Raw genomic sequence first — 243793 nt, 5'->3', positions numbered from 1 at the left:
CTTAAATTACACTGCTTTCTGTTGGAACACAGAGACTAAGTTTGATACCTACCATTACTGGGCACCGCAGTACTAACCATTTTACGTCCATCTATTCATTTAATTCAAATAGTTACTGAACCCACCATGAACCAAGTTCTGTTCTAGGGGCTGGAGATATGGAGGTAAACAAAACAGACATCCTAGTGGGAGGAGTAAAAACTATAGAAACTCAGTTAAGTAGAATATAAAATATGGGCTGTGCACAGTGGTTCATGCCTATTATCCCTTCACTTCGGGAGCCAGAGAGGGAGGATTGCTTGAGATCAGGAGTTCGAGACCAGCCCGGGCAACATAGTGAGACCCTGTCTCTACAAAATGTAAAAAAGAAAAAAAGAAAAAAAGAAACTTGAGCCGGGCGTGGTGGCTCACGCCTGTAGTCCCAGCACTTTGGGAGGCTGAGGCAGGTGGATCACCTGAGGTCAGGAGATGGAGACCAGCCTGGCCAACACGGTGAAACCCTGTCTCTACTAAAAATACAAAAATTAGCCGGGCGTGGTGGTGGACACCTGTAATCTCAGCTACTCAGGAGTCTGAGGCAGGAGAATTGCTTAAACCCAGGAGGCAGAGGTTGCAGTGAGCCGAAGATTGTGCCATTGCACTCCAGCAGCCTGGGTGACAAAGCCAGACTCCAACACACACACACACAACCAAAAATTAGCCAGGTGTGGTGGTAGGCACCTGTAATCCCAGCTACTTGGGAGGCTGAGACAGGAGAATCGCTTGAACCCCGGAGGCAGAGGTTGCAGTGAACCAAGATCATGCCATTGCACTCCAACCTGGGGGGCAAAAGCAAAACTGTTTCAAAAACAAACAAACAAAAAAACCGGCTGGGTGTGGTGGTACATGCCTGTAGTCCCAGGTAATCGGGAGACTGAGGCGGGAGGATCACTTGAACCCAGGAGTTGGACATGGCAGTGAGCTGTGATTGTGCCACTGCCCTCCAGCAGCCTGGGTGACAGAGACCCTGTCTCAATATATTAGGTTGGCGCAAAAGTAATTGCAGTTTTTGCCACTGAAAGTAATGCCATTGGAGGTAATGGCAAAAACAGCAATTACTTTTGCGCCAATCTAATAGATATGTAGATATGTAGATAATATGATCGATGGTGATCAGTGATAAGAGTGAAAAGGAAAACAGAACAGGGAACAAGGGGCCGGGCTCGGTGGTTCACGCCTGTAATCCCAGCACTTTGGGAGGCCGAGGTGGACGGATCACTTGAGGCCAGGAGTTCGAGAACAGCCTGGCCAACATGGTAAAACCCCACTTCTACTAAAAATACAAAAAAATTTAGCCAGGCATGGTGGTGTGCGTCTGTGGTGCCAGCTACCCGGGAGGCTGAGGTGGGAGGATCCCTTGAACCCAGGAGGCAGAGGTTGCAGTGAGCTGAGATCGCGCCATTGCACCCCAGCCTGGGTGACAGAGTGAGACCCTGTCTCCAAAAAACAAACAAACAAAAACAAAAAAAGAAAAGAAAAAGGAACAAGGAAAATAAGATGGTAAATGTGGTCTCCAAGGTCTTGTTTCATCTTCCTATGTCCATTATTTTTCCCATTATGCAAGTGAGGAGGAGGTTCAGAGAGGTGGAGTAACTCGTCCAGGGACTCACAGTGCGCAAGCTGAGACGTCAGTGTCCTGGAAGGACCCATCCTGCAATCGTTCTTGGCTGTGTTCCTACCCAGTGCCTAGGATGGAAGTGAAGACAAAAAGAGCATCAGGCTTTCTCTCAAGAGCTTGAGACCTGGCAAGCGGGTAGGTCAATCCCTGTGAGCAGAGGACTCCCTAAAGCCCTTGCGATGCATCCATGAGGTGCCCAGAGCAGACATTGAGGAATCACCTTGGGAGAAGCGGATGCAGAGGCTGGAGTCGAAGCTCAGGCTGATGAATCGATTCCAGAGATCAGGAGCAGAAGGCAAAGTCCCCCTAGGATCTTCTGGGACTATTGGTGGCTCCCAGGCCCACCAGTCCTGGCTCTACTCCCCTTCAGCCCTCTTATCTCCAGCCTTTAGGCCTTCAGGTAGGGAGACCCAACGACGCTAGTTACCTAATAATTAGCCACAGCCGCCGGGCACGGTGGCTCACGCCTATAATCCCAGCACTTTGGGAGGCCGAGGCGGGCGGATCACGAGGTCAGTAGATCGAGATCATCCTGGCTAGCACGGTGAAACCCCGTATCTATTAAAAATACAAAAAATTAGCCGGGCGTGGTGGCGGGCGCCTGTAGTCCCAGCTACTTGGGAGGCTGAGGCAGGAGAATGGCGTGAACCCGGGAGGCGGAGCTTGCAGTGAGCCAAGATGGCGCCACTGCACTCGAGCCTGGGCGATAGAGCAAGACTCCGTCTCAATAAATAAATAAATAGATAGATAAATAAATAAAAATAAAATAATTAGGCACAGCCTAGCAGTGAGAAAGCTAGAGTCACATGCAAACAGCGGCCCCTTCTCTACCCAGCATCATGAGCTAGGGGTGACTCCCAGACTGCTGGGTCGTGGCGGTGGAGGGGACGCAGGGTACGCGTTTTTAGGCCTCAGCTGCGAGCAATGATGGCTGGTCCCCATGACTCAGTTTCTGTGCAACAGGTGTCATGAACAAGGGTGGCAGTGTGGAATAGAGTGGGTAAGGGTCTGGACTTTGGAGCTAGAAAGGTGTTCCCGCCTCGCCAAGACACACCAACGTATTTTTTATACCTCTAAGAAACTTGGTATCTTTGTTTTTTTTGGAGACGGAGTCTTGCCTCTGTCACCCAGGCTGGAGTGCAGTGGCATGATCTCAGCTCACTGCACCTCCGCCTGTTGGGTTCAAGCAATTCTGCTTCAACCTTCCGAGTAGCTGGAACTACAGGCGCACACTGCGACCCCTGGCTAATTTTTTGTGTTTTAGTAGACACGGGGTTTCACCATGTTACCCAGGCTGGTCTCAAACTCCTGAGTTCAGGCAATCTGCTCGTCTTGGCCTCCCAAAGTGCTAGGATTACAGGCGTGAGCCAGTGTGTCAGGACTTTTTTTTTTTTGAGACACAGTTTCACTCTGTCACCCAGGCTGGAGTGCAGCGGCGCCATCTCGGCTCACTGCAACCTTAACCTTCCGGGTTCAAGCAATTCTCCTGCCTCGGCCTCCTGAGTAGCTGGGACTACAGGTGCCCACCACAATGCCCGGCTAATTTTTGTATTTTTAGTAGAGATAGGGTTTCACCATGTTGGCAAGGCTGGTCTCAAACTCCTGACTTCAGGTGATCTGCCTGCCTTGGCCTCCCAAAGTGCTGGGATTACAGGCATGAGCCACCGCACCCAGCCGGTATCTTGTTCAAAGAGGTACACTTTAAGGATTAGTTGATCAAGCTGAAAATATACATAGTTTTGGAGGTTGAGGAATTCATTCATTCAACAAACATTTGTTGAGTATGTTTTATGAGCTGGGTCCTAGGACCTGAAAATAAACAGTGAAGAGGCCGGGTGCAGTGGCTCACACCTGTAATCCCAGCACTTTGGGAGGCTGAGGCGGGTGGATCACGAGGTCAGGAGATCGAGACCAACCTGGCTAACACGGTGAAACCCCGTCTGTACTAAAAATACAAAAAATTAGCCGGGTGTGATGGTGGGCGCCTGTGGTCCCAGCTACTGGTGAGGCTGAGGCAGGAGAATGGCGTGAACCCGGGAGGTGGAGCTTGCAGTGAGCCGAGATTGGTGCCACTGCACTCCAGCCTGGGCGACAGAGCGAGACTCTGTCTCAAAATAAATAAATAAATAAATAAAATAAATAGTGAAGAGGACGAACAAGGTTGGTCTTCTTAGACTCCTCAGAGACTTTTCCTTTGTTTTTGTTTTGTTTTGTTTTGTTTTTTAACAGAGACAGAGCCTAATTATGTTGCCTAGGCTGGTCTCAAACTTCTGGGCTCTCAAGTGAGCCTCCTGCCTTGGCCTCCCGTAGTGCTGGGATTAGACGGGGAATTTTCCTTTTATTGAGTGGTGGTAGACTGTGGACACGTGAGTAGTCTATTAGTTGTGACAGGTGTTCTGAATGAGAGTTTTGCGTGAGAGTAGAGGTAAATTCACCTGCTCTCAATCTGTAAGGGAGCCATCTCAGAATTTTCTCTCTTCAGGCTGGGGATGAGAGCCAACGTCTTCATTTCAGAGCATCTCAGCCGCATCAGGGGGATCGTCACACTCTCTGCCATGAATAGGTGCCGCGGGATGAAGAGGAGAGTTTCCTATCAAGGCTGCTGTGTTTTGTTTTTGTTTTGTAGATATGGGGTTTCACCATGTTGCCCAGGCTGGTCTCTAACTCCTGGGCTCAAGGGATCCACCCGCTTTGACCTCCCAAATCGTTGGGATTACAGGTATGAGCCACAGTGCCTGCCTAAGGTTGCTTTCTGTGTGAATCAAGGAGGCATTCAATAAATAGTTGTGGGATTAATGAATGTCATTTCAAGGAGGGTTAAAAGCCATGGACACCATCTGTAAAGGGTGTTATAATTTGGTTATCCAGGAAAACAGAAAATTTCAGCAGTTATTTGAGATTTCCAGAAGGGTGAGTGGTTTTGGGATTTGGGGAGAAGGAATTGGGGTGCTGGGTTTCCATTCAACAAGTATGTTTTCCAGCCTGGCCAACACGGCAAAACCTCGTCTCTACTAAAAATACAAATATTACCTGGGTGTGGCGGTGGGTGCCTGTAATCCCAGCTACTTGGGAGGCTGAGGCAGGAGGATCGCTTGAACTCCGGAGGCAAGGCAGAGGTTGCAGTGAGCCAAGGTCGCACCACTGCACTCCATCCTGGGCGACGGAGTGAGACTCCGTCTCAAAAAAATAAAATAATAAAAAAAAAACCACAAGTATTTTTAGAGAACATGCAGGCACTTTGCTAGAGCTATATCCATGAATGAGACAGACCAGGTACTGCCCTCCTAGGGCTTACAGTCTGGTGAGGGCACAGGCAACAATAAGATGATGTGGTAATTACTGGGAGGGGGCAGGAAAGAGAGAGAGCAAAGCAGATTCCAGGAGAAACAGGAGGGAAGAAGGGCTGGGGGAATAGACTGGCATATGCAAAGGTCCAGAGGAGGAAAGAGCAGGTTTAGTCAAAGAACTCAAAATAGTTCAGCACGGTCAGACTTTGGAGTCTGGTGAGGGACAGGATGTACAAGCAAGGGGACTCAATCCATACATTCCAGGCAGGCTTCCCCAAGGCGTTCCCCTTGGGGAAAAGCTAAATTTGCCCAGCTAGCTGTCATCGTTCTGGAGCCCAGGAGGTCAACCTCATTTTAATTAAGACACACCATTTATTGAGTCCTGTTATAGAACATTGGCTCATTCAATTGTCGGCTAACTTTATTTTATTATTATTATTTTTTGAGATGGAGTTTTGCTCTTGTTGCTCAGGCTGGAGTGTAATGGTGTGATTTTGGCTCACCGCAACCTTCACCTCCCGGGTTCAAGCGATTCTCCTGCCTCAGCCTCCCAAGTAGCTGGGATTGCAGGCATGCGCCACCATGCCTGGCTAATTTTGTATTTTCAGTAGAGACGGGGTTTCTCCATGTTAGTCAGGCTGGTCTCGAACTCCCGACCTCAGGTGATCTGCCTGCCTTGGCCTCCCAAAGTGCTGGAATTACAGACATGAGACACCTTGCCCGGCCTATTTTTCTTTCTTTCTTTCTTTTTTTGAGACGTAGTCTTGCTGTCACCCAGGCTGGAGTGCAGTAGCACGATCTAGGCTCTGCAACCTCCGCCTCCCAGGTTCAAGCATTTCTCTTCCCTCAGCCTCCCAAGTAGCTGGGATTGCAGGCATGAGCCACCATGCCCAGCTAAGTTTTATGTTTTTAGTAGAGATGGGGTTTCCCCATGTTGGCCAAGTTGGTCTCAAACTCCTGACTTCAGGGGATCTGCCTGCCTCGGCCTCCCAAAGTGCTGGGATTACAGGTGTGAGCCATCGCGCCTTGACCCTCTGGTAACTTTTTTTTTTTTTTTTTTTTTTTTTTTTTGAGATGGAGTCTCGCTGTTGTCACCCAGGCTGGAGTGCAGTGGTGAGATCTCGGCTCACTGCAAGCTCCGCCTCCTGGGTTCACGCCATTCTCCTGCCTCAGCCTCCTGAGTAGCTGGGACTACAGGTGCCAGCCACCACGCCCTGCTAATTTTTTGTAGAGATGGGGTTTCACCGTGTTCGCCAGGATGGTCTCCATTTCCTGACCTTGTGATCCGCCCACCTCAGCCTCCCAAAGTGCTGGGATTACAGGCGTGAGCCACCGCGCCTGGCCTCCTCTGGTAACTTTCATGTGACCCCATTTTACAGATGAGAAAACTGAGACTTAAGTTTGGACACTTTGTCCTAGGTCATGCAGCTGACTACATTTAGGAACTGCGAATGTTCATTTATGTAAATACTTCTGCTTTAGCAGTGCCTCTTCCATGAGGTAATGTGTGTAAAAGCTTTCTTGTAGTAGAGCCATATAAACACGAAGCATTGTTATTCATTTTGCTGGACTTTTGGCTCCATCCAGTTGAGCCTGCAGCATTTAGGGAGTCCAGGAAGGGGTGAGGGCAGTAATTAAAGCCTAAAGGCCCAATGGCCTCTCGGAATTCCCTGTCTATTCTGGTTCCCTCTCCGAGGCACCTCCAGATTTTATCTTCTACCAAATAGAGAGTTTGTTTCTCAGAAGTTGCAGGATGTGGGCGGTTATAAAAAAAAAAAAAAAAAAAAAAAAGCAGCATCAACAACTACAAAAACCCCAGCAGCAGCCTAAACACAAAAGAGTCTGAATTTTGAACAAAGGGCAGGGTGAGACCTGAAAGTAAACGCTGACACATCCTCTCCCCAGCTGTGAACTGGGGGTCTGAGGGCTGCAGCAAAGGTCATCTGTCTCTATATCTTTAGGCAGGAAATGCAATTCAATCCTCCCAGTGACTGATCACTTCGCAAGATTAATGGAATCATCTCCAACACTGGTCCCTGTTCCAACAGCACAAAAAGTGAATCAACCTTCTCACTTACTCAGCAAGGTCAGCGGATTCCCCGTTCTAAAAGTTCAAAACTTTTCTCCAGGAAATTTGTCCTTGACTATTCCTTTGTGGGGCGAAATCCTGCTTTCTGGGCTAAGACTGAAATGTGGTATTTGAAAGTCCGGGGACTTTTGTAGGCTTTTCATCTGTTACTACTTCAACTTTAAAATAAAATAAATGCAAAAGGGCTGATTTTCCCTGAAAGGGTTAACTGCCAGCCCTCTGAGCCCTCCCTCGGGGATCGTCAACCAATCACAATTGAGCATGATGAAGTAATGCTTAGATTTTTATTTCCATTGGTTAAAGTACTTGTCCATCAATCCAAAGAGGCAATTTTTTTTTTTTCTTTTTTTTCTTTTTTGTTTTTTTTGAGACAGAGTCTCGCTCTGTTGCCCAGGCTGGAATGCAGTGGCGTGATCTCGGCTCACCACAACCTCCGCCTCTCGGGTACAAGCGATCTTCCTGCCTCAGCCCCGATAGTAGCTGTGATTACAGGCACGCGCCACCACGCCCGGTTAATTTTTGTATTTTTAGTAGAGAGGGGGTTTCACCATGTTGGCCAGGCTGGTCTCAAACTTCTGACCTCAGGTGATCCACACGCCTCGGCCTCCCAAAGTGATGGGATTACAGGCGTGAGCCACCGCGCCCGCCCCAAAAAGACAAGTTTTTTAAAGAATCTTTGAACTTTCGTGACTCTTCCTGGCATTAACCCCTTAATTAACTCACCTGTTATATCCAGTGTTCCTTTCAACCCTCACAGTGGAAGAGACAGATTATAAAATGAAGAATTCGCTGGGCGCGGTGGCACACGCCTGTAGTCCCAGCATTTTGGGAGGCCGAGGCGGGTGGATCCACCTGAGGTCTGGAGTTCGAGAGCAGCCTGGCCAACATGGTGAAACCCTGCCTCTACTAAAAACACAAAAATGAGCCAGGCATGGTGGTGGGCACCTGTAATCCCAGCTACTCAGGAGGCTGAGACAGGAGAATAGCTTGTACCCGGCAGGTGGAGGTTGCAGTGAGCCGAGATCGTGGCATTGCACTCCAGCCTGGGCGACAGAGCAAGACTCCGTCTCTAAATAAATAAATAAAATGAAGAGTTCTAGAGAGAAACTGAAGTCTTCCCCAAATGGCCAAGGCTTGACAGTCTATATGCATGCATTTTGGTCTTCCTTAGTCTTTTTACTCAATCTACAAAAGACTGAGGAATAAAAAGAAAAGGTCTTTGGAGACCCCAATCACGTTCTTTTTTTTTTTCTTTTTTTTTTTTTTTGAGATAAAATTTCACTCTGGTCGCCCAGGCTGGAGTACAGTGATAGAATCTCGGCTCACTGCAACCTCCGCCTTCCAGGTTCACGGGGTTCTCCTGTCTCAGCCTCCTGAAGTAGCTGGGATTACAGGTGCCCGCCACCATGCCGAGCTAATTTTTTTGTACTTTTTTTTTTAGTAGAGACAGGGTTTCACCATGTTGGCCAGGCTGGTCTTGAACTCCTGACCTCAGGTGATCCACCCGCCTCGGCCTCCCAAAGTGCTAGGATTATAGGCGTGAGCCACCGCGCCCGGCCTGGAGACCCCAATCACTTTAACAGAAATAGTATGGTCTGTTATCCTCCCAGATTAAGAATATTTCCCAAGTAAGAATATTTGTTTTAGGAGCCTGGCGCATTGGCTCACGCCTGTAATCCCAGCACTTTGGGAGACAGAGGCAGGCGGATTACCTGAGGTCAGGAGTTCGAGATCAGCCTGGCTAATGTGGTGAAACCCTGTCTCTACTAAATATACAAAATTAGCTGGGCGTGGTGGCACACGCCTGTAATCCCAGCTACTCCGGAGGCTGAGGCAGGAGGAGGCTGAGGCAAGAGAATCGCTTGAACCCGGGAGGTGGAGGTTGCAGTGAGCCGGGATCATGCCACTGTAGTCCAACCTGGGCGACAGTGAGTCTCCGTCATAAAAAAAAAAAAAAAAAAAGAATATTTGTTTTAAATTGCAAAACTCATACAAATATGGCAAATCTCTAACATTTGCCAACACTGGATGCTGGATACACGAGTCTTTATTTATTTTATTAATTTTTTTTGAGAGGGAGTCTCACTCTGTTGCCCAGGCTGAAGTGCAGTGGCACCATCTCGGGTCACTGCAACCTCTGCCTCCTGAGTTCAGGCGATTCTCCTTCCTCAGCCTCCTGAGTAGCTGGGATTACAGGTGTGCTGGGATTACAGGTGTAACCACACCTGGCCAATTTGTGTATTTTTAGTAGAGACGGGGCTTTGCCATGGTGCCCAGGCTGGTCTCGAACCCCTGACCTCAGGTGATCTGCCTGCCTGAGCCTCCCAAAATGTTAGGATTATACGCGTGAGCCACCGCACTAGGCCCTCTTTATTTATTTTATAACTTTCATTATGTTTGAAATATTTGACAAATGTAAAAGGTCAAAATTGTTGTTAAAGACGCAAATAATATATAAATAAAACCCCGTTAAAATTTTCTCCCCTCCTGTGAGGGAATCAAAGGTAGTGGTTTGCCGCGCAATTCCAAGCCTTTCTTTTTTTTTTTTCTTTTTGAGATGGAGTCTTGCTCCCGTTGGGCAGGCTGAAGTGCAGTGGCATGATCTCGGCTCATTGCAACTTCTACCTCCCAGGTTCAAGCGATTCTCCTTCCTCAGCCTCTCAAGTAGCTGGGATTACAGGCGAGTGCCACCACGCCCAGCTAATTTTTGTATCTTTAGTAGAGACGGGGTTTCGCCATGTTGGCCAGACTGGTCTCGAACTCCTGACCTCAGGTGATCCATCTGCCTCAGCTTCCCAAAGTGCTAGGATTACAGGAGTGAGCCACCGTGCCCAGTCTCCAAGCCTTTCTTATCTTTTTTTTTTTTTGGTGGGGGGGCACGCATATATATATACAAATATTACTATAAATAGCTTGTTTTGACATAAATGGGTCATAATATACACTTTATTCTGTGACTTTTTAAAACCAATCGAATTTTCTATCACAACACTCAGATTTATGTAACACTTAAATAATACTTTTTTTCTTTTTCTTTTCTTTTCTTTTTTTTTTTGAGACGAAGTTTCGCTCTTGTTGCCTAGGCCCCTGGGGGCAATGGTGCGATCTCGGATCACTGCAACCTCTGACTCCCGGGTTCCAGCGATTCTCCTGTCTTAACCTCCCGAGTAGCTGGGATTACAGGCACATGCCACCACGCCCAACAAATTTTTGGTATTTTTAGTAGAGACGGGTTTCACCATGTTGGCCAGGCTGGTCTCCAACTCTTGACCTCAGGTAATCCGCCTGCCTCAGCCTCCCAGTGTTGGGATTACAGGCGTGAGCCACCGCGCCCAGCCTAAATAATACTTTAGAATGGCAGTTCTACAGATAGCACATGGAAAGGGGTCCAAGATTATAGTCAGTGAAAGGCAAGATGAGAGACGGTGTGTATATTTCTTTCTTTTTTTTTTTTTTTTTGAGATGGAGACTTGCTTAGTCACCCATGCTGGAGTGCAGTGGCATGATTTTGGCTCACTGCAATCTCTGCCTCCCGGGTTTAAGCAATTTTCCTGCCTCAGCCTCCTGAGTAGGTGGGATTACAGGCGCATGTCGCCATGCCTGGCTAATTTTTGTATTTTTAGTAGAGACAGGGTCTCACCATGTTGACCAGGCTGGTCTCCAACTCCTTACCTCAAATGATCTGCCCACCTTGGCCTTCCAAAGTGGTGGGATTACAGGCATGAGCCACAGCACCTGGCTGGTGTGTATATTTCTGTGATACAATAATACAAGAAAATAAGGCTGGGCGCAGTGCCTCAGGCCTGTAATCCCAGCACTTTGGGAGGCTGAGGCGGGCAGATCACCTGAGCTCAGAAGTTCGAGACCAGCCTGGCCAACATGGCAAAACCCCGTCTCTACAAAAAATACAAAAATTAGCTGGGTGTGGCAGCATTTGCCTGTAGTCCCAGCTACTCAGGAGGCTGAGGCAGGAGAATCGCTTGAACCAGGGAGGCAGAGGTTGCAGTGACCCGAGATCATGCCACTGCACTCCAGCCTGGGCGACAGAGCGAGACTCCGTCTCAAAAAAAAAAAAAAGAAAAAAAAGAAAAAGAAAAATTGTGGAATATCTCATAAATACAATAGAATCTGAAAAATATTTAACTATACTTTAAGGAACAGTCTCAGATGCCCAGCAGGTGGATTAAGAAACAGAAAGTCACTAGTATCTCTGTTCACATTCCTTTCCTGAATGGTCTTTTGCAGCATTTTGTGTTAATCATTCCTTGCTTTTATTCCTGTTTTGTGACTTATGTATCTATATCTAAAGAATATTTAGCCTGTAATCCCCCACTTTGGGAGGCTGAGGGGTGGATCACTTGAGCTCAGGAGTTTGAGAACAGCCTGAGTAACATGGCAAAACAGAGTCCCTACAAAAAGTACCAAAATTAGCTGGGCCTGGTCTTGCATGCCTACAAGTCCCAGCTACTCGGGAGTCTGAGATGGGAGCATTGCCTGAGCGCGGGAGGTGGAGGCTACAGTGAGCTGTGATCACACCACTGCACACCAGAGCCTGGGTGACAGAGCAAGACCCTGTCTCAAAAAAAAAAAAAAAAAAATTTAGTTTTGGTTTAGGTTTACCTGATTTTGAATCTTATAGACTTAAAAAAGGAATAAAATGGAATTATTTTTGAGTAGGTAATACATCTGTGCGGTACAAAATTCAAGAGGTACTACAGCATCTAAAATGAGATTAAGTCAATAAGGTTTAAAATCAGGCACCGTTCATGTACATATGTGGTAAAAATATCACTTTACCAAAAAATAGGCTTTCTTCTCTTTTCCCAGTTCCTTTTCTCACTTTTTGATCTTTCCAAAGGAAATTCTGCGCATACTAAAGAATGTATGGGTCGGGCACAGTGGCTCAAGCCTGTAGTCCCAGCAGTCTGGGAGGCCGAGATGGGCGGATCACCTGAGGTCAGGAGTTTGAGACGTGCCTGGCCAGTATGGTGAAACCCTGTCTCTACTAAAAACACAAAAATCAGCCGGGCATGGTGGTATGCGCCTGTAGTCCCAGCTACTTGGGAGGCTGAGGCAGGAGAATTGCTTGAACCCGGGAGGCGGAGGTTTCAGTGAGCCGAGATTGTGCCATTGTACTCCAGCCTGGGTGTTATAGCAAGACTCTGTCTCACAAAAAAAAAAAAAAAAAAAAAAAAAAAAAAGCATGTAGATACGGACATAACCCTTTTGGTTTCCTTACATGGTCCGCACAACTTAGTATTATTAGTATTCTGCATGTTGTTTAGTTTCGTTTTGGTTTGGAGACGGAGTCTTGGGATGTCACCCAGGCTGGAGTGCAGTGACATGATCTTGGCTCACTGCAACCTCTGCCTCCTGGGTTCAAGCGGTTCTTGTGCCTCAGCCTCCTGAGTAGCTGGGACTACAGGCGCATGCCACCACACCCAGCTAATTTTTGTATTTTTAGTAGAGATAGGGTTTTATCATGTTGCCCAAGCTGGTCTCGAACTCCTGAGCACAGGTGATCTGTCCGCCTTGGCCTCCCAAATTGCTGGGATTATAGGCATGAGCCACTGCGCCTGGCTTCACTCCCGATTTTTGATAATATTACTATGACTTTGTGCAAAGCCCCTCACATTTGCAGTACCTTTGAATCCTTGCCAAATCTCCATAAGGGGCTGTAATTCCCCACCTTTATGGCTGAGGCTCAAAGACAGGTTAACTTGCTTGGCCAAATTTTATAGCTAGGAAATAATGATAGGATTCGAACTCAGAGCTTACAGGAATCCAGAGCCCACAGGGTTGCCCACTATGCTAAGCCTCCCTTCAGGGCTGTCCCACAGAAGATGATAGAGTTATTCAAGATATTCTTTTTTTTTTTTTGAGACAGAATCCCCCTCTGTCACCCAGGTTTGAGTGCAGTGGTGCAATCAGCTCATTGCAAACTCTGCCTCCTGGGTTCAAGCAATTCTCCTGCCTCAGCCTCCTGAGTTGCTGGGATTACAGGTGTGAACCACCACGCTTGTCCAATTTTTGTATTTTTAATAGAGACGGGGGTTTCATCATGTTGGCCAGGCTGGTCTTGAACTCCTGACCTCAGGTGATCCACCTGCCTCAGCATCCCAAAATGCTGGGATTACAGGTGTGACCCACAGCGCCCAGCCAATGATAGGGATATTCTGTATCTGCACCATTCAGTGCTGTCACTTCTAGCCCCTTCAAATGTAGGTACTGGGTTAAGGAGCTGAATTTTACATTTTATTTTAATTAAATTTAAGTAGCTGTATGTAGCTAATGTATCCCATCAAACAGCGCAGCCTTAGAGTGCTTTCCAGTATTTGTTTTAACTCACCTACCAGGCTATATATACCTAAGAGGCTGATTTGATACAGGGTCCCCCTAATCAACCTTCCACAAACATTTGTGGAATGAATGAAGGGTCCATGGGGAAAGGGGGCCAAGCATATCAGCAAAGGTTTCCTAGAAGAGGCCATCTGGTTACAGTGTGAATGCTTGCAGTGTTAGCCCTTAAACCACTCTCTCTGAGTGCCTGCCAAGGGCATGACACTGCGTAGACTCCTGGGGATACCAGTTGGATATGAGGTTGTCCCACCTGCTCAGATCTCACAAATAAACTTCTCAAGGACAGATAGTTGGTGATAGGGTAGGAATCCTGAGACGTGGATGATCACTTTCAGATATATATTCTACTGACAGACTCAAGCACAAAGCTGCAATCCCTTATAGCTCTGTTTGCAATAGAAAAAGATTGAAAACCATCTAAAAGTTAGGGAACTAATTAAATCATTCTTGCACCATTCTTGCACCATTTATCTGCCCAATGAAATGCTATGAAATCATTAGAAAGAATAAGGAAACTATAGCTGATGGGCTATAGCATTCCACATATGCTGATGTAGAATGATTAGATATCCTTAAATTAAAACAGGGCCAGGTGTGGTGGCTTACGGCTGTAATCTCAGCACTTTGGGAGGCCGAGGCGGGAGGAACACTTGAGCCTAGGAGTTGGAGACCAGCCTGGGCAACACGGCAAAACCCTGTCTCTACCAAAAATACAAAAATTAGCTGGGCATGGTGGCGCACTCCTGTAGTCTCAGCTACTTGGAAGGCTAAGGTGGAGCATTGCTTGAGTCCAGGAGGTGGAGGTTGCAGTGAGCTGAGATTGTGTCACTGCACTCCAGCCTGGGCAACAGAGCAAGACCCTCTCTCAAAAAAAAGAAAAGAAAAATCAGGAGCTATGATAATCATATATGAATATGAGAACAACTTCAATTTCTTATCAAGATTCTGGTTTCTGAGAGCTACATCCAGTGTCCACCCTTTCCTTGGGAAGCTGCAGGTCCATCGTCCTACCCAGCCTCGAGTATGCCCCAATCTGCATGCCCCACGCTGCATCTTCTTTTCTCTAGCCTCTCTGTCTTTGGGCACAGAGTTGCTCAATCAACCTTTGATGAATGAAGAATGAATGGGGGTAACTCAGGCAGGATTTGACTGGGCCTTTTGTAAGATCGAGCAGGAGGGTCCAGGAAATAATTATTATTATGTTTCCAATACAACCGGCCCGGTGTTTTCCTGCAAGAAAAAGTACATCTCTGGGGTAAGCACCTTCACCTTCTCTCTTCCCTTACCTACTCTCCACTTCTCTGGGACAATTAGTCAACACTGGGAGCTCCAGGGGCTTGGCCCTTCCCCCTTTGGTCCAAAATAACCTCCTCCCCCACTTTGAGCAAATGCTTGGAATTCTTTCAACTGGAGGACAAAGCCTTTCATCTGCCAATTACTGATAAAGAGAAAATGCAAATATCGAGGGGGAAGGTGATTCATCAAGGGCCCAACATTTATTGAGTGGCCACTTAGGACCCGGCAGCAGGGCAGGCATTCTGGGGGAGGCCAAGGGGAACAAACCCCCGGCTGGCCCATTCTTTTCTCGTGTTTGCGGTTTCCTCGAGGTTTGTAAAGGGGGGGGATTAAATTAGGTGACTACCCAGCCCCTTCCCACTCTGACAGGCCAGGAACTCCTCGTGGAGGTGATAGATGGACTTAACTGTTTTTACACTAAGGTGGCTGCCATTGGACCTTTTTCTGATGCCAGCTTTTGGGGCCACCATGAGGCCACTTGGAGAGAAAGAAGGGCCTCAGGGAGAAAAAAGAATTAATTAGATGAAGCATTCTATTATATATTTTTTGCTTTATTTCACTTAATTCACTTTGCGTCACTCTCCAGCCCATGCAGCCTCCTTTGAACATGTTTATTTCATTATGGGGCAGTAGTGAGGCTGGTAAGTTACTAAAAAAAAAAAAAGCACGTGATGGCCAAGCCAGGCTCCAGTGTGAGCCCTGGCAGCGGCACATACGCGCTATGTGATCCTGGGTGAGTGGCTTTGCTTTTCTTAGTCCTAATTTCCTCCTTTGCAAAATGGGAACGAACAAGACGATTTCCCTTAAAGGGTTCTTGTGAGAAAGACAGGAACAAATAAAATGGTCCATGGTTCTGGACGGACTGAAGGCAGAACCGGCAGCACTCACACGAAGGGCTACTGATTGCACGCAGCAGCCAACGTGGGCGATTTCAGTTTGGAAACAAATTTTGATGTTTCCCAGCCTCATCCCTGCTTAAAAGATTTTTACAGCTAGTGAACATGAATGAAAACAAACTTCAAAGAGTAGCCTTTGAGGGTGGGTGGGAAAGACTACAGTCAGATAGGACAGGAAACTTCTAAGGTGAGTGAGGGGGAAGCTGTCTCTTAGGACGGCCAATACGATGCTGATAGTGACATCGTATCTCCTGGTGGGGAAGCCACGTCCTCCCCACAGGTCTGTCTGATAGTCTGGGGACGATATGGGAGCACAGCAATTATTCAGATTCATAATTTCTCTGAGCTTCAGTTTCCCTATCTGCAAAATGACCTGCTCCAAGTATCCCACAGGGTTATGGCAGAAATAAAATGTCAGGCTCAAAGGCTGCTATCTACAATGTCCCTTTATCGTCTCCCTCTTGCCATGTCATTTTATCAGCATCTTTACCCGCAAGATCAGGCCTAGCAGGGCGCCACAGCTGGGGCTGGAGGAATGTTTAGGGCTAGCTTTTCTCAAGCCAAGTCGACCTGACTGTTGCTCATGATGGGAGGACAAGACAACCCAGGACCAGTGCTGGGGTAGTCAAAAACACTAGTAAGTGGACAGGGACCTAATGACACCCATGTATGTACGGAGGGTGCCGATACCTCCGCTAAGAAGCCCTGTAGGGGCTTCATCAAGGGGCACCAGAGTTCCCCCCACCCATCCCAGAGCACCATGCACCTTTCCACCGACTTGTCTTCTATAAACTACCAACAAGGGCTTACCCTTCGCTCCTGTGCGGGCTGCGTTAGGAGGCGCCAGATCCAATTCTCTGCGTCTTTCGCTCCTGAGCATCTATCTGCTCCCCTTGCCGAGCGCAAGAACCTTTAAAAAATGTCCAACTTCTGTTTCAGGGCTGGTCGCCTAGTAAAGGAGTCCACAGAGGCGGGCAGAATGAATGAATGAAAGGCAACGTCTTCCGGTCAGCTGCGGACTGCAAAGGCTCTGGTCTGGCTGTATTTCCTGTACGTGTGTGTGTCCACATCTTTGAGTGCCGGGAGTTTAAAAGTTAGGCAGTCCTTATAGGTATGGAGCCGAGCTAATTTCCTTCTGAGCCCCCCAAATGCCTCCTCCACATGGCGGGTCCGCAAATGGGGGGATCTGCAGAGGATCACCCCCCACGAAAAAGACATGCAGCAGAAAAGCAAAAAAAGAAAACAGTTATATATACAAAATGCTTTGAATTTGAGTCGGCCACACAGGTAATGTTGGGGGAGGGGTGGATGAAAGAAGAGGAAGAGGGGTAGCCCTGGGCAATGAGGGCAGGAACGGAGGTGGGGGGTCGTTTTTGGGGGTTCCAGGCCCCGGGGGCTTTCACGCCAGCATGCTCGGCTTGCATTTCCGCGCCTCCCGCTGAGGCCAGCCGTGCAAATCTGCACCTCCCTCCCCGCCCCCTCCTCCTTCCCTCCCTCCCTGCCCCGCCATCTCCGGGATGCGCCCGCCGCCTGCAACTCGGCCCTCCAAAAGTCAGCTCTGCACACAACTCCCGGGCGGCGGCGGCGCCTGCGTGCAGAGGCGCACTCGTGACCCAACAACAAAACAGCGATGCCACGGCGCTAACGGCGCCCGGTGCCTCCCGGGCTCCCTCCCCGCCCCATACCTCCTCGGGCCGCCGCCCCCACCCTCCCAAGCCCGGGCCGAGAGCCCCCCCAACTAGCCCGGCCGCGGGCTCCGAGCGCGATCGGCAACAATGTTTACGTTCCGGGGATTATGACGTCGACGCCTCCCCCCCCCCACAACTGCTGAAAATGGTTTCCTAGGACTTTGCAAACGGATCTGCCTAAGTGTTGGTGCAAAACTTTGTAGATCTCGGCTCTGGCTTGCTTTATTTATTTATTTTTTGGTTTGTTTTCTTTGGTCTTCCCTCCTTCCCCCCTCGGCCAAAATGCAGGGGGCAGGAGTGTTGACAATTAATTGGTGAACTCTCCTAAAAAAATGGAGGCAGAGAAAGACTCTGGAAGAAGATTGGTGTGTAGCTTTTTTTTTTTTTTTTTTTTTCCAAATCTGTATCTGGCATATGATAGATCTTTTTTTTTTTTTTTTTGGTTGTTTCTCGCTGCCTTTTCTTTCCTTTTCTGTATTTTGCAAGAGGACCGGGAAAAAAATATAATAAATTGCATGCAAAAGGAAGCAAGCTGCTTACTCCTCCAGCCCCTTGTGAGGCTTAGAGTCTCAGACACTTAAGTGGGGAGGTGGTATCGGGGAAAGGCGTGGAGGGGGGCTGAGCGGGCTCGGGGTTCGCCCGGAATCTGGGGGGCTGAGGGGCCGGGCGCTGGGCGGTGGAGGGAGGAGGCAGGGGGATGCGGGGAGTGGTGGGGGAGTCTCCTTAGGAAGTGAGTGTGCGCGCGCGCTTGTGGGGAGATGAGGCAGCTGCTGGTGCGTTTTGGGGTCTCCGATCCGAGCTTTGTGGCGGGCCGTCTGCCTCTCCCCCTTCCAAGCCCGGATCCTCCTCCCCCCACCTCCTCTTCTTGCACTGGCGGGCGGGCGGCGGGGGCGGCTGGGGTCTCAGCCCTTCCATTTCAGCTTTCCAGCTTCCCCGGTAGCTCGGGGGCGGCTCCAGCTTTAGAAATGCCGCCGGCCCCCGGTTCCGGCTTCCCGGCTCTGCCGCCGCGGCCGCTGGGGCTGCTGTTACCGCCGAGCCGGGCGCCGCAGCGGCTCCTCCTGGGGCCTACATTTGCCCCGCCAGCCCGTGTCCGGAGCCCCCTTCGCGGGTTACATAACCAGGCTCCCGGCCGAGTGGGCGAAGCCCAGCACATTTCGGGGGCGGGGGGCAGGGGAGGGCCCCCAGATGTCCCTTCAGTGCTTCCGAAGACACCGGAGGGGAGTACCCCGCGTAGAGCGCAGCTGGACCCTCGGGGTGCGGGCCCCTCTCCTTGTCTTGCTTTTCAGCATCTTTGGCAATTGCGCAAAGTTGCTTGGGTTGCAATGGTGGGGTGCAGGGGGCGCTCGGCTGCTGCACCTGTTAGTGCTGGGCCCAGGTTGAGAGGCGACCTCCAGCCCCCACAATAATGTCCCGGGCTCTCTGGTTTGGGTCCTCGCAGCGCCCGATTGACCGCCAGCGATACGACGAGAACGAGGACTTGTCGGACGTGGAGGAGATCGTCAGCGTCCGCGGCTTCAGCCTGGAGGAGAAGCTTCGCAGCCAGCTGTACCAGGGGGACTTCGTGCACGCCATGGAGGGCAAAGGTGAGGCGCCCCCTCCCCGGGCCGCCCTCTGCGCTGCGGGCCGAGCGCACGTGGGGAGGGAGCTGCCGGTGGCTGGGTTCGTATTTCGCGCCCGCGTCCCCCATTCCAGGGGATCCGGTGACGAAACGAGGCCGAGCACTGGGGGGGTGGGGTGGGGTGGTGAGGGAGGAGGGCAGGCAGTAAGGGGGGCCGGGCATGGGCCTAGGCCCGGCCCGCGCCCACCACCAGCCCCAGGGTGGGCAGAGCCAGGGGGCCGGCGGACAGAGGGACCTGGAGATGGACAGGCGGACCGAGGGAGGGCGGGAGCGCCGCGTCCTCCCCCTCCCCGAGCCGGTCGCGCTCCCTGCGCTGCCTGAGGTGCCGCCGCCTGGCTGGAACTGGGTTCAGGACGCCCCTGGGGCATCGGGGTAAGGCCCCCCAGGCCCGAAGCCTTCCCAACCCCGTTCCCGCTTGGGGCCTGCCAGTGAGGAACTGGTGATGGGGGCGCGTCGGGTGTTTGGGACGATGCCCCCTTAGGCCTGGGGTCCGCAGAGCCGCATTCCCCCATGGGCTCTGCCAGATTGGATCAGGGACCCCATGAGCCCGGAAGCTGTTGACCTGAACCCCTACCTGGGCCGGAGCTGTCTAGCGCTACAGCCTTGACAGGTAGAAGCCAAGAATTGGGGTCAGGGGGTGACTTCCCTTCAGGCTTCTGGGGGAGATCCCTGTCCCCTGGCAGTTTGAAGTGAGGAAATGGGTCTCCTCCCAGGCCTGAGACTTGGGGAGCTCTGTTCCTTGTGGGCCCACCCAATTGAGAGCGGAATCTGGGGACGCCTCCAGGGTTTTGGAGACCTTCACGGCCTGAGTTTCTCCCTGGCTCTCCTACTAGGAGGGTGGTGGGGGTCACCCTCCAGATGTTAAGGTGACGCCCTGGGTTGCCTCTGAGGCCTCCAGAGCCCTGGCCTTCCCAGCCTGCAGCCAGTGTGGCTCCTGGTTGAGGAACCTAGTGTTGCCTGCGGGATTGGGGTTTTGAACATGCCCTACCTAGCCTTCCCAGGCCCTTCACTCCTTTTCCCTTTCAGATATTTCAATTTCCTTTAAGTTACAAAGTTTCTATTTTGTTCCCCCCACGCCCCTTGGAAAACCCTTCCATCCCTCAGTGAGCTGATAACCTGGAGTGCCTCCTTCCCTCCTCCAGGTTCCGGTTGAGTGGCTGTGGCTGTGGGGTTAGCTCTGAGAAGAGACTCCCAGCTTTGCAGTTTTGCGATTTCTCTTTTGTGCCCATCGCCTCCTGGAGCGCTGGGCTCCGGTGGTGAGGGGTATTTGTTGGGGGAGGGAAGAATAAATTTCTCCCAGCCTGCCTGGTCCTAGAGCAGGGTGCTAGTCCCAGCTGATTTAAATTTTCTCTGCATAAGTGGAATTTTAATTCCTCTCCTTTCTTCCCCCATTTTTACTGAGTTGAGTCGTTTGGCGGATCCTATGTGCAAACAATATGCAAACTCTTCCTAGTCATTTGGGAGGAATTCTCAGCCCAGGATTTCAGAGCTTTTTCTCAGGCTGATTTGAGGAAGTTGAAGCTGACCCTGGGGGATGGGGTGCCTAGGGTGGGTGGGTCTAGAGGGCCGGTATTCCAGCCAGGGAGAGCTAAAGTGTATCCTTAGATCTGCTGTCCCGGCTTCTTTCAAAGGGGAGGGCCCAGGGCTTTGCTCTTTAATTCAGATCTGGCCCCAAAACTTGAGGGAGGAGCTTAGAAACAGGAGCCCTTAGCCTGGATTCAAAATAGAAGCTTCTTAAACTTCTCTTCCTTTAAATCTTTAGGAATCCCCATTCACTGTGAGCCCCTGGGGATCTGAGCTGCTGAGGTCAGGGCTTTCCCCGGCTTTGGGTTTTGTTCTCTGTCTCTCTTCGGAGGGGAGTTGTCTTGGCCTCCTCCTCCCCCAAGGCTGCCCTGTGAACTGTTTCCCTGGGCTAGCAGCTTCAGTGGCCTGAGGCCTCTTCTGTCTCCCTTCTGACGGTCGGAGAGGCCTTCTTACCTTGCGGATTACTTTAGTTACCTGAGGATTTGGGGGACGTGAGAATTTATCTCAAGCCCCATCACCTTCATATTCAGGGGTGTATGGTTGGGTCAGATTCACTGGTTTCAGAATTGGGGACGGAAAGAAATTAGAGGCCTCCTTCATCCTCCAGGACTTTGGGTAAGGATTTGGGGACTGTCCTAGAAAAACCCCAGACAGAGAGCGAGCCTGTGAATTTTCCTTGGGTCTTGCTATGCCCCCTTTACACAGCCTTCCCCTGGAGAGCCTCCCTCCCGGTTATCCAGCTGAAGCAAGGACTGTGATGGCTACAGCAGAATTTCACTCTTAAGACAACAAAGCTGTGCCCAGTTCCCTAGTTATTTTGGCACCAAATACACAGTTTCCAGGGAAACCGGCTTTTCCCCCCTCCCCTTCACTATGCAGGATATTACAATAAGATTTTCACTGATGCTCAGCTACAATGAGGGCCCTCCTCCCAGCCTCCTCTCTGGGCCTTCAGATCCTCCCAGGTGGCATTCTTCAATTTTGCAGTCCCTTTACTTTCCGAGCGCAGCTTGGGATGCGTGTCTCTGTCTATCCCTCTTTCTCAGCAATGGCTGGGACTCTTTTTGTGCGGGGCTCTTTTGAGTCTTCCTCCCCAACCCTCGCTGGCCTTGGGCTGTTCATTGACAAGTTTGGACCGGTGGGGCATGCCTAGAATGACTGACTGAGTAGGCAGAGGAGCTGATCGTTGGCATGGCTTCTCTTGGGCTTTGCCTAATCCATTTCCCGATCATTTTCCAAGGAGCTTTTGCTGTACAGCTGGTGCCTGCATCTCCTGGACCCCCTGCCCCTTTGTCCATCAGTTTTCTTCCCCTAACCAACAGATCCCGGTTCATTTGCTCCTTCGTGACTTAACCAACTTGTTTTAATTCAAATATCCAAACAGATTTCAACTATGAGTACGTACAGAGAGAAGCTCTCAGGGTTCCCCTGATATTTCGAGAAAAGGATGGACTGGGAATTAAGTAAGTTGCTGAAACTAATCGCTCCTTCCCCCGTCTTCCTCCCTAACATACTTTATAGCTTGGGATGGATTTCTTCCACCCTCTTCCCACCTCTCATCACTGAGAAGGATCTTTTTTCACGATCTGGGAACAGCATCTCCTTGTTCAAGGCCTGACAAAGGGGAAACACTCTCCAAAGACTGGTCTTTTGCAGGGACTTTGGGCAGAGAGAGGACATAGGGTAATTAAGCAGTGTTGACTTTTTTCCCTGACCCACCCCAGTTACACTCAGTGACCTCCTACAGAGAATTGTACCTCTCCTCCTTCCCCTTGCTCCAGATCAGGAGACTGAGGCAGAGCCTGAGCTGCAAAGAGACTAGCCAGCCTCTAAGCCCAGACCCAGGGCACCTAGATACATGTTTCTTATGCAGATTCCCGGGGTGCCAATGTCTCCCCTTTCTTTGCCTGCCCTGCAGCCTGCCCCTCCACTCTGTCTGTTTTCATTCACTGAGATCTGTCAGAGCTCCAGGTTGGGGGAGAGGTCTGGGAGGCAGGCTGGAAGAACAGGTTTGTGCCCCTTGGGCAGGGGCAGGGGAGGAGGCTTGGGGTGTCGTCCCAGGCAGCCTCTCTCCAGCATCTGCTCCCAGACTTGCTCAAGAGTCCATTCCTATGAGTAGGATTTAAACCTTGGGCATCATTGTTAATTAATAGTGAATTGTAGCCCATATTACCACATCCCTGGAACTAGTACAATGCATGTCTTTTTTTCCCTCTGAACTTAAAGGGGTCCGTCCCACTTTGCATAAAACTCCTTATGGAGAGTATTTTCTAGAGGGAGAAAGAGACATAGAGAGGGCTACCCACCCTAAAAGAAAGCAGGCATTTGAATGTCTAGCTCTGGCCCTTACCTTTGACCCCACACTTCCAGCTTCCCTGGAAAAATGGGGTGGACAGTGGATGTCCTACCCTCTGCTGAGGTTCAGGTTTGAGTTGCCTCTTGGGGTAGGGAAGGGCCTCAGTGGTTCTGGGGTGACCCTCCCTGGAGGCATCAACTGGTCTACTTCTCTCCCTCTGGATGTTCTCATTTTGAGTTCCCAAACTGAGGGGAAAGGATCTCTCTTGGAAAAATGGCTTCCCCCCGGGCCCAGGGTAGAGTCTAGCTCTGTTGTTTCTGGCCTCTCACCAAAGGTCTGTGCTCCTCTTTCCCCAGGATGCCTGACCCTGATTTCACAGTCCGAGACGTCAAACTCCTAGTGGGTAAGTCGCTTGCCATGTGTGTGGCTCAGACATGCTGAAGTAGGGAAGGGGGAAGAGGTGGTCACCACCTGCCCATTTAGACTTTTAACTGCCTCTGAAAACAAAGTCCCCACGGGAGGAGGCAGGAGCAGGTGTGAGCTGCAACCGTTTCATTCTGGAGAACAGGTAGGGTTGCAAAGTCTTAAGAAGCTGTATCAGAGGGCGTTTGCCGGTACACAGTTTTATGAGGCCCATTTGGACGCTGCCTCCAGCCTGGGTGTCAGCAACGCAATCTGAGATCTCTCTTCTGCATTTGTTTGTGGGTTGCCGGGTAAACACTGGGTGCTTTATGATCCCTCATAGACTTTAAGGCTTTCGAGGGGAGGGGCTGTTCCTCCTGCTTCCTTGGGGTTCTAGACAAGCCTGGGGCAGGGCTTGGAACTGCGAGCTCAGCAAATGCACATGATGATGACTTAGTATTCTCGACGCTCGGCCAGTAGTAGGTGGCATTTCAGATCTTACAGGCAGTTGTTCAATCAATCTATTCTTTCCAGAAAAACACTTTTTAGCTACTTGGTGGGCAAGGTCAGAGTTGCAAACAGATGGATAAGTTCCCTGCCCTCTTGGTGGGTACAAGAGGCAGTCAAGAAGTAAACAGTGGCCGGGTGCAGTGGCTCACACCTGTAATCCCAGCACTTTGGGAGGCCGAGGTGGGTGGATCATGAGGTCAGGAGATCGAGACCATCCTGGCTAACACAGTGAAACCCCGTCTCTACTAAAAATACAAAAAATTAGCCAGGCGTGGTGGCGGGCGCCTGTGGTCCCAGCTACTCGGGAGGCTGAGGCAGGAGAATGGTGTGAACCTGGGAGGCGGCGGAGCTTGCTGTGAGCAGAGATGGCGCCACTGCACTCCAGCCTGGGCGACAGAGCGAGACTCCGTCTCAAAAAAAAAAAAAAAAAAGAAGTAAACAGTAGGCCGAGGGTGGTGGCTCACACCTGTAATCCCAGCACTTTGGAAGGCTGAGACAGGCAGATCGCTTGAGCCCAAGAATTTGAGATCAGACTGGGCAACATGGTGAAACCCTCTCTCTACAAAAAATTAGCTGGGCGTGGTGGTGCATACCTGTAGTCCCAGCTACTCTGGAGGCCGAGGTGAGAGGATCACTTCAGTCCAGGAGGCAGAGGCTGCAGCCAGCTGAGATCGTGCCACTGCACTCCAGCCTAGGTAACAGAGTAAGACTCTGTCTCAAAAAAAAAAAAAAAGTAAACAGTATTTACAATGATATATCTGGCTGAGCACGGTGGCTCATACCTGTAATCCTAGCACTTTGGGAGGCTGAGGCGGGAGGATTGCTTGAGGCCAGGAGTTTGAGACCAGCCTGGGCAACATAGTGAGACCCCATCTCTAAAAAAAAAAAAAATTAGGCCGGGCACAGTGGCTCAAACCTGTAATCTCAGCACTTTGGGAGGCTGAGGCGGGAGGATCACGAGGTCAAGATTTCGAGACCAGCCTGGCCAACATGGTGAAACCCCGTCTCTACTGAAAATACAAAAATTAGCCGGGCGTAGTGGCAGGCGCCTGTAGTCCCAGCTACTTGGGAGGCTGAGGCAGGAGAATAGCTTGAACCCAGGAGGCAGAGGTTGTGGTGAGCCGAGATCGTGCCACTGCACTCCAGCCTGGGTGACGGAGCAAGACTCCAACTCAAAAAAAAAAAAAAAAAATTTATCCAGGTGTGGTGGTGTGTGTCTGTAGTTGTAGCTACTTGGGAGGCTGTGACGGGAGGCTCACTTGAGCCCAGGAGTTCACGCCCGCAGGCCATGATTGCATCACTTCACTCCAGCCTGGGCAACAGAGCAAGACCTATCTCTAAAATAAATAATAATCATAAAATGAAATGTCTTTTCTGATGGTGACAGGGCTATGTAAAAATAAACAGAATAATGGCATGGCACGTGGTGGGGCTTCATTTTAGACAGGGTGGTTAGGGAGGCCCTCTCTGGGATGAAGGGGGGCATTTGAACAGAGACCTGACTGATGAGAATCAGCTGTGGGAAAAGACATTCTAGGTTGAGGGAAGAGCAAGGGCACAAGGGAAGTCGGGGGATAAACTTGGAGTGCGGAACTGAGTGAGTGAGTGAGAAAGTGGCAGAAGAGGTGGCAGAGGCCACGGAGCTGGGATGTGAGGGCCTCCCAGGTTCCTGTAGGGAATTTGGGTTTGACTTCTAGTGTGTTGGGAAGCCACTGGGGAGCTTTAAAGTGGGGTGAAGGGAGTATCTCTGTGATCTGATTATTTTCTTGGGTTGGGTTTGAAACATTTTTATTTAATTTTATTTATATGTTTTAGAGACCAGTCTCGTGCTTTTGTCCAAGCTAGAGTGCAGCGGCGTGATTATGACTCACTACAGCCTGCAACTCCTGGGCCTAAGCGATCCTCCCACCTTAGCCTCGAGAATAGCTGGGACCACAGCCGTGTACCACCACACCCAGTTAGTTATTTACTTATTTTTGTAGAGATGGGGTCTTGCTACTACATTGCCCAGGCTGGTCTTGAACCATGCACCTGGCCACATTTAAAAAATTGAGATGAGTGGCTGGGCGCCGTGGCTTATGCCTGTAATCCCAGCACTTTGGGAGGCCGACGCGGGCGAATCACAAGGTCAGGAGTTTGAGACCAGCCTGGCCAACATGGTGAAACTCCGTCTCCACTAAAAAATACAAAAAATTAGCTGGGTGTAGTGGCGGGCGGCTGTAATCCCAGCTACTCGGGAGGCTGAGGCAGGAGAATCTCTTGAACCCAGGAGGCAGAGGTTGTAGTGAGCCAAGATTGCGCCACTGCACTCCAGCCCAGGCGACACAGTGAGACACTGTCTCAAAAAAAAAAAATTGAGATAATATTCACATACTATAAAAGTTGCCACTTAACCATTTTAAAATGTAGAAGTTGGTTGGGCGCGGTGGCTCACGCCTGTAATCCCAGCGCTTTGGGAAGTTGAGGCGAGCAGATCACTTGAGGTCCTGACCTCAAGTCAAGACCAGCCTGGCCAACATGATGAAACCCCGTCTCTGCTAAAAATACAAAAATTCACCACGTGTGGTGGCACATTCCTGTAATCCCAGCTACTCAGGAGACTGAGGCAAAAGAATCGCTAGAACCTGGGAGGCAGAGGTTGCAGTGAGCCGAGATTGCACCACTGCACTCCAGCCTGGGTGACAGAGTGAGACTCTTTCCCAAAAAAAGAAAAGGCACAAGTCATTGGTTTTAATATATTCACAATGCTGTATAACCATCCCCACTAAATTCCAGAATATTTCTATCACCCCCAAAAGAAACACTGTATCAATTCCCCCATCGCTGTTAGATTAGCATGACTGCTAATCTGCCTTGTGTCTCTATGAAGTTGCTGATTCTGGACATTTCATTCAAGTGGAATCATAGAACACACGATCCTTTGTGTCTGGCTCCTTTCACTTGGTGTCATGTTCTCAAGGCAATCCATGTTGCAGCATGAGGCAGTACTTCACTCTCTTTCTTGGCTGAATAATATTCCATTGTATGGATAGACTACATTTTGTTTATCCAAAAACATTTGTTTTTGGACCACATTTGTTGATGGACATTTTGGTTGTTTCTACTTTTTGGCTGTTATGAATAATGTTGCTAAAAATATTCACATACAGGTTTTTGTTGAACATGCATCTTCACTTATCTTGGGTATATCTTTAGGAGTGGAATTGCTGGATCATGTGGTAACTGTGTTTAACTTACTGAGGAACTGCCAGACTGTTTACCAAAGCAGCTGTGTCATTTTACACTCCCATAAGCAGTGTGTAGGGGTTCTGGTTTCCCTACATCCTTGTTAACACTTGTTATTGTCTGTCTCTTTGACGATAGCCATGCTAGTGGCTATGCAGTGAGGTCATTTGATTGAAGTTTTATAGAAGCCAACTCTGGTGTGTCTGTGTGGAGGATGAAAGCAGCCGGCCAGTGTGTCAGATGTGTCAGATGATCCAGCCAGAATAATTGACCCAAAAGCATGTTAAAGATATGCAGGCTGGGTGCGGTGGCTCACACCTGCTAGTTCCAGCACTTTGGGAGGCCAAGGTAGGAGGATCGATTGAGGCCAGGAGTTCAAGACCAGCCTGGGGAGCATGGCAAAACCTCATCTCTACAAAAAACACAAAAATGGCCAGGCGCAGTGGCTCACGCTTGTAATCCCAGCACTTTCGGAGGCTGAGGCAGGTGGATCACCTGAGGTCAGGAGTTTGAGACCAGCCTGGTCAACATGGTGAAACCCTGTCCCTACTAAAAATACAAAAAAATCAGCCGGTCATGGTGGCGGGCACCTGTAATCCCAGCTACTTGGGGGGCTGAGGCAGGAGAATTGCCTGAACCCTGGAGGCAGAGGTTGCAGTGAGCAGAGATTGGCCATTGCACTCCAGCCTGGGCAACAAGAGCAATACTCTGTCTCAAACAAAACAAAACAAAACAAAAAAACCCCAAAAAACCCAAAACACAAAAATTAGCTGGGCTTGGTGGCATGCCTCGGTAGTCCCAGCTCCTCAGGAGGCTGAGGTGGGACAGATCACTTGAGCCTAGGAGTTTGAGGCTGTAGTGAGCCAAGATCATGCCACTGCACTCCACTCCACTCTGTCAGGGCAACAGAGCGAGATCCTGTCTCAAAAAAAAAAAAAAAAAAGAAAGAAAGAAAGAAAAGAAAAAAGAAAGCAGGAACAGTCATCCAGCCCCCTCTCCCTTGGTATTTCTGTGATGATCAAATGGAGCGATGAATGTTCAAGTGCTTTGCAGAGGGACAGCTGCTCTGAACTCTGAGGGAGGCCGCTGACTGCAGTTGGCCTGGGGAATTATTATGCCCATTTCGGTCTCTGAGCTGCACACAGGCTTCCAGAGAGTGGTGATAGGGCACATTTGTTATAAGTGACCTAAGTGACAAATGTAACTCTAGCTGTCCTAAGCAAAAGGAAATTCATAGACTTAGGTCGTAAGTTCAGCATGTAACCTCCGGGGACATCTATGTCTGGATGCTCCAAAATGATCTTGAGAAATTGAGTCTGTTTCTCCTTTCTGCTTCCCACTTCGACTCCCTCTTTCTGCTTCATTCTTGGCAGGCTTCTCCCCATGGGAGGGTAGGGAGGGTGAGTGAAGAAGGGGCCCACAGCAGCTTCAGGCGTCTATCCTGCCAGCTCAGGGTCCTTCCCAAAACCTCAGTCATTCCCTTAAATGCCTCTGGATTGGCTCTGACAGTCTTAGCACAGCCTTCAGCCAGACTGGAGTTGCTGGCTGGGGTCAGCCCAGCAGAACCACGTGGACTGAAAGTGGGGAAGCAGTGATTCTCCAGGGTTGCTGGGTGACATAAACACAGCCCTAACAGACGTGAGAGTCTGCTTTGGAGGGCAGTGTGTGGGGAAGGCTGGGCCAGCCCTCCCAGTCATTGCGGGGTCGCAGCCTGTGTCTTGCAGCCTCTGTCTTCCAGTGTCTTACCTTGCCCTGGGCACTGCACCACGGGATGTGGCCGTTTGAGAAAGGGATTTGTGCACTACCAGGTGTTCAGGCCACAACTCGGGGCTGCAGACTCTTCTCTAATGTCCTAAAATTGGGCTTTTCTCCATCAGCAGTCTGTTCCCAGCTCCAAGCCTTTTTTTTTTTTCAATTTTTTTTATTTTTTTTTTACAAAAAAGCAGTTTCCATTTCTGTAACACTGTACCCTTAAAAAAACCCCATTCATTGAAGTATAATATACATGCAGAAAAGTGCACATATGGTAACCACGTAGCTCGATTAATTTTAAGAAACTGAACACATCAGGGTAACCAGTACCCAGAATCCCCTGCGTCTGCCCACGTAGTCTCCGCCCTCCACTGCTAGTGAACCTGACTTCTAGCCCCTTGGATGAGTTTCGCCTGTTTTCACATTTTATGCCAGTGAAATCGTGGAGGATGTCTTCTTTAGTTTTTGGCTTCTTTTGCTCAGCTTTGTGTATATACAATTCGTCCATATTGTTTGTTGTGTGTAGTTGTAGATTTCTTTTCTTTTTTTGTGTGTATGTGTGTGTGATTTTGTTTGTTTGTTTTTTTGAGATGGAGTTTCGCTCTTGTTGCCCAGGCTGAAGTGCAGTGGCACCATCTTGGCTCACTGCAACCTCTGCCTCCTGGGTTCAAGCGTTTCTCCTGCCTCAGCCTCCTGAGTAGCTGGGATTAGAGGCGCCCGCCACCACGCTTTTATATTTTTCGTAGAGATGAGATTTCACCATGTTGCCCAGGCTAGTCTCAAATTTCTGAGCCCAAGCAATTCTCCTGCTTCGACCTCCCAAAGTGCTGGGGTTACAGGTGCGAGCCACTGCACCTGGCCTTTGTTTCGTGGTTGGATATTTTCTGAAATGTCTCATCGGGTCTTTTCTCCATTATTTCAAAGGGTTGGCTCTTATTAATTGTCAGGTGTATTCGTTTGCTTGGGCTGCTGTAAGAAAGTACCACAGATGGGGGCTTCAACAACAATTTATTTTCTTAGGCTGGGCGCAGTGGCTCACGCCTATAATCCCAGCACTTTGGGAGGCTGAGGTGGGCGGATCACCTAAGGTCAGAAGTTCTAGATCAGCCTGGCTAACATGGTGAAACTCAGTGTCTACTAAAAATACAAAAATTAGCCGGGCTTGGTGGTGCACAGCTGTAATCCCAGCTACTCCTGAGGCTGAGGCAGGAGAATTGCTTGAACCCGGAGAATGGCTTGAACCCGGGAGGTGGAGGTTACAGTGAGCCGAGATTGCACCACTATATTCCAGCTTGGGTGAGAGAGTGAGACTCCGTCTCAAAAAAAAAAAAAAAAGAAATGTATTTTCTGACAATTCTGGAGGCAAGGAATCCGAGATCAAAGTGGCAGCAGCTGTGGTTTATTTGAAGATCTCTCTTCTTGGCTTGTAGTTGGCTGTCTTCTCCCTGCCCTCATGTGGTTTTCCCTTTGCATGTCTGTCCTAAACTATTCTTTTTTGTAGAGACGGGTCTTGCTTTGCTGCCCAGGCTGTTCTCAGACTCCTGGGCTCAAGTGATCCTCCCGCCTCGCCATCGCGAAGTGCTGCAATTGCATGCGTGAGCCACAGTGCCCAGCCCCTAAACTCTTCTTATAAGGACACCAGTCATATTAGATGAGGGCTCACCCTAAAGATATCATTTTCACTTAATTACATTTTTAAAGACCCTATCTCCAAATATGGTTACATTCTGAGGTGCTGGGGGTGAGGACTTCAGCATATTAATATATACATCTTATAGGTAGACACAATTCAGACTATAAGACTTTTTTATATATTCTGGATGTGAGTCTTTTGTCAGATATATATATATTCCCAGGTGGGGGGCGGTGGCTCATGCCAGTAATCCCAGCACTTTCGGAGGCTGAGGTGGGTGGATTACCACAGAGGTCAGGAGTTTGAGACCAGCCTGGCCAACATGGTAAAACCTCGTCTCTACTAAAAATACAAAACTGAGAGGCAGGGTGTGGTGGCTCACACCTGTAATCCCAGCTACTCAGGAGGCTGAGGCAGGAGAATAACCTGAACCTGGGAGGCGGAGGTTGCAGTGAGCTGAGATTGCGCCACTGCCCTCCAGCCTGGGTGACAGAACAAGACTCCATCTCAAAAAAAAGAAAAAAAAACTCCCACTTTGTGGCTTGTCTTTTCACATTCCTAAAAAGGTGTCTTTGAATGAGCAGAAGGTTTGTTTTGTTTGTTTGTTTGTTTCAGGACAGAGTCTTGCTCTGTAGCCCAGGTTGGAGTGCAGTGGCATGATCTTGGCTCACTGCAACCTCTGCCTCCTGGATTCAAGCGATTCTCCTGCCTCATCCTCCTGAATAGCTGGGATTACAGGTGCTGGCCACCATGCCCGGCTAATTTTTATTTATTTATTTATTTTTGAGACAGAATTTCACTCGTCGCCCAGGCTGGAGTGTATTGGCGCGATCTGGGCTCACTGCAACCTCCGCCTCCCCGTTCAAGCGATTCTCCTGCCTCAGCCTCCCGAGTAGCTGGAATTACAGGCACCCGCCACCATGCCCAGCTCATTTTTATATTTTTAGTAGAGACAGGGTTTTACCATATTGGCCAGGATGGTCTCGAACTCCTGGCCTCAGGTGATCTGCCTGCCTCAGCTTCCCAGAGTGTTGGGATTACAGGCGTGAGCCACTGCACCCAGCCAATTTTTGTATTTTGAGTAGAGACGGAGTTTCACCATGTTGGCCAGGCTGGTCTTGAACTCCTGACCTTGTAATCCTCCCGCCTCAGCCTCCCAGTGTTGGGATTACAGGTGTGAGCCACCACGCCTGGCCTAGAAGTTCTTAATTTTAACACAGACTATTTAGCTCTGCTTGTTGCATTAATTCTTTTTGTATCTGGCTTAAGAAAATTTTGCCTGCTCTAAGGTCATGAAGATTTTCACGTTTTTCTCAAAAAGCCCTTATTGTTTGAACGATTATATTTTGATCTATAGTTCATCTGGAATAGATTTTTCTGTTTGGTGGAAGATGAGGTCAAGGTCTCCCCTTTTTTCCCATATGGATGTCCAGTTGACCCAGCACTGTTATTATTATTTAAAAAAAAAAAAAAATCCTGGGCCGGGCACGGTGGCTCACACCTGTAATCCCAGCACTTTGGGAGGCCAAGATGGGTGGATCACCTCAGGTCAGGAGTTCGAGACCAGCCTGGCCAACATGGTGAAACCCCGTCTCTACTAAAAATACAAAAAATAAGCCGGGTGTGGTGGCAGGTGCCTGTAATCCCAGCTACTCAGGAGGCTGGGGCAGGAGAATTGCTTGAACCCGGTGGGGCGGAGGTTGCAGTGAGCCAAGATTGCACCACTGCACTCCAGCCTGGGCAACAGAACGAGACTCCATCTCAGAAAAAAGAAAAAAAAATCCTCTTGGCCAGGCGTGGTGGCCCGCGCGTGTTAATTCTAGCACTTTGGGAGGCCAAGGTGGGCAGATCAGCTGAGGTTGGAAGTTCGAGACCAGCCTGAGTAACATGGAGAAACTCCGTCTTTACTAAAAATAGAAAATTAGCTGGGCGTGGTGGCACATGCCTGTAATCCTAGCTACTCGGGAAGGCTAAGGCAGGAGAATTGCTTGAACCCAGGAGGTGGAAGTTGTGGTCTGCTGAGATCGTGCCATTGCATTCCAGCCTGGGCAACAAGAATGAAACTCTGTCTTAAAAAAAAAAAAAAGACCTTTCCCCATTGGCAATGAAATCTTGTTTTGTCATAAATGAGGTGACTCCATTAGTGTGGGTCAGTTCCTCGCTGGTGTGTCTATTATGAAGCCAGTGCCACACTGTCTTAACTAGCTTTATGATAGGACTCAGTATGTGATAAGTTCTTCAGCTTTGTTCTTTTCCAAGATTTCCTTTTCAGGCCGGGCGTGGTGGCTTAAGCCTGTAATACCAGCACTTTCGGAGACCTGGGAGGGAGGATCACTTGAGTCTAGGAGTTTGAGACCAGCCTAGGCAACATGATGAAACCCCTCTTTAGAAAAAAATACAAAAATCAGCTGGGTGTGGTGGTGCACGCCTGCAATCCCAGCTACTCTCCTATCCAGCTGAGGCAGGAGAATTGCTTGAACCCCAGAGGCGGAGGCTGCAGTGAGCCGAGATCGTGCCACTGTACTCAAGCCTGGGTGACAGAGAGGGATCCTGTCTCAAAAAAATAAGAAAAAGAAAAGAGAAAAAAAAAAGATTGCCTTGTCTTGTGACCCTTTGTGTTTCCATATGAATCTTAAAATCACCTTGTCCATATTTCTTTAAAGGTGGCTGTAATTTTGATTGGAATCTTGTTGATTTTGTGGATCAACGGGAAGTTTTTATTATACGGAGTTTTCTATTCAGTGAACATCGCATATTGTTCCGTTGATTTGTAGGGTTTTTGTAGAAGACTTGCATATCTTCTTAGGTTTATTCCTAGGTATTTGATTTTTGGGGTTTGTTATTTTAAGTTAAGCAATTATACCATCTATTAACAATAGCAGTTTTGTTTCTTCTTTCCAGTCTTTATGCCTTTTATTTATTTTATTTTATTTATTTATTTTTGTTGAGATGGATTCTCGCTCTGTGGCCCAGGCTGAAGTGCAGTGGCGCCATCTCGGCTCACTGCAAGCTCCGCCTCCCGGGTTCACGCCATTTTCCTGCCTCAGCCTCCCAAGTAGCTGGGACTTCAGGCGCCCGCCACCACGCCCGGCTAATTTTTTTGTATTTTTAGTAGAGACGGGGTTTCACCATCTTAGCCGGGATGGTCTCGATCTCCTGACCTCGTGATCCACCCGCTTCAGCCTCCCAAAGTGCTGAGATTACAGGCGTGAGCCACAGTACCTGACCTCTTTTAATATATTTCCTTGTTTTGTTGCACTGATTGGGACCTAGACAGTATACTCTTTGTTGTGGGGGGTTCTGCTCTGTTGCTGAGGCTGGAGTCCAGTTGTGTAATTACAGCTCACTGCCACCTCAACCTCCTGGTCTCAAGTGATTCTCCCACCTCAACCTCCCAAGTAGCTGGGACTACAGGTGTGCCACCATGCCCAGATCATTTTTAAATGTTTGTAGAGGCAGGATTTCCTTATGTTGCCTAGGTTTGTCTTTTTAAAAAATTTTTTTTTTGAGACAGAGTCTCACTCTGTTGCCCAGTATGGAGTGCAGTGGTGTGATCTGGGCTCACTGCAACCTCTGCCTCCCAGGTTCAAGTGATTCTCCTGCCTCAGCCTCCCAAGTAGCTGAGATTTGCTACTTTTTGTATTTTTAGTAGAGACGGAGTTTCACCACGTTGGCCAGGCTGGTCTCAAACTCCTGACCTCAGGTGATCTGCCTGTCTCAGCCTCCTAAAGTGCTGGGATTACAGGCGTGAGCCACTGTGCCTGGCCTTTTGTTTTGTTTTGTTTTGGCTTTTTTTTTTGGCAGAGTCTCACTCTATCACCCAGGCTGAAGTGCAGTGGTGCAATCTTGGGTCACTGTAACCTCCACCTCCTGAGTTCAAGCAGTTCTCGTGCCTCAGCCTCCCAAGTAGCCAGGAGTACGGGCAGCCGCCGCCACGCCCGGCTAATTTTTGTATTTTTAGTGGAGATGGGGTTTCACCATATTGGCCAGGCTGGTCTCGAACTCCTGGGCTCAAGTGATCCACCCATTTCGGCCTCCCAAAGTGCTGGGATTACAGGCGTAAGCCATCGAGCCCGGCCCTCTTTTTTTGTTTTTTTGAGACAGCATCTCACTCTGTCGCCCAGGCAGTGGCACAATCACACCTCACTGCAGACTTGACCTCCTGGGTTCAAGTGATCTTGCTGCCTCAGCCTCCCTAGTAGCTGGGACTATGGGCATGCACGGCTAATTGTTGTTATTTTTTATTTTTTGTAGAGATGAGTCTCGCTATGTTGCCCAGGCTGCTCGCAAACTCACGGGCCTAAGCGATCCACGCACCTTAGCCTTCCAAGTAGCTGGGATTACAGGCGAGAGCCATTGCACCAGGGCCCACATATTATGTCTTTATCGGATTTCTCTCTAATGAGAGAATCCAAACCAACTGATGCTTTCTTTGGCCCTTTTCTTGAATCTTCATGACAAATGACTTCATTCGGTATTCATGCAATTATACTAATAATCACCTATCTTTTATCGCATATGTGCCATAGGGATTCACTTTGTTCTCCTCAGTAGTCATATGAATTAGGCATTCACTTTTCCAGGTGGGGCGTCTGAGGCTTGGAGGGATCGAACCTCACAGCTGGTAGGCAGTGGAGCCAGGACTGCACCTGGCCCTGGGTGTCTTCAAAGCCCATGTTATCTCTTTCCCCTCCTCCTCCCCCCTCTCTTCCTCCTCCTCTTTCTCTTCCTCCCCCCTTCCTCCTCCTCCTCCTCCATGCTTTCTTCCCTTACAGATTTAGTGGGTGTCTGTATTGTGTCTAGCCTGGTGCTAGTCAGGAGCTGTGGATCTTGCCCTTGATGGACTGTGTTTTGGAGAAAAACTACGTTCTCACCCCTTGGAAATCAAAGCTGGCTGACTTGTCCCCGGACTTTTTTTTTGAGACAGAGTCTCACTCTGTTGCTCAGGCTGGAGTACAGTGACCCCATCTCAGCTCACTGCAACTTCCGCCTCCCAGGTTCAAATGATTCTCCTGGCTCAGCCTTCTGAGTAGCTGGGATTACAGGCTCATACCACCACGCCCGGCTAATTTTTTGTATTTTTAGTAGAGACGGGGTTTTGCCACGTTGGCCAGGCTGGTCTCAAACTCCTGGCCTCAGGTGATCTGTTCGCCTTGGCCTCCCAAAGAGCTGGGATTACAGGCGTGAACTACTGTGCTGGCCAGGCCTTTTTAAAGTTTTTTTTTTCCCCAAGACAGAGTCATGGAAAAAAAGTCACCCATGTTGGAGTGCAGTGGCTTGATCTCGGCTCGCTGCAACCTCTGCCGCCCAGGTTCAAGCTTCTCCTGCCTCAGCCTCCTGAGTAGCTGGGATTATAGGCTCGCACCACCACGCCTGGCTAATTTTTGTATTTTTAGTAGAGACAGAGTTTCGCCATGTTGGCCAGGCTGGTCTCGAACTCCTGACCTCAGGTGATCCGCCTACCTCAGCCTCCCAAAGTGTTGGGATTACAGGCATGAGCCACCGCTCCCGGCCTAAAGTTGGTTTAAAATCATAGACTTTTTCCATTTTAAGCTCAGGAAGGAGTCTTAGAGTTCTTCCAGTCCTGCTTTCCCATTTCACAAATGGGAAAAACTGAGGCCTGTAGACAAATTATTTTTGAGTTGCTCAGATAGTACTTGGCACATCAGAGTCACATGTGGGTTTGACTTTCAGTGATTGGGATAACACAATGCTTCCAATAGACCCCAGAAGAAAAGCAACTTGGGGGTGGACATAGATGGGTGTGGTTCCGGGCACATTGAGTTGGATCTCATGAGAGAGGTCAAGGCCAGAGTGGCAGGTAGGGAGGCATCCAATTGCCAGGACAGATAGAAATGCAGGGAGAGGGGCCAGGCGCCATGGTGCACCCCTGTAACCCCAGCACTTTGGGAGGCTGAGGCGGGCGTATCACTCGAACTCAGGCCTCACTGCTATTTCAAAACAGTAGAGCAGAGTCAGATTTGAACCTGTGACCAGTGCTCTTGCTAATCAGTGCTACCTCTGTGACACGGATGAGGAACAAAATACAAAACCAGTCCAGAAATGTGAGGATGTTGGAGAAGTTTCCAGAACTGTGATGTGGAAGAGTTCTGTGCGCTCTTGGAAGAGCGGGGCTCTGGGGAGTTTGGGGTCACGCCCGTGTATGTTTCACATTAGCCTTCAAGATGACTTTCAGCAGCCTCGTCCTGGCCCCGAGCCCGAGGCTTTCGGAGCTGACGGATGGAACCTTCAAAGCAGAGGCCACAGGGCCATGGACTAATTTCCGCAGCTGGAACCTGCTGGGTGTGTGTGCAGCCCGATGAGCCTGGGGTGGGTGGGCGGCGGAGGGAGGGAGGCTGCTGGCCTGCCTAGGAACTCCAGGCACTGCCCCACGTGGAAAATTTCTCCTATAACCCACTGACTTCAGGAACCCGAGAGCCCCAGCAGTGTGGATCCCTTGCGGGTCTGAAGGGCCGCTTGTCCCTGTCAGCTGCTCTAGGGATGGCTGCTCCTAAAGGCTGGGAGGGCTGCATTCCATTCTTGGCACTGATCTGTCCCCTCCGTCCCTTTAGGCCACCCGCCTCCTCCCCGGTGCCGAACCTCTTGCTTAGAGACTCAGCCTGTGTGCCCGGTTCCCTTTGCTCCTGTGGCAGATCAGACCGGGAGGTTGGAGGGCTCATTCTTCATCTCTCAGCTCAGGCCAAAAGGGACTGGCGGCCCCCGTCTCTTCCTCTGCCCCCACTGCCCCTGCCCACTTTATACATTTAAGGGAAGTGATCCGAGTATTCAGGAACTGAAACTCAGTGCCTCGCCCCTGGGAAAGGACCCAAAAATGCCCCAACCCAGTGAATTTCAAAGGGAAACCCCAGGGATCTAGGTCTGAATTCTGAGCACCCCCCACCCACCTCCTGCATCAGCCTGAGCTGCTTGTTTTGTTTTTATTTATGTGTATTTGGCTGTCATCAAAGCTTCTGTTTGAAGAAGGGGTTCTGTGGTGAAGGAAAGAAAAAGTATAAAGTCAGTTTCTTCCTGCCTTTACACACAAGGCAACTGAGTTCTGGAAATGGGTCAGTCCAGGCTGGGTGAGGTGGCTCATGCCTGTCATCCCAGTGCTTTGGGAGGCTGAGGCAGTAGGATCACTTGAGGCCAGGAGTTTGAGACCAGCCTGGTCTCAAACAGAGTGAAACCCTGTCTCTACAAAAGAAAATAAAGCCAGGCATGGTGACTCATGCCCATAGTCCCAACCTCCTTGGGAGGCTGAGGTGGGAGGATCGCTTGAGCCCAACAGGTCGAGGCTGCAGGGAACCATGATGGCACCATTGCACTCCAGCCTGGGTGATAGAGCGAGACGTCTCCTAAATAAAAACATATAAAAACACAGTAACTCCTTAAAATTATTAAATACCCATTTTCAATGATCAAATTTCTACTTGTTTCATATATATATCATAGATGTTACTCCTTTTTTTTTTTTTTGAGATGGAGTTTTGCTCTTGTTGCTCAGGCTAGAGTGCAGTGGCACAATCTCAGCTCATCTCAACCTCTGCCTCCCGGGTTTAAGCAGTTCTCCTGCCTCAGCCTTCCGAGTAGCTGGGATTACAGGCATGCGCCACCATGCCTGACTAATTTTGTGTTTTTTTTTTAGTAGAGATGGAGTTTCTCCATGTTGGTCAGGCTGGTCTCGAACTCCCGACCTCAGGTGATCCTCCTGCCTCAGCCTCCCAAAGTGCTGGGATTACAGGCATGAACCACTGCACCTGGCCTGGTTGAGCTGCATTTTAAGTCTCTTTCACTCTCTGGATTCTCCCTACATCTCCTGCCTCCCTGGTCCCCTCTGTTGCTATCACCGTGCCTTTCTGGGTAGTGTTCTATCACGTCTGTGTTTCCTGCTGCCCCGTGGGGGCTGGACCCCAGCTGTGTGGCATGAACAGGTGACCTGTCCATTTCTGTTTCCCTGGGGGAGGGGAGGTCCATGAAGCCCAGGTGCCCAACAGAACTGACTTTCCTTCCTCCTCCCACCACTTCCCCTCCCACCCCTCCCATAGACCTGGAAGTCCAGCTTCCAGGACACCTGGGGAGCTGGTCAGAGCTCCCGGCACACCAAGGAAGCTCTTCTTAGAACCAAGCCTCCCGACCTTCTGCTCCTAAGACAGTCACTTGGCCTGCCCAGGCCTCTTGCCTATACGCTTCCCCCTATGACTTCAGCCCCAGCTGCTCCCCACAGCCCTTGCCTGGTCTGAGGCAGGCATACAGCTGAGTTAAGCCAGTCCCTTAAGTCCTGACTCCCTTGCATCAGAGGGTGGAGCAGGCTGAGGTGTAGGCAGCGGGGACCCTGGCTTGGCCCTGGCCTGACCGGGAGTCTTGAACACTGGTCCCAAGTGGCATCTGTGATGTGAAAAGCTGCAAAGTAGCGGAGGCCAAGAGGGTGCCTAGGAGGGGCTGGGGAGGGCGGCGATGGCAGTGGGAGGCATGGTTATTCCTCAGAAAAGGAGGCTGGGTGCCGTGGTTCATGCCTGTAATCCCAGCACTTTCAGAGGCTGAGGTGGGCAAATCACTTGAGGTCAGGAATTCGAGACCATCCTGGCCAACATGGCTAAACCACATCTCTACTAAAAATACAAAAATTAGGCTGGGCGCAGTGGCTCACGCCTGTAATCCCAGCACTTTGGGAGGCCGAGGCGGGCAAATCACTTGACGTCAGGAGTTTGAGACCATCTTGGCCAACAGCATGCAACCCCATCTCTACAAAAAATACAAAAATTAGCTGGGGCATGGTGGCATCCGCCTGTAGTCCCAGCTACTTGGGAGGCTGAGGCAGGAAAATCGCTTGAACCCAAGAGGTGGAGGCTGCAGTGAGCCGAGATCGCACCACTGTACTCTAGCCTGGGCAACAGAGTGAGACTCCGTCTCAAAAAAAAAAAAAAAAAAAAATCGAAAAAGAAAAGGAAACACAGGGCTTCTCCACACATGTCTGTCCTTCTGTGTTGAGCCGTGCTGTCCCAGGGCTGCTCAGGACCCACCAGGTGATTCCACCTGGGGCTTCATGGCTTCATCTTTTTTGTTACACGTGCCCACCCAGAACCACCCCCAGGTCAGATCTTTAGTTCACCTGCCATTTGTCTGTGAAGTCGTGTGTCAGATGCCACACAGAACATAAAAGTAAATAACAGCACTCATTCCTCATGCGACAAAGAGTGAGCTCCTAGCCTGCACCAGTCTCTGTTCTAGAAATCTGGACTAGAGTAGCGATCAAGATAGGTAAGCCTCCTGCCCTCACGGCACTCACAGAGCAGCAGGGTGGAAAGACAAGAAACAAGTAACCAAGAAATACGGTATTTAGGATGAAGTGGTATGAGGTCATCAGTGGGTGACACCTTTCTGTTTGTGAAGCTACTAGGTAAACTGTGATTTCGTTATAGAAGGTGTTGGCCCCGTGATCCACTTATACCAGGCTCTGGGAGGGAGGCAAGGGGAGGGACCAGCCCTCCCCTGTGTAAATATGTCACATTTATGGAGCCATGTAGGTATACCGAGTCATTCTCTCACTAACCCTTCGATTAGTTTCCTAGGCTGTCATAACAAAGTACCACAAAGTGAGTGGCTTAAAACCACAGAAGTTTATTCTCTCACACTTCTGCAGGCTAGAAGTCCAAAATTAAGGGTGTCTGTAGGGCTACATTTCCCCCTGAAGTCTCTAGGGGCAGGTCCTTCCTTGCCTTCTCTGGCTTCTGGTGGCGGCCGGCAGTGCTTAGTGCGCCTTGGCTTATAGCTGCGTCACTCTGATCTCTGCCTCCGTCTTCACGTGGCTGTCTTCCTTCTGTGTGTCTGTGTCCACATTTCCTTTGTCATGGCTGGGCACGGTGGCTCACGCCTGTAATCCCAGCACTTTGGGGGGCTGAGGTGGGTGGATCACCTGAGGTCAGGAGTTCAAGACCAGCCTGGGCAAAATGGTGAAACCCCGTCTCTACTAAAAATACAAAAAAATTAGCCGGAAGTGGTGGTAGGCGCCTGTAACCCCAGCTAATCGGGAGGTTGAAGCAGGAGAATCGCTTGAACCCGGGAGGCAGAGGTTGCAATGAGCTGAGATTGTACCACTGAACTCCATCCTGGGGGACAGAGTGAGACTCTGTCTCAAAAAAAAAAAAAAAAAAAAATTCTCTTGTCTTATTAGGCCCACCCTAATCCCATATGATCTCATTCTAGCTTGATCATGTCAGCAAAGACCCTGTATCACAGATATTAGGGACTGAACATATATTTTGGGGGAGTGCAGTTCAACTCACAGTACCCCTTGAGGTACGTGGGTAGCCAAAACTGTTAGCAAATTACAGGGAACTGGGTAGGCCGAGGAGGGGAGGGCGCTGATTTCTGGTTAGTGCCTTCCCTGCGTCTACTGTTCGATCTGGGTCATAATCTTAGCTAATCCTACAACCTTTTTTTCTTTTTAAAATTACATTTTTATTTATTTACTGTCTTAGTTCACTTTGTGTTGCTATAAAGGAATGCCTGAGGTTGGATTTTTTTTTTTTTTTTTAAGGACAGAGTCTCACTCTGTCGCCCAGGTTGGAGTGCAGTGGCACCATCTCAGCTCACTGCAACCTCCGCTTCCTGGATTCAAGTGATTCTCCTGCCTCAGCCTCCTGAGTAGCTGGGGTTACAGGTGCGCATAACCAGGCCTGGCTCAATTTTTGTATTTTTAGTAGAGACAGGGTTTCACCATGTTGTCCAGGTTAGTCTCAAACTCTTGACCTCAAGTGATCCACTTGCCTCGGCCTCCCAAAGTGCTGGGATTACAGGCTTGAGCCACGGTGCCCAGCTGGGTTGGATTATTTATAAAGAAAGGTTTATTTGATTCAGCTCTGCAGGCTGTACAGGAAGCATGGAGCCAGCATCTGCTTCTGGTGAGGACTTCAGGAAGCTTCCAGTCATGATGGAAGGGGAGGGTGAGCTGGTGTGTCACATAGCCACAGAGGGAGCAAGAGAGAGAGGAGGGAGGTGCCAAATGCTTCTAAATAATCCAGCCTATAGCCCCAGCTATTTGGGAGGCTGAGGTAGGAGGATCGCTTGAGCCCAGGAGTTTGAGGCTACAGTGAGCCATGTTCAAGCCACTGCACTCCAGCCTAATGAGCAGAGTGAGGCTTTGTCTCAAAAAACAAAAAACAGGCTGAGTGCAGTGGCTCACCCCTGTAATCCCAGCATTTTGGGAGGCTGAGGAGGGCAGATCACAATGTCAGGAGTTCAAGACCAGCCTGGCCAACATGGTGAAACCCCATCTCTACTAAAATACAAAAAATTAGCCAGGCGTGGTGGTGCGTTCTTGTAGTCCCAGCTACTCGGGAGGCTGAGGCAGGAGGATCTCTTGAACTTGGGAGGCAGAGGTTGCAGTGAGCCGAGATCGTGCCACTGTACTCCAGTGTAGGTGACAGAGTGAGACTCCGTCTCAAAAAAAAAAACAAAAAACAAAAAAAACAAAACAAAAACCCAATTCAGTCTCATGGGAACTAATAGAGTGGGAATTCACTCTTTATGCAAGGAGGGTACCAAGGCATTCGTGAAGGATCCACCCTCATGTCCCAAACACCACACACCAATTCCTACCTCTAACATTGGAGATATTTGAGAGATATTCATGTTTCAACATGAGATTTGAGATTTGGGGGGGAAAAATATCCAAACTATATCACTTACTTATTTATATTCTTATAAAAAATTTTGGCCAGGTGTGGTAGCTCACGCCTATAATCTCAGACATTTTGGGAGGCCTAGGTGGGCAGATGACTTGAGCCCAGGAGTTTGACACCAGCCTGGGCAATATGGCGAAACCCCGTCCCTACAAAAAATACAAATATTAGTCGGGTATGGTGGCCCACGCCTGTAATCCCAGCTACTTTGGTAGTTTAGGCACAAGAATTACTTGAACCAGGGAGGTGGAGGTTGCAGTGTGCTGAGATCGTGCCACTGCACTCTAGCCTGGGAGACAGAGCGAGACTCTGTCTCAAAAGAAAAAAAAATTACCCCAGACTAGTTATTCTTTCTTTTTTGATACTTTGACACTTGCAAAATAAATAACATTTTCAGGGTCTTAAGGTATAATTTTGTAAATTACTATATCCTCATAACTAAATGATATGATTAAACATTATTTTAAATTGGTATCCATTTTTTATAAAATAGGATTGCTATCTACCGTTTTTTAAAATTTTTTATTTTTTAAGATAGAGTCTCACTCTGTCACCTAGGCTGGAGTGCAGTGGCACAGCCATTGCTCACTGTAGCCTCTGCCTTCCAGGCTCAAGTGATCCTCCCAAGTAGCTGGGAATAGTGGTGTCTGCCAACATGCACAGATAATTTTTAAATTTTTTGTAGAGATGGGGACTTGACATGTTATCCAGGCTGGTCTTGAACTCCTGGGCTTAAGTGATCCTCCTGCTTCAGCTTCCCAAAGTGTTGGGGTTACAGGTGTGAGTCACCACACCCAGCCTACTCTTGCATTCATCAAATATTTGAGTGCTGCATGAATTCCAGATCCAGATGTTCTTTTGTTTTTTCTGGTCCACATTTGAACTAAGACTGAAAATCATAACTTGTGGATTAATACCTGTGTGCATGTGAGAGAGGTATATATACCTGGGATTAAATGAGAGTATAAAAGTGTTATTTAAAGTATGTTACAGGCCGGGTGCGGTGGCTCACGCCTGTAATCCCAGCACTTTGGGAGGCTGAGGCAGGTGGATCACCTGAGGTCAGGAGTTCTAGACCAGCCTGGACAACATGGTAAAACCCCATCTCTACTGAAAATACAAAAATTAGCTGGGCGTGGTGGCAGGCGCCTGTAATCCCAGCTACTCGGGGGGCTGAGGCAGGAGAATCGCTTGAACCTGGGAGGCAGAGGTTGCAGTGAGCCGAGATCGCGCCATCGCCATCGCACTCCAGCCTGGGGGACAAAAGAGAGACTTTGTCTCAAAAAAAAAAAAAAAAGTATGTTACAAAGGGCAAGTATCATGATATATACAAGATATACATTTATTTGGAAACACTCCCAGATTACTTGCCATCTCTGAGACTCTCCATTTTAAAAAAGTAAAAAGTTTCATTGAAATATAAGTCACAGACCATACAATTCATTTCACCCCACTTTTTTTTTTTTTTTTTTTTGAGACAGGGTCTGGCTCTGTTGCCCAAGCTGGAGTGCAGTGGCACAATCATGGCTCACTGGAGCCTCAACCTCCTGACGCTCAAGCAGTCCTCCCACTTCAGCCTTCAGAGTAGCTGGGACCACCGGTGTGGGTCACCATGCTTGGCCAATTTGTGTGTGTGTGTGTGTGTGTGTGTGTGTGTGTGTGTGTGTGTGTGGAGCTGGGGTGTCACTATATTACCCAGGCTGATCTCAAACTTCTAGGGCCCAGCGCTCCTTCCAGCTCTGTCTCCCAAACTGTTGGGATTACAGGTGTGAGCCACCAAGGCCGGCCACAATTCACTTGTTTTTAGTATATTCACAGAGTTGTGCAACCATTATGAAAGTCCATTTTAGAACTTTTTCATCATTCCCCAGAAGAACCCCACACCCATTTGCATCTTGAATATGTCGTAGGGTCCTAAGCAGTCTGTTCACTGGGACTGGCCAGCAACGATTTAACTGGCTGTGATGCTGGGCAAGTCCCTAAACTTCCCAGCTCCTCACCTTCTCCACCTCTAGTTACAGATGAAACTGACCGACTCGGTAACACTACCTACCTGTAGGTGCTCCATGTGAGTGTGAAGTGCATGAACTCAGTTATGTCTCAGGACAGCTCCTGGGCTGGCTATTTGTTCCCCATGTTATAGATGAAGAAGAAACTGATTCCCAGAGAAGCCAAGAGCCCAAGGCACAGGCTGGAGGCTCCGCTGGGAACCGAACCCCCTAAATTTTAACAGTGTGTGGGTAGGGGTAGCTGAGCTTGGCCTTCAGTGCTGACTTGCAGGACTCTGGGTTTGTGATTTTAGTGCTCTTTATCCTATTTGCTACCTGCCCAGCAGACTCCTTTGCACAGGGAGCTTTGCAGACATGACCTTGAGCAAGATTAGGGAGGAGAAGTGGGTGGAGGTGGGAGGCTGGCCAGAGAGCGAGAGTGGGGAGGGTACCGGGGTTCGTTCTTTCTTTTTTTTTTTTTGAGACAGAGTCTTGCTCTGTCGCCCAGGCTGTAGTGCAGTGGCGCGATCTCGGCTCACTGCAACCCTGCCTCCCGGGTTCACGCCATTCTCCTGACTCAGCCTCCCAAGTAGCTGGGACTACAGGCGCCCACCACCACACCCGGCAAATTTTTTGTATTTTTAGTATTCTCGGGGTTTCACCGTGTTAGCCAAGATGGTCTCAATCTCCTGACCTCATGATCTGCCCGCCTCAGCCTCCCAAAGTGCTGGGATTACAGGCGTGAGCCACCGTGCCCGGCTGGTACTGGGGTTCTGACAGCAGGGTTTCTGCCAGGTGGGCCTCCTGGAAAATCTGAGTGGCGCCCACGTATTCCAGGCACCTGGATAAGGAAGGAGCTAGCCTTGCCAAGATCAAGGCCAGAATATCCAGCGAAGAACGGGGATGCCCCCTGGTGGATCTGCACTCCAGATGCCAAAACAAAAGCTGCTTTCCCCTGGATCCACTGCTTCCTAGGGTCCATGGGGAGGGACCTGGCCACTGCTGTGGTCTGGAATCTTTTTTTTTTTTTTTTAATTAAGACAGAGTCTCACCATGTCACCCAGGCTAGAGTGCAATGGCACGACCTCAGCTCACTGCAACCTCCACCTCCTGGGTTCAAGCAATTCTCCTACCTCAGCCTCCCAAGTAGCTGGGATTACAGACGTGTGCCACCATACTTGGCTAATTTTTGTATTTTTAGTAGAGATAGGGTTTTGCCATGTTGGCCAGGCTGGTCTTGAACTCCTGACCTCAGGTGATCCACCCATCTCGGCCTCCAAAAGTGCTGGGATTACAGGCATGAGCCACTGCACTTGGCCAGGTCTGGGGTCATTTTTCAACCTTAGCATATGATCAAGATTCAGTATTTGGGGGATGGGAGAGGAACCTGGGCTTAGGCATTAGAATGAATTGGATTCAAATACCACTCTGCCGCTCATTAATTGGGCATTCCTGGGCGAGTTAGTTGTCCAAGTCTCAGCTTCTCCTCCATTAAATGGGTGTAATTGAAGTTCTGCTTCACAGAGCTGTGACCACGATGAACCTAACACAAGATAATATATGTAGAGAACCCGCCTGTGCTGACACACATAGTAAATGGTAATGGTTGTAATTGGTAGTAAGAGTCTGCTCTGGGGAGCTTGAGCCAGTTGCTGTGTCTCTGGGCCTTGGTCTCCCCATTTGTAAAACAGACTGTCTCACCTTGCTTTTCCAGGTTGCTGTGAAATTTAGATCTTGAACCCAAAAGATAGAAATACCCAAGTTCTCTTACATACTTAAGGTGTTACTTTCTTTTTTTGTTTCCTTTTTGTGGAGAATGTGGTCTCCCAGCCTGGGCAACTTAATGAAACCCTGTCATGCTGGGCGCGGTGGCTCACACCTGTAATCCCAGCACTTTGGGAGGCTGAGGCGGGCGGATCACCTGAGGTCAGGAGTTCAAGACCAGCCTGGCCAATATGGCGAAACTCCGTCTCTACTAAAAATACAAAAAAGAGCCGGGTGCGGTGGTGCATGCCCTTAATTCCAGCTGCTCGGGAGGCTGAGGCAGGAGAATCACTTGAACCCCGCAGGCAGAGGTTGCAGTGAGCTGAGATTGTGCCACTATACTCCAACCTGGGCGACAGAGCGAGACTTCGTCTCAAAAACCAACCCACCAAACAAAGAAAACCAAAACTCTGTCTCTACAAAAAATAAAAACCTAGTTGGATGTGGTGGTGCCGCCCTGTAGTCCCAGCTATTCAGGAGGCTGAGGCTGGAGGATCCCTCGAGCCAGGGAGGTTGAGGCTGGAGTGAGCCACGATCGTGCCATTGCTCTCCAGCTTGGGTGACAGAGCGAGACCCTGTCTCAAAAAAAAAAAAAAAAAAGAATGGAATCTTGCTGTGTTCCCCAGGCTGGTCTCAAACTCGCAGGCTCAAGCACCATCCTCCCACCTCTGCTTTTCTAAGTGCTGGGATTACACAGGGTTACTTTTATTTTTCAGTTCCGACCACATGAAAGGCTATGTTTATTTATTCAACAAATATTGACCACGGGCCTGTTAGAGGGCAGGTTCAGTGAACGGGATGAGACTATTACCCATATCAACATCTAAGTTCCATGAGAGTTCTGTCTAGTTCAAGGGCCAGCAAACTTTCTCTGTTAAGTGCCAGAGAGTAAATACTTACGGGTTTTCAGGCCATTTGGTCTGTGTTGCAACTACTTAGCTCTGCCATTGTCTCACGGAGCCAGCCCTATACAATATGTGAACCGATGACCGTGGCTGTGCACCAGGAAAACTTTGTAAATGGACCTGAGAACTTGGGTTTCATATAGTTTTCATATCACAAAATAGTATTCTTCTTTTGATTTTTCCCCCTCTGTTAAAAAAAATGGAAAACCCCTCAAAACGTATGGCTATTGTAGGGAAAAAAAATCTAGGCCAGTTGCGGTGGCTCGTGCCTGTAATCCCAGTACTTTGGGAGGCTGAGGTAGGCGGGTCCCTTGAGGTCAGGAGTTCAAGACCAGCCTGACCAACATGGCGAAACCCCATCTCTACTAAAAATATAAAACTTAGCAAGGTGTGGTAGCACATGCCTGTAATCCCAGCTATTCAGGAGGCTGAGGCATGAGAATTGCTTGAACCCAGGAAGTGGAGGTTGCAGTGAGCCGAGATCGTGCCACTGCATGATCTCAGTCTGGGCAACAGAGTAAAAAGGGAAGTTAAAAAATTCTTAACTTCTGGGTCACACAAGGATAGGCCGTAGGCTGGATTTGGCCCTTGGGCTGTCATCATATGGTGGCCTTTGGCTGGTTTAACCTGTAACCTGTTGAGGTGGCTGTGAAGAAAGGTGGTCACTGGCTTCTTGGGATTTTCTTGTTTATATATTTATTTCCTTTTCTTTCTTTCTTTCTTTTTTTTTTTTTTTTTGAGACAAAGTCTTGCTCTGTTGCCCAGGCTGGAGTGCGGTGGTGCCATCTCAGCTCACTGCAACCTCTGCCTTCCGGGTTCAAGCTATCCTCTTGCCTCAGTTTCCTGAGTAGCTGGCACTATAGGCGTGAGCCACCACGCCCGGCTATTTTTTGTATTTTTAGTAGAAACGGGGTTTCACTATGTTGGCCAGGCTGGTCTCGAACTCCTGACCTCAGGTAATCCGCCCTCCTCGGCCTCCCAAAGTGTTGGGATTACAGGCATGAGCCATCATGCCTGGCCATCTTTGTATTTTTAGTAGATACAGGGTTTCACCATGTTGGCCAGGCTGGTCTCAAACTCCTGACCTCAGGTGATCCCTCCACCTCGGCCTCCCAAAGTGCTGGGATTACAGCCTTGAGCCACCATGCCCAGCCGCCTGGGCCCTTTTAGGTAACTTTTGAGGTCATCGTGGACTGGCGTGGAGGCCATGGTGGTGCAGGGAAGCAAGGTGGGTGGGAGACAGATCCAGGAAGGAAAGCCGATGGGGTGAGGTAATTGAACAGATGAGGAAGAGGGGTGAGGACTGTGGGGAAACGTGGAGGAGCAGCTTTTGTTTAGTTAGGGGCTCCCATGTAGGATCTGGAGCCTTAAGCGGGCACGAACAACCAGCGTGTGGCTTCTGCCCCCAGGGAGCCGGCGGCTTGTGGACGTGATGGATGTGAACACCCAGAAGGGCACGGAGATGAGCATGTCCCAGTTTGTGCGTTACTACGAGACGCCCGAGGCCCAGCGGGACAAGCTGTACAACGTCATCAGCCTAGAGTTCAGCCACACCAAGCTGGAGCACTTGGTCAAGCGTCCGACTGTGGTAGGTCGGGGCCCAGGTACCCTCCCCAGATACCTTCCACCTCATCTCCTTCCCTGTCCCCCTGCCACCTGGGCTGTGCCTTGCAAAAAGGCTCATGTGGGTGTGGCTGGCTGGGCTTGGCAGGCATAGGGGTGACTAAGGTTGGTAACGTGGTTTGTAGAGACAGGGATCTTGCTACGTTGCCCAGGCTGGCCTTGAACTCCTGGGTTCAAGTGACCCTCTCACCTTAGCCTCCCAAAGCACTTAGATTAGAGGTATAAGCTACCGTGCCCGACCCCCAGCGACTGTTTCATCTCCTTCCCTTCTACAAAGTGTGGGTCCTGTCATCCCTGCCCTTCCTTCCTCCCATGTTGGGACTATTGAGCCCACAGTGGATGGGGGGAGTGGGGGGTGCCCAAGGACTCTCCAGGGAAAAGGGGTATTTGTGTCTGGCTCGGCAGTGGAGAAATGCAGTGCTCACACTGGTCTGGCTTTCAGGTAGACCTGGTGGACTGGGTGGACAACATGTGGCCCCAGCATCTGAAGGAGAAGCAGACAGAAGCCACGAACGCCATTGCAGAGATGAAGTACCCGAAAGTGAAGAAGTAAGACTGCCTGGCTGGTGGCCAGAGCTGGCAGGGGTGACCCCCAGGCTTGGGGAGGTGGGGAGGTGGGAAGGAGGCTCCTGGCCATCAATGAAGGCTTGAGCGTCATAACCGCTCCCGTTCAGAAATGAAGGACTGTGCCTGTGGGGGCACAGCTGGGACAGGAGGGACGGGGTCCTTCGCGTGTGCAGGTTGGCTGCAGGGGCTCTGATGTCTGCTCTGGGACCAGCTCCCCTGGGGATCTGTGATCTGAGGAGGAGTGATGGCAGACGCCTCTGCATCGGTGTGTGTGTCTGTACGCAAGGGCACAACCGTGCATACTTTTGTGCACTCCCTCCATGAGACATTGTGTCCTGGGAGTGGGCATTTTCTGGGGACCTGCCCACATTTGATGCTTTGGTTTTGGTGAGCAATGGGGAAATACCTACCTGGCATTCTTTTGTTCCTTGGTGTTGAGACCTTGAAGCTCGTACCCAAAATAACCTCTCCCAAACATAGTCCAGGGGCCACCTGCTCACCTGATGTACCTTAGACAGTGCCCTCTGAGCAGGAGGCTGACACTAGGTAGAGAAGTTAACCATGGTTTTTTTTTTATTTTTATTTTTTTCTGAGACAGAGTCTTGCTCTATCTCCCAGGCTGGAGTGCAGTGGCACGATCTCTGCTGACTGCAACCTCCGCCTCCTGGGTTCAAGCAATTCTCTTGCCTCAGCCTCCCAAGTACAGGCGTGAGTCACGGCGCCCGGCCAACCACGGTTTAATAGCAAAGACATCACAACATGTGGCATTACCAGCAAGTCCTGAGACTGATTATTTAACATGGGCTGTAGCACCTTTGAGCCCCTCCATGTTCAAGGACTTGAGTAACAGAACTTTTGGGAGGAGTAAGTCACCTTTGAGGCTTCCAGCTCTGTTTCCAACTCTGAAAGGGGAAAGAGGCCGGGCGGGGTGGCTCACACCTGTAATCCCAGCACTTTGGGAGGCTGAGGCGGGCGGATCACGAGGTCAGGAGTTCGAGACCAGCCAGACCAACATGGCAAAACTCTGTCTCTACGAAAAATACAAAAATTGACCCGGTGTGGTGGTGCACGCCTGTAATTCCAGCTACTCAGGAGGCTGAGGCAGGATAATTGCTTGAACCTGGGAGGCGAAGGTTGCAGTGATTGAGCCCCTGCACTCCAGCCTGGGTGACAGAGCGAGACTCTGTCTCAAAAAAAAAAAAAAAAAAAGGAAGGGGAAGGAGACACAGGCTGTCCCAGGCAGGGCCATTGCTCTAGGCTTCCTAGAAGAGTTGGCGCTGGCGGCCTGAATCCATTAGCATCTGTCTGCTCAGCCCTGCTGCCAGGAATGCCCCCAGGAGCTTCAAGGCTATGAACTTTTCATTCACTCAGCCCTTAATTCAGTGCATAGTGAGTGCGGACTGCATGCCAGGCTTTGTAAGGGAGGCCAGCAGGCTGGCCCTTGGGCTTCTCAAGGTTTTGCTTTCAAGCTCTCTCTCTCTCTCTTTCTTTAATTACTTTGTAGGCGGTTTTCCTCCCCTTCAAGCTGAAGCTCCATCCATGCCTTGGATCTGGGCTGCATCAAAGGCAGAGACTGGGCTCGAGGTGGGGAGGGAGCAGGGCTTGTTTTCAATTCCATTCTGTTTGGATTCAGTCGCAGCAAAATTGACAGAGCTCCTGGGATGGGGAAGTAAAAACAGGAACAAGACTACAAGCCCCTACCCTCTGGAGAACATGCTGTGCCTCGCGTAGGGGCCTGAGGTGCGGCTCCAGTCCTGGGAGGGGAGCAGGGACTAGAGGAATCCCATTTGGCTGGTGTCATCAGGGGACATCCCCTTCTTGGAGAGGACATTCCCTTCTTGGAGAGGACATTCTTCCTGAGCTTCAAATGACAGAGGAGGCCAGGTGCGGTGGCTCACACCTGTAATCCCAGCACTTTGCGAGGCCGAGAGGGGGCAGATCACCTGGGGTCAGGAGTTTTACACCAGCTTGGCCAACATGGTAAAACCCCATCTCTACTAAAAAAATAAATTAGCCCGGCGTGGTGGTGGGTGCCTGTAGTCCCAGCTGCAGGAAGCAGAAGATTTGCTTGAACCTGGGAGATGGAGCTTACAGTGAGCCGAGATGGCATCACTGCACTCTAGCCTGGGTGACAGAATGAGAGCATGTCTCAAAAAAAAAAAAAAGACAAAAAGGCCGGGCGCGGTGGCTCACACCTGTAATCCCAGCACTTTGGGAGGCCGAGGTGGGCGGATCACGAGGTCAGGAGATCGAGACCATCCTGGCTAACATGGTGAAACCCCGTCTCTACTAAACAAACAAACAAACAAACAAAACCAAAAAAAAATTAGCCGGTCATGGTGGCAGGCTCCTGTAGTCCCAGCTACTCGGGAGGCTGAGGCAGGAGAATGACGTGAACCCAAGAGGTGGAGCTTGCAGTGAGCCGAGATCGCGCCACTGCACTCCAGCCTGGGTGACAGAGCGAGACTCCGTCTCAAAAAAAAAAAAAAAAAAAAAAAAAAGGCAAAAAAAAAAAAGACAGAGGAGATGGGAGAGAAGTGAAAAGGGCCCCGAAAAAAGGCTGTGGGACTCAGAGATTATTAGTTAGAGGCAGATGATGGCTCATTGATTGATTGAGATGATGGTTCGTTGATTGATTCATTCATTCATTCAGCACCTATGTCTTGAGCCCTTGATTGGTGCTGAGTACTGGGGTTTACAGTGGGGAGGAAACCAGAAGAGGTTCCTGCTCTCCTGGAGCGTACACAGTGTATGGGGGAGACAGATGTAAATCCAGTAATCACAGAAATAGATGGGAACTTGCAGCTGCGATGAGGCCCACAGTGCCCCGGAGCTGTTACTAGGGGAGGAGATTCGCCCAGTCAAGGTGGTCGGGAAAGGTGTTCTGAGCTGGGGTCTGAAGGCTGAGCAGGGTTACTTAGATGAAGAAGACTGGGAGGGCTTTCCTGGCTGTGTGTAGTCGACTTGGGGTGGTGGGGAGGGGCAGAGGACCTGTGGAAGGAAGGCCAGTGGGGCTGGAACAGAGGCAGTGAATGCAGGGTGGGTGTGGGGTGGGCCAGGCAGAACAGAGGGTCTGCATTTCCTGTAAGAACAGCTGGAATCCTCTCCAAGATTTTGAGCAGAGAGAAATGTGTTCAGGTTTGCATTCTGCAGGTCCTCTTGTTGCTATGGGGATTGGATGGCGTGGGGGCACGTGAACATGAGGAGGCCACGGCATGGTGTGGAATTGGGAGTGATGGGCAGGGAGAGCGGAGGGGATGAGGGTCCAGCTGGACATAGATTTAGGAATGCAAAAACAGACTGCGCTGGGTGACATAGATTTCAGTTTCATAATTAATGCCTACCTTGCCTTCCTGAGATACTCAGCATATTCTGCACTTTATTGAAAGATTCCTTTAAATAGTAAGCTCTATTAATATATTTAGGATCCTATCTAATTACCAAAAAAAAAATGAGGCTCACACACTCATTTTTTCTTCTTTTTTTTAAACCGTTGTCTGTCACTGTGCACACACTGCCAGTTTTCTAGGACCATTTGTCTTGGGGTCGAATTGTGTGGCAAATAGATCTACAGACCCCGTCAGTGGCCATGGGAACTGGTTAGAGGATTTGAACCTCGTTAGGAAGGAAATTGTCATCTTGGAAATAGTCCATTTGTTTTGCTGAAAAGAATACCGATTTCAGTTAATAAGCAAGGTAAAAAAAATCCCACCCTGATGAAGTCCTCCGGGATCGTAGAACAGTTCCGTAGAATTTAATTAAAATGACATTGTTTCTAGAAATCATGGAGCTTTCATGCTGGAGGCCCTGGAGGGTAGAGATGGCTGTCAGCACACCTGAGGGAAGGACTGCAGTAGGGAAGAGAGAAGTGACACAGACACACGACTGCTTCCCCCACCCGGCTCCAGGACTTTTGGTGATGGGCTTAGGAATTTTTTTAAATTTTTAAATTTTAATTTTTTTAGAGAGGGTCTCACTCTGTTGCCCAGGCTGAAGTGCAATGGTACGATCTCGGCTCACTGCAACCTCTGCCTCCCAGGTTCAAACAATTCTCCTGCCTCAGCCTCCCAAGTAGCTGGGATTACAGGCACCCGCCACCACACCCAGCTAATTTTTGTATTTTTAGTAGAGACAGGGTTTCACCATGTTGGCCAGGCCAGTCTCGAACTCCTCACCTCAGGTGATCTGCCCACCTTGGCCTCCCAAAGTACTGGGATTACAGGCATGAGCCACCACACCTGGCTGATTTTTTCTTTTTTTGTGGGGGGACGGAGACTCACTGTGTTGTCCAGGCTGGAGTGCAGTAGTATGATCTCAGCTCACTGCAACCTCTGCCTCCCGGGATCAAGCGATTCTCCTGCCTTAGCCTCCCGAGTAGCTGGGACTACAGGTGTGCACCACCACACCCGGCTAATGTTTATATTTTTAGTAGAGACGGGGTTTCACCATGTTGGCCAGGCTGGTCTTGAGCTCCTGACCTCAGGTGATCACCTGCCTTGGCTTCCCAAAGTGCAGGGATTACAGGTGTGAGCCACCATGCCCGGCCAGAAATCTTTTTGTTTATTTGTTTTTTTATTTTTTGGAGACAGAGTCTTGCTTTGTTGCCCAGGCTGCAGTGCAGTGCACAGTCCTAGCTTACTGCAGCCTTAAACTCCCAGGACTCCTCCTACCTCAGCTTCCTGAGTGATCCTCCTACCTCAGCCTCCTGAGTAGCTAGGACTATAGGTGTGTACCTGGCGGTTTGTTTTTTTTTTTTTTTTTTTTGAGACAGGGTCTCTCTCTGTTGCCCAGGCTGGAGTGCAGTGGCGCGATTGTGGGTCGCTGCAACTTCCTCCTCCCAGGCTCAAGCAATCCTCCCTTCTCAGCCTCCCAAGCAGCTGGGACCATAGGCACACACCATCACGCCTGGCTAATTTTGTTAGATATGGGGTTTTGCCATGTTGGCCCAGGCTGGTCTTGACCTCCTGGACTCAAGTGGTCCACCGACCTAGGCCTCCCAAAGTGCTGGGATTACAGGTGGGGTGTGCCACTACTCCTGGCCTAATTTTGTTTTTTGTTTTTTAGACGGAGTTTCACTCTGTCGCCAGGCTGGAATGCAGTGGCATGATCTCGACTCACTGCAACCTCTGACTCCCTGGTTAAGTGATTCCCTCAGCCTCCTGAGTAGCTGGGATTACAGGCACACGCCACCATGCCCAGCTAATTTTTGTATTTTTAGTAGAGATGGGGTTTCACCATGTTGGCCAGGATGGTCTCGATCTCCTGACCTCGTGATCTGCCCACCTCGACCTCCCAAAGTGCTGGGATTACAGGCATGAGCCACCAGGCCCGGCTGATCTTTTTAAAAATTAAAAAAAAAATTTTTTTAAATTTGTAGAGATGGCAGCAGGGGGATCTCTCTGTGTTACCCAGGCTGGTCTTGAACTCCTGGCCTCAAGTGATCCAGATAGTTACAAATATGGGTGTGAGCCACCATGCCCGGCTGGCTTAGGACTCAGTGTTTTTCTTTTCTTTTTTCTTTTTCTTTTTTCTTTTTTTTTTTTTGAGAAAGAGTTTCACTCTGTCGCCCAGGCTGGAGTGCAGTGGTGAGATCTCAGCTTACTGTAACCTCCACCTCTGAGGTTCAAGCAATTCTCCTGCATCAGCCTCCCAAGTAGCTGGGATTACAGGCTCCCGCCATTACACCCAGCTAATTTTTGTATTTTTAGTAGAGACAGGGGTTTCGCCATGTTGGCCAAGTTGGTCTTGAACTCCTGACCTCAAGTGATCTACTCGCTTCAGGCTCCCAACGTGCTGGGATTACAGGCATGACCCACTGCGCCGGGCCTTAGTGATTTTTATTTTAGTTGAGATACTTAAAAACAGGTAGGAGTAATAGGAGTGGAGTGGGGGTAGTTGCACCTTCACAGAGACAAAAGATTTGCAAGGAGTATGTTAATTTATTAGTTATCTTATGTGCAAGACATGATTCTATGTAGTAGTGGGTGGACTTCAGTGCATAAAGCCAAGTCCCCATTCTCGTGGAGCATACATTGTGGTGGGAAAAAAGAGACAGGAAAGCCAATGAGGGAATAATTTAGGAGGTTTAATGGTCATGGAGAAACATAAAGCAGGAAAAAGGATTGGGCTGAATGAATACTGAAGACAAGGTGCATCTCTGCCAATGGCCTTTTGCTTCATCTGTACCCTGCAGAAATGCATTGGATATATAGAACCATTTGTCTTAGAAAATTCCTTATAACCATATAGATAGTGACTGTTATTTGGGAGTATTCCTGCATTAGTTGCTTATTGCTGTATAATTATTCTAAAACTTCAGAGCTTAAGAAAAATTTTAGCAGCTTAAAACATCAAACATCTCACAGTTTCTGTGGTTCAGGAATCTGGGAACAACTGAGCTGGGTGGTTCTGGGTCAGGGTCTCTTATAAGCTTGTGTTAGGCCTTGGCCATGTGTGGTGGCTTACGCCTGTAATCACAGCACTTTGGGAGGCCAAGGGGGGTGGAGTGCTTGAGCCCAGGAGTTCAAAAGCAGCCTGGCCAACATAGTGAGAAATGTTTTGGTGGGGGGAATGATGTAGGCCTGGGCTGCAGTCAGCTGAAGGCTCTATGGGCTGGAAGATCCGCTTCCAAGATGGTGCATCCCCGTGGCTGTTGGCAGGAGGCCTCAGTTCCTTGCCACATATAGCTCTCCATAGGTCTGCTTGAGTGTCCTCATGATATGGCAGTGGGTTCCCCATAGTGAATGGTTCAAGAAACACCAAGGAGGAAGCCACAGTGCCGTTTATGACCTAATTTTGAAAGTCACATATTGTTTGCTCCTGCCACATTCTGTTAATTAAAAGTAAATCACTAAGTCCAGCTCATACTCAAGGGGAGGAGAATTTAGCTCTGCCTCTCGAAGGGAGGTGTATCAAAGCATTTGTAGACATGTTTCAGAGCCTCCACAGTTGCCTAGTTCTATGACATGGGCTCACCTTTTTCACTTAGCACTGCTGGGTTCTGTGATAGATTCCAGAAGTGGATTAGTGAGTCTCCTCCCCTCCTTTGCTCCTGTAGAATACAGGTTTGTAGAGATCAAGTTTCTTGGTGGAATGAAGATATGCTGTGATCTGACAAGCAGTAAAGGAGCTCAAAAGCCCAGCAAAATGGGGACCCCACATAAAGCATAGGTTTGGCCCCCAGATAATTGATAGTTGAGTGGGTTCTCTTCCCTGTGTACTTTCTGGGGGTGGCAGGAGGAACTGGGGAAATTGTTGGGAGTGAGAACCTGACACACAGAGAAGAGGAAACAGAGGCACTGGGCTGGGCACATTTTGGGGCACATTTTGTGTACATTTTGGGGCTTCTGCTACTCTCTCACTCCAGCAAGCCTTTCTTTTTTTTTCTATTTTATCTATAGGACTCTGCTTGATAAATAAAATTTCCCTCCCTCTCTCCCTCCCTCCCTCCCTCCTTCCTTTTTTTTTTTTTTTTTTTTTTTTTGAGACAGGGGCTGTCTCTGTTGCCAAGGCTTCAGTGCAGTGGCACAATCACAGCTCATTGCAGCCTCAGAGTCCTGGGCCCAAGGCATCCTCCTCCCTCCTTCTGGAGTAGCTGGCACTACAGGTGTATGCCACTACCCCCTGGCTTATTTATTTATTTATTTATTTTGAGTGGAGTTTCACTCTTGTTGCCCAGGCTGGAGTGCAATGGTGCGATCTCTGCTCACCCCAACCTCCGCCTCCTGGGTTCAAGCGATTCTCCTGCCTCAGCCTCCTGAGTAGCTGGGATTACAGGCATGTGCCACCACGGCTGGCTAATTTTGTATTTTTAGTAGAGACAGGGTTTCTCCATGTTGGTCAGGCTGGTCTCGAACTCCCAACCTCAGGTGATCCACCCTCCTCGGCCTCCCAAAGTGTTGGGATTACAAACTGAAGCCACTGCACCTGGCCCATCCTCTTGAAGGGACTGTTTCTTCTTCTACAATGTAGGGGTCCTGCCATCTCTGCCCTGCCTTCTTCCCATGCTATGGGGGAGACAGAGCCCACAGTGGATGTGGAAGAGTGTTCACAGGTGGGCAAGATATTTGTCCATGTGGCTGCATTGGAATTCTGGCATCCTCTACTTTTTTTTTTTTTTTTTTTTTTGAGACAGAGTCTCACTCTGCTGCCCAGGCTGGAGTGCCGGTGATGCAATCTCGGCTCACTGCAACCTCTGCCTCCCGGGTTCCAGTGATTCTCCTGCCTCAGCCTCCCGATTTAGCTGGGACTACAGGCATGCAACACCACACCCGGCTAATTTTTTTGCATTTTTTCAGTAGAGACAGTTTTACCATGTTGGCCAGGCTGGTCTTGAACTCCTGACCTCAGGTGATCTGCCTGCCTCAGCCTCCCAAAATGCTGGGATTATAGGTGTGAGCCACTGCACCTGGCCCTCATCCTCTACTTTTCAGTCAACCCTCCTTCACATCCGTATGGGGCTTTTATGTCTACATTGCACATTCACCCTTAACCTCAAGACCTACTCTCTCATCAGCCGTGTTTGCTGGCATTATAAATGATCATCCCTGTGTAATATGTCAGATAGGGAAACCGGCCCGGCACAGGGAGGATGCTGTGGGCCATGCACTAGACCCCAGGCCTTTAGATTCCTGGCTTTTTCTCTCAACTGCTCTACCTTTAAAAGAGGAATAAAGAAAGCCAGCATTCCTGTGTGTATGGACCAACACACCGCCATAGACACTTGGCATGCATATCTCAATAATGGAGGCAGGGGTTACTATCCCCATTTTATAGACAAGGAAACTGAGGTTCATAGTGTTTTAATGCAGGTAACGAGTGAGTACAAGGTAGTAGGGTTAGGCGAGCTGCGGTGGCTCATGTCTGTGATCTCAGCACTTTAGGAGATCCAGGTGGGTGGATTGCTTGAGGCCAGGAGTTCGAGACCAGCCTGGCCAATACAGCAAAACCCCATCTGTACTAAAAATACAAAAATCAGCCGGGTGTAGTGGTGTGCCCCTGGAGTCCCAGCTACTTGGGAAGCTGAGGCATGAGAATCGCTTAAACTCGGGAGATGGAGGTTGCAGTGCGCTGAGATCATGCCACTCCACTCCAGCTTGGGCAAAAGAGCAAGACTCTCTCTTAAAAAACAAACAAACAAACAAACAAATACATTAGGGGCTGATGAGGCTTGTGGATAACTGAGAAATTCCTTTAAAAGTAAAAAAAAAAAAAAATGCTGGCCAAACCAAGTGCTTCTGGGGCCTGGTGTGACCCACGAAGACACCAGTTAGAGGCCCCTGATTAGTGGGACTCTGAGTTCCAGAAAGGGGGAAGATCAGTCCAATGTCACAGAGCCCAGTGAAGTAATTATAGGGTTGCTGCAGGGTGCTACGGTTACACAGATGAATCGGATATAGTCCCTGCCTTCAAGGAGCTGAGGCATTTGTGACTAAAAATACAATTCTCTCATGTGGATAGCCTGGTCCAGCCATCAGGACTGTCTCCTCTCCTAGCTCATTTAATGCCACATCCTTTTCTTTCTTTCTTTTTTTTTTTTTTTTGGGAGAGGGTCTCCTATGTCACCCGGGCTGGAGTGCAGTGGCGCAGTCGTGATTCACCCTTGACCTCGTGAGGTGAAGCAGTCCTCCCACCCCAGCCTCCCTGGTAGCTGGGACTACAGGTGCGCACCATTATGTTGGTTGTCTTAGGGGTGAAACGAGATCACGCATGTAAACAGCTATTATTATTATTAGCACTGGTAATTAGAACCTGTTAATTAATATTGCTCAGTAGTCCTGGTGGCTGGGGTTTGGTTCAGAAAGAATGGAGAGGCTGGAATCTGCCCTTGCAGTGGCTATGGGACCATTTCCAGCCCCCTTGTGGTTTGGGAGAAGGGTGTGGGACAGGGTGGGAGGAGGGCGGGGAATCTGGTGACCTTGAGTGTGGGACTTCTGATTTGAGCGGGATCACCACCTGCAGCTGGAGGTTAGTGGTGAGGTTTGGCTGTAACCTCTGGACTCCTCCTGGAGTTGAGGTGTGGCAGGTAGACCAATGGCGGCAAAGCTGAGGGACTGGGAGACAGGCTGCCTGGGTGAGCACTGCCTCTGATAGGCTGGTGACCCGAACTGGAGGCTGGACCCGAACTCGAGGCTTGAGTCACAAGCCTCCCTGTGCTTATCTGAAAACAGGAAGAATCCTGGGAATGACTTTTTAGGGTTGTTGTGAAGTTTGGATTAAGTAATCCAGGTACCATAGTTTGGATGATGCGGTGAATATGTATTTATCTCAAAGGAGTCTCTCAACCATGCTATGATGTAGGGTACACAGTCACTAAGCCACCAGGCAGGGGAAGGGGTGGTAAAAGAACATCTTAGAATGCAGAATTGAACTTCAGTGCCGAGCAGTGAGGATGCTGTTCAGAGAGGGGAAGTGAGTTGTTTAAGGTCACACAGCGCGTGGGCCTTGGGGTCAGAGCGGCTTCCCCCTTCTCAGCGCTACCATACTCCGGATCCCACTCTCCCCGCGGCCCCTAGCTCGGGTCCTTTCTATGGCTGTATCTGGAGGGGTACATCTTAGGAAGGTGGCTTTGCTGGCCGTCACCTGCTATGGAACACGGGGCGCAGGGGGGTGGGGAGAGCCAGCCCTGCACCCCCACCGGCCGGGCGAGGGGCGTCTCCTGGCGCCGGCCCGCGCTGCTTCCCGGTCGCCCCGCGGCCTCCCTCCGCCTCCCTGGCGGCCCCGCGCTGCGGGTGTTCAGTTTCAGCGCGGGCATGAGCGCAGGCAGCGCCCGGCTCCCCGCGGAAGGAAGGCAGCGAGCGGGGGCCCCGCGTCCTCGGCCGGGGCCTGGCAGCGCCGTGGAGGGGGCTCGGCTCGCGTTGCCGCCGGGAGTGGGGCCGGGCGCGCGTCGAGCCTCCGCAGCCGAAGGGGACGCCCGGGAGCCGAAGGGGACGCCCGGGAGCCGCCGCCGCCGCCGCCGAGGGTAACCGCGGGCCGCGCTGCCCGGGCGCCCCCTCCTTTGTGGCGCTGCGCGAGGCGGGTGTGGGTGGCCTCCCGCCCGCGGGCTACAGGGCCGGCGTCGCGGAGCCGCTCTTTGTGTCTCCCGGGGTCGGGTGCGAGTGTGCGGCGCGCTCTTGGCACCTCCCGCGCCCCTCGGGTGTCAGCGTTCCGGCGCCCCTCCGGCCCTTTCCCCACGGGGACGCCTCCCGAGCCACCGGGGGAGTTACGCCAAGTTGGAGGGAAAAAGGTGGGGCGGGGCCGCCCCGCCTCCGCAGCCCCCAGGCAGCGCCCCAAAGTTGGTGCTGCAGGTGCAGCAACCCTCCTGCCGCCCTTCTCCCCGGCTGGCCCGGCCGTGGCAGGCGGGAACCCCCAAGGGCTCGGTTCGGGGGCTCCCGATGATCTGCCGCCAACTTGGAGGGTGCCTTGCTGCACAGAAGCCACCTGAACTGGGGGCGGCCGGGGGCGGCCGAGGCCCAGGCGGAAGCCGGGCTAGCCGGCTGGCCGTGGGGAGAGCTTAGCGGCCGTGGCACCGAGCCGGGGTGCCCATGTGACTGCGGTGTGCTTGGGAAGAGGAAGCTGCAGAGGTCAGTGCAAAGGCGTCACGCCAGAGCGAGCGAGCAAACCAGCCAGGGGGGAGCCCCGGAGCCAGCGCGGGGCGGGAGCGGGGGTGGCCTGTCGCTGCAGGGGCCGGACAAAGCCGCGCTGTCCCAGCCACCCTGGCTCCCCTAATGCCTGCGATCGCGGGGTGGGAGGGGCGGCCAGGCTTGGCGGCCAGGAAATGAGGGACACCGGGAGGAGGGGCCTCTCCCGGGAGAGGCAGGTCTGGAAGAGGCGGCCCCAGCCCTCCGAGGGGCCTCTGGATGCTGGAGGGTGACCCAGAGGGCAGATCAGACACAGACTCAACTTGGAGAACTTTCCCTGCACGCTGCAGCCAGCTTGCAGCGATTCTTTTCTGCACGTGCTGGGGAGGTCGGGGTTGCGGGGAGCTGGAGGATGGCAGGATGGGGGTGACCTGGTTAGCCAGGCAGCCCTGGGGCCCGCAGCCCAAGAGGCGAGCTCCTGTCCTCTCCTCTCTGCTGTGGGTACCCGCGGGCATCCAGCTGCCGACAAGAGAAGCACGTTCTCTGGGCTCCGCCCCGCACATACTTAGATTGTTTTCCCTAGACTGTGTTCAGCTGAGGCCTGGAGGGGGTGGAAACCAAGGTTAGATTAAAAACAGAAAAAAAAAAAAACCAAGACGAAGAGATGGTTTTAGGGAAATGAAGACTAATATTTTGAAGTGGTGCTTAGAGAGAAGAGGCCAGTGTGGTCCGTGGGGGTGGGGTGGGTGAGGGCTTCAGGACCCCCCCTTTCCTTGGAGAGAAGAGGATCACCCAGGCCTTCAGGCGGGGACCCCGCTGGGCCCAGCCGGCCTACAGGTGAGGACGGTGTGGAGCCCAGAGTCGGGACTTTGACCACCCCATTGCCAGCTCCGCAGCCCGCGCCTGTCTTCGTGACAGCCTGCGTCCTGTGCTGTCAACTACACCCCTCCGATGGGGTTGCTAGGCAGCGGGGCTCTGATGTACTGGAAGGCCTTCTGATTTGTCAGCCTCCTGCAGACACATGGTTAAGGCTCCTTCCAGCCTATGGGGAGGAGGGACGCGGGCACGCCGCCTGCATACTGCTGAGCCCCCGGTCCACCTGAAAGCGAGGTGCAAAAGGCAGCCAGAGGGAGGGGGCACCAGGAGCCCTCCGCCTTCTGACCAGCTCAGCCCCACTCCCCGCATTATCTCCACTCATGCCGGCGCGCTGCTGGCTCCTCCCTGTCCGTCCCCGCCCCATTCCTTCCCTCTTCCCCAAACCATGGAAAGGCAAAGTGCAGCGGGGAAAAGAGGTCAGTGGGGTAAGCATGTGTTGCGGGCTCCGGAGGTGCCAAGGTGCATGGGCTTGAGCGGTGGGGAGGCTGCCCATCCGTGCCACCCGGGGCTCTAGTGGGAAGGGGCAAGTGGCAGGGAGGGGTCCCTGGCACCGTCATGTGCCAGGCCTGGACTTGGAAGCCTTCTCTGTGCCCCCTGCTCCTTAAGCTCTGCCCCACTCCTAAGAGGGCAGCAGTTGAGGGAGGAGGGGAGCCCTGGGTGTTTCTGCAAGGAAGGGTGGGCTCTCCAGCCCTCCATAGCACTGAGAAGGGGATGGCTGCTGGCCGGTTCCTGCTTCCCCTGGATTCACTCCCCTGCCCCAGCCTCCAAGATCCAAGTTCTTCCTCCTCCTCCTCTTCCTCTGTGCATGGCCACCACCCCCAATTTAATTTCTCTTAAATTTTTACTTGTTTATAACAGCCTTACTGAGACATAATTCACAGACCGTTCACCCATGTAAAAGTGTACAATTCAACGGGTTTTAGTATGTTCACAGAGTTTTGCAACCACAGTTAATTTTAGAACATTTTCATCACCCCAGAATGAAACCTTGTACCCATTAGCAGTCATTCCCCATTGTCCTGCCCCCCAGCCCCTGACACCCACTAATCTGCTTTCTGTCTCTATAGATTTGTCTACTCTGCACATTTTGTATACGTGGGACCAGACACCGCGTGGTCTTTTGGGGCTGGAACCCCCTCTTACTTTTCTAGCTGCATTGCTTACTTGGCAATCAATTGCAGTTTTGTTTTTTTGGTTTTTTTGTGTGTGGTTTTTTTTTTTGGTCATTTAACTTTTCCTGTGCATTGCTTCTTTAGGAGTGTTGCACAGTTAGGGGCAGGGGTCTTCTGCATTCTTATGCATTTCTCTCAAGGCCAAAGCTGGCTCAGGGCTGGACCTCTGGTTGAATGAATGAGGAGATGAATGGGGACTGGTAATTGGCAAGCTGTGCAGGTGGTTTACAACTGAATTCCAGGGGGCCCAGCTGCTACAAAGGGGGCTGGCAGCTTGGGAGAACTGCAGGTATCCAAGCTGTGAAGGAGCAGAGAGGAAGCCTCTAACTGGGGGAGGGCAGAGGTGGGGCAAAGGTAGAAACCCACCCCGTTAGGAACCTGTAAAGTGGTCTGTGGGTTGCCACTTCTCGCAAGAACCTGAAAACAAGTGTATCACTCCCAGCCTCTGGGGTAGGTAGGCGACCAGTGCTTGAGATTTGTCACCTGATCACAGGGGCTTCCCCCGTGGGGAACTCCGATTACATTTGGATTTTTAAAGAAGAAAAAAAGAAAATTCCCCAGCGTCAGCGTTTATAAAAGGGCACCAGTTCAGGACCTCTGAAGTCCTTTGCTTACGTCTTGTGATTTAGATCTTGACTTGTGTTCTGTCTCCCTGCCTCTGTGTTGCAGGTACTGTCTGATGAGCGTGAAAGGTTGTTTCACTGACTTCCACATCGACTTTGGAGGCACTTCCGTTTGGTACCATGTTTTCCGGGGTGGGAAGGTGAGTTTCAGTTGCCTTTAACTTTCTATGCATCTCTAGCTGTTTGTGTGGGGAGGGGCTCACCTTTCCCTCTCCTCCCACCTCCCTCCTCCAACCAGCCCTGCCCCAGGAGTACTTTAAGGATTACTCTTTTTTTTTTTTTGAGATGGAGTCTCGCTCTGTCGCCCAGGCTGGAGTGCAGTGGTGCAATCTCGGCTCACTGCAAGCTCTGCCTCCTGGGTTCACACCATTCTCCTGCCTCAGCCTCCTGAGCAGCTGGGACTACAAGTGCCTGCTACCACGCCCTGCTAATTTTTTGTATTTTTAGTAGAGACGGGGTTTCACGGTGTTAGCCAGGATGGTCTTGATCTCCTGACCTCGTGATCCGCCCGCCTTGGCCTCCCAAAGTGCTGGGATTACAGGCGTGAGCCACCGTGCCCGGCTTTTTTTTTTTTTTTTTAATTATTATTTTTTTAAGAGATAGGGTCTTGCTCTGTCACCCAGGGTGGAGTGCAGTGGCGAAATCACAGCTCGCTGTAGCCTCCACCTCCTGGGCTCAAGCGATCTTCCAACCTCAGCTCTCGAGTAGCTGGGACTTGTTCTCAAAGTCCTGGGCTCACGTGATCCTCTCATCTTGGCCTTCCAAAGTGCTGGGATTGTAGGCGTGGGCCATGGCTCCTGGCCCAGGGTCGCTTCTTTCCCTAGAACCACCTCCTCCTTCTGGAGGGCAAGGTCAAGTTCAGCCCTTTTACATCACATCTAGTCACCCATGCAGGCCTGCTCCACTCACCCAGTCTGGTGTTCAAAGCCCCTTGGGCCAGATTTGAAGCTTGGGTTTGGCTCGAGAACGTCCAGCATTCATCTTCTCTGGCTGTCATCTCAGCTCCTGCCCTGGGACCTTTTTACTTCAAAGTCTAGTTGCCAGCACCACCTGCCTCTAGGAACATTTTGCACTGGGGACAGAATGCTAAGGGTGCTCCCTGTGTCTGCTTTTGTTGCGTGTCCACGTGGGGATGTGGGTGTCCTTGATGGAGGTGGGTGCTTCTTGAAAATACGCCTGTGCCACCCTGCTTGGCTGGGTCTGCATGTGCGTTTGTTTTAACTGAACGTGTTGGAAGAAATTCTGGGAGGAAGTCAACCCACTTGATTCCAGATGTTTTTCCTCCTCCTCCAAAGTATGCACAAGCTGGGTTTATTTACTGGGCTATTTTATCTTACAACTTAGGAAATTCCCTTCCTCTCCTTCCCCCACCTCCTAGACAAGCCTGTGGTTCGGGAGAAAGCATGTCCCACCCAGTCCAGGAAGTACTCCCATCCTGGGATTTCAGCAGGAATGGAGGTTCCCTGAAGGTGGGCACAGCCCTTCCTGCCTCCCCAGAGGCTCTAGGGACCTGGCCTTGCAGAGAGTCCAGAGGGATGGATCTGCCATCTCTCCACACCCCCCACCCCACACACAGCTTGTCTCGCCCCCTCCCCTTCCGCCAGGCAGGTGGGGCCCTCTCTCTGGGTCTTGTCTGGGCCTGGGTCTCCAGCTGACTGCCTGTGTTTTCTCCCAAGATTTTTTGGCTGATTCCTCCAACGCTGCACAATTTGGCGCTGTACGAGGAGTGGGTGCTGTCAGGCAAACAGAGTGACATCTTTCTGGGAGACCGTGTGGAACGATGCCAAAGAATTGAGCTGAAGCAGGGCTACACATTTTTCATCCCTTCCGGTAGGTTTCCAGGGGCTCTCTCTGGGCTCCTCGAGTCTCCTGCGGCCTGAGCCAGGGTTTTAGGCCCCCTGAGGGTTGCTCTGGGCCTGGTGGGTTTGACAGGCCATTGGCAGTCCCCGAGGGGAGCCAGCCGTGGGCTGGAGGGAAAAGCCGTGCAGTTTTCCCCTCACATCCCACCTGTATCTACCACCTACGGGCTGGAATTCTCTCTCCCTTGGAGAAGGCCTTGGGCCCTCTCAGGGGAGACTCGAATCCCTGTGCAGGACTTCCTGTGGAGATTGTGTGTTGGGTAATGGGGGTGGGTTTGCCCTGAGGCAGGGTGTGGGGAAGGGCTGTGCATGGCCTCAGGTGGAATTCTGGATCGGCCACTTAGAGGCTGTGACTTCACTTCTTCGTGCCTCGGTATTCCCATCTGTAAAATAGGATTAAGATTTCCCCAGGGTGGTCATGAGGGCTGAGTGAGTTCAGATCTCCTTGCCTCCAGTTCACTGGAGATGGACTAAGGGCTTTTGGCTGGTTCCTGGCTCAGTTACTAGTAGATGTGGCTGATGACCTAGGGGTCAGGGAATTATCTCTTAGGTTGCATTAATGGAAGCATTCTACCTAGGATGAGAGAGGTGATAGTCCTGCTGTGTAGAGGGAGGGGGTCAGGCCACACATAGGAGTTGTGCTTTTTTTTTTTTTTTTGAGACAGTCTTGCTCTGTCACCCAGGCTAGGGTGCAGTGGCGTGATCTTGGCTCACTGCAACCTTCACCTCCCGGGTTCAAGCAGTTCTCATGTCAGCCTCCCAAGTCTCAGCCTCCCAAGTAGCTGGGATTACAGACGTGCGCCAACATGCCCAGCTAATTTTTGTATTTTTAGTAGAGGTGGGATTTTGCCATGTTGTCCCGGCTGGTCTCCAAGTCCTGGCCTCAAGGGATTCTCCCTCCTTGGCCTCCCAAAGTGCTAGGATTACAGATGTGAGCCACCGCACCTAGCCTGTAGGAAGGAGGTTTTGTTCCTCTTGGTCATTGTACTTTGGAGGTTAAATCAACCTGAAGTGGGGTGTGGGTGTGTCTGGAAACCACATCAGGTGAGATGTGTTTGAAGGAGGAATTGGGTTGCTTTACATGAGGAAGTGAAGGCATATGGTAACTGCGGTCAGCCAGGTGAAGGATTGTCTCCTGAAAGGAGTATAGCCGAGTGGTGTTGAAATAACTTGCTCTATTAGGTAGTGAGCTCCCTGTCACTGGAGGCATATAAGTAGAAAGTAGATATGGATGACGCAAGGTGCTTGCAGACAATTTACAACTGGGTGGAAGCTTGGACCAGAGGATAGGAGTAACCTTTGAGGCCACCAAGATGTTTCTGAGAGTTGGGCTAGAAACTGGTCTTAGGTCTGGACATCAAGCACTAGTGGTGGTTGTAGTAGCAGTTCCTGCTATGGGGATGGGGCCTCCAACACCTGGGTGCTTCTAGAAAGTTGGGCAGAAACTGGAGACTTCCCTATTAGGGAGATTTGGGATTTGGAAGTAGCAGGGTTTAGTGCGGGGATGACTTTGTTACCATGGCCCCAGGTCTGTCCTCAGACCTGCTTGGCTCAGGGAAGGGACCGACCCCTGCTTGGGATGGAAGGGAACTGCACTTGGTGGTCAGCGTTTATAGGGACACCCTGGCAGATGTGGAGTAGTGGAGACTCGGGAAGGAGGTGGTATCCTCCTTCTAAGCTGTGCTCAATCCACTCTGCAGGTGTTGCTGGATTGGCCCTGGATTCAAAGGATGACTGGAAGGCTCTTGGCCTTGCTGCTGACTCTGTGATGTTAGCTGGTCTCTTCCTCTCTCTGCACCTCAGCTCTCTCTACAATGGCGGCGGGGTGGAGTTGAACTCTGGGACCCTCAAGTTCCCTCCCAACCCCATCCTCTGAGCCTAACAGGCCTTAAGTCTCTCTGTCCAGGCCTTATGCAGAGCTGGGAGGTGGCTCATCACTTTTCCCCTGTGTGGGATGGTGTGGGTGTTGATGTTGGTGACTTAAGCAAGCTGGGGGAGGTCTTGAGAAGCCCTGGCAGCAGGGGTGTGGGCGTGGCTGTCTATTGAAGGCAGGAAGAGGAAATGTGCATTTGAGTTGCTGCAAGCAGGAGTCCAGTTAGGTCCTGGCAAAGACTTCTGGCCTGAAGGGTCATGCATTGAGATACCAGGATTTTTTCCCCTGGAGTTTTGGGAAGTAGAAAAGGGACAGTTGGAATTTGCCACCCTCTGAGATACAGGGGTGGGGTAGGGTGGGAGGGAGGGTGCAGCATAGTTCAGCGGTTCCCAGCCATTGATTTCATGGACCAGTGAAAAAAAACTTAGGAACAGATACAGAGTTGCCAACTTGTAATTTTGCTAAAGATGGGTGTTAAGATCAACAAACCGCATGATCTATTCTGACACTAAAAAAGTTACAAGTATAAAATGTCAGAATAAAGGATAGTACTTTAACTTTGATAGTTTTTCTCATTCTGTTTCCAACCAGTGAAAAGTAACGGACCAGAGACTGGGGTCCACTGACCTAGATTAGTTTTTTTTTTTTTTTTTGAGAGGGAGTCTCGCTCTGTTGCCCAGGCTGGAGTGCAGTGGCGCAATCTCGGCTCACTGCAAGCTCCGCCTCCCGGGTTCACACCATTCTCCTGCCTCAGCTTCCTGAATAGCTGGGACCACAGGTGCCCGCCACCATGCCTGGCTAATTTTTTGTGTTTTTAGTAGAGACACGTTTTCACTGTGTTAGCCAGGATGGTCTTGATCTCCTGACCTCATGATCTGCCCACCTTGGCCTCCCAAAGTGCTGGGATTACAGGCGTGAGCCACTGCGCCTGCTCTTCTTTTTTTTTTTTTTTTTTTTGAGACGGAGTCTTGCTCTGTCGCCAGGCTGGAGCATGGTGGCGCAATCTTGGCTCACTGCAACCTCCGCCTCCCGGGTTCAAACGATTCTCCTGCCTCAGCCTCCCTAGTAGCTGAGATTACAGGTACACACCACCATGCCCGGCTAATTTTTGTATTTTTAGTAGCAACAGGGTTTTGCCATGTTGTCCAGGCAGGTCTCGAACTCCTAGGGTCAAGTGATCCACCCGCCTCGGCCTCCCAAAATGCTGGGATTACAGACATGAGCCACCGCGCCCAGCCCCTAGATGAGTATTTTAGGTCCTCCCCAGGCCTGGGGATTCTCTCCAGCATTCACACCCTCTGAGCCACTTACAGACACACATCTGAGATTCGTGGTACTTGATTTGTGGCTTTGAGGAGAGAGTCTTGGGAAACCCAGGAAGGGTTTGCAGCTTCCTGGATGGGAGTTTTTCTGTATTGAAGCAGAGAATTGAATTCTGGCATTTCCCACCTCTGACCTGAGTTTTCATTGCCACAGTGTGACCTTAGGCACCTCTCCTCCTGCCACACTGACCTCACGCCTCCCAGTCCGTGGTTCATGGAGTCTTCAGTTCTCTGAAAGCTCATAGGATGCTGATGGTTTAGGAAGACTTTCATCATAAAGGGATGCTGGATTTTGTCAAATGCTTTTTCTGTGTCTATTCAGATGATCGTGTGATTTTTTAATTTTTAATTCTGTTTACGTGGTGTATCACATTTATCGACATGTGTATGTTAAACCATCCCTGGTATGAAACCCACTTGATCATGCAGGGATTATCTTGTTGATATGCTGTTGAATTTAGTTAGCTAGTATTTTGTTGAGGTTTTTTGCATCTATGTTAATCAGGGATATTGGTCTTTAGTTTCTTTTTTGTTATGTCCTTTCCTGGTTTGGGTATTAGGGTGATACTGGCTTCATAGAATGATTCAGAGAGGATTCTCTCTTTCCCTCTCTTTTGGAATAGTGTCAACAGGATTGGTACCAAGTCATCTTTGTTTTGTTTTGTTTTTTTGAGACAGAGTTTCACTCTTGTTACCCAAGCTGGAGTGCAGTGGCGCGATCTCAGCTCACTGTAACCTCCGCCTCCCAAGTTCAAGCGATTCTCCAGCCTCAGCCTCCCAAGTAGCTGGGATTACAGGCATGTGCCGCCACGCCTGGCTAATTTTTGTATTTTTAGTAGAGATGGGGTTTCACCATGTTGCCCAGGCTGGTCTCAAACTCCTGACCTCAGGTGATCTGCCTGCCTTGCCAAGTCATCTTTGAGTGTCTGATAGAATTCAGCTATGAATCCAAGGAAGACCTTATTTATTTATTTATTTATTATTTTTTCATTTTTTGAGACAGAGTCTCACCCTGTTGCCTAGGCTGGAGTGCACTGGGCACCATCTCGACTCACTGCAACCTCCACCTCCCAAGTTTAAGCAATTCTCATGCCTCAGCCTCCTGAGTAGCTGGGATTACAAGCGTACGCTACCGGGCCCGGCTAACTTTTGTGTTTTTAGTGGAGATGGGGTTTTTCCATGTTGATCAACCTGGTCTCAAATTCCTGGCCTCAAGTGATCCTGCTGCCTCAGCCTCCCAAAGTGCTGGGATTACAGCCATAAGCCATAGCGCCCGGCTGCCAAGGAAGATTTTAAATGGTGCTATTCTTCAGGCTTTATTCCTAGGTAACCTAGGAGAGCTGCCTGGAAGAGGAAGACCGTTGAAGGTGACTGAGGAGTAGAATGACCTGGAGAAAGGGGTTTGAGCTTGCCCTGCCTAGCTGGCCATACCTTGATGAGGCAGGAGGTGAGAATACAGCGTCAGGGTCAGGACATCAAGGCCACAGTCAGGACATCAAGGCCACACTAAACAGTGCCTAGGGGTCACCAGGTGTTAGCCTTATAATTATCAGTAAGGAAAGCTGGAGGTGGAAGTCACCCCCAGGGAATAGGAGGTTGGAAACTTTAAGTACCTGGGGTGAACCAGGTGATGTCTTTTTCCTCCAACTCAACCTGGCCTATGGGAGCATCCTGGTCACATTTGCAGGCTCGGCCTCCCCACTCTGGCTGTACCAGCCTAGGTGAGCTATAGTTAACAGTTATAAGCAATGAACATTTACAAATTTTATTTTATTTTATTGAGTCAGGGTCTTACTTTGTTGCCCAGGCTGGAGTAGCATGGCTTGATCCAGTGAACATTTTATGTGCATTATGTATCTTCTCTGCAAGCATTTATGGAAAAATGTAATATTCCCCACTTTTTTTTTTTTTTTTTTTTTTTTGAGACGGGGTCTCCCTCTGTCACCCAGTCTGGAGTGCAGTGGCGCAATCTCAGCTCACTGCAAGCTCTGCTTCCTGGGTTCATGCCATTCTCCTGCTTCAGCCTCCTGAGTAGCTGGGACTACAGGCGCCTGCCACCACGCCCGGCTAACTTTTTTTGTATTTTTAGTAGAGGCGGGGTTTCACTGTGTTAGCCAGGATGGTCTCAATCTCCTGACCTCGTGATCCACCCGCCTCGGCCTCCCAAAGTGCTGGGATTACAGGTGTGAGCCACCGTGCCCGGCCTCCCCACCTTTTTAAAAAAAATTTTTTTTTTAGGCTGGGCACAGTGGCTCACGCCTGTAATCCCAGCACTTTGGGAGGCCAAGGCGGGCAGATCAGGAGATTGAGACCATCCTGGCTAACACGGTGAAACCCCGTCTCTACTAAAAATACAAAAAAAAAAAAAAATTATCTGGGCGTGGTGGCGGGTGCCTACGTAGTACCAGCTACTCAGGAGACTGAGGCCGGAGAATGGCATGAACCCGGGAGGCAGAGCTTGCAGTGAGCGGAGATCACGTCACTGCACTCCAGCCTGGGCGACAGAGCGAGACTCCGTCTCAAAAAAAAAAAAAAAAGAAATTTATTTAATTTTTCAGACAGAGTGTTGCTCTTGTTGCCAAGGCTGGAGTGCAATGGCATGATCTCGGCTCACTGCAACCTCCGCCTCCTGGGTTCAAGTGATTCTCCTGCCTCAGCCTCCTGAGCAGCTGGGATTACAAGTGTGTACCACCACGCCCAGCTAATTTTTGTAGTTTTAGTGGAGACGTGGTTTTACCATGTTGCCCAGGCTGGTCTTGAACTCCTGACCTCAGGTGATCGGCCCGCCTCGGCCTCCCCAAGTGCTGGGATTACAGGTGTGAGCCACTGTGCCTGGCTAAAAAAATTTTTAAATTTTGTTTTAGAGACATGGTCTTGCTCTTGTGCCTAGACTGGAGTGCAATGTTGTGATCACAGCTCATTGCAGTGTTGCCTTGACCTCCTGGGCTTAAACAATCATCCTATCACAGCCTCTAGGGTAGCTGGGACTACAGGCATGTGACACCATTTTTTTTTTTAAACAAATAAAGAAAATACCTAAGACCCAAGATCTCACAGTGTCCAGGTCAGAGCAAGAACCCAGGTGTGCCTACTTTGAAAACACATATTCCTAAATATACCTACTTTGAACTCCAGTAGCTTGGGAGTCAGGAGACTTGGGATCTGGTCCTCCTTCTTGACTCTTGACTATGTGAGAACTATTTGCTCATTTAACAAACTTTCTTTTTTTTTTCCCCTGAGGCAGAGTCTTGCTCTGTCACCCAGGCTGGAGGGCAATGGCGCAATATTGGCTTACTGCAACTTTTACCTCCTGGGTTCAAGTGATTCTCCTGCCTGAGGAGGCTGAGGCCTCCTGAGTAGCTGGGATTACAGGCGTGTGCCACCACACCCAGCTAATTTTTTCTATTTTTAGTAGAGACAGGGTTTCATCATGTTGGCCAGGCTGGTTTCAAACTCCTGACTTCAAGTGATCTGCCTGCCTTGGCCTCCCAAAGTGCTGGGATTACAGGTGTGAGCTACCAGTCTCAGCTTCATTTAACAAACTTTCTTAAGGGCCCACTTGGTGCCAGATGATGTGGGGGGCCTTGGAGGGGACATAAGACAGATCCCCTCCCTCCTGAGAGCAGCTTGTCCAGCCAGGTGGCATCCAGGGTGGCAGAGGCCAGTATGGGGACCTTATTTGTCATATAAGTGGGGATGGCAGTGCCTGGGGAAGACCCAGGGATCTGTGACTTGGGCTGGCCTAAAGTTATTTCCCATCCTTGCATTCTAGAAAGAACCACTGAAGACCCAAATATCATGGTAGCCCCAGGTATTTCTTACACTCCAGCAAGTCTGAGAAGAAATTCCTTAATGGTGTCACGTGGTTGGGCCTCAGACGATCCATCTATCAAATGGGTCTAAAGCAGGGAAGGGGACTGGATGGGTTGGGGCCGTGGGAAACTGGGCAGTACCTGCTCAGCCAGTCCAGCTAGGGCCAGGTGGGAATCCAGACCTTCCTATTTTTCTAGGTGGAAGGCAGCATTTCAGATTGTCACATGGAATGTACTGGCATGGCACGGTGGCTCACGCCTGTAATCCCAGCACTTAGCACTTTGGGAGGCTGAGGTGGGCGGATCACCTGAGACTGGGAGTTAGAGACCGGCTTGGCCAACATGGTAAAACCTCGTCTCTAGTAAAAATTTGTGTGCCTGTGATTCCAGCTACTCAGAAGGCTGAGGCAGGAGAATGGCTTGAACCTGGGAGGTGGAGGTTGCAGTGAGCCGAGATGGCACCACTGCACTCCAGCCTGGGTGACACAGTAAGGCTCTGTCTCAAAAAAACAAAAACCCAACAAAACAACAACAAAAGAAATATCCCCATTTTTAAACACGGGGTGGCGTGAAGTAATTGGCCCCTGGTCCCAACTATGAGGTCCTTGAAGGGAGAGTATCCTTACTTCATGTCAGCAGCCACAGGTTCGTTCCTGATCCTGGCCCGGCGCAGGGAGTTCACTGATGTCGGTGAAAGAAGCCAGGGTCCGGTTGGGTTGTGGGCGTCTGTGAGGTGTCCCTTGCCCAGTTCTGAGACCTCTAGGTTTATTCCTGCTAAAGCCACAGAGGTGGAGGCAGATGTGGGTGGGGCCTTTGGATTCCGAGTCCTGAGCAGACGCTCAGGTTGTGGGTGAGCCCCACCTGCCCCTGCTGCCCTTCTCGGGCCCCCTCAGGTCCCAGAGAATGTGCTGCTTTGTGGATCACTGGCTTCCCATCTATGACTGCATCTGTCCCTGGTCGCTTGGCCTGAATAGCCTCTGTTTATTGCCTTCATATTGTCGATGACTCTGGCTGGAAGCAGGAGGCAGATGCCAGCATTCCCAGCCCAGGCAGCAGCCTGGGAACACCGGCTCTCATGCTTCCTGGGCTGTTGAGAGGCCATCGGAGGGGGGGTATGGATGGGGCCCACAAACGCTGTTATTTCCACACCTCCTTCTTACTGAGGGAGGCATGTGGGTAATGAAGCAGATGTGAGCAGAGCTGGGGGAGGGACGCAGTGGCGGCTAATCCAGGGGTGGCTGCCTGACCCACCCTTGAGGCCCTGGCTGCGAAGGGGAGTGGGTAAAAGCTTCTAGAATCCCTCGAGTGTCTGGGCATGCAGATCCCCTGCCCCCTCCTCGCAGCAGTAGCTCTCCTCTGTGTTCCTCTTTCCTCACGTGTCAGGGCAACAGATGTAAGTCAGGTGCGTTGGCCTCTGCACCTGCCAGGAGAACAGGGAGAGTCCAGGGCTGGGAAAGATGGATGCATGTGGGCACCATCCTCTACCAGAGCCCTCGTGATCGACAGAGACGACCACAGATACCAATGCCAATTGCTTATATGGATTCAGGACTTGCTCACCAAGTTCCCCAGAAGGGAGGGGAGTGGAGGGGACAGGATGGAACCCTAGCCCCTGGACTTGGGCTTTCTGCAGGGAGGGAGGTGGGCTTGTGGGGCCATATAAGATGCACCTGCCTGTGCATCACATGACCCGGTGGTCCCGGGTCCCAATCTTAGGAAATGTTGCTAGGATAACGGGGATGGCGACAATAACAGCATTCAATAGCATGGTTCCACTTGGTGGAAACATGGAAATGTTGAGGTCAGCCTGCAGGCAGCAGAGGCAGGAGACTGAAGCGGATGTGGAGACAGAGGCTCTTTCAGGGCGGCAGCCATGCTTCTGTGCAGAGGAGGGTGAAGGTCGTGGGGTGGGAAGCTGGGGAGCTCGATGGCCGCTTGCAACCGCACAGAGCGGCTGTCTTTCATGGCTCACGCCAGAGACCCGGGGAGCCAGGCACAGAACGAGGTTGCCTAAAGCAAAGCCCTCGTGCCTGTACCCGGCAGCACTGGGCTTCTGGTGATGAGCTTTCCCTTGCTCTCCCCTGAGGATGGCCAGCTCTGTTCCATGTGTTGCCCTGGTGGGAAGGGCCAGCGGCTGAGTGTCCACTGCGGATGCCAGCAGTGGCCTCGCAGTCTGTGCTGTCTTCCAGGCAGGAGCGTTGCTCCCAGCAGTGGTGACCACCCATGACTCAGGGCTGGCGTGTTTCATTGGGGGACAGAGACTGGAACCACTCGGGCTTGGGGGGCAGAGGCAGTCGCTGTAATTTTCCTCAGAGCAAAAGAATAAAGTGCATGGCTGGGAGAGGAGGGGACAGCGGCCTCCAGGGCCAGGCCCTTCAAGGTGCAGGGTCTTGGGGCACCGCCACCCTTCCCTCTGCTGCACCATTCCCCCAGCCAACCCTCATCTGTCCTTCACTGTGAGTTGCTCCGCCTCTGTCTGCCCTTGTCCTTATTTCTCTCTGCGTTTCTCCTTTTGCCTCCCCTATGTATTTCCCAGCCTGTCCCCCGGGACTTGCAGTCCTGTGCAGAACCTTTGATGCAGCGGCAGCTGTGCAGCGTGCTGGCTAAAAACGGAGCCGCTGTCGCTTGCCAGCTGTGACTCATTCAGCAAGTGGCTTCCCCCTTTGTGCCCTCAGTTTCAGCATCTGTGAATTGGGGTTGATTCTCCTCCTGCCCATCTCCTAGCCCCATGCTGTGTGACCCGGCAGCCAGGAGCCACACACATGTCACCTGAGCACTTGCAGTATGGCCACTGTGAATTGCAGTGCAGTAGCTGTGTGTCCCAATGAATGAGGGGCTTTCTCCCAGCCTTCATGGACCATGCGGAGCCCGACTTCCCGGGCTCAAAATCCTGATAGGTGACTTCATTTTTCTGTGCCTCACTTTCCTCATCCGTAATTTTTGTTGTTGTTTTTGGCTCTGTCTCCCAGGCTGGAGTGCAGTGGCGCTATCTTGGCTCACTGCAACCTCCACCTCCCGGGTTCAAGCAATTCTCATGCCTCCGCCTCCCAAGTAGCTGGGACTACAGGCATGTGCCACCAAGCCTGGCTAATTTTTGTATTTTTAGTGGAGACGGGGTCTCGCCATATTGGTCAGGCTGGTCTCAAACTCCTGACTTCAGGTGATCCTCCCGCCTCGGTCTTCCAAAGTGCTGGGATTATAGGCATGAGCCACCGTGCCTGGCCCTCATCTGTAAATTGAGGTTGAATATAGTATATACTTTTTTTTTTTTTTTTTGAGACGGAGTTTCACTCTTGTTGCCCAGGCTGGAGTGCAATGGTGCGATCTCGGCTCACTGCAACCTCACCTTCCGGGTTCAAGCGATTCCCCTGCCTCAGCCTCCTGAGTAGCTGGGATTACAGGCATGCACCAACACACCTGGCTAATTTTGTATTTTTAATAGAGATGGGGTTTCTCCATGTTGGTCAGGCTGGTCTCGAACTCCCGACCTCAGGTGATCCGCCCACCTCGGCCTCCCAAAGTGTTAGGATTACAGGCGTGAGCCACCATGCCCGGCCATGAATATAGTATATACTTTTTAGGGATTTCATGAGAATTAATGAGTTAAGGCCTGGAAAGCCCTTAGACCACTGTGCCTGGCACAAGGTGGGCCCTCTATTATCGTTTTTTCTTTTTTTTTCTTTTTGAGATGGTCATCTCTGTTACCCAGGCTGGAGTGCAGGGGTGTGATCACAGTTCACTGAAGCCTCAACCTCTGGAGCTCAAGTGATCCTCCCACCTCAGCCTCCTGAGTAGCTGGGACCGCAGGTGTGCACCACCATGCCCTGCTATTTATTTAAATTTTTTTAGAGATGAGGTATTACTATATTGTCCGGGCTGATCTCAAACTCCTGAGCTCAAGCGATCTTCCCGCCTCAGCCTCCCAAAGTGCTGGGATCACAGAGGTGCACCACTACACCTGGCCCTGCCTCCGTTTCCCTTGTGATGGTGACTGTGTCTGGCTCCAGGCTAGGAGCTTGGAGAGATGAAAAACTGCGGCTCCCAGCTGTGAGAAGCTGCAGGAGAGACTTACCAGCAGCCTGTGGGGCAGAGTGGAGGGCAGAGCTGAGGGGGGCATGCAGGCGTGGTGTGACCAAGGAGACCACATGGAAAGGGGCCTGGGTGGAGTTTGATGACAAGAAGATGGACTTGGGCGGAGGAAAGTGCCTGGGTCCTGCAGCTCTGGCAAGACGTCACTCCTGCGTCATGGTTCCCAGCCATCCTTTGTGACCCCTCTGGGATGGTGAGGAAAGACTCTGGACACATGTGCCACCTGGGAGGGGAGGTGAGGCTCCGTGGCCTGCGTGGAGGTGGGGAAAGGGCCTGCCTCTCTGCTGGCCATTGCAGCCAGGTCCCCAGAGGAAGCTTTTGTCATCACGGTCCTCAAGAAGTGGGGGCTGATCTGCAGCTTCCCAGCTCCTGACTTGAGCCAGACAGTGGCTGCTCGAGGCTGCAAGTCTGAGTCCTCTCGGCGGCTCAGGCCTGGGCGTTCTGCAGCAGGCATTGCTGGGCGCCGCTGCCCCAGGCCCTGGCTGCTCTTCTCCACTCCCTGCACCCTCCTGCACGCTCGCTCTCCCTCCCTGCAGCCTTGTGAGGTGTGGGAGCCCACAGGGGCCAGCGGCTCATCCTCTCCTTGCCCTTCCCACCCCAGGTTGGATCCATGCCGTCTACACCCCTGTAGACTCTTTGGTGTTCGGCGGAAACATCCTGCACAGCTTTAACGTGCCCATGCAGCTGCGGATCTACGAGATCGAGGACAGGACGCGGGTAAGGAGGTTCCCTTCTCTCCTCGCGTGCGCGCCCGGCCCCTGAGCTCTGCCGGTGCTCGGTGTGTGGGACAGGTCATGCTGAAGTCCTCCACAGTTCCCCTCTCCCTCCCAATTCCTCTCTCAAGCTGGCTTCAGTCCTGGTTCTTCAGGGCGTGGGGCAGGGGAATGCCTGTAGGAGCCACACCCGGAGGCCCTGGAGTTTCTGTTCACCTCCAGGTTGGGGGCAGCCAAAATCCCCTTGTGGAAGAGGAAGTGTCTCTGAGAAAGCACCGTGAGATTTCAGGGACCTGCCTTTTCCTCCTTCTCACGTGGAGAAAGTGGTGTGAGGGATTAGGGGGATTTGGTCGCTGTTGTTTGGAGGATGGGTGTGGACCTTGGAAGGGCCTGTCCTGGTCTGAGGTCAGGTCTTGGCTATATGTTCTCCCAGGGACCCCAGATCTGACTGGGGAGGAAGCCTGAGGAAGCCAGTGCCTGAGTCCCCCTGGGTACTGTCTCTGAGATAGTCTCCATGTCTGCTGAGGACGTCTCTAGTTTCCTGGGGCCGAGGCTTTTCTCTGCCCTTGACAGGGACAGTGCTAGTTTCCCAGACGTCAAGTTTCCCTCACTCACCCCATGTCCTACGACCATGGGTGGAGGCTTAGGTAACTGATGTGTGTCCTTCGCTCCACAAGTGTCCCCTGAAAAGGACAAGTGGCCTGAACATGCCATGGCCTTTCTCATGCTAGGACTTGATCACGTGTCCCCAGGCACATAAGACAGGTCCCAAACTGGGTCAAAACTGAAGACTTGGGGCCGGGCGCGGTGGCTCATGCCTGTAATCCCAGCACTTTGGGAGGCCGAGGTGGGTGGATCACTTGAGGTCAAGAGTTCGAGACCAGCCAGGCCAACATGATGAAACCCTGTCTTTACCAAAAATACAAAAAAGCTGGGCGTGGTGGTGTACGCCTGTAGTCCCAGCTACTTGGGAGGCTGTGGTGGGAGGGTCGTTTGAGCCCGGGAGGCGGAGGTTGCAGTGAACCCAGATCACGCCACTGCACTCCATCCTGGGCGACAGAGCCGGACCTGTCTCATACTAAAAAACAAAGAAACAAACAAAACCCAGAGACTTGGGGTAAAAAAGTCCCATTTCTTGTTCTACTTGTTCCTGTTTTTTCAACACAGCTATTCAAATATTCATTTTCTTTTATTTAAATTGAGATATAATTCATATACCCTAAAATTTACCATTCAAAGTATACAATTCAGTGGTTTTAGTATCTTTATAAAATTGTGTCATGATCACCACTAATTCCAGAACATTTTCATCACCCCAAAAAGAAACCTTGTACCCACAAGCAGTCACTTCCTATGTCTCCCCACCTTTCCCCTGGCTAGCCCTAATTTATTTTCTATCTCTGTGGATTTGCCTATTCTGGACATTTGATGTAAATGGAGTCATTCAACGTGTGGCCTTTTGTGTCTGGTTTCTTTCATGTAGCATAATGATTTCCAGGTTCATCCACATTGTAGCATGTGCCAGAGCTTCATTCCTTTTCATGGCTGAATAATATTCCATTCTGTAGCCAGACCACACCATTTCTTCTTGGGATTTGCTTCTGAGATGGCTTTTTGCCCCAGTGAGGTGTTGCTCTGCATAGATCTAAGGAGAGGTCTCACAAGGGCACCTGCTCTGTACCAAGCCCCTGTCTCTCCTGGTCTTGTTTTCAGGCCTTGGTTTTCACAAAATCACATACATGAGCAAAGCATTAGCTGCTGCCTTTGTATCTGAACATTGAACAGTCCCGGCATTGCGGGCCCATGTCTGGGGGTTTCCTGGAGACCACCTGGAGTTGAGTTCGGTGGTCAGATGTTGCGAGGCATGTGTACCTCTGCAGATTGATACGTGACGCCTAGATCTGCAGAGACCTGGGTCTGGGCTGGGGCTCCATGGGAGACCATCGTTTTGTGGACTTTTTCCCCTCACCTCTCTGTGGCCCACCATCCCCATCCCACCTGGGGAAGGCCAGCCCCCACCCTGGTCTGGAGGAGCCGCCCCATGCCGTTCAGGAGAAAGGCACTTTTTGGATATAAGCGGTCATCTCACAGTCTGGGTCAATGCTGTCTGGGGCTCCGGCCAACTGTTCTTTGGCCTGTCCTGGAGTACAGGCCAGTTTGTGCACGAGCAGACGTGTGGAATAGAGATGGAGAAATCTAGTGGAAGTCAGGCCCACGACTTTCCAGGCAATTCCTGAAAGCCAGAGTCAGGCTGGGATTTCTAAAGGCTGTGGCAACTTGCTGGACAACCACCCCGTCCCCCTGGGAATTCAATTGTAAACTCAGTGGATTTGGGCCCCATGGTTCCCTTAGGAGCCCAGCTCCCTTCCCCCACCCATGACGATTGGCAGGGTGCTGGCCGGACCCCTGAGCATCACACTGAGCTTACGTGGAATATCACGTCCTCGTTGAGAATGGCAGGTCCCCTCCCCCACCGGGGCCTACTGTCCCTTACCCTGAGTGGGCACCCCATCTGGTTTCACCGAAGCAGGCTGGCAGCGGGGGCTTGGGGCAGACTGGGCTGGGAGCAGCGGCAGGCTGTTTAATCTGCTTTGATTTCTGGTCTTGGGAGAGGGACTTGGCTACGAGGCCCAATTGTTTATGCCTTAGGAGCCAAGGCAGACAAAAGGCACTGGGGAGAGAATTCTGGAACCAGATAAGATGCCAGGGCTCTTTGTCAGCTCACTACAGCTTCATTCTTTACAGCCCTGAGAGCTTTCTTAAGAAGGTTATGGCCATTTAAAAATACTGTTTTATAGGCTGGGCATGGTGGCTCACGCCTGTAATCCCAGCACTTTGGGAGGCCAAGGCGGGCGGATGATCTGAGGTCAGGGGTTCGAGACCAGCCTGACCAACATGGTGAGACCCTGTCTCTACTAAAAATACAAAAATTAGCCGAGCATGGTGGTGTGTGCCTGTAATCCCAGCTACTCAGGAGGCTGAGGCAGGAGAATTGCTTGAACCCGGGAGGCAAAGGTTGCAGTGAGCTGAGATCGCACCACTGCACTCCAGCCTGGGCAACAAGAGCGAAACTCCATCCCCCCCCTCAAAAAAAGTGTTTTAAGAGTCCTAAAACATGGCTTTGCCTGGAAACCAAATGCAGGAGGTGGGACAGAGGGAACTATCAGTCAAGTCTCCAAGCTCCATGGTGTGGCTTTGTCTTAGAAAAAGAATTTGCCTGGCCAGGCGCCGGTGGCTCACGCCTATAATCCCAGCACTTTGGGAGGCCAAGGCGGGTGGATGATCTGAGGTCAGGAGTTCGAGACCGGCCTGGCCAACATGGTGAAACCCCATCTCTACTAAAAAAATACAAAAATTAGCCAGGCGCGGTGGTTCATGCCTGTAGTCCCAGCTAATCGGGAGGTTGAGGCAGGAGAATTGCTTGAACCCAGGAGGCAGAGGTTACAGTGTGCTTAGATTGAGCCACTGCACTCCAGCCTGGGCGACAGAGCGAGACTCCATCTCAAAAAAAAAAAAAAGAAAAGAAAAAGAATTTGCCTTTGTGGCCCAAGGTGGGGACCCCTATCTAAACTAGGGAACCCCAGGGTTCCCTAGGAAGCTGTGTCTTACCTTCACCATTTAAATTTTTCTGGCGAGATGATAGGTGACCCCATCCTGCAATGTCACTGCCCATGAGGTGGCACGAACATATACAGGTGTTTGGGGACTGGTGGATTTCCATTCCCCAACCCTTGTAGATGAAATCTCCCCTTCCCCTCATCCTGAAGCTATGAAGAGTGATGGAAGAGTGACAGCAACGAGTGGATATGTTGTGCATTTGATACTTAAGACAACATCTCGATCATCACTACATTCTTTTAACTTCAGTTAGGTTGATAGGGAATAGGTATGGTCCAAATGATCATTAAACTGGCATCTCTCTTATATTTATCTTTTATTTATCTTTCCCCCCCTCCCAGTGGCTCTAGTGAAAGCAGCCTTCCCAGAAAAGGTAATGCCGACACGCCCCATTCCCTTACAGCCACTGAATCTATTTGGAAATTGCAAATAATTGACCTTCCCTCTCCCCTTCCCCCTACCATTGGACTTTTTTTTTTTCCATTGATTTTTTTTTTTTTTTCCAGGAGAAAAACAAATTGTAGGACACTTCCACCCACTCTCACATTTTGACTTTTTCAAGTCCTTGAGACCTGGGAGTTCTAGATACACTCGAGAAACCTTTTGTTGTCATCTCCTGAGGTCACTCAGCTTGAAGATGACTTGGACCTCCGAGGAAGGGCTGAGGCCAGATGCCGCTGAGTGGGCCCTGAGGTCCTCTGGTAGATGGATGACCTGCAGGCTGGGAGCATTGCATGCCTTGTGACTGCCTTGCCTTTTGTTTTGGACTGACGTTGGTTAACTCAATTTGGTGAGGCTCCGAGTCTGTCAACAAATAATGTTGAGCAACCATATGTTTAATGTCCCCAGGCATGTGGCTGAAACCTTTTGAAGGCGAAGGGTGGAAGGCGACAACCTGTTTGTAAGTCAATTCTTTGCAAATTTTTGTTTCCCGCAGTCCTCTCTTGGAAAAAAAAAATAATAAATAAATAAAAATTTGAATTCCTTCATCAGCATTTGTTTTCACCCAGCTGGTTTCCCTTGGGTTCAGCAACAAAGAAGGGAGACTTATCTTTCCCTCCTGAAATGCAGCCCCCTCAATTTTTTTCCCCTAATTTAGAAAGATTCCCAGGTGGTCATGGTGTCCGAGCAGAATGGCTCGGAAGGTGTCAAAAAGATTTGAAAAGTCAAAACCGACTTCAGAGTTTTACCAATCAAGTCTCATGTCAGGAAATGTGGATGAGGTCTGTCCGTCCTCAGCTTGCTTTTTAAGTACTGGTAATTCGTTCCAAAATCTTTTGTCCCTTTCTCTTGAATAGAGGTGGGGCTGAGGTCCCCTAAACCCTTCTTCATAGGAAATCAAGGTTTGCTTCATGCCTAGGAGCCCCTCTTTTTTAAACTCCAGAGGGCACCGATGTAGTAACTATGAGAAAAGATGACTCTTCTCCCAGCACTGAAACTGGGGTTCTCAGGAAAGGAGCTGGAGCCAAGGAAACCGCTAGATGATGGTCCCCACTCCGTGCATCCCCCTGGGGGCTGAAGAGCATGTGGTGGCCATGATCCCATTCCAAAGCATTCCATCCATCAGAGGCAGGCAGAGCCCAGCACCCAGTGTGCAGGCGGAGAGAGGAGGCCCAGCAGTGGGAGGAGGCCTCGAGGCCAGGAGCTGAGTGAGAGCCAGGACTCTCAGAGATGCTGGGTTTGGGCCTTTTCCAGACGGGCACTTTGAGAAATGCAGGAAAATAGCATTTTAGGGCAAAAGGAGAACGGAGGTCTGCTTCTAGTTGTCTTTGTCCCAGATGGGGAATGTCACCTGTTTATTGTCAGCAGAGAGCAGGGCAGTGGAGGTGGGCAAGTGTGATTTGGGGAGGGTGGGAGAGTGTGATTAGGGGGTGGCAGAGTGTGGTTGGGGGTGGGGAGTGTGATTAGAGGGGGTGGCGAGTGTGATTAGGAGGTGGGGAGTGTGATCGGGGGGTGGGGAGTGTGATTAGGGGGATGGGGAGTGTGGTTGGGGGTGGGGAGTATGATTAGGGGGGTGGGGAGTGTGATTAGAGGGGGTGGGGAGTGTGATTACAGGGGGTGGCAGAGTGTGGTTGGGGGTGGGGAGTGTGATTAGGAGGTGGGGAGTGTGATCGGGGGTGGGGAGTGTGATTAGGGGGATGGGGAGTGTAATTAGAGGGGGTGGGGAGTGTGATTGGGGGATGGGGAGTGTGATCGGGGATGGGGAGTGTGATTGGGGGATGCAGAGTGTGATTGGGGGATGGGGAGTGTGATTGGGGGATGGGGAGTGTGATTGGGGGTGGGGAGTGTGATTGGGGGATGGGGAGTGTGATTAGGGGGGTGGGGAGTGTGATTAGGGGGATGGGAAGTGTGATTAGGGGGATGGGGAGTGTGATTAGAGGGGGTGGGGAGTGTGATTGGGGGATGGGGAGTGTGATTAGGGGGTGGGGAGTGTGATTAGGGGGATGGGAAGTGTGATTAGGGGGATGGGGAGTGTGATTAGAGGGGGTGGGGAGTGTGATTGGGGGTGGGGAGTGTGATTAGAGGGGATGGGGAATGTGATTGGGGGTGGGGAGTGTGATTAGAGGGGATGGGGAGTGTGATTGGGGGGTGGGGAGTGTCAGAGGGGATGGGGAATGTGATTGGGGGTGGGGAGTGTGATTAGAGGGGGATGGGGAATGTGATTAGAGGGGATGGGGAGTGTGATTGGGGGTGGGGAGTGTGATTAGAGGGGGTGGGGAGTGTGATTGGGGGTGGGGAGTGTGATTGGGGGTGGGGAGTGTGATTAGGGGGTGGGGAGTGTGATTGGGGGGTGGGAGGTGTGATTAGGGGGATGGGGAGTGTGATTAGGGGGATGGGGAGTGATTGGGGGGTGGGGAGTGTGATTGGGGGTGGGGAGTGTGATTGGGGGGTGGGGAGTGTGATTAGGGAGATGGGCAGTGTGATTAGGGGATGGGGAGTGTGATTGGGGGGTGGGGAGTGTGATTAGAGGGGGTGGGGAGTGTGATTAGAGGGGGTGGGGAGTGTGATTGGGGGTGGGGAGTGTGATTAGAGGGGATGTGGAGTGTCATTAGAGGAGATGGGGAATGTGATTGGGGGTGGGGAGTGTGATTAGAGGGGGTGGGGAGTGTGATTGGGGGTGGGGAGTGTGATTGGGGGTGGGGAGTGTGATTAGGGGGTGGGGAGTGTGATTGGGGGTGGGGAGTGTGATTAGAGGGGGTGGGGAGTGTGATTGGGGGTGGGGAGTGTGATTAGGGGGTGGGGGTGTGATTAGGGGGATGGGGAGTGTGATTAGGGGGTGGGGAGTGTGATTGGGGGGTGGGGAGTGTGATTAGGGGATGGGGAGTGTGATTGGGGGGTGGGGAGTGTGATTAGAGGGGATGGGGAGTGTGATTAGAGGGATGGGGAGTGTGATTAGAGGGGATGGGGAGTGTGATTAGAGGGGATGGGGAGTGTGGTTAGAGCGGATAGGGAGTGTGATTAGAGGGGGTGGGGAGTGTGATTAGAGGGGGTGGGGAGTGTGATTGGGGGTGGGGAGTGTGATTAGAGGGGATGGGGAGTGTCATTAGAGGGGATGGGGAATGTGATTGGGGTGGGGAGTGTGATTGGGGGTGGGGAGTGTGATTAGGGGATGGGGAGTGTGATTGGGGGTGGGGAGTGTGATTAGATGGGATGGGGAGTGTGATTAGAGGGGATGGGGAGTGTGATTAGAGGGGATGGGGAGTGTGGTTAGAGGGGATAGGGAGTGTGATTGGGGGTGGGGAGTGTGATTGGGGGTGGGGAGTGTGATTAGAGGGGATGTGGAGTGTCATTAGAGGGGATGGGGAATGTGATTAGGGGGTGGGGAGTGTGATTAGGGGGTGGGGAGTGTGATTGGGGGTGGGGAGTGTGATTAGAGGGGATGGGGAGTGTGATTAGAGGGGATGGGGAGTGTGATTAGAGGGGATGGGGAGGGTGGTTAGAGGGGATAGGGAGTGTGATTAGAGGGGGTGGGGAGTGTGATTGGGGGTGGGGAGTGTGATTAGGGGGATGGGGAGTGTGATTGGGGGTGGGGAGTGTGATTAGGGGGATGGGGAGTGTGATTGGGGGTGGGGAGTGTGATTGGGGGTGGGGAGTGTGATTAGAGGGGATGTGGAGTGTCATTAGAGGGGATGGGGAATGTGATCAGGGGATGGGGAGTGTGATTAGGGGGTGGGGGGTGTGATTAGGGGGATGGGGAGTGTGATTGGGGGTGGGGAGTGTGATTAGGGGGATGGGGAGTGTGATTAGGGGATGGGGAGTGTGATTAGAGGGGATGGGGAGTGTGATTAGAGGGGATGGGGAGTGTCATTAGAGGGGATGGGGAATGTGATTGGGGTGGGGAGTGTGATTGGGGGTGGGAAGTGTGATTAGGGGATGGGGAGTGTGATTAGAGGGGATGGGGAGTGTGATTAGAGGGGGTGGGGAGTGTGATTAGAGGGAATGGGGAGTGTGATTGGGGGGTGGGGAGTGTGATTAGAGGGATGGGGAGTGTGATTAGAGGGATGGGGAATGTGATTAGAGGGGGTGGGGAGTGTGATTAGAGGGGATGGGGAGTGTGATTGGGGGGTGGGGAGTGTGATTAGAGGGATGGGGAGTGTGATTAGAGGGATGGGGAATGTGATTAGAGGGGGTGGGGAGTGTGATTAGAGGGGATGGGGAGTGTGGTTAGAGGGATGGGGAGTGTGATTAGAGGGATAGGGAGTGTGATTAGAGGGGGTGGGGAGTGTGATTGGGGGTGGGGAGTGTGATTAGAGGGGATGGGGAGTGTCATTAGAGGGGATGGGGAATGTGATTGGGGTGGGGAGTGTGATTGGGGGTGGGGAGTGTGATTAGGGGATGGGGAGTGTGGGGGTGGGGAGTGTGATTAGAGGGGATGGGGAGTGTGATTAGAGGGGATGGGGAGTGTGGTTAGAGGGGATAGGGAGTGTGATTGGGGGTGGAGATTGTGATTAGATGGGATGGGGAGTGTGATTAGAGGGGATGGGGAGTGTGATTAGAGGGGATGGGGAGTGTGGTTAGAGGGGATAGGGAGTGTGATTAGAGGGGGTGGGGAGTGTGATTGGGGGTGGGGAGTGTGATTAGAGGGGATGTGGAGTGTCATTAGAGGGGATGGGGAATGTGATTAGGGGGTGGGGAGTGTGATTAGGGGGTGGGGGGTGTGATTAGGGGGATGGGGAGTGTGATTGGGGGTGGGGAGTGTGATTAGGGGGATGGGCAGTGTGATTAGGGGATGGGGAGTGTGATTAGAGGGGGTGGAGAGTGTGATTGGGGGGTGGGGAGTGTGATTGGTGGGTGGGGAATGTGATTAGAGGGATGGGGAGTGTGATTAGAGGGAGTGGGGAGTGTGATTGGGGGATGGGGAGTGTGATTGGGGGTGGGGAGTGTGATTAGGGGGATGGGGAGTGTGATTAGAGGGGGTGGGGAGTGTGATTAGAGGGGATGGGGAGTGTGATTAGAGGAATGGGGAGTGTGATTAGAGGGGATGGGGAGTGTGATTAGAGGGATGGGGAGTGTGATTAGAGGGATGGGGAGTGTGATTAGAGGGATGGGGAGTGTGATTAGAGGGGGTGGGGAGTGTGATTAGAGGGGATGGGGAATGTGATTGGGGGGTGGGGAGTGTGGCGGGTGGGGAATGTGATTAGAGGGGTTGGGGAGTGTGATTAGAGGAGGTGGGGAGTGTAATGGGGTTGTGGGGAGTGTGATTGGGGGTGGGGAGTGTGATTAGAGGGGATGGGGAGTGTGATTAGAGGGGATGGGGAGTGTGATTAGAGGGGGTGGAGAGTGTGATTGGGGGGTGGGGAGTGTGATTGGCGGGTGGGGAATGTGATTAGAGGGGATGAGGAGTGTGATTAGAGGGGGTGGGGAGTGTGATTAGAGGGGATGGGGAGTGTGATTAGAGGGGGTGGGGAGTGTGATTAGAGGGGATGGGGAGTGTGATTAGAGGGGTTGGAGAGTGTGATTGGGGGGTGGGGAGTGTGATTAGAGGGGATGGGGAGTGTGATTAGAGGGGATGGGGAGTGTGATTAGAGGGGGTGGGGAGTGTAATGGGGTTTTGGGGAGTGTGATTGGGGGTGGGGAGTGTGATTAGAGGGGATGGGGAGTGTGATTAGAGGGGATGGGGAGTGTGATTAGAGGGGGTGGAGAGTGTGATTGGGGGGTGGGGAGTGTGATTGGCGGGTGGGGAGTGTGATTGGCGGGTGGGGAATGTGATTAGAGGGGATGAGGAGTGTGATTAGAGGGGGTGGGGAGTGTGATTAGAGGGGATGGGGAGTGTGATTAGAGGGGGTGGGGAGTGTGATTAGAGGGGATGGGGAGTGTGATTAGAGGGGGTGGAGAGTGTGATTGGGGGGTGGGGAGTGTGATTAGAGGGGATGGGGAGTGTGATTAGAGGGGATGGGGAGTGTGATTAGAGGGGGTGGGGAGTGTGATTAGAGGGGATGGGGAGTGTGATTAGAGGAGGTGGGGAGTGTAATGGGGGTGTGGGGAGTGTGATTGGGGATGGGGAGTGTGATTAGAGGAATGGGGAATGTGATTAGAGGGGGTGGGGAGTGTGATGGGGATTGGAGAGTGTGATTGGCGGGTGGGGAGTGTGAATAGGAGGGTGGAGAGTGAATAGGAGGGTGGGGAATGTGATGGGGGTTAGGAGAGTGTGAATGGGGGGATGGGTGAGTGCGATTAGGGGAGCGAAGATATTAGGGGCAGGGGAGTGTGATTAGAAGGTGGGAGAATGTAATTGTTCACCATCCAACTCCCTGAGTTCGCATAGGATCAGGGAGGGGAAGAGGGCTCTCTCGTCCCCGCAGACACCCTCTTGGCAAGAGAGCCAGGGAGCAAGGTGTGAGTGTGGGCGTGTGAGACCATCGTGTGGCCTCTGCAGGAGAGGCCCCGTGTGGGTGTCAGGGACCTCTTTCCATCCTTGTGTTGGGTCCATCAGTGGCGTTGTTTCCTTCCCATCTTTCGGTGACATCTCATCTGTACAGACCCTGAACTGCCCCCCGTGGAATCTCCCGGGGCTCAGGCCTTTTGACAGTTCTAGTACACAAAGCTGTCTCCACCTTTACTTCCTCTTCTATGATAAACAGCCAACCAGCAACATGGCAAACCCCATCTCTACAAAAAATACAAAAAAACCCAGCCAGGCGTGGTGGTGCGCGCGCCAGTAGTCCCAGCTACTCACAGGGCTGAGGCAGGAGGGTCGCTTGAGCCCAGGAGGTCGAGGCTGAGTGAGCTATGATCGTGCCACTGCACTCCAGCCTGGGTGACAGAGGTGGGACAAAAGGGATCTCCTGCTCCAGACCCGAGATGTGTCTCCCTCAGCTCAGCATCACGCTGGTCTCAGGTCATACCTGGGACCTCTGTCAGAGGGAGCCCTTGTGGCCTTGCAGGCTGAGCAGTGCCAGACGGGTGTGGGGAGGAGCAGGAGATGGACCCCTTCAAGGCCCCACCCCTGGAGGTAGGCGAGGCCACACCCCCTCACTCTTATTGGTCCGCTGGCCTGGCCTCCCTCCCAACAAACAGGAGGAGGCTCCATAACCTGTCTGCAAATGGATAAGGCTTGGAAGTTGATTTCTGGTTTTCAAGCAGGAGGGAGGAACAGCAGAATCTGTGCAGGAATTTTCAGAAACAAGGAGGAACCTATGTCTGTTGTAGCTAGAATCAGGCAGCGGCTCCCACCTGCAGGTGCCCACACTCTCTGCAGGCAGGTCAGGGGAGAATTCTGTTTTTCTGCATCTCACGGGAGCACCAAGTGGCCCCCATCCAACCTCTGGGGCGTGCAGCTCAGGGACCTTTGAGATGAGGCGCTCATGCGGGCCTCGTCCTCCGCCTGATTTGTGCATGCTGCCGGCATCTCCCTTCCAGCACCCCACCATTTCTCCCCCGACCATCCATGCTCTCGCTAAGATGATGACAGTGACCCTCACCTGCAGGGAGCCTGCCCCGCACTTCTCTCCCTCCTTCCCCCTTCGCCCTCTGGAAACTGACCTCTGCCTGCCTGCGTCTTTGCTTTCAGGTGCAGCCCAAATTCCGTTACCCCTTCTACTATGAGATGTGCTGGTATGTCCTGGAGAGATACGTGTACTGTGTGACCCAGCGCTCCCACCTCACTCAGGAATACCAGAGGGAGTCGATGCTTATTGGTGAGTGAACCGGAGGGAGCCCACGGCCTCGGCTGCACAGCTGGGGCAGAAATCATTTTCTCAGTGGGGCCTGGAGACACTCCCTGCGTTTTGGGGATTCGTTGAATCAGTGTATTGGGCAGAATCCTAGGAACCCCTCAGGGGAAGCCATTCTTGCCAGTTTCCCACCTGGAATACAGAGTCCAAGAAAATGAATTCGGATCCCCAAAAGAGTCACGTGTGTGGCCTCCAGCCCATGGCTGTGTAGATGCAGGTTGGGGCCGCCCCGGGCTTGGCTGCTAAAACAGGATCACCCCACAGAGCAGAGAATCCTCGTTCTTTTGGCTCGTCCGTGGACACCAGCTGATTTTTCCTCCTGCACTGGAGGTTGGGTTTTTATCTATGTAAGAGCAGTCCTGTGAGATGCAGCCAGTCTCTGAAAACCCAAGGCCGTCTTTGAGGCAGCAGGAGGGGTGACCAGGGCAGGTGGTGCGGGCCTGGAGGAGCAGGAGAGAGTGTTTGGAGCCGCTGCAGCGCCCAGCCCTGCTGCCAGTACTTAAAGGGACATCATCCCCCCCGAACACGGCTCTGCCCTTGAATCTTGACTCACAGACGCCCGCCCTGAAGTTGCATCTGGCTGTGACTGCAAGCCCCGACCAGCAATCTAGAGGAAGAACGTGATTCCTCTCGGCTGTGTCTGAGCTGTTGTGGTGCAGGGGTTTTCCTGGGTGATGTAGAGTCTGCAGCATCTCAGACACTGCATCTTTTTTTTTTTTTTAACCAGGGGATAGAAAGATGAGACTGGTCTGTCTCCTTGAGGGTCTGCATAATTTTTCCTGCAGCTTCTAGGATTTTTAGATTCTTTTTTTATTTCCCCTTTACAGTAAGTCTCTTCCATCCCTTCCCTTGTGCCCCATCCTTAATGACGTTCAGGGGTTCCAGGCTGGGCGTATGATGGGGAACCAGTGTTTCTGCTGGGGCCTTCACTGGGAAGTCTTTGCCTGTGAGGTCTGTTGCGAGCCTCATTCCCGCCTGATGATGTGATATTCGGGGGGGTTGGAAAGTCCCGAAACCCTACAACCTGCCCTTCTGGAGCTCCCAGCCTGGTAGGAGAGAAGGGAAATGATCCTGAAATAGCGTGAGAGCCGCTATGATCACAGTAACTCCACGATCCCCCGGGGACAGAGGCTGGGGAGAGTGAGAGGCTTTCTGAGTGTCTGCAGTCCCCAGGCCAGAAGGCCGAGGGTTGGTTCTCTCCCTTGGACATTTAGGGCAGAAGAAGAATATTCCATTCGCAGGCACAGGAGGAAATCTCGAGGTGGTGCTTGGGTAATCAGTACCCACATCTTCCTTACGTTTTCCTGCCACTGTTTTCCCTCTGGCTCTCCCAGTCCATCTGCCAATGAGAAGGGGCAACGTGAGGGAGACACCCCCTCCATCCAGAGCTGCTGTGTGCCAGTGCCAGTGCCTGTGCCCAGGGATACCTGTGTACTCAGCACCACGGCCTTCTGAGGGTGTTTCCTTTGCCTTGTATTTTTTAAGCAGCCCTATTAGGATATAGTTCCCGTATCACACAATTCACCATTTAGGGTGTAGAATCCAGTGGTTTTTAGTCTATTCACAGATACATGCAGCCACTGCTGCAGTCAATTTCACATTTTTGTCACTGCAAAAAGAAACCCGGGGCCGGGCACAGTGGCTCATGCCTGTAATCCTAGCACCACCGGGCACGATGGCTCACGCCTGTAATCCCAGCATTTTGGGAGGCTGAGGCGTGTGGATCACTTGAGGTCAGGAGTTCGAGATCAGCCTGGCCAACATGGTGACACCTCGTCTCTACTAAAAATATGAAATTAGTCCAGTGTGGTGGCACATGCCTGTAATCCCAGGTACTCGGGAGGCTGAGGCAGGAGACTCGCTTGAACCTGGGAGGCGGAGGTTGCAGTGTGCCGAGATCGCGCCATTGCACTCCAGTCTGGCCAACAAAGTGAGCCTCTGTCTCAAAAAAAAAACAAAAAACAAACAAACAAAAAAAAAACAAACAAAAAAAAACAAAAAAAAACATTCCTAGCATTTTGGGAGGCCGAGGCAGGTGGATCCCTGAGGTTAGGAGTTCGAGACCAACCTGACCAACAAGGTAAAACCCTGTCTCTACTAAAAAACACAAAAATTAGCTGGGTGTGGTGGTGCACCTGTAATCTCAGCTACTCGGGAGGCTGAGGCAGGAGAATCCCTTGAACCCAGGAGATGGAGGTTGCAGTGAGCTGAGATGACTCCAATGCACTCCAGCCTGGGCGACAGAGCGAGACTCTGTCTCAAAAAAAAAAAAGAGAAAAGAGAAAAGAAAAGAAAGAAACTCATACCCTTCAGCTGTTGTCTCATCTCCCCACCCTGCCCTTTCCCCAGCCCTAGGCAACTACTCATCTACTTTCTGTCCCTATAGATGTCCCCTGCCTGGGACATTTCACTGAGTTGAATCATATAATAGATGCTCTCTTAGACTTATTTTTATTTTATTTTAGTATTATTATTATTATTTTTTTTTGAGACAGGGCCTTGCTCTGTTGCCCAGGTTGGAGTGCAGTGGTGCATTCATGGCTTACTGCAGCCTCCACCTCCCAGGCTCAAGTGATCCTCCCATCTGAGCCTCCCAAGTAGCTGGGACTACAGGTGCACATCATCACACCCAGCTAATTTGTGTATTTTTTGTAGAGATGGGGTTTCACTGTGTTTCTCAGTCTGGTCTCAAACTCCTGGGCTCAAGCAATCCACTTGCCTAGGCCCCTCAAAGTGTAGGGATTATAGGCGTGAGCCACTGCACCCAGCCTCGACTTATTTTTAGACATTAAAAAGTAAAGTGCCAGATACCAGCCTGGGCAATATAATGAGACCTCATCTCTACAAAAAAAGCTTAAAAAAAAAACTAGCTGAGTGTGGTGGGTGCACCAGCAGGAGGATCACTTGAACCCGGGAGGCGGAGGTTGCAGCGAGCTGAGATTGTCTCACTACAGACCAGCCTCGGCAACTGAGCAAGACTGTCTTTATATAAATAAATAAAGTGCCAGTGTTCAGAGAGGTGGGGCAACCCATGTGGGTGCACACAGCCGGGAAGCAGCAGGGTGGGGATCTGAACCTGCGTCCCCCACGGCCTTTCCAGAGGCTGGAGGCACTGACCATTAGGATTGTTAGAGAAGCTGGATCTCTGGGGTAAAGGGGACTTTTGGTGAGTGGAGGTTCCAAAGACCTTGGCGGGGAGTTAGGTGTCATCTCGGTCTTTCTTGTGACCCTGCCCCCACAGATGCCCCGAGGAAGCCCAGCATAGACGGCTTCTCTTCGGATTCCTGGCTGGAGATGGAGGAGGAGGCCTGTGATCAGCAGCCTCAGGAGGAGGAGGAGAAGGACGAGGAGGGCGAGGGCAGGGACAGGGCACCCAAACCGCCCGCCGATGGCTCCACTTCACCCACCAGCACGCCCTCCGAGGACCAGGAGGCCCTCGGGAAGAAGCCCAAAGCACCTGCCCTGCGATTCCTCAAAAGGACTTTGTCTAACGAGTCGGAGGAGAGTGTGAAGTCCACCACATTGGCCGTAGACTACCCCAAGACCCCCACCGGCTCTCCCGCCACGGAGGTCTCTGCCAAATGGACCCATCTCACCGAGTTTGAACTGAAGGGCCTGAAAGCTCTGGTGGAGAAACTGGAATCCCTCCCGGAGAACAAGAAGTGTGTCCCCGAGGGCATCGAGGACCCCCAGGCACTCCTGGAGGGTGTGAAGGTGGGCAGGAGTGGCGTCTGGGGCTGGGCGGCCGAGGAGGGCCGGGCAGGTCCCGTTCAGTGTGACAGGTGCAGCTCAGCTCACGATGGCTCTGTGCAGATTGCTCTGAGCATTCGGGTGGGCGCTGCGAGGGGGCTTCTGGGGTCTCAGTCCACAAAAGCCTATGTAGGGTGTCCAAGCAGAGGCCACCATTAAGAGCTGCAGAGGGTGGGCGGGGTGGCTCACACCTGTAATCCTAACACTGGGAGGCTGAGGTGGGCAGATCACTTGAAGTCATGAGTTCAAGACCAGCCTGGCTAACATGGTGAAACCCCATCTCTACTAAAAAAAAAAAAAAAAAAGGAAAATTAGCCATGCCTGGTGGCGTACGCCTGTAGTCCCAGCTACTTGGGAGGCTGAGGCAGAAGAATTGCTCGAACCTGGGAGGTGGAGGTTGCAGTGAGCTGAGATTGCACCACTGCACTCCAGCCTGGGCAACAGAGCGAGACTCTGTCTCAAAAAAACAAAAGAGCTGTAGAGGACCCCCTTTTGGAACCTCACTCTGTGGCTGATGAGTTTTCTTCTCGGCACTTATTGGAAACCTGAGTCCCCACCAGCAGGTGTGTCATGTGCAGCAGTTGCTGTCACTGGCCTCGTGAGACGAACCCCTCCAGCCTTGTCAGGAAGCCTCGCTGTCCTGGGCCAGCATGTTGGAGCACGAATCAGTTTCACATGAGCAGGTTGTACATCCCCACAGCCCTTGACACGGCCAGCTGATGCGGGCACTATGTAGCTGCGTGCAGTTTGAAAGTCTTCATTATGACGTGCATGTAATGGATGAGGAAGTAGGCTCAGAGAGGGTATGGGGCATGCCTGAGATCACACAGTAAGCGGATGGTGGAGCTGGGATGAGGACCCGGGGGTGACTGCAGAGCTTCTGTGTGTCTCCCGCTGTGTGGAACTGCCTCTTGTCTCGGCATTAGTAAGGCTTTTTGGTTGAGGCCTCCGAGGCGTCTGGGTGTCCTTCTCCAATGTCTGATGCCCAAGGGAAGCCAGCTAGCTGCCTCCTGGGGTTGGAAACTGAATTTAAGTTTCTTCTTCGGTGGCTGTAAAGTACTCAGGATTGGTAGTTCATTTGTTCATTGTATTTACTTAGGAAACCTTGTGTTGGGCCTGGGATAAAGATATATTAAGATCCACTGGGTGCGGGCCAGGCACGGTGGCTCAGGCCTTAATCCCAGCACTTTGGGAAGCTGAGGCAGATGGATCATTTGAGGCCAGGAGTTTGAGCCCAGCCTGGCCAACATAGGGAGACCCCATCTCTACAAAAAATAAAAAATTTAGCAAGGCATAGTGGCCTCTGCCTGTAGTCCCAGCTACTCTGGAGGCTGAGGAGAGAGGATTGCTTGATCCCAGAAGGTCACTGCTGTAGGGAGCCATGGTCTCGCCACTGCACTCCAGCCTGGGCAACAGAGCAAGACCCTGTCTGAAAAAAAACCCAAAACAACCATACTAATCTGAAGAAGAAATGTCTTTCCATGCTTTTGGAAAGTCTTTTTTACTTTTTTTTTTATTTTTATTTTTTTACCGTTGAGACAGACAGGGTGTTACTCTGTTGCACAGGCTGGAATGCAGTGGTGCGAGCTTGGCTCGCTGCAACCTCAACCTCCCAGGCTCAAGTGATCCTCCTGCCTCAGCCTCCCAAGTAGCTGGGACTACAGGTGCATGCCACCATGCTCAGCTAATTTTTAATTTTTTTGTAGAGATGGGGTCTCACCACATTGCCCAGGCTGGTCTCAAACTACTGAGCTCAAGCGATCCTCCCACCTCAGCTTCCCAAGGTGCTGGGATTACAGGCATGAGCCACTGTGCCTGGCCTAGCCTATTTTTGCCTTTAAAAGCATCTTTGTGTCTGTGATCTATTTCTGTGTGGTGTCGCTGGTTCTGGGAACAGATGTCCTCCTAGGGATGAAACTTGGCTCCTCCTATCCCTCGCCTCTACCTACCTGATTGGCCTGAGGCTGGACTTACCTTAGACCCTTTGATGATGTAGAGGAGGCCTGGGGTAGGGGTTAGAAAAAGTGCAAGCAGTCCAGACTTCCTCCTTCCCCACAGGGGAATCACAGGCAGCTCGTGATAATATGAAATGAGGCATCTCAATGACGTGGTGCTGTTGGGGGTGTTTTCCTTGTATAAACACATTGAAACCTTCCAACAACCCTTTGGAGTACTTTTTTTTTTTTTTGAGATGAAGTCTTGCTCTGTCGCCCAGGCTGAAGTGCAGTGACATGATCTTGGTTCACTGCAACCTCTGCCTCCCGGGTTCAAGTGATTGTCCTACCCCTGCCTCCCGAGTAGCTGGGACCATAGGCATGCCACAACCCCTGGCTAATTTTTTTGTAATTTTTGTAGAGATGGGGTCTCCCATGTTGCCCACGCTGTCTTTTTTGTATAACCTAGTCACTTAGCTCATTTATTGAACTTACCTGTCTTTTTTTTTTTTTTCTTGAGACAGAGTCTCGCTCTGTCGCCCAGGCTGGAGTGCAGTGGCGTGATCTCGGCTTACTGCAAGCTCCACCTCCCGGGTTCACGCCATTCTCCTGCCTCAGCCTCCCGAGTAGCTGGGACTACAGGTGCCCGCCACCTCGCCGGGCTAATTTTTTTTTTTTTGAGACAGAGTTTCACTCTTGCTGCCCAGGCTGGAGTGCAATGGCACGATCTCGGCTCACTGCAACCTCCACCTCCGGGGTTCAAGTCATTCTCCAGCCTCAGCCTCCCTAGTAGCTGGGATTACAGGCATGCGCCAGCACACCCGGCTATTTTGTATTTTTAGTAGAGATGGGGTTTCTTCATGTTGGTCAGGCTGGTCTTGAACTCCCTACCTCATCTGCCCGCCTCAGCCTCCCAAAGTGATCCGCCCGCCTCGGCCTCCCAAAGTGCTGGGATTACAGGTGTGAGCCACCGTGCCTGGTCTTTTGTATCTTTTTTAGTAGAGATGGGGTTTCACTGTGTTGGCCAGGATGGTCTTGATCCCCTGACCTTGTGATCCGCCTGCCTCGGCCTCCCCAGAACTTACCTGTCTTTAGAGATATTTAGTTTAGCCTTGTCTAATGAGGCTCTTTTCAGGCTGAAGAGCTTGTAAATTAGGTGGACAGGCCTCCTGAGGGTTCCATGAAAATTGGGACCGCTGCTAGTGTCTCTAAATTTTGTGTGGCCAGATGCTTGCCTGGGGGACGTGGGTGCCATCACCTCTTCCAGAACAGGAGAGTTTCTGATTAGTCTGACAGGCATTAGCCCCTCACTCTCCCTGGAGACCCAGAAAAGATTTTGAGGTCTGGTGCAGTGGCTCACACCTGTAATCCTAACATTTTGGAAGGCCGATCACACGAGCCCAGGAGTTTGAGACCAGCCTGGGCAACATAGTAAGACCCCATCTGTACAAAAACAAAAATTAGCCAGGTGTGGTGGCGCGCGCCTGTAGCCCCAGCTGCTCAAGGGGCTGAGGCAGGAGGATCACTTGAGCCCAGGAGTTCTAGGCTACAGTGAACTATGAGTGCGCCACTGCACTCCAGCCTGGGAGACAGAACAAGACCCTGTCTCAAAAAAATAAAAAAACAAACAAAAAAACGATTTTGAACCCAGGACTGACTTTCAGGGTGGGAGTGCTGCCACAGAGGGTGGGCGGCCTGTTCTTCCCAAATGTACACTCCGTCGCCTTGTTCTCTCTTTTCTGTTGTTGAGGATTCTTTTGCTTTGGCCAAGAAATAAAAAACAGCTCAGGAATATGGGTCTGAGACAATTCATAGCCGATGCCCAGTTCCCCCACTGCCATTGAGGGATTCGTGTTTCTGGGCTGTGGTGGTTTCCCGTTGATGACTGACCTGCTAGGATCTGTGGCTTGTGTTCCAGAAAGATGGGCTCTCTCCCGGGACCTCAGAGGCTGCTGCTTGTGGTGGCTCAGGGTAACTAGTGCCCTGGTGATTGGAGACAGCCCCCAATTCAACTCAGTCCCTAGATGGCTAGGTTTTGGCTTATACTAAAAACCCATTTGTTCTTTCATTTGTATGATTTTGTTGTTGTTTTTAAATTTTGAGACAGAGTCTTACTCTCACCAAGGCTAGAGTGCAGTGGCATGATCACAGCTTTTTTGTAGAGACAGAGGTCTCGCTGTGTTGCCCAGGCTCATCTTGAGCCCCTGGGCTCAGGTGGTTGGACAGCCTCGTGTGATGTATTTTTTTAATTGTGGTAAGACACACGTAACACAATTTACCATTTTAACCAGGTTAAGGTGTCCAAGTCAGTGGCATTAGGTACAGTCACAATTTTTTTTTTTTTTTTTTTTGAGATGCAGTCTCACTCTGTTGCCCAGGCTGGAGTGCAGTGATGTGATCTCAGCTTACTGCAACCTCTGCCTCCTGGGTTCAAGTGATTTTCGTGCCTCAGCCTCCCGAGTAGCTGGAATTACAGGCATGTGCCACCACACCTGGCTGATTTTTTTTTTTTTTTTTTTTTGAGACAGAGTCTTGCTCTGTCACCCAGGCTGGAGTGCAGTGGCGTGATCTTGGCTCACTGCAAGCTCTGCCTCCTGGGTTCACGCCATTCTCCTGCCTCAGCCTCCCGAGTAGGTGGGACTACAGGCGCCTGCCACAACGCCCGGCTAATTTTTTTGTATTTTTAGTAGAGATGGGGTTTCACCGTGTTAGCCAGGATGGTCTCGATCTCCTGACCTCGTGATCTGCCCGCCTCGGCCTCCCATAGTGCTGGGATTACAGGCGTGAGCCACCGCGCCCGGTGGCTAATTTTTATATTTTAAGTAGAGATGGGGTTTCATCACATTGGCCAGGCTTTTCTTCAACTCTTGGCCTCAGGTAATCTTGGCTTGGCCTCCTGAAGTGCTGGGATTACAGGCATGAGCCACCGCCCCGGCCAACAATTCACAATCGTGTGCAACCACCACCACTATCTTATTCCAGAACCTTTTTATCACTGCGGACAATCCCGTACCTAAGAGCTGCCACGTCCTATACCCTCTTCACTGCAAATCTGCTTTCTGTCCCGTGGATTTACTTATTCTAGATATTTCATTGTAATGTAGGTTTTGGTTTTTTGTTGAGATGGGGGTCTCACTCTGTCACCCAGCCTGGAGTACAGTGGCACAATCATAGCTCACTGCAGCCTCAACCCCCCAGGCTCAAGCAATCCTCCCATCTCAGCCTCCCAAGTAGCTGGGACTACACGCATATGCCACTACTCCCAGCTAATATTTTCATTATTTGTAGAGACTACGTCTTGCTATGTTGCTTATGCCTGTAATGCCAGCACTTTGGGAGACCGAGGCAGGAGGACTGGTTGAGCCCAGGAGTTTGAGACTGACTTTGGCAACATAGCAAGATCCTATGTCTATAAAAAATAAAAAATTAGCCAGGTATAGTGGCGTGCACCTCTACCTGGGAGACTGTACAGCGTTAGAGGGCTGAGGCAGGAGGATCATTTGAGCCCAGGAGGTGGAGGCTACAGTGAATTGTGATTGCATCAGACAGAGACCCTGTCTCAACATAAATGATAAATATAGACACTTACTGTGATGGAAGTGCCAAGATATTGGCCTGTATGAGATGGGAAGGACAAGAACTCAGGACACAGGAGACCCTGGAGTTCAAGTTTGGTTTCTGCTCTTAGCTACTCGCTGTGTGGCCTTGGGCAAGCCAGTCCGCCTTTCTGTCCACCTGTATGGAAAATGAGGATGTGCTTTGTCCTTCTGGGGACCAGATTCTGGGATTCTTATGGCCATTCTGAAGCACTTACCCTTGGGTGAAACTGCAGTGTCCTCACTGTGATATGGGCATAACAGCAGGGACCTGTGTCACTGAATTACTTTAAGGAACAAGGAAGCCATGAACATAGGTTGCAGCTAAAGGTGAGCCAGGCTGGCATTGGCCAGCTACCCACACTTCCCCTGCCCTTTCTCTTTCCTTCCCCCTTCTCACCTCTCAGCAGCCCCCTCATCCCCCCTCCAGGTTAAAGATTGCTGTTTAGGCTGTGCACAGTGACTCACACCTGTAATCCCAGCCCTTTGGGAGGCCAAAGTGGGAGGGTGGCTGGAGCTCAGGAGTTTGAGACCACCCTGGGCAACATAGTGAGACCCCAGTCTACAAAAACAAAACAAAACAAAAGGAACAAAAAATTAGCCAGGAGTAGTGGCATGCGCCTGTAGTCCCAGCTACTTGAAAGGCTGATGCAGGAGGATTTACTGAGCCTAGGAGTTTGAGGCTGCAGAGAGCTGTGATGGCACCACTGTACTCCAGCCTTGGTGACAGAGTGAGACCCTGTCTCAAAAAAGAAAAAAAAAACAAAACACCACAGCCCGGGCGCAGTGACTCACGCCTGTAATCCTAGCACTTTGGGAGACCAAGGCAGGTGGATCACCTGAGATCAGAAGTTCGAGACTAGCTTGGCAAACATGGCAAAACCCCATCTCTACTAAAAATACAAAAATTAGTTGGGTGTGATGGCGCACGCCTATAGGCCCAGCTACTAGAGAGACTGAGGCAGGAGAATCACTTGAACCTGGGAGGTGGAGGTTGCAGTGAGCTGAGATTGCGCCATTGCACCCTAGCCTGGGTGACAAGAGCAAAACTCTGTCTCAAAAAAAAAAACCCCACAAAAAAACCCGATTTCCTTTTTTTAAAAAAAATTTTTATTTTTTTTACCAAGACGGAGTCTTTTGCTCTGTCACCGAGGCTGGAGAGCAGTGGCACAATAACAGCTCTCCATAGCCTCGACCTCCTAGCTCAGGTGATCGAGGTAGCTGGGGCTACAGGCATGCGATACCATGCTCAGTTCATTTAAGTTTGTTTTTTTTTTTTTTTGGTAGAGATGGGCGTCTCGCTCTGTTGCCCAGGCTGGTCTCGAACTCCTTGGCTCAAGCAATCCATCTACCTCAGCCTCTCAAAGTGCTGGGATTACAGGTGTGAACCACCTCATCCAGCCAGGTGATACCTTTTTTTTTGAGTCTGAGTCTCTCTCTGTCGCCCAGGCTGGACTGCAGTGGTGTGATCTTGGCTCATTGCAACCTCCGCCTCCTGGGTTCAAGTGATTCTCCTGCCTCAGCCTCCCGAGTAGCTGGGATTACAGGCATGCGCCACCATGCCCAGCTAATTCTTGTATTTTAGTAGAGGTGGGATTTCGCCATGTTGGCCAGGCTGGTCTCAAACTCCTGGCCTCAAGCAATCTGCCTATCTCGGCCTCCCAAAGTGCTGGGATTACAGGTGTGAACCACTGTGTGGCCAGGTGTTCTTTGAAGACCAAAAGTTCTGCATTAGACCGAATCCCTGTGCCATCTGTAAACCAGCCGAATGCTCTTGAGGAATGCAGTAAAATGGAGCACTTGGAATACAGCATCATGGTCATGAGGACTCCGTGAGGTGACACTTTAGCACATGGCCTTTAATAGCTCAGCAAACTAGAGCCAAAAATTTCAGACACCATAGAATGAAAACAGGCCAGTGCAGGGTCAAATGTGCGAGCCTGTGAAACCCATGACTGTGGAAGGTGTTCACAGCTTTTTTCTCTTGAGGTCGTCAATTCCCGACCCTGGAACACACCTGTTCATTGAGGCGGCCTCTCCTGGGTCTTACTGACATGTAGAACAGTGAGGTGTAAAGCCCAGATCACCAGCGCAGTTGGCTTTTTAAAATCATCACACTCTCAGCTAGGCACGGTGGCTCACGCCTATAATCTCAGCACTTTGGGAGGCCGAGGCGGGCGGATCATGAGGTCAGGAGTTCGAGACCAGCCTGGCCAACATAGTGAAACCCCATCTCTACTAAAAATACAAAAAAATTAGCAGGGCATGGTGGTGCGTGCCTGTAATCACAGCTACTCTGGAGGCTGAGGCAGGAGAATCGCTTGAACCCAGGAGGCGGAGGTTGCAGTGAGCTGAGGTTGTGCCACTGCACTCCAGCCTGGGCGACAGAGCAAGACTCTGTCTCAAAAAACAAACAAACAAAAAACAACAACAAAAAATACCAAGTATGTTATTTAATAGTCCTGGGGGTCCAGAAGTCAGAAATAAAAGAGTCAGCGGGGCTGTGCTCGCTCCAAAGTCTCTAGAAGAGAATCCTTCCGGGCCTCCTCTGGTTTCTGGCAGCTCTTGGTATTCCCTGGATGTGGCTGCATCATTCCAGTCTCTGCCTTCATTTTCTTTTCTTTTTTCTTTTTTTTTTGGTCTTTGTATTTATTTTATTTATTTTTTTGAAGACAGAGTCTTGCTCTGTGGCACAGGCTGGATGGAGTGCAGTGACGTGATCTTGGCTTGCTGCAACATCTGCCTCCCGGGTTCAAGCAATTCTCGTGCCTCAGCCTCCCAAGTAGCTGGGATTGCAGGCGTGTGCCACCACACCAAACTGCCTTCATTTTCTTGTAGATTTCTTCTTTGTGTCTCTGTCCAAATCTCTCTTATTATAAAGACACTTGACATTGGGTTTAGGGTCTACCCTAAATTCAGGATTATTTCACCTTGAAAAAAAATTTTTTTTTTGAGACGGAATCTTGCTCTGTTGCCCAGGCTGGAGTTCAATGGTGTGATCTAGCCTCACCACAACCCCCGCCTCCTGGGTTCTCCTGCCTCATCCTCCTGAGTAGCTGGGACTATGGGCATGTGCCACCATGCCTGGCTAATTTTTGTGTTTTCAGTAGAGACAGGGTCTCACCATGTTGGCCAGGCTGGTCTCGAACTCTTTGCCTCAAGTGATCCGCCCACCTCGGCCTCCCAAAGTGCTGGGATTACAGGCGGGAGCCACTGTGCCCGGCCTGAACACATATTTTTTGGGACACAATTCAAGCTACTTCAGATGGGTTTTCACAGACGGTGGGGCTGGGATGGAGGGAGGGTACTTGAGAGACCCCAGGTGCGTTGATGCCTGGCGGGTCTCTTTCCCCGTAGAAGGGGGCACCCCGGAGGGTGCTGGTTCCCCAGAGCAGGAGTTCCCCAAGCCGCGCCTCCCTTTGCCGGCCCGTGGATGGCGATTCTTCCCTGATGCCTGCCTTGTTTTCACAGTGGGATATTTTTAGTCATGGCATGGAGGGAGTTTCTGATTATTAAAGCCCCAGCCTAGGAAGCAGTGGGACCCGAATCCATTGTTAACTAATTATCTCTTTGAGAGAAGTTGGCATAAAGGGCTGCCCAGGCCCAGCCATCCCTTGTCTGTGGTTATCTCGTCAGGTCCAGTACGGGGCAGTTTCCCGCAGAAAGGGTCCCATGGCTGGATCTTTCTCTTCGAAAACCTGCCCTGGACTTTCCGAGGGGACGGGCGTGTAAGGTGTAACCCCCTTAGGGGGCTGAGCTGGTGAGGGCACCCAGCCTTCCTTATATCTGTGCTGCCGAGAGCCCCAGGGAGTGTATAAATTCAAGCAGGGCCTAGGGAAGCCAGTGACATGATTCCCTCCAGCACAACCTATTTCTCAGAGATGAAATCTCCAATTAGAATAATCTTCTTTTCCCGGAGCCTGTCATACACAAATGAAAATTCTTCCCTGAGGGACAGAGCCCAGGGCGCCCCCTGGTGGCCGCAGGGGGCCACACACAGAGGGAAACGGGAGGTATGAGTGTGAGATCCTGGGCTCATGGCACTTGGGGAAAATTCTTTTTATTTTTAATTATTATTAAATAATTATTTTTTTTTAGTTAGAGTCTCATTCTGTCACCCAGGCTAGAGTGCAGTGGTGCGATCTTGGCTCACTGTAACCTCTGCCTCCCGGGTTCAAGTGATTCTCCTGCCTCAGTCTCCCGAGCAGCTGAGACCACAGACGTGTGCCACCACGCCTGGCTAATTTTTTTGTAGTTTTAATAGAGATGGGGTTTCACTATGTTGGACAGGCTGGTCTTGAACTCCTGACCTCAGGTGATTTGTCCACCTTGGCCTCTCAAAGTGCTGGAATTACAGGCGTGAGCCACTGCACCTGGCCATTATTATTATTTAGAGACAGAGTCTCCCACTTTTGCCCAGGTTGGAGTGTAGTTGTGTGATCATAGCTCACTGCAGCCTTGAACTCCTGGGCTCAAGCAATCCTCCCACCTCAATCTCCCCAAGAAGCTAGGACTAACAGGCACACACCACCATGCCCAGCTAATTTTTAAATTTTTTTTGTAGAGATGAGATCTCGCTGTGTTGCCCAGGCTTACCAAGAACAATTGTAATTAAAAAAATTATTGGCTGGGTGTGGTGGCTCACGCCTATAATCCCAGCACTTTGGGAGGCCGAGGTGGGTGGATCGCCTGAGGTCAGCAGTTCAAGACCAGCCTGGCCAACATGGTGAAACCTGTCTCTACTAAAAAAAAAAAAAAAAAAGTACAAAAATTAGCTGGGCGTGGTGGTGTGTGCCTGTAATCCCAGCTTCCCAGGAGGCTGAGGCAGGGAGTCGGTGGAACTGGGGAGGTAGAGGCTGCAGTGAGCTAAGATCGCGCCACTGCACTCTAGCCTGGGCAACAGAGCAAGATTCCGTCTCAAAAAAAAAAAAAAAAAAAAATTTATTGACTGGATATGGTGGCTCACACCTGTAATCCCAGCACTTTAGGAGGCCAGAGGATCAGTTGACCGTAGGAATTTGAGACCAACCTGGGCAACATAGCAAGAACCTGTCTCTACTAAAAAATTAAAAAATTAGTCGGTCGTGGTGGTGCATTCTTTTCCCAGTTACTTGGGAGGCTGAGATGGGAGAATTGCTTGAGCCCAGGAGTTCGAGGCTGTGGTGAACTGTGATCACACTGCAGCACTCAAGCCTGGGCAACTCTCTGTTTTTTTAAAAGAGTCTTTAAAAATGTATTATTTATTATTATTAATTTGTTAATTATGTCTAGTACTTAGAACTGCAGTAATAACTTTTTGTAACTAAATATCCCTCTAAAGAGGCCTCTCCCTCAATGCTTGTGAGTTAGACTCCAATCTGATATTGAAATGACAAGAAATCGTAAGACATTTAAGAAGGAAACTCAAAGAAAACAAAGGGCGGGGGGCGGGGGGCATTACTTTCAGTCATATGCAGAGCCATGTTTGCAAATTGGTGGCCCATGGGCCAAACCAGCACACAGATGTTTCACTCAAGTTTTAGTTAGTTGCTAACATTTAAAAATGCAGAGATTTCAAATAAAACTCTGCATCTTTGATTTCTTCTGAAAAATTAAAGATCTGGTGGGCTTTTCATCCCCATAGGAGGTAAGCTGAAGTTGGGTAGCCTTGCCCCTTTTTAAATGGGCCATGTGTTCTCCAGTTTGTCACAGGCCTCACCATTCCCTATTGTTCCAGTCCGGTTACATCTTGAATTTGTTACCCAATCCTAGAGTTTGGGATTGGACTAAGTGGCTGAAATGTCCTGTGGAAGTGACGGTCTTCTCCCCCAGCCATTTGGGGCCCACATGCAGGAGGGAATGGGAAGTCTCTGGCTAAACCTGAGTGTATTTCTGGAAAGCTCATTTGTTCTTAATGATTTTTTAGAAAGAGGGAAAAACTTTATTTATTTCTTTATTTATTTTGAGACAAAGTCTCACTCTGTTTCTCAGACTGGAGTGCAGTGGCACGGTCTTGGCCCACTACAACCTCTGCCTGCTGGGTTCAAGTGATCCTCCTACCTCAGCTTCCCAGGTAGCTGGGACCACAGGCACACACCACCACATCTGGCTAATTTTTGTAGTTTTAGTAGTGATGGGGTTTCTCCATGTTGATCAGGATGGTCTAACTCCTGGCCTCAAGTGATCCACCCGCCTTGGCCTCCCAAAGTGCTGGGATTACAGGCGTGAGCCACCGCACCTGGCCAGAGTTAAACTATTTTTACTTTTTTTTCTGTTTTAGGATCCCACCCAAGGTACAATATTACATTTAGTCTCATCAGTCTTCTCTTAGCTGCCATAGTTTCTTAGACTTTCCTTGTTTTGATGACCTTGACAGTTTTGAGGAGATCTGTTCAGGCATTTTGTAGACTGTCCCTCTTTAGTATTTGTGGCTTTATTTTATAAAAACTCTGGGGCCAGGTGCGGTGGCTCACGCCTGTAATCCCAGCACTTTGGGAGGCCGAGGCGGGTGGATCACTTGAGGCTAGGAGTTTGAGACCAGCCTGGCCAACATGGTGAAACCCTGTCTCTACTAAAAATAACAAAAATTAGCCAGGGGTGGTGGCACATGCCTGTAATCCTAGCTACTCAGGAGGCTGAGGCAGGAGACTCGCTTGAACCTGGGAGGCAGAGGTTGCAGTGAACCAAGATTGTGCCACTGCACTCTAGCCTGGGTGACAGAGTAACACTCCATCTCAAAAAACAAACAAACAAACAAAACCCAACTTTGTTTATTGGAAGCTTACTCTAGGTTAGTCATTATGTGAGGCTTTGGGGATACAGCAGTGAATAAAGACACTTTATAAATAGCATTTACAAATCATTGACATTGACTATGGGACTTTGGGGAAGCTGTATGTGCCCGGGCTGGGATTTAAACCCCTCGAGCCAGTTCTAGAGCCAACATTCTTGACCACTGTGCTGTTTGCTGTTTCCTGTGGGCTAAGGAGGAAGTTCTTCAGGTTAACAGCCACATCTTGAAAAATCATGCAAAAAAAAAAAGAAAAATCATGCAAGCAAATTATGATCAGGAAAGTATGATAGGCCTGCAGTGGCTCACACCTGCAATCCCAGAACTTTGGGAGGCTCACACCTATAATCCCAGCACTTTGGGGGGCTCACACCTGCAATCCCAGCACTTTGGGGGGCTCACACCTATAATCCCAGCACTTTGGGGGGCTCACACCTGCAATCCCAGCACTTTGGGAGGCTCACACTCACAATCCCAGCACTTTGGGGGGCTCACACCCGCACTCCCAGCACTTTGGGGGGCTGAGGCAGGTGTTTTGCTTGAGCCCAGAAATTCAAGACCAGCCTGTGCAACATGGTGAGAACCCATCTGTACAAATAATACAATTAGCTGGGCTTGGTGGTACGCACCTGTAGTCCCGGCTACTGAGGAGGCTGAGGTGGGAGGATCACTTGAGCCCAGGAGTTTGAGGCTACGGTGAGCTGAGATTGTGCCCCTGCACTCCAGCCTGGGTGACAGAGTCACACCCTGTCTCAAAAAAAAAAAAAAAAAGGACAATAAGCAGAGTAAACTGGAAGTAAGCTGGAGTCATTTCTAGTGAAGTGAATTAGGAAAGATGAATTAAAATGATCTTCCCCTTCATTTGTCTCCCGAGCGCTTCTGCTCTTCCTGCTCAGTGCTTCTGTATGATTTACTCTGTTCTTAAATGTCCGGAAAAAATGTTTTTGTACAATTCAACAATCCGTGGTCCAGGATCAGAATGGGCCAGTGATAGTTCTGTGTGTGCTTAAACACATTTTTTTGTGGGGTGCTGTGGATGTGTGGATGTAGCCCAAAAAAACCCTATGTGGGTGGTCCTGGGGCAGAAAGTCTGGTGCCAGAGAGTGGGGTTCTGGGGGTCTGTCTTCATAGTTTGGGGCAGCACTAAAATTCTGTGAGCCTTTCTGAGCCTCGGTAACCTCCCCTGTAAGTTAGCTGTTAGATAATTCAGCTGGGTAGCATTTTATACCTGGATGATGTTCTAAAGTCCAGCCACACAAGGCCAAAGTCTGGCAGAGTGAGAATTCCCTTTGAAGAACCTTCAAACTGCTCACCGAGAGTGAACACAGTGTGCCTCGTGGGAGATCACCAAGCAGCCTGGCGGTCCGCCCAACGCAGCCCATTTTTCTGCCACAATTTGGCCACATGACTCCATCCTCAGTCAGACCAGATCAAGCATCTTCTTGTATTTAGGGCCCATGTTGCAAAAAACATTTACACGTCGTCACACAGCGGGGTTAGGGTACATGTAGCAAGCTGACTAAAGGACGGAGTTATGGCTCTATGAAGGCATCAAGGTCTGGAGGTTGGTTTTGTTTGCTTCGCTGAGTACGTAGTTAAATTTGTGAACATTAGAGGATCCGTAGTGCCACTGCCCAGCCCTCCCAGAGTGCTTGGTAGGAATTAAATGAGGCGCAGTGGCTTACCCCTGTAATCCCAGCATTTTGGTAGGCTGAGGAGGGAGGATTCCTCGAGGCCAGGAGTTTGAGACAAACTTGGGCAACATGGCATATACCCTGTCTGCACAAAAAAATTTAAAAATTATGGCTGGGCGCGGTGGCTCATGCCTGTAATCCCAGCACTTTGGGAGGCCAAGGCAGGTGGGTCACTTGAGGACAGGAGTTGGAGACCAGCCTGGCCAACATGGCAAAATCCTGTCTCTACTAAAAATACAAAAATTAGCCCAGTGTGGTGGCGCACACCTGCATTCACAGCTACTCGGGAGGCTGGGGCAGGGAAATCGCTTGAACCCGAGGCAGAAGTTGCTTGAGCCCAGATTGCACCACTGAACTCCAGCCTGGGTGACAGAGTAAGACTTTGTCTCAAAAAACAAAAAATTTAGCTAGGGAGGGTGCCATGCTCCTGTGGTCTCAGCTACTTAGGAGGCTAAGGCATGAGGATCACTTGATCCAGGTGGTCAAGGATGTAGTGAGCTATGATTGTACCACTGCACTCCGGCCTGGGTGACAGAGCAAGATTCTGTCTCAAAAAAAAAAAAAAGTTTGTGTGTGAGTCCCCGACGCTCTGGACAAGTGCTAGATGTCATAACTGTGATCATGGGTGATACGTACATGGAAGTCACAGGGAGGTATGTGATTTGCTTTGTTAAAAAAATTTTGTAGAGGGCAGAGGGGAACGTTGTATGTTTCGTGGGCCCCAGGGGACCCTAGTGACTTGGTTTCTATTGAATGTGTGGGTGGTGGTGGAGTCAGTGGCCAGGCGTTGACTTTGTGGAGTGTGATCCTTGCTGGACTATGTCTGCTGTTCAGCCGTCTTCAGAGACTTCCCCTTCCCCCTGGGCTAACATGGATGCTTTGTTTGGCCACAGAACGTCCTGAAGGAGCACGCGGATGATGATCCTAGTCTGGCCATCACTGGGGTCCCTGTGGTGACTTGGCCAAAGAAGACTCCAAAGGTAAGACGCAGCCTGCCTGCAGCGGGCGGCCGCTTCCCACCTCCTTCCCACCTCCTGTAGGGTGAACATCCGTGGCTTTTTGGGTAGCTATGGGGCCTCCTGAGATGAAGGCACCCCAGTTAAGATGAAGGATTTTGGTGATTTGTTCCATGTTTTTGTTTTTAAAAGGGGGTTGCTTTACCTAGCTGTGGGAACTGCGAACAGTGCCGCCTGGTGGTCACTTGGAAAACTGGGGGGTGCTGACACCTCGCCTTTCCCTGTGCTTAGGTGGATTTTCTGTCTCTCCTTCCCTCACTCCCTTGCTTCTTCCCTTCCTTTCCCCTTTTCCTTTAATTGCTTCATGGGCTGTCTTCTCCTCTTTTGAAAGGAACTTTTTCTCAGTGTGTAAAACTGGTTGATGCTCAACATAAAAATGTCTATAATCGGTCGAGCGCGGTGACTCACGCCTATAATCTCAGCACTTTGGGAAGTCTAGGCGGGTGGATCACCTGAGGTCAGGAGTTCGAGACCAGCCTGGCCAACATGGCAAAACCCCGTCTCTACTAAAAATACAAAAAATGCGAGCATGGTGGTGCACACATGTGGTCCCAGCTACTTGGGAGGCTGAGGCAGGAGAATCACTTGAACCTGGGAGGTGGAGGTTGCAGTGATCAGAGACTGCACCACTGCACTCCAGTCTGGGCTATAAAGTGAGACTCTATCTAAAAAAATAAAATAAAATAAAATAAAATAAAATAAAATAAAATAAAATAAAATAAAAATGTCTAATCAAACGGGAAAGGACCAGGACATGAGGAAGAGGAATAATGGCTGTATTGTTGAGGACTTTGTAGGAGCAGTTTGTTGTCTGGACCTCCACAGCCCTTATCATATTTACGCTTCAGCAACTCTGTGGGGTAGACAGTTGTGACTGTCATTTTACAGATGAGGAAACTGAGGCTTGAAAAGGTCAAGTCACCCGTTAGGACAGCCAAGTACACAGAGATCGGTCAGTTTGGCAGCAGAGGCCAAATTTTCATCCAGTGCTCACCTCAAAGTCCACCATCCAGAGAAAACAGTTTTGGTGAGCACCCTTCCAAAGGCGGTCCTAGGTGGGATACATATGTATCAGGTCATCTCTGTACCATCTGTCTGCCTCCACGCAGCTTCACTACTTCCTTGGACAAGTTACATAGTGTCCTGAGCCTTACTTTCCTTGTTTATAAAAATGGGTTATACCAAGACTTTCTTCAGTGGTTGTCAGAACTAAATGAGATAAGGCATGCAAAACCCTTCAGACAAGGGCTGACCCGAGGTTAGTGCACTCTAAATATTATTTGTGACTTCAGTAGCCCCAAGAAGTATTTTGTTAATTTCTGATTTTTTTGGGTTTTTTTTTTTTTTTTTGGCTATTGTAAAAAACACTGAAGCCAGGCATGGTGGCTTATGCCTGTTGTTCCAGCTACTCCAGAAGCTGAGGGGGGAGGATCACCTGAGCCCAGGAGTTCAAGATCAACCTGGGTAACATAATGAGACCTCATCTCTACCAAAAAAAAAAAAGAAAAAAAAAAAGCCAGGCATGATAGTGCATGCCTGTAGTCCCAGCTATTTGGGAGGCTTAAGCAGGAGGATCGCTTGAGCCCAGGAGCTTGAGGCTGCAGTGAGCTGCGATTGCACCACTGCACTTCAGTCTGGGCAACAGAATGAGACCCTGTCTCAAAACAAAAAGGAGAAAGAAAGAAAAAAGTATGCTGTAACAGATTTCAAACACTTTTCTTTTTCTTTTTTTTTTTTGAGACGTAGTTTTGCTCTTGTCACCCAGGCTGGAGTGCAGTGGCGTGATCTCGGCTCACTGCAACCTCCGCCTCCGGAGTTCAAGCGATTCTCCTGCCTCAGTCTCCTGAGTAGCTGGGATTACAGGCACCCGCCACCATGCCCAGCTAATTTTTTGTATTTTTAGTAGAGACAGAGTTTTGCCATGTTGGGCAGTCTGGTCAATTTCAAACACTTATTACAGGCCTGGTGCAGTGGCTCTCGCCTGTAATCCCAGCACTTTGAGAGGCCAAGGTGGGCAGATCACCTGAGGTCAGGAGTTCGAGACTAGCCTGGCCAACATGGCGAAACCCTGTCTCTACTAAAAATACAAAAATTAACTGGGCATGGTGGCACGCGCCTGTAATCCCAGCTACTCAGGAGGCTGAGGCAAGAGAATTGCTTGAACCTGGGAGGTGGAGGTTGCAGTGAGCTGAGATGGCACCACTGCACTTCAGCCTGGGGATGCACTATAGTTTTATTTGCTAAATCTGGCAACTCTAGTTGAAATGACTATATTTTTGATATATTGTTGAAACAAAATGGATTATTCCGATGAATGTCATTGTTTCTTTTTACCTTTTCAAATGTGGCAACAAAAAAACTCAAAAGTACCTATGTGGCTCACCTTCTGTTTCTTTTATTTATTTATTTAGACAGAGTCTTAACTGTTGCCCAGGCTGGAGTGCAGTGGTGCAATCATAGGTCACTGCAACCTCTGCCTCCCTGGATCAAGCGATCCTCCCACCTTAGCCTCCCGAGTAGCTGGGACCACAGGCACATGCCATCACGCCTGGCTAGTTTTTTGTATTTTTGGTAGAGATGAGGTTTTGCCATGTTGCCGAGGCTGAACTCCTGAGCTCAAGCAAGCCGCCTGCCTCGGTCTCCCAAAGTGTTGTGATTACAGGCGTGAGCCACAGTGCCTGACTTACCTTCTGTTATTTCTATTGAGCAGTGCTCTTCTGCATAATTCTTTGATTATCTTCTTCAGGGGTACTTTTTTTTTTTTTTTTTTTTGAGATGGATCTTGCTCTTGTCACCAGGCTGGAGTGCAGTGGTGCAATCTCGGCTCACTGCCACCTCCGCTTCCTGGGTTCAAGTGATGCTCTTGCCTCAGCCTCCCGAATAGCTGGGATTACAGGCGTGTACCACCACGCCCGGCAAATTTTTTGTATTTTTAGTAGAGGCGGGGTTTCACCATGTTGGCCAGGCCGATCTCAAACTCCTGACCTTAGGTGATGTGCCCACCTCGGCCTCCCAAAGTGCTGGAATTAAAGGCGTGAGCCACCATGCCTGGTCATAAATAAATATTTTAAAAATAAGGAAGTAAATAACTTCAGAGCCACAAAATGGTGTGAAGCAGAAGAAGAATGAATACCCCAGGCCCACCACCGAGCCCTGAAAATAAATGACCACCAGCTCAGCTGAAACTCCTGGGCACTCCCCAGTATACGCAGCAGCTTCCAGATGCAGTTTGTCTATTTGACTTTACCCTTCCCATGAGGCTGGGAGATGGAGGGTGTTATCTCCCCAGTGCAGTTGAGGAAGCACAGAGCTCGGAGAGGTGCAGCAGTGCCTCTCGGGCCACTTCCTTAGGAGAAGAAAGGCGTTGGACCCCAGATGTGCAGGTTTCTGTCATTGCACAGTGAGGAACCAGTGATATGTGGCGGGGAGAGGGGGGAGGGAGGCCCCTGCTATGTTTATGCATTTCCTGGCTGGTGGGGTTAAAAAGTTAACAGGAAAGGAAGAAGTAACTAAACGACTGACTGCCTGGGCCGCCCGGGGTCTCTGGGTTCCCAGGTTGCAGCTTCCTCCCATTGGATGCAGGTTGGGGTGAAAGATCAAGGGTGCTCACTGAGGCCCTCAGGATGCGAGGTAGGGAGTGGTATTTGATCTGGGTCGGGTTACCTAACAAGTAATTAATGCTAAGTGATGATTAGCAAGAAATGCTTTGATCTCCCACCTTGCCTCCAGGAGAACAAAAGCCCTTTTCTGGAACTGATTAGGTGCTGTGAGGTCATTTCTGATGTGGTGTCCTTCATATCCAAGATGCTACTGAGCCACCATCTATCACCATCCACCCGACTGGCTGTTTCCACGAGTGGTGTAGGATTTGTTTTGATCTGTCTACACTCTGGCTGCTTCCTTTTATGACCAACGGGCAGGATGGTGGGGGCCTGTCTGTGACCTTACAGGCTGGGTGAAGGAACGGAGCTTATTTGAGGCCCAGCCTCTGACCTCGGCCTTATTAGTGCGCTGACCCCTGGCTCAGCTGCCAGACATGGCTACTGGCTGGCTTGCTGGTTTATTCCCAGAGGAGGAAACTGAGGAAGGACGGAGGACCCAGCCATGACTGCCTCTGGCTAGCAAGCCAGCCTGTGGACCCTGCCAGCTTCTTCATCCATTATCTCTAGTGGCCAAACCAGGCTGCCACTTGAATTTCAATTATTGGCAATTTTTCTGCAGTATGGGAGCAGAGAGGCTGGAGTGTGGAGGGCAAGCACCCTGATGGGGGCATGGAGACAGTCCTCATCAGTAGCTGTTGGATCAGCTTCCTTACAGGGACATTTTGGGGCCACACAGGAGCCACAGGAGGAAGCAACACACCCTCGATGCCTTGTGACCTTTGCTTCTGCTTTGTCTCTCTCCCCTTTCCTCCGAAGTTGGTCCGTTCCATCCCAGAGGCCTGCTCTGTCTGGGGTCCCTCCGGAGTGACACACAGCCTTTCCCTGAAGGGGAGGCACGTGATTCAGTGAGAGAGGCCCCGAGTGCTTCCGGCGGGTCCCTGCCCCGCTCTCAGTCCTGTCGGCCCGCAGTCATGAAGCTGATGCTGTGCAGTTGAGGCGGAGGAGGCTGGCAATAATGGCTGTCGTGTATTGCCACCTACTCAGGGTCCTGTAATTTCCCAGGAGGGCCGTGTGCTGTAATGAGGACCAGTCCCCAGGCTGGTGGCATCAGCTTCACCTGGGGGACTTGTGAAAAAATACAGCTTCCTGGCCCCCGCCCTTGACATAGCACATTGAGTAGGCTTGGGGTGGGCCTGGGATCTGCACTTTCTAAAAGCTGCTCAGGGCCGGGCGTGGTGGCTCACGCCTATAATGCCAGCACTTTGGGAGGCCGAGGCAGGTGGATCACTTGAGGCCAGGAGTTCGAGACCAGCCTCACTAACATGGTAAAACCCCATCTCTACTAAAAATACAAAAATTAGCCAGATATGGTGGCAGGTGCCTGTAGTCCCAGATACTTGGGAGGCTGAGGCAGGAGAATCACTTGAACCTGGGAGGCGGAGGTTGCAGTGAGCTGAGATTGCATCACTGCACTCCAGCCTGGGTGACAGAGTGAGTCTTGGTCTCATTAAAAAATAAAAGCTTCTCAGGGGCGCGTGCGGTGGCTCACGCCTGTAGTCTCAGCACTTTGGGAGGCCCAGGCTGGAGGATCACTTAAGCCCAGGAGCTGCAGGCAGCAGTGACCTATGATCACTCCACTGCACCCCAGCCTGGGTGACAGAGTGTGATTCTGTCTCAAAAAATAAATAAACAAATAAATAAATAAATAAAATAAATAAATAAAACCCGGCTGGGTGCAGTGGCTCACACCTGTAATCCCAGCCCTTTGGGAGGCCAAGTCGGGCAGATCACTTGAGGTCAGGAGTTCAAGACCAGCCTGCCCAACATGGTGAAACACCATCTTTACTAAAAATACCAAAAAAAAGGCCAGGTGTGGTGGCTCACACCTGTAATCCCAGCACTTTGGGAGGCTGAGGTGGGCGGATCACCTGAGGTCGGGAGTTCAAGACCAGCCTGACCAACATGGAGAACCCCTCTCTCTACTAAAAAATACAAAATTATCTGGCGTGGTGGTGTATGCCTGTAATCCTAGCTACTCGAGAGGCTCAGGCAGGAGAATCGCTTGAACCCAGGAGGCAGAGGTTGCAGTCAGCCGAGATCGCGCCATTGCACTCCAGCCTGGGCAACAAGAGCGAAACTCCGTCTCAAAACAAACAAACAAACAAACAAAAAACCAAAAAAAATTAGCCAGGCCTGGTGGTGGGCACCTGTAATCCCAGCTACTCGGAAGGCTGAGGCAGGAGAATTGCTTGAACCTGGGAGGCGGAGGTTTCAGTGAGCTGAGATCACGCCACTGCACTCCAGCCTGGGCGACAGAGCAAGACTCCATCTTGGGAAACAAAAACCAATACATAAATACAAATGAATAAATAAAAGCTTCCCAGGTCATTCTCTGCACTACTCGGATGCATTTTTGGGGTCAGATGCACCTGTGGTGGACTCCTTCCTTCACCACTGACTAGCTGTGTTGTCTTGGGCAAGTCTCAGCCTCAGTTTACTCATCTGTGAAAGGTGCTAACAGCGCCTTTCTTGCGGGCCTGTGGTGAGATGCTGTGTGTAAAATGCCTTTAGAGTGGGCCATCAATCAGTGTTTGCTATTCTAGTTTTTCGTAATTATGGTTTAAAAGTAACCCTGAATCTGCCCACCCAGAAGGCTTTTGATGTTCTTGATAGAAATCGAGGACACGAGAGGAGGAGCAGGGAGCAGCGGAAGGGGCTGAATGGTTTAGAGGCATTTCCCATCCCAAAATTATCATTTGCTTGTGCAAAACTTAATCTCAAGCAAGGACCTGAATGACTTAATTTCTTTGCAATAGTTATGGCTGTGCTGAAATGGGCTGGCATTTCCTGGGGGTTTGGGAGTGGGGACTGATTTAAGAAGCTGCTTTAGCTAGGTAGGATGGCTCACGCCTATAATCCCAGCACTTTGGGAGGCTGAGGCGGGCGGGTCAGTTGAGGTCAGGAGTTGGAGACTAGCCTGGCCAACATGGTGAAACCCTGTCTGTACTGAAAATACAAAAAATTAGCCCGGCATGGTGGCGCATACCTGTAATACCAGCTACTCAGGAGGCTGACGCAGGACAATCACTTGAACCTGGGAGGTGGAGCTTGCAGTGAGCCGAGATCGCAACACCGTGCCACAGAGCAAGACCCTGTCTCAAAAAAAAAAAAAAAAAAAAAAAAAAGAAGCTGCTTCTCCTTTATCTCTTCCTCCTCCTAGAAGGGAGGAGTCCTAGGCTCTTTGGAGGGGAGTGATGGTTTGCCTGAGAATGTGCCCCTGGGGGTTTGAGGCCACTGAGACCATGGGGTTCTCCACTGGGTCAGGGTAGGAGGAGAGGGTGTCAAAGGCCAAGGGTGTCAGATGTCCAGTGCTGAGGGCAGGACGGGTCTGGTGAAAGGCTTGTGGGAGAGCAGCTCCCCAAGAGGAAGAGCGCAGCTCAACATGCTGGGAGGAGGCTGCGATGGAAGCCGCAGGGCCAGGATGTGGGTCCCAGGAGAGCAAAGAAAGGCAGGAGAATCAAGTTGATCCTTGGAGGGTTGGTGAGGGGAACCATGCAAAGAGAAACCTGGGCCTCCGATCTGGAATCCCAAACGTGTTCCTCCTGACGTCTGAGTCATTCATGGAGTCTGGAGTCTGACAGATTCTTGGGAGGTCCATAAAAACCTCCAATCAATGAATGCCCACAGAGAATGTTCTGCTGCTTCTAAATAATGTTGTAGACAACATCAACAGCAGAAAAATCCCGGTGAGAGAAAAATATGGGTGGCAAAAGGATGCCCCAGTTCTTTCATTCTTTCTTTCTTTCCTTCTTTTGTTTCTTTCCTTTCTCTTTTGTTTGACACAAGGTCTTGCTCTGTTGCCCAGGCTGGAGTACAAGTGGTGCGATCATAGCTCACTGCAGTCTCCACCTCCTAGGCTCAAGCGATCCTCCCACCTCAGCCTCCTGAGTAGCTGGGACCACAGGCATGCGCCGCCACACCCAAATGATTTTGTTTATTTTTTGTATCGGGGGGGTCTCACTATGTTGCTCATGCTGGAGTGCAGTGGCTCAATCATAGTTCACTGTAGCCTCATACTGCTGGGCTTAAGAGATCATTCCACCTCAGCCTCCTGAGTAGCTGAGACTGCAGGTGTGCACCCTCATGCTTGGCTTTGTGATGATGATGATGATGATGATGATGATGATGATGATGATGATTATTGGAGACAGATTCTCACTGTGTCACCCAGGCTGGAGTGCAGTGGTGCAACCTTGGCTCAGTACCAACCTCCGCCTCCTGGGCTCAAGTAATTCTCCTGCCTCAGCCTCCCGAGTAGCTGGGATTATAGGCACCTGCTACCACTCCTGGCTAATTTTGTATTTTTAGTAGAGACAGGGTTTCACCGTATTGGCCAGGCTGGTCTCAAATTCCTGACCTCATGTGCTCTGCCTGCCTTGGTATTTCAAAGTGTGGGGATTACAAGAGTGAGTCACTGCACCCGGACTGTGATTTTTATTAATTATGGTAAAATGCCGGGCACAGTGGCTCACGCCTGTAATCCCAGCACTTTGGGAGGCTGAGGTGGGTGGATCACAAGGTCAAGAGTTCAAGACCAGCCTGGCCAAGATGATGAAACCCCTGTTTCCACTAAAAAAAAAAAAAAAAAAAGGAGTTCGAAACCAGCCTGATCAACAAGGTGAAACCCTGTCTACTAAAAATACAAAAATTAGCCGGGCATGGTGGTGGGCACCTGTAATCCCAGCTACTCAGGAGTCTGAGGCAGGAGAATAGCTTGAACCCGGGAGGTGGAGGTTGCAGTGAGTCGAGATTGTGCCACTGAACTCCAGCCTGGCAAAGGAGCAAGACTCCGTCTCAAAAAAAAAAAAAAAAATGTGGTAAAATATATGTTGCATAAAAGTTACCATTTCAGGCAGGGCATGGTGGCTCACGCCTGTAATTCCAGCACTTTGGGAGGCTGAGGTGGGTGGATCACTTGAGATCAGGAGTTCGAGACCAGCCTGGCAAACATGGTGAAACCCTGTCTGTACTAAAAATACAAAAATTAGCCAGGTGTGGTGGCGCATGCCTGTAATCCCAGCTATTCAGGAGGCAGAGGCAGGAGAATTGTATGAACCCAGGAGGTGGAGGTTGCAGTGAGCCGAGATCACACCACTGCACTCCAACCTGGGTGACAAAGCAAGACTCCATCTCAAAAAAAAAAAAAGTTATCATTTCAACTATTTTTACCTGCGTAGTTGAGTGGCGTTATTATTATTCAACGTGTTGTGCAGCCATCACCACCCACCATCTCCAGGACTCTTTCATCACCCCAAACAGAAGCCCCAGAACCCTGGCCCTGTTTAACACTCACCCCCCGTTCTCCCCTCCCACTGCCCCCCGACGGAAAGTTTTTGAAGACAGAATAGTGTGAAGTTGGGACAGTTGGTTAGGGCAAGGCCATCAAGGAGGCTATTGCTGAAGGTCTCATAACAGTGGGTCAGTTTAGCGTAGTGACTGTGGCAACGAAGAGGTTGCATCCCAGATATATTTGGGAGGCAGCACTGATAGGACAATCGGATGCTTCTACTGCTGGTTTGAGGGGAGGTGTCAGGGATGGCCCCTAGGTGTTGAATTTACAGGGCGACTTCGGGTTAGTGTCCTCTTTCTGGAAACCCGATCACAGAATGATTTTCAACATCCTTAAACTGGTGTCGCCCATTTGCCACCAGGCTTAGTCCCTTCTAGTCTCCCAGCTGTCAAAGTAACCTCCTGAAGTTTAGACCCCATCACAGCACTCCCTTGTGTATTAGTCGACTAGGGCTTCATAACAAAGGATCATGACAGAAACGTACCGCCTCATAGTTCTGGAGGCCAGAAGTCCAAGGTCAGGGTGTCGGCAGGCAGGTTCCATCTGGGGCTGTGGGAGGATCTGCTTCAGGCCTCTCTCCTTGGCTTGTAGGTAGCTGTGGTCTCCCTGGGTCTTCACCTCATCTTCCCTGTGTAAGGGTCTGTGCCCAGATTTCCTCATTTTATAAGGACAACAATCATATGGGTGCTAGGGGCTCGGATTTCAACATATGAATTTTGGGGTTGGATACAGTCAGCCCCCAACCCTTGTTATCAATCGTTCAGTGATTCTCCATCTTCTTTATTTATTTTTAATTTTTAAAGTTTTTTTTCTATTTTCTGAGACAGGGTCTTGCTCTGTTGCCCAGGCTGGAGTGCAGTGTCGCAATCACGGCTCACTGCAGCCTCGACCTCCCGGGCTCAAGGGATCCTCCCACCTCAGCCTCCCAAGTAGCTGGGACCACAGGTGTGCACCATCATGCCCAGCTAAATTTTGTTTTTTTTGTAGAGATGGGGTCTCACTGTGTTGCTCAGATTGGTCTTGACCTCCTGGGCCCAAGTGATCCTCCCACCTTGACCTCCCAAAGTGCTAGGACTACAGGCGTGAGCCACCATGTCCGGCCTCCATCTTTGTTAAAAGCCTCTCCCGGCTTGTCAGCCTGGCCTTGAGTGCCCAAGTCGCCATCTGTCGCTGTGCCGTAGACTCTCCTGACTTCCTCTCATCTTCCTTTTATTGCTGGGGAACCAAATTCCTCCATGATTTCCTTGGACCAGTCCACCTCTGTCTTTGCTTACACTCCTTCCTTCTCGGAGTGCCCTTTTCCCCATTTCTCCCATGTAGAAATCCTCTCCATGCCAGCCCCAACCCAGTTCCCTCCTCACCAGGGAGCCTCCTGAGCTGACGCGTTCCAGTTGCACCTTAGCCCCTCCCCAGCCGCCTCACCCTCCTTATGGACTGCTGCAAGGGGCTTCCTTGCCTCTCTGGCCTCTGGTTGGGCTCAGCCTGTGGGAAGCACCTGCAGGAGAGGGGAAGGTGGGAGGAGAGGGAGGCGGGGTATTGATTTTTCCAGCTTCCTCCCTGTGGGATCATTGCAGGTTGAGTGTTTCCATCCATGGCAGACCACATCTCTATTGTGTGGCCTTCTTCAACTTTTCTGTTTTTGGTCACTGTTCCCTCCCCTTGCCCATTGGCCAAGGGGAGGAAACAGCTCTTCACTGTCCCTGGGCTTGGCTGCATCGAGGCCTGGCTGTTTTCCCTTAGCCCTGTTTACGTTTTGTCAATCAAACGTCTGCTAAACTCTCCATTATGCCTCAGTGTGAGGGGGCCTTGGTGCCATCCGATTCCTGCCAAGATCCTGGCTGACGCGCTTCCACACTTCTCTCCCCACTGCACTTCTGCATTCTACTCTGCATTTTGTGTTTGTGTGTGTGTGTGTGTGTGTGTGTTGTTGTTGTTTGGTTTTTTTGTTGTTTTTGTTTTTTTTTCTGAGATAGGGTCTCACTCTGTCACCCAGGCTGGAGTGCGGTGGCGCAATCTCGGCTCATGGCAACCTACGCCTCCCGGACTCAAGGGATCCTCACATGTCAACCTCCCAGGTACCTGGGACTACAGATACACACTACCATGCCCAGTTAAATTTTCGTGTTTTTTTTAGTAGAGATGGGGTCTTGCCATGCTGCCAAGGCTGGTCTCAATCTCCTGGGCTCAAGAGATCCGCCTGCCTGAGCCTCCCAAAGTGCTAGGATTACAGGCGTGAGCCACTGCACCTGGCCATAGGGCCTAATACCGGTCTACTCTGCATTTTGGTTGACTGGACATATGTGAACGGAGCCTCCACTAGCATCTTGAGACTGGAGCTTGTCTTTGGTGTGTGTTTTTTTTATATTTTTAAATTTTTTTTGAGACGGAGTCTTGCACTGTTGCCCAGGCTGGAGTGCAGTGGCGCAATCTCGGTTCACTGCATGGAGCTTGTCTTAATAATGTTTTACTATTTTTTTTTTTTGAGATGGAGTCTTGCTGTGTTGCCCAGGCTGGAGTGCAGTGGCGCAATCCTGGCTCACTGCAGCCTCTGCCTCCTGGGTTCAAGCAATTCTCCTGCCTCAGCCTCCCGAGTAGCTGGGATTACAGGCGCCCACCACCACGCCCAGGTAATTTTTGTATTTTTAGTGGAGGCAGGATTTCACCATGGCCAGACTGGTCTTGAGCTCCTGACCTCAGGTGATCCGCCCCGCTTGGCCTCCCAAAGTGCTGGGATTACAAGTGTGAGCCACTGCACCTGGCCCAATAACGTTTTCCTTATTCATTTTTGCATCCTGTCAACGCAAACTGCTCCTAGATTGCAAGGGCCCAGGAAATACTTGTTGAATGAATGAAGTCAATAGCAAGATTTTCCCAGAGCTTCTGAAAGATGAGGCCGTATTCAATTAGTTTCATGTCTTTGTTGTCTTTCACCTGTACTCCAAATGCTTCTGAGTCCTGTTTGTGACTCACTTGTTCTTTATGTAACTCCTGTATCCCAGTCCCCGCCAGATGTTAAATGAATGCTCACTAGAAGAGTACTAAGAAGGCTGGGCGCGGTGGCTCACGCCTGTAATCCCAGCACTTTGAGAGGCCGAAGCGGGTGGATCACGAGGTCCGGAGATTGAGACCATCCTGGACAACATGGTGAAACCTGTCTCTACTAAAATACAAAAAATTAGCTGGGCGTGGTGGCGGGCACCTGTAATCCCAGCTACCCAGGAGGCTGAGGCAGGAGAACTGCTTGAACCCAGGAGGCAGAGGTTGCAGTAAGCCAAGATAGCTCCTGGCGATCCAGCCTGGTGATAGAGCAAGATTGTCTCAAAACAACACAATGAAAAAAACAAAAAGAACAAAAACAAATTTAGGCATCCCCTTTTGTCCCACTAGACTTAGAAAGATCTTACATCACCTGGAATTTTTCAGCATTGTCTGTTTTAGAACCATTTTATTGGAACTTCAAGACTACGTTCACCTGACATAACCTGTAATTAAAGTCAGTGGCCAAGGATTTCTTTTTTGGTGTGATAACCTGCTCAGCTGGCTGCGTTAATAATGCCTAAGATAGGCTGGGTGCGGTGGCTCATGCCTGTAATCCCTGCACTTTGGGAGGCCGAGGCGGGTGGATCACCTGAGGTCAGGAGTTCTAGACCAGCCTGGCCAACATGATGAAACCCCATCTCTACTAAAAATACTAAAAATTAGCTGGACGTGGTGGTGGGTGCCCGTAATCCCAGCTACTTGGGAGGCTGAGGCAGGAATATCGCTTGAACCTGGGTGGCAGAGGTTGCAGTGAGCCAAGATTGCACCACTGCACTCCAGCCTGGGCAACAAGAGCAAAACTCTGTCTCACAACAAACAAACAAACAAACAAACAAACAAAAACCCTAAGATAAGTTCTTGAAAAGCAATTGAGATCTTGAGGGCTCTGGCCTTTGGAGTAATTAGAAAGCCACGCAGGTACTATAACCGATTGCTTGGCATTACCATGGTTTTATTTCTGGAACAATGGCTTATCCTTTAGACTTTGTGTATTTCCCACATTAAAGGAGGACATTTGATCATTGACATTAGGAATAAGTTGTCATTCCCTGCCCCCACCCCCCGACTTCTTTCTCGAATTTGGCTTTGTTAGGAAGATGGATGTATGTTCAACCAAACGATGTTGTCAGATAATCTGTCCCTCAAATTTAGGTGACCTATTGAAAAAGGGACAAGGTTGGGTTTAGACAGGTGAAATATTTTCATCACTTATTTTTGCTTCATGTTACAAAGTTGGGAAGGATGAAGGGGGGAGTCTTAATTACACAAAAAGAAAGTAGGTGCAAACCTGCTCTAAATCACTGACCTCCTCCACCAACGAACAGAAACATCTCATCAGGAAAGCAGGATGAAGAGAATCAGAAATACTCTCATCGGCTGGGCCCGGTGGCTCACACCACCCAACAATTTGGGAGGCCGAGGCGGGTGGATCATTTGAGGTCTGGAATTGGAGACCAGCCTGATCAACATGGTGAAACCCCGTCTCTACTGAAAATACAAAAAAAAAATTAGCTGGGCATGGTGGTGCATCTGTAGTCCCAGCTACTTGGGAAGCTGAGGCAGGAGAATCGCTTGAACTCGGGAGGTGGAGGTGGCAGTGAGCCGAGATCACACCACTGCACTCCGGTCTGGGCGACAGAGCGAGACTCCATCTCAAGAAAAAAAAAAAAACAAAAAACACCTCTCACTTATAAAGACCATTTTTTTTTCTTGTCATTTAGATTCTCTTTTTTCTCTGCTAGTGTTTATGAGACAAGATGACAGGCGATGGCTGGGTGTGGGGCCAGCATGGGAAGGAGTATCTGTTTTTTTGTTTTTTGGGTTTTCTTGAAGACAGTCTCGCTCTGTCACCCAAGCTGGACTATAGTAGCATGATACTGGCTCACTGCAACCCTGTCTCCTGGGCTCAAGTGCTCCTCTCACCTCAACCTCCCGAGTACCTGGGACTACAGGTGTGCACCACCACACCCGGCTAAGTTTTTTGTGGGGCTTTTTTTTTTTTTTTTTTTGGTAGCGACAGGGTCTCATTATGTTGCCCAGGCTGGTCTTGAACTCCAGAGCTCAAGTGATCCTCCTGCCTCAACCTCCCAAAGTGCTGGGATTACAGACATGAGCCACCGTTCCTGGCCTGAACCTGTTCTTAATTCTCTCTTTTAATACAGACTTTTCTCAGGACATGATTTGTAGAAAACAAAGAGCCACATGTCCCATAGAATATCCCACTCTATGCATTTGTCCAAGTGTGTCTTGTGGTGTCATTTAGCTTATTCTTTAGTTCTTGCAACTTCTGTAAATTGGATATAAGTTTTAAAGGCTTGGTTAAAGTAAATATAATCGTTGATTAAGGCAATGGAAGTCTGATATCCCATTATTCAGTTATTCTTCTCTCCTTGCTCCAGAGAATCTGGGTGGTGGTGCCTTGGCCCCCTCCTTGCCCGCCTCCCTGGCCATTTGTGGATGGTTTCAGCACTTGTTGATCATTTTTTCCTGTATCAATAATGTCATCAGGAGCCAGGTGTGGTGGCCGACACCTGAAGTGCTAGCTACTTGGGAGGCTGAGGCAAGAGGACTGCTTGAGCCTAGGAGTTAGAGGCTGCATTAAGCTAAGATCACACCATTGCACTCTAGGCAGGGTGAGAACAGCAAGACCCTGCCTCTTTAAAAGCGAGAGAGCTGGGCATGGCGGCTCACGCCTGTAATCCCAGCACTTTGGGAGGCTGAGGCTGGTGGATCACTTCAGGTCAGGAGTTCAAGACCAGCTTGGCCAACATGGTGAAACCCTGTCTCTACTAAAAATACAAAAATTAGCTGGGTGTGGTGGCACGTGCCTGTAATCCCAGCTACTTGGGAGGCTGAGGCAGGAGAATTGCTTGAACTTGGGAGTTGGAGGTTGCAGTGAGCCAAGATCACGCCATTGCACTCCAGCCTGGGCAACAGAGCAAGACTCCGTCTCAAAAAAAAGGAGAGAGAGAGAAAAATGGAGTCACAGTTAGTCGCCCAGGCTTCAGTGCAATGATGCTGACTGCAGCCTCGAACTTCTGGGCCCAAGTAGCTTTCCAAGTAGCTGGGACACATGTGAACCACTCTTTTAAAGACAGTGTAATCCCCATCTGTTTTTTTTTTTTTTTTTTGAGACAGGGTCTCGCTCTGTCGCCCAGGCTGGAGTGCAGTGGCACGATCTCGGCTCACTGCAAGCTCCGCCTCTCGGGTTCACGCCATTCTCCTGCCTCAGCCTTCCGAGTAGCTGGGACTACAGGCGCCCGCCACCATGCCTGGCTAATTTTTTGTATTTTTAGTAGAGACGGCGGTGGGAGGGGGGGGGAGGGGCGGGTTTCACCTTGTTAGCCAGGATGGTCTCGATCTTCTGACCTCATGATCCGCCCGCCTTGGCCTCCCAAAGTGCTGGGATTACAGGCCTGAGCCACCGCGCCTGGCCAAGCCCCATCTCTTAAAAAAAAAGACCCGACATTCCACTGTTTACCAATTTATTTATAGCGCCTTCTTGTGGTATAGGAGTTCATTACTTCCATTTTAAAGATTAAAGAAATTGAGAACTCCCTTTACCCCTGAGCTTCAAGATCACAGCCTGAGGCCAGTGCCGTGGCTCAAACCTTAATCTCAGCACTTTGGGAGGCCAAGGAGGGAAGATCAGTTGAGCCCAGGAGCTTGAGAACAGCCTAAGCAACATGACGAAACTCTGTCTCTACAAAACACACACACACACACACACACACACACAAACAAACAAACAAAAATTAGCTGGTTGTGGTGGTACGTGCCTGTAGTCGCAGCTGCTTGGGAGGCTGAGGTGGGAGGATTGCTTGAGCCTGGGCAACAGAGATTGCAGCGAGCCGAGATCGTGCCACTGCCTTCCAGCCTGGGCAACAGAGTGAGACCCTGTGTTCAAAAAGAAAAAAACAGAGCCTGAGCCCAGTATAAATAATTGGGGTCAGCTGGGCGCGGTGGCTCACGCCTGTAATCCCAGCACTTTGGGAGGCCAAGGCGGGTGGATCATGAGGTCAGAAGATCGAGACAATCCTGGTTAACACGGTGAAACCCCGTCTCTACTAAAAATACAAAAAATTAGCCGGGCGTGGTGGCGGGCGCCTGTAGTCTCAGCTACTCGGGAGGCTGAGGCAGGAGAATGGCGTGAACTTGGGAGGCGGAGGTTGCAGTGAGCCGAGATCACGCCACTGCACTTCAGCCTGGGCGACAGAGCACGACTCCGTCTTAAAAAAAAAAAAAAAAAAAAAAGGATCTACTTGAGGGTGGAGGCAGGCAGGAGAGGGTGAGGATCAAAAAACATTACCTATTGGGTATTGTTGTGCTTACTACCGGAGTGGCGAAATGATCTGTACACCAGTCCCCTTCGACACACCGTTTACCTATATAACAAACCCGCACATGTACTGCTGAACATAAAAAGAAAAAAAATATTGGAAGCTGGACGCAGTGGCTCATTCCTGTAATCCCAGCACTTTGGGAGGGGAGGCCAAGGCGGGAGGGTTATTTGTTGACCATCCTGGGCAACATGGAGAGAACCTGTTTCTACAGAACTTTTAAAAAGTTTTAAGGCCAGTTGAGGTGGCTCACGCCTGTAATCCCAACACTTTGGGAGGCTGAGACGGGAGGATCCCTTGAGCTCAGGAGTTCGAGACCAGCCTGGGCAACATAATGAGACCCCTGTCTCTATAAAAAAAACTTTTTTAATGATAAAAAAAGTTTTAAAATAAGAAAAAAGCCTGGGCACGATGGCTCACACCTGTAATCCTAGCACTTTGGGAGACCAAGGCAGGTGGATCACCTGAGGTCAAGAGTTTGAGACCAGCCTGGCCAACATGGTGAAACTTTGTCTCTACTAACAATATAAAAATTAGCTGGGTGTGGTGGTGGGCACCTGTAATCCCAGCTACTCTGGAGGCTGAGGCACAAGAATCGCTTGAACCTGGGAGGCAGAAGTTGCAGTGAACCGAGATCGTGCTATCGCACTCCAGCCTGAGGGACAAGAGCGAAACTCCATCTCCAAAAAAAAAAGAAAAAAGAAAAAAAGAAAAGAAGAAAAAAATTAGCTGGGCATGGTGGCATGCACCTGTAGTCCTAGCTCCTCAGGAGGCTAAGGAGGGAGGATCCCTTGAGCCCAGGAGTTGGACGGTGTAGTGGGCTGTGATTGTGCCACTGCACTCCAGCGTGGGTGACAGAGTAGACTTTGTCTCTTAAAAAAATAAATACATATATACATACATATATAAAAATAACTGGGGCCAGGCCAGGTATGGTAGCTCATACCTGTAATGCAAGGTATTTTTACAATACCTTTTTAGAAGGTACCATTTTTAGAAGCCAAGGTGAGACCATGCCTCCACAAAAAATAAAAAAATTAGCCTGGTGTGGTGGCTTTGTGCCTGTAGTCCCAGCTAGTTGGATGAGATGGGAGGATTGCTTGAGGCCTGGAGTTAGAATCTGCAGTCAGCTATCATTGGCACCACTGCACTCCAGCCTGGGTGACAGAGTGAGACTCCCTCTCTACAAGATTAAAATTAAAAAAATTGTTTCATCAGGAGATGAAAAATGATCTTTGAAGAATGTCATTCCGTGTGAATTAGCTGGCGTTGTTTGGCAGAGCTTTTCCTTGTCAACTGGGGCTACCCCTAAAAACGGTTCCTCCTGAGCCAGCAGTGTGAGGGCTTCACTTCTTGCCCTTTAAATGCTGATTTTCAAAGTAAGGAGTTGGTTAATGGCTATTTCAAATGGTGACAATAGATTTTGTCAGGCTTTTTCTATTTTTGAGTGTCTTGATGGATCTATGAAAATCCATGAAATGAAGAACAAGAATGGTAACTGAAGAGAGAGGCCCATGGCAGCAGCCAGGGAAAGGGAGGAGGGAGGGAAGGAAGGAGGGAGAGAAAAGCCATATGTATTGGAATTAAAGTGTCATCGGAGCCCATCAGACCCCCACAGTGACTGTTAGCAGCTCATTTAAGAGGTGATTGAACTATCTCTTTGTTTCAGTTAGTTTTAACACATCCTGGGGTTTAGGGCCTATAGTTTCTAACCATGTTACCTTTCAGGAATAGGACCTAAAGTCACTCTTTTTAATTTTTTTTTTAAGAGACAGGGTTTTTGTTTAAAAAAAAAACAAAAAACTACCTGTTGTATGCTGCTTGTCTTGTTCGGTCACCCAGGGTGGAGTGCAGTGGCGTGATCATAGCTCACTGCAGCCTGGGACTCCTGAGCTCAAACAGTACTCCCACTTCAGCCTCCCAAATAGCTGGGACTACAGGCATACTACCATGCTCAGCTAATTTTTTTTTTTTTTTTGAGGCGAAGTCTCGCCCTCGTCCTTCAGGCTGGAGTGCAATGGCATGATCTTGGCTCACTGCAACCTCCGCCTCCCGGGTTTGAGCGACTCTCCTGCCTCAGCCTCCCAAGTAGCTGGGATTACAGGTGCCTGCCACCATACCCAGCTAATTTTTGTATTTTTAGTAGAGACAGGGTTTCACCATGTTGGCCAGGCTGGTCTTGAACTCCTGACCTCAGGTGATCTGCCCGCCTCGGCCTCCCAAAGTGCTGGGATTACAAGCGTGAGCCACCGTGCCGCGCATTTTTTTTTTTTTTTGGACACAGGGTCTCACTCTATTGCTCAGGCTGGTCTCAAACTCCTGGACTCAAGTAATCCTCCTACCTTGCCCTCCCAAAGTGTTGGGATAATAGGTGTGAGCCACTGCCCCGGCCTAAAATCTCTCTTGAGTGATGATAGAGCCATAGGGAGATGCCCCAACTCTTGGAGAGAAAAGAACATCTATTCAAAGATGTGGGGGTTGTGGGGCAGGGGGGTTAGTCTTCTCCTCATCTCCAAGTTTTTCTTTCTAAAAAAAAATTTTTTTTTATAGATGGGGTCTTGCCATGTTGCCCAGGCTGGTCTCAAACTCTTGGGCTCAAGCGATCCTCCTGCCTTAGCCTCTCAAAGTCCTAGGATTACAGTCATGAGCCACTGTGCCTGTTTTTTTTGTTTTGTTTTTTGAGACAGAGTCCGTGTCTGTCACCCAGGGTGACAGTCACCCAGGGTGACTGAGTGCAGTCACAATCTTGGCTCACTGCAGCCGCAACCTGTTGGGCTCAAATGATCCTCCCACCTCAGCCTCTTGAGTAGCTGGGACTTAAAAGTGCATGCCACCTTGCCTGGCTAAATTTTCTTGTATTTTTTGTAAAGACAGGGTCTCAGTGTGTTGCCCAGGCTGATCTCAAGCTCTCTGGGCTCAAGTAATCCTCCTGCTTCAGCCTCCCAAAATGTTGGGATTACAGGTATGAGCTTCCACACCTGGCCTCCAAGTTTTGGTATAATTTTTTTGTGTGTCCATTTTTAACCAGATTAGCTAACCTAGGGAAGACATGTCTAATGAAATACACACACACACACACACACACACACAAACACACACACACAGAGTCATGTGTAGTTTAATGACAGGGATACATTCTGAAGAATGCATCATTAGGCAATTTCGTCATAGAATGTCCTTATACAAACCTAGATGATATAGCCCTCTACACACCTGGGCTGTATGGTAAAGCCTGTTGCTCCTGGGCTGCAAACTTGTACAGCATGCTACTGTATGAATACTGTAGGCAACTGTAACACTATGGTAGGTATTTTTGGTTTTCTGTTTGTTTGAGACAGAGTCTCGCTCTGTCTCCCAGGCTGGAGAGCAGTGAGTGGCATGATCATGGCTCAATGCAGCCTCAAACTCCCAGGCTCAAGAGATCCTCCTTCCTTGGCCTCCCCAGGTGCTGGGACTGCAGATGTGCACCACCACGCCCAGCTAATGTTTGTATTTTTTGTAGAGATAGGGTTTTGCCATGTTGCCAGGTTGGTCTCCAACTCCTGTGTTCAAGGAATTCGCCCGCCTCAGCCTTCCAAAGTGCTGGCATTACAGGCGTGAGCCACCATGCCCAGCTATTTTTGTATCTAAGCATAGAAAAGGTACAGTAAAAATATGGTATTATATTCTTATGGGACCACAATCATTGACCAAAACGTTTTTCTGCAAGAGCATGACTGTATATGCTTTTTGTTGAGGTAATATCTACCTAACCTAAAGTTTTATTTTTTTGAGATGGAGTCTCGCTCTGTCGCCCAGGCTGGAGTGCAGTGGCGAGATCTCTGCTCACTGTAAGCTCTGCCCCCCGGGTTCACGCCATTCTCCTGCCTCAGCCTCCCGAGTAGCTGGGACTACAGGCACCCGCCACCGCGCCCGGCTAATTTTTTTATATTTTTTAGTAGAGACGGGGTTTTCACAGTGTTCGCCAGGATGGTCTTGATCTCCTGACCTCGTGATCTGCCCACCTCAGCCTCCCAAAGTGCTGGGATTACAGGTGTGAGCCACCGCTCCCGGCCGTACCTAACCTAAAAATTTTAAAGTGAACAATTCATTGCCATTTAACACGTTCACAATGTTGTACAACCAATACTTCTATTTAGTTCCAAAATATTTTCATCACCCTCAACAGGAAACCCCGTACCCATCAGCTGTCACTCCCTGCCCCCCCTCCCCTGGTCCCTGGCAACCACTAATCTGCTTTCTGTCTCTATGGATTTGTCTATTCTGGACTTTTCATATAAATGGCATCATACAATATGTGGACTTTTGTGTCTGGTTTCTTATACTCAGCATCATGCTCTCCAGGCTCATTCCCCTTGGAGTATGTGTTGGTACTTCACTCCTTTTTATGGCCGAATCATAATTCCATCATAGGGATAGACTGCGTTTTGTTTATTCACAAATCAAATGGATATTTGAATCGTTTCTACCTGTGGCTATTGTGAATAAAACTGCTATGAACAGTGATGATAATTTTATTCATATTTTGGCCTCTTTACTCTCTCTCTCTCTTTTTTTTTTTTTTGAGATGGGAGTTTTGCTCTTGTCACCCAGGCTGGAGTACAGTGGCTCAATCTTGGCTCACTGCAACCTCTGCCTCCCTGGTTCAAGCTTTACTCCTGCCTCAGCCTTCCAAGTAGCTGGGATTACAGGCGTGTGCCACCATGCCTGGCTGACTTTTGTATTTTTAGTAGAGACAGGGTTTCTCCATGTTGGCCAGGCTGGTCTCAAACTCCTGAGCTCAGGTGATCCACCTGCCTCGACCTCCCAAAGTGCTGGGATTACAGGCATGAGCCACCCGAGCCCAGCCATTTACTGTCTTCTTTATCATCTCATTTTGATTTTTTTTTTTTTTTTCTTTGAGACAGAGTCTCATTGTCACCCAGGTGGAGTGCAGTGGTGCCATCTCGGCTCACTGCAACCTCCGTCTCCCAGGTTCAAGCGATTCTACTGCCTCAGCCTCCCAAGTAACTGGGGTTACAGATGCCCACCATCACACCCAGCTAATTTTTTGTAGTTTTAATAGAGATGGGATTTCACCATGTCAACCAGGCTGGTCTCGAACTCCTAACCTCAAGTGATCCGCCTGTCTTGGCTTCCCAAGGAGCTGGGATTACAGGCATGAGCCACTGCGCCCAACCTGTCATCTCATTTTGAATAATCTTTGGATTTGGGCTTTTGTTTGGAGTCTATGGTCCACAGAACTTCAGATCTTATTTCTCCAAGGTCCTTTTTTGGAGGATGATGGGCTAGACAATGGGATTGGTGCTCTGTTTAGGAAGCAAACCAACAGGGAGATTTTATCTTGTTATAAAAAAAAAAATCATTAAATTACAAAGCCTTGATTATAGGCCAGAATTAGGCTGGCATTTTACATATATTTAGCTTCTCATGTTTTTATGTGGGGGTGGTTTATAAAGTGAACCCACTTGTGTCGTTCAATTTGCCTCGCTGAGCCTTAGTGTGGATTTTGATAGGGAAATGAATAGAGAAGGGAAGTAACTTTCTAAGGTCAGCAAAGGCATTGGGAATGGGGTGAGTGGTGGAAAAACATGTCTCAGATCAATGCCAGTCACCTGTTAAATTAGTTAATTTTTAAAAATCCTGTGCACAGTCACACATCTTCCAGTGAATGTAAATATTTATTGGGTGGTTTTTGGTAACGTAAGGAGACATAATTAGGAGAAGAATTCTCACTTAACAGAAAGCTTAGTCTATTTAGAGGACTCATATGATGAATATATGTGGTTTTTAAATTCTTGTGGAACGACTCTCCAGGGGAAAAATAAAAAGCAATTAAGTAACATTAGGAATTTCCTTAAGAGAAATCACTGCAGCCCCTGGTCTGTCCTACTGTCACTGTTCGAATTACAGTTTTATCCAGGTAGCCCTGGAATGCTATGTTAAGTGGTTAGAAAGTTCCTTTTATTTACATTGTGTTAGAAAAATAACTCTCCAAAAGACCTTCTGCTTTTGCCGTTAAGGGGGGCAAGTCTCCTGAAGAGCAGAGACAAATGGTAAAATAATAGTAAAATAACTGAAGCGCGCATTCTCAATTGCTTGTTAGGCATATTACTTGTGTAGGAAGCAACCCTATGCAGGCCTCCTGCTCTGTTACTTTTTTTTGAGACAGGGTGTTGCTCTGTTGCCCAGGGTGGAGTGCAGTGGCATGATCTTGGCTCACTGAAACCTCTGCCTCCCAGGCTCAAGCGATTCTCCTGCCCCAGCCTCCCGAGTAGCTGGGATTATAGGCACGCGTCACCATGCCTGGCTAATTTTTTGTATTTTTAATAGAGACGGAGTCTCACCATGTTGGCCAGGTTGGTCTCGAACTCCTGACCTCGAGTGATCCACGCCCAAAGCCTGGGATTACAGGCATGGGTCACTTCTGTTCCCTTCTTAGGGGCATGTTTACAAATGATGCCCATTGGTCCAGGAGGGTACCAGCCCGTCATTGGTCTCAACATTAAAAGGATCCGTTCTGTTTCTCTGCCCTGAGCCTCTGGAAAATGATGTTCCCAAGCTTTAGCTGTGGCCTTTGTGACATGGGCACAAGGAAAGGGGTTTCACGCTGGAGAGCCCCTCCGCTTAGGTAAACCAGAGTCCACGGGGACAGCTGCTGCCCAGTCTGCCCTCCCCATGCCCATTCCTAGAAGTGGGCATGGAGAGGCTGGTGACTAATTCCAAGCGTCATTGTCTTCCTGTTTTCCCTCCTCCCTTCACCTTTGCACATTGCCTGACACGGCTGAGTCTGGGCAAAACCTCTTAGCAGCCAGGGGTCATTTCTGGGTTCTCACTCTCTGATAGGCAGATCAGAAATGTACACGACACCCAGAGAGAAAGCAGAGACATGAGTGACAATTGTGATGGAGGAGGACTCGGCTTCCATCTGTTTTTGTTTATTTCCACATCACATGGTGAAAGTTCTGGATCCAACTGGCTGGGTGGCATCAGCTTTGGGGAGCGCTTTCTAAGAATATAAGTTAAGGCTTGGCCCAGTGGAATTGGGGGAGGATTCAGTTTTTAGGGTCGCTAGAAGATGAGGTCAGACGGAGGGAGGGAGGGCCACCCAAAAGCACAGTGTACATGCTAAATTTTAAGTTGGCAATTCTGTTGGGCAAGGGCTGGCATAATTTGTATTGTATATATAGTCCAGCACACTATTAATACAAAACAGATATTGGATAATTGTGTGCACCAGTTAACTATAGGAAATTTGCTTTAGGGAAATAGAGAAGAAGCATTTTGCAAGTGTCAAAAGAGGAATTTGTAAGAGGTGTCAGGACAGTGGCCTTCCTAGTGTTTGGAGGGAACCCACTATGTTATCATGTCCTAACCATGGCCTCCCGGTTCCACAGTCGGCCCTTGCCAGATCAGACAGCAACCTGGCTATCCAAACCATACCTACCCACCTTGGAATTGGATTTGAACTGAGAATACAGAATTAATAGCATGTAGTAAGGGACACTTAATTTTCTTCTGCTTCAGCCTGAGTTTGTCACCGGCCTCATTTGGCATCCTCCTCCCTTGTCTCTGGCATGAAGCATTGGAGCGGTGCAGTTGAGAGCCCAGGCTCCAGTTGCCTACGGAGTCAGATCCAGGTCCTTTCCCTTCCTCGCGGCAATGCGCCTCAGTCTCCTCATCTGTCAAGTACCCACCTTATGGGGCTGTTTAAAGGAATAAGTGAGATCATGTCTACAGCAGACTTACCACTGGTCTGGCCCTTTGAACATGCTTAAAGCTGCTGTTATTGCCTGGGCCCTTGGAGGGAGGTCTTTCTCTGGATAGTATTATATAAGAGACTCTGGTCTTGAAAGCCACTTCCTAATTTTCTTTGGGCCTTCATTTCCTCACCTGTGAAGTGAAGGGGTCAGGAGAGACCCCCTTCTATCTCTGAAATGATATAAAGGGAGGAAGGGAGTTTGTGTTAGCGGCAACTTTTTTGTTTGTCCGCACTTTTTCTTTCCGCTCTTTGAGCCATGATAGTTGAGAATTGTGTCTTTTTACTTCCTTAAATTCAGAAGTGAGCTTTTGAGAGTCCTCAAAGGAAATCAACCTCAAGATAATTCTTTTGCTCCTGATTGGTAATGGGAAAAACCTTCGAGAAGAATTCCTGCTTACAGACATCTCTCTCTCTCTCCTTTTTTTTTTTTTTTTTTTTTTGAGACAGAATATCACTCTGTTGCCCAGGCTGGAGGGCAGTGGCACGATCTCGGCCCACTGCAACCTCTGCCTGCTGGGTTCAAGCGATTCTTGTGCCTCAGCCTCCTGAGCAGCTGGGATCACAGGTGTGCGCTACCATGACCTGTTAATTTTTGTATTTTTAGTAGAGACGGGGCTTCACTCTGTTGGCCAGGCTAGTCTTGAACTCCTAACCTCAAGCAATCCACCCTCCTCAGTCTCCCAAAGTGCTGGGATTACAGGTGTGAGCCACCGTGCCTGGCCTAGACATTTCTCTTGATGTATTATGTTATTTGGGTGACTCTATACCCCTGTAGGCTTGACCAATCACAATGAAGTGGAAGCATGATTGGCATGTTATGAGCCCCTCCTCTTTCTTTAGAGGCTGCCTACTGAGTAGAGTGGCCAGCAAGAGGTCAGATACAAACTTCAGACAACAAGGTGGCCTTTTTTTTTTTTTGAGATGGAGTCTCGCTCTGTCGCCCAGGCTGGAGTACAGTGGCACAATCTTGGCCCACTGCAACCTCTGCCTCCCAGGTTTAAGCAATTCTCCTGCCTCAGCCCCCCCAAGTAGCTGGGATTACAGGTGCGCACCACCACACCCAGCTAATTTTTGTATTTTTAGTAGAGACTGGGTTTCACCATGTTGGCCAGGCTGGTCTTGAACTCTTGACCTCAGGTGATTCACCCTCCTCAGCCTCCCAAAAGTGCTGGGATTACAGGCGTGAGCCACCGCGCCCAGCCATCAAGGTAGCTTTTAAAAAGCTGAGACCTTTGGGAATGGAGTGATGCGGGGTGGGGTGGGGGGGTTAGGGTGTATTCTTTCGCTTGTTGTTTCTGTTGCAACTTTGAGAAGATTCTGAAAAATATGAGGGGAGTGATGGCCGGGCATGGTGGCTCATGCCTGTAATCCCAGCACTTTGGGAGGCTGAGGTGGGCGGATCACTTGAGGCTAGGAGCTCCAGACCAGCCTGGCCAACATGGTGAGACCCCCCTCTTTACTAAAAATACAAAAATTAGCTGGGCGTGGTAGCGCCCACCTGTAATCCCAGCTACTCTGGAGGCTGAGGCACACGAATCGATTGAACCCAGGAGGTGGAGGTTGCAGTGAGCCGAGATCCACTGCACTCCAGCCTGGGCGACAGAGTGAGAGTCTGTCTCAAAAAAAGAGGAGAGTAAGGAAGGAAACTCAGAACAGATACGTTTCGGCAAAGAGCAAGTCGACTGGGATTTTTTCTATAGTGGGTGTGTAAATTTCAGACTTTAAAATCCACTCAGTAAAACTGACATCCCTGCTTATTCACTTTTGCCGACTCTGCTAGAAGCCTCCTGAGTTTTGTTTACAAGGTCTCCGGCACACAGCCTGCCTTCTTTGAAAGGCCAGGCCAGGACCAGCCTGCCCATCCCTTCTGTTCTCACTGGATTTCGTGGCCAGTGGCCTGGACGTGACTAACAGATGGCCATTGCAGAGCTGATCACCTGATTTCATGGCTTATTCTTGGGAAAGCCTCTGATCTTTTTACAGAAGGTTATCCATCCCTTGGTAGATCCTTCCCCTTGTATAGATGGAGAAACTGAACAGGTACAGGTGTTCATATTTAGTGTTACCTTGGACAGGTGGATGATACGTATGCCAAGTCCTCCTTAGCTTGTGTTTAGCTTTGGTTTTGATGCTTATAACAGCTTTGGTCGTTCTAGCTCATGGTCATGAGCTCTTTCAGAGAGGCTGCTGGCTTAAGTGCCCGATAGACTTTTTTTTTGAATGAATGAAGATCTATCTGGATTTCTAGCAACACTTTTCTTCAGGAGTGGGCTGCAGCTGGAGTGAGCACTAGGAACCTTTGCAGCTTAAGAATTCAGAAACCCACACCTCCCCAGCCAGCCTAAGGGGCAGCCAGTCTCCTAGGAGAGCTGGGTTCTGGCCTGCGACGTCCTCCACCTTTCGGAGGTCAACTCAGAAGGCGGTACCTGTCCAAGGGAGGGGGCGCCCACCTCAGGGCAGAGTCATGGCGTTCTGACAGCCCCCGTCAGGCGACTCTAGTGGAACTCCCGCCTGCACTACTTGACCCTGCAAAGGCGAACCCGAGTGCTGGAGGTGCAGCGCCAGGAGGCCGGCCCAGCCCAACCGCCCGCGTCGGGGGAGACTGGGCTCTCAGAGCTTATCCAGGCCAGCGGTCCTGCAGGCTCTGGGTCGGGGGTTCCCGGGTTCGTGCGCTTCAGGTCCTGGTCCTGCAGCGAGTGCAAACCCGGCAGCCCGTGTGCCTGCTGCAAGGGACCTGGGGACCCGCTCCTGGCGTCGGGTGCAGAGTCGTCCCCCACGGCCCGGGCGCCCCCGGGCTTCCGCGAGACGCCCCACGGGACCACACAAAAGACCCCACCCCAGGCCGGGCGCGCATTTCCTGTTGCAGCGCTGGCGGCGTGCAGCCACCCATGTGCATCCCGCGGCGCGCGGGCCAGGCCGGGCCGGGCGGGGCGCGGGGCACGCCCCCACGCAGCCCCAGTCCCCGCGCTCCGGCCGCGAGGGACCGCCCTCGGCGGCCCGCCCCCGTGTCACCGCAGGCCGGGCTCCCTTTGTGTGCGGCCCCAGCGCCGCGGCCGCGCCATTGGCCCGCCCGCCCGGGGGGCCAGCCCCTTCCTGGCTCGCCTCATGCATATGCATGGAGCCCCGGCCCTCCCCCGCCGGCCCCTCCCCGCCCCCTCCCGCGCGGGCGTGCGAGGCGCGCGGCGCGGCTCCCTCCTCGCGGCAGCGGGAGCCCGAGCCCGAGCCCGAGCCCGAGCCAGGGCGAGCCGAGCCTGCTCCGGGCGGGCGGCGGCGGCGGCGCCGCTCCAGCCATGTCAGCGCGCGCGAGCCTGGGCCCACCATGAGCCATGGCCATGTCCGTGAGCGCCGAGGACGACGACTATGAATCGGAGCCGGACCAGGTCGGCGGCCCGGGGTGGGGCTGAGGGAGGGACCCGCCGCACGACCTCCCGACCGCCTGTCTGACGCGCCGAGGGCGGCCGCGACGCCGCCGCCGCCGCGATGAGGAGAAAGTTTTGCTGCCGCTGCCGGCGGGGCGGCCGGGGCCGGGCCCGAGCGGGGCGTAGAGGAGCGCGGCAGGCCCGCAGCCGGCCCGGGCAGGGGGCGTGTGCGGCCGAGCGAGCGCGCTGGGGGCCATCGGGCACCGCGGGGACAATGTGGGCCGCCGGGCCTCGCCGTCGGGCGGGCCTGCCGGGCGCCGGCCACGGCCCGGGGCAAGTTGCCGGCGGCCGCGGGGCGCGCCGCGCCCTCCCCCGGCGCCCTCGCCCGCGGCCCACGCGCGTGCCAGCCGCCCCGGGAGCACCCGGACCCCGCGGGCGCCGGCACCTCCTGCCTCTGCGTTCGCAAAGTTGTGCCAGGACCCTCGGCCTCGGGGCTGGAGCGCTCCCAGGGCCCGTGGGCCCGACGGCCCGAGCTTTTGTCTGGGCGCCGCGCGCCCGCCGCCCGCCGTGGGCAGACGGAGACAGGAAGGGGTGCGAGCCGCGGGCCGGCGCGGGCCACCCGGAACCCGGGCGAATCCGCACAGCGGCAGCGGCGGCGGCGGCGGCGGAGGAAGCCGCGACCCCAGATGGCAGGAGTTGGCCTCGGTGGATTCAGAAGGAAAAGCAACCTCTCTCGGGACCAGGGGGAGAAATCTGTGTGTAAAACAAAGCCCTGGGTGTGTTTACGGCGTGAATTTACTCCGGGAAGGTTCGTGTTTAGGAAGAAGGCGAAGAAAGTTGAGGTTTTACGAAGTATAATCTGCAAAATAATACTTGGAACAGGACGCAGGCCAGGTAGACGTGTCCGAGGAATTAAGAATGGGATGGATTGAGTTAGCATGTGGCATTGGACGGACTTGGGTGCATAAAACGCTTATTTATAATCCTGGTGGGATAAAGGTGTTGTGGAATGACCCAGCCAAAATGTGGTAACTTTTTTTTTTTTTTTTCATCATTAGGTGCAATTGAGGAAGTGCTCTATAGGCTGCGCTTAAATCGTATCATACGTAGTATTAAGTGGTTTTACCTAACAGGCAGTTGATTTTTATTTTCTCAGCTTTGTTGGAGAATTTTCAGGCACGTGTGCGTTTTGAGGTGTTAGGAATCTCACGGCTCTTTCGGATTGGATTAACCCAGGGACGATTCAAGTGCTTTTGGCTTGAACTTTTATTAAGTCAGTAGCCCTACGTGTGAATGGCTCTCAAAGTCTTGTTCCATAGATCACACTTCAATTCCTGCTTTGAACATTTTCATTTCAGTTTGGGGTCTACTTAATCCTGCGACAGTTTGCCATTTCTGGGGCATTTGGTCATTCATTCGTAGGATGTCAGTATTCTGTGTCAGCTGGGCTTTGATGTCTCCACTGAGCTTTGGTGTTTCAGGATTGGGGTTCCTGTTAGCTGATTTTTGTTTGTTTTTTAAATTTGGTCATACCCTATGGCCTGTAGATACAATCTTTGACACTGCAAGACTTATTGTGTCTCTGGGCTTAAAAACATGTTTTCGGGTCCTGCCACTCCTGAGAGAAACTTCTGTTAAGAGAGGACCTGTAGGCCGTGCGCGGTGGCTCACACCTGTAATCCCAGCACTTTGGGAGGCCAACGCGGGTGGATCACTTGAGCTCAGGAGTTCGAGACCAGCCTGGCCAACATGGTGAAACCCTGTCTCTACTAAAAATACAGAAGTGAGCCCAGCGTGGTGGCTGGTGCCTTTAATCCCAGCTAATCAGGAGGCTGAGGCAGGAGAATCGCTTGAACCCAGGAGGCGGAGGTTGCGGTTGCAATGAGCCGAGATCGTGCCACTGCACTCCAGCCTGAGCGACGAGAGTGAGACTCTGTCTCAAAAAAACAAAAACAAAAACAAACAAACCTGTATTCACTGTAGCCAAATTTTTTCTTCCTCCTTCTCACATTGGTCAAGCCGATTGTGGCACTTGTGGAGTCCTTAGCAACGACTTGAGGTTGTATTGTTAACTTTAAGATGATTTTTTTTCCCCACTCAGTGCACTGAGGGAGACGACATCTAAGCCAGGGCAGTGGGGGGCAGGCTTGTCTCGTAGTCCCAACAGAGAAGGTGTTTGTCAGCTAAGGTACCCCGTAGTTGGGGGACACTCTCCTTGCCTCCCTGCATGCTTTCCTCAACAGTTTTCTCAGCCTGGGCCTGAGAAGAGTGGCTTCCTCTGAGGACCTCGAAAGCATTTGCATCTTCCAAAGCACAGCGAGGGTCTCTGGAGTCTCCAGCTTGCAGGCTCCAGACCCAGCTCTTCTCGAAGTTTCTCTGTACCTCTGTCCCACCCTGCCGAATGGGTTTGGCACCAAAGGAGAAGATCCTTCATGAGGAGAGGTTGCCAAGTCCTGGAGTGTGGATGAACAAGTAGACTCGCCCACCTGCTGGATGAAAGGACCCGTCGGAGGGAGGCCCTGGTGGGAGGCTGCTGCTGCCCCATCCATCTCTGTAGTTGGTGTAGCCCTCACGCCCACCCCATCAGAGTTTTGGCTGCTCCACCTTCCGAGCCTGTGTACTTCTCATCCCCACCTGAGACCTGTCGTGCTGCGCTGGCCTGTCTGCCCCATGCCTTCCCTCAGCAGCCTGGGTTTCCCCAAGTGTCACAGCCTGTGGGACAGGAGACAGGGGATGGGCCCGCGGTGAGCGAGCCATGTTGGCGGGAGACCCCTTGTGTGCTCTTTGCCGGTGTGCACCCTTGGCGGGAACTTCTCCCACAGACTTCATTTGCTTCTCTAGTACAAAATGTGTCAGAAAATTCTTCAGCTTACTTTCCAAGTTGAAGAGGTGTCTCCTAAAGGAGGGCTTTTAGAAGAATTCTTGTTCCATCTTGTTTTTTGTTTTGAGTCAGGGTCCTGCTCTGTCACGCAGGCTGGAGTACAGTGATATGATTATAACTCATTGCAGTCTTGAACTCCTGGGCTCAAGCGATCCTCCTGCCTCAGCCTCCTGAGTAGCCAGGACTACAGGCACGCATCACCACACTCAACTACTAATTTTTTTATTTTTTATTTATATAGAGATGGGGTCTTGATATGTTGCCCAGGCTGGTCTTGAACTTCTGGCCTCAATGATCCTCCTGTCTTGGCTTTCCAAAGTGTTGGGATTACAGGCATGAGCCACTGCGCCTGGCCAGTTTTTTTTTTTCTCTTGATGTGAAAATAGCTTCTATTATTTTTTCTATAAAAATGACTACAGGCTGGGTACAGTGGCTCATGCCGGTTATCCCAGCACTTATGGGAGGCTGAGGCAGGTGGATGGCTGGAGCTCGGGTGTTTGGGACCAGCCTGGGCAACATGGTAAAATCCCATCTACAAAAAAGTACAAAAATTAGCCAGGTATGGTGTCATGCACCTGTAGTCCCAGCTACTCGGAGGCTGAGGTGGGAGAATTGCTTGAGCGCAGGAGTTCGAAGCTGCAGTGAGTAGTGATGGCCCCATTGCATTCCAGCTTGGGTGACAGAGTAAGACCCTTTCTCAAAAAAATTTTTTTAAATAAAAATAAAAATGACTACAGCTTGTTGAAAAAATCAGGAAATTATGGAGAAGAAAATCTCTCAGAAATTTATGTGGTCATAGAACCATTGTTACCAATTATAGCTATTTTATTTTACTTTAAGTTCTGGGATACATGTGCAGAACGTGCAGGCTTGTTATATAGGTATACATGTGGCATGGTGGTTTGCTGTACTTATCAACCCATCTTCTAGGTTTTAAGCCCCACATGCATTAGGTATTTGTCTTAGTGCTTTTTTTTTTTTGAGACGGAGTCTCGCTCTGTTGTCCAGGCTGGAGTGCAGTGACGCGATCTCAGCTCACTGCAATCTCTGCTTCCTGGGTTCAAGCGATTTTTCCTGCCTCAGCCTCCTGAGTGGCTAGGACTACAGGTGTGCGCCACCATGGCCGGCTAATTTTTGTATTTTTAGTAGAGACGGGGTTTCACCATGTTGGTCAGGCTGGTCTCGAACTCCTGACCTTGTGATCCACCCGCCTTGGCCTCCCAAAGTGCTGGGATTATAGGCGTGAGCCACCACGCCTGGCCTCTTTTTTTTTTTTTTTTTTTGCTGAGGCAGGGTCTCACTTTGTTGCACAGGCTGGAGTGCAGAGGTGCCATCACACCTGGCTAATTTTTGTATTTTTTGTAGAGATGCGATTTTGCTGTGTTGCCCAGGCTGGGCTCGAACTCCTGGGCTCAAACGATATGCTGCCTCAGCCTCCCAAAGTGCTGGGATTACAGGTGTGAGCTACCACACCTGGCCTATAGCTTCTTAAACAGTGAAATTTTGCCAGCCGGGCGCGGTGGCTCACGCCTGAAATCCCAACACTTTGGGAGGCTGAGACGGGCGAATCACAAGGTCAGGAGTTCGAGACCAGCCTGGCCAACATGGTGAAACCCCGTCTCTACTAAAAATACAAAAAATTAGCTGGGCATGGGGCAGATGCCTGTAATCCCAGCTACTAGGGAGGCTGAGGTAAGAGAATCGCTTGAACCTGGGAGGCAGAGGTTGCAGTGAACTGAGATTGTGCCACTGCACTCTGGCCCAGGCAACAGTACGAGACTCCGTCTCAAAAAAAAAAAAAAAAGTGAAATTTTAGGACAGGGGCCTCTGATCCTTCTTGAAAATGTATGCAAAAGTTCTGTTACTTTGTGCCTATATTACATTTTTGGAGGAAGAGGTCTTTAGCTTTCCTCAGATTCTTCAGAGGTCCTCCCATCCCCTGGGCTTTCTGGTAGTTCTTGTGTTTTTAGTCTCTTGCTCCTTACTCTCTCTATATTAAAAAACCCAGAGCCTGGAGTCTACAGGCGTGTGTTAAGGGGCCTGCAACACTCTGGTAAAATCCAGCTTTTCCTGGGCTGTCCATTATGCTTGCAGATTTGAGGACAGGAATAATACTGAGATAAATACAGCTGTGTCGTGCGATACAGTACAACATTAGCATGCACAAAGAAATCGGGGGGCCTGTGGCCTTCCCTTGTGGGGCTGTCCGTGTAATGTTATTTGGAGTACTTTGGCAGAAAACTTGGGACTGTCTTAATTGTAAAAACATATAGCTACATTTTACTGTTTTTCTCACTTCTCTTGACAGTTGAAACTTGTAACTGCTCCCTTCTTGAAACTTGCCTGGCTCTTGTGATGCCACAGCCTCCTACTGCTTGTCTGGCCTTTCTGGCCATTTCTCAGCAGGTTGGTTTTCCTCACCTGCCCGTTGAATGTTTTCAGTCTTGAAGGGACTGTTGGAGATTCTCTTTTCACTCTTCCATTCCCCCTGGACATCCTCACGGACTTAACTAGTTTGAACACCTATGCAGTGTCGGTTCCCAGGTGTGTACCTTAGCTCTGGTTCCACCTGCTTGCTGGGCAACACCTTCCTTGGCTGTCCCATGGGCCCCTTGGATTCCACATGCCCACAGCAGTCCTTGTTTCTTCCCCTCTCCCGAGCCCCCTTGTTCTTCTGTTGCTCAAGTCGGAAACCTCAAAGTCCTCCTGAAGTCTGCTTGCATACCCCATGTTCAGCCAATCACCGGGTCTTCTAAAACTGGGTCTGCTTCTAAAGCATCTCCTGAATCATCCCCTCCTCTTCATTCCTTCCATTCCTTCTGCTCCTGCCTTCATCATCTTCAGCTGATCTCCCTGTCTTTTGTCTTGCCCACTGCCCCAAAAATATCCACTCCCCTCACTGTTGCCAGAATACAGTCATGTTGTGAAGCCTTTAACTTACTGCGATGGGTCCAGTTCCCTACTGTGGTAGATGAGGCCCTGCAGGATGAGGCTCCAGCCACTTCAGAGCTGTTTTCCAGCAGCTGTGTCGAGCTATTTGCAGTTCCTTGAATGTGTCACGCAGTTTCACATCTCTCTCTTGCTCTTCCTTCTGCCTAGAATATCCACTTCGTAACCCCACTCCCACCCCTGGCACGCACGCAGGGTCCTGTTCTCCCTCTAAGACCCACCTTAGTCACCACCTCCTATGTTCTGGGGTGCTTTTTCCAGCCTCCCTTATCCATGATATGAGGCATCTCTTCTGGGTTAGCATGCCAGGGTCCAGACTTCAGAGCCACTGCCTGGGTCTGTATCTCAGCTTTCTCATTCATTGATAGTATGACATCGGGCGGATGACTTAACTGTGCCATGCCTCAGTTTCCTCACTTGTAGATGGAGATAATAGTAATTCCTTCCTCATAGATTATTGATACAGAGTGTGGTGGTTCACGCCGGTAATCCTAAAGCTTTGGGAGCCTGAGGTGGTAGGATTGCTTGAGGCTAGGAGTCCAAGACCAACCTGGGTTACATAGCAAGACCCCATCCCTACCAGAAAAACAAAAAAGATTGTTGATACAGATATTGATGAATGACTAGCACTTAAGTAAGTGTTACCTTTTGGCCAGGTTCGATGGCTCACACCTGTAATCCTAGCACTTTGGGAGGCCAAGTCGGTTGGGTCACTTGAACCCAGAATATCGAGACCAGCCTGTGTGACATAGTGGGACTCCATCCCTCAAAAAAAAGGAAAAAGAAAATAAAAATTAGCTGGTGTGGTGGCACATGCCTGTATCTCGGCTGCTAAGGAGGCTGACGTGGGAGGATCACCTGAGCCCTGGGAAGTCGAGGCTGCGGTTAGCTGAGATCACGCCACTGCACTCCAGCCTGGGTGACAGAGCGAGACCCTGTCTCAAAAACAGCTCTGCCACTGGAGTGCAGGGGCACGATCTCGGCTTACTGGAACCTCCACCTTCTGGTTTAAGTGATTCTCCTGCCTCAACCTAGATGTTAGTTTTTAATGTCATCATAATGATGTTGCATCGCATTTATGTGGTTGCATGTCTTTCTTCTTCCAGAGTGAATGCCTTTCAGACTAGGGAACACATTTTACTCATTTCTGTAGTTCTAGCACTTAGCATCAAATCAGATACATAATTCACAGCCAGGAAACACTTGGGTTGGTGGATGTGGGAATTAGGGGGTTAATGAATGAGTCTCCAGTGCAAGTTACATACTCTATTAGTTAGTGATGTTAAGCATCTTTTCATGTGCTTACTGGCCATTTGTAGATCTTTTTTGGAGAAATAGCTATTTAAATCCTTTGCCCATTTAAAAATTACCTATTCATCTCTTTATTATTGAGTTGTCGGAGTTCTTTGTATATTCTAAGTACTAACTGCTTGCTAGATACATGATTTACAAATATTTTCTCCCATTCTGTGGGCCTTTGCACATGATAGTGCCCTTTGAAGCACCAAAGTTTTTTTTTTTTTTTTCTGAGATGGAGTTTCACTCTTGTTGCCCAGGCTGGAGTGCAGTGGTGTGATCTTGGCTCACCGCAACCTCCGCCTCCTGGGTTCAAGCGATTCTTTTGCCTCAGCCTCCTGAGTAGCTGGGATTACAGGCATGTGCAACCACACCTGGCTAATTTTGTATTTTTAGTAGAGATGGGGTTTCTCCATGCTTGTGAGGCTGGTCTCCAACTCCCAACCTCAGGTGATCCTCCCGCCTTGGCCTCCCAAACTGCTGGGATCACAGGCGTGAGCCACCATGCCCAGCAAAAGTTTTTAATTTTGATGAAGTCGAATTTATCTTTTTTTTTTGACACCTGTGCTTTTGGTATCATATCAGAGAAACCCTTGCCTAATTCAAAGTCATAAAGATTTACACTTGTATTTTCTTCTAAGAGGTTTATAATTTTAGCTGTGTGTTTAGGTCTTTGATCCATTTTTGAGTTAATTTGTATATGTGGTGTGAGGTAGGGGTCTATCTTTGTTCTTTTGCGTGTGGATAGCTATTCGTCCCAGCACCATACGTTGAAAAGACCATTCTTTACCCAACTGAATTGCCTTGGCATCCTTGTTAAAAATCATTTGGTCAAAATATGACTTTATTTCTGGACTCTCAATTGTGTTTCATTGATCTATAGGTCTGTCTTTATGCCACTACTATCACAGCCTTGTTTATTGTAGCTTTGTAGTGAGTTTTGAAATCAGAAAGTGTGTGTCTTTCTTTTTTTTTTTTTTTTTTTTGAGGCAGAGTCTTGCTCTGTTGCCAGGCTGGAGTGCAGTGGCGTGATCTTGGCTCACTACAACCTCTGCCTCCCGGGTTCAAGTGATTCTCCTGCCTCAGCCTCCCGAGTAGCTGGGACTACAGGCGTGTGCCACCATGCCCAGCTAATTTTTGTATTTTTAGTAGAGACAGGGTTTCACCAGGTTGAGCAGGATGGTCTCAATCTCTTGACCTTGTGATCTGCCCACCTCAGCCTCCCAAAGTGCTGGGATTACAGGAGTGAGCCACCGTGCCCAGCCTTTTTAGATGGAGTTTCACTCTTGTTGCCCAGGCTGGAGTGCAATGTCATGATCTTGGCTCACTGTAACCTCCACCCCCTGGGTTCAAGTGATTCTCCTGCCTCAGCCTCCCAAGTAGCTGGGATTACAGGCACATGCCACCACGCCTGGCTAATTTTGTATTTTTAGTAGGGATGGGGTTTCACCATGTTGGACAGGCTGGTCTTGAACTTGTGACCTCAAGGGATCCACCTGCCTCGGCCTCCCAAAGTGCTGGGATTATAGGTATGAGTCACCGCCCCCACCCCCCATCCCCCTATTTTTTTAAGATTGTTTTGGCCATTCCAGGTCTTTTGCATTTTCATGAATTTTAGGATAATGTGTCCATTTCTGCAGAAAAGTCAGTTGAGTTTTTGTTTTGTTTTGTTTTTTTAATTCTTGTTTTGTTTTTGAGACAAGGTTTTATTCTGTCGTCCAGGTTGGATGCAGTGGCTTGATCTCAGCTCAGTGCAACCTCTGCTTCCTGTGCTCAAGTGATTCTCCAGCTTCAGCCTCCTGAGTAGCTCGGACTACAGGTGTGTGACAGCACACTCAGCTAGTCTTTTTATTTTTTTGGAATCTTGCTTTGTTGGCCAGGCTGGTCTTGAACTCCTGAGCTCAAGCGATCTGCCTATCTTGGCCTCCCAAAGTGCTGAGATTATAGGCGTGAGCCACTGTGCCCAGCCCCAGTTGGGATTTTGCTTGGGGTCGCGTTGAGTCTGTTGATCACTTTGGGGAGTATAACCGATCTTAACAATATTAAATCTTCCAATTCATGAACACGGATGTCTTTCCTTTAATTTAGGTTAATCCAAGTAATTTTAATCCCTATAATTTAGAGCTGAGGGATTGAGAAGGTTCTGTCCGTGCATTTTCTGGTGGATAATATCTGGTAGACCAGAGGAACTCAAATATTGGTGGGATGAATGAATAAACCTTGATAGCATTCACTTAAAGGACAATGCTTTTGAGTTGCTGATGGAGAAGAGGTGTAGGAATACCAAGATGTGTGTGTGTGTGTGTGTGTGTGTGTGTGTGTGTATGTTTCCGATCTTCCTAACCTTTCATAGTGGGCTGAGGATATGGTTCCTGGGCTGATAAAATCAACAAGTCGCCTTGGTGTTGGGGATGCTGGTTCGTAAATGAATGTCTGGGGATGCCGTCACTTCCGTTGCTGGGACAGGGGTAGGACAGAGTGGAAGTTAGAATTGGTGTTTGAGGCCAGGCACAGTGACTCATGCCTGTAACCCCAGCACTTCAGGAGGCTGAGGCGGGCAAATCACTTGAGGCCAGGAGTTTGAGGCCAGCCTGGCCAACATGACGAAACGCTATCTCTACTAAAAATATAAAACTTAGCTGGGCTTGGTGGTGCACACCTGTAATTCCAGCTATTCGGGAGGCTGAAGCACAAGAATTGCTTGAACCCGGGAGCCAGAGATTATAGTGAGCCAAGATGACGCCACTGCACTCCAGCCTGGGTGACACAGTGAGACTCTATTTCAAAAAAGAAAAAAAAAAAGAAAAGAAAAGAATTTGCGTTTGAAACTTTGGGTAGCACCCAAAAGATATCAGGACAGAGAAAGCTGTGTGCCGAAAGGAGAGAGCTCTGGCAGACTCACCTTCCTTTTTATTCCATTTGTCCCTTTTTGTGTCACTGTTTTCTGTATTCTGCCATCACGTTTCCTGGTTGGGTCTTCAGAGTCCCAGTTGGACTTTTTAATGGAGGCCTCCGAGGTCTGTCTTACCTGTGGGTTTTTCAGTGGGCTTCATTAGGATCCTGCATTGCTCTGTTGTTGAACCAACTCTTGATGAGCCAGGCGGGGCCACTGCCGGCAGCAGAAACCTTCCTGGCCTGATTTGGCAGTGGCTAGACAGGGCCTCATCAAGGTCTCGAGAGACTGCAGCTTCTCACACCTCTTCTTTCAGGATGTTGTCTGGTATGTGCTCTGTGATTTTCCCAGATGTCTCAACTGCTGTTGAGGTCCAGGCAGGTTTTCCATAGGCTGGAAGAGAAGGTGCTTTGGTTGGTGCAGGCAAATGGGCTTGTTTTGCAGTGACACAGGAGCTTCGAGACTCAGACTGGATTGGCCCAACGTTTTTACTTGCCCAGACACTGTCCTCGGGGCAGGGAGGCCAGAGGCACTCAGTGGCTATTGATACCTGGCGTTCCTTTGAACTCCTGGAATTTTTTCAGTTTTTTACCAGAGAAGCTCGTCTTTAGACTCTCCAGCTCCGGGGATCTGGTTTTGTCCTGGGAGGTGGCCCACACGCTGGCCACTTCACACCTGACTGGAGGCCTCAGACGCCGCCCATAGCATTGCCTGTGTTCCAGGTATTTGAAGAGTGAGCTGGTAACAGGGCACCTGTCCTTTGGAGGGGTAGAATCAGAAAGTGCTATTGTGGGCTGTGATGACAGGGAGAAAGGTTTTTGGATTTCCGCTTCTCTGGAAGTAGCCGTGCTTCTCTGCACCTCTTGTTGGCACCCTTCGCACTGAGGCATCGTGGCACTAGCTGGGAAGCCCTTCCAGGAGCATGTGGCCATCCCAGTGGGTCTGTGGGCCCCTCGCTGCACTTCGCACATGCATTTGCTGTGGTTTAGTGTGTTCAGTGCACAGCACCAGAGTCCACGCATCATGCTGGTTCCATGACCACAGGCAAATTACTGGCTTCATGAAGGCATCCTCTGCAGGGCTGTTATTGGGAAAGTTAGGTAATATCATCAGTAAAGTGATGGCCACGGTGCCCGCAGATGGGGGTGCTCAGGGAATCCCTGCCCTCACACGGCATGGCCGTCATCTCGGTCCTCAGCGCTGCCTGCCTGGCCTTGGCTGCTCTGTCGGCTGCTCAGCTTCAGGTTCACAGTCTGCTCTGCGCCATTCTCAAATCCAGGAAGCTCTGAAAACTGATCTCGTTTTACTTCTCATGTGGGCAGCCAGACCTGACTCGGATGGACGTGTATAGTGTGTGGTGGACTTGGCCCCCGAAAGGTGCTAATCGCAGTGGGACTATGCGAGTATGTTGGGGGCATCCGGCCCTCATTGTAAGGATGGATTTCTTCCTTTTTTGTTTTTTGAGACAGGGTCTTGCTCTGTCTCCTAGGCTGGAGTACAGTGGATGATCACAGCTCACTGCCACCTCAAACTCCTGGGCTCAAGCAATCCTCCCACCTCAGCCTCCTGAGTAGCTGGGTCTGCAGGTGCACACCACCACACCTGGCTAATTTTAAAAATTTTTTGTAGGTCTCACTATGTTGCCCTGGCTGATGTTGAACTCCTGACCTCAAGTGATCCTCCCACCTCAGCCTCCCAGCGTGCTGGGCTTATAGGCGTGAGCCACCATTCCTGGCGCCCTTTGCTGCTTTGGATGGTCCCTTTACCCAGGTGACTGGTGGTGGCCAGCTTGCCTGTGGGTGGCCCTGCAGTCCAGGGCTTGCCCTCCCTGTGACAAGGCCTTCTGCTGGGCTGCCCCAGAGCAGAGGGCAGGCATGACTGAAGGTCCTGAGCAGCTGGGGAAGACCAGTGGGAGATGAGGGTGGTAGAGCCGGGGAGCACCTCCCTTTCCTCTTTGGGGTTCACAGCAGATTGAGCAGGGTAGAGGCCCAGAGCTCCAGTGCTTCCTGAGGGGCCACTCGGGCTGATGGGGGCCTGGAAGCTCCTTGAATGCTGCGGGAAGGTGAATCGGAGGGAGGGGTCTGCTTAGGTGTTGACAGCAAAGTGGGTGGCACGTGAGGCTGCGGGCTTTCTACAGGGACCACTGCACTGGAGAAGAAAGTTGATGGTGGCCAGGCTGTATTCGAGGAGAAAGGGGGGCTGTTTTTCTTCCTATGCAGTTGGAAGTTTCTAGGAAGCCCCTAGGGTGCAGGGAGTTGTGTGTGTTGTGAGAAGGGGGTTCCTGTGATGTGGACCTTCTTCTCCATTGGAGTGTATGAATAGTAACAGCTCTTCTGGGTCTGTGTGCTCCCAAAAGTATGGGGTTTTGTTTGGGGATTCAAGTATGACAAGTCACTGAAATGAAGAGGGTGGGACTCTGGACCAAAGGGTGTTCAGTTAGCTGAAAAGGGGCTTTAGGCGTTAGATGCCGTTAGGTCAGCTGGTTTCCAGGGTGACCACGTGTCTCCCTGACAGGGACTTCACCATTTCTCAGCCACCCCAGGCTCTCCAGAAAGATGCCACAGACAAGAAAAGCTCTCCCATCCTGGTCCCTCCCACTACAGGTCCCAGGTGGACAGGGGACCTCTGTGGACAGTGTCCTCAGCAGCTAGCTTAGGGCTCCCCCGTAGATCCTGGGTCTGCAGGAAGCTCTGGGGCTGGGAACCAGGGGGCAGGGGCTGTGGCTGTCCCATTTTCCTGGCTTAGCTACTAGCCCAGCTCTCTGTCCACCTACTGTCTCTCTCTTCTGTGAGTCCCAGGGAAGGGAGCATTTGGAGCCCATCTAGGGAAGATCTGAGTAGTCAGGGACCTAAAGGTTACTATCCCATCCTCCCTGGGGTGGCTCCGGTTTGTTGAGTGCATTCTGCATGCCAGGCTGGCTCGTAGAGAGGTGCAGTGGTGCACAAGACACCTGTGGTGAGTGCCCTCCTGTGCCCTCCCTGTGTCTCAAAGGGAAGGAACAGATGATTACCATCATGAGCGCTCTAACAGGATCCCCCAGAGGGGCCCTGAACCCAGTGCAGGTGGGCAGTAGGGGCTTCCAGAAGAAAGCAGCCTGTAAACTGACCAGACGGGATGAGTGGGCATCAGCCAAGTGGCTTGGGCGGGGGTGGGGTTGGCCTTCCGGGCTGGGGGAACAGAGACCGATTGTGTGGCCCCTTGCGGTCTTCCTTGGGGAGCAGACGGAGGTGGGAAAGGTGGGCAGGGTCCGAGCCTGTGGGTGCAGCCATGGAAGGTCTCGAGCTGTGTGCTGCGGCAAGAAGCACGCGCCCTCTGTCGTCCTCTCCTAGAGCTGCCATAACGGGTGGCTTAAAACAACCGGCCTTTCTTCTCTCCCGGTTCTGGAGGCCAGGAGTCTGAAGTCAAGGTGTGGGCTGGCGGGCCGGGCTGGCCCTGCGGGCTCTAGGGGAGGGTCCTTCCCCGCGCCTCCAGCTCCTGGTATGTGCTGCCATCCTGGGCACTTCTTGGCTTGTAGACAGGGCTCCAGTCTGTGGAAGGCCTGTGTCTTCACACACGTTCTCTACGTGCGTGTCTGTCTCTGTGTCCAAAGGCTCCCCTTTCGTAAGGACACCAGTCATACTGGATTAGCGTTCACCTGAATTACCTCGTTTAACCTGACGGTCTCTGCAAAGCCCCCATCTCCAAATAAAGATCACACTCTGAGGAATGGGGTTTAGAGCCCCCATCGTGTCTTTCTGGGGGTACACAGTTTGCTCCCTAACACCCTTTCTGGGGGTCTGGCCGTGCCTCCAGTCTCCCCATCTGACCAGTCGTGTTTGTTCCCCTGCAGAACCGGGCTGTGGGTCGGCCCAAGGGGAAGCTGGGCCCGGCCTCCGCGGTGAAGTTGGCCGCCAACCGGACAACGGCAGGAGCTCGGCGGCGCCGGACGCGATGCCGCAAGTGCGAGGCCTGCCTGCGGACCGAGTGCGGAGAGTGCCACTTCTGCAAGGACATGAAGAAGTTCGGGGGCCCCGGGCGCATGAAGCAGAGCTGCATCATGCGGCAGTGCATCGCGGTGAGTGCGGCCCCCGCCCAGCCCTGCGCTCGATTCAGGCCCCTGCGTGCCGGCCCGCGTGTCTGACCGCTGCTCGCTCTGGCCGCCCCTCCGCACACAGAGAAGCCGGGGCTGTGGACTCCCCGAGAGCTCTTCCTGTGGACGGGAAGGCGCTGGCCGCTTCGCAGGCTCAGGCCTCCTGCTCCTTCCCTCCCAGGGTGCTCAGGTACTTTGAAGTTGCTGCCATTAAAGATGACAGGCAGCCTGTCCTGTCTGTGACCCCGTTGCCAACATTACGGTTCTGGGTGACGGTTCTGGGCCCTTCCTTCCTTCCTTCCGGCCCTGCCTTCAGAGTCAGAAGTCTGGGTGGAAGGTCAGCGCCCCATCTCAGGGGGCTGCCCCCAACAAGGAGTGATTTATGGTACTGAGGAGCCGCGCCCGGGAGAGCCCGGCCCGCCCCTCCACACCGCCTGGCCTCAGCTCCGGCAGTGGCCCCGCGCCGCTGGTCTCGTCCCCAGACAGGGCAGTGGACATGGACTTCGCAACGGGGCGAGGTCGCGGGGTTTGCCCTTGAATTCCCTTGTACACACCCACATGCTCTGCCTTCCTCAGGGCGCTGCTCCCCGGGGGCCGGCGGTCCTCCCTGTGGAGGAGTCATCTCCCAGTCCCCGTGGAAAAGCAGGCTCGGCTGGAGGGACGGGATTCCTCGGCCCCGGTGCGCTCATCTGCAGGCCCAGCCTGGCATAGGGTGAGCCCTTCCTCCTTGGCTGTCGATGCCCCGCAGGCCCAGACACCTCAGCCATCTCCTTCCACGCATATTTCTTGTGTTTTGTTTTTTGAAATTGTGGTAAAAAAATACATTAATCATTTTTAAGTATGCAGTACAGTAGTATTACCATATGCACGTTTTTGGGAAGCTGATCCCTAGAACTTTTTCATTTTGCAAAACTGAAACTCCATACCTACTGAAGCTCTACTCCCCTTTCCCCTCCCTCAGCCCGGGCAACCACCATTCCACTTTCAGTTTCTAAGAGCTTGACTCCTCTCGGGACCTCATAGAAGTGGAATTATGCAGTAATTGGCTTTCTGTGATTGGATTGGCTTGTTTATAGCCCTGAGCATAATGTCCTCAGGGTTCATCCATGTTGAAGCATATGACAATTTCCTTTTTTTATGGCCGATTAATACTCTATTGTGTATTTGTACCAAATTTTCTTTTTTTTTTCTGAGATGGAGTCTTGCTCTGTTGCCCAGGCTGGAGTGCAGCAGTGGAATCTTGGCTTACAACAACCCCTGCCTCCTGGGTTCAAGCGATTCTCCTGCCTCAGTCTCCTGAGTAGCTGGGATTACAGGCACCTGCCACCACATCTGGCTAATTTTTATATTTTTAGTACAGACGGGGCTTCATCATGTTGGCCAGGCTGGTCTCGAACTCCTGACCTCAAGTGATCTACCCACCTCGGCCTCCAAGAGTGCTGGGATTACAGGCGTGAGCCACCATGCCTGGCTCAACTTTTCTTTATCCATTCATCTGTTGATGGACATATGGATTGCTTTCACCTCTTGCCTGTTGTGAATAGTGCTGCAGTGAATATGGGTGTGCAGATATCTCTTTGAGATCATGTTTTGAATTCTTCTGGATATACAATTGACCCTTGAACAACACAAGGGTTGGGGCACCGTCTGACCTCTATGCAGCTGAGAATCTGCATGTAACTTTTGACTCCCCTAAAACGTAACTACTGTTAGCCCTATTGTTGACCAGAAGCCTTACCAGTAACAAAAACAGTCCATTAACACATATTTTATATGTATTATATACTGTATTCTCACAATAAAATAAGCTAGAGAAAAGAAAATATTAAGAAGATCATAAGGAAAATATATTTATCATTCATTAAGTGGAAGTGGAGCATCATAAAGGTCTTCATGCTCATCATCTTCACATTGTGTAGGCAGAGGAGGAGGGGTTGGTCTTGCTGTCTCAGAGGTGGCAGAGGCAGAAGAGATGGAGGAGGTAGAAGGGGGGGCAGGAGACGCAGGCACACTCAGTATAACTTTTGTTGAAAAAAAATCGGCATATAAGCGGACCCACACAGTTCAATCCTGTGCTGTGTAAGGGTCAACTCCATGCCCAGAAGTGGGCTTGCTGGGTCATATGACGATTCTATTTTTAACTTTTTGAGGAACCTCTGTACTGTTGGCCACCGCGGCCGTGCCGTTTTACATTCCCACCACGGGTGCATGAAAGTTCCTGTTTCTCTCTCTTTTTTTTTTTTGAGATGGAGTCTCGCTCTATCACCCAGGCTGGAGTGCAGTGGCACGATCTCGGCTCACTGCAAGCTCCACCTCCTGGGTTCATGCCATTTTTCCTGCCTCAGCCTCCAGAGTAGCTGGGACTACCAGTGCCCGCCACCACGCCTGGCTAATTTTTTGCATTTTTAGTAGAGACGGGGTTTCACCATGTTGGCTAGGATGGTCTGGATCTCCTGACCTCGTGATCCACCCGCCTCGGCCTCCCAAAGTGCTGGGATTACAGGCGTGAGCCACCGCACCCGATGAAGTTTCCTGTTTCTCTACGTCCCCACCAACATCTGTTATGTTATGGGCTTTCAGTTTGTTTTTAGTGGCCATCCTAATGTGTATGAGGTGACGTCTCACTGTAGTTTTGATTTACTTTTCCCTAATTCTTAGTGATGTTGAGCATCTTCTCAAGTGCTTATTGGCTGTTTGTCTGTCTTCTTTGGAGAAATGTCTGAGTCCTTAGCCCGTTTTTAAACTGATTTTCTTTTTTCTTTTCTTTTTTTTCTTTCTTTTTTTTTTTGAGAGAGTCTCATTCTTTTGCCCAGGCTGGAGTGCAGTGGTGCAGTCTCGGCTCACTGCAACTTCTGCCTCCTGGGTTCAAGAAATTATCCTGCCTCAACCTCCCAAGTAGCTGGAGTTACAGGCACGTACCTCCACACCCAGCTAATTTTTGTATTTTTGGTAGAGGCAGGGTTTCACTCTATTGTCTAGGCTGGTCTCAAACCCCTGACCTCAGGTGATCACCCTCCCGCCTTGGCCTCCCAAAGTGCTGGGATTACAGTGCATCTGGCCTAGATCGGCTTTCTTTTGGGGGTTTTTGTTGCTGAGTTAGAGGAGTTCTAGATATGTTTTGGATATTAACCCTTATCAGGTCTCTGGTTAGCAAGGATTTTCTTCCATCCTGTAGATTGCCTTTTCACTCTGTCAGTTCTTTCTTTTGCTGCAGAAGTTCAGTTTCACTGCTTGTGCTTTTAATTGGTACCCGAACCCCAGGACATTTCCATGGATTTCAGGGAATTTGTGAGCCATCCTGAAATTAAATGCATTTTTGTCTATGTGCATGCATGGATGTGCATTTTTTGGAGACTGGGTCCATGTGACCCATTGGATCCTATAGAATTTAAAAGAGCTTGTCTATAGCAACTGGTGGTTTTTAGAACGGTGTCACCTAAAACCCAATGTTTGCCAGCAATGAACCCGTGACTGTCTTTTTCTCTTTGGCATTATTATCTCCCAGCCCCCGTGTGCTGGGCCCAGTTATAGGAAACCTGTCTCGGGTGCCATCTTATCTTTGCAGCTCTGGTGCCTGGCACAGCGCATGCTGGTTGAAGGAAACCCCATTTTTCTACGTCTCCTACTCTCTTCAGCTTGACGTGGCTTCTGGAACTGATGGCAGATGCAGGCTTGGCCTGACCCTTGGGGTCCTTCTTACTCTTCTCCCAGCCCTTCTGCTCTGCCAGGGCACTTCTCACGTGTTACCCACCTGTGACATACGCAGCCCCACCTATCTTCCTTTTCTGGACCCTCCCTTTGCTCCGTCGCTGGGGCTGCCTCCGTAGCCTCCCCTCTCCACCATGTCCCTGCCAGTGTCATGCCGATGTCATGCTGGTGTCCTGCAGTCTGCGCCCCCACATGCGCCCCAAGCCCCCTGCCAGCCCCTGCAGGAGATTTGCCTCTGGCACCGCCTCCCATCCTGCCACCTGGCTCAGAGCCAGTTCTGCCATCTGCCCCACCCCACCACAGACCCTCTTCTTGCCGTGTGGGCCGTGCTTCACCCTGTGCCCCCCGCTGCAGTCTGGTCCCCAGATGTCCCCTTTGGCCCGGCCTGCTCTGTCCTCATTCACCTTGAGGCCCCGCGGCCTTGCCCACTTGGCTTCTCTCCACCCTGTCCTCCAAGTCCTCCAGAAATCAGCCTCTGCTGCTTCTGAGAACTCTTGAACAAGATTTTTCCATGTTTTCTTTGGATTTCAGCGACTTAATGTCTTTGTCTTCCCAAATAGCTCATGGGGAGCAGCCATCTCCCTCGCTCCTGTGCCCCCCAGGACCTTGTTTCAGGCCGTGGCAGATGTGTGTTTGGTATTTGTGGAAGGAACGATGACTGCCTTGCCTTCTGTGTCCTGTTTATTAGAATTCAAACATTTGCCATTTAATCAAGTCTTTTTCACTTACCAATGGCGTGTATATCCCAGCCTGCTTGAAGCTCCTCTGAGCAGCATAATAAAGGTTGGCTGCGTGCTTCCTCTGTCTGCAGGTGCACTGGGCGGGATGAGGCTGACCCGCCCTGGCCTCAGGGGGCTCACAGCCGGGTGCATCAAGTTCTCACACTTCGTAGTCTCAGGGACCCCTTCATGCTCTTAAAAATTATGAGGACCCTAAAGAGCTTTTCTTTTATGTAGGCTATATATTTATTAATATTGACCATATTAGAAATTTAAACTGAGTTTGGTGTGAGAGGACTTTAGCTAAAAAAAAAAAATTAAAACTGATTTTTTTTTTTTTTTTTTGAGACAGAGTCTTGCTGTGTCGCTCAGGCTGGAGTGCAGTGGTGTGCTCGTGGCTCACTGCAGCCTCTACCTCCTGGGCTCAAGCAGTCCTCCCACCTCAGTCTCCCGAGCAGCTGGGACTACAGGCATTCACCACTACACTCAACTAATTTTTGTATTTTTTTGTAAAGACAGGGTTTTGCCACGTTGCCCAGGCTAGTCTCAAACTCCTGGGCCCAGGCAATCCGCCTGCCTTGGCCTCCCAAAGTGCTGGGATTGCAGGCATGTGCTATCACTCCTGGCCAAGAAATTTTTTTTTAGATTTTAAATTTATCTTAAAATAACAAGAAAACCCATGACGTGTTAACAGAAATAACATATTTTGGCCGGGCATGGTGGCTAATGCCTGCAATCACAACACTTTGGGAGGCTAAGGTGGGAGGATCACTCGAGGTCACGAGTTTGAGACAAGCCTGGCCAACATGGTGAAACCCCATCTCTACTAAAAATACAAAAATTACCCAGCACGCCTGTAGTCCCAGCTACTCGGGAGGCTGAGGTGGGAGAATCGCTTGAACCCAGGAGGCAGACAGAGGTTGCAGTGAGCCGAGATCATGTCACTGCACTCCAGACTGGGCAACAGAGCAAGACACCGTCTCAAAAATAAATAAGAAAAAAGAAATAACATATTTTTATGAGAAATAATTACATTTTCCAAAAGAAAAATAAGAAGAATGGCGTTGTTTTATATTTTTGTAAATCTCTGTTATGTCTGATTCATTAGAAAGGACTTGGAATTGCCGGGTGCGGTGGTTTACGCCTGTAATCCTGGCACTTTGGGAGGCCGATGTGGGTGGATCATGAGGTCAGGAGTCCGAGACCAGCCTGACCAACATGGTGAAACCCCCCATCTCTACTACAAATATAAAAAATTAGCTGGGCGTGGTGGCGGGCACCTGTGCTACTCGGGAGGCTGAGGCAGGAGAATCGCTTGAACCCAGGAGGCAGAGGTTGCAGTGAGTCGAGACCGTGCCACTGCACTCCAGCCTGGGTGACAGAGCAAGACTCCATCTCAAAAAATTAAAAAAAAAAGAGAAGACCTGGAATTTTCATATCTGCTTCTGTGTTTTGTCTATTGTGATATGTTGTTTTGGAGGGAGTATGAGGAAAATTTCGCCTCACACAGATATATACTACTTGGAAAAGGGAGGAGTATTTTAATAGCCTTTTCGATAACTGTGGGTACTCTGATACTCAACTAGAACTCAACAGTTTTTTTTAAAAGTTTAGTTGCAATGTGGAGTCTGAAACTGTATCAATGAGCTGTTCACACTGTTACATTGAAAATCATTAGCCTGTCTTGACCTTTGAGTAGCTCATTTGCTCAGGCATGATATTGTAACACCATGTATTGGTCATCTGGAAAATATTGGCTCCCTGAGTTAGGCAGATTTTCCAAATATTGGCACATAATATTATTTTAGAAATCACGTTTGTTAATATGGTTACTGATCTCATTGGAAAAGTCTCTCAGTATTGGGAAGCTGTGCGGGTTATGGTGGTTCATATAAGTTTTACAAAAGTCTAATTTTCATTCAGAAACTTGAATTTTGTCATTTGCAACAAATGCTGTCAGTTATTTTTCTGGAAATGACAAGCACACTTCTTTGATCTTCACAAAAATACACCAATGTCCAGGGGGTTTCTATCAGTCATTCCTTCAAGTAAAAATAATCTGTGGAGAAAGTGGCCATTTCACCTCCCAGCTCAGTCACGAGTGCTTTTCCTTTGGTACGCGTCACCTGTGTGCCGAGGCACTTTATGCATACTTCTTATTGTCACAAAGCACATGAAAAGGATGTGTACTCTAGGGTAAGGTTTTCATAAAGTAATTTTTACTGTTTCATCAGAGATATTCTTAGATGAAACTGGTGATCTTTTTTTTGACGGAGTCTCGCTCTGTCGCCCAGGCTGGAGTGCAGTGGCATGGTCTCGGCTCACTGCAACCTCCGTCTTCCGGGTTCACGCCATTCTCCTGCCTCAGTCTCCCGAGTAGCTGGGACTACAGGCACCCGCCACCACGCCTGGCTAATTTCTTTTTGTATTTTTAGTAGAGACGGGGTTTCACCGTGTTAGCCAGGATGGTCTCGATCTCCTGACCTTGTGATCCGCCCGCCTTGGCCTCCCAAAATGCTGGGATTACAGGCGTGAGCCACCGCGCCCGGCCTGGTGATCTTTTTAATATGGCATGAGTCACTCCATGGCTGCTGGTGAGCTGGGGGCCTTGCCTTGCCTGGTGCTGAGGGGCCAGGAGTTTCACCCGCCAGTACAAATATCAATACTGTGCAAAAGGCAAATAACGTCTGTTATTCTGAAGACAGTTCTGACCTCCTAACCTTTCTGTAAAGGTCTTGGGAGCCCGCAGTCCATGGTCTGTGCCTTGAATACCCACTGGTGAGATGCAGCTTTATCTCATCTGCATGGATCTGGGCTGCGCTCACGCCCCTGCTCCTTTGGGGCTTTTCTGAATGTGAGGCCTTCCCTGACCTCCATATTTAAAATCAGCCCCCCTTCTGCCCCTCACTCCAGCCCTCTAATTTTTCCCCATGTCTCTGTCTCTAACATGCTCTGTCCATTTTGTCTGCCTCCCTCCACTAAAATGTAAGCTCTGGATGGCAGAGATTTTGAGCTGTCTTGTTCCTTGCTGTATCCCCAGCAATTAAGAGTAGTATCTGGCATGTGGAGGGAGTAGCCTGATACGTATTTCAATGAATGAGTGAGCGAATGTGCCTGGGCCACTTTCCGGGGGTCTCCTGGCAGGCCTAAGGGGAGCAGCTCATTGCCCTTGAACTGGCCCCCCTGGGGGTCCGTGCTCCCCACCCCTGATGACTTGTCTTGTTCTCCCTGGCTCCTCAGCCAGTGCTGCCCCACACCGCCGTGTGCCTTGTGTGTGGCGAGGCGGGGAAGGAAGACACGGTGGAAGAGGAGGAAGGCAAGTTTAACCTCATGCTCATGGAGTGCTCCATCTGCAATGAAATCATCCACCCTGGATGCCTTAAGGTGAGTGGCCCAGTGGGGACAGGTGGTGCTGACGCTCTGGGGCAGGTAGGGTTGCTGGAGATGCTGGTGAGATGGTGGGATGCAGGTCGTGCAGTGAATTCCTGGAGGACCCCTGAGTCTGGGTGATCCTCTGTGTCAAGGGATAAGCCCGGGGCAAGGAGGGCCTGGAGTACCTCAGAGACTCAGTGTCATCAAAGGAATAAACACACCCCCACCTCCCAGGATGTCAGAACCAGAGAGGGTTTCCAGAGACTCAGCGGATGGCAAACACAGGCTGCTTGTTTGTAGCTGGGCCAGAGGGAGTGCCTCCAGGTGGCTCCAGGCTTCTGGGAGAACAAGGCCCCATACCACACTCCTTCCCCCAGCACCCAGTAGAGTCCTCTGCAGAGTCCTTTCTGCATGCCAGGCGCTGAACTGGTGGCTTTACCTGGGTCATACCCCCCCAGTGAGATGGGCACACTAACTTTTATGGCCGAGGACACCAGCCCACAGAGACGGAGTGTCTTGCCCAGGGTCCCAGAGAAGCAAAGGGGCTCAGCCTCTGAACCCTGGCCTGGATCCACAGCTGCCCGTCTCTGCCAGCCTCTGCAGCTGTGTTTTCTTTTGGCTGGAAATGGGATAGACGTGACGTTGGGGAGGGGGTGCTGCTGCTTCTGGAAGACGTGGCGTCACAGAGCCTTGTGCCCGTGGGCCGTCTTCTCCGCCCGTCCCTCTTCTGAGTCCTGGTGTTCCCCGCAGATTAAGGAGTCAGAGGGTGTGGTCAACGACGAGCTTCCAAACTGCTGGGAGTGTCCGAAGTGTAACCACGCCGGCAAGACCGGGAAAGTGAGTGCCGGGCTCCAAGTCCCAGGGTCAGTCGGGAGAGGGGCGGGCCTGGGCCTGGCCGGGACCAGCCTGTCCCAGGAGTGTCAGGCAGGTGGGTTGCCATCGGCCTGGGGAGGAGGAAGGGCAAGTCCAAAGGTATACAGTTGGTCTGTTCCTTCTCTCTTTTTGGCCTACAAGCAAAAGCGTGGCCCTGGCTTTAAGTACGCCTCCAACCTGCCCGGCTCCCTGCTCAAGGAGCAGAAGATGAACCGGGACAACAAAGAAGGGCAGGAACCTGCCAAGCGGAGGAGTGAGTGTGAGGAGGCGCCCCGGCGCAGGTCGGATGAGCACCCGAAGAAGGTGCCGCCGGACGGCCTCCTGCGCAGAAAGTCTGATGACGTGCACCTGAGGAAGAAGCGGAAATACGAGAAACCCCAGGAGCTGAGTGGACGCAAGCGGGTACAGACCAGGAGGGGCTGGGAGGCAAAGGGGTTGGTCTGGCTGGTCCCAGGTGCTGGGTTGGAGGGATGGGGCAGGGGGTGGGCAGCAGGTAGAGCTTGGGATAATCCCGGCCTCTTGCTGCCCTGAGCAGGTCACCCAAGTCCTGAGAGCCCTGCCCCAAAGAAAGGAGGGGAAAACCAGCGAGTCACTCCTCTTCCCACCCCCCCCCCCCTTTAGGCCTCATCGCTTCAAACGTCCCCCGGTTCCTCCTCTCACCTCTCGCCGAGGCCCCCTCTAGGCAGCAGCCTCAGCCCCTGGTGGAGATCCAGTCTCACTTACTTCCAGCAGCAGGTGCTCCCACGACGCACGCCCTCCTGAGGCCCCGGGGACTGGCGAGTCCTGGGCTGTCCCCCACCCCACCCCGCTGGTCCTCCACCCCACTGCTGCCTCTCCTGAGGCTTCCCAGGTCTCGGCCCCAGATCTCTGGCTCGTGGTTCTGGCTTGGGGCCTGGGAAGCTGTCTGTGCCTAGAGCCTCTGTTGGTTGGGATGGAAGCTGTGAGTCCAGGGAACCTCTGAGGAGCCTGGTGGCCCTGCTCCACCCACGGGCCGTGCTGTCACCAGCCACAAGGTGGCGCCAGGAGTCTCTCCCAGCTCTAGCCATTCCTGCTGGGCCGGGGATTCCCACAGGGCTGTGCTCCAGAACTGGCTCCCAGAGCCGAGGATGATTTGAATGGGCGGCTGCACATCTCCGGGTCTGTGGGGTGGGAGGTCAGTTGGGTGGGAACAGTTCAACTGTACTCCTACTTCCAGCTTCTTCCTTGAAAGCTGCAGGCAGGGCTCGCCCGTCTGTCGGTCAGACGTGGAGATGGCATTTGTGGGGAAGGCCTCCCTCCAGCCCCTCCTCTGGAGACTGTGGACTCGTGGTGGGGTGGGGTGTCGAGGAGACCAAATCCCACGAGCCCGGGGAGCAAGCTCTGCGTCCTTTCTTTTTCGTGACAGCTCAAACCTGGCAAAGAAGATAAGCTTTTCAGGAAAAAGGTACCATCTTCCCCTCCCTCCTGTGCCCCAGGCCTGAGCGGTTAGAGCTGCACCGCAGCTCCCTGGGCCACAGTCCCGTGGCAGTGGGGCGGGAGGCCTTGGGCGGGTGCAGCCCTGAGCCCCAGAGGCTGACGCGTCTCCGCTCTCGCCCTCAGCGGCGGTCCTGGAAGAACGCCGAGGACCGCATGGCGCTGGCCAACAAGCCCCTCCGGCGCTTCAAGCAGGAACCCGAGGACGAACTGCCCGAGGCGCCCCCCAAGACCAGGGAGAGCGACCACTCCCGCTCCAGCTCCCCCACCGCGGGACCCAGCACCGAAGGGGCCGAGGGCCCGGAGGAGAAGAAGAAGGTGAAGATGCGCCGGAAGCGGCGGCTTCCCAACAAGGAGCTGAGCAGGGAGCTGAGCAAGGAGCTCAACCACGAGATCCAGAGGACGGAGAACAGCCTGGCCAACGAGAACCAGCAGCCCATCAAGTCGGAGCCCGAGAGCGAGGGCGAGGAGCCCAAGCGGCCCCCGGGCATCTGCGAGCGTCCCCACCGCTTCAGCAAGGGGCTCAACGGCACCCCCCGGGAGCTGCGGCACCAGCTGGGGCCCAGCCTGCGCAGCCCGCCCCGTGTCATCTCCCGGCCCCCACCCTCCGTGTCTCCGCCCAAGTGTATCCAGATGGAGCGCCATGTGATCCGGCCACCCCCCATCAGCCCCCCGCCTGACTCGCTACCCCTGGACGATGGGGCAGCCCACGTCATGCACAGGGAGGTGTGGATGGCCGTCTTCAGCTACCTCAGCCACCAAGACCTGTGTGTGTGCATGCGGGTCTGCAGGACCTGGAACCGCTGGTGAGCGGCGGCCTGTGTAGGGCTCTAGGTTAAGGCTCAGGCGGCACCAGGGATGGCCCGTGGTGTGTGGAGTCGCTGGCGATGCTCTTTCCTTCCAAACCCCAGTATGGCTTCATTGTGCTCCGCAAAGCGTTCCAGCTGGCTACAGCGGCCCCTCTGGTCTTGTCAGAGGAGGTGACCCCGTTTATTCCCTGATTTAGCTTCCTGGAGGGTGAAGTGAGGACCACGTGGAGTCCTTGGCTTCGGAGAGTTAGTCCAGGTTTCCAGCAAGGCTGCCAGTTGCAAACTTCAGTCCAGCCGATATTTACCAGCTTTCTGGCCTTAGCTCTGCCTTACCCTCTTGGATGAACGGGCATGACGCCAGCTTCATGGGGTTGTTTGGAGGAACGGCCGGTAGAGGGCGTTGTAAAGCCCATGGTAAATACTTGATGGAGGCCGGGCGCAGTGGCTCATGCCTGTAATCCTAGCACTTTGCGGGCGGATCACTTGAAGTCAGGAGTTCAAGACCAGCCTGGCCAACAAGGTGAAACCTCATTTCTACTAAAAATAAAAAAATTAGCCGGGTGTGGTGGCACACACCTGTAATCCCAGCTACTCGGGAGGCTGAGGCAGGAGAATAGCTTGAACCTGGGAGACGGAGGTTGTGGTGAGCAGAGATTGCACCACTACACACCAGCCTGGGAACAGAGCAAGACTCCGTCTTAATACATACATACATACTTGATGGAGAGTGGAGGCCATGGCTGTTAGAGCAGATGGGAGGTGCCCGCGTGGGGGCAGGATAGGTGCTACGTAGAGAAGGGTCCAGAGCGCTGAGTTAAGGAGCCTCCCAGAGGTTGTTAGGTGGGGAGAGTTAAGAGCTGTGTGTGGGCTCCCTAGAGGAGCCCCACCTCTGACGATGTGTCCCCACGGGGCTGGTCCCCAGGTGCTGCGATAAGCGGTTGTGGACCCGCATTGACCTGAACCACTGCAAGTCTATCACACCCCTGATGCTGAGTGGCATCATCCGGCGACAGCCCGTCTCCCTCGACCTCAGCTGGACCAATATCTCCAAGAAGCAGCTGAGCTGGCTCATCAACCGGCTGCCTGGTGAGCCCTGGGCCAGTGGCCCCGAGTGTGTCTGCTGCAGTGAGGGCTGGGGACACATCCCCTGACCTTCACCCTTTTCTATGTCCCCCCAGGGCTCCGGGACTTGGTGCTGTCAGGCTGCTCATGGATCGCGGTCTCGGCCCTTTGCAGCTCCAGTTGTCCGCTGCTCCGGACCCTGGATGTCCAGTGGGTGGAGGGACTAAAGGATGCCCAGATGCGGGATCTCCTGTCCCCGCCCACAGACAACAGGCCAGGTGAGTTGCCAGGCTGGGGGTTTCTGTGGGGGTGGGGTGAGCGAGCTAGGCTGTTGGATCTGCTTTTACCCTCAGACCCCAGCTGTTCCCCAAAGGACATAGGGATGAGTCTCTGCTGCCATGTTCTCAGTTTGCTTCAGGCACAGAGGGGATCTGGGAGGAGGCAGGGGCTCCTGTGCACACGCGAGACTCGCTCCTGGGGCTCCGCGTGCGTCTCACTGCTTTCTTATTGACTCGCTCATGGGGCTCTGCGTGCATCTCACTTCTTTTCTGTTGACTTGCCCCTCGTTGGTTTCAAGCCTCCACTGCCATCGGGATCAGTGTGGTTGTGCAAGGGCTTCCAGGATGGCACCTCCCCCTGGACTGGGCTGGACTGCCTAGGTCCGTGCTTCTCGCCAAGCCATGGGGATCGGAGATGCTGCGCAGCCTCTGCACTGGTTGGCTGATGACTACTGGGTGGAATGTGGGCTTAGTGTTTCTAGGTCTTTTAGTTTTTCAAGAGAATCTGAAAATCTAAGTTTTGATGTGGAGTCTGATTTTTCACTGTTGGAATTATGATTTTGGGAGGAAGCAGTTTATAACTCAATGAAATCTGAGTGTTCTGTCTGGCTGGTGGGCCTTTTAGAGTGTCATGTCAGCATGACCAGGCCTCCTCGGTCAGATTGACGGGTTGCCCCCTCCTTCCTGCCCCACCAGGTCAGATGGACAATCGGAGCAAGCTCCGGAACATCGTGGAGCTGCGCCTGGCAGGCCTGGACATCACAGATGCCTCCCTGCGGCTCATCATCCGCCACATGCCCCTGCTCTCCAAGCTCCACCTCAGTTACTGTAACCACGTCACCGACCAGTCCATCAACCTGCTCACCGCTGTTGGCACCACCACCCGAGACTCCTTAACCGAGATCAACCTGTCTGGTGAGTCAGGGGCCCCCATCGGGTCTGCCCAACACTCCGTGGGAGAACCAGGAGGTTCACATTTGTGGAAAACGATTCGTGTGTCTACAGCTATGTGGTCACAGTGCTAGGTGTCTCGTTTACTGAGACAGACAGCCCAGTCCAGGGGGGAAACACAGTAAACAAAGAGTTACTGTTGGCCGGGTGCAGTAGCTCACGCCCGTAATCCCAGCACGTTGGGAGGCCGAGGCAGGTGGATCATAAGGACAGGAGTTCGAGACTAGCCTGGCCAACATGGTGAAACCCCGTCTCTACAAAAAAATACAAAAATTAGCCGGGGGTTGGTGGCCGGCGCCTGTAATCCCAGCTACTCGGGAGGCTGAGGCAGGAGAATCGCTTGAAACTGGAAGGTGGAGGTCGCCGTGAGCCAAGATGGCGCCACTGCACTCCAGCCTATGTGACAAGACCAAAACTGTCTCAAAAAAAAAAAAAAGTTACCGTTGGAGTTGTAGTAATTGCTACCCCAAAATAGTGCCAGTTAGCAGCAGCCACAAGCACATAGCAGTGGTTCCTGACCCAAAATACGGACAAGGGACAGCTTCCCGAGGGGGTGCAGAAGAGCCGGTGCCTGACAACCAGGGTGTTGAGACAGTGGGGGCCGGGAGGCAAGGGCCCTGGTGGGCAGGAGGGAGCTTGGTTTCTGCCTTTGCTGTCGTTGCTTACATGCACCCCTTGTGACCCTGCTATCAAGGGGCCTGTTGTTGGAGAGGAAAAAACCCACAGTGAGTTCCATTATTGTTCTCTGTCTGTCGCTGTGGTGCAGGATCTTCGCTCACTGCACTTGCCGTTGGGGCGGCAGTTGGTTCTGAAGGACTTGGGGCTCCAGTATGCAGCGAGGTACACAGAGCAATGCTGCCTGCTCTTCGCCCAACTAACCCGATTTTGGTCTGGTAGCTTAGGATGGTCTGGATTGGGGGGTGTTGGGTTTGCGTGAGAGCAAAAAAAGAAAGAGAAAAAGAAACTACAGGTGTTTTTTTTTTTTTTTTTTTTTACCCTCAGAAATTACCAAGTACTAAGGACATCCCCATCTCATCAAATTACATTTTTCACACAGCGCAGTGGTGACGTACACGTTGTTTTCTCCTCTGCATCCCACATTTATGCCTGATAAACTGTCTGGCAACCATGCCTCATAGCAGGGGCATGGGAGCTTTGGATGGGATGAGATCATTCGGGACCTAGGAAGCCATTCCTTCTCCTCATGAAGTTTTGGTGGCAGGGATTGTTCCACCTCGTGGAGGCAAAGAACCAGAGTGAATTGAGGCTTCTCCAGCTCAAGGGCCAGGTCATAGGCTTGAATGGGTGATGGAGCTGCCCTTTGGAGAGGGCCTGGGAGTCGTCTTACTCTAAGTGCTGGCATTTTATTAAATCTCTTCATTATATCCTGGTTTAGTTATTATGGATGCGTAGCAGAGATCTCAGTATAAATTCCCTCCCCTGCGGTGTGGGCCATGCTGTGTGTGTGCATGCAAATCATCTTTTGCATTTTGTTTTTCCAGCATGATAAATTGAGGTCATCTTTTTATCTCAGTGCATACAGCTCTCTGCATTCTTTTTTTTTTTTTTTTCTTTTTTTTTGAGACGGAGCCTTGCTCTGTCACCCAGGCTGGAGTGCAGTGGTGCGATCTCGGCTCACTCCAGCCTCTGCCTCCCAGGTTCAAGTGATTCTTCTGCCTCAGTCTCCCGAGTAGCTGTGATTACAGGTGCCTGCCACCATGCCTGGCTAAGTTTTGTATTTTTAGTAGAGATGAGGTTTCACCATGTTGGCCAGGCTGGCCTCAAATTCCTCACCTCAGGTGATCCACCCACCTCTGCCTCCCAAAGTGCTGGGATTACAGGCGTGCGCCACCACACCCGGCCTGCATTCTTGTTAAGAGCTGTGAAGTATACTAAGGCATATCTCTATACCTAAACTCTTCTAGATTTTCTTAAAAAAAAAAAAAATTCCCCTCTCATCGGTGTAACCAGTTGAGTTACTGGAAAAATAAGCTTGTCCTGATGCAAGCACCAGAGATGGGAAAAAAGTCTGTGCCACAAAATAGATGACAGTTGACATGCCTCAAGATCCTTAAACTTGGTTGGAGGATCTGGTCTCGTGACAAGGGAAGTTGCAATTCTAGCTATTGTTCTGGCCGAATTCCATCGTGGAAAATTTACTGGGTGCTCAAGGCAGTCCCCTGCCTTTCCCTTTACCCCATCCTCACTACCTGAGACAACGCCTTAAACTCTTGAATTCTTTCTTCCAGTGTTTACCTCTGCTATTTCAAAATAGCAAGCCTAGTGCTTGCTTTGGCAGCCCATATACTGCAATTTCTTTTTTTTTTTCCCATGTGGACATTATATATTTATTAGCTTGCTATTATATAACATGAGGATTTATTACTGTTGTATCCTTCCCTCCCACTCCCCACCCGTTTTTCTCCCTCCATCTTTTCCAATTTTTGGTTGTCACTATTCTTTCACTTATTATGACCATGTTAAGTGTTGGTCACTGTTGAGCCAAATAGTGTATTATGAGTACATTTTGTTTCTTGCTCAATGTTTTTATTAATTGCCTCATTTTGCTTAGTTTCTATGCAAATGGTACAACAGAATTGAATGCTCTCCCCCTCCCCACCCCCAACTCATCAGTTTCTTGACCAGTTTTTGTACGAGAGCTGCCTCCTGACTTCTTTTCCTCCCCTTCCGTTTTCTCCTCTGGGACTGCCCGCCCCACCGCTGCCATCCTGGACTCCTTTGGTCTCTGTCTTGGCCTAGGTACCCTCCTTCCTTGATCTCGTATCTTCTTTCTTGGTTTACTCTCACATTTGGTGAGACATTTTCTAGACCCTGTGTGTCTGAATTTGTTTTTATTATATACCTTCCCATTTAGTTGCTAGTTCTGCTGGGTATAGAACCCTAGTCTGGGAGCCTGTTGCTACAGTAAGTGGGAGGTTTTGCTCCACCATCTTCTGCCTTCCAGAGGCAAGGTCTAAAACCATTTGATTCTTCATCTGTCAGTGAATCTATTTTCTCTCCTTGTAAGTTAATAGAAAGTCGTCTGTAATTGTCTGCAATTTTTGATGACAAACTTGGGTTTGAGTCCATTTCACCTACCATGGTGAACACTCACAGAAGCCCTTCAGTCTGGACGTCTGTGTTCTTCACTTGTAGAAAAACTTCTTCTTTCTTAACTTCCTCCCCTTCTGTTTTCCTCTTTCTGGACTAGTCCTCTGATTCCTGTCTTCCCTCCTCATTTCCATGTCAGTGTCTTTTTGCTGTATTTTCTGGGAGTTTTCCCTTACTTTATCATACAACTTTTTTTTTTTTTTTTTTTTTTTTGAGATGGAGTCTCACTCTGTCGCCCAGGCTGGAGTGCAGTGGCGCGATCTCGGCTCACTACAAGCTCCGCCTCCCAGGTTCACGCCATTCTCCCGCCTCAGCCTCCCGAGTAGCTGGGACTACAGGTGCCCGCCACCACGCCCGGCTAATTTTTTGTATTTTTAGTAGAGACGGGGTTTCACCGTGTTAGCCAGGATGGTTTCGATCTCCTGACCTCGTGATCCGCCCGCCTCGGCCTCCCAAAGTGCTGGGATTACAGGCGTGAGCCACCGCGTCCGGCCACAACTTATACACTGAGTTTTTAATTTCTGCTGTTGTGCAGTTGAACCATATGAAACTGCTGTTTTTATAAGTCAAAAGTAGTCAAATGTTGGCATTTTCATATTGTTCAACCTATATGTTTAATTTTCAAGCTGTATTCTCTGAACTTTTTGTGGAATGGCCAGTTGTTTCTTGGAGCCAGATACTTTCCTGAGGATATGAATGATTGTTTTATTTTCTTCTCTCTGCATTGACTGTTCCTTCAAATGCCGTCAGTGGCCTTCAGCAGAGGCCCTCCTCAGCTTGAATGCTGATGCTTGCTTGTCCCTCCACTCAAGGGTGATCAGAAGCTCTGGGCACGCGGTTGGAGCTTGTCTGCTATGGACGACACTTACAGGGTGGTCTCTGTGTGTCGTTTCTTTGGTGAAACCTGGACATCAGATCTTTCCATCTTTCTCTTAAGCTGGTCAGGATTGCCAGAAAGACTCTCCTTGATCTCCTAAGGGTGTAGGGTGGACCGCCATTGGTATGGTCAAGTATGGGGCTTGATGGGGGAAGGAGGTTCTCAACAGTCAGCAGGTAAATTTTCCCTTAGCCCCCACTTTTGAGTGGGCACCCCTACTTTCTGTGCCCACTGGAGCCCAGCCCATCAGAGACTAAAACCCCAGTCTTCTGCTGGGGAAGGAATCTGGACATCTTACTGCTCCTTGAATAGATTTTCAACCAGTGCTTCTGTTACTAACACCATCTTTAGCCCCACTTCCAATGTACATGTCACTTCCAATGCAAGAGGAATTTCTGAGAAATCACAACTAAACACCTTGGAGGTGTTCTATAGAATAATCATTCTTTTCTGCTTTCCCCTCAGCCACTTTAGGGTTAATTAAGCTTTCTCAGGTCTCCTAAATTGTTACCTCTTCTCCAGCTTCCAAAATTAGAAAAATAATTATGTTGTAGTAAAATAATACATAATATAAAATGGACCACCTTAGCCATTTTTGGGCATAGAATTCAGTGGCATTAAGTACATTCACAATGTTGCGCAACTGTCACCAACATCCATCTCCAGACTTTTTTTCTGTTTTAGAGACAGGGTCTCGCTATGTTGCCCAGACTGGTCTCAAACCCCTGGGCTCAAGTAGTCCTCCTGCCCCAGCCTCCCAAAATGTTAGAATTACAGGCATGAGCCACTGCACCTGGCCTTTTTTTTTTTCCCTTTGTTGGCTGTGATTTTGGTGTCATATCAATCTTTGCAAAGTCTAATGTCACGAAAAATTTCCCATTTTCTTTTTTCAAGACAAAGTCTTGCTCTGTCGCCCAGGTTTGAGTGCAGTGGTGCAGTGTCAGCTCACTGCAGCTTCCGCCTCCTGGGTTCACGTGATTCTCATGCCTCAGTCTCCCAAGTAGCTGGGACTACAGGCACGTGCCACCACACCTGGCTAATTTTTGTATTTTTTAGTAGAGATGAGGTTTCACCATATTGGCCAGGCTGGTCTCGAACTCCTGACCTTGTGATCCACCCGCCTTGGCTTCCGAAAGTGCTGGGATTACAGGCATGAGCCATCGCGCACAGCCAGGTCCAGCTTATTCTTTTGCATGTCGAAATTCAATTTTTCCAGCAACATTTATTGAAAAGATTATTTATTACTTCATTGAATGCTGTTGGCAGCACCCTTTTCAAAAATCACTTCACCATATATTTGAGGGTTTGTTTCTGGGCTCCTGATTCTTTTTTTTTTTTTTTTTTTTTTTTGATAGAGAGTCTCGCTCTGTTGCCCAGCCTGGAGTGCAGTGCAGTGGCACAATCTTGGCTCACTGCAACCTCCACCTCCCGGGTTCAAGTGATTCTCCTGCCTCAGCCTCCTGTGTAGCTGGGAGTACAGGTGTGTGCCACCATGCCATGTTGGCCAGGCTGGTCTTGAACTCCTGACCTCAGGTGATCCGCCCACCTCGGCCTCCCAAAGTGCTGGGATTATAGGCGTGAGTCACCACGCCTGGCCGAGCTCTTGATTCTATTCCATTGGTCTATATGTCTATCCTTATGCCTGTAACGTGCTTTATTTATGAATGAATGAATGACAGGGGCTTACTCTGTCATCCAGGCTGGAGTGCAGTGAGGTGATCATGGCTCACTGCAGGCTCCACCTTCCAGGCGTAAGTGATCCTCCCACCTCAGCCCCCTGTGTAGTTGGGACTAGAGGCACCATGTTTGGCTAATTTTGGTGTTTTTTGTTTTTTTATAGAGACAGGCTTTTGCTATGTTGCTCAGGCTGGTCTTGAACTCCTAGGCTCAAGTGATCCACCCACCTCAGCCTCCCAAGTGCTGGTCTTACAGGCATGAGCAGTCGCGCCCGGCCTATGTATTTTATTTTATTTGGAGACGGGATCTCACTCTGTTGCTCAGGCTGGAATCATACTCCTGGGTTCAAGTGGTTTTCCACCTCAGCTTCAGATTAGCTCTTCAACTTTGTTGTTTTTTTGGATTGTTTGGACAACTTGGAGCCCCATGCATTCACATGAATTTTAGGATAGATTTTTCTTTTTCTGCAAAAAATACTACTAGGATTTTATAGCAATTTCATTGAATCTGTAGATTGCTGTGGGTAGTGCTGACATCTTAATAGTATTAAGTCTTTCCATTTATTTATGTCTAATTTAGTTTTTTTCAGCAATGCTTTATAGTCTTCAAAGTACAAGTTCTTCCTTGGTTAAATTTATTCCTGAAGCTAGGCATGGTGGCACACACCTATAGTCCCAGCTACTCAGGAAGCTGAGGTGGGAGGATCACTTGAGCCCAGGTGTCCTAGACCAGCCTGGGCAAAGTAGTGAGATTCCAGATCTAAAATGTTTAAAGGCGGAGGGAGAACTGATGAGGATGCTAACAAAAGTGATGTTCCTCCACAGGCTGGCGGGCGGGCAGGCGGGCCCCACGCGCCAGCAGGAAACATCTGTCAGCCTGCCTGTGGAGGGTCCGAGAAACCAGGCTGCAGTGAACTCTAACGCACAGAGGGACCAAAGGAAAGTCTTTTCCTTCTAGCTTCTTTGTTGGAAGGGTCTTTGGGCTCCAGTTTTGGGGAATATGTGAACCACAAGCCAGGAAGAATGCTGGCTGGGCATGAATGAGCCTCCAAAGAGGGCCCAAATTAGTACCCAAAGACAACTCAGAAAAGGAGCCAGCTGGGCCTCCAGGTCTCACTTCACACCAAGTGCTGCCTTACCACCGACAGGTAACTGCCAGGATGCACTTGAGGCCCCCTCAGCCGTCTGACAGCTACAGGCCACAGCAGTGTGCCAACCAGATGGCAGAGTTCTCTGGCATGGGAGCTGCCTGCTCTGGTGCTTGAAGGTGTCAAGGGAGAGGCAGGACTTGGGTCAGTCCCTTCTAGCCAGGAACTAGGCAAACATTACAGGGGAAAAATATCCCTGAGCTGGTGATGGAGTGGGGACAGCATAGCTGCATCTGAGTAAGGAATGAGACGCATTCTGGGGATGAGCTAGACAGTGCTCTGGAAGGCAGATAGGGAGCTGGGAACAGGGTCAAGATGGAAGATTCTGAGGGTGATTTCTTGCTGAAAATGTCTAGCCTGAATCTAAGCAAGCCTCTGGGATATCTGCAGTTTATAGGAAAAACAGGAGAGATGGAACAAGCGAAATGACACCTTTAAGATGACAAGTGTGAATGTGGGACATCCTCTAAGAAAACCGTCCTGGTCAGACAGGCCCAACACCTATATCCCAGTGGTCTGGGAGGCTGGGTGGGGAGGATCACTTGAGACCAGGAGTTCAAATCTAACTGGTCAACATGTCATAGTAAATAATGAAAAATGAAAAATATATGAAAATAAACATATTAGTAAAATCCCTATTCTTTATACTTAAAATGAATCAAGTATTGAGTTTTGGGGATCATGAGTTTCCCGAAGGAATTGTATGATAACATTCTACAACTTCCTTCATCATTGGATTTTGCAGGAAGATTATAAAGAGGGTCAGCCATTTGAGGGGGAACTACTTGAGAAGATTAAGGGATACCCTTTGAAAAACTGAGTTATTGCCGGGCACGGTGGCTCACACCTATAATCCCAGCACTTTGGGAGGCTGAGCTGGATGGATCACCTGAGTTCAGGAGTTCAAGACCAGCCTGGCCAACATGGTGAAACCCCATCTCTACTAAAAATTAAAAAAATTAGTCGGGCGTGGTGGCCGGTGCCTGTAATCCCAGCTACTTGGGAGGCTGAGGCAGAATCGCTTGAACCTGGGAAGGGGAGGTTGCAGTAAGCCGAGGTCGTGCCACTGCATTCCAGCCTGGGCAACAAGAGCAAAACTCCATCATCTCCAAAAAAAAAAAAAAAAAGAAAAAAGAAAAAAAACCCCATGAAAACCTGAGTTATCTGTTGAAGCATCTCTTGTTTTCCCATCTTCAGTCTAAAAGCAGGGCCTTCACTTGTGAATGCCTATGTGTATGTAGACAGCTTTCCAGCACCACTGCTCCAGGTTCACGAATTGGTGAGCATCTGTTTGAAGATTCTGTGCTGATGTGGAGGCCGCTGTCTGAAAGGACTAGCTGTATAAAGGAAGTCAGTTTGGTGGCGTATGTGGTGCTCTGACTTTACTACTTTACACCACCTCCTCGCTTGCAGGGATTTTGACAACATGTAGATAGCACAGACGTTGTATGCATGATTGCGGTTTGCCCTTCGTATTTTTATTCCCACTCAATTTAATAAAGAAATGAAAGTGTTGATACTAAGGATGATTAGCAAAGGTCACAAATGTAATACCATTGAGGCCAGGCACAGTAGCTCAAGCCTGTAATCCTAGCACTTTGGGAGGCTGAGGCGGGCGGATCACATGAGGTCAGGAGTTTGAGGCCAGCCTGGACAACATGGTGGAACCCAGTTTCTACTTACTACAAAAAAAAAAAAAAAGTCGCGCATGGTGGCACATGCCTATAATTCCAGCTACTCAGGAGGCTGAGGCAGGAGAATCACTTAAACCTGGGAGGCGGAAGTTGCAGTGAGCCAAGATTGCACCATTGCACTCCAGCCTGGGTGACAAAAGCGAGACTCTGTCTCAAAAAAAAAAGCACAAAGGGTGTGTCTGCAGATGAGGGTGTGACGAAGTCTGAATTCTGCTTTTGCTAGAAGGGCATGTTGGTCTGGTGTCTAGGCTGCTGGCACACGGTCAGTCCTGGAGTTAGGGCCAAACAGCTGTCCTTCATGCTGTGAATTGCTCCAAAGCACTGCGGCCTGCAAAAGCAAAAATGATCCCAAGATGCCCTTAGGGATGTTCTTTCTGTGACCCAGCAATGCCCCTCTGGGAATTTATCTGAAGGGAGGAGGCAAATAAATGCACAGTAATAGACATAGAGCAGTACTCATCAACAACATATTAGATGAGAAAAGCAAGCTACTTGACATGGTGTGTGAACCTATCATTGTGAAAGCACATAGAACTACTTACATGAGCATACGCACGAATAGAGGCAGCTGTGTGGTAAATTAGAAGTGATTTTCACGTGGTTATCTGAATGCTTTTGAGGCATATATTAACCTTTATACCTGGCGGGTGAGACCCTTCCCCGTTTGAAGAAGAGAGATTTTAAGCAAATAACATTTTATTTAGTGCAGCACAGCAGGGACTGGAATATGTAGAGCTCTGACCTGTCCCCACTGCTGAGTGCCTGGGTCTGGCGGCGGGGGGGCTTCTGGCTCCTGGCCTTCACACCTCACATTACTATTTCTTCTCTGCAGACTGCAATAAGGTCACTGATCAGTGCCTGTCCTTCTTCAAACGCTGTGGAAACATCTGTCATATTGACCTGAGGTACTGCAAGCAAGTCACCAAGGAAGGCTGTGAGCAGTTCATAGCCGAGATGTCTGTGAGTGTCCAGTTTGGGCAAGTAGAAGAGAAACTCCTGCAAAAACTGAGTTAGTCCAAGGATAAGTATGTAAATACGGGGCGGGCTCTGGGAGGGGAGAGACTTTACAAAAATGAGGGCTTTTATTTTCCATTTGGAACGTGGGACAACAGACCACAACGCAATTCCATTTTGCAAGTCTTTCCAAGGGAGAAGCTGTTCAACCACCCGTTTGGGGGATGAGTGAGCCGACACTTTCCTTTGGTCTTTCTAAATCGTAACTGCACTGCTCTCTGGACCATTTCTAAGGCGGCCTTTACAAGAAGACATTCCTGTCGGAGAGGAGGGTGGACTTCGGAGAAATTCTCATACTGAAGCATGAGCTTAGGAGTTTCTATTAGTGGTAGTGGTGTTTTGGACACTTCATTCCTTGCAACACCGAGGTTTTGGGTGTTGACATAAAGTGGACCACACACCACATCTGCTGCCGTCTTGACACTTTTTTTTGTTTGGTTGGTTTTGTTACATCTTACATTATGCAGAACTATTTTTGTACAAATTGTTTAAAAGTTATTTATGCAAGGTTTGAATGCATACCAGTGTTTTTATTGTTTTGAGATTGCCAATTTTCCTGATTTCCTTAAGGTAGGAGAGAATTTAACGTGTACTTCATCGACACAACCCATCTACAAATGTGCCCAGATCTAACAAAGTAGGCTAAGACCTTCCACTTAAAAGCATGTTTAACTGGAAGTTGAGAGTCTGCTTTGTACCTCAAGAGTTACATGAGCATGTTGTGGATAAATGTAAATTATAGTCAAAGTAAGATACTCTGCCAAGTTTCCTCTGTAGAGAATTCACTTTTCTCAAATTTTAAAATTTCGACTTCAGCCTTTGCACTCAGGAGGGTCTGCTCCAGCATGAGCTCTTGTACTTACATAGATCTAATTTATACAGTGAGTCAAGACGTAGAATAAATGCTCCCACATAGCCTTTCTTTTGCTTTTGCTTCTCTCCTCTGAAGTGTGAGTTGAGTTCTCATTTAGGTTTGTAACATGGCTATTTCCTAGTTGTAAAGTTCTGCATTTATAAGTGCCATTGTTGTAAGGTGGTGTTTCCTAGACCTTCCCTGATGCGATTTTACCTTTGTTGAATTTGTATAAACAATTGTACAAAAAAAACCACTCTTGAACTTTGAGGGTTTCTGTTCTAGGAGTGGACTAGAAGTTTAAGCCCAGAGTCAGTAAACACTGTTTTGAAGTCCAAACAATGTAATTTCTGATTCATCTGATGTACCCTGTGGTGCGTCATTTCTCTTTCTTCAGAAAGCAAGCAAGCTGTTTCTGGCTAGTAAAGGTAACGGGAAAGAGCTATGCTCTGACAATGGCCACGCGTAGGAATTAGACACAGACTTCTTTAAGGAGAAGAGTTGCTCATCATCTGTCTGTGTGCCTCTTACCACACAGAATTAATTCCATGGCTACTTGCCATTACCATTGCCTAAAAGTTCGCCAGATTTGGGAGACAGTGGGAGCAACTGCAGGAGGCTGCATCCTGTACAGGTAGCCTTGGGCCATGGTGGCTGTAGGAAACACTTGGTCATGAGGTGGCTTCCCCAAGTGGCAGATGCAGAAACCAGTGAGAAGTAATTTTAGATTACGGAATTTTTTTTAAAGACAGGACCCTGCTGGCAATGTCATATTCACATACAGAAACAACTGCTCTAGTGAATCTGAAGATGGAGAAAGTAACCAACCTCCTTCCTCAGTGATTGATAAGAGCAATGTACGATGTTGCCCCTGTGGAAGAAGGCTTTTCTTGCTGATGGCTGAGTTTTCTATTTGTCCCTTTTATTTTTACTATGGCAAAACAGTTTTAATTAAAATGAGACAAGGCCAGGTGGAGTGGATCCAGCACTTTGGGAGGGATCACCTGAGGTCAGGAGTTCAAGACCAGCCTGACCACAATATGGTGAAACCCCATCTCTACTAAAAATACAAAAATTAGCCAGGAGTGGTGGTGCATGCCTGTAGTCCCAGCTACTCAGGAGGCTGAGACAGGAGAATCGCTTGAACCCAGGACATGGAGGTTGCAGTGAGCTGAGATTGCGCCATCATACTCCAGCCTGGCGACCGCGAGACCGCATTTCAAAAAAAAAAGAGAAAGATCTCATCTAGATACATGTCTCCTGTTAATTTAAATCCACAGACCCTTGTTGACTCAATCTAAAGACACTTGAAGCCACTGTACCCCAGAATTTAACTCAGGAATCCACTTCACTCCATGGTTTATAAAAATGTGACTTTCTTTTGTAAGCCTGATTGTTTAAAATGCAGTGTCCTCATGAATGGTAATATTTGTTTTCTTGACAGCCTGAGTTCTCCAAACCTCCAAACATTAATAATATAGCTACCCTGATATCCAGTAAAGTCATCCTCTTCCTTAAGAATTGCTTTAAGGTTAATCATTGTTCTCTGGTGAACGGATCCCGTAGTCACTCATTAGTAGCCAAGACAGATTTGTGGCTGCAACCGGGACTGGTTAAGGGAAGTAGGGCTCAGGGTTAGAAGGCAGTGTTTCTCCTCTAAGGGTTCCTGGAGCACACAGGTCTGCTAGGGAGGGGCTGCCAGGGCTGGGGATCCAAGCCACCACATGGATGTGCAATACAGCAGAGACACAGCAGATCTGTAGTTTCAGGACAGGCCATTGTATAACACAGTGGCCATAAACTCTCCCAAGAGTACTGAACAATCCAGTAAGATTGTACTTCAGTACAAATCCATGGTCTCTGTACAGACCTATTTTATTTTATTTATTTTGAGACGGAGTCTCGCTCTTGTCCAGGCTGGAGTGCAGTGGTGTGATCTCAGCTCACTGCAACCTCTGCCTCCCAGGTTCAAGCAATTCTTCTGCCTCAGCCTCCCGAGTAGTTGGGACTACAGGTGCCTGCCACCATGCCCAGTTAACTTTTGTATTTTTAGTAGAGATAGGGTTTCACCCACCATGTTGGCCAGGCTGGTCTCGAACTCCTGACCTCAGGTGATCTGCTGGTCTCAGCCTCCAAAAGTGCTGGGATTACAGGGATGAGCCACCGTCCCCAGCCTCTCTTATTTTTAAAATGAGCCAAAGATGAGGCCAGCCGAGGCTAAATGCTACAAGCAACTACTCTGAGCCTACACGCCATGTCTGATGAAGTAATGAAAGGACCATAAACCCAAGGGAATGTTTGCTGTGTCAAATCACAGCTTAGTAACCTAGAAAAGAGGCTCTGTCCCTTCCTCTAGGGAATCTGATGTTTACAAAGGAAGACACCATGGCACCTCAAATGACATCCTTTCATATTGTGAAGATGGGATAAAGAGACTTCACTGTATTCCACTGCAGACTTATCCATATGACATGACCTATTTAAAAAATTTACTTAAAGCAGCATGGGGCTGGGTGCAGTGGCTCATACCTGTAACCCCAGCACTTTGAGAGGCCGAGGCGGGCGAATCACCCGAGGTCAGGAGTTTGAGACCAGCCTGGCCAACATGGTAAAACCCTGTCTCTATTAAAAATACAAAATTAGCTGGGAGTGTAGTATGCACCTGTGATCCTGGCTACTCAGGAGGAAAAGGCAGAAGAATCACTTGAACCTGGGAAGCGGAGGTTGCGATAAGCCAAGATTGCACCATTGAACTTCAGCCTGGGCAACAGAGCAAGACTCTGTCTAAAAAAAAAAAAAAAAAAAATTGTTTAAAATTATCCAGGCATGGTGGTACGCATTATATGCCAGCTCCTGGGGAGGCTGAGGCGGGAGGACTGCTTGAGCCCAGAAGTTAAGACTGTAGTGAGCTATGATCATGCCACTGTACTCTGCTTGGGTGGGCAACAGCAAGACTCTGTCTTTAAAAAAAAAAGGGGGGGGAGGGGGTAGAAAGGCATGCCAGTTTAAAAATTCAAATTCCAGGGGGAAATGCTTGCCCTCTGCCAAACAAGCCAATTTCCAAGTATCAAGCCTGTTACACTAAACATTTCTGTTGTCTGACATTTCTGTTATCTGGCTAATAAACCAGGGTTACTTCAAACTACTATCTAAAAAATCCACCAAGCATTTTGTACTCTTTCTATAAAGAAGCCACTAAAACTTAATACACAAATCTAAGAGTAAACATTAAACTGCTTTAAACTAAGACTGTATAAATCTGAATTTTTGAATTTAAGTTTAGACAAAACCAGCACCTACTGCTTAGCTTCTATGGCCTGGATTTAAAGACTTGCCACCACCAAGTTACCAATTTGGAGGAAATGTTAAAATTTCCAGAGTCTCATGAAAAGATTACTTTGGGAGGAAGAGGCGGGTGGATCATGAGGTCAGGAGATCGAGACTATCCTGGCTAACACAGTGAAACCCCGTCTCTACTAAATATACAGAAAAATTAGCCGGGCGTGGTGGCGGGTGCCTGTAGTCCCAGCTACTTGGGAGGCTGAGGCAGGAGAATGGCATGAACCCAGGAGGTGGAACTTGCAGTGAGCTGAGATCGCGCCACTGCACTCCGGCCTGGGTGACAGAGCAAGACTCTGTCTGAAAAAAAAAAAAAAAAAAAAAAAAAAAGTTTAGACAAAAAGCACAAGTGCCCACAAAACTCTGGCAACTTATGCTGCTTCTAAAGGGAAACCATGACCTGCTCAAGCCAGTTACTACCAATTGTGGTTGCAGACAAGTGGGAGGCCTTGATTTACATGCTTTGATCTTCAAAAGCAGAAAATTTTTTTCTTTACTATTAGCCACACAAACTTTCTGCCCAAAGCACAGGGGCATCTGCCTCCTGGTGTTCACAGGTATTTTCAGCTCTGTTGATGAACTAATAAATTCTGAGCACCCAAGGCCATATGTGTTACTCACTGCAGAGTCAGGAGATAACAGACTCTGAGAAGTGGCCACTCCCAGCTGCACTGAAATGACAGTTGGTCTCAACTCAACCATCCTGAGTCAAGTCAAGTTGGACCTAAAAGAGATTTCACAACATTTTTGCATACTAGTTCAAGTTCCTCTTTTTTTTTTTGAGACGGAGTTTCGCTCTTGTCGCCCAGCCTGGAGTGCAATGGCACGATCTTGGCTCACTGCAACCTCCGCCTTCCAGTTTCAGGCGATTCTCCTGCCTCAGCCTCCTGAGTAGTTGGGATTACAGGCACCCGCCACCATGCCCAGCTAATTTTCGTATTTTTAGTTGAGACAGTTTCACCATGTTGACCAGGCTGGTCTCGAACTCTTGACCTCATGATCCACCCGCCTCAGCCTCCCAAAGTGCTAGGATTACAGGCATGAGCCACCACACCTGGCCCAAGTTTCTCATTTCTTATGTGGTACTGGAAGGGTTAAGAGCAACTGTGGCATCAGAGCTAGGTTCAAATTCTGCATAGCCACTTTTTAACCATGAGGTTTTAGACAAGTCTAACTTCTCAGAGGTTAGAGAAGCAAAGCAATGTTTATTTCAGAAAGTTGCTTTGAGGACTGCAGAGGCAACTACAGCACCTAGCGCAATACCTGGACACAAGAAACAGCACATCAGCAGTTAACCTTACTGATAAGCAAGCAGGAAATGTAAGCACTGTTGCTCATGTGGCATTGTTTTTTTCTTTTTTTTTTTTTTGAGACAAGGTCTGGCTCTGTTACCCAAGTTGGATTTCAGTGGCGTGATCTTGGCTCACTGTAATCTCCACACCCAAGGCTCAAGCCATCCTCCTACCTCAGCCTCCTGAGTAGCTGGGACTACCACGCCTGGCTAATTTTTTCCAAAGACAGGGTTTCGCCATGTTGTCCAAGCTAGTCTTGAACTCGTGAGCTCAAGCATTCCTCCAGCCTCAACCTCACAAGGTCCTAGGATTACAGGCGTGAGCCACCGCACCCGGCCCCCATGTGACATCTTTGAAGGTGCTCCCACCATCTCTTCTGAAGAGGGGTGCTAGGCCAGGCCACCTGATTTAGGAACTGACCAAGACAATGTAAACAAAAGCTTTTAAAACTAATTTTATTCCTAAAGTTAAAATCAGCTAGCGGGTAGCACTGAAAATACACCTTCACTATACAAAACAGTGTAAACTGATTACACATTAATAAGGAATTTAGCACACACACTTCTAATAAAAGAAGCTAGATGCAGCCCTTGCTATAAAAAGCTGTACCTGAACAAAAATGGACATGTGGAGTCTAAGGCCCTGGCAGTCGACTAGAGAATGTCAGTTGTTCCCAATTATGTTTAAATGCAGAAACAGCAACAATGTGGAAACTTACATTCATCAAATGTTAGCATTTAAAATATACATGACTAATAAAGTGAACATTCAGAGGAGCCACTGCTCAGCATGTTCCATGTCGGCCACTTGTGGACACTGATCTCATCCAAAGAGGACAGAAGTTTCAAACATCTGAGCAGTTTAAGTTAAAAATAGGATGAAGGGGAAATAAGAGAACAGGATAAGTGTCCTCCCAAGACAGCAGTGGCTGATGCCCACATGGCGCAAACAGGCTGACTTCAATGAGTGTTCACGGGATGTGTGATAAAGCCCAGCTGAGCCCGGGAAGCTCACGTGTCCACAGGCAGACAGGCTCACGGCATGGACCAATGTTTCCACAACTCAGGATGGATCTTTCTGTCCCCACTTAGTAGTCAAAATAATGTTTTAAAATAGCTTCAGCCTTTGAACAGTAACTTTCCAGTCCCTTCTGTGCATTGAAATGTTTGGGGTCAAGTTTGGGGGTGACTGTCCTGGTGAGGGGAGCCTGTTTCAGGACTTGAACACGTGCACGGCTCGCACCACATACTGCCGGCAGATGGGACACTCACTCATGCGCTTGCCGCACTTGGTGCAGGTAACCATGTGCCCACACTCCAGTAGGACACAGTCGATGACGGCATCCATGCAGATGCGACACAGGCTGTCGTCTTCCTCATCCTGCAGCTGCAGCCGCTCGCCATCTGAAAGGCAACAGAGAGCTAAGGCCTCGGCTTCGGGCATGGCCAGCCAGCCAGCCACCCTCCCAGTCCGAAGCTGAGCAGCCACCTGCTGAATGACCACTGCAGGCCCAATGCCACCCCAGTGTTGTACAAGAAATAATCCCAACTTCTCTGCACTTTGGTTCTCTCCACTAGAAATGACAATGATAAAAGCTATACCTCAGGGTTTTGTAAAGAATAAAATGCTTGACGTACCCAACAAATGTTAGCTATGTATTTCTATTTTATATCTTTGTCTAATTCAAGACATCTGTGATAGGGATATATTACTTCTGTAACTAGAAAAAGAAACCCTCAGCTGGTCTTCTGTAGATGGGCTTTGGAGTCAGGATGCTATTGGAATTTAACTCAGTTGCCCCAGCTTTGTAGCCCTGGGAATATCACAGTCTCTGGAGCCTCATCTCAGTAGGAAAAGGAGCCTTAGTTCCCCTCTTACGAAAGTTAGGAATAATTGTGCATCCTTCCCTCCCTAGCCTTAGAATCATCTCAAGCCATCTGTGTTCCTGGCCCTGCTGAAGTCTAACTTGAAAGAGATGGGCCGTCCTGGCTCTTGGCCCACCTTTACATCTGAGAAAATCCAGTCTGTGAATAAGAAAGACGATGAATAAGTTAAAAAAAAGTTAACCCCAGCCTGAGATTTGGCCATAGGGCTATGGATTTGGGTGCTTCCCTTTCTACAGGTCAGAGGAGATCAAAGGGAATCATGAATAGTTGGAACAGAACAGGAATTCAAGCCTGAAAGGTCAGTAGTCTCTAGATTTAAGAGAAATGTTTTACTGCCATTCATGGGGAGAGATTCTTGTGATCTGGGGTCTTAGTTCATGGCCCACGACTACGGGTGTGGACCTGGGGAGGAAGGATCTACGGGATGAGATGGCAGATGTGCCAGTGGAGAAGACACTAGGCAACTCAAGATGAAATCAGAGTGGGCCTTGGTCTCCCCTTCTGTGTGGAGGGTTCCTTCCCACTCTTTAGAACTTAGGAAAGCAGAGGAGCCAGTATCTTGTCAGGGATATGGGAACAATCTTGGTAGTGACTTGGAGCCAGTCAAGCTAGGAAAGATGCCAGCTGTGCTCAAAACAAAATGTGTGTTCCACCCAAGCCAGAGATTGAACTAGGGTTAGATTATGCAGTGAGTTAATGGAGAAAGACACTGGAAACCATGCTGTCATAATAACAACCATGTTATATCCTACACCGCAAAGTACTTAAGGGTGGGAATGGCATTATCATTGTGCACTGTACATAGTTGCTATTTACATTTATGAAGTCAACTGACTTCTCCCCTCACTGCCAGAAAACCATTTCCCAGCCAGCAGCCTACGACCTCTGAAAGCTCTGAGGGTGAAGATTCCTGCATCTACCATTGTGACATCATCTTTGAAGTAGGATTGCCAAAATATTTTGTGCATATTCTGGGCATAAACCTGTTCATCAACAAATGCTGTATTATAACCAGCTTTTAAAGGAGAAAACTCAAGATGATAAAAGTTAATGATGGGAGGGCTGTTTAAGCTAGATAGGAACATAAGATTTGTTAGTCTGAACACCACTGAGGGTCAGGCATGGTGGCCCACGCCTAATTCAGCACTAGTCTGGGCAACATAGTGAGACCCTGTCTCAATTTAAAAATATTAAGTACATATATTTTTTTTTACAATTAAAAAGAAAAAAATAAATACAACTGAATTATTTTTTCTTGTCCATAAATGTTCCGTGGCTTGACTGTGTTACTAGCTGAGGAAGAATTTCTGTGCCAAATTTCATCAATGTATAGTTGAGAAGTTTTTGTTCTGTTTTGTTTTGTTTTGAGACAGTCTTGCTCTGTCACCTAGGCTGGAGTGCAGTGGCATGACCACGGCTCCCTGCAGGCTCAAGCAATCCTCCCCCCTCAGCCTCCCAAGTAGCTGGGACCACAGGCTGGTGCCACCACACCAGGTTTTTTTGGTTTGGCTTTTTTTTTTTTTTGTAGAGATGGGATCTCTCTATGTTGCCCAGGCTGGTCTCAAACTCCTGGGCTCAAGTGATCCTCCTGCCTCAGCCTCCCAAAGTCCTAGAATTACAGTTGTGAGCCACCAAGCCCAGCCTAGTTCAGAAGTTCTTAACCTCAGCTTTTTGTGACTTACACAGAAATCTACAGATAGTTGATGCTAAGAACTATGTAACATCTGGGCTATAGGGAATTTTCCCCCTACTGTTAGATTTAAAAGTTGAGAGAACCAAGGTACTGGCCGGCCAAAGGCATTAGTGAGAAAATAAGCATTTTTACAGAGACGAGGAATTTAATTAGGGTTGTAACAAATAGTTAATTATAGTAAGAAAAACCAAATTGAATAATTTTCTAACTCACTTGGCAGTGGTGGTCTCACAGCCATAATGAACATCACATAATGAAGTTACTACTTTCCAGATCTATAAACAGGCTCATGTAACTAACTGATACTCAGTAAAATGGTACACAGCTTTCTCAAAAATAAATTTGACTTAATTGTGACAAAAACAACCCAGTTTTTAAAAGCCTAAGGAAAAATACTATAGGGAAAAAATGAAAAGATAAACCTACAGGACTTTTGGTTTTCTTCATTCTCTTTGTATAACCGGTTTACTTTCTCTACCAGTTCCCATTTTTCACAACAGCCAGAATAGTTGACAAAATTCCGAGCCAGAATTTCCTTCAGTTGGCGCACGCTCATTCCTTCCACATCATCAAGGCTTGACAAGTCAGACAGTGAAGCTCTCACTCTCTCCTTGGAGAGCCCGGGGTTCTGAAACCACAGAGCATCCATTAGCCCTGGTCCCATAAGTCCAGACCCTCCCCACTCTAAACTCATCACTGGCCCTCAATATTCTCCCAGCCATCTCAGCAGTCCTAGAAGTGTTTCAGTATACTGTCCTACATTCAAACCACAAGAAACATCCTGTACTAATCTAGAGAAAGTCCGCAGGGCACTGTCCCTTCCTGTCAGGCTGACATGTCAGGGAAACCAAATTTTATGGGTGGCCTCACCCGATCCTCCGTGTTTTCTTCATCATCATCATCATCCTCATCATCGTCGTCATCATCATCTTCTGTGTTTGCTGAAGTGATTTCACTTTGTACCTACACTTATACAATGTATCTGATTAGGTCAGGAATCAATCCGTATTTATCACTAGAGAAAACCTTGTCATCGATGCTCCCCATGATGACCAGAAAGCCAGCATAATGCACATCTTTGGATTCAGAATGCTGCTGACCCTTCCAAAAAGTTGGGCCCTACAAAATTGCATGAAGAACCTACCTTCCATAAAGTTAGCTCAAAACACAAATTCCTGTGTGTGTGTAAAGTTATAAAATCTAACCAGAGTATTAACTCTCTCAGGAAGGTCCCATAATGGAATGCCAAAGCCATTAAGGATATGGGACAGCACTGTGTCATTATCAAAGTACCTGCAAATGGCTAGTTTGTACAGGCTAGGAGCCTGTAAGATGCAGACAGAAAAAAGCTAAAGCTCTGATGGGTCAGCCCAAGCATCAGGGGCATCTGATTTGAAAGATCTCAGTCCTACCACAGCGTACTTAGACAATCTAATTCCAACGAAGGCTTTCTAGACTTCACTGATGGCTGAGGCTAATTCTAGTTTTTAAAATTTCTCAATCAGAACACTTTAGAAAACACAAATCTCTTCAGTTTGGGTTATGTACCTTCCTTCACATATTTTCTTTTGACTATATTTGACAATAGCTCTCCAATAAGCTAGGTCGGTTCCCAATTTCAAATATTCCACCCTACTGATTGCCAGGCACCATACTGTAGCATCCAACAATCCACACCACCCAAATGGTGGTGTATACCCAAAAGGGGTATGTAAGTCAGCTGTGCCTTATGTTTGCAGCATAAATATGCCAATTCTTATTTGGGAGAATAATAAAACTCCTGGCATGGACTTATCTAATTTACGACTACAGTATGTGTTGCTTGACGACTAGGAGACGTTCTGAGTAATGTGTCCTTAGGCGATTTTGTCATTATGCGAACGTCACAGTGTACTTCCACAAACCTAGATGGCACAGCCTGCTACACACCTAGGCTATAGGGCATGGCCGGCTACGAAGCCATATATCACGTTAGTGTACTGAATACTGTAGGCAGCTATAACACAGTAATAAGTATTTGTGTATCTAAACATATCTAAACACAAAAAAGGTACAATAAAAATATGGTATTATAATCTTACAGAACCACTGCCGTGTATGTGGTCTATCACTGACCAAAACATTATTAGAGGACACAGGACTATATCTAGAAGGCAATTAGACCAAATTTCCCTCTGCATTTATTCATTTACTAATTAAAAGACACTCTTGGCCAGGCGCGGTTGGCTCATGCCTGTAATCTTAGCACTTAGGCCAAGGCAGGTAGATAACCTGAGGTCAGGTATTCGAGACCAGCCTGACCAACATGGTGAAACCCCATCTTTACTAAAAATACAAAAATTAACTGGGGTGTAATCCTAGCTACTCGGAAGGCTGAGGCAGGAGAATTGCTTGAACCCAGCGGGGCAGAGGTTGCAGTGAACTAAGATCTCACCACTTCACTCTAGCCTGGGCAACAGAGTGAGACTCTGCCTCCAAAAAAAAAAAAAAAGTCTTGCTATGTTGCCCAGGCTGGGGGTACAGTGGCTATTCACAGTTGCAATCATGGTACACCTGCAGCCTCGTACTCCTGAACTAAAGCAATCCTCCTGCCTCAGCCTGCCAGGTATCAGACTGCAGGCTCACACCACCGCATCCAGCTTTCCTCTACTTTTAATAACCCCCTTCTTCAGAGAAGAAAATTAAGCGTGAAAAAATTTGTTCAAAACATTTCTTTCAGCAGTTTAGAATCACTCACGTACAAGTAAATATTAATTACAAGCCTTTACATGTTATTCAATCAGGATGTCCAAGGACCTCATTGGGACAATATTATTAATTACAATTAGTAAATAACTACATTTTTTCACTAATTCAGATGGCTCTTTCATTAACTAAATTAGAACAATTTCACTGTAGCAAGACAAATGGGCATTAGGCTAACTTACACTACTGATTGTTTTCTGTGGTCACTGAAACACGTGCACTAACACATAACACTACAAATGTGTATGTGCTACTTTTTCACAGCCATTTCTTCAACAGTTAGTGTCTAACTGTGTAAGATAGAGAAATTAACTAAGGCCAAGAGACTGATGAGCTATTTTGGGACCCTTCAGACAGCAGACTTTGGAGCCACCTAGCACCTCAGCAGACACTATACATCAGGACAGCCTTTAAGTGCAGAGTTCAGCTGGGTGTGGAAGCTTCACTCCAGCACATGACTTGAAGTTTATCAGAAGTCATCAAGCACTAAAGGCCCCACCATATACGGCCAAGAATAAGCGTGCCGGGCCCTGGGTGTAATTAGTTACCCCCTCGTACCTGTGCCGGCACTCCAGATCTGGATGTTTGGTCTCCATCCATAAGCTCTCCCTGAAACGAAGACATAGTAGCAGAGGGGGCTGTATAGTTTGAAAAAAACGAACGTGTAAAAAAGCTAGAAGTCTGGGACCTTGAAGAATTCAGACTGCTTGTGTCCATGTCGTCCTCAGAGCCTAGTCCATGATGGCACAGTACTAGATCCACCAAGTCTTCTTTCTCACGACAAGTATCTATGGGTATATTTCTCAGAATGAGATACTGCCGCAGGTCCTTCACCTTCAGTCGCATTAACTGAGGGCGCTGAAATGCTGTCTCTTGTAATAAGTGACAAGTAGAACATCTACGGAGATTTTCTTGTAAGACTGAACAAACGGAGCAAAAATCCTTCTTGCAGTCACAGCAAACATGCTGAAGAAAGAAAAGCATTTGATGACAGCAAGATATAAACCATTATGAAAACATGAGTTTTCTTTCTGCCTTCTATTAAAGTTTAATTTTAGTTCTCAGTGAAGTCCCCAGTGGCACCAGACTATTTCCAGAGGTATTTTCATGTTTCAAAAGCCATGAAAATCAAAATATTCATTGCCAAGGCAGTCTGGATTCACAGAAGTTCTAATATAGGACTTTAAGAAAAACACACTCTTGTGTTAATGAATTAAAACCTTTCCACCCCTTGGTATAAACATGTAATTAACAAAACAGAGCTTGAACCACACAGAGCAGAAAGCAGAATCACACTTCCTGGTCTTTTCCTACATGAACAATTTCCTCCATTTAAAGAGCAGGAGACAAAAAGCATAACAGACTGACAGGGAAAGAGAAAGGCAACTGATCTCTCAAGGTGAATCCAAGAAAATACAGGACCCACTAATACAGTAATCTGTAAACTACACAGCCTAATCACAATCAAAGCCTTGCCACTAGAGAAGCTTAAAGAGGGCACTAAGATGTGGTCGTTTCTGCTTGCTGCATTGTTCCCGCAAGCTAACATTTTTTTTCCTTAAGTATTTCAAAAGACTAAACTAAAGATCAAAGAGAGCAAGGAGGCCTACCAATATGATGGGTCTCTGAATGACTTTCCATCTTAGTGAAAATAACTGTTAGCTAAGTATTTTATGTTGAATCTCTAAAGAGTAGTTAATTTATTGCATTCATTTATTCATTTGAAAGTTAAGGTACGGGATACTTTTTTGAAACTTGAATCTGAATCATAGTTACAGTAAATCATTTGTGAACAAAACTACAGACTTAACAAACTTCTTGCTTTTGGAAATAAACATAATAGAAAATAAAATGATACAAACAGGTCAAAGTTCAGGAGAAAGGATGCCTGAACATGAGAAACAATGTCTATAAAACTTGAGCAGTAATATAATCCCTCCAATTAAGTATTTTTCTAGATGGAAAATGGCTAATGGAACTAAGCTTTTGCTATTTTTATAAACAGAAATGAAAATTCAATAGCTATTCAAAATAACCTACAATCAAGAATTCTGACCCATGTGTCTTGTTATGTAACATTTCATCCAACTCACCTTCTTTCTAAAGACTGAAAATGAAAGCCCACAGGCTTTACAAACTATGTTGGGCCCTTCCGTAGCTGCTGGTGGGTAGGTGGAAAACTCAGGGTTTGGTGTAAATCTGAATGGACCAGTGGCTCCTGCAAATGCTGACTGCTGGCCCCTGACAGCTCCAGTTCCCATGACTTCATTCAGCAGCCCACAGCACGAAGCCCACATAGACGTGGCACCCGCCTAAAAAGGAACACAAATCCCACAGTTTAAAGCTAAGTGGAATCTGGGCTCTCTGGGATCCTCAGGGAATGCTATTCTGGAGAGGTAAGTTTGCCCTCAATAACTTTGAGATTACTATATTCCTCTGGGCACTGAAATTTCAAGCCATTTGGAAAGAATTTTCTGCTATTTCCAGAGAATATCTGGCATTGCCAATACCCATGATCTCTTGTTTAACAAAAAGAGAACATGATCCAAATTTTACAGAACAAAAAACCTCCCTACCCACCCAAAACAGATACATGTATACAGGCATGTTAAAAAAAAAAAAAAGACTGGACAAAAGTCTGTCCTGTGCTATATTTGGGATATGCATATACTAAAAATTCTTTGTTTTTCATCTGAAATTCAAATTTTCAGGCACCCTGTATTTTACCTGGCAACATTAGGCTGGTGGCCATTGCACCACAGTTCTACAGTCTAAGGCAGATTTTCTCAGCTATTATTTAACAGAAATAACATCAATTTATTTATTTATTTAAAATAAATTTATTTATTTAAAATAAATTTATTTATTTAAAAACAGGGTCTCACTGTCACCCAGGCTGGAGTACAGTGGCGCGATCTCGGCTCACTGCAACCTCCACCTCCTGGGTTCAAGTGATTCTCCTGCCTCAGCCTCCCGAGTAACCAGGATTACAGGCACACGCCACACACTTGGCTAATTTATTTTTAGTAGAGATTGGGTTTCACCATGTTGTCCAGGCTGGTCTCAGATGCGTGGCCTCAAGTGATCTGCCTACCTTGGCCTCCCGAAGTGCTCAGATTACAGGTGTGAGCCACTATGCCAGGCCCATAAATTTAAATTACTTCATTTCCTTAAACCTCTGTTTTTGCATTTGTAATTGGGTATAATATACTATAGCATATGTAAATGATTTTTTAAATGACTTGGAAAACATCAAAACACCAACTGAAACTCTCTCTAGATTTTTTTGTACCTGAAGTTGTAGACAAACCAGAATAGATTTTAATGTATTATGTGTAATTTATTTTCTCTGAAATTTTCTCTACTTTCCAAATTCTTTTTTTTCTTGAGATGGAACTTCACTCTTGTCGCCCAGGCTGGAGTGTAATGGCGTGATCTCGGCTCACTGCAACGTCTGCCTCCCGGGCTCAAGCGATTCTCCTGCCTCAGCCTCCCCAGCAACTGGGATTACAGGCATCCGCCACCATGTCCAGCTAATTTTTTGTAGTTTTGGTAGACACAGGGTTTCACCATGTTGACCATGGCTGGTCTCAAACTCCTGACCTCAGGTGATCCACCCACCTCGGCCTCCCAAAGTGCTGGGATTACAGGCATGAGCCACTGTGCCCAGCCTCCTAGCTTTCAGCGAGGGCCAAAGGCACGAGAATCACTTGAATTGGGGAGGCAGAGATTGTTGTGATCCGAGATCAAGCCACTGCACTCCAGGCTGGGCGACAGAGCGAGAGTCCGTCTCAAAAAAAAAAAAAACAACAACAACAGGAAAGTATTTTTTTATTTTACCTTTTCAAACTGAAGATACTAAACATAATTTTTAATGAGTTGATAACCATCATGAACTTCCAAGGCGTAAGGGCTATTTGCTACTCCACTAAATGGCCCAGAACTAATGTATTGCTTTCTATGCTTTTTTCCTTGTCTCTTCCCTCTCTTTGAGCCACCAGAGCTATCACTATACCTGCCCAGAGTAACCTGTCTCCTTTTTACTGCAGTCTCAGAAACCTGATAACCATGCTTGTCCCGAGTATACATAAAAGAATAAATTTTCAGCGAGGGCCAAAGGCATTTTCCCATGCTTAAAATAAAAGCTATAGTGTTTAGAACGAATAGGCTTTTGCCTTTGTCTTAATTCTTAAGCATATTCTAGAATCTAGATAATGTGATAGGTAATGGAAGTCGAGATAGCTGAGGTATTAGTTAAAATGGCAGCATATAATAATACAGTTCCATTTATTTTATTATCTGATTCTGTCAAACATTTTATAATAGCATGTAAAATGCTGGACTGTTTGTCCAGCAAGCTCTTAAAACAAAAAGCAAATAAAAAGCCCTCAACCTTAAAATGCAAAAGGCAATTTGGAATGCAACAGAAGGATAATGGCTGTTTCTGCTATTACCCAGAAGTAATGTTGTATTATAAAGAAAGGAGAAGGTAAAGAAGAAACCACAACACAAGGTTCAAACAGTCTGAAGTATCAAAGCCAAGGATTTCAATATTATAAGTCTTCACACCCTATAATTCTCAAGAAATAGTGATGCCTTTAAAAGTCAGGTGAAGCCGGGCGCGGTGGCTCACACCTGTAATCCCAGCACTTTGGGAGGCTGAGGCAGGTGGATCACAAGATCAGGAGTTCAAGACTAGCCTGGCCAACACGGTGAATCCTGTCTCTACTAAAAATACAAAAAATTAGCTGGGCGTGCTGGTGGGGCCTGTAGTCCCAGCTACTTGGGAGGCTGAGGCAGGAGAATGGCGTGAACCTGGGAGGCGGAGCTTGCAGTGAGCCCAGATGGCACCACTGCACTCCAGCCTGGGCAACAAAGCGAGAATCCATCTCAAAAAAAAAAAAAAAAAAGCTGGGCATGGTGGCAGGCTTCTGTAATTCCAGCTACTCGGGAGGCTGAGGCAGGAGAATCGCTTGAACCCAGGAGGCAGAGGGTGCAGTGAACCAAGATCGCACCACCGCACTCCAGCTTGGGGCAAAAGAGCAAAACTCCGTCTCAAAAAAAAAAAAAAAGGACAGGTAAAATTATAACAGTCCATACCTTTAAATGATTATATACCTCAAACTCTACAGCCATGGTGTGCTTAAAAGCATGAAAATCTGGCCAGGCTCAGTGGCTTATGCCTGTAATCCCAGCACTTTGGGAGGCCAAGGAAGGTGGATCTCCTGAGGTCAGGAGTTCAAGAACAGCCTGGACAACATGGCAAAACGCCGTCTCTACTAAAAATACAAAAAATTAGCTGGGCGTATTGGCAGATGCCTGTAATCCCAGCTACTTGGAAGGCCGAGGCAGGAGAATCGCTTGAACCCGGGAGGCAGAGGTTGCAGTGAGCCTAGATCGCACCATTGCACTCCAGCTTGGGTGACAGAGTGAGACTCTGCCTCGAAAAGAGGAAGGAAAAAAAAAAAATAGCCTGGGCACAATGGCTCATGCCTGTAATCCCAGCACTTTGGGAGGCAGAGGTGGGGGAGCAGATCATGAGGTCAAGAGTTCGAGACCAGCCTGGCCAACATAGTGAAACCCCGTCTCTACTAAAAATACAAAAATAGCTGGCGCGGTGCCCAGGCACCTGTAATCCCAGCTACTCGGAAGGCTAAGGCAGGAGAATTACTTGAACCCGGGAGGCAGAGGTTGCAGTGAGCCGAGATCACACCACTGCATTCCAGCCTGGGTGACACAGCGAGACTCCATCTCCAAAAAAAAAAAAAAAAAAAAAAAAGCATGAAAATCTAGATTCACTAAGAGTTAATTTAAAGTTAGTGTTCAGCCAGGCACAATGGCTCACATCTGTAATCTCAGCACTTTGGGAGGCCAAGGCGGGTGGATCACATGAAGTCAGGAGTTCGAGACTGGACTGACCAACATGGCAAAACCCCATCTCTACTAAAAACACAAAAATTAGGCCAGGCGTGGTGGCTCACGCCTGTAATCCTAGCAGTTTGGGAGGCCAAGGCAGGCAGATCATGAGGTCAGGAGATCAAGACCATCCTGGCTGACACGGTGAAACCCCATCTCTACCAAAAAAACAAAAACAAAATTAGCCTGGCGTGGTGGCGGGCACCTGTAGTCCCAGCTACTCGGGAGGCTAAGGTGGGAGAATGGCGTGAACCCGGGAGGCAGAGCTTGCAGTGAGCCGAGATTGCGCCACTGTACTCCAGCCTGGGCAACAGAGCAGGACTCCATCTCAAAAAAAAAAAAAAAAAAAAAGATTAGTTGGGCATGGTGGCACGTGCCTGTAGTCCCAGCTAGTCGGGAGGCTGAGGCAGGAGAATCGCTTGAACCCAGGAGGCGGAGTTTGCAGTGAGCCAAGATTGCGCCACTGCACTCCAGCCTGGGTGACAGAGCGAGACTCCATCTCAAAAAAAATTAATAATAATAAAGTTAATGTTCTTTTAAGTAAAGGATTCATCCACAGTTCTTTAGAGTATGCACTCTTAAAACTGGAAAAACTTTGTTCTAAAAAATTTAGTTTGCACGTTACATTTTTTGGGGAAAAAAATACCTCAACTGCAGAAAGTACTCCCAGGATAAACTTCTCTTCATTCCAGGGTTAACAGAAGTGCAAGTTTAGCTTCCTACTAATGTAGCTACTAAACCAACAGCTCTCTTAGCTTTTATCCCCCTTCTAATTCATGTCTGATGTTGCCTCCTGGACTACAGTGAAAGTTCCTCACGGACAAAAACTTCTTTTTCTCCTGCTCCTCTTTCCACCATGGTATGACTGACAAGTAACTGTGTAAAAAATTCCTATTATCTCTTCACAGACAATGTAACATTATAAAATTTTACATGCTATTTAGAAAGTTCAAAATATGTTTTCTTGGTAAAGAAAACCAAAATTCTCAAATGACACCCCCTTTTAAAAGCAGCACTGTCAGAGATTATGACCTTTGTATCAGGGATAGTTTTACAATGAATTAGGGAAGGATACAATTTTTCAAACCATGTTAATGAGTATGAGCATTAAAATTCTAGGCTGAAAATTTTTTTTTCAACTACACAGCTCTGGTAAAGGGAATAGAAGGTCTTATTTTGGGAAAACAGATGGATTCTCTGTGTAGATACCAATTTTGGAGGGGGACAATTTTGTCCCATTCCTCACGTTTCTATACAAGGAAGGGAATTTCCTCTTTGTTCCCCAGAAAGAAAATGAAGAAAAACACTTAATTTAGCCCTCATTATAAAATAAAAAATTAAAAACAGGCCAGGAATGGTGGCTCACACCTGTAATCCCAGCACTTTAAGTGGCCAAGGTGGGAGGATTGTTTGAGGCCAGGTCAAGACCAGCCTGGGCAACATAGGGAGACTCTATCTCTACAAAAAATAAAATTAGCCAGGTGTGGTGGCATGTGCCTGTGCTCCCAGCTACTCGGAGGCTGAGGCAAAAGGATCTCTTGAGCCTGGGAGGTTGAGACTATGGTGAGCTATGCTTACGCCACCGCACTCCAGCCTGGGTGACGGAGTGAGAACCTGTCTCAAAAACAAACAACAAAAAAGCCCAAGCCAACCTCCAAAGTGTCCCAGGCAAAAACGTTGCTATAACCCAATATTCAGTACAACTCAGACACATTAACTACTGTCAGCCAAATACTACAGGAATAGAAGGTAAAGAAGCAATCCTGAAAAATTCAGGTTGCAGCCTCATTAGAATCTCTGAACTTAAATTTGGGCAAAATCTTCCAATGAGAACATGATCTCCCAGTGAGAGAATAACCTTACCATCATATTGAAGGGCAAATCCACTTATAGTTATCATCTCTGAGAGGAGCATTTGCAACACTCCAGCCTTCTGGAAAGTTCAGAAATTTGAAGCAGGGGAAGCCCCTGTCACTAGTATATTTGAAGTATTTTTTTTTTCCCATCCAGCATTTTTTTTTTTTTTTTTTTTTTTTGGTGGTTTTGAGACAGAATCTTGCTCTGTTGCCCAGGCTGGAATGCAGTGGCGCAATCTCGGCTCACTGCAACCTCTGCCTCCCGGGTTCAAGCAATTCTCCTGCTTCAGCCTCCCGAGTAGCCGGGATTACAGGCACCCACCACCACACCCAGCTAATTTTTGTATTTTTAGTAGAGACGGGGTTTCACCATGTTGTCCAGGCTGGTCTCGAACTCCTGACCTCATAATCCGCCTGCCTCAGCCTCCCAAAGAGCTGGGATTACAGGCACGAGCCACCACGCCAGCCCCATCCAGCATATTTAAAAATTTTAATTTCCATCTCCCCTTTAAGCCCCATATTTCCTGGCATCCCAGTGCTGAAATGAACATAATTCCTTTTCTTTTTTTTTTTTGAGATGGAGTTTCGCTCTTGTTGCCCAGGTTGGAGTGCAATGGCACGATCTTGGCTCACTTCAACCTCTACCTCCCAGGTTCAACCGATTCTGCTGCCTCAGCCTCCTAGTAGCTGGGATTACAGGCATGTGCCACCATGCCCGGCTAATTTTGTATTTTTAGTAGAGGCAGGGTTTCTCCATGTTGGTCAGGCTGGTCTCGAACTCCTGACCTCAGGTGATCCGCCCGCCTCGGCTTCCCAAAGTGCTGGGATTACAGGTATGAGCCACCACGCCTGGCCATGAACATAATTTCTTTACATTCATTTTAGCACTGAAGTGCCAGGTAACACCCACCCCCGCTGCCCTTCATTGGAACAGGTGTTTTAGTCCTGTACCTTGGTAGCTGCTGTCAGTACCTCTTGCTGAGGAATTGCCTAGGGTTGTGAAACTGCCCTTAAGAGAATGGTTTTCAGCCTTGGCTGCATGTTGGACTCACCAGGCAAGTCTTTAAAAATACTGATTCCTGGGGTCCCAGCCCCAGAGATTCTGATTTCACTGGTCTGTGGTACAGCCTGGGCACCAGAATTTTTTTGAAAACTCCCTGGGTAATTCTGATATACAGGCCAGGTTAAAAGCTTAAGACCTGCTCAGTCAAAGGGAAGATGTCTTCTTCCTGCCTACACTGTTTCAGCTGGAACATCACCCTCCACAAATTCCTGAGTGGAAAGGGCTGTGGTTACTTTGGAAGCCTGTGGCCCTAGAGTTCTGGAACTAATGCCTCGGCAACATACTCCCCAAGACCTGTCTACATGTTTTTCTGTTGTGGGATATGTAGTATTTCGCATCCCACTTTGGTTTTACCCAATCCCTTAAGAAAGGGTCAGCTAAGTTTTGGCCAGGTGTTGTGGTTCATGCCTATAATCCCAGCAGTTTGGAAGGCCGAGGCCAGCAGGTCACCTGAGGACAGGAGTTTGAGACCAGCCTGGTCAACATGGTAAAACCCCGTCTCTACTAAAAATACAAAAATTAGCCGGGCGTGGTGGTGCACGCCTGTGGTCCAAGCTACTCGAGAGGCTGAGGCAGGAGAATCGTTTGAACCTGGGAGGTGGAGGTTGCAGTGAGCAGATATCACGCCACTGTACCACTGTACTCCAGCCTGGGTGACCGAGCAAGACTCCATCTCAAAAAAAAAAAAAAGAAAAAAAAAAAGAAAGGGTCACCTGAGTTTTTAACAATCTGATTCTTCAATGAATCCCTTTCCTTTTTACCACAGATTGGCCTGTAACTTTTGCTGGACTTTGGTGCTCTCCTTGATTTTATTTGCTCTTTGCTTCTGGGCCCCAACTTTTATTTCCCACCTTAACTCCTCTGCACATTTTCTTGTGTGAAATCTCCCAATATGAGGAGAAAGTCAGTGATTTCTGGGTCTATCAAAAGCAGCCATTGTTCAAAGTATTTTTGTCCTTCTTCACCTCCAGGCTGAAGAATCCATCCAGAAGATAAATCCTTCCAAGCTAGGACTCCATCTACCTGGCTCTCCTTTAGTATGTTTCATCTTCCTGTACTTTCTCATAAATTTCAGAAATTTATTCTGCATGCCTCCTCAGGGCAAAGGCATCTCTACCTACAACTGTCACCTTGACACTCACCTAACAGTGCTTGAAGTGTCCTATACTGATCTTTCCCCTCTTAAATCTGTACACATTTTCTAGTTTTTATTTATTTTTATTTTTATTTTTTAGACAGAGTTTCACTCTTGTTACCCAGGCTGGAGTGCGGTGGTACGATCTTGGCTCACTGCAACCTCTGCCTCTTGAGTTCAAGTGATTCTTGTGCCTCAGCCTCCCAAGTAGCTGGGATTACAAGTGCCTGCCACCACACCCTGGTAATTTTTTGTATTTTTAGTAGAGATGGGGTTTCACCATGTTGGCCAGGCTGGTCTCGAACTCCTGACCTCAGGTGATCTGCCTGCCTCGGCCTCCCAAAGTGTTGGGATTACAGGCGTGAGCCACCACACCTGGCCATTTATTTTTATTTTTTTAGAGACGGGGTCTCGATATGCTGCCCAGGCTGATCTCAAACTCCAGGGCTCAAGGGATCCTTCTGCTTCAGCCTCCCAAATCACTGGGATTACAGGCATGAGCTACCACGCTTGGCCCACATTTTCTGCTATGACTTGACAGAACCTATAAAAGCAATTGGAGAACTATTTAAAAGACAATTTCCCCAAGGGTTTATTGAATCTGAGCTCTTACAGTGGAGAGGGGGACAAGGGATGGGGGGAACATATGCCAATCTATTTTCTGAGCTCTTCACACTCTGCCTCTGTTATATTTCCTTGGAACCCAGTTACCATATCCGGTAGGTCATAACCAACAAGGATCCCTCTTCTGCACCCTCCTTTTAAAAGCTTTAGAGACCTAAGTTCATGTTCTTTCCTGTTCCATTTCTGTCTTCCCTATACTTTAAGATCTTCCTCCAGTTAAATTAGCCTGTATTCCTTTATTTTTCTTTTATTCATTCATTGCTTCCATACTGATAGTAAGATTGAAGCATCTTCTACAAACCACTCCATTTCCTCCTAGATTTTGAGAAAACTCAATTCCTGGAAAGACAGCATACTAGGCGTAGCCCTTGGGCTTCCGAATTTGCAGTCAGTTCACCGAGTTGTTGTATACTAGGCATACGCCTTTGGCTTCTGCATTTGCAGTCAATTCATTGAGTTGTTGTATACTAAGCATACCCCCACCTTTGGCTTCTGACAGTATACTAGGCATACCCCTTTGGCTTCTGAATTTGCAGTCAATTCACTGGCCTCAATTCCAAAGTGGTGCCTTCTTTATGGAAGGGTCACCATCCATTATTTGTTCATTGGGGGAAAAAAACCCTACAGTTACTCCTCCGTGAATAAAGCCCAAAGCCAGATCTCTGAAAAGTCTGGAACTTCGAAAATGCAAGCCATGATCTGGGCTTTCATGACCTACTTGGGGACCTTAGTTGGCAGCAAAACTCCATGGGTTATACCACATGAATCCAAGTGGTATGTAAGAAGTATAACCCTTTTTCTAACAGTTTAGAAAGAACAATAATCTGGGGGGAGGGGAAGGAGGGAGGAAGGGAACAAGGGGTGAAAAACTAACTGTTGGGTACTGTGTTCACTACCTGCTGGCGGGACCAACTGTACCCCAAACTTTAGCGTCACTCAATATACCCATGTAACAAGTCTGTACATGTACCCCCAAATCTAAAAGTTGAAATTATATTTTTAAAAAAGAACGATAATCGTGAAGATAGCTAAATTTCCTCTCTTGACCATGTAGTTTAAAACAACATAGAAAATAAGAGAATGAGGCAACTGTCTGCCTATGCCTAGCACAAAACTCCAAGCTCAGAGAATTCACCCGTGTTTGGAGTTTATTTTCTAGCCATCAGTGATTACTAAAAATAAATGACTTGTTCTTGATAGTCTAATCCCTTTCCTACCCACTCTCTTAAGCCAAAGCTGCTCTCAGTAGAGCCACCATAGGACCATGGTCTGCCTGGCTTATATCAGTTAAAAACCAGGTATCGTATTTAAAAACTTAACACCTAGCCCGGCGCGGTGGCTCACGCCTGTAATCCTAGCACTTTGGGAGGCTGAAGTGGGCGGATTGCTTGAGCTCAGGAGTTCGAGACCAGCGTGGGCAACGTGGTGAAACCCCATCTCTACTGAAATACAAAAAATTAGTCGGGCGTGGTGGCAAGTGCCTGTAGTCCCAGCCACTCGGGAGGTTGAGGCACAAGAATCACTTGAACTGGGAGGCGGAGGCTGCAGTGAGCTGAGATCACGCCACTGCACTCCAGCCTGGGCGACACAGCAAGAGTCTGTCTCAAACAACAACAACAACAACAACAACAACAACAACAACAACAACAACAACAACAACTTACACATTCCATAATAAGAAATCAAATTCTAAAACCTGCCTGGACTGCCTCAGACACCTAGATATCCTCATGTCATACTGGTATCCAATGCCAGTTCTCCTCTTTTCTTCAAAGACAGTGCACCAAGATTTTAGGGAGCCAGTAACAGTACCTTTTTTCCACATCCAATTTGGAGCTAATTAAGAAATAAGACAGGCCGGGTGCGGTGCCTCATGTAATCCCAGCACTTTGGGAGGCCGAGGCGGGCAGATCACAAGGTCAGGAGATCGAGACCATCCTGGCTAACATGGTGAAACCCCGTCTCTACTAAAAATACAAAAAATTAGCTGGGCATGGTAGCAGGCACTTGTAGTCCCAGCTACTCAGGAGGCTGAGGCAGGAGAATGGCGTGAACCTGGGAGGCGGAGCTTGCAGTGAGCCGAGATTGCGCCACTGCACTCCAGCCTGGGCAACAGAGCAAGACTCCGTCTCAAGAAAAAAAAAAAAGAAATAAGACAGAGGCCGGACACAGTGGCTCACGCCTGTGATCCCAGCACTTTGGGAGGTCGAGGCAGGAGGATCATCTGAGGTCAGGAATTCCAGACCAGCCTGGTCAACATGGTGAAAACCCGTCTCTACTAAAAATACAAAAATTAGCCAGGCATGGTGGTGGATGCCTGTAATCCTAGCTGCTCAGAAGGGTGAGGCAGGAAAACTGCTTGAACCTGGGAGACGGAGGTTGCGGTAAGCAGAGATTGCACCACTGCACTCCAGCCTAGGTAACAGAGCAAGACCCTGTCTCAAAAAGAAAAAAAAAGCAAGAAGACAAATGGAAATTAAAATGTTTGTTTTTACTGATAGCATCAACTGGAGAACAGGACCTTAGCTCTGTAGCCAACAAGTCTGGATAATATACAGCTGACCAAGAGCAGCTTACCAGCTAGTTGAGTGGAGACCAGAACTCCATCTTCACTACAGGAAGACAAATGTGAGAAGGTCCCAGAAAGTACTTAGCCAAGCATGTCAGTTCCTTCACTGAAACTCCTCAATATTCAAGTCCCTCTTTTTCCTCCCATAGCAGAGACTGACAGTGTTTCTCCCATACTGTTCCCTCCCCAAAAATGAATTAGAAGCCCCCTCCCCTCTGTAGGAGCAAAGGAGAGGAAGCAAATGGGAGGGGAAAGAATACAAACCTAAATAATCTGCGTAAGAGTAGGAATGACAGTTTCCAGCCAATAAGGTTATAAGGACTCTCTCAGGTTCCTCAGTCAGAGTCAAACAATATAAGCCCATGAAACATCATTACAGTCAACAAAAGCAAGAGGAAAGGTGTTCTATTTCTTTGCAAGAGCAGCAGCCCAGCTCTCTTTCTGGCACAGTGCCAGGATTTTCAAATGGCCTCAAGGTTCAGCTGTCTTTGCTTCTGTGTGTGTATAATCTAATATGCTTTCAGAATCCCTGTGGGGAGAAAATACTTCAAAATGCTCAATTTAAAGAATTCACAAATTTACCACCAATTTTCAACCCTAAACTTTTAATGATTCCATTAAATATATTATCAACCAGCCAGACTAGAACGAAGAATCAGAAAAGCTATGGTAGTTTCCATGAAGATTAAATGACAGGCTGGGCGCAGTAGCTCACACCTCTAATCCCAGCACTTTAGGAGGCCAGAATCACTTGAGGTCAGGAGTTCAAGACCAGCCTTGCCAAGATGGTGAAACCCGGTCTCTACTAAAAATACCAAAAAAAATTAGCTGGGCGTGGTGGTGCACACCTGTAGTCCCAGCTACACAGGAGGCTGAGGCAGGAGAATCACTTGAGGCGGAGACTGCAGTAAGCTGAGATGGTGCCACCGCACTCCAGCCTGGGCAACAAAGAGAGACTCCATCTCAAAAAAAAAAAAAAAAAAAAAAAAAAAAAAGATTAAATGACAGCCAGACACAAGAGAAGTATAGGGGGAGAGTGGGAAAAGAAAGTTTATGAGTATGAAAACAGACAACTAGGCCAGGTGCCATGGCTCAAGCCTGTAATCCTAGCAGTTTGGGAGGCCGAGGCAGGTGGACTGCCTGAGCTCAGGAGTTTGGGACCAGCCTGGGCAACATTGTGAAACTCCGTCTCTACTAAATACGAAGGAAAAAAAAAAAAAAATTAGCCGGGCATGGCAGCTACTTGGGAAGCTGAGGCAGGAGAACTGTTTGAACCCAAGAGGCAGAGGTTGCAGTGAGCTGAGATCGTGCCACTGCACTCCAGCCTGGCGACAGAGTAAGATTCCATCTCAAAAAAAAAAAAAAAAAGAAACAGAAAACTAAATGATCTAAGTCATTCACTTTTTATTAAACTAGGTAAATAGCAAGGTAATAATAATGCCATAGACTCTTCTCGTAAGAGTCTATCTTGCTTGCCAAAACTCTAATATGTTACTACACAGTCATTCACTTTTTATTAAACTAGGTAAATAGCAATGTAATAATAAAGCCATAGACTCTTCTCATAAGCGTCTACCTTGCTTGCCATAACTCTAAGTTAAATATATTATTTACACAGTTATTTTAAGGATGAACCTAGAAGTTTTAAATTCAAAAATAATTGTCTCGGATGCTACATGAATCTACAAGGACCAAGGAGCAATACTGTTCTTCCATCAATGAAAGCTTCCTCAGAGAACTCACCCACTATATGTCCAGGGTTTGTTTCAAACTCTGGACAACCTTCAGTTTGCTAAAACTCAATGTCCTGTGTTAAACGACAGGAAAAAGATGTATTAAATCTTAGCAACGGTGATATAAAATAATCAGTTTTACAGTTTAATCTTGGTTAGGTTAAACTTTCCTACATAACTAAAAGCAAAGCAGAAAAAACAGTTGATAAAAAAGCAAAATCTTTATCCTTTTTTTTTGTTGTTTAGTTTTTTTTTTTGGAGACAGAGTCTTGCTCTGTCGCCCAGGCTGGAGTGCAGTGGCACAATCTCGGCTCACTGCAAACTCTGCCTCCCGGGTTCACGCCATTCTCCTGCCTCAGCCTCCAGAGTAGCTGGGACTACAGGCACCCACCACCACATCCAGCTAATTTTTTGTATTTTTAGTAGAGACAGGGTTTCACTGTGTTAGCCAGGATGGTCTCAACCTCCTGACCTTGTGATCTGCCCGCCTCGGCCTCCCAAAGTGCTGGCACTACAGGTGTGAGCCACCGCGCCCGGCCCGGCCTCTTTATCCTATTTAGAGCCATTTGAGAAACATATGCTCCTTAGAATGTGAAAGGATTTCTTATCAAAACTGCTGCTTCAACTGAAATACAATATGCAGGGACCTAACTCTTTCTTAGTGACCAAATATCCGACCATATACCACAAAGGAAGGAATTCTACATCCTAAATTATTTCTCTCATACCATTTGGACATTAAGCAGGTTGCAAAAACAGATGATGAACTCCAAAATGTAATACTTTTAGACAAGACATTGGCCAAACTGATAAGATTATTACAATAATGTGTGCTATAGATATAAATGTTACCTTCCTCATGCTTGGGTTTTTGTTTTCTTTTAACAGTATACTTGATCCTTAGCACCACTCCCCCACCTTTCAGAGAAAAAAAAAGGAAAAGGAATTACATTCAGTAGATTACTTTCTCCTTGATATCTCATTTTGAGCTTGGAAGAACCCAGATTAGCACAATTAATGGTGAGATCAATATAAATAAGGAAAAATGGGAAAGAGGATTAAATCAAATTAACACAGGGAATCAATTTGGATTTTTTTTTTAATCCCTTATAGGAAGTTGATTGGATGTTACTGCAAGGTTAAAAAGTTACTTGAGTCTGAGAGGTAAGACCTATTTCAAAACATCAGTTTCTAAACCAAACCAAACCAAAACACCAAAGGGAGAAAGTAAATACCCATTCCGTACATATACTAAAACCAGCTGCTCCAGGTTTGAGTGAACATGTACTTATCCATATAATTGCTTAGCTTTTCTTGTTTATTTTTAACTGCTTAACTTTTTTTTTTCCTTTTTTTCTTTTTAAAATAATTTTTAATCGAGACAGGGTTTTGCTATGTTGGCCAAGCTGTTCTCGAACTCCTGACCTCAAGTGATCCATCCGCCTTGGCCTCCCAAAGTGCTGGGATTATAGGCGTGAGCCACTGCACCCGGCCAGGTATACTTGCTTAGCTTTTAATGTAATTTTAATTCCACAGAAAGAATTATTTCCTTATATGAACATTCACATGTTAGCATTCCATGACATCAGGAATCAGTCTCTGCCCAGAAATCTACAGATGAGCATACCCACAATTAAACAATTTCAATATAAATCAACATTAAGTTAAATAATAAACATTTAACAGCCCAAATCCTAAATGGTGTAAATCCAGTTTCACAAAAACAAAAGCATCATTTATAACTGTCATCTTGCACAGGCTGATGTCTATTCAGGTCCATATTTTGCTTCTGAAAATACGTATCTTTTCTATAATTTCAATTGCCACCAAACTTTGTTTCTAAAATTTCATCTTGGAAAGTAGTACCTTCCACTTCAATTCAAAACACACGTCTGTTTTCAAAGAACTTGTTTAAAATTTCAACACTGGACCTGTCTCTAATTCTTTCCTTCGATAGCTAGTTCCTTAATGGGCCACAAATTTAATATTAATAAAGATACTGATTCTTCGAGGCATTATATATAAAGATCCCTGCTTTGTTTTTGGATCTTAACACAGCAGAGGGTGGTTTTCAGGAAATAAAGCTACTTCTAGAAACTTTAATAGATATTTCAAGCTGTAATATTTTATAACTAAACTGGAAAGTTAAAAATAAGCTTTTACAATATCCTCATACTTCAAGGCACAGTTCCAAAGTTACCTATTCCAAAAATATTCCTTGCTTTCTGTAGCCAGAAGTATTCTTTCTTGCTCCTGTGTTTTGTCTCTGCCTTTTTTTTTTTTTTTTGATACCCATAGCCTTCTGCCTTGTAATATGGTTACTTACAAATGACTCTTCTTTTGAATGGTAAACTGCCTTCCTAAGGGATGAGACTGTATTTTGAATTACTTCTCTTCACCATGTCTCCCTCTTGGCTAACGCACAGAAAACGTTCAACAAAACGTGCTGAACTTCTGTGACCAGCTGACACTCTTTTTCAATCTTCCATAGTAAATCTTTGACGCTTTATGGAGACAGCGTTAATCTAGCAGCTCACCTGCTAGATTACCCACCCCCAGCACACCTCTGCACTGAGATTAACGAAACCGTCTAGGTCTGAAAGTTATCATCACCTTATGACTCATCCCACTTGGTTTGAGTTCGGCAAATGAATCAATACCCTGAACTGACTGCTGTTCACAAAGCTCTTCAGAACTCTCAGTGATCGGGTTGAGAATCATCTCTCAGAAGTAGGCCGGAAATCCCGCTCCCCTTCCCCCTTTTCTTCAACTTCTCATCAGTAATGCTCCCACGCTCTCACTCCCACCTTGGAGAACTCAAGCTGCCAAATTCCTTGCTGCGTTTACCTAGTGGCGATGGAGGCACATCCAGCCTTCTCTAGGTCGCGGCCCCGACGTGCAGCCTACGAAGCACCCCTTCCGGGTGGCATCCCCACCCTGAGAGTTCTTTAACCCGTTAGCCTGGCCCTAGCCTCACCCCCTGCACCCCTCCTGTTCTCCTTGGTCCCACGATGTCCCCAACACTTGGGTTAGTTCAAGGACTCGGGGCGGGAGAGGGCGCGCCGCGCGCCAAGGGACCGAGGCTCAGGCGAGCCCTGGCGGCTCTGCCTCAGGCCCCCGAGGAGGCGCACAGGGCCCGGCGCAGAGAGGGGCCCACCCGGCGCGAACGCTAGGGGCGCCCGGCTTCTCCCCACCGCTCGGGTCGCTGACGGGGGTGGCACTGGAGGAGCTCGAGAGGGTCCGGCAGCCTGCCCTGGCTCGGTTGGGGCACCTGAAGCCGGGCAAGCGACCCCCCTCAGCGCAGCTCTCCGAGATGACGACTAGGTAACCGCTAAGGCGGAAAGAAAGGAGGCGCTTCAGGTGCCCTGGCTGGATAGGATTGGCGAGGAGGGTCTGTCCGGCTCCACCGGCCCCTCACCTTCATGGCCGCGACCGCCTCAGCTCGGCCGGCTCTACCAGGAAACTCAGCACCATAGCAGCTCCTCGCACTGCCGACCTCCTTCCCTCTGGGCGGCGATTACGGCGCCCCGGGAAGTGACCGAGCGTCCGGACGTAAGGGGCGTGATCACGCTCGCCGCGTGCCCCGGTAAAAGCGCAGAGCGGCGGCCAAGACGACCAATAGGAAGCCGACTTTCGGGAGGCCGGTCACCAGAGCCAATGAAGCGACAGGGATTGGGCGGGGCCTCTGGCGATCCTCCTGGCTGGGAGTGCGCGGGGAGGAGTCTTTTCCGCCCCGAGCGAAGACCTGCGGACCTGGGCGTGGCGGAAGGCGCGCTGCGGTGCTGCTTTCTCGGTTGGGTGTTTGAAATGGGAGACAGCGTCCCTGAGGAAGCTGCTGCGGCTTTCTGGGCTAGGTGGTCAAGTTTCCGGGGAGGGGAGCGCGGGAAGGGCCGTGGTGAATTTGAACACGCCGGTTGGCTCGAAGGCTTTTGTTATGACCGTCAGAGCAGGGCCTCAGATTTCCTTCCCAGACGTTCCCGCGTTCATGCTCGGTGATGACCTCGGGGCTCCTCACTCGTGGGTCCGGTAAGGAGCGGCAGCTGCACTCGCTAGGACGCGGCCTTTAAAAACAAGACTTATTGAAAACACTTAGAAAACCAAGGGCTCTCAAATCCCAAGTGCTCTTTGAAAAGCTGTATTCAAAATAACCAAAATCGTAGCATAATAAAAGAATTTGCTCGAGTCTTGGAATTGCCTTTGGACAGAGAAACAGGTTGTAAATTAAGGTATCGATTTCTTCAGCTGTACTGGATGACAGTTTATTTTCATACACTTTTTTTTTTTTTTTTTTTTTTTGACAAGGTTTTGCTCTTGCCCAGGCTGGAGTGCAATAGTGTGATCTCGGCTCACTGCAACCTCCGTCTCCCGGGTTCAAAGGATTCTCCTGCCTCAGCCTCCCTAGTAGCTGGGACTTCGTGCGCCCGCCCCACACCCGGCTAATTTTTTCTATTTTTAGTAGAGACTGGTTTTCACTGTGTTGGCCAGGCTGGTCTAGAACTCCTGGCCTCAGGTAAGCCGCCCACCTCGGCCTTCCAAAGTGCTGAGATTAGCCACCAGGCCCAGCCGATTTTCCTACACTTTTAAATCTCACCTCTAACTTAACCAATATTTAAGATTTTAAACATAAAAAAGTCAGTTCGCTCTTCATGAGGACCTAAGACTGTTCTGTTATTTATATACATTATAGATTTGCTTCGACAAGTTGTGCTATATTAGATTAAAACACACGGAGAGAGAGAGAGTGCGTGGCAGGCCACTTCCTTAGACTGAAATAATGCATCAGAGTATGTATTTCTCTTGCTTCAAGTGCTGCTCAGATAATGTCACTTCTTATCCATAATAGTCCTAGGTTTTCTTTTTTGGAAAAATGTACAGAAAGCCTTTCATTCACGATGCAGGACGCAGCTGAGCTTCATTGGAAGAGAAAGTATTAATTAATTCTCCTAATGATCTAGACACAAAGCAACTCAATAAAAATGTTCTTGGGGTACAAAGCCATGGTTGTCCCTCATTAGAAAAGGCCTGGCAGGTCTCCCTCCAGAGTTAATAAGCACATGAAAGATGCTCAACATCATTAACTATCAAGGAAATGCACATCAAATCCACGGATACCGCTGTGCGCCTGCAAGGATGGGTAACATTAAAAAGAAAGAAAATAGATGGTGAGGATGTGGAGAATTTGGAATCTTCATACATGAATGGTGGGAATGTAAAATGATGCAGCTGCTATGAAAATGCCTGACAATTCTTTAAAAAAAATTTTTTTTTTTTTTTGAGACGGAGTCTCGCTCTGTCGCCCAGGCTGGAGTGCAGTGGCGCGATTTCGGCTTACTGCAAGCTCCGCCTCCCGGGTTCACGCCATTCTCCTGCCTCAGCCTCCCGAGTAGCTGGGACTACAGGCGCCCGCCACCGCGCCCGGCTAATTTTTTGTATTTTTAGTAGAGACGGGTTTCACCGTGTTAGCCAGGATGGTCTCGATCTCCTCACCTCGTGATCCGTCCACCTCGGCCTCCCAAAGTGCTGGGATACAGGCGTGAGCCACCGCGCCCGGCCCAAAAATGTTAAAACATACAGAGTTACCATTAGACCCAGCAATTCCACTCCTAGGTGTATACCCGAGAGAAATGAAAACCTAGGTCCACAGAAAAACGTACATGCTAATGGTTTCTTAGCAGCATTATTCATAATAGTCAAAAAGTAAAAACAACCCAAATGTCCATTATCTGAGAAATGGTTAAAGGAAATGTGGTCTCTCTATGCAGTGGAATATTATTAGACCAAAAAAGGAATGAAGTACTGATACATACTGCAACATGGATGAACCTTGAAAACATCATGCGGCTGGCTGAGTACAGTGACTCACTCCTGTAGTCCTAAGGCTTCAGGAGGCTGAGGCGGGCGGATCACATGAGGTCAGGTGTTCGAGACCAGCCTGGCCAACGTGGTGAAACCCTATCTCTACTAAAAATACAAAAAAAAAAAAAAAAAAAGCCGGATGTGGCGACGCACGCCTGTAATCCCAGCTACTCGGGAGCCAGAGGTGGGAGAATCTCTTGAACCCAGGAGGTTGAGGCTGCGGTGAGCCAAAATTGCGCTACTGCACTCCAGCCTGAGCGACAGAGCAAGGCCCTGTCTCAAAAAAAAAAAAAAAAGAAAAGAAAAAAAAATAATGCTAAGTGAAAAAAGCTAGATACAAAAAGATTACATATTGTATGATTCCATTTACAGGAAATGTTCAAAATAAGCCAATCCATAGAGATAGAAAGTAGAGTAGTGATTAAGGTCTCTGAAGGAGCAGGGGGGAAATGGAGTGACTGCTACTAGACACAGGTTTCTTTTGGGGTAATAAAAACATTCTAGGAGGCTGGGCGCGGTGGCTCACGCCTGTAATCCCAGCACTTTGGGAGGCCAAGGCGGGCAGATCACGAGGTCAGGAGATCCAGACAACGGTGAAACCCCATCTCTACTAAAAAATACAAAAAATTAGCCGGGCGCGGTGGCGGGCGCCTGTAGTCCCAGCTACTTGGGAGGCTGAGGCAGGAGAATGGCGTAAACCCGGGAGGCGGAGCTTGCAGTGAGCCGAGATGGCGCCACTGCACTCCAGCCTGGGTGACAGAGCAAGACTCTGTCTCAAACAAAAAAAAAAAAAGACAATAGGGTAGAACGCTTTATTATTATCCTAACAATGGAATCACCCAATGATAACAAGTCATAGAAGGAAGATAATATGCCTTTTTAAAAGTTGGTTAGCAACTTGCTGTATTAAGCCATTTCTTATTCTGGAAAATGTCAAACATATTTAAAGTAAATAGAATAATACAATGAACCCTCACATACCCATCACCCAGTTTTAACAGTTCTCTACATTCTGCCATTCGTGTCTCATCTCCAGCACGTGTACCTCTCTACCCATGCCCCACCACTCTCCCATCTAAGCTCAACTGCATCATTAGACGAGTGCCCAACTCTGGTTGCCTAGATATGAGCCAGATTAAAATATTTGAGAATTGGATCTGGTTTGCTATGTTTTTATTTATCCTTGGTCACTTTAACAAATATAACTATTTTACCTACTCAAGGTAATCCATCTTTTTTGGACTCATTGCATAAGTTTTATAATTTAAAGGATCAAATAAACTCTCTAACCATCCCTGCTTAACCTGAGTTTGCAAATGCCAAAGTTGTAAATAGGTCATAAAGTTGACTCAATGGTAGAAATGACGAAGTATCTCTTCATCTGAATGCTTAAACCAGCTCCCATCTGAATCCGGACTGTGATTGACTTCCGCTACAGTAAAAATGGTTTCAACAATACTTATTGCACTTTAGAGAAACATCTCTGCAGCTGGAGAACAGATGGCTCCCCAGAATAATTTTCTTTTGGACTGATAGCATCTTTTTGGAATTTTGCCAGTGAATTATGCTGTCAACTCGTACATGTAATCTTCTTCTGCCTTACGTCTCTCCCTCTGTAAAATGGAGAAAATGGTTGTGAACTGGGAACTTATGTCTTCAACTTTGCCAAATAGCTGAAGAATCCTGAAAGTGAAACAGAAACAGAACTTTCTGTGGTTCCCAGGCCAGGCACGGTAGCTCACGCCTATGTCCCAACACTTTGGGAGGCTGAGGCGGGCAGATCACTTGAGTTCAGGAGTTTGAGACCAGCCTGGCCAACATGGTGAAACCCTGTCTCTACTACAAATACAAAAATTAGGCTGGCATGGTGGTGCGTGCCTGTAATCCCAGCTACCCAGGAGGTTGAGGCATGAGAATCACTTGAATCCAGGAGGCGAAGGTTGCAGTGAGCCGAGATCATGCCACTGCACTCCAGCCTGGGTGACAGAACGAGACTCCGTGTCAAATAAATAAATTAAAAAAAAAAAAAAAAAGGCCAGGCACGGTGGCTCATGCCTGTAATCCCAGCACTTTGAGAGGCCAAGGCGGGCAGATCACGAGGTCAGGAGTTCGAGACCAGCCTGGCCAACATGGTGAAACCCCATCTCTACTAAAAATACAAAAATTAGCTGGGTGCAGTGGTGGGCACATGTAATCCCAGCTACTTGGGAGGCTGAGGCAGAATTGCTTCAACCCGGGAGGCAGAGGTTGCAGTGAGCCGAGATCATACCACTGCACTCCAGCCTGGGCCACAGAGCAAGACTGTCTCAAAAAACAAAATAAATAAAATAAATAAATAAATAAAGTGGTTTCCAGAGAGTGAGACAAATAACACAGGGCCAATTGATATTTCTCTGAAGTTGGAGCACTTTATAGGCTTTTTCTCCAATAACCCTCCTTAGCAGGCAGAAAGGAGAAAGGGTTTTCTTCTTTTCATAGCTTGGGAAGGTGAGCTGTCTTGCCTGAGGCTCAGTGAGGCAGTGATGAAAGAAGAGCTGCCAACTCTCCTATCCCCAGTCCAGCATGATGCTCACCAGAATTACGATTCTCCCAATAAAAAGACAGACCTTCCAAAACAAGTTCATTCTTGTACAGTAAATCTACATTCATATACGTCTTAGTCCATTGGTGTTGCTATAAAGGAACACTTGAGACTGAGTAATTTAAAAAGAAAATAGGTTTATTTGCAGGGCTGGGGGAAATGGCTCACACCTGTAATACCAGCACTTTGGGAGGCTCAAATGGCAGGATCACTTGAGCCCAAGTGTTACAGACCAGCCTGGGCAACACAGCAAGATCCAGTCTGTAAAATCTACCAGTGAGTCGATTTTATGACCTATCTCCAACTTTGACATTTGCAAACTCAGGTTAAGCAGGGGGGTGGTTAGCCAAGCATGATGGCACATACCCATAGTTCTCACTACTTGGGAGGCTGAGGCCAGAGGATCACTTGAGCTCAGGAACTGCAGGCCATCCTGGACAAGAGAGAGAGACACTGGCTCTAAAAAATAATAAGTAAATAAATAAAAATTTAAAAGTTTGCCAGGTTCTCATCTTGTTAACAGTTGTATCATAGTATGGTTTTGCTTGAACGGAGTCTCACTAAGATCTAGAAATTCTGAACTTAATAATGAGTCCTGGCAGAGCACAGTACCTCATGCCTGTAATCCCTGCACTTTGCGAGGCCCAGGCAGGCGGATCACCTGAGGTCAGGAGTTTGAGACCAGCCTGACCAACATGGTGAAACTCTGTCTCTACTAAGAATACAAAAAATTAGCAAGGCGTGGTGGCAGGCACCTGTAATACCAGCAACTCTGGAGGCTGAGGCAGGAGAATTGCTTGAACCTGGGAGGTGGAGGTTGCAGTGAGCAGAGGTCCTGCCACTGCACTTCAGCCTAGGCAACAGAGTGACACCTCGTCTCAAAAAAAAAAAAAAAAAAAAAAAGAATCCATCATTTGCTATAAAGTTTTTGAGCTAGAAGGGCCCTTCAAGGTCACTTTATGTACTTTCTCAATTTACATTGACAAAGTGCCTCCCAGAAGAGTTAAGTGTGCTCAGGATCACACATCTAGCTACAGGCAAAGATGGGACCAGAAGCCAAGTCTGACTTAAGCGCATGCTTTTTGCTGGCAACTTTGGAAAAAATCCAACCATTCTTTGCTCTAAATTCAAAGACAACCCAGGCTTCAAAGACGGAAACTATCTGATGACTCCTTGATAAGGATGTTGGGAATTTACCTGGACAAATCTTATACTCCAAACTACAGTAAATTCTAAACCAGAAAAGGGTTTAAACATATTTTTTAGAAAACTAAGAGAAAGCATATTTCAGATATAACATGAAATAGGTTTCAGATTTCTTCTTAAAAATTTTTTTGGCCAGGCACAGCAGCTCATGCTATAATCCCAACACTTTGGGAGGCTGAGGTGGGCGGATCACCTGAGGTTGGGAGTTCGAGACCAGCCTGACCAACATGGAGAAACCCCGTCTCTACTAAAAATACAAAGTCAGCCGGGTGTGGTGGTGCATGCCTGTAATCCCAGCTACTCAGGAGGCTGAGGCAGGAGAATCACTTGAACCTGGGAGGCAGAGATTGTGGTGAGCCGTGATCACACCGCTGCACTTCAGCCTGGGCAACAAGAGCAAAACTGCATCTCAATAAATAAATAAATAAATAAATAAATAAATAAATTTTTTGAGTCAGGATCTTACTCTGTCACCCAGGCTGGCGTGCAGTGGCACCATGATGGCTCACTGCAGCCTTGATCTCCTGGGCTTAAGCAATCCTCCTGCCTAAGCCTCCTAAGTAGCTGGTATTACAGATATGCACCATCACATCCAGCTAATTTATTATTATTTTTTGTAGAGACGGGGTCTCCCTATGTTTCCCAGGATGGTCTCGAACTTCTGGGCTCAAGCAGTCCTCCTGTCTCAGCCTCCTAATGTGTTGTGATTACAGGCGTGAGCCACCGTGCTGGGCCACCCACTCTACTCTCTCGGTTTTCCTTCTGTCTCTCTGAGCAATTTCTTCTCCATCTCCTCTACCCACCCTTCAAGTTTTGGTGTTGATACAAGTATTGCAGGCCTTTCCACTTCTCACTCGACAGATTCTCCTGGATGACCTCACCCTGTAACTCCAGATAGGTAACTATTCTCAGGAATTCCCTGTCTAGGTCTGTATATGGGTCTCCTGAGCCTCTGCCAATCCGTCTCTTCCCTGCGTTTCAGATTTGTCAGCTCAGTACCCACTTCCTTCCAACCCATGCTCCTCTTCCTGGGTTCCCTACCATGCTCTATGGCACCATGCTAGAGAACTGCAAGTCATCCTTGACTTTGCCTTTGAGCAGCTCTACCCCTGTGCACCACTCACATCCATCTACTTCTTCATCCCCTTGGCCCATGGCTCTTACTGTTTCTCTTGCTTCATTGCAGCTGCAGGAGATGGAGCTCCAATCTGCACTACCCCACCACCCCCACCACCTGCTTAGTCATCCCCACTTCTGGTTTGCTCTCTATCCTGAGGACAAAAGCCTCTTTACACGAAAAGTCTGACTTTGTCTTTTCCTGTTTAAATTCCTTTGGGATGGTGGGGCAAGGCAGCTCATGCCTGTAATCCCTGTACTTTGGGAGGCTGAGGTGGGCAGATCAGTTGAGGCCAGGAGTTCAAGACCAGCGTGGCCAACATGGTGAAACCCTGTCTCTACTTAAAATACAAAAATTAGCCAGGCATGGTGGCACGCACATGTAATCCCAGCTGCTTGGGAGGCTGAGGCAGGAGAATCGCTTGAGCCCGGGTGATGGAGGTTGCAATGAGCCAAGATCGTGCCATTCCACTTCAGCCTGGGCAACAAGAGTGAAACTCTGTCTCAAAAAAAGAAAAAAAAAAAAGAAAACAAAACTGCAGTGATTACATTAATTTATTGGGATATTTTAGAGATTAACATCACTGACTGTAATAAAAATAGTTAAGAGGCAAAATATAGAAGTCTCCTGTCTCCTTGAGCCTTTGTTCACCCCTGTGCTGGTAATGAGACCCTTCTGTTGAAGTTACAATTCAAGGATTAGGCATTCCATCCCCAATAACAGTTGGCAAAAGTCAAAATAAATATTTTTGGATTCCACAAAATTTGAATTTCACACTGAAGTGATTCAATTTTAAAACATATTTACTTCAAGTCAAGTGTCCAAGTACCATACAATTAATAATATCATCTCAAACAGCTACAGAAATGTGAAAATACAACATTTCAGGCATTCACCAACAGACATCACTGATATGTTGCAGTTATCATACTTAGCATAAGCTTCAGGTATTAAAAGTAGGCCAGGTGCGGTGGTTCACGCCTGTAATCCCAGCACTTTGGAAGGCCAAGGCGGGCAGATCACTTCAGGTGAGGAGTTTGAGACCAGCCTGTTCAACATGGTGAAACCCTGTCTCTACTAAAAATACAAAAATTAGCCGGGCATGGTGGCGCATACCTGTAATCCCAACTACTTGGGAGGCTGAGGCACAAGAATTGCTTGAACCTGGGGAGGCAGAGGTTGCAGTGAGCCGAGATCACACCACTGCACTCCAGCCTGGATGACAGAGTGGGATTCTGACTCAAAAAAAAAAAAATGTAGATTAAGTCAACTCTCCCCACCCTCTTGAGAAGTGCTGACAAGGTCGAGAAGATGATAAATGGGACTAAGCCTTTTTTCAAAGATCATAATCAACACATTTATTAAAACCTAAATTGTGTGTAGTGCTATGCCATGCTAAATGATTCACACAGAGAATTAGCTAAACCTTGCCTCTCTCCTCTAACAGTTTACAATCCAAGGCAGACAGGCTGACGCTCTTGCACATTTATAGCCAAATTAGACAGACACAATGAAATACGAACATTATCAACTGATAAATGAATAAAATAGACATTCAGGGAAGGAGACATTCAGATGGTTGTGGTAAGAAGAGTTGCCTTGAAAATTCCAATTTCAGACTATGCAGGATAAAAAGATTAATACTCTTATCCATCACCACCTTCATTTACAATCAAGAATATACATGTGCCTAGGCTGGGCACGGGGGGCTCATGCCTGTAATCCCAACACTTTGGGAGGCCGAGGTGGGTGGATCACAAGGTCAGGAGTTAGAGACGAGCCTGACCAACATGGTGAAACCCCATTTCTAGTAAAAATACAAAAATTAGCCAGGCATGGTGGTGTGCGCCTGTAATCCCAGCTACTCAGGAGGCTAAGGCAAGAGAATTGCTTGAACCCGGGAGACAGAGGTTGCAGTGAGCCGAGATTGCACCATTTGCACTCCAGCCTGGGCAACAGAGTGAGACCCCATCTCCAAAAAAAAAAAAAAAAAAAAAAGAAGATACATGTGCCTAATAATTGTTCCCAAAAATGTCAACCTTTGTCCATCCTCATTCTGAAACCTTAACACCTTCCAGAGTCACAATACTTGTAGCAGTAATTTTTTTTTTTTCTTTTTGAGACAGGCTCTTGCTCTGTTGCCCAAGCTGCAGTGCAGTGGCAAGATCATGGCTTACTGCAGCATTGACCTTCCTGGCTCAAGTGATCTTCCCCCTTCAGCCTCCTGAATAGCTGGGACTACAGACACCATGCCTGGCCCGTTTTTTTTTTTTTTTTTTTTTTTGTAGAGACAAGATCTCACTATGTTACCCAGACTGGTCTCAGACTCCTGGCCTCAAGCAATCCTCCTGCCTCGGCCTCCCAAAGTGGTGGGATTACAAGCATAACCCACCATGCCTGGCTGCCTGTAGTAATTTTGTAAGACTATAATTTCAAATGGTATTCTTGAACACACATCTGACTATGTCTTTGCTAAAAGGTTAATAGCCTTTTCTTTTCAGCACTGCTGCCAAGATTTCCAAAACAGCTCTTTTGATCTTGCATTGAAATTTTTTTTGTTTCAACTGATTCAATTCTATTTAATTCTTATCTCCCCTACTTCAACTTTTTTTTTTTTTTTGAGACAGAGTTTCGCTCTTGTTGTCCAGGCTGGAGTGCAATGACAAGATCTCAGCTCACTGCAACCTCCACCTCCCGGGTTCAAGCAATTCTCCTGCCTCAGCCTCCTGAGTAGCTGGGACTACAGGTGCACACCACCACACTCGGCTAATTTTCATGTTTTTTTTAGTAGAGACGGCGTTTCTCCATGTTGGCCTGGCTGGTCTCGAACTCTTGACCTCAGGTGATCCACCTGCCTTGGCCTCCCGAAGTGCTGGGATTACAGGCCTGAGCCACAACACCTGCTGAAGCTAATTCTTTAGAATGGCCCCTTTAATTTGAATGGCTAATTATTACACCATTAGACACTTGAAAAAAATACTTTTGGCCAGGCGCGGTGGCTCAGCAGTACACATATGCAGGTGTGTATATTGATATGACACTCATAGAAGAGTTCTTGGAATTTGCTCGATATGTTTATAGCTGGGTGTGAACTGATAGTCCTGAAGCTGAAAGTGGAAACTCCAGTACCTAGATTCAGATCCATGTTTCAAGTCACTCTGAATATCACGTTTTTTTTTGTTTGAGACAGGGGCTTGCTCTGTTGCCTAGGCTGGAGTGCAGTGGCACAGTCACGGCTCACTACAGCCTCCACCCCTGGGCTCAAGTGATCCTCCTGCCTCAGCCTCCTGAGTAGCTGGAACCACCAGTGGGCGCCACCACACCTGGCTAATTTTTGTAATTTTTGTCGAGATGGAGTTTTGCCCTCTTGCCCAAAGTGGTCTGGAACTCCTGGGCTCAAGCAATTCTCCCACCTCAGCCTCCCAAAATGCTGAGATTACAGGCATAAGCTACCATACCTGGCCTGAAAATTATCTTTAAAATGACCTCAGATGCCTGGCTGAGTAATGTGTAGGTACTGGAATAGGCACAGGGGTGCCATAAAAAATGTTAGTAGATGAATGACATAATCCAAGTTTCTTGGTTTTCGTTGTTTTTCCTGTAAATGAATGACCCCTAATAGAAATTTTCAGTTCATGACTGTTAATGGGGATGGGGGAGAAATGTCCAGATCTGTTGTAATCCTTAGCTTTCTAAAATTCTTGCCCAGCCTCTAAAGCACTGCTCTCCAAATCTTATTATGTCTAAGAATAGAAATATCCTGGAGCGCTGACCTGATAGAAGTATTTTTCAGTTGTTTGATAGTGTTCACCTCGACTCTTATTAGAAGAGAGGGTAGCAAAGATTGGGATGCCTTTCCAAAAATATTGAAGCCTTTATCCAATATGGAATCACTGTCCCACAGCAGTGAGAATTACCTTGAGCAAAGTTATCTTGCTTAGAAAGTTGACTATAAAGACGGCTATGAGGACCGAAATCTTAATTTTCTTTTTTTTTTCTGATTACAAAAGGAAAATGCATTATTGTGAGAAATATAGAAAAGTGTACAAAAGAATATTAAAATTACAATTCCACTACTTAAAGATAAGCAGTACCAGCATTTTGATGTACATCTGACAATTACAATAGCCAGACTTAACATTTACTGAGTCTTCTAATTTTTTTTTTTTTGAGAAAGAGTCTTGCTCTGTCGCCCAGGCTGGAGTGCAGTGGCGCCATCTCAGTTCACTGCAAGCTCCACCTCCCCGGTTCACGCCATTCTCCTGCCTCAGTCTCCCCAGCAGCTGGAACTACAGGCGCACGCCTCCATGCCCAGCTAATTTTTTGTATTTTCAGTAGAGACGGGGTTTCACCGTGTTAGCCAGGATGGTCTCCATCTTCTGACCTCGTGATCCGCCCACCTCGGCCTCCCAAAGTGCTGGGATTACAGGCGTGAGCCACCGTGCCCATCCGAGTCTTCCAATTTTTAATAAGTATGCTGGCCAGAGGCTGGGCGTGGCACACAGCTGTAGTCCCAGCTACTCGGGAGGCTGAGGCAGGAGGATTGTTTGAGCCTGGGAGGCAGAGGTTGCAGTGAGCCGAGATTGTGCCACTGCACTCCAGCCTGGGCAACAGAGCTCGACTCCTTCTCAAAAAAAAGAAAAAAAAAAAAGCTAAGCACTATGCGTTAGAACACAGATGTTCTCATTATTTTAAAGACATGGGGGTCTTGCTATGTTGTCCAGGCTACATTCAAATTTTTCCAGGGAATGGGCGTATCAATTTGCATTTCTATTGGTTTTGTATAGAAACAGCCCAATTCTCTGCACTCTGATCAGCGCTTATTAATTTACTCAAATCTTGGCCAATACTGTGTCTATTTTATTTATTTATTTGAAATAGGATCAAGCCGGGCATGGTGGCTCATGTCTATAATCCCAGCACTTTGAAAGGCCGAGGTGGGTAGATCACCTGAGGTCAGGAGTTCAAGACCAGCATATGGCCAACATGGTGAAACCCCATCTCTACTAAAAATACAAAAATTAGCCGGGCATGGTGGCAGGCAACTGTAATCTCAACCCTAATCCCTCTAATATTCTGGAGGCTGAGGCAAAAGAATTGCTTGAACCCAGGAGGCGGAGGTTGCAATGAGCAGAGACAGTGCCACTGCACTCCAGCCTGGGAGACAAAGCGAGACTCCGTCCCCCCCCTCAAAAAAAAAATAGGATCTCACTCTGTCACCCAGGCTGCAGTGCAGTGGCACAATTATAGCTCACTGCAGCCTCAAACTCCTGGTTTCAAGCAATCCTCCCACCTCAGCCTCCTGAGTAGCTGGGACTATAGGTACCTGCCACCACATCTGGCTAATTAAAAAAAAAAAAATTTTTTTTTGAGACAGAGTATCACTCTTTCACCCAGGCTTGAGTGCAATGGTGCAATCTCTGCTCACTGCAACCTCCACCTCCTCGGTTCAAGTGATTCTCATGCCTCAGCCTCCCCAGTAGCTGAGATTACAGGTGCCTGCCACCATGCCCGGCTAATTTTTGTATTTTAGTAGAAATGGGGTTTCACCATGTTGGCCAGGCTGGTCTCTAACTCCTGACGTCAAGTGACCCACCTGCCTCAGCCTCACAGCATGTTGGGATTACAGGCATGAGCCACCACGCCCGGCCAAAAATTTTTTTTTGTAGAGGTAGAGTCTTGCTATGTTTCCCAGGCTGGTCTTGAACTCCTGACCTCAAGCAACCCTCCTGCCTCAGCCTCCCAAAGTGTTGGGATTACAGGTATGAACCACCATGCCTGGCTTTCTGAGTCTAAATAATGGCATTTTTCTTATTTTGATTTGCATTTCTTTTATTTTTGGTAGAGTTAAACATTTTTCTTTTTCTTTCCCTCCCATCTTTATTGAGGTGTAATTGACAAATAAAAACTGTATATATTCACAGTGTACAATATGTTTTGATATATTTATACACTGTAAAATGATCACCACAGCCAGGCGTGGTGGCTTATGCCTGTAATCCCAGCACTTTGGGAGGCCGAGGCGGGCGGATCACCTGAGGTTGGGAATTCGAGACCAGCCTGACCAACATGGAGAAACCCCGTCTCTACTGAAAATACAAATTTAGCCAGGCATGGTGGCCCATGCCTGTAATCCCAGCTACTTGGGAGGCTGAAGCAGGAGAATCGCTTGAACCCGGGAGGTGGAGGTTGCAGTGAGCACAGATGGCGCCATTGCACTCCAGCCTGGGCAACAAGAACAAGAGCGAAACTCGTTGTCAAAAAAAGATCACCACTGTCAGGCTAATTAACATATCCACCACCTCATGTAATTACCATTTTTTGGTGGCAAGAACACTTAAGTTCTACTGTGTTAGAAAATGTCAAGTATACAATACATTGTTATTATTATTTATTATTATTTTTTGAGACGGAGTCTTGCTTTGTCGCCCAGGCTGGAGTGCAGTGGCACAATCTTGGCTCACTGCAAGCTCCACCTCCCTGGTTCACGCCATTCTCCCGCCTCAGCCTCCCGAGTAGATGGCACTACAGGCGCCCGCCACCATGCCTGGTTAATTTTTTGTATTTTTAGTAGAAATGGGGTTTCACCATGTTAGCCAGGATGGTCTCGATCTCCTGACCTCGTGATCCACCCGCCTTGGCCATCCAAAGTGCTGGGATTACAGACGTGAGCCACTGCGCCCGGCCTACATTATTATTAGTTACGGTTACCATATGCTATATTTTTGATCTCCAGAATTTATTTATCTTATAATTGAAACTTTCCTTTGACCAAAATTCTCCTGTTTCTCCCTCTCTATGGCTCTTGTCAACCAACTTACTCTCGTTTCTATGAGTTAGACTTCTTTGGATACCACACATAATGAGATCATGCAGTGTTTATCTTGAGTTGAACTTTTTTTTCCCATCAAGCCAATTGTTTTAGCGTCTTTATGTATTTTAGAAGCAAATGAGAATTGTAATGGATAAACAGGCCTTCAGCATTGACTAGTTTGGAGCTAACTCTTAGAATACAAAAAGGTAGTTCCTGGCCGGGCACGGTGGCTCAGGCCTGTAATCCCAGAACTTGGGAGGCTGAGGCAGATGGATCACTTGAGGTCAGGGGTTCAAGACCAGCCTGGCCACCATGATGAAACCCCATCTCTACTAAAAATATAAAAATTAGCCAGGCACAGTGGCACATGCCTATATTCCCAGCTACTTGGGAGGCTGAGGCAGGAGAATCACTTGAACCTGGGAGGCAGAGGTTGCAGTGAGCTGAGATCACTCCACTGTGCTCCAGCCTGGGCGACAGAGCAAGATTCTGTTTCTTTTCTTTTTTTTTTTTGAGATGGAATCTTGTTCTGTCATCCAGGCTGGAATGCAGTGGCACAATCTTGGTTCACTGCAGCCTCTGCTTCCGGGTTTTAAGCAATTCTCCTGCCTCAGCCTCCCCAGTAGCTGGGATTATAGGCACTCACAACCACGCCTGGCTAATTTTTGTATTTTTAGTAGAGGCGAGGTTTCACCATGTTGGCCAGGCTGGTCTCGAACTCCTGACCTCACATGATTCACCCACCTTGGCCTCCCAAAGTGCTGGGATTACAGGTGTGAGCCACAATGCCCGGCCGAGCCTCTGTTTCCAAAAAAACAAAAAAAAAGGAATTAGCATTCTAGTCCTAAGTATATACTCAAAAGAACTGAAAACAGATACTAGAACAAATACTTGTACAGGAATGTTCATAGCAGTGCTATAAACAAGAGTCAAAAGACAGATATATCCCAAATTTCCATCAACTGATGAATGGATTAAAACATTGTGGTATATATACACAACAGAATATTATTCAACCGTAAGAAATGAAGTACTGATACATGTTACAACATGAATGAATCTGGGTAACATTTTACTAAGTCAAATAAGCCAGAAACAAAAGGTCACATACTGTATCACATCCCCCCCTTGTTTTTGCAGGGACAGGGTCTTGCTCTGTTGCCCAGTCTAGTCTCAAACTTCTGCCCTCAAATGATCCTCCAGCCTCTGCTTCCCAAAGTGCTAGGCTTACAGGCAGGATTCACCATGCCTGGCTGAGTCTATTTGTATGAAACGCCCGGTATAAATGAATCCATACAGACACAAAGCACACTGGTGGTTTCCAGGGGCTGAGGAGAGTGGAGGAATAGGGAGTAATTGCTTAGTGGACACGGGGTTTCCTTTTACGGTGATGAAGTTTTGAAACAAGGTAGAGGTGGTGGTTGTACATCATGGTGAATGTACTAATATTACTGAATTATTCACTTTATTTTTAAAATTTTTATTTATTTTGATGGAGTCTCACTCTGTTGCCCAGGCTGGATTGCAGTGGTGCAATCTCTCCTCACTGCAACCCCACCTCCTGGGTTCAAGTGATTCTCCTGCCTCAGCCTCCCGAGTAGCTGGGATTACAGGTGCTCACTACCACGCCCAGCTAATTTTTTTTTTTTTTTTGTATTTTTAGTAGACAGGCTTTTGCCATGTTGGCCAGGCTGGTCTGTTATAACTCCTGACCTCAGGTGACCCGCCTGCCTCGGCTTCCCAAAGTGCTGGGATTACAGATATGAGCACCACGCCCAGGCTGAATTATTCACTTTATTTATTTTTGAAATGGAGTCTTGCTCTGTTGCCCAGGGTGGAGTGCAGTGGTGCAATCTTGCAGTGGCTCACTGCAACCTCCACCTCCCAGGTTCAAATGATTCTCCTGCCTCAGCTTCCCGAGTAGCTGGGATTACAGGTGGCCACCACCACACCTGGCTAATTTTTTTTATTTTTAGTAGAGATGGGGTTTCACCATGTTGGCCAGGCTGGTCTTGAACTCCTGATCTCAGGTGATCTGCCCACCTTGGCCTCCCAAAGTACTGGGATTACAGGTGTGAGCCACCAATGCCTGGCCAAATTATTTACTTTAAAATGGTTAACTTGATGTCATATGAATTTCATCTCAATTTTTAACAAGCTAAACAAAATAAAAGAATTTGCTTTTCCACTGGGCACAGTGGCTCATACCTGTAATCCCAGCACTTTCAGAGGCCAAGGCAGGAGGATCGCTTGAGCCCAGGAATTTGAGACCAGCTTGGGCAACATAGCAAGACCCTGCCTCTACAAAAAAATTAAAAAATTAGCCACGCAAGGTGGTGCGTGCCTGTGGTCCCAGCTACTCATGAGGCTGAGGTGGTAGGGTGGCTTGAGCCTGCACAGTGAAGGCTACCATGGTGATTGCACCATTGCACTCCAGCCTGGGTAACAGAGTGAGACACTCAAAAAAAATTTTTTTGGTCTTTTTTTTCATTTTGATTTTGTAAAAAGTTTGATAACTTCTCCAATATAGTGGAGCCATAGATAACATTCAAAGTATTTTTTCCCTAGCATGTTTCTATTTTCAATCTTCATTTAATCACTAGTGTTAACATGTAGAAAGTAAACCAGGCACAGTGGTTTACGCTTATTATCCCAACACTTTGGGAGGCTGAGGTGGGAGGATGGCTTGAGGCCAGGAGATCAAGGCTGCAATGAGCTATAATCATACCACTGCACTTTAGCCTGGGTGACAGAGTGAAACCCCATCTCTTAAAAGTGGAAAATTATGGGCATGATGTTGTTCGACTTAATTATACCTGAATGCTTTTCCTGAAAGAAAAAGAAAAATCATGTAATTTGAGTTCTCAGGATAATTTGTACTTAGGAAAAATCAAATCCAGAAGCTTACTACCCTTTTCCTATTACTCTAGAGTGGCTAAAGAGGAGTTAAAAGATTAGCTGGAAATTTACATTCCAAATGGATTAATTATTAACAGAGAAACAAATGAAATGTTCAATCATCTGTTCAAGACTGTTGCTTGGCACCTGTTGGCCAAATGCGCTATCTTCCTATTTATGTTTATCATTTGTGTAAGAGATTGGAATCAGGTATATTTTCAAGGTGTCTAAAATTTGAGAGGGAAGGCCCCAGAGTTTGGGTGTTAATCTCCACCCCCTCCGCACCTTCCCCACTTCCTGCCTATTCCCCAAATGTTGTCCACTGCCTATTCACCATTGGTATTTCTGAACAAAGGTTCAGAAAATATCTTGGAACGGGCTCACGCCTGCAACCCCAGCACATTGGGAGGTCAAGGCAAGAGGATCACTTGAGTCCAGGAGTTCAAGACTAACCTGGGTAACACAGTGAAACCCTGTCTCTATAAAATAAAATACAGCTGGGCATGGTGGCTCACGCCTGTAATGCCAGCACTTTAGGAGGCCGAGGCGTGTGGATTACTTGAGGTCAGGAGTTCGAGACCTGCCTGGCCAACATGGTGAAACCCTGTCCCTACTAAAAATAGAAAAAACAGTCAGATGTGGTGGTACATGCCTGCAATCCCAGCTACTCGGGAGGCTGAGACAGGAGAATTGCTTGAACCCAGGAGGCGGAGGACGCAGTGAGCCAAGAGCACGCCACTGCACTCCACCCTGGGTGACAGAGGAAGACTCCATCTCAAAAAATAAATGAATAAAATAAGATATAAAAATAAATTTAAAGAAAAGAAAATGCCTTAGGCTGAGTGCAGCAGCTCGCCCCTGCAGTCCCAGCACTTTAGGAGGCCAAGGCAAGCAGATTGCTTGAGCCTAGGAGTTTGAGACCAGCCTGGGCAACATGGTGAAACCCCGTCTCCATAAAAAATGCAAACATTTAGCTAGGCACGGTGGTTGACACCTCTTAATCCCAGCACTTTGGGAGGCCGAGGTGAACAGATTACTTCAGGTCAGGAGTTCAAAACCAGCCTAGCCAACATGATGAAACCTCATCGCCACTAAAAATACAAAAATTAGCCAGGCGTGGTGTCGCTCACCTATAATCCCAGCTACTCAGAAGACAGAAGAATCTCTTGAACCCAGGAAGCAGAGGTTGCAGTGAGCCAAGATCACGCCACTGCACTCCAGCCTGGGCAATAGAATGAGACACCCCCCGCGCCCCCCAAACAAAATACTGACATGTAGTGGGGGAAAGGGAAACAGACATACTTTGAAAGAATATATTACAAAGGAGTTAGTGATGATCAAGAATATCAAATTACTCCCCAAATTCAAGGCTAGAGGTCAGGAAGCCCTTTTACTAACTGCGATATACAAATGAAGAATCAGCGTCAGTTTGGGCTAGGCGCGGGGGCTCCCACCTGTCATCCCCGTACTTTTGTGTCCAGAAGTGGTGGGTTCTTGATCTTACTAACTTCAAGAATGAAGTGCAGACACTCGCTGTGAGTGTTACAGTTGTTAAAGGCGGCGTGTCTGGAGTTTGTTCTTTCTGATATTCCGATGTGTTCCAGAGTTTTTTCCTTCTGGTGGGTTCCTGGTCTCGCTGGCTCAGGAGTGAAGTTGCGGACCTTCGCGGTGAATGTTACAGCTCTTAAGGCGGCGCGTCTACAATTGTTCGTTCCTCCCGGCAGGTTCGTGGTCTCGAGGGCTTACATGAATGAAGCTTCGCAGACCTTCGCGGTGAGTGTTATAGCTCATAAAAGCAATATGGCCCCAAACAGCGAAAAAACTAAACCACCCACACACTTGAAAAGCACCCCAACCGATTGTCGCTGCTGGCGCCGCAGCCTGCTTTTATTCTCTTATCTGGCCCCACCCACATCCTGCTGATTGGTCCATTTTACAGAGAGCTGATTGGTCTGCTTTACAGAGAGCTGATTGGTCCATTTTGACAGGGTGCTGATTGGTGCATTTAACAATCCCTGAGCTAGACACAAAAGTTCTCCAGTTCTCCACTTCCCCGCTAGATTAGCTAGACACAGAGTGTCCATTGGTGTATTTACAAACCCTGAGCTAGACACAGAGTGCTGATTGGTGCATTTACAAACCTTGAGGTAGATACAGAGTGCCGATTGGTGCAGTCACAAACACTGAGCAAACACAGGGTGCTGATTGGTGTGTTTACAAACCTTGAGCTAGATACAGAGTGCAGATTGGTGTGTTTACAATCCCTTAGCTAGACATAAAGATTCTCCAAGTCCCCACCAGACTCAGGAGCCCAGCTGGCTTCACCCAGTGGATCCCGTACAGGAGCTGCAGGTGGACCTGCCTGCCAGTCCTGCGCCATGTGCCCGCACTCCTCAGCCCTTGGGTGGTTGATGGGACCGGGTGCCGTGGAGCAGGAGGGACTAGCTCGGCTCGTCCGGGAGGTTCCGGCTGCCAAGGAGCTCAGGGCGGGGGGCAGGGGGCGGGGGGAGTCTCAGGCATGGCGGGCTGCAGGTCCCGAGCCCTGCCCTGCAGGGAGGCAGCTAAGGCCCATCGAGAAGTCGAGCACAGCAGCTGCTGGCCCAGGTGCTAAGCCCCTCACTGCGCAGGGCTGGTGGGGCCGGCTGACCGCTCCGAGTGCGGGGCGCACCGAGCCCATGCCCACCTGGAACTCGCGCTGGCCCGCAAGCGTGGTGCACAGCTCCGGTTCCCGCCCGCGCCTCTCCCTCCACACCTCCCCGCAAGCTGAGGGAGCCAGCTCCGGCCTTGGCTAGCCCAGAAAGGGGCTCCCACAGTGCAGCGGCAGGCTGAAGGGCTCCTCAAGTGCGGCCAGAGTGGGCGCCAAGGCTGAGGAGGTGCCGAGAGCGATCGAGGGCTGTGAGGGCTGCCAGCACGCTGTCACCTCTCGCTTTCGGAGGCCGAGGTGCGGGAATCATGAGGTCAGGAGATCGAGATCATCCTGGCTAACACGGTGAAACCCCGTCTCTATTAAAAATTAGCCAGGCGTGGTGGTGGGCGCCTGTAGCCCCAGCTACGAGGGAGGCTGAGGCAGGAGAATGGCATGAACCTGGGAGGCAGAGCTTGCAGTGAGAGGAGATGGCGCCACTGCACTCCAGCCTGGGCGACAAAGCACAACTCCGTCTCAAAAAAAAAAAAAAAAAAAAAAAATCGGTGTCAGTTTGAAGGATAAGGTGATAAATTTCTTTAGTTTTACCGGAAATGTGGTTAAGTCTCAAGTGTCGGCAGGACAAGCCATGCCGACAACTGTTAAAGCAGGCTGGAGACACTTGATGGGTCACATTACATCAGCATCTCCTCCAGAGACTGAGATTTACTCTAGTTGAAACCTTCCCCAACCATCATCACTGATGGATGATTTTTTTCCTCCCATCACATCAGCATTCACTCCTTTCTTTTTTTTTTTTTTTTTGAGATGGAGTCTCACTCTGTCGCCCAGGCTGGAGTGCAGTGGCGTGATCTCAGCTCACTGCAACCTCTGTCTCCCAGGCTCAAGCGATCATCCCACCTCAGCCTCCAAAGTAGCTAGGACTACAGGCGTGTGCCACTGCACCCAGCTAATTTTTTTTTTTTTGAAACGGAGTTTCGCTCTTGTTGCCTAGACTGGAGTGCAATGGTGCAATCTTAGTTCACTGCAACCTCCGCCTCCCAGGTTCAAGCGATTCTCCTGCCTCAGCCTCCAGAGTAGCTGGGATTACAGGCGCTCGCCATCACGCCCGTCTAATTTTTTGTATTTTTAATAGAGATGGGGTTTCACCATGTTGGTCAGGCTGGTCTTGAACATCCTGACCTCAGGTGATCCACCTGCCTCGGCCTCCCAAAGTGCTGGGATTACAGGCATGAGACACTGCGCCCGGCCCGGTCTAGTTTTTGTATCTTTTGTAGAGACAATGTAGCCATGTTGCCCAGGCTGGTCTTGAGCTCCTGGGCTGAAGCGATCCACCTTCCTTGGCCTCCCAAAATGCTAGGATTACAGGCATGAGGTATTGTGCCTGGCCTGTTCCAGAATCTTTGACCTAAGAAGATAATTGCTGTTACTACCACCTCCTTCCTTCCAGATTTTATTTTTCTTTCTCATTCATCGACTGTCTTTCTAGTCTTGGCCCTTGCCTGCTCATGCTTTCCTCTTTTCCCCAAAATACAGTTTTGCTTAACATATTTTCCCTGATTAAATTCGCCCTAGTCTGCCTACTCTTGAGGCCTTTTTTTGTCTGAATTCTTTCAGCATGAGGTTGGAAGAGACTTTAGAAATCTTCTTGCTCAAATGCCTGCAAGTGTATCAATCCACACTTGTATCTTTTTTTTTTTTTTTAATAGATAGAGTCTTGCTCTGTCACCCAGGCTAGAGTGCAGTGGTGCAATCTCAGCTCACTGCAACCTCTGCCTCCCGGGTTTAAGCGATTCTCCTGCCTCAGCCTCCCGAGGAGCTGAGACTACAGGCACATGTCACCACACCCAGCTAATTTTTATATTTTTAGTAGCGAGGGGGTTTCACCATATTGGCCAGGCTGGTCTCGAATTCCTGACCTCAAGTGATCCGCCCACCTCAGCCTCCCAAAGTGCTGGGATTACAGGCGTGAGCCACCGTGCCCGGCCTGTATCTTTTGATATAAAAGTAAATCTCAACAATTTGTGTGGGTTGGGAAAATGTCTGTCTGAATTAGTGAAAAGTCTGAATTATAAAAATTTTGAAAGTGATGTGATTGTAGCACATTTAAGTGTGTGCGATAACTCTGAATAGACCAAATGCAATTTAGGAAAATTGAAATTCTTAGAAATTTGCTTTTACACGGCTGGGTGCGGTGGCTCATGCCTGTAATCCCAGCACTTTGGGAGGCCAAGGCGGGCGGATCATGAGGTTGGGAATTCGAGACCAGCCTGGCCAATATGGTGAAACCACGTCTCTACTAAAAATACAAAAATTAGTCGGTCATGGGGTGGCGTGGGCCTGTGGTCCCAGCTACTCGGGAGGCTGAGGCAGCAGAATCAGTTGAACCCGGGAGGCAGAGGTTGCAGTGAGCTGAGATCGCATCACTGCACTCCAGCCTGGACGACAGAGTGAGACTCTGTCTCAAAAAAGAAAAAAGAAATTTGCTTTTACAAATAGATAATTATGATTTACCCTGCATTCAATAAGAAATTTATGTTTGTACAATGCTTTATAGTTTTCAAACACTTTTTTTTATTATTTATTTTGAAGTAGAGAAGGCAAGTGTTATATTTCCAATTTCAGAGGCAATAAGAAAGCTAGTGACATGGCCAGGCATGGTGACTTGCACCTGTAATCCCAGTACTTTGGGAGGCCAAAGTGGGCAGATGATTCCAGCCTAGGAGTTTTAGACTAGCCTGGGCAACATGGTGAAACCTGGTCTCTACCGGGAAAAAAAAAAAAAAAAAAAAGAGAAAAAAAAAATAACTTGGTGCAAGAGCAATTGCGGCTTTTGCCATTACTGTCAATGGTAAAAAACCGCAATTGCTTTTGCACCAACCTAAAATACAAAAATTAGCTCGGGATGGTGGTGCACCCCTGTAATCCCAGCTGCTTGAGAGTCTGAGATGGGAGGATCACCTAAGGCCAGGAGGTCAAGGCCACAGTGAGCTGTAATTGTGTCACTGCACTACTGTACTCCAGCCTGGGCAACAGAGAGAGAGAGAGGAAGGAAGGGAGGGAGGGAGGGAGGGAGTGGGGAGGTGGGGGGCCGGTCCCGTTGGCTCACACAAGTAATCCCAGCACTTTGGGAGGCTGAGGCGGAGATCAAGACCATCCTGGCCAACATGTTGAAACCCTGTCTCTAATAAAAATACAAAAATTAGCTGGGCATGCACTCCTGTAGTCCCAGCTACTCGGGAGGGTGAGGCAGGAGAATCCCTTTACCCTGGGAGGCGGAGGTTGCAGCGAGCCGAGATCGCTCTACTGCACTCCAGCCTGGCAAAAGGCGAGACTCCATCTCAAAAAAACCCAAAAAACCAAAAACAAAGAGAGAAAGAAAGAAGGAGAGAGAGAGAAAGGAAGGAAGGAAGGAAGAGAGAGAGAGAAAGAAAGAAAAAACAGAGGCCAGGCACGGTGGCTCATGCCTGTAATCCCAGCACTTTGGGAGGCCGTGGCGGGCGGATCATTTGAGGCCAGGAGTTCGAGACCACCCTGGCCAACATGGTGAAACCCTGTCTCTACTAAAAAATCCAAAAATTAGCTGGGCATGGTGGTGCACATCTGTGATCCCAGCTATTCGGGACGCTGAGGCAGGAGAGTCACTTGAACCTGGGAGGTGGAGGCTGCAGCAGGCTGAGATTGCACCACTGCGCTCCAGCCTGTGTGACAGAGCAAGACTCTGTCTCAAAAAAAAAAAAGAAAAAAAAAGAAAAAAAAAAAGAAATCTGGTTTCTATTCTGCCACGAAAGGGATGGGTGACCCCCAAGGCCTCAGTTTTCTTATCCTAAAGAACTCAAATTATTTTTGAGAAGGTCACCAGCCAAGTAGCTTTTGTTATAAAATGCAGATGTTCATATTTTTTTCTAGTGTGGTAAAATTCCCTTAACATAAAATTCACCATTTTAACTTTTTTTTTTTTTTTTTTTTTTTGAGACAGAGTCTCACTCTGTCGCCCAGGCTGGAGTGCAATGGCACGATCTTGGCTCACTGCAGCCTCTGCCTCCTGAATTCAAGTGATTCTCCTGCCTCAGCCTCCCAAGTAGCCTGAATTACAGGCATGCACCACCACACCTGGCTAATTTTTGTATTTTTAGTAGAGATGGGGTTTTGCCATGTTGGCCGGGCTGGTCTTGAACTCCTGACCTCGTGATCCACCCCCCCCCCCCCAGCCTCCCAAAGTGCTGGGATTACAGGCGTGAGCCACCACGCCCGGACTTAACCATTTTAAATGGTACAATTCAGTGGCATTTAGTACCTTCACATGCAACCATCACCGCTATCTGTTCCAGAACATTATCATCTGCATATGGATTATCCGGAAGAGTTAAATCCATAGAGACAGGAAGATTGGTGGTTGCCAGGGGCTGGGGAGAGGGGAAAGTGGGCAGTGATTGCTTAATGGGTACAGAGTGTCTTTTAGGGGTGATGAAAATGTTTTGGAACTAGATGGAGATGATAGTTGCCCAACATTGTAAATGCACTAAATGGGACTGAATTGCTCACTTTAAAATGGTTAATTTTATCTCAATTTAAAAAGAGAAAGGGGAAAAAGATAGCTTTGTTTATTAATTAATTAAGCACTTCAGCTGTAGAGAGAGAGAATTTAGATTAATGGGCTAACTCAATGAGACCCAGCCTAATGCCCCCATTACATCTACAGAACTGTGCCCTGAGATTTTAATAGTAGAGACCAGTTAGGCTATCATGAGCTTTCACATCTCAATGTATAGTTAGAGGACTCGTATTCTCAACATCACCTGGGAGCCTGTTAGACATTCACAACCCCAGGCTGCCCCAGACCAACTGAACGAGAATTTGTACTTTTTAATTTAATTTTATTTTTGAGACTGAGGGAGTCTCCCTCTGTCGCCCAGGCTGGAGTGCAGTGGTGCAATCTCAATTCACTGCAACCTCCGCCCCATGAGCTCAAGCGGTTCTCCTGCCCCAGCCTTCCAAGTAGCTGGGATTACAATGCATGCCACCACACCTGTCTAATGTTTGTATTTTCAGTAGAGACGGCGTTTTGCCATGTTGGCCAGGCTGATCTCAAACTCCTGGCCTCAAGTGATCTGCCCGCCTCAGCCTCTGAAAGTGCTGAGATTACAGGCGTGAGACATCGCGCCCGACACAGAATCTGTATTTATTTAACAAGCTTTCCAGGTGATTCACTTGCACGTTAAAGTGTGGAAAATCACAGTTATAGGAACGCTGAAGTGGTACAAGCTTACCCCACTCTAGGCAACCAAATATATATTAACATAATTTCAGTTTTGTTTTTGTTTTTTTTGAGATGGAGTCTCACTCTGTCACCCAGGCTGGAGTGCAGTGGCACAATCTCAGTTGACTGCAACCTCCGCCTCCTGGGTTCAAGCAATTCTCCTGCCTCAGCTTCCCGAGTAGTTGGGATTATAGGTGCATGCCACCACGATCGGCTAATTTTTTTTGTATTTTTTTTAGTAGAGATGGGGTTTCCCCATGTTGGCCAGGGTGGTCTCAAACTCCTGACCTAAAGTGATCCGCCGGCCTTGGCCTCCCAGAGTGCTAGGATTACAGGCCTGAGCCACTGCGCCCGGTCATAATTTCAGTTTTTTACGGAGGATGCATTGCGGTATGACTGCTTGCTTAACAGGCTCCCATTAGTCTTTAATTTCCAATCTCCCTTAAGGCACTGGAAAATTTAACCACCATCAAAAGATTTAGCCATGATTTTCAAGGAACTCAGCTTCTGAGTAGATGAAAGTCTTTACAATACAAAACACACACCAGCGGCCAGAAAATGTTAATATAAGCTTCCAAGTCAGCCAGGGAAATTGCCTTCTTATGTGAGATGTGGCAGAGTTTATTTAAGGAGTGACATGCCTGTAATTCCAGCACTTTGGGAGGCCGAGGCGAGAGGATCACTTGAGCCCAGGAGTTTGAGAGCAGCCTGGGTAAGACAGGAAGACCCATCGCTACAGAAAATTTTAAAAACATTAGCTGGGTGTGGTGACATGTGGCTGTGGTCCCAGCTACCTGGGAGGCTGAGGCGAGAGGATCACTTGAGCCTGGGAGGTCAAGGCTGCAGTGAGACTGGATCAGTTATGCTACTGCACTCCAGCCTGGGTGATAGAGTGAGACTCTGTCTCTGAAAAAATAAGCTAAAGAAAAAAGAGGCCGGGCACGGTGGCTCACGCCTGAAATCCCAGCATTTTGGGAGGCCGAGGCAGGAGGATCACCTGAGGTCAGGAGTTTGAGACTAGCCTGGCCAACACGGTGAAATCCCATCTCTACTAAAAAGACAAAAATTAGTTGGGCACGGTGGCGCATGCCTGTAATCTCAGTTGCTCAGGAGGCTTGAGGCAAGAGAATTTCTTGAACCCGGGAGGCAGAGGTTGCAGTGAGCTGAGATTCCACCACTGCACTCCAGCCTGGGCGACAGAGCGAGACTCTGTCTCAAAAAAAAAAAAAAAGAAATTAAATGTTTTAGAGTACACCTCTGAATAGGATTTTTTTTTTTTTTTTTTTTTTTTTGTGACAAGGTCTCACTCTGTTGCCTCCGCCTCCTGGGTTCTACCCATTCTCCTGCCTCAGCCTCCCAAGTAGCTGGGATTATAGGCTCCCACCACAATACAGGGCTTATTTTTGAATTTTTAGTAGAGATGGAGTTTCACCATGTTGGCCAGGCTGGTCTCGAACTCCTGACCTCAAGTGATCCGCCTGCCTCAGCCTCCCAGTGTGCTGGGATTACAGGTGTGAGCCACCGTGCCAGCAGGATTCTTTTTTTTCTTTCTTTCTTTCTTTTTTTGAGACGGGGTCTTCCTTTGTCACCCAGGCTGGAGTGCAGTGGTGTGATCATGGCTCACTGCAGCCTCAAACTCCTGGGCTCAAGTGATCTTCCTACCTCAGCCTCCTGAATAGGTGGGACTACAGGCATGCACCACCATGCCTAATTTTTTTTTTTTTTTTTTTTAAAGTAGAGAAGCAGTATCGCTTTCTTGCCCAGGCTGGTCTTGAACTCTCAGGCTCAGGTGATCCACCCACCTCACCCTCCCAAATTGCTGGGATTACAGATATGAGCCACTGTGCCTGGCAGTGAACAAGATTCTCAATGGGTGATTTTAAAGAGGCTGTTCCCTTCAGCCTAGGATACCCCACCTTTTCCCTGTGCTTTGTTCCTGTCTTTAGTACTTCCTCAGTATCCCAAACTTGAAAATCAAAAGATACAAAGCTAACACGATGATACCCATATTCTACCTAATTTTATGGTAAAATTTGCTTGGTTTAACTTTCTTTTTTTTTTTTCTTTTTTAAGATGGAGTTTCACTCTTGTTGCCCAGGCTGGAGCCAATGGCACAATCTCAACTCACTACACCCTCCGCCTCCCAGGTTCAAATGAGTCTCCTGTCTCAGCCTCCTGAGTAGCTGGGATTACAGGTGCGTGCCACCATGCCTGGCTAACTTTTTTTTTTTTTGTATTTTTAGTAGAGACGGGGTTTTATCTTATTGGTCAGGCTGGTCTTGAACTTCTGACCTCAGGAGTGATAGGATCATGGTTTGCTGTAGCCTCCACCTCCCAGGTTCAAGCGATCCTCCCACCTCAGCCTCCTGAGTAGCTAGGACTACAGTTGCACACCACCATGCCCAGCTAATTTAGTTTATTTTTTGTAAAGACAGGTCTCCCTATGTCTCCGCCCGCCTCGGCCTCCCAAAGTGCTGGGATTACAGGCGTGAGCCACCACGCTGGCAGTTTAACTTCTTTTACCAAAATTTAAAAACAAATACATTTAACAAATATTTATTGCATGCCAATTACATACTAGACGCTGCTGCGTGTATGGAGATTTAGCAATGACCAAAGAAAAGGGAAATATATCAAAATGACATAGAAGTTATCACTGGGTTGTGGAATGATAGTTTTGCTATTTCTGATTTATCTTGTTCTCCTTTTCTATATTTTTGATGTTTTCTGCAAACAGTATGTATCACTTTTTATAATACCTGAGAAAATATGGATTGGCTTAGTGGCTCATGCCTATAGTCCCAGCACTTTGGGAGGTAGAGGCTGGAGGATCGCTTGATTCCAGGAGTTCGAGACCAGCCTGGACAACATAGGGAGACCTGTCTCTACAAAAAATAAACAAAATTAGCTGGGCATGGTGGTGTGCAACTGTAGTCCTAGTTACTCAGGAGGCTGAGGTGGGAGGATCACTTGAACCTGGGAGGTGGAGGCTACAGTGAACTGTGATATATCACTGCACTCTAGCCTGGGCAACAGAGCAACACGCTGTCTCAAAACAAAAAGAAAGACAAAAAAAGAAAAGAAAAGTAAAAAAATATATATATAATTATTTAAACGTTTTAAAAATAAATCCAGTGTTATGTCAATTTTTTGTTTGTTTGTTTTTTGTTTTTTTGAGACAGAGTCTTGCTCTGTCGTCCAGGCTGGAGTGCAATGGCACGATCTCGGCTAACTGCAAGCTCCGCCTCCCGGGTTCACGCCATTCTCCTGCCTCAGCCTCCTGAGTAGCTGGGACTACAGGTGCACGCCTCCATGTCCAGCTAATTTTTTGTATTTTTAGTAGAGATGGGGTTTCACCATGTTAGCCAGGATGGTCTCAATGTCCTGACCTTGTGATCCGCCCGCCTCGGCCTCCCAAAGTGCTGGGATTATAGGCATGAGACACCGCGCCCAGCCCACTATCAGTTTTTTGTTGTTGTTGTTGTTGCTGCTGTTGTTTTGAAACAGAGTTTCGCTCTTGTTGCCCATGCTGCAGTGCAGTGGCACAATCTTGGCTCAGTGCAACTTCCACCTCCTGGGTTCAAGCTATTCTTCTGCCTCAGCCTCCTGAGTAGCTGGGATTAAAGGTGCCCGCCACCACGACTGGCTCATTTTTTATATTTTTAGTAGAGACAGGGTTTCACCATGTTGGCCAGCTGGTCTGAAACTGCTGACCTCAGGCGATCCACCCACCTTGGCCACCCAAAGTGCTGGGAGTACAGACATGAGCCACCGTGCCTGGCCACTATCAGTTTTATTTTAATGTGGGATAGTGATTTAAATATTTATATATAAATATATGTTTTTGTATATTTACAAATATATTATATATAAATTATATAATATACTGTATAGTATATATTATAATATATGCTTATATGTTATATATAATTTTATACATATATGAAAGTGTGTGTATGTATATATGTATATATATGTATGTGTGTATGTATGTGTATATATATGTGTGTATGTGTGTGTGTGTATACATATATATATATATATATATATAGTTGGACATTGGGTTTCACTGTGTTGCCCAGACTGGTCTTGAACTCCTGGCCTCAAGCAATTCTCCCACCTTGGCCTCCCAAAGTTCTGGGATTACAAGATATGAGCCACCGTGCCTGGCCTGATAGTAATTATAAAAACTGTTAAATTATTATGCTTATCTACATTTTTTTTTCTTTTGAGACAGAGTCTTGCACTGTTGCCTGGGCTGGAGTGCAGTGGCGTGATCTTGGCTCACTGCAACCTCCGCCTCCCAGGTTCAAGCGATTCTTCTGCCTCGGCCTCCCCAGTAGCTGGGATTATAGGTGCCCGCCACCACGCCCGGCTCATTTTTTGTATTTTTAGTAGAGACAGGGTTTCACCATGTTGTCCAGGCTGGTCTTGAACTCCTGACCTATGATCCACCTGCCTTGGCCTCCCAAAGTGCTGGGATTACAGGCGTGAGCCACAGCGCCTGGCTTTATCTACAGTTTGTTTGTTTGTTTGTTTGTTTTTTTGAGACCGAGTCTCACTTTGTCGCTCAGTCTGGAGTGCAGTGGCACAATCTCGGCTCACTGCAACCTCTGCCTCCTGGGTTCACGACGATCCTCTGCTTCAGCCTCCCGAGTAGCTGGGACTACAGGTGCCCGCCACCACACCCGACTAATTTTTTGTATTTTAGTAGAGACGGGGTTTCTCAAACTCCTGACCTCAGGCAATCTGCCTGCCTCGACCTCCCAAAGTGCTGGGATTACAGGCATGAGACACCACACCCAGCCTCAGTGCACCTTTAATGTACTCTCTAAACAAATTAATCTCTTCTTTTCTTTGGGATAATGGATTCATTCTCTGAAAGCTTTCTGTCCTCTAAGAAAATGTCCATTCTTTTATTCATTAATTGACACAAATTAAGACCATGAAGAAGTGTTTCCTTCCTTTACCCCATACACACGCAGTGAATAAAATACTCATTCAAAGAACTCAAAATGACCAGAAGACTAGAGAAGTTTTCTGGCAACTTAATTGCTTTTGTGGTTCAAGATCATTAAGAGCCTGAAAAGAAAGAGAGAATCACGTAGTTTTTAATACTGTATGAATAATGCTCAGAAGTTCCAGAAGCTTATGGGAAACATGAGCTCCAATGCTCTGGCTGGAAAACATGAAACCACTTTGAATTTTCCGATAAATCTGGCTTAACAATGACTCATTAATCATTCCCTCAAAATTGGGCTAGGCTTTAGAGCGAGTATATCCCTGACCTCTTGTAGAAATAGGGATTTATTTTATTTTATATATTAGAGATGTTGCCCAGGCTGCTCTCGAACTCCTGGGCTCAAGCGATCCTTCTGCCTCACCCTCCCAAAGTGTTGGGACTACAGGCAAGAGCCACCATGCCTGTTTTTGTTTTGTTTTGTTTTGTTTTTTGAGATGTACTTTTGCTCGTCACCTAGGCTGAAGTACAGTGGTGCAATCTCAGCTCACTGCAACCTCCACCTCCCAGGTTCAAGTGATTCTCCAGTCTTGCCTCCTGAGTAGCTAGGATTACAGGTATGTGCCACCATGCCTGGCTAATTTGATATGTTAAGTAGAGACAGGGCAGGGTCTCACCATGTTGGCCAGGCTGGTCTTGAACTCCTGACCTCAGGTGATCCACCTGCCTCAGCCTCCCAAAGTGCTGGGATTACAGGCATGAGCCACCGCACCTGGCTAACCTGGGCTGTTTTTAAGGACTAAATAAGAAATTTGTCCTGATCAATCTCTGAGACTTTGGAAAGTTCCAGCTTTGAATTCTAATATTAGGAAGGTTTTTTAAAACCAATTTTTTAAAATTTATTTTTATTTTTGTTTTTTTTTTAAATATTATTTTATTTTTATTGATCATTCTTGGGTGTTTCTCACAGAGGGGGATTTGGCAGGGTCATAGGACACTAGTGGAGGGAAGGTCAGCAGACAAACAAGTGAACAAAGGTCTCTGGTTTTCCTAGGCAGAGTGTTTGTTTCCCTGGGTACTTGAGATTAGGGAGTGGTGATGACTCTTAACGAGCATGCTGCCTTCAAGCATCTGTTTAACAAAGCACATCTTGCACCGCCCTTAATCCATTTAACCCTGAGTGGACACAGCACATGTTTCAGAGAGCACAGGGTTGGGGGTAAGGTGATCAACAGGATCCCAAGGCAGAAGAATTTTTCTTAGTACAGAACAAAACGAAAAGTCTCCCATGTCTACTTCTTTCTACACAGACACGGCAACCATCCGATTTCTCAATCTTTTCCCCACCTTGTCCCCCTTTCTACTCCAGAAAACCGCCATCGTCATCATGGCCCATTCTCAATGAGCTGTTGGGTACACCTCCCAGACGGGGTGGTGGCCGGGCAGAGGGGCTCCTCACTTCCCAGTAGGGGCGGCCGGGCAGAGGCGCCCCTCAGCTCCCAGACCGGGTGGCTGGCCAGGCGGGGGGCTGACCCCCCCATCTCCCTCCCGGACGGGGCGGCTGGCCGGGCATGGAGCTGACCCCTCCACCTCCCTCCCGGACGGAGCGGCTGGCCGGGCGGGGGGCTGAGCCCCCCACCTCCCTCTAAAATTTATTTTTGAAATGGAGTCTCGCTCTGTCAGCCAGGCTGGAGTGCAGTGACGCAATCTTGGCTCACTGCAACCTTGGCCTCCCCGGTTCAAAAGATTATCATGCCTCAGTCTCCTGAGTAGCTGGGATTACAGGCGTATACCACCACGCATGGCTAATTTTTTATTTTTTTGGTAGAGACAGAGTTTCACCATGTTGGCCAGGCTGGTCTCAAACTCCTGAGCTCAGGTCATCCACCCGCCTCAGCCTCCCAAATTGCTGGGATTACAGGTGTAAGCCACTGCACCCAGCCATAAACTAACTTTTTAAATTGATGCATAATATTTGTTTGTCGTTTTTTTAGACAGAGTCTCACGCTGTTGTCCAGGCTGGAGTGCAGTGGCGCAATCTCGGCTCACTGCAACCTCTGCCTCCCGGGTACAAGCAATTTTGTCTCACCCTCTCGAGTAGCTGGGACTACAGGTGCACGCCACCATGCCTAGTTAATTTTTGTATTTTTATTAGAGATGGGGTTTTACCATATTGGTCAGGCTAGTCTCGAATTCCTGACCTCAGGTGATCCACCCCCCTTGGCCTCCCAAAGTGCTGGGATTACAGGCATGAGCCACTGCGCCCAGCTGATGCATAGTATTTGTACATATTTATGGGGTACATGTGATATTTTGTTATGTACATAGAATGTGTAATGATCAATTCAGGGTATTTAGGGTATTCATCACCTCACATATTTATCATTTCTATGTGTTGGGAAAGTTTCAAGTCCTTTTAGCTATTTTGAAATATATAATGGGCTGGGCGTGATGACTCATGCCTTTAATCCCAGCACTTTGGGAGGCTGAGGCAGGTGGATCACTTGAGATCAGGAGTTTGAGACCAGCCTGACCGACATGGTGAAACCCTCGTCTCTACTAAAAATGTAAAAATTAACAAGGCGTGGTGGCAGGCACCTGTAGGACCAGCTACTTGGGAGGCTGAGATGGGAGGATGGCTTTAGCCCAGGAGGCAGAGTTTGCAGTGAGCTGAGATTGCACCACTGCACCCCAGCCTGGCAGACAGAGTGAGATTCCGTCTCAATAAAAATAAATAAATAAATAAAAATTAGACAAAAAAATCGACTGCAAAGGGGATGAGAACGGACTGCCTTGAGTGGCTTGTCCTTTGGGGTATTCTTTGCCTTTCCCTGCGTTCAGGATTTTTTTGCTATGTGACTCTGTAGCTCTTCTGGCTAAACAGGCAGGCTTTATTTCCTGACCCTTGAATCTGCGCTGTACTTAACGCTTTAGCTAAAAAAAGTGGCACAAGTATTGTGTGCCACCACTGAGCTTAGGACTCAAGAGACCCAGATGTTTCCCTTTTTGCTCTCTTGCACCTCCACCTTCACCGCAATATCATTCTCTGGGGTAGCCTGATGGGGAAGAGACAGAGAGAAACACTGTGGTCACATCCATTCTAGATCGGCCACTCAGCCAGCCCTCTCATCTGTGAGCCAGCGTCCCCAACAAGATCAGCAAGGCTCCCCAGCCACCCACAGATGTGTGAACAATTATGCTTATTGTTATATCACTGAGGTTTTGTAGTTGTGACACAGCATTATTGCGGCAGTAGAGACCTGAACGTATTGCCGTTATTTGGCATTGCATTGCCAAATAATCCATTATCCCATTATTTGGCAATGCGTCAGTTCCCTACTGCCACAATACATTATATGTATTCATCAAACATTACAGGTCCAGGAAGTCTTTCACACTCAGATGTATGCTTTTTTTTTTTTTGAAATGGAGTCTGACTCTGTCACTTAGGCTGAGGTGCAGTGGTGCCATCTTGGCTCACTGCAACCTCCACCTTCCCGGTTCAAGTGATTCTCCTGCCTCAGCCTCCCGAGTAGCTGGAATTACAGGCATGTGCCTCCATGCCCAGCTAATTTGTGTATTTTTAGTAGAGACAGGATTTCACCATGTTGGCCAGGCTGGTCTCGAACGCCTGGCCTCAAGTGATCCACCTGCCTCGGCGTCCCAAAGTGCTGGGATTATAGGTGTGAGCCACCGCACCCGGCCAAATGTATACATTTTTTAAAAACCAAGGAATTAACATCTGATAAGAAGGAAAAGCAATGAGCAAATGTAGTTTCTACTTCTATTACTGAAAGTAGCCAGTTCTGCTGGCAACTGCCAGTTAAACTTTGAGAGTAAGTCATTGAGAGTAAGTCAGGGTGGCCCCAAGGAAATGAAAAAGGTGAGTGTAAAATTATGTAATCTTTCTCTGATTAGCACTAAGAGATACGGGAAGTGGGTTTAACCAAGCAAATGATGAGAGTTGACAATAAAAATGTAAACTCAACCCCAAATAATTTGTCCATTGATCCTTCAGCAGCAGATAGTGATGTCTACTTTGGATGAAACAAGTAGTCCAGAGACAACAATGAGAATTCCTTTCCCCAGGGAGGGAGGTCAATTCAGTTCGTGAGCCTTGAGAAGCTGAAATGCTACCTTGGATCTGGAAATACTTAGTGATGCTTATCAGGCTAGTGATCGAATTTCCCCAGCAGCTCAGTTAATTACCCAGAACTTTCTGTATTGAGTGAGTCCTAAGACTCTGCGTGACTCTCTCAAAGTCAGGCCTCATTTTATTCAATAGGAGACATTTTTCCCCCTTTCAGCTGGATTTTCTTGGATTATCAAAAGAGAGTGTTTATGCATGCACACAGGAGAACCGGTTCACACATTACATTTTCCTTGCCCAGAGGAATCAGAGCAATTATCCATTCCCTCTAACATCATGTCTCAGAATTGTAGGGTTAGGGTTTGTCATTTTCAGAAGTTTTAGATCTGAGCAGCAGCAGGTCCAGCATGCGTGCGGTGACACTGCTGGCTTTCCCATCTGGGGTGGATGCTGGGAATGATGTGTCAGCACTTAGCTGCTGGTGAACTTCTGTCTAATGAACAATGGAGAAAATTGGCTCTAGCTGGCACAATTCTACTCGGGGTGTACAGTGTTCAGAGATACATGAAATCAGGAATATAATCATCCATTACTCAGAATAACTTTAAAATCTTTGATAATTATTTAGTTCTTTCAAAATCATCACATTGCTGAACATGATTCATGGTTAAATAGCAAGCTGGGTTTCTCATGCTCATTGAAATGTAGAGTCATTGCTGGTGGATGTAAAATGGTGCAGCCACTTTGGAAAACAGTCTGGCAGTTCCTCAAGAAGTTAAACGTAGAGTTAGCATACAACCCAGAAATTCCACTCCTAGGTATGTAACCCAAAGAACTGAAAACCTATGTTCATCCAAAAACATATATGTGAATGTTCATACCATCACTATTCACAATAGCCAAAAGGTGGGAAACAGCCCAAGTGTCCATGAACTGTTGAATGGATAAACAAAACGTGGTCTATCCATACAATGGAATATTAGGCATAAAAAGGGATAAAGTCCTGATCCATGCTACGGTGTGGACGAACCTCAGAAACATGAAGCTAAATGAAAAGAAGCCAGACACAAAAGACCACATACTGTATAAATCCATCGAAATGGAATTTCCAGAATAGGTACATCTACAGAGACAGAAAGTAGGTTCGTGCTTGCCAGGAGTTGGGGGAGGGAGAATAGGGAGTGACTGCTACTGGGTATGGCGTTTCTTTTTAGGGAGATGGAAATGTTCTGGAATTAGATAGTGGTGGTCACAGGCTTCTTTTCCTGGCTCCTGAGTCACCCTGATGGGTTGAACTAATAGGATACCCCACAGGGAGATTGGAGGACAAGGGAAAAGGAGAAGCTTCAGAATTTCTTGCCCTTTCTCTCTGCCTCAGGCAACATCCTCCAACAGTGGCTATATTTTACTTGGCATCACCAACTCCTTCTCAGTGGCTCTAGCTGCTCACCACTGCCTTTGTCCATTTCGACTTGGGAGTGGCACGATCTTGTTACTCATTCTCTCTCTCTCTTTCTTCTTCTTCGTCTTCATCTTCTTTTTCTTCTTCTTTTTCTTCGTCTTCGTCTTCCTCTTCCTCTTTTTCTTCTTCCTCTCTGTCTCTCTCACTCTCCCTCTCTCTCTCTCTGAGACAGGGTCTTGCTCTGTTGCCCAGGCTGGAGTGCAGTGGCAAAATTGTGGCTCACTGCAGCCTTGACCTCCTGGGATCCCGAGATTCTCCCTGCTCAGCCTCCCAAGTATTTGGGAATACAAGTGTGTGCCACCACACCCAGCAATTTTTTTTTTTTTTTTGAGACAGAGTCTTGCTCTGTCACCCAGGCTGGAGTACAGTGGCGGGATCTCCAGCTTACTGCAACCTTTGCCTCCTGGGTTCAATCACTTCTCCTGTCTCAGCCTCCTGAGTAGCTGGGATTACAGGCGTACGGCAGCACGCCTGGCTAATTTTTGTATTTTTAGTAGACAGGGTTTTGCCATGTTGGTCAGGCCAGTCTCGAACTCCTGACCTCATGTGATCCGCCCGCCTTGGCCTCCCAGAGTGCTGGGATTACAGGCATGAGCCACCGTGCCCAGCCCACATCCAGCAATTTTTAAATTTTTTTTTGTAGAGACAAGGTCTTGCTATGTTGCCCAGGCTGGTCTTGAACTCCTGGGCTCAAGCAATTCTTCCTCCTTGATCTCCCAAAGTGCTGGAGTTATAGGTGTGAGTCACTGCACCCAGCTTTATTGCTAATCTCTGTCCCATTTGGGTTCTTAGATCTTTCATTACTTGTGGAACCAATTCTCTGTATTCATCTTGTTGTTTGTAGCTTCTGTTTCCTGCCTGCACTCTGATGGATAAACCCTTCTAAGGGCTGTATCAATTCATATTCCTTCCAGTACTGTGTGAAACTGTCAGTTTCCTCCAAACCTTACTGCATTTTATCATTGTGGGAAATTGTGTCCCCCGCTTCTACCTGCCCAAATTTATATGTTAAAGCCCTAACCCTGAATAACTCAGAAGGTAACCTTATTTGGAAATAGGGCCATTGCAGATGTAGATTAGTTAAAATATGGGATCCTATGAATCAGGGTGGGTCTCTAATTCAATATGACTGGTATCCTTATAAAAGGGTGAAATATGGACTGGACGCGGTGGCTCACGCCTGTAATCTCAGCACTTTGGGAGGCCGAGGCGGGTGGATCACCTGAGGTCAGGAGTTCGACACCAGCCTGGCCAACATGGTGAAACCTCGTCTCTGCTAAAAATACAAAAATTAGCCAGGTGTGGTGGCGGGCACCTGTAATCCCAGCTACTTGGGAGGCTGAGGCAGGAGAATCACTTGAACCCGGGAGGCGGAGGTTGCAGTGAGCTGAGATTGCGCCACTACACTCCAGCCTGGGCAACAGAGTGAGACTCCGTCTCAAAAAAAAAAAAAAAAAAAAAAAAGCGGGGGTGGAAATACGAACACAGGTATGTGTACAGGCTATGTGAAAATGACCATCTCCAAGCCAAGGAGAGAGGCCTGGAACGCATCCTTCATTCATACCCTTCAGAAAGAATTGATCCTGCACACACCTTGATCTTGGACTTCTAGCCTCCAGAGTTGTGAGGCAACACATTTCTGTTGATCAAGCCACCCGGTGTGTGGTGCTTTGTTATGGCAGCCATAGCAAATAAATACTGTTTTTTCATTAGGCATTTTTAAAAACACTCATGCACAAAAAAGAATTGATGTTTTAAACCGGGCACAGTAGCACCTGCCTGTAGTCCTAGCTTCTAGGGAGGTCGAGGCAGGAGGATCACTTGAGCCCAGGAGTTCAAATCCAGCCTGGGAAACATAGCAAGACTACATTTGTAAAATAAATAAATAAATAAATAAAATAAAAAAATAAAGACAAAAAGGGATGTGTTATGACAGATCAAGGATATAACAGGCAGATACAGGTGCTGGAGTCTATGGGGAAGAAAGCAAGAAAGAGGACTGAAGTGGTGGGGAGTCTTTAACAAAGAGGAGGTTGGGCGCGGTGGCTCATGCCTGTAATCCCAGCACTTTGGGAGGCTGAGACGTGTAGATTACCTGAGGTCAGGAGTTCGAGACCAGCCTGGCCAACATGGTGAAATCTCGTCTCTACTAAAAACAGAAAAAATTGCTGGGCATGGTGGCATATGCCTGTAATCCCAGCTACTTGGGAGGGTGAGACATGAGAATCGTGGGAACCCAGGAGGCAGAGGTTGCAGTGAGCCAAGATCGCGCTGCTGCACACTCCAGCCTGGGTGACAGAGCAAGACCGCATCTCAAAAAAAAAAAAAAAAAAAAAAAACAGGCAAAGATAGAGGTAAGCAAATAAAAACTAATTAGGTGGCAGCCTGTAATGTCCTTCCATTTAACTAACATGTATTGAAGGCCGAGAGTGGTGGCTCACCCTGGTAAACCCAGGACTTTGGGAGGCCGAGGCAGGAGGGTCGCTTGAGCTCAGGAGTTTGAGACCAGCCTGGGCAACATAGTGAGACCCTGTCTCTACTAAAAATCAAGAAAATTAGCCGGGCATTATGGCATGTGGCTGTAGTTCCAGCTACCTGGGAGACTGAGGTAGGAGGATCACTTGAGCCTGGGAGATGGAGGCTGCAGTGAACTGTGATTGTACCACTACACTGCAGCCTGGATGACAGAGTGAGACCACCATCTCAAAAAACAAAAAAAACCCCAAAACAACCCAAAACCATGGACTGATTGTCATGCCAGAAGCAGGGTGGTCTGAGGGGCACCCAGAGGTCCCTGCCCAAGCTTGCTGAAATTCAGCCACTCAAATGTTATTTTTATTTTTATTTTTTGAGATAGGGTCTGGCTCTGTTGCTGAGCCTGGAGTGCAGTGGCAGGATCTCAGCTCACTGCAGCCTCCACCTTTGGGGCTCAAGTGATCCTCTCACCTCAGTCTCCCGAGTAGCTGGGACTAGAGACGCTCACCACCATGCCCAACTTTTTTGTTTGTTTGCTTTTTGTATATTTTGTAAAGATGAGGTTTCGCCATGTTGGCCTAGCTCATCTCGAACCCCTGGCCTTAAGTGATTCATCTGCCTTAGCCTCCCAAAGTGCTGGGATTAAAGGCGTGGGCTACCACGCCCAGTCTCACAAGTTTTTTTTTTTGAGGTGGAGTTTCGCTTTTGTTGCCCAGGCTGGAGTGCAATGTGCGATCTCAGCTCACCGTAACCTCCGACTCCCGGGTTCAAGCAATTCTCCTGCCTCAGCCTCCTGAGTAGCTGGGATTACAGGCATGCACCACCACGCCCAGCTAATTTTGTATTTTTAGTAGAGATGGGGTTTTCTCCATGTTGGCCAGGCTGGTCTTGAACTCCCGACCTCAGGTGATTCACCCGCTTCGGCCTCCCAAAGTGCTGGGATTACAGGCGTGAGCCATCGCACCCGGCCTAAGTTATTTTTTGTTAAGCACTATTTTATTCTGTGGCCCTGTGAGAAGATTAAATACTCTGAAATTTGTAGACACAGGTTCATTGCAGCATTACTCACAATAGGCAAAATGTGGAAACCACCCAAATGTCCATCCATGGGCAAATGGGTAAACAAAATGTGGTCTCTCCATACAATGGAATATGATTCAGTCATTAAAAGGAATGGAGTGGCCGGGTACGGTGGCTCACGCCTGTAATCCCAGCACTTTGGGAGGCTGAGGCGGGTCGATCACAAGGTCAGGAGATTGAGACAATCCTGGCTAACACATGAAACCTTGTCTCTACTAAAAATACAAAAAAAAAAAAAAATTAGACGGGCGTTGTGGCGGGCACTTGTAATCCCAGCTAGTCTGGAGCCTGAGGCAGGAGAATGGCTTGAACCCGGGAGGCGGAGGGTGCAGTGAGCCGAGATCGCGCCACTGCACTCCAGCCTGGGAAACAGAGCGAGACTCCATCTCAAAAAAAAAAAAAAAAAAAAAAGGAATGGAGTACTGACATGCTGCAACATGCATGAAACTTGAAACAACGTTATGCTAAGTGAAAGAAATCAGATCCCAAAGGCTGCATATTGTATGATTCTATTTATAGTAAAGATCCTGAAAAGGCAAATCCATAGAGACAAGAAGCAGCCTAGTGATTTCCGGAGGCTGGGGAGAGGGGATGGGAGAATGGGGAGTCACTGCTAAAGTGCGTGTGTTTTCTTTTTGGGGATGATGAAAAAGTTCTGGTACCGAATAATAGTGAAGGTTGCATATCACAGTGAATGTACTAAATGACACTGAATTATGTATGTGATTAAAATGGTAGGTTTTTTTTGTTGTTGTTTTGTTTTGTTTTTTTGAGATAGAGTCTCCTCTGTCACCCAGTCCGGAGTGGAGTGGTCCCATCTCGGCTCATTGCAACCTCTGCCTCCTGGGTTCAAGCGATTATCGTGCCTCAGCCTCCTGAGTAGCTGGGATTACAGGCGTGTGCCACCACGCCCGGCTAATTTTTGTGTTTTTAGTAGAGATAGGGGTTTTGCTGTGTTGGCCAGGCTGGTCTCGAACTCCTGATCTCAAGTGATTCGCCCGCCTCACCCTCCCAAAGTGCTGGGATTACAGGCATGAGTCACTGTGCCTGGCCTAAAATGGTAATTATTTTTTTTTTGAAAGACATGGTCTCACTGTGTTGCCTAAGTTGCTCTCAAACTCTTGGGTTCAAGCAATCCTCCTACTTTGTCCTCCCAAAGTGCTGAGATTATAGGTGTGAGCCGCTGCTCCTGGCCCTAAAATAGTAATGTTTACGTTTGACCTTTAAATTGTTATTATTACTGTAATTATTAGAGACAGGGTCTCCTTCTGTTATCCAGGCTGGGGTGCAATGGTATGATCATAGCTCACTGCAGCTTCAAATTTCTGGGCTCAAGCCATCCTCCTGCCGCAGCCTTCCATGTAGCTAAGACTACAGGTGTACGCCACCATGCCCAGCTAATTTTTGTACTTATTTTTGTAGAGATGGGGGTCTCACTATGTTGCCCAGGCTGGTCTCGAACTCCTAGCTTAAAGTGATCCTCTTGCCTTGGCCTCCCAAAGTGTTAGGATTACTGGTATGAGCCACTGTGCTTGGCTAATGTTAATTTTTTTTTTTTTTTTTTTTTTTTTTGAGATGAGGTCTCAGTCTGTCACCCAGGCTGTGGAGTGCAGTGGTGCGATCTTGGCTCCCCGCAACTTCCGCCTCCCGGGCTCAAGTAATCCTCCCACCTCAGCCTCCTGAGTAGCTGGGACTACAGGCATGCACCACCATGCCTAACTAATTTTAGTAGAGATGGGGTCTCACTATGTTACCCAGGCTGGTCTCTAACTCCTGAGCTCAAGTGATCTACCTGACTCGGCCTCCCAAATTGTTGGGATTACAGGCGTGAGCCACCACATCCGGCCGCTGGCTGACTTTTTATTTTTAAAACATTTTTTTGTTTGTTTGTTTGTTTTTGAGATGGAGCCTCTCTCTGTCACCCAGTCCAGAGTGGAGTGGTCCGATCTCGGCTCATTGCAACCTCTGCCTCCCGGGTTCAAGTGGTTCTCATGCCTCAGCCTCCCGAGTAGCTGGGATTACAGGCTACTGGGATTACGTCTGGAATCCCAGCACTTTGGGACGCCGAGGCAGGCGGATCACGAGGTCAGGAGATCGAGACCATCCTGGCTAACACGGTGAAACCCCGTCTCTACTAAAAATACAAAAAGAAATTAGCTGGGCATGGTGGCGGGCGCCTGTAGTTCCAGCTACTCTGGAGGCTGAGGCAGGAGAATGGCGTGAACCCGGGAAGCGGAGATTGCAGTGAACCGAGATCACGCCACTGCACTCCAGCCTGGCGACAGAGCGAGACTCCGTCTCAAAACAAACAAACAAACAAAAACTTTTTAAATAAAAATAAAGAGTAACAAGTCAGAATTTTAGCACTGCAGATGACTTAACACATCATCTAGTACAGACCTTTCACTGCGAAGGCGATTAACCCAAGAGAAAAAACTGGGTTGTCGCTTGAATTACAGAGCTGGTTTCAAGGCCAACACTAGAACCTGGGGGTTCTGATTCCCAGGGTAGCTCTTTTGTCTCATCGATCACAAATATTCTTGAATCATGGTTTTTCTCATTATGCTTGATTCTATTTCTCTTTGCAGATTGGCCTTCTTCTCTTTCTCTACAGGCAGCAAAGAATATGCCATCTACAGCCTTGCTTAGCAACCTCAGGAGAAAGGGAGCTCTTCTTTCTCTAGAGTCCATAGTGCAATCCCAGAGAAGCGTTGATTAGCTGTGCTAGGGCTCCATGCCCATCCCTGTATCCAGAGGGACATGTTCTACAACTTCGTGCAAATTAAAAACAACACATTTTTGGGGAGGACAGTAGAGTATGCTGGGCAAACTAAATAAATAAAAATAAATAAACCAAAGTCCACTGCAGGTTACAAAGCCCTGCTTCCTTTATTACCTTGGAGTGCTGCTTTGAAATGTTGGTGTAAGGAACAGCATTTATAGCAGCCAATGACCCATCTATAATGGCAGGTCCTCCTTAGTCTCCTGGAGACAGAGACTGGTGCATCAAAGGGACTTCTGGCTAGTTTCTTTCTTTTCTTTCTTCCTTTCCTTCCTTTCATTCTCTCTTTGTTTTCTTTTTCTTTTTTTTTTTTTTTTTGAGATGGAGTCTCACTCTCTTGCCCAGGCTGGAGTGCAGTGGAGTGATTTTGG

General features: G+C 49.0%; 2 protein-coding genes across 24 annotated transcripts; one reads left to right on the top strand and one right to left on the bottom strand.

The window, feature by feature from the left end:
* Window positions 1-1936: 1936 nt before the first annotated feature.
* On the top strand, window positions 1937-172004 carry KDM2B (lysine demethylase 2B). 19 transcript variants are annotated; one of them, XM_063593725.1, is made up of 24 exons: window positions 1953-2057; window positions 16525-16635; window positions 18712-18856; window positions 21800-21878; window positions 23068-23114; window positions 47981-48159; window positions 48637-48743; window positions 63037-63130; window positions 64667-64820; window positions 76547-76662; window positions 88288-88414; window positions 91692-92164; window positions 107087-107173; window positions 148510-148734; window positions 156417-156560; window positions 157299-157385; window positions 157563-157823; window positions 158043-158156; window positions 158806-158844; window positions 159000-159679; window positions 160605-160768; window positions 160861-161022; window positions 161719-161937; window positions 171312-172004. In XM_063593725.1, the coding sequence occupies exons 2-24, from the start codon at window positions 16573-16575 to the stop codon at window positions 171491-171493; spliced, it is 3948 nt and encodes a 1315-aa protein (XP_063449795.1). In that variant the 5' UTR covers window positions 1953-2057; window positions 16525-16572; the 3' UTR covers window positions 171494-172004. The 19 variants fall into 19 exon arrangements, with proteins under 19 accessions (XP_063449799.1, XP_063449795.1, XP_063449792.1 ...); XM_063593722.1 differs by lacking the exon at window positions 1953-2057 and adding an exon at window positions 15405-15422 and having other exon boundaries at window positions 16525-16872; window positions 47981-48163; window positions 48641-48743; window positions 157299-157386; window positions 157555-157823; XM_063593729.1 differs by lacking the exon at window positions 158043-158156 and having other exon boundaries at window positions 1937-2057; window positions 16525-16872.
* A 5409-nt stretch (window positions 172005-177413) lies between these two features.
* RNF34 (ring finger protein 34) lies at window positions 177414-220530 on the bottom strand. Of its 5 annotated transcripts, none has more exons than XM_055096266.1 (7): window positions 220124-220530; window positions 201616-202258; window positions 185395-185613; window positions 183860-184267; window positions 181427-181519; window positions 180983-181184; window positions 177414-178380 (listed from the first exon to the last, which is right to left on the bottom strand). In XM_055096266.1, the coding sequence occupies exons 2-7, from the start codon at window positions 201619-201621 to the stop codon at window positions 178190-178192; spliced, it is 1119 nt and encodes a 372-aa protein (XP_054952241.1). In that variant the 5' UTR covers window positions 201622-202258; window positions 220124-220530; the 3' UTR covers window positions 177414-178189. The 5 variants fall into 5 exon arrangements, with proteins under 5 accessions (XP_054952241.1, XP_003832409.3, XP_034790559.2 ...); XM_003832361.7 differs by lacking the exon at window positions 220124-220530 and adding an exon at window positions 199050-199115 and having other exon boundaries at window positions 201616-201754; XM_034934668.3 differs by lacking the exon at window positions 220124-220530 and adding an exon at window positions 199050-199115 and having other exon boundaries at window positions 201045-201733.
* Window positions 220531-243793: the final 23263 nt, after the last annotated feature.

The sequence above is a fragment of the Pan paniscus genome, chromosome 10 (assembly GCF_029289425.2).
Source record: "Pan paniscus chromosome 10, NHGRI_mPanPan1-v2.0_pri, whole genome shotgun sequence".
NCBI classification, from domain to species: Eukaryota; Metazoa; Chordata; class Mammalia; order Primates; family Hominidae; genus Pan; species Pan paniscus.
Note: the sequence above shows the minus strand (reverse complement) of the source record. Positions and strands in the feature narration are given on the sequence as shown.

Bases quoted from the DNA above. Each gene is read 5' to 3' on its own strand.
- KDM2B (XM_063593722.1), top strand. From the start codon at position 16,747: ATGGCGGGTCCGCAAATGGGGGGATCTGCAGAGGATCACCCCCCACGA. The intron at 48,164-48,640 runs GTCGGGGCCCAG...GCTTTCAGGTAG, and splicing joins CAAGCGTCCGACTGTGGTAG to ACCTGGTGGACTGGGTGGAC. The intron at 157,824-158,042 runs GTACAGACCAGG...CCCCCCCTTTAG, and splicing joins AGCTGAGTGGACGCAAGCGG to GCCTCATCGCTTCAAACGTC.
- RNF34 (XM_003832361.7), bottom strand. The intron at 184,268-185,394 runs GTGAGTTGGATG...TTCTTTCTTCAG, and splicing joins TTTCAGTCTTTAGAAAGAAG to CATGTTTGCTGTGACTGCAA. The intron at 181,520-183,859 runs GTACGAGGGGGT...GTATAAGTGTAG, and splicing joins GATCTGGAGTGCCGGCACAG to GTACAAAGTGAAATCACTTC.